This window comes from Plectropomus leopardus, chromosome 13 (assembly GCF_008729295.1).
Source record: "Plectropomus leopardus isolate mb chromosome 13, YSFRI_Pleo_2.0, whole genome shotgun sequence".
Taxonomy (NCBI): Eukaryota; Metazoa; Chordata; class Actinopteri; order Perciformes; family Serranidae; genus Plectropomus; species Plectropomus leopardus.
In genome coordinates this window covers 15,011,695-15,298,146 of record NC_056475.1, presented here as the reverse complement: position 1 = coordinate 15,298,146, position 286,452 = coordinate 15,011,695, and the positions used below count along the sequence as shown (strand labels likewise).

General features: G+C 38.9%; 10 protein-coding genes and 1 long non-coding RNA gene across 17 annotated transcripts; 5 read left to right on the top strand and 6 right to left on the bottom strand.

Annotated features, from left to right (window-relative positions):
* Positions 1-32,989: 32,989 nt before the first annotated feature.
* On the bottom strand, positions 32,990-41,780 carry LOC121952600 (NEDD4 family-interacting protein 1-like). Its single transcript, XM_042499373.1, has 7 exons — positions 41,594-41,780; positions 39,097-39,184; positions 37,979-38,109; positions 36,523-36,610; positions 36,184-36,308; positions 35,811-35,877; positions 32,990-34,428 (listed from the first exon to the last, which is right to left on the bottom strand). Exons 1-7 carry the CDS (start codon positions 41,621-41,623, stop codon positions 34,325-34,327), a joined length of 633 nt encoding a protein of 210 aa, XP_042355307.1. The 5' UTR covers positions 41,624-41,780; the 3' UTR covers positions 32,990-34,324.
* Positions 41,781-42,904: 1,124 nt separating this feature from the next.
* Positions 42,905-50,787, bottom strand: endou2 (endonuclease, polyU-specific 2). Its single transcript, XM_042499406.1, has 7 exons — positions 50,070-50,787; positions 48,613-48,787; positions 47,804-47,909; positions 47,008-47,129; positions 45,816-45,928; positions 44,820-44,973; positions 42,905-43,291 (listed from the first exon to the last, which is right to left on the bottom strand). Exons 2-7 carry the CDS (start codon positions 48,712-48,714, stop codon positions 43,034-43,036), a joined length of 855 nt encoding a protein of 284 aa, XP_042355340.1. The 5' UTR covers positions 48,715-48,787; positions 50,070-50,787; the 3' UTR covers positions 42,905-43,033.
* A 417-nt stretch (positions 50,788-51,204) lies between these two features.
* rnf14 (ring finger protein 14) lies at positions 51,205-60,791 on the bottom strand. The gene is made up of 9 exons (XM_042499859.1): positions 60,412-60,791; positions 59,324-59,482; positions 57,886-58,016; positions 57,505-57,694; positions 56,303-56,673; positions 55,425-55,653; positions 53,795-53,967; positions 53,115-53,245; positions 51,205-53,015 (listed from the first exon to the last, which is right to left on the bottom strand). Exons 2-9 carry the CDS (start codon positions 59,472-59,474, stop codon positions 52,955-52,957), a joined length of 1,437 nt encoding a protein of 478 aa, XP_042355793.1. The 5' UTR covers positions 59,475-59,482; positions 60,412-60,791; the 3' UTR covers positions 51,205-52,954.
* A 973-nt stretch (positions 60,792-61,764) lies between these two features.
* Positions 61,765-77,983, bottom strand: hspa4a (heat shock protein 4a). 2 transcript variants are annotated; one of them, XM_042498869.1, is made up of 20 exons: positions 77,929-77,983; positions 77,655-77,801; positions 75,210-75,267; positions 74,960-75,100; positions 73,952-74,074; positions 72,915-73,014; positions 71,765-71,898; positions 70,975-71,219; positions 70,619-70,695; positions 70,013-70,164; positions 69,648-69,754; positions 68,934-69,067; positions 68,322-68,503; positions 67,473-67,556; positions 65,602-65,754; positions 64,980-65,105; positions 64,719-64,826; positions 64,298-64,417; positions 63,973-64,134; positions 61,765-63,192 (listed from the first exon to the last, which is right to left on the bottom strand). In XM_042498869.1, exons 2-20 carry the CDS (start codon positions 77,759-77,761, stop codon positions 62,992-62,994), a joined length of 2,514 nt encoding a protein of 837 aa, XP_042354803.1. In that variant the 5' UTR covers positions 77,762-77,801; positions 77,929-77,983; the 3' UTR covers positions 61,765-62,991. The 2 variants fall into 2 exon arrangements, with proteins under 2 accessions (XP_042354803.1, XP_042354802.1); XM_042498868.1 differs by having other exon boundaries at positions 77,655-77,951.
* Positions 77,984-79,729: 1,746 nt separating this feature from the next.
* Positions 79,730-88,396, top strand: zcchc10 (zinc finger, CCHC domain containing 10). The gene is made up of 4 exons (XM_042499565.1): positions 79,730-79,788; positions 81,440-81,601; positions 83,421-83,462; positions 87,654-88,396. Exons 1-4 carry the CDS (start codon positions 79,748-79,750, stop codon positions 87,892-87,894), a joined length of 486 nt encoding a protein of 161 aa, XP_042355499.1. The 5' UTR covers positions 79,730-79,747; the 3' UTR covers positions 87,895-88,396.
* Positions 88,397-89,768: 1,372 nt separating this feature from the next.
* aff4 (AF4/FMR2 family, member 4) lies at positions 89,769-129,090 on the top strand. Of its 2 annotated transcripts, none has more exons than XM_042498618.1 (21): positions 89,769-90,076; positions 107,209-107,338; positions 111,536-112,339; positions 113,642-113,680; positions 113,837-113,923; positions 114,730-114,757; positions 114,872-114,935; positions 115,143-115,235; positions 115,544-115,688; positions 116,683-117,436; positions 117,586-117,737; positions 118,353-118,438; positions 119,271-119,505; positions 119,867-119,964; positions 120,344-120,407; positions 121,083-121,219; positions 122,269-122,340; positions 122,497-122,590; positions 122,723-122,766; positions 123,354-123,571; positions 124,600-129,090. In XM_042498618.1, exons 2-21 carry the CDS (start codon positions 107,213-107,215, stop codon positions 124,725-124,727), a joined length of 3,468 nt encoding a protein of 1,155 aa, XP_042354552.1. In that variant the 5' UTR covers positions 89,769-90,076; positions 107,209-107,212; the 3' UTR covers positions 124,728-129,090. The 2 variants fall into 2 exon arrangements, with proteins under 2 accessions (XP_042354552.1, XP_042354551.1); XM_042498617.1 differs by lacking the exon at positions 89,769-90,076 and adding an exon at positions 100,723-101,670.
* A 2,084-nt stretch (positions 129,091-131,174) lies between these two features.
* shroom1 (shroom family member 1) lies at positions 131,175-166,882 on the top strand. Of its 5 annotated transcripts, XM_042499068.1 has the most exons (12): positions 131,175-131,362; positions 133,307-133,367; positions 135,539-135,605; positions 135,808-135,939; positions 154,007-156,920; positions 157,013-157,199; positions 157,851-157,903; positions 158,318-158,929; positions 159,694-160,290; positions 160,891-160,996; positions 161,701-161,973; positions 164,196-166,882. In XM_042499068.1, the coding sequence occupies exons 5-12, from the start codon at positions 154,225-154,227 to the stop codon at positions 164,448-164,450; spliced, it is 4,779 nt and encodes a 1,592-aa protein (XP_042355002.1). In that variant the 5' UTR covers positions 131,175-131,362; positions 133,307-133,367; positions 135,539-135,605; positions 135,808-135,939; positions 154,007-154,224; the 3' UTR covers positions 164,451-166,882. The 5 variants fall into 5 exon arrangements, with proteins under 5 accessions (XP_042355002.1, XP_042355000.1, XP_042355003.1 ...); XM_042499066.1 differs by lacking the exon at positions 133,307-133,367; XM_042499069.1 differs by lacking the exons at positions 133,307-133,367; positions 135,539-135,605.
* Positions 166,883-172,784: 5,902 nt separating this feature from the next.
* Positions 172,785-175,365, bottom strand: LOC121953015 (ankyrin repeat domain-containing protein SOWAHA-like). The gene is given in 3 exon segments (XM_042499922.1): positions 172,785-174,189; positions 174,914-175,103; positions 175,105-175,365. Coding segments are annotated over 3 exon segments (1,413 nt in total). The 5' UTR covers positions 175,252-175,365; the 3' UTR covers positions 172,785-173,113.
* A 2,986-nt stretch (positions 175,366-178,351) lies between these two features.
* Positions 178,352-216,419, top strand: sept8a (septin 8a). Its single transcript, XM_042499914.1, has 10 exons — positions 178,352-178,473; positions 191,574-191,688; positions 192,022-192,217; positions 195,129-195,315; positions 201,794-201,955; positions 203,551-203,647; positions 211,689-211,857; positions 212,010-212,142; positions 212,716-212,885; positions 215,262-216,419. The coding sequence occupies exons 1-10, from the start codon at positions 178,444-178,446 to the stop codon at positions 215,263-215,265; spliced, it is 1,263 nt and encodes a 420-aa protein (XP_042355848.1). The 5' UTR covers positions 178,352-178,443; the 3' UTR covers positions 215,266-216,419.
* A 3,124-nt stretch (positions 216,420-219,543) lies between these two features.
* ccni2 (cyclin I family, member 2) lies at positions 219,544-228,295 on the bottom strand. The gene is made up of 7 exons (XM_042499915.1): positions 227,977-228,295; positions 227,110-227,266; positions 226,348-226,482; positions 225,911-225,985; positions 225,635-225,775; positions 221,496-221,786; positions 219,544-221,194 (listed from the first exon to the last, which is right to left on the bottom strand). Exons 2-7 carry the CDS (start codon positions 227,221-227,223, stop codon positions 220,877-220,879), a joined length of 1,074 nt encoding a protein of 357 aa, XP_042355849.1. The 5' UTR covers positions 227,224-227,266; positions 227,977-228,295; the 3' UTR covers positions 219,544-220,876.
* Positions 228,296-228,353: 58 nt separating this feature from the next.
* On the top strand, positions 228,354-254,998 carry LOC121953009. Its single transcript, XR_006106473.1, has 4 exons — positions 228,354-228,452; positions 230,649-230,741; positions 230,996-231,080; positions 254,678-254,998. It is a non-coding gene; the product is annotated as an uncharacterized LOC121953009 (long non-coding RNA).
* Positions 254,999-286,452: the final 31,454 nt, after the last annotated feature.

Below are 286,452 nucleotides of genomic sequence, written 5' to 3'. Positions count from 1 at the left end.
TCATATCATAGACTTGGATTTGTAAAAGTTGGGTAAAGACTGCGGTTTCAATTAAATGCTGATACAGTTAACATGCTGTGTAGTGCTTTCAATAACTAATAACTTTTTCCATACTTACACATACAGGTCCACCAACTTTTCTTAATTTAAATAAAGTGCTTTAGTGCTAAAACATTACAATAACCAACGACATCAAGTTTTTGTTGCTATAAGGAAGTATTGCATTATGAGAGCAGATATTGAGACAGTTACACATATTCCATTGGTGAACATTTTGTAATGTAGTAAATATGTTCATGAAAAACAATTCTTCACTATGTGGATTTAAAAAAAAAAAAAGCTTAATTTAGTTTGCATAACTCAAAATGTATTTCCTGTTGCAAATTAGTGGTATATAATAGTAATGTCTGGGGACCAAGGTTTACGTCAGTGTTTTGAAAGGCACTCAAATAATTTTTACAAGTCATGCGTTGATAGATATTAATCAACTTTATGACTTGGAGCGCCAGTGACAACTTAGTATTTTAGCAACATAACAATTTATCAAGACTTTGTTAATGATGCTGCTGTTTTTCCCTCAACACCAATCTTCATTTTGTTATTTTTGTTATTTTATATAACTGAACGCAATATATAATATCTAGAAATACGTCACCCATAGGTGATAAGTCCTACTTTAAAAAAAAAAGCAGGAATACTGGTGCTGCTGGTATGATTAAGAGAAATGATGTGACCCAGAACAGAGAGAGAGAGGCAGAGAGATGAAGAGTGGGAGAGGGAGGGGGCGAGTAATTTACACCAGGAAGTAATTATGTAAATTCTAAGTCTTCTAGTTTACAGTCCAGCCATAAACCCACTGTGATGTCTGGCTCGCAATAAACATTATTTATTTCTTTGTTTATTAATGCTTCCTCTGCCACTCCACCCCCATGTTCCTGTTTTATTTTTAAAAAGAAGGAAACTAACACAAAACCTCACCGACTAAGAGGCCCAGCAAAGTTTATTGTTGAAACACTGGGTCCAAGATTAAAAGTAGGCTATGTTAATGTCATTATTTTTTATGAAACAAACATGAGTCCTTGATGTGGGTTTGTCACATGTGGTTTGATATGTTTTGTGTTTGTGGAATGAAAAGCTGAAGTTTCAAAGTGGTTATTAAACAGATTGAAAGGCCTCAGGACAAAGAAAGTGAAAAGCTGAAATAGCATGAGGTCAAACTTTGCCAACCAGCATCTTGTAATTAGTTAGGTTGTTAAAGATATTTTTTCTTAAATTTACAATGTCAATAAGGAATTTACTCATGTTATCCTAAATATTATCTTAACACCTAAGAAAGCCAAACTAATACTGAAAACACATCTTTCTCTGGTCATTTTCACACCCAAAAAAACAATTTTTAATAATGGATAAATGTTTTTTAAAAAAGCATGCCTTTCACTTTTGTGGCTGGGAAAACAATGAGGTAAGCCTGCTGTGTGGCAGTAAAGTTAAGAAAAAACACTTCCTGTCTTTGTTTACTCATGATTACTTACAGCCATGTTTTTTCAATGTAAAACAAAATGTAAATCTCCTGATTAAACACTTTTGTCATTATTTCAGTAAGTTTAAATCATGTAACAAGTGTTTGCCTGAAAGCTACGATCCTATATCACCATCCACATTTCAATTTGGCCAAATGCCGCATGTCTTATTTTCATAACATCTCGGTTGCCCTGTCACAACATCTGCAAACCTGGGTGCCAATAAGCCACCCACCAAAAAAACACCATGCAGAAGTTAAAGTCCGCAGAGACCCAGCAGCTTGTTTTCAACTGTCAGAGAGGCAGGATTCCTTAATGACATGTTGTATCCTATCCTAACTGTAACATCCTCCCCACAGGGTAAATAAAAGCTCAAAGTAAGAGAGTGCATGCGTGCGTGCATGCGTGCGTGCATGCACACATGCATGTGTGCGTGATCAGAAAGAGATATATGATCTGTCCTCCTCAAAGGAAAGAGCCTTTGGTGACGTACAAGCAGAACTCATGAGCTCAGGCGAGCAAGAAAGACAGAAAGAAACATCCACGTGCATGAATGCAAGTGTATTTATGTGTACGTGTCTCTCTCTGTGTGTGTGTGTGTGTGTGTGTGTGTGTGTGTGTGTGCACGTGTGTGTGTGTGCACGTGTGTGTGTGTGTGTGCACGTGTGTGTTAGTGCACATGTGCATGCACAGCAGATAGCCTCTGTGTTTATTTAGTTTGAGGTGACAGCAGGAAGGAAGGCAGGTTAACGAGCTGCCGGCTCCAGGCACCCAGGCACATGGTGGTTACGCAACGCCAGCCAACTCCTCTTTCTCACACACACACACACACACACACACACACACACACACACACACATAGATAATGCAGTCACCTGGATGAGGAAACAAAAGCACTCACAAGTATGAAGGCACATTCAGAGCTCTTACACCAACTGGATAAGATTGCAACTCTGCACAACACTTGCCTAACCAAAACAAAACGTATTATTACTCAGTAAGACATGGATGGTCACTCCAAAGTAGGATTTGTATTATCAGTCGACATGTTGTCATGGTCCTGCTGTAGACCCCTCAGATGAACTGACACCGCAAATGTCGTAGCCTCAATGCAACACTAGATGACAGTCGATCAATCTAGGTTGTGCTTTTATTGTATAAACTAAATTAACCTCTTTACAGATGCATACAGTTGAGTACCATCAGTGTAGCAGAGGGACACTGATTCCATGACTGGGTATAAATTGGCCAATGAGACAAAAGCAGAGTGCCAATAACAGAGCCCTGAGGTTACCCCATAACTGACATCAGAAAATGTGTATGTAGTATGTAAAGATCATTCATCACTTTAGCAAGTGCATTCTCACTGGAGTGCTGGGTCCTGAAAGCATAGTGAAAATGCTGAAAGCTGCTAATGCACAAGTATTCGTAGGAATTTTAGAAGAACGGAAAGTTAGATACTGGTCAATAATAGAGACCCTGGGTTAAGGTATGAATTCCCAAGTGCAGGTTTAACCACAGAAATCTTAAACGTAGTGGGGACAGCACCAGTAATAATCATACAATGAATTCTAAAGATGGACAATATGGGCGGGAACTCTGCGGAGATCGCTACTACGCAGACTCTGGCTTCGAAAAACAACCAGCAAAATAAGGCAGGGGCTAGGTCTGGGATATTTTGGCTTCATTTTTACACAGTGGGAGAAAGTAGAGTATAATCTTTATATACAGTTGATGGTTATAAGTGATAAATTAACAATATTCAGCATTGCAGGTCTCAGAAATGGCCAGAAATCTTTAAAAAGTTTAGCTGGTAAAGCATCAAGGAGGCAGTGGTTGGTTTAGAGGCCAACACCAACAAAGACGATGTTACAAAGGAGGTAGTAAGACTGTCTGGGATTCCACTTATAAATATTCTGCAGAAGGAGCTGCAGATGAGGAACTAATTTTAAAGCTAATCCAATCTTTTATACTGCAGGAAAAAAAACAGCTAACACACAGCTGCTTTTAAGTAAGTTTGGCTAAAGTTTCAGAAAGAAAATGAGGATTGTGTTTATTGTTAGTGATTACATGAGAGAAACATGCTGCTTTACTAGTGGACAGCACACACTTGTAATTCAATATACGCAAGAGAGGTCGAAAACTTCCAGTTTTGATGTACGCCTTATGCTTTCCAACATCCTGCAGGCCATGTGTGGACCTCTTTGACCGTCTTGAGTTTGACATCTATCACTGAGATTCATTTAACTGTAATATATGTTTGCATGGATTAGTTTCAACAAGTCTAACTAAGCTTATTTATGTAAACCTACTGTACTGGCAGAGATGAACCCAAATATTCTCAGTAATTTGTAATTACTCAATGACACACAAGTGTATTTTTTCAAGTGCCTTTACAGAGTCACCGCCTGGCAGGCGTGCAGTCATACATTCTCACATGTACACACACTGAGCTGCACATGTGCACACCCTCACTAACATGTCTACCAGGTGTAGCATCTGTGATTGTATTTTGTGCTGTGCTGAAACATCCAACCTGTGATTTACAGACCCGAAGGTAAAACACGGACAGAAAGACAGAAAGAGACAGTTTGAAGTGGTGGAAACGAAAGACGATATAATTTATAATTATATATGTGTGTTTTTATATGTGTGTGTGTTTGTGTGTGTGCAAATGGCAGTGATGGTCAGTCAAGCAGAAAAGACCCCCCACGTCACCCATTAACACACTGTCACCTTTGACCCCCCCCGCCTAAACTCCACTGAATGGCTCTCTAATGGAGGCCAGACTTCGAGGCTGCGCATGTTTGTGTGTGTGTGTGTGTTTCCATGTGTGCTCATACTCGGTTGTATGTGTCCGTTTGTATGTGCATGAGAGCGACAGACAGACAGAGAGACAGACAGAAAGGAAAGAGAGAGTTTGTGAGTACAAAGACAAACCAACTCCAGAATTTGAAGGAAGTTTACACAGCCGACTTTGCAGTGCTCCAGGAGCTGCTCTATTTATAAAGACAGCAAACCCTCACTACACGCGTGTGTGTGTGTGTGTGTGTGTGTGTACACAAGAGCATGTTTTCATGTGCTGTACGTGCGAGCTGTTTGTGATTGTGTGAGTGCATTTCAGCATGTGTACGGCTGCGTGTGTCTGCGCGAGTGCATGCATGTGCGTTAGAATTAATAAATACGCACAATTGAAGGCTTCCTGTTATTTGGCGGTGAGGCTAGAGGAAGTTATTTTGTGGTACACTGATAATTTTGGTCAGAACACCAGGCTATAAATACTGTCAGCGCTACGCACTCTATCCCGCCTTTCCTTCCTCGCTCCATCCCTCCATCCCTCTCCAAAATGAAAAACTGGTGTGCTGCAGGAAAACAAGAGCAAAATAAGCGTGCGGGGAGTTGTTTTTAGATTTTTTACAGCGTTGCTCTCTCCGCTCTGCTCTGGTGTCAGGTTCACTGTAAGGAACAGGCTTTATGTGGCAACATGTGTGTCCAATAAAGTCCCAGATGAACACATATGCTTAAATAGCTTCATATAACATTATAATTAAGATTTATACATGAATTAAGTCATTTAAATTGTGCTCAAACTTTACAACTTGCACAACATACTGAGTTTAAGGGCATAATAGCATGTTCATTCTGTATGCCAGTAACACATGAGAGCAGGTGCTTCGATAAAAACAGGAGGATGGTGATTTTTCTTACTGTCAACAAATTTCATGAAAACGTTAATAACAGTAATGAATTTGTCCTGCTAATAGGTTTTGCCTGTATATCCAAAACTGCATATAGTTTTCTCTTTGTACAGTGGAAACCACTTTTAGTGATCGCAGTTGCAGTGATCAACCTCTTATATGGATCAAAACACTTCTGACAGAATCATTCCTTTACAAATGCTGTTTACATAATTTGGTAATGCGGGTCATGTGTCCGCTAAAAGTGTTCATTTTGTGTCTTTTCATGACTGACCACATGTGGAAGAAACCATTTAAAGCTATGTTAATTCTATGGCTTTTTATTGTTGCTGTTGTTTTTTAATCTTTACTCTCATGATACTTGCCTGCTTCCAACTGGCTACCTAACGCCCAGGGCACACTGCATGTGTGAGCAGTGCATGACAGCAATCTTGCCAATCTGCTGCAACTGGCAAGTTTGTGGTGTGGTGCTGCGACGCTGCTTCAGAGCTGCCTGCTGCTGGAACTGTATTTAAAAGCACAAACTCCACTCATTTATGGAGCCCTGCAACCTACTGTATTGTCAACAACACGGTCCTGCATATATTTCACAAAGCCTCGTGTTCAACTGAAAGGATTCTGTCAACAAAAATGTTGTTCGAGTTAGGGCTGTGGCGGTGATAGAGCAATGTATTACGGCACTTTGGTGGTTTACTGCACCCATGGAATCATGGCAGGAAAATTAAAATTATTTTCTCTCAATGAAAAATCTTGGCTCCTTGGCTGCTGGTCATGGCTCGTGACTATGCTAGTGATGGAGACAGAAAATGAATAAGCATTTCGAAAACATCCATGAATGAAGACGCTTTTGTGTTGTGTGTTTTATGTTGATAATGCACAGTGACATAATGAAACAGCTGTACTGTATTTTGAAACAGTAAAATTAAATAAATAGTGACGCTGTCCATTTCACTACTTTATATTAATGTAATAAACATATACTTTTTTATTTGATTTATTTAAAAAGAAACATAATCCATTTTTAGTAAGCAATTTGAGCTAGATAGATGGGATTACTCTAAGCAGTTCCAATAATGCACAATGCTGTCCATAAACTTAAGTTGCTTTTTTTAAACCATCAATGAGCACTGAGTCATATGTTCCTTTATTATAATGAACATGGGTAGTGTAGTTTATTTTGAGTCAGTCCCACATGCATGATTCTGTTGGTGTAAATACTCTGGACCCCTGCTTTAGGGGAATACGCTTAAATGAAATTATATATTTGTGAACCTTTTTTAAGATTTTCATCTTTAGCAGAAACAAATGAGATTTGTTGACGGAATAACACATAAGTAGAAAAGCGCCAGCCTCCTTCTTGAAGTCAAAACAATAGAAAAATCTTAGAGAAAAAAAAAGACAATTTAAACAATATTCAGAAATTACAGACTGAAAGTGGAGGTCAGATTCCCCTTCAAATTTGGTTTCACAGTGATGAGGATTTTGGCTATGCACGTGTAAATAAATAGTGGAACACATACCAGTACACACACACACAATACACCAAACAGTAACATGTTCAAGACTACACACACTCAAGCAGGGAGAATCACACACACAACACACACAGACACACACACACACACTGGGACACAGCCTGCTACACATGCGCAAACTCACATTAATATGGCACTCAAAGACGCATGTGGTCACTGTATGAGGCATGCCAGGAAATTCTTTCAAGGGCATGTTAATATTCCAGATGCTTTTGGATATAAACAAGCCTCCAAATTGGGGAGCGGAAATTCGATTTGAACGCAGCTCTGCGTGGCGATACAGAGATGTTTATCCCTCCCTGCCTATCTCTGTAGCCGGATGGCTGAGTGGCCACTTAGTGTTTACCTATGATAAGGGCTTTCTGTTTGACTACCAGTTAAGCCGCAGTCAACAGAGAGGCCACAGTGGGGAACGTGGTTTCATAAAAACCTAACTGTTGTTGATTCGAGGCTGGCTGGTACACTACACAACTCCAGACAGGTCAAATGGATTGGTAAATGATTACTGTGGTTTGCTTTATCTTACTTCAGTGCAAGATGGGTGTGGAGCATTGCAAAACAAATTATAGAAAGTTTAAAAAGAATTAATGACACTTTAACATGAGCTTTTCACTTCTCCTGTCTGTGGCCTATGAATAATATAATGTGACTTATGTTTGATGTAGTTTCACATCACAGACCTCAAATGCACAAATGATTGACAGTACTTTTGTGTTTTTCATGAGCACATGCATGTAAGCACAAACACACATGCACATGACACACAACACACAATACCTCCCTGGTGTTTGGCTGTATCACTTCAAGACTCTTTTCCAACGCCTACAGGAAGTAAAAGTTGCCGTTTAAAAAAATGAGGGGTCGGTAAAACACCTGGAATCAATGGCTCAACATCGCTGGGAAACTGAAACTATCTGCAGGGAGTATGTATTTTCAGAGAAACAGGACTTCTTAGCAATGGTTGTTTGTTTTTGGGATAGTTGGCTGTCGGAGAAATGGATTTTCGGAGCAATGGAATGGGACCTGTTCACATTAATGATAACATCTATTAAATGTTTAAATGCTGATAGCTCACGTCATATTTATTATGTTAGCATGTAACCATGTTAATTTTAGCATGTTAATATTATATTATGGCATCTTTTATTGATTAACCTTTATTTAACCAGAAGAACCTAAAAAATCGCTCTATCAAGAGTGTTTCAGGAAAGACTGGAAGCAACATAAGTTAAATACAAAATAAAAATATGCAACTCAAAAACAAATAATATAAAACACAAAATAAATTAAAATTACCACAAAGAAAAACTAAAATAAATGCTATAAGCAAACCATAAAAAAAAAATTATATATATATATATATATATATATATATATATATATATATACATATATATATATATATATATATATATATATAATATATGGGTAACTTCAATTAAAAAGACCAGCTAAAATACACCCTGGCATTGGCATATAGATAACATACAAAATTCCTTCAACATTGTAACCCACATCTCAAGAAGTAAGTTGCCTCTTCTGTTGAACAAAAAGCTGCGGCCACAAAAATAGAGCACATAACCTCCTGCACTGCAGTTTTTGCTAACGAAGGCCTACTGGACTTGACGCCAGAGTCTTTAGAGCAGGAAATGTTTAATGTAGCAAAGAGACAATAATTGCATGAAGACATTTACTGATTATGAGGTATGCCATGTTGTTTACTTATCTGCTTAACAACGTTCACACTGGACCTCCAATGTTTAACTGATGCAAAAATCTTCAGGCAAAGACATTTTGGAAATGAAGTCCCCCAGTGAGTGTTTGGGGTTAGATGTCTGCCACGAGGAATCTGATCCATAGTTAACACTCAAAAGCAGCCTCAGCACGCAGCTTTTTTACAGCCATGCTTTATGTACAGGTTGTTAGTCTGAATGGCCTCTCATCATTAAGGACAAAACAAGCGGAGCTCAGAGTTTATGGCAGGACCACTCAAGCCAGCAATCCACAGGAAACTGCACAAAACCCCACGTGGACTACCTAAGAGGGTTCAAGAGAGTAACAGCAAACCCATAGGCTACTAATTCAAGGTATATGATATAGTGGTGAGCTTAACTTTGACCACATTTTACTTTTAATATCTATAAAACAAAGCTGTGCATTGCGACGCCAACTGTTGTGATGACCGGTGTTTACTAGTCGTCAACCTTTTACAATTTTTTGTTCAACAAGAAATGATCTCCAACATCTACAAATAATAGCTGTAACTGACAAGTGTTCGCTGTGCGATGTCAGTATCGTTTTTCTCAAGCAACCCCGGTTTGTCCCGGGACTTTATCCCCCGGCAACATCGGAACTCACTGTTTACCCATCCCATAATAAGGCTCATTCAGCTGAGGACATCTTGATTAGGTCTTCTGAGCGTCTGGTTCTCATTTAGCATGGAGGATGGGGACAGAGAAAAAGGAAAGAAGGAAGGAAGGAGGGACGGAGGTTAGAAAGGGAGAGGAGGACAGAACAAGTGAGATTGTCTCTTCAACCCCTTTTCCACCCAAATTAGCATGTGTATGCCATTGTTTTGGGGATTTTTAACACAGGTGAAACTGCTAAATATGTCCTTTCCCACTGCCAGTAGAACAAGGCTGTGCACACATCTCTGCAGCAGACGAGCATGCCTTTCTGTGTATGGGGTTTTTATTGGTGTGTCAAGTTTGACATCATAGACAGGGCAGAAAACAGATTAATGAACAGTAAAAAGCAGCACACAGACCTGAAAAAACTTTTAAGGTGGTTTCTTCTTTTTTGTTTCTCTTACTTATTCAGTCTCTCTTTCAAACTCAGTGCAGACTAATTTGGATCAATGTTTGAACGCTGCTAGGGCAAAGATAGACAGTATTTTGTGGTGGTGCATCATTACATCTCGCCAGTAAAGGGACTAAAATTAACATGTCTACCCAGGTGTTTTGTTTCCATCAATGCCGATCGGAGCAGGAGCTGATAAATCACCATGACTACTGCCAACCCATTGTCATTCCAAACTCATAAAATACCACTGCTTTGACAGTGCTTTTGGCGTAAGTTTGTGATGCCAAAAGGCACCCTTTGCGTGTACATGAAATGCCGGCAGGGCAGCGGCAGGTGAGAACGGACAGAACCAGCCACTGTGATATTATATGCCTCTGGAAGGCCGGCTGGCACCTGTCACGTTCACATGAAAGGTGGCAGGACAGCGGCAGGTTAAGATGCTGCTGAAACAATATAAGGAGCATGAGGACACCTATGGGGCTGGTGGGTGGGTCCAACAAACCCAGAACTTTAACGCAGGAGTTCAGGTGTTCACTTCCTGTCTGAATGAGGGTTTTTTTGTACACCTTACCATGCGCTTCCATCGCCCTAATTCTAATTAACCGTGCCAGCATGTGTATTTGTTGACATCATAGTAGAGGCAGACACAGAAGGATACCTAAAATGTGATAAATAAACACGATAGTCCACTGCAAATCAATGACTTGAGATGAGAATGTGTCATTTGACTTGGGTGTCAATGCCAATTATAACCTTAACCATTACATTAAAAAGCCTGCCGACTACCTACAGAACTGATTATATTATTAACAATGTATTAAAGTCTACCCCAGTTATCCTCCGCTATAATGTGGCAAACTGATGCTGATAACCCTCTGTCCTGGGAAAAGTTGACTTAGTACTGGCAACAAACATCTGATTATTTCTGGTGTATTCCTCTGGGATAGCCTAGAAAGAGTAAGAGCAACGCTGCTGCATCAGAAAACACTGCTGTCACATCGCGTGCCCTGCAGCTTTAAAACTACCTCAGCAGAACACAGACACACCCGCTCACAGAAATATACATGGTCACATGCACTGAGAGATACACATACAGTATATTTATATGAGTGTGTATCCAAATATGCAACACACACACACACACACACGCACGCACAGCATGTTTATGTGACAGAGTAGAGTTCATGTAACAGATAAGGGACAGTAGAGTCAACAGTACTGTAGATAGGCGGCTGATAGTGTGTTCCTTAGCTTCCGCTGCCCTTTGTTTACCTAATGATAAAGTGGATCTGTATGTATGCATGCATGTGTGTGTGTGTGTGCGTGCGTGCATGAAAACTTGCGATTAAGTGGGTGTTACCCTCTTCCATTGTGCCACAACCAGGCCATGTTTCATATTATTTTGTGTATGTATAATTGGAGAAGTCCCGATTTAGAGATTGCGTTTATATACTAATTTGTTTTGCCCAGTCTGTTTTGAGAGAAATTTAGCATTATGTTTTGTGTCAACATTTTTTCTCATTTAACAGATGCAACCCTGCACAAGGAGTAGGGAGGTGGTCATGCTGGAAAGGTATGCGTACAAAATGCAGGACTTTGATACTGGAGACCTGAGTCTGAGCAGATACTGTAAACTATTAGTATAGAAACACAATCTTGAGACAGTCACGTTTTTTTTGTTTCTTTGTTTGTTTTCGGGGTAAATGTGACTGAGGTAAAAAATAATCCTGATATTTAAAATATTTAGTTAAAAAAGAAAGAATAATATTTAGCCATGCTAGTGTCACAGCTCTAGGGATAGCAGCATCAATAAGTTGCTTTACCACTTTGGTCCAGACAGAAATATCTCAACAACTATTGGATGGATTTTCATGAAATTTTGCCAGGGTTTCCCCCACAATTGTGGTGCCCCACCACAAGAAAAACCTCTGTTGACACAAATAGATTTTCTATTTTTTGAGCTGGACCTTTCATCGGAGCGCTGTTGAAATATATATACACCATTCATTGCACCACACTCTCATTCTGGGAACAGATGGAGCAGTAGATCATCAAGTGCACTGAGGGGTGATCCTCTAATTCATCCTGTAGTGCCACCGTGATGTTGACATTTTGGTGTTTGACAGAAATATTCCGAACTGCTTTTTTTCAAAATATGTGCATCCTAATATAGATTCCATTTGACGTCTACTCAGTATTCCCCCTACAAATTGCACCTAACACTTAACCATTAGACCTAACCTTCAGTGACTCTCTTTCAATGTAACGCTTCATTGCTAGCTAAATGTTCAGGGCTTCCACTTCCAGTGCAAGGAGCTGATAATGTAAAAAAAGAAGTCATGGAGATGGTGGGTGGGTCACATGGCTGCTCCAGCCGCAGCTACACCTACACGTGAGAACATGCTTAACTAAAATGATGAAAATGGTAAACATCATGTTGTTCATCGCTGATGTTATTTAGCTCAAAGCACTGCTGTGCCTCGCCTCCCAAAGCCATGAGCACGGCTGCAGACGGTTTGTCTTATTTTACCGTATCATTCAGTTTGAACTGAAATCCAAAGCAAAAACCAGATTTGCACATGACATTCACACAAGGTAAAAGTTTTACCTACAACTGCTTCTTGAACCGAATGTTTAAGCTACAAACCTGGATCAGGAAAAGCCTTGAGGTAAGGAAGGCCATCTCATAACTTAAAGGTCACAGGTTCAATTCCTAGATTCAAGTCACTCTGAATTAGGGTACAAGTTCAATGCCTGCAGACAGCTAGTTAGGCAGCTCTGTAGATCCACCCAGTTTGAACTGTTGTGGACTATTGTTTAATTCCAGGAGGAAAACAGGGTAATGGAAAACAGTCAAATACAGTAGATGAGATTCATCAGCAAAGAGGAAGAGCTTCAGCAAAGTAGAGAGAGCGAGAGGGAAAGAGACAGTCGGACAGACAGGCAGTTGTCGTACTTTCCTCTCTGCAGTCTCCAGAGCGGAGGAGTCATGCATCAGCGGAGGAAATTGGGAATGTGAAACATGCCAGATTAGAGGAGCAATCTGAGGGCCTGCAGACAAGCTCAATGGCTTCAACCATGGGAAAAAACATGCACTCAGACACGCACACATACGCACCAACATTAACGTGCACATGTGCACGCACAACCACAAAAACCCATTCAGATTTTGAACCACCTGCTGCATTCCACAGCCAATAAGTCAGCTACTTAAGGAGCCAGCTTTTAATCAGCCAGTCAGTCAGAGAGCCAGGCAGTAAAGCAGCCATCCATCCCGTCAGTTAATCAGCAAGACAGCTAAACACCCATTCAGTCAGTTAGTGGGATTTACTACTTAAACAATCTGCATGCACGCAGCCGATTGCAACATCAGCTGGTGACACAAAGACATCAGAAAAGAGCAAGTACAGCGACAGGGGAAATGTTTGGAAATTGGCTGAAACTATTAAAATGTATTATCTGCAGGACATGACCTGATAGTGAGTGACATATGAAACAAAATACAAAATATGACAGACCTTTACATAAAAATGACAAATTCTGAATGTAGGGGGTTTTTTTTAGCAATACTACAGAAATGAGCTAAGTGTTGGTCAATTTGTAAGGTTGCCAGTCACACACATACACACACACACACACACACACACACACACAGAGAGAGAGAGAGAGAGAGAGCCAACCAGGACAGGACAAGAGCAGAGGAAGTGGTTATTATGGAGGAAGCCAGGATGTCTTAAAGCCATTATATGCTCCTCAGAGAGAGGCAGTCAGAGGCAACACAGCTGACTGGAGTGCTTCAAAGCAGGAAGGAGCCCAGCCATCACCACCTCCACCAGCCTGCATGTTCAAGGGGAAGTGAGGAGTTTACAGGTTGAGATGGGGGTTACAGGGCAGGGTGGATGAGAAGAAGGGCATCTTGGATGTGTGATGGCCACAAAAAAACTTGTAAAAGGCATCATGACGATGGCAACACAAGAAAGTGATGTCCATACAGGTTTCAAAGGTTTAAATATTTCATTATAATAAAAAAAAAACATTTAAAAAATTCCTTCTAGCTGCTTCAAGAAATGTGGGATGTTACGATGACAAAAGAAAAGAAAAGAAAGACACATGAAGTAGAAATAACAGATAGGCTTTGCTGAGAAGTTTTGAAATCAATCTGGCCGACTGTGAATCATGAAGCAATCATCTGCGCTTCTTTGTAGCATGTAAATATGAACTGCAAAAACAACCCAGCGGTTAAATCCAGATAAAGTAGCGGGAAATGTTCTATTCTGAGGACAGTTTCCTTTTAACTGTTCATGCTAATAATGTTTGAGTTTTAAAATGTGGTGGTTTCCTTTCCTTGTGGTTGCCCAGAGAGATCTGCAGCCCTGACACTTTAGAACAAGTCATAATTTAGCATGATTGATTATGTTTATGACTGAAACTAAGCCTGAAATATTATTTGTGTATATTTTAGAATTGAAAACAACTTTTAATGGAAAAGAATGATTTTTGGGACGATGTGAAGCATTTCAGCGGATAGAATTTATCTAAGGGGAGAATGATTGTGGTGGGAATGGGATGGAGCAGGAGCAGAGGAAGTGATGGTGGTGAGTTATAGCAGAGCTTAAGGATGGAAAGAAGGAGGTGAAGGATGGAGAAGGAGGGTTTGATGGAAGGGAAAATGGCTTGCCTTTGGCATCGTAAAGGCATAAACAAGAGAGATCTGAACTGCTGAAGGCAGCTGGGACAAAGTGGTGTAGAAACAGCCCTTCCTTACTCCCGTTTCATCAAATACCGTCAATTTGTCAGTGATCTAGGGGTCAGATAATGACGCACAGAGGCACCTGCTGCAGCAGCATGATATGTTGACGCAGCAGGCAACAACCAAACTCATCAAATACTGCAACTTTGTCAGTGCACGTGGGCGTCAGAAAACAATGCACAGAACGACCCTTCGCTGTAGTACAAGAGCAAGAAAGTCTCTATAGGGCAGGTCGGAGAGCTTTCACCCAGGAGCCAGCTGTTCTTTTACTGTGTGAAACCAAAGCCAGGGTAAACTAAGGGTGGTGATGTATGTCACATGACGTACAGTCACCATACTGTTTTTAAGCCAAGCCATGACGTTTTTTCTAAACCTAACCAGATGCTTTGCTGCCTAAACTTGAGAAAGTAAACCTAAAAATGAAGTGTGTCAAATAAAGTCAAAAAGGTATGAAAAAAAATCTGAAAAAAATGAAGGAGTGTTTGGAATATTCAAAGTGTATCAGAAGTTTTCGAGATGTCATTATTCCCCTGCCCTCTCTCTTGGATATTTATTTTTTCTGCCACTATTCTCTTGGTTGTTTCTCAAAAAAGTTTTGAAAAGTTTTATTTGAGAATACATGCAGAATTGATTATGCTATGGGGAAGTTGGAATTATGCAGTAGAGACAATAATGAAAGCTTGTACTACTGAGCAAGCCCCTTCCTTTCCTATGTATCCTCTTCTACTGCAATTATCCCAGAATCTTTTTGCCTATTTTATTTTGTTGGCCTCCCTTCTCTTCCTTATTTCCTCCCGCAGTCTTCTCCCCTAATCCATTATTCCATCTCTCTCTCTTGCCCTCCTCATCAGTCCTCCCTCTTTGTTTTTCCTATATTTCCTACTTTATCCCCTCCTCTCCCTCTTTACCAGTCGCCCTCACCTCCTCCTCCTCTCTCCAGCACCTGTGCCCCTGCAGAGGGGGAGTTCCGGGGAAGAGGAAACCCCCGGGGCAGCTAGGCACCTCACAGATGGTTAGCAAATTACACCTTCATTACCTCTCCTCTTCCTCTGGCCACTGCTTCGCATTGACACGCTGTTCCTGTGATACCTCACATCTGTCAGCAGCTGACCGGTCTGCTCATAAAAGTAGCACCTATTTAGGAAGTTCTGAATAATGAATCCCTTATTCTGTTTTTATCTTATGTTCGCATGTTACACATTTTTGTAAACTAAAGCACAATGTAGGCTAACATATTACATGTGCAGCTATACTGCAGCATAATCATTGATTTTTTTTTTATCATCATAGGACAACTTGATTTATGGCAGTTACTCAGTAAAATGTCGTTCACAGGTGACGTATGACAGGTACAAAGACATGACCACATAAGGCCATGGAAGCATAATGTGAGGTGCAGATTGAAGACATTATAAGTGCATGTTTGTACACTGCAAAAAATGTCAAACATGAAATGTTATTTCATAATGTTAATTGTGTTTACGGTTTTTGTTTTTCTTTATTGTTCTACATTACCCTGCAGGGGCATCATTTTGCATTTTCCAACAATATGAAGTCATTCAGCACAGCGTCTTTAAAACCATGTCAAAAACATGTAATTTGATTTTTAAAAATCGCCTCAAGACATTGTTTTTTTTGCTTGATGTAATTTCCTAGAAAAAAAGTTGCATTACCCTGAAAAAAATGCATCTATTGAAAACAGAAAAATCTTGAAATCCATCTGACACAAGTGATTAAACTAAAAAATATCCTGAGATTAGTTTCATGTCTAGATTTTTGCACTGCACAGCATTAACCACAGGGAAATGTTGAACTTGTGTCACAGTCTGCCAGGGAACAGTGGAAACAGAAATCATATTTTATCAGGAGCAGTTTCAAGAAAGGCAACTCTTGTAGAATTCTTTGTACTAAATCACAGTCATTAATAAGTCATATTAGGTAATAATTTAAACAATATCACTTTACAAATAGCAGGATGATTAACGAGAACAATGACCAGCTTTCAGCTTTCTTTTGGCTCACTTTGATGGCTCCATTTCCAAAGAGATCTTTACACATCGTCTCTGTTGGAGTGGAAAGGGAACGTGTCAAAACGACTGGGGAGGTAATATTATAAAACAGTCTGATAGATGCTCGAGGGAACTATAAAATGCAGCACTAATCATGATTCATAGGGGTCTGATATGTGACACAACATCAGCCTGAGAAGTCTGTTTTTGGTTATTTCACAGAGTTCGACGATGTGTCTCAAGTTAAAGTTCCAGCTCGATATGATTTTTGAAGAATTTCCAGAAAAAACCTGTGTAATGTAATCCAGTACGAGGCTGGGTGGCAGCCACGTACATCAAACACAGAGGAGAAAGGTAATCGTTGATGGACCAGTTTCTTCTGCAGTTTGAATAATGACCACAGAGCGAATTGAGCTCAACTGCAGTAACTATGAACATCTTAGATACAAAATAGCATAATAATGTTATAAACAAGCATTTGTGTTCATTTCATAATATGCTTTTTATGTCAGCCTTTGTGTGGCTCTTTAAATCCACTGTTTGTTCTGAACAACGTCTTTTTTAGACCCAGATACATTAAACTAAGACCAAAAGCTAGTCACCTGTATTGGCCAAAAAACTGCACTTGAACACACTGCAAAGACTGCAGCCAACAGCCAACTAGCACGTACGTTCTGCAATTGCATGAGAGAAAATAACTCCATACCAGCAGGTGGCAGTAGTGGCAGTAGCTGAAACCAGCAGGACAGATTCAAGACGCTTATTAGCCAGCTAGCAAGTTAACAACACAACCTGATGTTGAGAGAACAAATTATATTTACCACGCCAGCTTACATTAACACAAAAAACTACAAGTGTTTTCTGCTAAGGACTCTTACCTCATATAGCAAATTAGAAAACAGCAAATATCACAAACTCCCCTCATTTGATTTCCTTACATCCATTTCTCTTCTCATCCAACCGAACTGGCAATCAGTGAGTGATTCCCTCACTGACGTACTCCGCCTCAAAAAAATAAATAAATAAAGAGGTGCCAATCTTGCAGGACACACCTCAAAACTAGGGCAACAGATGCTCAGCAATGCTCGAAATCAAATTCTAGGCTAAATTTACTTTTACGTCAGTTTTAAAAGATTCCAAACTGTGATTACACATCAGCCAAGGTTGGAATATTTGGTCACTGTTCAGGGACACTGTGGCTTAGGCCTATAGTTTAGCCACACTGAAAGTTTGTGTCTTAAATGCTGATTTTCTGCCAGAAGTATAAAAACTGCTTCCAGTGCCCTGACCAAACAGGTCACCAAAGGTCAAATAAAAAACACCAAAATGTCGTGGAACACATAATGGTGATAACATGAAGGGTTTCACTTGTGGAAAAAAATAAATAAACTGCTCTCTACAAAATATACTGTCACTGCATTTTTTATTAAAGTAGCCTATAATTCCCGTAGAGCTAATAATAAACAGTTCTGCACGTGGAAACACAGAATTTAATTGCCAGGTTCTCATAATTAAAGATTTTCATTGCATAAGGGAACCAGCTGTTTGTTAATTTGCAATGGCCACTGACTGACTGACACACGCCCTGTATCTTATTTCCATGCCTCCGTCAACTCAGCGTGAAAGCACGAGGCCCAGTGCACCCATTATTCAAGCTGAGGAAGGCATGGAATAATAATGAACGCACCTCACACGCATGAGCAAGTAAAACCCCCACCACCACCGCCACCGCCACTGGTGAGTTTCCAGGAGGTATTTCCATCATGTAAAATGTATGTCCCTCTCACTGCAACAGATCTCTCCATCCACTATCAAGAAGAGAAATGTTGTTCCTGGTGCTATGAAGTGGACCAATTGAAATAGCAAGGGAAAAAAGTAATTTCTTGCTTATTCCATCTTCTAAAGGTTATTAGAGTTATACTTTATATCTTGTTGCCATCATCTTTATCCACATTTGTCATCATCATTATTAATCACCATGGTTACATCACTGTATCCAATCGCAGGTGAGCATTTGGTTTGCTCATCTTCCTACATTTTGCTGATTTTGAGGTGAAAGGTTTTTACAAGTCTAGTAAAAGCTTTACTTTATTGTGTTATTCACTGTTGTGCAAACAATCTAATCAGACCACTGTTGTAGCTACAGGGAGAAAACAGCTCTGCCTCCAGTCATAAAGTCTTTTCCAGTGTCATGCTCCATGCTGTATCTGGCTTCTCCCAGTGTTTCGTCTGCCTTCCTGGATAAAATATGAAAGACTTCACTCATGCAGTATGCTAAGGTTGGCCAGTCTGTAAAAGAGAGAAGCTTTAACATCACACATGACTATGTATGTAGCTGCAAGTAAAACACACTTGCAGGACAGTTTGAAGACAGTGGTTGGTCTAATAAAATAGAAATATTCTTGTCCACAATTTTATACTAAAACTATAATTTCACCAAAATCAAGCCAAACTATATTGACATTTTTGAAAACTTTGAGATCTGCATTGATTTTTTTTTTTTTTTTTTCTTTTTTAAGACATTGATCTGGAACATTTTTAATAACCTGCTAAACTTGCAATTGTTGCACTGATCTGGAAATTTTTAAAAACCTGCTAAAGTTGCATTTGTGTTGATGAAACTGCAAAAAAATATAAACAAAAGAAGAATCAGATGGACCATATTCATAATAATGAATACAGTTAGCACTGCCGCACAGTACTGCATGTCAATGATGTCAACACAAGCACATGGTGGGATTACACACTGCACGTGGTTGTGTTTAGGCAACAAAAGCACATGGCAACCAATATTGGGACATCAACAAACATACACGCTGGCATGGATGGCTAGGATTAGGGGTAGGAGGCACATGGTAAGGTGTCGTAAAAAAACCATCACATTCAGACAGGAAGCAAACACCAGACTCCTGCATGAAAGTCTGGGGTTTGTTGGACCCACCCTATAGGCACCCTTGTGCTCCTTATATTACATTATTACCATCAGCATTTCAACCTGACGCCATTCTGAGTGATGCTGCCCTTTCAGGTATCATGCAAGTAAGGTGAGTGCCATCTGGCCGTCTGCCGGTGTATAACAACACCGCAACCACTTCTGTCCAGCTGCATTCTCAGTTGACACCATCCAATGGCGTATAATGTGGATGTGAAAGGTGGCTTTTGGAATAAGGATCTTACGCAAAAGCACCGTCAAAGCGCGGTATTTGATGACTTCGGAACGAGAATGGGCTGAAAGTGGCAGCATGTTACAATGAGAGGGGTGCCCAAACCAAATCCTGCTTAGGACCCCCATATGTCTAGGGTCGGACCTGTCTGTCGATTTTGACGACGAGATTTTACAGTCCATCGGGGTCAGTGAGTTTTTTTAGAGGTTAATATCTCCCTCATCACCTGCACCGTAATGAAAAAGTTAGAACTGAGAATCTCTAAAGGAGGAAACAGACACAAGAATGAGACAAAGTGACAATGCAGTGGCGGAGAAGCTGTGGAGCAAATGCGAGGACAGACAGTGAGATGGAGATAAAGGAGGTAGAGCCCACAGCAGGCCAGAAGTCCTCCAATGCTACTGCAGTGGAGTGACAATGAGAGAGGAGAGAGTATGAGTCATACACAAACCCCTCCCCTCTCTTTCTCTATCTCACACCCTCTCTTCCTACCTTCCTACCCCCCCCCCCCCCCCCCCCCCCCCCCCCCCTCCCCCCTATTGCCTACAGTGCCGATGTAGCCGGGTTACGTCGATCCGACTCATTCATTCACAGCCGAGTCTCAAACCTACTTTTTTATACAGATGAAATCAGGCTACTTAAGAGACTATCGCAACTCTCATTATAGTGCTCTGACATACTTTACCGCTCTGGCTGCTGGAGTCTCATTCATAAAAATGCTATCTGTCTGTGTACAGGGGATGACACACACACACACACACACACACACACACATCTCCAGTCCCATATTTGGTCATCTATAGCTGAATGGGTCGTGGACAAGTGTGTGTCGCTGCTAGGGTTTGGTGTTTAATCCCCACTGGGGCCACCCACACTGTGTGCACCCATAGTACTGTAACACTTTGGATAAATTCCTGAATGTGAATGTGCTCCATCTCCCCTCCATCATATGTTGCTTTTCCTCAATGAAGATTCACATCTATTTGGTTATTTCTCACTCCTCACACCCCCTACCCCTCTGCATTTTTCCCCCTTTACCCTCCTCTTGTCCTCTCTCAGTGGAGCAGCGTCTACCTCCATGTGGTTAGCTCATCTCCTTTTCTTCCTCTCCTCTCTCTGGTTAGCTCATCTCATCTCTAGGCAGTCAGCTTTGCAGGCAGCTAATTATAGGCCACGCTGTGGAGCGCAGGGCCGGATGTGACAGCATGCTGTGTTTGTGTGTGTGTCTGTGCACTGTATGTCTGTATGTGTGTTAAGCGCAGACATATATGTTTCTGCTTGTCTTGTCATATGTCTTTCTGCTTACAAGAAGTGTGTTCATATCCTCCATGTGCAGTATGTGCCCATATGTTTATGTCTTTTACATCGAATCTAGGTCCAGTTTGGGTTCTAGCCCCTCATAGTGGACATCTTCCTGTTCCTCACTGCTAAACGTTTGGGAATATGTTCCATCACCGAGGATCCTCGCAAGTATAACAATACGAAAGTGTGTGTGCATGCATGTATGTGCATGTGCGTGGACAAGCCACCAGCAGGATATCCAATCCCAGCCCCTCCCACACTGTACTGCAGCTCTGACTCATACAAGGTGGAGGCAGAGACAACCAGGGTCTGATGACTGGCTATAAGTGTGCGCACACACACAGACACACACACATATATATGGTCTATATAGCAAAGTAAACAGGTGTGGAGATAATATACACATACTCCATATAGCACTGTGCATACTGTAGACAGACACGAAGAGGGGCTATGTTATACAGTCAGTTACCAGTATGACATAATGATGTGTATTTATAGCTATTTAAGAAATAAAAAAATAAAGAAAATAATCATGACTGATTGTCTGGCAGGTATGTAAAATAATATCACCTCAAGCACAGTTCCGGTTAACAGTCTAAACACTGTTCCAAGTCAGTGCACAAGATATATATTAAATTGGTAACCATAGGAACAGCACTTCTGTGTTGCACTATCAACTAATGGTGAAGCAGACTTAACCATGAGATAAACTGACTGCAATTTCTGCTGTAAAGAAGTTACATACAGCAAGTTTGAGCTCCAAGTCCATCACGATTTAACATCTTGCGAGCCAAAGACATGGACAATAAAGCATTAGTACTAGTGCCATTTATGCATCCAGCAGACACAGCATGTCTCGTATTTACTCTCTTTTTAGCTCTGCTTTGGTCTATAATACCAACTCCTGAGGGGAATATCTGGCTCTTTAACTCAAGTGATTCACACTGGGAACTGTTTTGTACTTTTAGTATACATAAGGTACATAAGTACATAAAAGTATATAAAACGGCATTAAAATAGAGCTTCTTTTTTTTTTAGTTAAGTACAGTGGAGTGCCAGTGGAGGATTTCCTGCACCCCCAAAAAAGGTCCCAGCTAAGCCCTTAATGTCCTAAAAATCCTGAAAATGCCATAAAATTCTATAAATGTCCTAGACTCACAGAAATGTCCTTAAATGCTAGAAATGCCCTTAAATTATCAAGACATTTTAAAATCATTGAAATGTCGTGAAATCATGGAAACATGTATGGTATGGGGCTACTGCAACTGGCCCCTGGCCTCCTGTCATTTTGTAAAAGTGGCCCCCAAGCAAAGTAAGTATCCCTCCTTTAGTTGCTAAATGAAGCACTGCGTTCACCAACTACTCACTAAAGCCCATTTCCCACTGTACAAGAAACACTAACGCCTGTTAACATCTGGATTTACATCGGCAGTGGTAGAAATACAGCAGCCCAGTGAACATGCTAGACCCTATACCATCGAGATGCAATGACACGCCAACACAAAATACCGTCCGTCTCAAACCCAAGCAGCGCATCATTCAAGATTAGTCACAGTTCACTACAATGTTAGTGAATATGGTGGGCCTTGCCCCTGGAAATTATGTCGTAGCCACTGGTTCAATATTAATTGAATCACATACTTGCTTACGGTGAGCTCAGTGTTGATTTTTAGTAATAGAAGTATATACACATAAAGTTAAAAATGATAAAGCTTAACAGTCCCATATTACCTATTGTCCAACTTTACCAGTATTCACCCTAAATATAATATAAAATAAGGATTCAGCGGGTGTCACGTTGAAAATGACGTCAGGTCCACGCAGCATCACTATAGCAATTATCTTAGCAAGAGCCAAGATCTGTTTGGAGACCAGTAACAAAGAAAACCAAACGAACATTTAAATAAGGTTTTTAGCGAGCATCATGTAATGTGTTAAAGATGAAACAACAAAGATATGATGGGTTATAGTGTGAGTTGCCATCTCTGCAAAATTCAAATGCTGTCACTGACATCATGACCTTTCCCTCTTTTATAATATCTCTGGTTTACAGTAACAAAATACTACATACATGTTGACAATGACCTAATTATCACCAGAAAAAAAATGCAGACTCTAAATAATAGATGACAGCTTACTGAATTTATGTTTTACCTACATTATTTCATAGTTTCTGTGAAACAGGATAAGATAACAAAAAGAGAAGGCAACTGTATTCTACAAAGGGAGCGAATATGCACATGGATTTCTCAATGAATGAGAGGTTGCATCCAATCATACATTACGCACATAGGAGCATATGCCTGCATACACACATGCGGGCAGACAGACAGATAATAGCAGCAGCGTCACACGTAAAGGATGTGTATCTGTAGAGATGCCATGGGAACTCTCTCTCTCTCTCTCACTCTCTCTCTCTCCTCCTCCTCCTCCTCCTCCTCCCTCTCTTCCATCTTTATCACTCACTCTTTCCTTCTCTCCTGCTCTACGTCTGCCTCATGGCTTCCTGTGTCGTCCCCTCCCCCACTGCTATAAAAGGAGCGAGGCCTGTTCATTCATGCATTCAGCCAGTCAGCTGAGCGAAGAGAGAGGAAGGAGGGATGAAGGGAGGAGGAGAGACAGTGATAAAAACGGAGGAGAGGGAGAGGAGGAAGAGGACAGCTTTCTCCCTGCGATGAATAGGTCACCTGTATTACATCACTGATGGAGGATGAAGGGATGGAAAAGAAAAAATAAATGAAAGGTAGGACAAAAAAAGACCAGACCCCTCCTTTCCTTCTCTCTCTTCCTCATCCTCTTCCTCTCTGCCCCCCCCCCCCCCCCCCCCCCCCCCCCCCCCCCCCCCCCCTCCCCGTCAAATAAATGAAAGGTTAGGAGTTTGGAAAAAAGACCAGACCCCTCGTAGAGTACAGTAATGCAATACAAAACAATATGTTATAATACAGACCCGCCCCAATCACCCCCTCCCCTCCCCTTCATGACAGTATGAGTCACAGACAGACCAGTTCCCTTGATGCACTGCGGAAACGTAATGTGACGTAGCCTCCACATCTCTCCCTCCCTTGCCACACGCGTCGTTCCATCCCTCCCATTCATTCGTCCGGCGCTCCCTCCCATTCATCCATCCTCCTGTCATAGCACAGCAAGCCTCCATTCACAAAAAGCCAGCAAGCCAAAAGAGAGAGAGACGGCAGGTGGATTCACACCACCAAAACGAACACAAACTGTGTCACAGCAGAATATCATACATTTAAGTAGAGTACAGTAATGCAATACAAAACAATATGGTATAATACAGATCTGAGGTGTACAGTAGAGGTAAATTATCAGCACCAAAGTTCACCAAGGAAGGCAGGTAAGAAAAATAGCAAATCTTGGAAAATGTTATGAGTGTCTTTTATTGGTTTGAGGAATAATCCTGAGTTTAACCAATGCTGTGCAAGGTTTATTGTTGCAATGGTTTCAGCATGTGCAGTCAAATGTGAGCTGGACTGCCAAGAGCACTGATTTGTTACATTGATTAAATTGTTGACAGCAAGTATGTTTGAGGTGTCCAAGCGTGTGACAACTCAGAGTCAAATATGGACAACTCACAATCTAAAACTGTGAATAGAAAAGAATAGAAATGCAATTAACTACAGTACAGCTCAGAGCAATACATGTATCCAGTTCTGCACTGCAATACGCAGTAAGATTTACAAAAGACAGTTCATCAGGAGCGATGGGAAGATTTCAGTCACAGCTTCGAACCAATAATCTACAGCCTTCCAGGCAGAATTGATCATTAGAAAACAAAAAAAGCCAGGTCTCTGATATCACTTCAGGATGAAGTAACTGACAAACTCCAATCTCTGCGTCTGACACAGCAGCATCTTATTATCTGCTGGTGCTCACAGACATTCTGCTAGTTAGTAACAGACAACACAAAAGATTTGTGTTTTATGACATTCAGAAATGTCTGCAGAACTTAACCCATCAGCAGTCTGCAGAGGTAAGTGATGAAGTGAAAAGCAAGGGTCATTTTTTAATGTTATAGACTAAAAAGTGCCACACAGCAAGAAAAATAGAGGGAGAGATGTAATGAAATTAGTTTATTATTAGCGGATGATTACCACACATAGACTTTAGGGGCAATAGAGCATTAATTGGAAAATTTAAAAACTTTTATGGTAAATGGTGACAGAGAAAGACATGGAAAGCACATTTGATATATCTTATTGTTGAATGCAAACTACCTTGCATTGAGCACAACAAAACAATAATACTGATCAGATCAGAATATTTGTTACATTAACTAGAATTTAATAACTGTAACCATAACCATATCCTAGAATGTTATCCTGGACAGGTATTTTGATTATTTATGAACAATCATTTTGGAGAATTTTACTCATAAAATGAATATTTTGAAACATGCATTGTTTATAAATTAGTGCAGGAATGCTGTTTACTTACAGGCCAACCTAGAAGTTTGGATTATTGCTGAAAAAAAAGTTTTCTGATACTTTCACGTTCTGCTCAGCGAAATAATCTTCTCAAATGAACAACACCTGTACACCTTTTGAATTGTGAATGCAACTGCAAAACATAAAAAATGTTACACTATAAACATACTACGCCACAGTCACATGACTTCAACATCACCACCATAAAGCCGTTTTTGGCACGCTGACACTCTGTAGTCTCATTCAGCCACTTTTTAACAACCGCCTATATAAAGACACATAACAGCTTCAAAAGTTACATGTGGAGTATTTACTGACACATTTTATGTTTTAGATCAAAAGGTAAACATTTCTTCAGCTTGTGTTCACTGCAGACCTAATGTCAGGCATCTAACCAAAAAAACACATTTAAAAACCACAGACTTCAAGATGAGGGAACCGAAAGGGTTAAAATGCTCATTTCCCAATTTTAAGACTTATTCCTGCCATGGTTGTATTAAGAGACCTGGATCACAGCTTTGGAGGTTATTTAAAAGTTCTTTAGCGAGCAAGGGCAGGCTGAGCTGGATACTTCCTGTTTAGCTCTCCATTAACTTAAATGGGGATACAATAATTTCATCTTGCAGCTCTTTTCAAATGTTATCTGGATCCGACGGATTCATCCGCATGATGAAACAAGTCATTTTGCAGAGTTTGTAACACTCAACAAAATGTATCCACTGATTTGCAGACATCTCTTTCCCAATGTAAGTTTACAGGAACTGTTAGTGCTCTTTACACCACCACCGAACAATCAGCTGGACAGCATGAAACCAGTTACAGGTGTACTGCATCTCCCACGTGTAATACAAAGAAATGGAGTATGCATGCTTAGCCACAACATTACTACTTGTCAAACACTTTCACTTTCTGATTGTACAGACTTCCAGTAACTTCACGAGGAAATTTAAATTTGTCATTAATCATACTTTAAACAAACAGAGACATTAACATTGCAACCATAGTCTAAGCTTGTGTGACTCCGAGTGAGCAAGAAAATGCACAAAATTCCTCTGAAACCAAGCACTCCTGCTCTGAGCGTGTCTAATCCCTTTTGATTACATCACTGCACATATGTAATAATGGATGACATCACTAAATGGTCACAGCAGTCAGAGACAAACGCCTCAACAACTTAAGTGTGATTTTATGAATGAATGGGTGACATTCAGGTTTGCCCTGCTGGTTGGCTGAAGAGAGGAGCAGAGAAAATCTTAACGTACAGTATGATTCACCACAACAAAGTGTTAGGGAGGGGGTGGTGATGTCATCAGTGGTGGTGGGGGAGTCATCTGTGAGTCAGAGAGGAAAAAGAAGAGGAGGAGATGGAGGAGGAGGAGGAGGAAGAGGATAAGGAAGAGAGGTGGGTAAAAAAAAAAAAAAAGGAGCACATGGGGAGGTGGGGTACCTGCTGTGTGTGACCCATGGTAACAGGCAATGCTGGCCTGTGGATGACTCACCACTGCTTTACCAACCTCACACAAACACACACACACACACACACACACACAAAAAAAACAGGGATGTTCACACCATTGCCACATACATGTAAAATCCCATCATATCCCATTTCTTTGTATTAGAAGAATGTAGACTTCCACACAACATAAACACATGTCGCCTACAGCTTCACACAAGCATATGCACACAGATGCACACACTTTTATGCACGCATATACGCCACATGAAGTGCAAGGGAGAGGAGGGGAGGGTCAGGATGACTCACACATCAATGATAATACCCCTCCCCCTGCCCCAATCACACACACACACTAACACACAGAAGAAGTACATATCATTTGGATGCAACCCACATCCTCCCCACATCCTGGGGAACCTCCCATCTGAAACTCAGACTGACAGCAGGAGGCTCCGACTGACTGCAGTTTGTCTAAGGTGATGGGAACTCTCTGGCAGGATCGTCTTACGTTGAAATAAGTAAGGATAAAATGTTTGCGGTTGTATGTCTACACCGACCTTAAGGTTTCTAGTCTCGTAAGCGCTAATCTGTTAGTATCAGTCTCTGTGAGATAAAATCACTTTTGATTGAATTTCTGTACAAATTGAGCTTGGCTAAGATAATCGTCACTATTTGTGTTTTTTTCTTCCAGTACATCCCAAACCACATTTCCCAGAACCTCCCTCCTTTTAACAGAATGGATCTTTTTAAAGTCAAATGTTTTATCTATCTTTGTCTCACCAAGGACGATAAACATGTTAGAAGTGATTTTTCCACCAGCCTTTCACTCGTTCCACTATCTGCCTTTCTGAGAAAACTCTGTCAGCTTTAGCTCTTATTAGCTCTAAACACTGGTGCTGTATACTAGGGGTGGGCGATATAGCCCTAAAATAATAGCACAACATTTAAGGGGTATTTTTGAAATAATGACATTCTTGGTGATATAAAAAAAATACTGAAAAATATAAACATTTTGTTATCAAGAACATAAAATTGCAACAAAATAAGTGTCAGTTTTTAACAGTTTGCCTTCAAATATTCAGTAAAACCTAAAAAAAAAAAAAAAAAATCTCTCATTTCTTCAGTTTGAAAAGAACAAAAGTAACTGGTAGCAAATTCGCTTGCAGCCATGCCTTTTGTCGTCATGTGTGTATGACATCATTATGTGAACAATTTGGACTATTGACATTATCGTGGACAACATGATACGGCACACCTCTATTGTATACTATTGTGTATTGTTTATTGCTGTATTGTTTCTCCTGCATTTATATAAACTGCAACTGTCAGTGATTTGGATTTGTTTGTTTTGTTTTTGTGCACACACTGCAAATCAATTTCTATTTGTGACAATAAAATCAATAAATCACAATAAATGACAATAAATCCTCACAAGTGACTACATGTAATCTTGGGTCACATAATGTGAATGTTCTCATTATGCATTGATTTTGCATTTCAAATTGGTGTCTCTAATTTTAGCTACAACATGTGTCACATATGTGAAAGGGCTTTTTTTCTTACCTTTATATAGCAGTTGTAGTTTCACCCCTCTCAGGTGGTCTATGTTGCCAATATTGAGCCCACCACTGGTAACTGATGAGGGAGATGTAAAAAAAAAAAGAGAGACAGAGAAAAGCATTAATGATTATACAACACGATTCTTATTCATATTTTTGACTAAAGTTAAATGAGTAGATGGATGAGTAGATGGATGGGCTATGTTTGCTTGAATGCAGGGAATAAAGAAGGACATCTTTATTCCCTGCATTCAAGCAAACATAGCCCAGAAATCATTAATGGTATCAAAAACACCTGTGCTTTTCCTTATTTGATAAGTCTGCTTTAAAAAAGAGGGTATTCTCACATAGCATCGGAGTTAGTAATTATATTAGGCCTACATCCAGGTCTCACAAGCAGTTTACTGAGGCTATTCAGTTGCTTATTAACCCTCCAAAGCCTGGGCAAACTGGCTTGATCTGTTTCCAAAACATGGGAAGAAGGCAATAAGCAGCAAGAAATTAGTACAAAAGTATCTGAAAATTAGCAACAACCAAAAAAAAATAAAGTTAAAAGAAGAAAAAGGAAAAAAAAAGAAAATTACCTGAAAAAAAAAATCACTTAAAAGTTTTTAATATATAATTATGGTAATTTCTCTGTGCATTTTATAAGAAATAATTTCTTAAAATAGTTTATTTTGTTGCAATTGGTGTTACATTTTGTGACAAGTAGCTCATTGCCTTTTTTTAACCATGTTTTGAAGGACATCAAACCTAATTGCTCAAGAGACATCTGAATGCAGCACAAGAAAAATGATTAAGATCCAGGTTTCAAATGGTTAAATTCTGCAGTGGAGTTGGGTAAATCATTGAGAACCATAAGAAGCAAGTGAGACAAAAAAGGTAAAAACATCCCATCCATGGCTCCCCATTACCATGCCTAATGTTACAATGAACTAATGTTAGTTACACAGACGACGTCATCCAAGTGGTAGCCAAAAACAACATGTTAGCTCGGAAGTGGGTCAACAGCTGATCGATCCATGGTCAACAGCTGATCGATCCATGGTCAACAGCAGTAAAACTGTTAGCTAAAGCTCCCTTAGCTGATGCTAACGCTAAATTAGCGCCGATTAAAACACATTTGAAGCCAGAGGAAAGACATGACAGTGATGCTACATAACTTGCTGACATACAATATACTTGCCTTATGTTTAAAGTGCATCGAGAGCTTAAAACTCACCTGAAATAAAAACGCGAATGCTTTTAGTCTTGTTTGGAAAACGGGTTACTGGCGTCCATTAGCAAGGCCTCCAGAAAAAACACTCATCCCTGCAGCCATTTTTACCCAGCGGTCACTCGCGGTATTGCAGCGGAAAAAAAGAAAAAAATCCCCTGCGGCCCAAAAAACATTTTCCCCATAGACCACCATTGTAAAAGACACGTCGGTAAAACTGTTGACAGGACACCTCGAATTGCAAATAAGGTCAATTATGAAACTTTCCATTATATTCTTTTAATCCATGGAGCTCCTCGAGCTCAGAAAGAAACATTTAAAAATCTGTGACGTCATCACAATGTAACGTCAATGAGCCTAGTGGGAACCCTACTGCGTGTTCAGTGGGCCGCATACAGTGGTGTAACGTAACGAAGTAATGATACTTTGTTACAGTGATAATACTTTGTTACAGTAGTACTTAAGTATTTTGGGGAGCATCTGTATTTTACTTGAGTTATTATATTTTTCTGTCAACTTTTACTTGTACTCCACTGTATTTCCAAAATAAAATGATGCTTTGACTCCAGTACATTTCCCCCATGCATTTAAGAACTTAGAAAATGATTCTGGCCAAACTTCTATTTTCCACCTGTTTCACAGATGAAAACAAAATAAAGGGAAAGGGAAAAAATATTTCAGCAAAACAAGTTTTTTTTAACACACAGAGGAGACAACAATGTAGATCAGACTCAGAAAATAAATAACCAGATTTTTTATTACTTGCCTCTCAGGGCTCCCTTAAACATCACAAATATAATGCGCAATTTATTTTCTGCAGTTTAAGAAAAAGAGTTTTACATTAGTATCTATCTGGTGACATAGTCATGAAAACACAACTAAACAAACTTTAGTAGCGTTTACAGCTAAGTATCCCTATTGTTTTGGACACAACTTTTTGTCCTAAACATATCGTATCACTTTATCAACAGATGTAAATTAAACTAATACTTGCACAAAAAGTCTGCTTAACAGAAGCCAGACAAGTAAAGCATAGGAAAGATGGCCCACTCCCAGGCTCTCTGTAAATCAAAAAGTCTCCTCTTATCTTTTGATAGCTAAAACATGCAAGCAGCGCAGGCACTTGGCTAGCACACATAATTCCCATCAATTACTCCAAGAAATACTTCCGTCTCTGTAAATCGAGGGCAGCTGACAAGACACAGACAGCTCTTGGCACAATGGAGTTATTTTATGAATGACATCTGGATAACGAGAACACCTGGACTGGGTGACCCTGCTGGAGCAGAGGAGGAATGACGTTACAGAGGGAGTCAAGTGGACTGGGGCTGGATCTGCGTAAGATGTGGATGATAAGGAATTTTGTTGTTTGTGTGTTTTGCCAGGATTTACAGCTGAAACACTGTCAGCAATTAAAACCGTCCGCACCTGGGAAAATGAAGTTTGTTTATCCAAGGTCATCTGGTGACGAGGTGGTTCACTTGAGCGGTGTTGATGGTCTGTAATATGACCTTTGCCCTATTTGTATTTTCCTTTCTCTTAGTTTTTCAAGCTAGATCTAATAAATGAGCAAAAAAAATCTTCTTAAATACTCAAGTTATTCGTTTTCTAAAACTGAGACAATTCATTTTCAGAGTTGAGTAAACATCTGTAATTTCTGACCAACAGCTGTTTCTGTTTTCCCAAAGTGCACTGTGCAAAAGAATAAATGACTTCTGAGAATCTGATTTAAAGAACGTAGGCTGCCAGTGGTGCAGCAAGAAAACAACAGCAAATCTATAGTTTATAGGGAAGTTAATTAAATATGTCAAAAGCTGCCTTTTACTTTGTGGTAAAATTTGTCAAATTCAGAGTTTCTTGTCAAATCTCACTTACAGTACTACTCTTAAAAAAGTTTGGATCACACAGAATGAGCTTACAGTGGTGGATGAAGTACCTGAAAGCTTTACTTGAATAAAAGTACAAATATCTTATGAACAAATGACTTTGGTAGATGTTAAAGTACCCCATTAAAGTATTACTTGAGTAAAAATCTTAAAGTATCTTGTATTTAGGTATCCCATGATCTAACTTAAAAGCTACCACTCATTTGCCAATTCTTCTAATTATAGTAATGAAGTTACTAAAATGCGTAGGTCACAGAAATATATACATTATGGAGTAAAACTGGAGTTAAATACTTTACTCCAATACATATATCGACATGTAGTGGAGTAATATTGTATATTTCATTTAGGAAATGTAGCAGAATAAAACTGAAAGTTGCCTTAAATATAAAAACTCAAGTAAAGTACTGATACTCCCCAAATATACTTAAGCACTGGATCAAGTATTATTACTTTGTAACATTACATCATATTTTCAGTATTCAAGTGGACGTATGCAAGCATGAAAATCTGGTTTGCTTGACTTCTGTGCTCATGCTCTTGGGAATGCTTTAATCACATGCTGTAAAATAATCATTTTCAGTGAATTGTCAAATCTCACTTACAGTACTTCTCTTAAAAAAGTTTGGATCACACAGAAGTGCCCCCCCCCCCCGGCGCCCCGTAAAAAGATGACCTGAATGGAGCTAAATGTCATGTCAACTGAGCATCACTAGAGGCCAATATCCAGACATGATGATGTGACACTGCATGACAGTAAAAGTTTCCAGTGAAACCAAAGATATGTTTCAGTTGGTGTGACATGTCTTCCAGGTGGGATGACCTTCACTTCCTGTTCCAGCTGCAACGAAAAACACTGCTGACATGTATAATTAGCCGCCACCAGTAAATCATCGTGATTCTTGCACACGCTCACACATACACATCTCCTGTGTGTTAAATTTAGCATGGCTAAAAGTACGTCTCATGTCAGTAACTGAATATCGTGGTCAGCTCAGCTTCCGGATCTCCAACTTTTTAAAGCTCCCACATGCTGGCCACACTATAAAATGTCTAACATGAAAGACTGTGTTTTTATTTAGGTCCAGTAAGGTCACCTGGGTGAAGTTAAGTTCACGTTTAACTTAATCAAGTCTATAACAAACCAACTAATTAAGGTTTTTTTGTAGTACCTCAGCTGAAAATCTCAAATGATCCTGGAGGGCAGAAAATAAAGCGTCTTTGATAGTCTGTTTCTTACTTTAAAATGTTGCTAAAGGGAAGAGACACCCGAGCTTCCTCCAGTGTTCCCATACATTCTCATAGATGAAAATTTCTTCTTTTTTTGCTCTTACATCATAGTAAACAAAATGTTGTCACACAGCCACATATATTACCTGACAACTTCAGAAAATAAATGTACTTTTATGTTACATTATGTGGATGGTTATCCACAGAAAATTACTTTAACATTTTCATTAGACACATCAACATTCCATGATTTCTCCAAAACTTTAAATGTTTTAGTAATTCCATGACTTTTCCAGGCCTGGAAAATGTGACTGTGAAATGCAGTGATATTTCCAAGATTTCCATGAGTGTGGGTACCCTGTTTCTCTTAAGCAGCCCAGAATGCAACAGCATGGAACGACTAGACTGAAATGTTTGCATGTAAATGTTTAATAAAATCCAGCAGTGACAGGAAAAGCTCCTCATTTTATTTAATTTTAACAAACTTAATTTCAATTTTGGTGAGCCGGCTGAGAGGCAGTAGTATCCTGCAACCTAAACATCTAACTAAAAAGGCTGTTATGTCATGTGATTTTTGTTTTTTCTGAAAGCTTATGACCATCTGATAAAAAGCTCAACACAAAAAGTGACCTTTTCCAGTTTAATTCCAAACATTTTCCAAACCATACTTAAAATTCATCTGAAAAATAATCATTCCACTTCCACTACAATGAGGGTAAACATAAAAAGAATGACTCTTAATTAATAATTGTTATGTCAAAGACAGAGAAAAAATCTCTGCTCTGTAATAATATATTCCTTGTTCTGCATAGGGCAGTTTCCAAATCACATCTGGCAAAATGATTTGTTTTCCCTCATTAGAAACCAATAATTGGGTGCCAGTGACTAAGATAGGGTGTGGGAATCATTTAACAGGAAACCTTCTATTCGCACATCTGTATCCAGTGACAGACTATCAGCATATTCCATCCACATCACCATGTCCTTAAGCAGGACAGTGATCAAGAAGCTCCGCTGACATACATGTATTATATATAAGGAAACAACACTCCTGATTACAGTTTGTGTAAGCATGAACACTTTCTAAATACATGAGGAAAAATGCTCTAGGGGAAACCCGGCCCCTGCTCTTTTATATATATATTTATGGTCCTCAACATTTTAAGCCCCTGAACCAAAGATCTGATTTTCCCTTTCAGTCTTGTTTTACCTGAATTATACACAATTTCACAAGAGACAAAAAGCATTGGTCAAAAGGGTTAAAAGCACATTAAATTAGTACTTGAAATATATTATTTTACACTGCATAAATCAACCCATAACCCCAAAATTACCCACTGACCCCTGGTCTGAAAACCACCTTTGTACACAAATCATCTGACAGAAGACTGGTGAAAAAAATAACACAAACAAGACCGCCCCCTGGTGGCTACACAGGAGAACAGTGCATGCTGCTGCTACCCACCGACAGACAGTAAAACAGTAAATAAGGCATTCATTTAAACGTCACACACTTCATAATTGCAATTAGCACTTAACAGTTCACCACTAACAACTGAAGGGTTTAACAGGTTTCTCAGCATTCACTATTTTACACCAAGAGGGGACAATAATAGACGTATTGTCCGAATCATGTCAAGCAGAGGAAAGAAATGTTCTTTTCTCCTGTTTTGATTGGATAAAGCCAGACAGTATGTTTTAATGAAAATGCAGGGGAATGATGATGGAAACTGATGGATTGTGAGCTCAGTAGATGAAGAGGACTCGGGTGCGGGGCAGGGTGGAGAAGGTGTCAGCCATCTTGCGGATTCTGGCGTAGTTGATGAATCCTCTGAGGAAGAGCAAAAAGCCTGAAGAGCAAAACAAAAAGGAGACAGTGAGACGCAACTAGAAATACTATATGAAACAACATTATAACTCCATGTTAGGACTTGGTAGCAGTTATAAATGTGACTTAGTCCTCTGACAGGGTTTTAAGGTTGACCCTAAAAAAAATATGGCAAAAACCAACAGATAAAACTGCACTTACTAGTAAGGTAGCACAAGATAAAAGTACCAACACAAACGTTAACTTAAAATAATTCAAACTGATAATATAAACCTAAAGTGCAGTTTACCTGTATTAAAGGGATAGTTCTGATCTTTTGTGAAGGACTTATGCATTTATAATAAGTGTATTACACAGAGTAGATGTCTGTCATCAAGCCCCCAGCTCAAAGAAGTGGCAGGAGTGCCGACACAGATGCTAAGAAATATACTGCTGTGGATACGGACATATTTTAGCCACCTAAAAAAGCCCAACCCCCCAAAAAAGAAAAGAAAAATCAATAACATTTTAAGTGTATGCTATATTGAGAGTATTTTCTCTACTTCACCTCTCCGTCAGACAGCCTGTTCCCACAAAGAAGCTGTTAACAGCTTCAGTTCTCCATCTATCTCTTGTCAAAGCCACCAGATTCCACTGAGAAAAACAGCAACAAACTTAACGGATGAAGGCGGTTGCAGACCAACAGCTCCTGTGTTCAGTGGTGTTAAATCACAGTTTTTCTCAATGTAGTCCGGCTTTGAAGAGAGTGGCATAACAGCTTCATTTTCCCACTGGAACTCACTGTCTGACAGGAAGGTAAAGCAGTGGAAATATCCTCCATAGAGCGGACACTTAAACTGGTACTTTGTTTTTTTAGGTAAAACTCTTTTAAGGTGGCTAAAATACATTTCGTTGCTGATACCCCTCCACAGCAGCTTAGCTTCTGCGTCAGACTCCAGCCTGCTTCTCCAAATTGTGGAGACCTACTGTATGTAATACAATGGTTATGGAAAAATACCTCATTAACTGCACTTTAATAGATCCTAACTATCACTTTCATTGATTTTTAAGGCCACTTGGGAGAAAGCTGTTAACCAGCTGTTAACACAGTAACATATTATCACTCTATAAATTTCATAAGGCACAGGGGTCGTGCAGGTCCTTAAATGTCTTGAAAGGCATAGATTTCATTAATATAAAAATGAGACCTTAATTGGTATTAGGTAATATCTGGCTATCTGCTTTTTCTTGTAATAAAGGGATAATTAAAGTTAACTATCTTGTTATAACAAATCTGTAACATATTTACAGTAAGTGACACCTCAGCAATTATGTAACACAGATCCAGAGAGTAGAAATGTGTCAAAAGCAGCATAAAAGCCTTTTCCTATTTGAATCATTTAAACTCAGAGGTTGGCTACTTACCCAACACCAGGAACACCCACCACAGCCAGTACTGTCCATCAAAGTAACCAGGGAAGTATGTGGAGAACTAGAAACCCAACAGAACAACAGAAATGACCAGTTAGAATAAATCTGACCTGCAACAGTTTCACTCAAATGAGTCCCGTATTTTAAAAACTGAATGAAGACAGCAGCAAGCTTTTCCAGAGATCTTTGAGGTGCAGCGCCAACATACCAACCACTACAGACACAGCATAAAAACACCAGAGTGATTTTCTGGAATTAAGTTATCAAAAAAATATACCACAGTGGTGTTTGGGTCTTTTGAAATGTTTGTGACTGTATAAAACTTTATTTTATATATTTGTATGTGTGCGTGGGCTCCATGTCGTACCCTGACTATGAGGATCCATTTGATTAGGGAAAGGCCGAAGCCTGAGATGGCCCCGTAGCGTCCGGCTGCTGAGGTGGTCAGACAGAAAGACAGGAAGAAACCGATCCAGTTGAACAGGAATGCCACTGAACAAAGAATGGAAGCAAAAGAGAGTGAAAATGTTAGGCATCCGATTAAAAAAACATTGAGGGCAGGAAATCTAATTTCACTCATTTGTATCTTAAAGAAAATATGTCACTTCAGCACAAATCCAGGTAGAGAAGAGCTGAAGTGAAGATGAAAGACAATGGCTAAAGAGAAAAGAGATACATAGTATGAAGAGTAAATTGGGTAACTGACTGAAAAAAGTGAGCATGAAGATGCCGTCGTTTCCTATCCTCAGCTGATCAGCATCTTCAAAGTCGTCTCTGGTCACAAAGTCTTCATCCTGCCATAGGATAAGCGACAGAAGAGCAAAAAATAAAAACAGAAATAAGTAATTATTTAAGCACTCAAATCATTTACCAATAGCCAGGTAGCAGCAGAGCTTTCCAGGGCTTTTTTACTTATTTGACAGTATGTCCAATAGTCTACAAAACAATCAATTTGATGAAGCTTGTTTTATTTCAACCAATTCACAAATACATACTTAAATTTCTACTTTACAGCGTGGTCACTAAGATCAAAGTGAATTGTGATGAAGCACGGGCAAGCACCTGCTGGTGGTAACCAAGCTTTGCTCATAACAGAGACTAAAAAAACAACACAAACAACCAACAGACCAATGGAACCATCACAACACAGCACGCCCATTTAATTACTATTATTTATCTCAAAGGTCTGAAGTCAGTTAATATGGGAGAACCAGGAGATGTTGCATAACTATCAGCTAAGCATGAGCTAGCACTCTAAACACACAAACAACAAGAAGGGTGGGATAGCGGGATACATAAACAGTGTAGGCACATCTACGTTCTCACAACCAAAACACTTCCTCTCTCATCATACACACTCCTCCCAGTTACCTCCAGTGAACTGCGAATTACATCGTCAAAAGTCTCCAGGCGTTCCCTGTGCTGAGGCTGCTGCTGAGCGCACGGCAGTGTGTGACAGAGAAACACAACACCAGCAAATCAAACAGGGTGGCCCCACATGCAGTATTGTGCAGTGACCACCAGAGATCACAGATGAGCTGTCATTTTTCACTTGATAGAAATTTCGGCCAGAAACAGTAGTTTCAAGTATGAGTGAATTTCTGATTTAAAAGACAGAGAAACTCAGAGACGGCTTCCTTGACAATCCTGTGCATAGGAGGTTATTTACTGTGGTGTCCATCGCAAATAGTCCCTCGGGAATTAAATGCAAGTTAATAAGCTTCCTGCTGAGGGTGAGGTGTGCTTTGCCCTTTGCCCAATATTTACTCAAATTTTGGGAGAATGAACTCATGCGCAAAGTGCACAGAGGGTAGTTCAGGGGGGCTGAGAGATTAAAGCATTTACAGCAGAAAATGCTATCACAGCACAGATTGTGATTATTATATGGAAACAATATTACAGAATGTCCTTTGATAAATATTTTAAATGAGTGTTTTTCGTAGTTTTCGTGAATCTGAATGTTGGCAGCGGGTCATATAGGAAAGACAGAGACACACAGATAGTCAAAATAAAAAAAAACCTTTCCACTGCAGAGTGCTTAACACTTCCTGCCCTGCAGACAACACAGGAAGTGTTTGAACACAGGCTTGTGAGTGTGTGTGCGTGTGTGTGCAAAGTGAATGTGACCACAGGCAAAATGCAACAAATTGTGAGATACTCACTCTTCCAGTTACCAGGGGAACAGCAGTCTCAGCCTTGGTTCTTTCTGCTTCATCATAGGAAGGTAGCGTGGTCGCTACATTGTATGATGGAGGCTTAGGGAAAGCCCCGTCTTCCTTGTAGTCAAGGTAGGCTGAAGAGGAAAAAGCATAGTTTCAAACACAACCCCAGAAATGTTACTAATATAAATGTGTATTCCATATTGGCAGACAGCTGGCTGGTAACGACATTGCATATTTACCGTCACTGCCAAGACTAAAGCCACAATTTAATATGTGTTGTTGCTATTACGCTTAGTCACTGAAAGAAGCTCTGAAAATGGAAACAGGCTCGAAACTTGAACATGATGTATGAGCTAGAGTTTCCTACTTATCTCCAATGACAGCAAACTGACTTTTTCAGTTGCAATAAAATATGCTGCTTAAGACAAATCTCTATTGTGGAAGATTTTGCTCATTGAGGAAATGTTTGGCTGCCCTTATAGTGTTAACATAACTCAGAAAGTATGGTTAAAAACACGTCTGACGGTTCTGTAAGATGGTTGAATATGTATGAGTCAAGTATTATAAATAACTAGAAGGCTTGCTGAAAGCAACCGGATTTCACATCAATTTTAAGAGGCGTATTCTCCCCATTTATTCTTATATTATCAGTGCTTAAAAGCCTGTCAGCTTGTGAAAAACAAAATGTGGCAAATTTAGAAGGCTAAGGCTGTTATTTAAATGTTCAATACATTTATATAATCAACATTTAGGTAAGTACAACTATCAGATCAGACTCAGTATCAGCAAATACCCAAAATAAAAGGTGACACAAGACTGGGAACAAAAAAAGTTGATCAGAACATAAATGTTGCATTTACCTATCCTTTTTGTGTGTGTTGTTGGGTTGTTTTTCCTGTTTGGAGCTGCAAACTTTATACTGCAGTTATAAAGATATCAGTATTTATACCCAATAAGATGCCTTGGCTGTTTTTGTTAAATAGTCCATAGATATTTATTATTCACTGGCTCAAGAAATCTTATATTGTCTATTATGTCTGTGCAGACCAACACAAATATGACTCCCCAAAGTGCCACCATTGAAACCAGGGAAACATCTGGATGAGTCGCAGTTTTACCAGCATTGTCCACTGCGATGCTGCTGTATGGGGGAGGAGCATCAGCTGCTACCTGCGGACTCTCCTCTGGGTCCTCTTCATTGGGCAGCTATGGGGGGGAGATAAACCACATCCTGCTTTATTTAAGGCCACAATGTACTTGTGTCAGCATGAGCTGTTCTCTATTTCAGACAGATGCTTTACGGTAAAGAAGCTTCACATTTCCCGTGTAGTGTTAAATTGTTATCTCAATACCATGGACTACTTAAAAGAACTCACAAACTAGACATTAATAAAATGACCAGAGGTGAATGGACACTGGGCCCACATCTAAAAGTTTTTAAGCACGTCTGAACATTATAAAGGCGGAAGGAGCACCTACCACCACGGGAGAACATGTTTCTTATTTTGCCTTATTCCTCTTTGTCTCATGGAAAGAAGGAAACACATGACCGACCAGTCTCTGTCACTCCTTACCCCTGATTCAGCTTAACAACATTTGAAAAACTAAGCCAAGTGGATCAATTGATACTAGTATCAACTTACAGAAAATACCACTGAAGTGGTGCTGACTAGGCCTGCAACAATTTGCAGTAGGGCTTTTTTTTCACTCCTTAAAGTGTCCTTGTAAGGGAAAATTATAAGAATTGAGCGATATCGTAAATATAATGAAACCGTGACATTTTCTGAAACAGTAACTGTACAGTGAAAACAAATGCAACCCTATTTAGCAGAGGAATAAATTACAGGTTAACAACACCTCAGCTTTCCCTTAGGTGTAAGTGACATTTTATTTTACAGGTCCCGCAGTTTCATAGAATTTCTCAAAAAGGAACCCTATAAATATATATGAATAAATTACAGGGAAAACGGGGGCAGTGGTAACCTGTAACTGGCAACTGGAGCATTTCCAAATAACTAGGTTAATTCAAGTGAATCTCTGCCAGTAAGATTATGAATATACACATTATGAAATTCATCTACACATCTGGTTCAACATACATGGAGGAACAATAATATTTTCCATCCAAATAAAAAATTAATGATGAATATCTATTTAGGTTAAAATGGAGCACTTATTTGAAGAGAAATTTCCCTGGAAAATAACAACTGTATGTAAACATTATTATCTAAACTTTTTAAGTTAAAATCATTGACTTAGCTCATATTTTTGAGTATCTCATCATTATTCATTCTTATGGTCCAATATGACTTTTTCCTGATCATTTTTACTTTTATCTCGTGATTTTCAGTTAGGATCTTGCTTTTTCTACTTACCTAATCATTTTGAGTTTTTATCTCATGTTGAGTTATCTCAGAATTTTTTTACTTAGTATGTTATATTATTTTACTTATTTCATTATTAATCTTTCAGTTGTCTCATATTTCTAACTTAGTATGTCTCATTTATTAATTATTACCTCATAATTTTGACATTTTATCTGATAATTTTGACTTCATTAGTCAAAGTCTTTAAGTTATCTTATGATTTTGAACTAGTATCCCACATTTTTTACACATTAAATTAAATAACTTACTCTTTAACTAATTATTTATCTCATTTTCAACATTTTATTTAATAAAGTTAACTTAATTAAGTCAAAATCCTCTAGTTATCACATCATTTTGACTCGGTATGTCTTATTTTATTCCTTATTAAATTAATTAATGTTGACTTCATAAGTGTTTGAGATATCACACAATTTGACTTAGTATCTCATATTTTTACTAATAATCTTATTTTTTTTATTTTTCATTTGATAAGGTAACAACTGCTTATAAACTCAACATACCAAATTCAAGTAACTGTCTTTTTTCAACCTTTCTCGCACTCCTCCTCTTTTATAAATAACTACCAAAGCAAATAGTTCATCTTTAGGCACATTTGTCGTCATCCACAGAAAATAATTGGTTTCCTAATAGAGCACATTAATGAGCACTGCCATCAACCACATGAGAAGACTGACAGTAGGCACAGTCTGCCCTCCCAGCACCTTGCTAAGTAGGTTAGCCGGCGGACTTTGCGGGTAGCGTTAAACTAGATGGCCAGCGCACACACCCACTTACTGTGGATCATGTGCCAACCAAACATTAACGTTAGCATACACAAAGGGGCGTCGAGAAGTGTTAAATGTGCCACACCACAGGGCTAACTAGCTAGCATACAGGTCGCTGACAAAGCTTTCAACTAATTAAAGACAAAACGCCCGAACAGGCATTTAAGTTTACGTTCATGTAGCACCATCTTTCGCTTTCACGCTAACAAGGAAACGCTAGCGTCGCGTTAGTAAAGCTAACGTGCCAGCTCCCCCCCCGATGAAAATAATGAAATTAATCGCAACAAAATTGACCTAATTAATGACAATAAAATATTTGAAGAGGAAACCGTCACTTTGAGTAAGGTGACACCACCGACACACCTGAGAGAGAAGTCAGTCAGCGTCTCAGCGTTAGACGTTAACGCGTGTTGTTAAATCTTTAACGTGTTAGCCGTTGGTAACCGTTAGTGTTCACATACCTGCTGATATCTGCCGCTCGGTTCCGCCATCCCGCTTTGAACGGCTGGGAGTCAACAACAGGGAGAGGGACACGCCGCCGAGGCAAACCACCGAAATAGAAATTATATAACTGTACAAACTGTAAACTCAATCCTCGGCACAATGAAAACCTGTTTCTGCCTCAACTGCTCAGCCCCCACACTGCTGTCAAGCTGAAGGCTTGTTAGCATATAAACTAGCCAAGGTTTCCGGTTGGCGTTTGTAAATAAAGTTCAGATTGAGAACCATAGATCTCATTGTAGCAAATGTATAAAGCTATTTCAATGAAGTGATAGGTTGCAAATCAGTACTAGCTAATCTGCTTATTCAGTAATTTCTTTTTCACGAGGAAAAGGAACGTTTTTAGTTTATAAAAACACAATTCCGGTGCGTTTGTTTTGAAATCTAACCTGAGTAGTTTCCTTTTCATTTTTGTGAACTTGACGCAACTTGACGCATCTCGCTCTCAAATCGATTGACGTCATTGGCCACAACAAACCCTCTACCGCCCCCATTTGGTGGAAAATAAAACAACCATTAGAGGAAGAGAATAAAGAGAATAAAGTCAATTTACTGTAAAATTACAAAATACTCGGATATGATTTCAGCATGTGCAGGATGATGATACATAAAATAAAACACAGTTTTTAGTAATAAATATCTAGAGCAGCTAATTTTGCTGTTATAGCACAAAAATGAAAATTTTATAAAGGGTATAATTTTGCATTTCTATTTTAAATTAAAGAAAAATATCAATAAATATATAGAAATATGTCTGGAGTGCTTTGCTCAGTCTGCTGCCCCTGCGACCCAGACTTGGATAAGTGGACAATAATGGACGGATGGATGAGTGGATTTCAAGTAATCTTGTTTTAACTTCTTATAAATCTCTTGCTAATTTTTTGGCCATTTCTTGTTGAAATGATCATTGCCTTCTTCCCATGCTTTTAAAAGAAATCAAACAATTTTGTTCAGGTTTCAAATGGTTAATTTCTCCCTGGGATCAATAAAGTCTTAGTGATGTAAAAACATAACTTTTGTTGACTATACTTTGTATTATTAATCTGAATCTGAAAAGTAACTAGTTAGCAGAGTAACACCAGACACAAGAAGGACCTAAGTACAAGTACTTCAGATTGTACTGGAGCGAATGTATTCATATATTTTTAAAAGTACCTCATGAATATCAGTAATTAGCACACAACACATACATCTCGCTTAATGTAATGTTTTACACTCTCAGAAAAGGCATCATTGTGCATTAAAAACAAAAAAAAACAAACAAATGCAACTGAGTCTTGTAAGGTTTTATTGTATCTTTATCTAAAATAAAAAGACAACAACAATACCTGCAACAATTTGGATGCAAGCTCAAGTGTTGCAGAAGTTGAACCTGTATCTCAGATTGATTTCTAGTCTGGTTACTGCGTAGGTATCCGGTACCTAATGAGCACAGGGTAAGTGGTACCTATGTGCTTTTGGTTGTAGTGGTGGCAAACAATCTCCACGTCGTAGAAACTGAACTGGACTTTGACACGCTCGTTGGGTGAGGTGAGGAAACAGAGAGTGTAGAGGGCGAACTCAAACTCAGGACTGACGCCGATGAAGATGCTGCCCTTGGGTTTTATACCGTCCTTCCAGCTGAACTGTAGTGCCAGGATGTGTTTGTTCTCATCAGGCTGCAGTGAGAGAGAGAAAGAGAGAAAAAGACATGACAGGTGATGAAAGAGAGGAGGAGAGGAAAGGGAGAGATGGAGGAACATGTAGGATTGTTTGACAAAAGCAGCCCTGGGCTCATACTCATCAGTCTGAGGAAAAGAGACAGGAAGGGAAGAAAGATGTGAAACAGACTCATGCAGTTTCAGGTGTCAGCTTGTTATCAGTCTTAACAAAGATAAAGAAATCTGAAGAGGAAATGAGAGTGAGACAACAAATTAAATTTAGACAACTTAAACATAAACATCCTGTCGGTATTTTTATACTCGTACTTGTTATACACACATGATATAGAGTGGCCCATTTTGACCAAGAAAGTAATAAAGACCTTTGAAAGTTAGGTTAAATACTAAATAGAAACACCCACCAAAATTATAAGATAGTACGTCAGAATTTTGACTTTGGGAGCAAAAGTTGTCATTTTAGCTCGTTAAGTTCAAGTCTTTGACTTATCTCATACTTTTGAGTAATTATCTCATCATGATTCAACTTTCACTTATCTATTTTTTTTAACTTTATAACTCAAAATCCTTGGGTTATCTCATGATTTTTTAAATCTAGCATCTCCTATTTTTAGTTATTATCTCATATTTTTTACTTATTATCTCATAATTTTGGCTTTTTATTTAATAATATTGACTTAATAAGTCAACATTTTAGAATTAACTCATATTTATAAATTCTTATCTAATAATGTTGACTTCATAAGTCAACATCTTTGAGTCATTTAGTAATTTTGCCTTGGGAAATCAAAATTTTGGCTCATGGCAAAAAGAGCAGCTTTGGGTACTGTTATTATTTCTTTCTTTCTTTCTTTCTTTCTTTCTTTATTTATTTATTTATTTATTTACGCCATGGGGTAGAGGTTTGTTGTAGAGGGTAGGCTTGAGTGGGAAAAGGAAAGTGGGCATAACTGGATAATGAACTGTCATCTGTCTATTTCTGATCAACTCAGCATTAGGTGATCATAATATCAAACATAATGGTGCCCTTTGGTTTCAGCACTTCATCCAAATACTTCAGCATGCATTATGCTGCATGATAATTGGAAACGGCAGAGGGGAGTGGTGAAAAATATGCAAAATAGGATATGAAAATGATGCACTGTTTCAAACCACAGGACACTCCTTTCTGTGTTTAACTAGAGAATGGGCTCATATCCAAAAAGCATGCTCAGTGGTTTGCATAAGGCTCAGAAAGACGAAACACAGAGAGCCAAGCAGAAGGTGAGAGGGCAAACTTGGTCATAATAGGATGTGAGGTTTCTCATTAGCGTGTGAGAATGAGGATGAGAGCCAGAGAGCAAGACTGCAACAAGTGCATCATCCTTACCTGGTAGAGTAAAGATGAGAAAATATGAGGTGTGACATTTATCAGATATATTGTTATGAGTGTGTGACAAGAAGACACAATACAGAAACAGCAGTGCTGAAAATACAATTTTGACCCTCTGTTGTTAATTAAAGCAAGAGACACACTACAGCATTGTACCTGAGGTGAATTTGCATCGACGCTGTAGCCTTTGTAATCGATGTGTCCCAGCTTCTCTTGTAGGTAGAGCTGGATCCAGTTGTGAAAGCCGATGACAGTCCGCCCTCCTCTCGTCTCCCCAACAAACACGTGTTCAAACCCAGAGGAGTCTGGCCTGGTGGGAGACAGACCGGCACATTTGTTGAATTATTGTCAAGCTGATGGCAGTATATGTTCTCCATGCCAAATTGTGATAGAAAAGCATTTTTTAAAAGGTGAAATTTGATTCATTGTCATTGCATCACTGCAAAAAATGAAGTCTAAGAAGTCATATTGAGAAAATAACTCTTAAATATCTAGACAAATGTGCTTATTTTTAGTCTGGACACCCTGATTTTCAGTTATCTGTAGTTTTTGAGGTAAGATATTTTTACCTGTTACAAATAAGAGAGAAAAAAGAGAAATCTTCCTATTCTGTTGGCAGATAATTTTGCAAATTTTAAGTAATATTTTCCTTATTTTATTTCTTTTTTTCCTTGTTTTTAGAGCTGATGTTTTTCCAGTGTATACAATTTTCAAGTGTATACAATGACATATAGTTGCACTACTCGAGCAGAGCTCAATAAAATAAGAATAAAAGAGTAAAATAAATAGTAAAAGGTAAAAAGACACTTACAACACTTAAAACAACTTAAAAGTTAAAACACTCACACACCAGTTTAAGCATGCATGTTCAGTACCTACATATGCATAGACATGAAAAGCTATATACAAATATATACAATATATACAAAATTAAAAAGAATATTACACAGATAAAGATTTTCATTCTAAAATTACAAACATGGCATCTGTTGAGATGTAGTATTTAGTGGCTTCTAAGCATCTTCAGTAGTTCACCTCACACTGACTGGATGTGCTACACAGAGCCAGTTTCTCAGAGTAACACAGTTACCATCATAGTGCCAGATGCCACTGGTGAGGATATATTTAGGTGCTGTGCCAGATTCCACCCACCTGCTGGATCCTCTCCTCGCATAAAGTTCAAACCAGATCCTGTACAGCTGCTCCTTGAATTTTGTCTCGTCCTGTGGAGAGAGGTGCTTCTCTACCAGATATTTATGAGCTATCTGAAAAACACACAAGAAATTCTCATAAAAATGTACATTTTTAGTCGTACTAGTGATGTGGCTCAGGGATGGCACTCTCCCTCAGTTGCTCCACCACTATTATATTATATTACATTTCCAGACTGAAATATCTCAACAACTATTGTGCCAGCATTCATGAATCCCAAACAATGAATCCTACGAACTTTTTTGACCCCCTGACTTTTCATCTTGAGCCATCATCAGGGCAAAATTTTAATTTGATAAATAATATTCCCATCAGCCTCAGATGTATACATGGTGTTTAGAGTGCCCCATGAATGAGTCCTAAATCCAGAAAGTAGTTAATATTTTTGCACTCCCCATTGCCTCCTCTTGAAATTAATGGATTTTTGGCAAGAAACCTTAAAAAAGGTCTGTCATTAACACAGGCTTAAGGCCCTTTCACATTTTGTTCTATGACAAAAGATACATCAGTAATACTCTTGAATTTGGGAACTTCTCTGTGTCTTTAAAAGTGTATAAATGAGACTACAGTATGTTATTTTTTAGACAGCTGACACACAATAAATCAATGTAGAAACAGCACGAATTGCTGCATAAAAATTCACCAGAATGCAGAAAATTAAGTTTGTGATGCTGAAATTTTCTGGACTCCCAGAACCCTCTTTCATATCTGTCCACTCCTTGCAAGGCTTCATCTAAGTTCAACCTCACAAAGACACTATAGCTGTAGACTTTTAGAATAAAAGCAAAGCAGTAGTGTCAGTATTTGATGACTTGTGGATGAGACTCAACAATTTTCTGTCTTTCTCTAGAATATTCTAATTCAAAGAAAAGGTGCACAGTGCATCTGATTCTTGTGCATAGTTGTCTATTTCTAATGTTTCTGTCATGTCCATATCAAATAAACTAAACTCAGCTAAGATAAGAATTATATACTGCACCTTTAAGCATTGTTAAAGTTATTTTAGTTGTATGATATGAGTATCAAATTCATGTGCAACTTTTAATAAGTTCTCATTCTTTGAGTAGAAGAAATGTGCATTTATGAGGCCCAGCAAGAGGGAGCATTTCTTTCCAAACATCCCCAAGGGTACCTTCATAGTGGGAGTCTTAATGATGGAGTCCAGGAATTTGTGGTTCTCTGCCACCTCCTCGGGGGTTACAATTTCTGGCTCGCCAGTGTCACTCACATAGTTATCCAACAGGGAGATAAAGGCTGCAGAGACAAACACAGACACTGGTCAAAGAGCACTTTGTTCAATATGGGACATGGATATAATGACAGCTTGGGTACATTTGGCCAAATGCTGATGGAAACAGCTCCAGTAACCGGGAGAGGGACAGTGAAGCAGGTTGCTGGAGACTACAGACAAACAGCAAAAAGGGAGAAATCTTTTGTTTTTTAACAGGACAGCTGCCTCACAGTGAACTCTGAATACCAGCTGTTACATAATTCAGTTCCCTATACAGCTCTGAGCGAGGGCAACATGATACACAACATAAATGTGTGAAAACATCACTAGACAAGAATTGCTGGAAGGAAGCATGCTTCAGCAGTTATAATGGAGAGGAGGATTTTTGAAGAAGCCAGTGTTTGTAGAAGAGCATCTTTTGCACCCAGCGCAGTGAATTCAGCCTGCTCTGTGGTTATGCAACATGCCACTGTTCGTCATAAGGAGATTATGAGTAGATGAAGAAGCTTTACTCTGAAGGGAAGCGACGAGGAGGATAGTATCAAACTGGCAAACAGGGAAGTGGAATGTGTGAAGAAATCATGTCAAATCAAACATTTTTCAGCAGAGCGGTTGTGTAAGAAGCAGCCTCAACTCACAGAGACAAGCAGAAGACATGGGAGAAAGATCTTTCACTTTTCTACCATCATGCACTTACCTAAAAAAGTCTCCTTTTTAAAAATGTTCTCATCAACAAATGTAAACAGAGGATATCCTGCTCCATCATTGTTGTCGTTGATGGCCATGGTGTTTCCAGCTTTGCCCTGCAACAGCAGAGAAACTTTCAAATTGACTCACACACAAATAGTTTATGTCCCTGTGTTCTGTTTTCCCATAAAATCTCAGATGCTCTTTCTGCATAGTTCCATACATTTTGCATTTAACATGGATGCACTGTCACAAGACAATAACTAAACCACTTAGAAATAAAAAATGAAGGTAAATAAATTTTTAAAAAAACCCCAAAAGATATAAGAACACAACCACAGGAAAGAAACTGTTCTGTTGTCTTATCTGAGCTGGCAGTTTAGATTAAGATCACATTTCCCACAATCCTCATTGCTTCATATCACTACTCTGCTTTTTTCCAATATCGCTCAGATTTTTCTCTTTTCATATTCGAACTGAAGCAGGAAATTATATTCAAAGTGATATATCCTTTTAAATATGTAGTGCATTGACTTGAATTATATAACTGTCTTGAAATGAATATTACGGATATTTCTTGATGTTTTACAGAATTACAGAAAACCAGCAAAGTAACTATAGATGTGTTATACTGCCAGGTAAGATATTAGCATAAAGATCAAACATGCAGGCAACATGTAAGCTGCACATAATAGGAAGTTTTAAGTCATCATGATTAATAAAGGGAGCAAAATAGCCTCATACCTGTGTGAGAGTGTGTGTGTGTGTGTTTCTGTGTGTGTGTGTGTTTCTGTGTGTGTTTGTGTGTGTGTGGTGCACCTGCAGAGAGATCCTGTAGTCTTTTCCAGGTTTGAGTCTGTTGACATCGTTGTCCCACAGCTCCTGCACCATGGCCGACAGCTCTCTGTCACTCTCAATCATGATACCAGCACTGGGTTGGGTTCTTGGTGCTGCAGTGGATGGGCTGTAGATGGTCTGGTCTCAGTGTACGTCTCTAACAGGAGAGAAACAGTTAAAAAAGCTGCTGCTAGAGTTAGTGTAAATGATGAGTCAAAAAAAAAAAAGGATATATTGCCACACAGTTGTATGCGTCTGTGCGCCAGTTGTTGCGCATAAAATTTACATCCATGTCTGTGAAAACATGGACAATTCACACACAGAAGATCAATTTAATCACTACAGCTTCAAGGTGGTTCTTGACCTTTGACCCTCATCCATCAGATTCTATTCAGCTCATTTTTGAGTCCAAGTGGACATTCAAGCCAAATTTAAGGAAACTTCCCTAAAGGCCATCTTCTGATATTCCTTTGACAGAAATTCTACGGATGCAAGGTCACAGTGACCTTGACCTTTAAACACCAAATTTTAATGAGCTCATCGTTGAGTCCAAGTGAACATTTGTGTCAAACTTGAATTTCGAAGTGTTGATGTATCGCTTTCAGAGTTGGAGGAATGTAAGGTCAGCGTGACCTTGACCATTTACCATTAAGATCTAATCAGTCTATCCGTGAGTCTACTCGAACATTTGTGCCAAATTTTAAGAAAGGGTTTTATTAAAATATCACAAGAATAAGAACGATGAGGTCACAGTGACCTTGATCTTTGACCCAAGGACCACCAAAATCCAATCAGCTTACCGTTGAGAAACAACGCAAAACCATGTTGCCTCTGGCCTTGGTTATCGGCATAAAAAATAAAGCAAATGTACCCTTATTATAATGAATTTAAGTATGAATGTGAAGAACCAGTACTTTACATTTTAGAAGATTACTTCATTATATTTCAGAGGAAGATATTTCACGATTTAGATTTTTTTTGTTTTTTTACATACAAATATGAGCTACTAAATGGTGCCATGCTGTAGGTGTAATTGTATGCTTGAGGCAATAATAATCAATTAATATTTAAATAACCGTTGCTGGAGATGGCTTTGTTTTATACAGCCACCTGGCCGTGTATGTCATAACAAAAATGTCACAATAAAAATTATTTTGGTGTTGACTTAGCACATGCTTCTTAAGAGACAAATTGATACACATAAAAGTTACCTTTTACTCATAATTACAAAACAGTGATTCCCTATACTCTTATATTCCACGGTATTTTTAAAACAAAATACAGTAGCTTCCCCGGCAAGACAGAGTCTATCCATCCGACTCAACACCACCACTGCATTCCACAAAAACATGGCTGACGACAGGGATCTGGGATCTTCATCATTGCCATCTGAGCCTCAGGCCACATCCCATCAGTCACCACATCAAAAATCCACTGACCTTTTCTTTTAAGTGTTGTCCTGCTCGAGGACAAAACGTGAGTGCTTTGGGGGTTAGTGAAGTTCCTCAGTGTTGGTCAGGTGCTGGTTTCCTGTGTTTGTGAGAGCAGGTGTCTTTCTGGGCATAGTAACAGTTCAGTCAGTCAGTGTGGAGAAAGACAGGCAGGGGCTGCAGGGGGGGCGAACAGAGGGCACGAGGCAGGGGATGGGACAGGACAGGAGAGAGGGGCCATTTTAAAAGGGTTATCCCCTGTCAGCAACTCTAGCCAAAGGGATTACACCATGTTGTCGTCTCTTTTCAATCTCAGGCTAAAACGTGCGCTCTTTGTTTCTTTAGTGTTTCATTGTCTCCCTCTCTGTCACAGTATAACCTCTGGATTACAGGGTAAATGTGGGTCATGTTTCAGGTAACAAGGTGTGATAAAGGCTTACTTAAAGCACTACAGAGAGCTCATTTTAAATAAATATATACATCTAAGAAAACAGAAAATAATCTTGGTTTAGCAATATTCTGGTTCTGACACGTCATTCTAAATGATAACCCTTAAGACTACATTTTTGTTTAAAGTTAAGGAAATTATTAAATCCTTAACTCTTTGAAACCTGGATCAACATAATTTTCTTGTGCTGCATTTGGATGTCTATCACAAGACTTTAATACTTTAAACCCTGAGCAAATTGTTTTGATTTCTCTCAAAAACATGAGGAAAAAAGTCAAAGAGCAACTTGGCAAGAAATGTCCCAGAAATTGCAAAAATTAGTAAATCTGGATGATTATTAAAAAAACAAACCAACAAAGAAAAACAAAATTGCACTACCCTGTTCAAAAAGTGCTCTTCAAATAACTTTTGATTGGTTAATGTGTATGTTAACTGTATTGATAACTGTGTATGATTAGTTCCTATGTGATCTTAACGTTGATTTTACGCTGGTGATTTTTTTTTTTTTTGCCCTACCAATACTGGTTTCACATTTTGACAGCTGTTTACAGTTAAACCTTCCCCATCTTAAACCTCTGTTGGACAGGTGTTAAGCTCACTGCGTGGCGGTGCACCAAAGCGCACAGTTAGGGCAGATGAGTTATGCTGGCGACAAAGCGAATCTTTCAGTCTCAGATCAAATGAGTCAAATCAACAAAATGTTAAGTGGTAACATTTATTTTGAGGAACAGTATGCTGAATTCATTTTCACTGAATTCTAAACATCCTGTACTCAAATGTTTCATACATGAGACATGACGTGAAAGTGGGTCTGCACTAAAGGGAAATCCATGTGCATTTCAAGACTGAACAAGAGATTGTCCTTTTTTTGGTTTTTACCAGTCCAACCCCGCATCTGTTCTTTTAAAGCAGAGAACAGCAAATCATTTAACGTTGAAAAAGAATAGATTTTATGCAGAGTTCAATTTCAATAACAGAACATAACTGACTGCATGATAACGCTTCCTTTCTAATGGAGAAAAAGAAAATAAATTAATTGTACAAAACATTTTTGTATCTAGATTATTTGGCCTCTCTTTGACACTAATATTTGGCAACTGTTGTACAAAAGAGAGTGAATAAATCTGTTTACCAAGGGAGGATTTCCTTTCTCACACCTCAGTCCCCAAATAACTCCACACACACCATAATCACAATCCCAGTAACCCCATCAGAGGACTGGCTGAATATTTACTGTAGTATCCTCCATTATTACATTCTGTATAGAAAAACATGACTCCAACTAATTATGACATACAGCCCACAACCAAACTCATTAAATTCCTTTGTTCAACCTACCAGATTTCATGATGTGCAAGGACGCATTTCTGTAAATAAACTCATCTCAAGAAAAAGCAAATTTAAACATAATCTTCAAAGATGAAAAAAAAAACCCAACATCCTGGCAAAAGATGAAAAACTGTCAACATTCAAATTACACTCTGCACCCTGTCTGAGCATGATGTAAGAGTTTCCAACCAAAACAGCCTAGAGCTGAAACAAACGACAAAATCTAGGTAGTTAATTATGCCTTAGTGACAAATCTCCAGCTTCACCTTTGTTGCTTTGATCCTGTATCAAGAATGTGTGTGTGCCTGGCTTAGGTCATGAAATTCACTTAATTATCCACCATGAAGTTTGTGTGAAGAAAGCGGTTAGTTAAGTTTCACACTTTGGACATGTGACAGAAAGCCAGCCAGAGGATAGAGACTTCATATAAGAAGCAGGTAACTTAACATGAGAAAGAAAGGCGACTGGCATCACCTCTTTTTTCCTGCAGCACCCAGTTGCCGGCTTAGTGGAAGCAAACATCTTGAATTTACCAAAATGAGTCAGTGATTCCAGTATCACTTGTTGATCATTATAACTTGAGAAATGTCAAAACTTATCATGAAAAAGTTAAACTCAGAAAAAAGTAAATCTGTAGACCTAACCGAGTGAAAAAACATTTTGCTTTTCTTTTTTCTGTTAATTTGCTTTGACTTTAGAAATAAAAATCAATTTATATGACACTGTCATATAGAAATGATTTACTATCAATAACTACATATTCTTGATGTTGAAAACCAAGAGTAATTTCAAGAAAATGTCACTTCTACAAAAAAGCCACAGCTGTTTCTCTATTTCTCTCTGAGACAAAGCTAAAACTGTTCTTGCCATTCTTGAATTTTTATACATGACGTCTTGTCATATTTTAAGTAAATATGAACAATTAACACCCAGACATTGATAGTTTTATGCCAAAGATGCCTGGTCATATTCAGAACATAACAATGGTACCATGGTACATAACTGTCGTGGCACTGTTGTGCAAATGCAGGCATGTGAGCGTCACAGGTGAAGAGACGGTGATGTGAGATAAAGTGCATTCAAACGGAGCATACAGCAGCGAGGTACTGCACGGGGCTCAGTCCTCCTCATCGCTCCAGAAGGCATCTTCTTCATCAAGATCCACACCGTGGAAGAGTCTGCAACACGAAGAGAAAAGACACATTAATGTGTTTACAGATGTGCAGTAAGTGTACTTGGCCGGAGTGCTAAACAAAAAGAAAAATGAGATGACTCACTGGTTGTAACAGGGTGAATGTGGGTTGTTAAAATGACTGTACGGGTTGACTTTGCTGAGGAGGCCCAGGCACAGCCAACAGAAGTACTGTCTACACGAGGTACAGGTCATCTTATTACAGCCATCCACTTTCTAGGAAGACAGAGAGACGTCATAGCAAACATCCATTAACAGCAGAAGCAGACACAACCTGGGGCTAAACGTAAGGATCTTCAGGGACAATATTGAATAGATAAGAACGTTTTTAACCATCCGTGGATTCAAACCAGAATGGCTTAAAGGTCAACTTTTCCTTAGCTTTCATTCATTTGCTTATTTTCACATTTTTATTCACTGTCTCTTCTCTTTTTTTCCATTTTAAGATGCTTTGAATTTAATCTTGTAACTGCACTGCGTATTTTCTGTGTTTATGTCTGTAAAGCGCATTGTAAACTTGTTTTTGAAAGGCACTATATAGGTAATTATTGATACATAATAATGATTATTATTTGTGTATCAACACAAAGGAACCAATACTGTAAAAAGAATCGGTCCAACCATCACTACATGAAACACAGGCTGTAGTTTGTGTATAAAGAAGGTAAAATAAACGCTTTAAAAGTGATGGCCTTGAACATCGACCCCTTGTAATGAAGTCAAAGCCTGTTCTAACTGGTCTCTGACCAGTGGGGGGAGCCTGACCTGTATATTGGTTCCACAGCGTGGGCATCCTTTGCAGTTTTCATTGAGCCAGTCTCTACTAAAGGACTCTTCCACTGCTTTCTGGATCACCCTCTTCCCAAAGCGTTGCTCCAGAAACTTTTTCCCCTCGGCTGTGGCTGACAGGTACTCATCTCTGAGGTTACGCAATTCATCTGTAGAATAAGGCAAAAAAACAGGAACTCAGGGATGAAATTGATCAAATGTGGTACCAGTAAATTCTTACTTAAAAATTAAAATCTTAAAACATCTTTTTGTTAGAATTCAACATTACAGCCTGAAAACTATTATTGTAGTAATGTTGTATTGTTATTTTTGACAACATTCACAGGATTCGCACACATTTTCATAGACAAAATTTCAGAACTTCTCCATGACTTTTTAAAGACCAAAAAATGAGATCAGATCAAATCTTGAAAAAAAACACCACTCAGTCTGTGTTGGACTAAGGTGCTGGAGCTTAGTCGTTATCAACAGTGAAAAAAGCACATTCTGACATTCAAAACTGTACAAAAGAGAGACCTTCTTCAAGGTTATGCCTTGATTTTTGCACAGTTAAAACATGATTTTTGCATGGATTGGAGTGCACAGTTGTGCTTTTTTTCAGTTGATAAAGACCAAAAAATAACATTGTCATTAGCATTAACAGTGTATCACATGAAATGTGTTCCATATCAAAACTTCAGTACAATTTAAAAGCAGTTTTCTCTTAAAAAAGAAACAGAATTCCAGTTGGCTTTCATACATGGAGAGAAACTAAACGGGGAAAAAATAAAGAAACGTACGTGACGGTAAACAAAACTTCACACATTTGACACGTATTAGAGCTATGTAACATCAACAGTGACAGAAAATAAAATAAACTTGCTGTTATGTTATATTATGTGGAATGTTATCCATGTTTAATTACTGTTACAACTAATGTATTACACCATGACTTTTCTACAGCTGTTTCCCAGGCCTGGACAAAAAATACTGTGAAATTCTGTGACTTTCTCAGGTTTTCTATGACCATGGGAACCCTGTATGCAATGGCATTTGTGTGAGGCTTTCAAAACCAAACATCAAAAGTGTCTAATTAGTTTAAGTTAACTGTTTTTCAAATGTTATCGCAGTTTAACAAAGCCTAGTAACACAAAAAAATAGTTTTAAATGCTGCAAATGAGTTTCATGAGATTATTACCTCATTTTACACTCAAGGTTAGCTCACAAATGTAACTTTAGATTTCAGCAGATGGGAATTCGTCCAATACAAAGTGTCAAATACACAAATGATGAGACAAGATCAACCGTATGTCTCACATTACACAGACATGCAGCAGAACTAGACAGGGGGATGATCAGTGGAAAAAACTTGATACTGAATTTAGAATTTAGCATTTTAATACATTAAAACAAAAACACCTGTCAAAAAAAGAGGAAACAATGACGTAAATTTAATAATTTGGCACTATTTCGCCAGTGGGAGGAGGGATATCTAGGCACTGGTTGATGGGAGGAAAGTCTAGCACAGTTCATTTACACAGACTAAACATGCTGTTTTCATACAGAGCTGGTTGAAAATTTGCCCTTAAACCATACTGTACAGTGAATGTATTCAGAAAGACATTACCTGCAGTAACTTTACAGTGGGAGAGACCATGATAGCCCAGCTTGCACAGCGTGCAAAAAGCATACTGGCAGGCCGAGCAAATGCCCATGGTTGTGTCTGGCTCCACCATGACAGCTGTGCCGCAGGTCTGGCGGGGACAGTAGACTACATCGGCCATGAGGTCCAGCGTTGACTGGAGCAGCAAGCGGTCATAACGGGCAAACAGCTCTTCATCCACCAGCTGCTTCACCTGACAGAGGAAGACGGAGGGAGGGAAATAGTTACAAGTGAAGTGATTGGGTAACGAGACTTAAATAAGTCCAGAGTGGAAATTTTGTTCATCTCTCCTGTGAAAAAACACGTCTTCGTAGGCATATGCACACACTAGGCGTTGACAGATTTCAGCCTGGCCGATTATTGGGGCCGATATTTGGCATTTTGACGATTATTTGTAACAGCATTTTATTCTTATCATCGCCAATAAAATGAATTAAAATGCAAAGAGAGTGCCAGCACAGGAGGAAGTTTTACTTTGTAAATCTTCAGGGAGCTATTTTAATTAGTTCATTTTTCATTCAAATTTTCACTTGACTTCATTTTTTTAAAAGAAGCTGCTGGGAACTATGATGAATATGAAGTTGAACATTTCAGTTTTGATTAAAAATTTGCTTAAGGCATTTAACAAAGTTTGGTGCTTGAGTTTGTTATATACATATATATATTCCAAATTCTAAATATTGACAGAAAGATATTATTATTATTATTATTGTAAATGCCTGTCTGTTCCAAATATCAGTTATCAGTCTCATTAACTACTAATAATTGGTATCAGTGTGGGCCCTGAGAAACCAATATGGGGTCGACCCCTCGCACACACAACTTCTCTCCTGCTCTCTTACCTGCGACGGTGTGGCCAAGGAGGTACATTTGGGCTCAGGGCAATTAAGGCACTGAACTTTGCCGTCCCGTATTTGGATCTGGAAGTATTCAGTCATGCAGGCCTTGCAGTAGACGTGCTGGCACTCTTTAAAGCAGAGGCAGTCGGAGCCCAGCTTCTCTGCAAAGCAGATCCCACAGCCGAACACCTTGCCATCAAACACCCTTTGGCGCTGCTCCTCGTCAAAGTCCAGGAGCTGAGGTAGGAGGTCGGCACACGGGTCCCTCAACAGGACGGCCCGCGGGTCCAGTTGCGAAGACAATGAGAGCTGTGGTTCAGAGTTTTCTTTCTTTGCCTCAGAGTTTTCAGAATGACTCCCACACTGCGCCAGAGCTGGACAAAATTGATAAATAATCACTCTTCAATCACTTATCTTGTGTAGCTTTAAGATACCTTTCATAAGGATTTAGACCTTTGAACCCTGAGCAAAGTGGTTCAATTTCTTTCAAATACATGGGGACATTGGCATTTTTTTAAAACTAGGGAAATTTTAAAAAAATATATATATATATATTTATAATAATCACACTTACATGTTTAAAATGTGTTACTGGATTATTGTAATCTTTAAAGCAGTTTTTCAGGTAATTTCCTTTATTGTTCATTTTTTTTGTCTTTTTTTTGTGTGCTAATTTTCAGATAATTTTCTTGCCATTTTCTTGTGTCTTGCTAGTCTTCCTAAGGTGATTGTTGCCATCTTCAAATGTGTTTAAAAGAAATCAAGCCAATGTTCTCAGGTTTCAAAGAGTTAACATGTTTCAATGTTTATGAAACAAAGGTGTTCTGCTTATACTTCAGCATAATAATATAATTTACACACGTTTGTCATTTTACTTGACATGTAAACAGACTTAAGACTCTTTCACAATGAGTACTTTGATCAAATAAAGCACATGTTTGACACACCAGCAATTTCATTTATTACAAATAAACTGGGCAGACTGAATAAATGTTCATCTGCAGCTACTGCACACAGTTAATCTTAAGAATGGAGAAGCATTCTGTACAATTCGTCTTTCATCTCAATTCAAAACGTAATTACACAACATTATCTTATTTTAATAGGTACTATGCCAGTATGACTAATAGAAAAATGCTTTGGTTAATGCAGATGTATCCATACAAGCAAAAAACTACATTCATTTCACAAAACACATGCTGTACCTGTGGCTGCTGAGTCGGCTTTCCTGCGCTCACCTCCTGCCTTACTCCCTCCCCTGAAGACTTCAAGAGGAGATTGGATGGCCAGAAAGTCCATAGCCTCCTCTTTGAGAAACTGGATCCATGTGAAAAGAATTACACAGCCTTGATTCTCCTCCCACAGCTCATCGAGGCGTCTGCATAGAGAGCTCATCTGAGGGGGTAAAATGGAAAAGGAGAAGGAACAGGTATTGATGAAGTGATGCATGGCAAGGAAGTTTTCTTTGAGTGATACAATCATTTGTTAATTTGTCAGTTAAGTAAACCCACTCTCTTTTCCTCATATGACCCTCCATTTGAATATTTATCATGGTGTAGTGAAGATTATTTATGCTAGTGTCTTACCTGTGCTCTGGTCATCCATTTAGAGCTGAGAGTGAAGGCCGGTGAGGATGTGGATGGGTAGTCTGCAGGAAGCTCAAAGTTGAGCACCAAAGGAGGTAAGAAGCAGACATTATATTCAGATTGCTTCTCTCCTGCAAAACAAAGAGGAGATTTTATTAAATTCCTAATGGAAGTCAGATTCATAAATTTAGATTTAGATAGATTTTTTTTTAACATGTAAAACAAACAATAGTTAAGTAAAACAAAATGACAGTAATAAAAATGGATGATAAGCTATACTCAATGAAATGATTCAAATAGGCAACAAGAAATAGCATCTTACATGTTCAAAAAGGAGTAGGAGGAAGTATAAACTTATTATTACCTACCCCTTCTCAGCTAATCAGTTAATTAATTTGTGAACTTCATCTCTAACATATATGCCTTACTGAGAGTAGGAGAAAATAATTTTATGAAAAGCATCTACAAAATAGACCCAAGGCAATGTGAGAAAAGTGCCTACTACATTTGACTTGCAAATGCGTTTGGCTAAAAGGTCCCATATTATGCTCATTTTCAGGTTCATACATGCATTTGGGTTACCTAAAATATGCTTTAATGTTCAAAAGACATTATTTTCCCATTACTGTCTGCATATTCCTGTATTCCGCCTCTGTGAGACGCACTCTATTTTAGTGCCTGCCATTTAGCCACCCTCCCTAAAAGCCCAGTCTGCTCTGATTGTCTGGTTTCTGGATCTTCCACATCTGGGCTGCATTCATCAAAATGTGTATTTAAACAGAAATGAGGATGCGCTGAACACCCTATTGTGTGACACAGGCACACTTGTGCTTAATACACAGGTGTTTAATTCCATTTAGTTCAAAGGGCCTTATTGGCACGGAAAACATATGTTTACATTGCCAAAGTAAGTGTGAAATGTAAACAAAAATATAAGTAAAATAGGGAAATATATACTAGTAATTTGGTTATATACACATCACTTATGACAGGGCAGCACCTCTGAAACTCTCAGCAAATGAGAGAAAATGTACCCCAAAGCCCGTTTCACAGTTTCACACATTTTCACACAGTTTTAAAGAAACACTTTCAATCTAGAATCCATTGCAAAACATTACACACCACTTTGAGACCGAACGTGCCCCTGCTTTCTCAGCATTTCTTCACCATGGTTGCCACCACAGGATTGACTGCAACAACACTGCAGTTTATCTTTATGTAGTATATTTGTGACATCAGATATTCACAGAAGTCCTGACCGCTCGTTTTAAGGCACAGTTTCTGAATACAAACTTCTGTGAGGATTGAGCCTTTTTAGACTTCTACAGTATAAATACGGCGACTTTACGACATGAAAAGACATGGAAATTTTACTTTTTACATAGAGACCATAACGTTATACACCTCATTTCTTTACAAAGCTCACTGACAGCTGTACCTTTGACAACAACTTTGAAATCAGGAGGGAGCTCCAGACAGAGTTGGATCTCTCCTCCCTGTGCTGACTCTGCCTGGTGGAACTCCTCTTCATCGTAAATACTTGCTAAAGCAAGCAGCTCATCCTCCTGGGCTTCCTTGTCCTCAGACATTTACATTCCTGCAATAAAAACAGTAACATCTGGGTGAAAATATTGTTTTTTAATCACATCAAAGCAGGAAGCACATTTTGCTGGAGGGGACGCCAAATGTTGGGGACAGTGTGTGTTTAAGGACGTCAGTCTTTGGCATGTATTCTGGGAGCGTCCAGTGATTGGCCTTTCTGTGCAGAACTCAATATTGATCTGCCCTTGCCTTTTTTTAAAACACTTTTTTAAGACATGCAGATTTTCAGGCAAAGCACGTGATAAATATATGTTTGGTCTTTTGATATCTGTTTGCCAAAAAAGCCCTCACAAGGCCCTGATTACTTCCTGAACCCCCACAATAAAATAAATAGTAAATTATATTTATGTTATGTAAAAGATTTTTGATTCTTTAGCTTCAGACAAATGTGTTCATTGAGCTCTGTCATCAATTGGTTATTTAATCAAAGGCTAGTTCATCACAATTTACTCAAAACACTCATATACACAGAAATGAATGCTTCGCGTGATGTTTACACAGAGATAACGCAACTTTAATGTGACACAACGTCAGTTTGCCTTAGCTAACGTTTGGCTACAATGTTAGCACGCTAGCTAACAAAAGTAAACTTTATCCATAGTAAACGTGGTCGTCATTTGATGATAACTTCACACTCACCTAAAAAACAACGGGTGTTGTTGTGGGCATGTGAAAACTGGTGAACTTATAAACGGGACACTGGGAATCTTACAATTAGCAGAGGGGGGAAGCATAAAGCTAGCAGCTAGTAGCTCGCAGTGTTAGCTGATGTAAACAGTGACTATGGCTACAGAGTGAGCTCGGCCCTGCTGTGTGGAAACATCGGAACATCATGATTATTCCTCTGTACTGCTGAGAAAAGCTACAACACGCTAACAAACGTGGGTTATTACAGCATGAATGTGACAATGTCACGTTTCTTACCTTGTCCGACCAAATATCAGTGACTCCTGCCCTATAACTGGTTCATGACTGGAGGCAGTGTGGGAATGACAGCGCCGCCTGCAGGCTGGTTAGTGTACTACATGTTTACTTTAGTTAAGCTCGTATCTATTTACAAAAGCTGTGTGCGCCGTTTTTTATTCGTTTACATTGTATATTCTGACATTATCTGAAATGTATACACTTATATGCTTTGTAATACTGTGCTACTACATATCACCTTGTACTTACAGCTCATGAAACATTATGAGTGCTGGGACATAACCAAGTACATTTAGCCAAAATACACGAAGTTGAGGTACCGTAAAACTTCAAATATAAGTATAGTCCAAATTAAACGCACAGTCCCTTTTAATAACCATGGTATTAAAAGGGACTGTATTGTATTTCCCATCTTCACTGAGCAACAGTTTTGTGTGAAACGAAATAAAAGCCTGTCCCATATAAACGTCTGTCCCAAATATAATCATGTTGAGTTCAGTGATTTAAGTAAATAATAGCCTGGGCTATTAATTGAAGTTTTACGGTATTTTTACTTTACTTGATTATTTTTAATGTCTTGCAACTTTTTACGTCTACTCAACTACAGTTCAGGAGGAACTACAGTGGTCACTACAGTTATTAAATAACTTCAGTTTCTAGTTACTCTACAAATTAAGATTTTTTTGCACACAAACTATATGAAAATATACACGTGCAGCTGAAACGATTTGTTGATTAATTAGAAAATTGATTTCATGCAAAAACATTTCATGGGTTTGTTGTATGAGAACTCGCAGCTTATCATTTTAACTATTTTATTTTGATTGATTACAATGATTTTCTGCATCAAGTATATTTGCCCGATTATACTTAGGAACTTACTTAAGTCATTTTTTAAATGGAGGACTTCTACTAGTAGCAGAGTATTTTTGCAGTGTGGTATTTGTATTTTTACTTATGTAATGGGTTTCAGTCCTCACCACTGTATATTATACTGTACTGGACTATAATATGTTAATATACTATTTTATAACATCATATAATACATATTTCTGAATCAATATTTAAAATTTCTTCTCTTAGTATAAAAAGGCTTCTTTTAAAATGTTTTAGGAATGCAAAGTAACTGTTGACTGGAGAAGGCTGCACAATAAAATTTTCATCATTTTGTTATATTCATATTATTAAATAAATAAGTCCAAAGTGCTTTCCTGGTGTTTATAGCAATAACTCCACCACCACCAACAACAATAATGATAATAATAATAATAATAATAATAATAATAATAATAAGAGTAATCCTTGTTAAATCCTAGGAATGCATTATGTCAAGATACTTTTTTAGCTCCTGGGGTAAGACAGCAACTAACAAATATTTTTGATTATTTGTCATTTATTTAATCTGCCAAATACTTCCTCGATTCATCATTCCTAAAAAACGTCATCACCTTGAGACCTATATATTTAAAATGCTTGTTTTGTCGTTGCAAAATTAAATTAAGTTTACTACCAAAGAAGAGAGTTGAGAAACTGGAACTAGTAAGTTTTTGGCATGTTTGATTTGGAAAATGATCCAAACAATTAATCAAGTATTAGAATTACTTACAAGGGATAATTTTGTGAGTGATTTGTAGGCAACAATAAAATAAAGCCTCGATTCATCTCGTCTCAGGCAGGAGGAGGTGGTCATTGTGTTCACCTGTATCAATGAACGCTTATTCCATGTTAACAAGCAACTTCTCATATCATGTTTTTTTTGTTTTGCTTTGTTTTTTTTTGTCAAGATTTATTTTCGCTTTTTTGGTGATGTGGCGACAACAGCAGCACCCAGAAGGTGACTTATTGGACCAGCATTCACAACGTTAAGTAGAAAAGAACAGTACAAGGCTACCAGAGAACAACCGACAAACCATTGCTTTTCAATGAGCAAAGCCAAATAATGAAATACTGCATGACACTAACTAGTAGTATCTAGTTTCAACAAACAGTACGAGTAAACTCAACAAAAACTCTTTCCTTCCTTCCTTTTAAACTAAACATCTCATTACCCAGCAGTTACAGTTTTTTTGTAGTGGAAAAATGCACTATTTGTCATGTACATCCTGGAACAATCCATGTTCGTTTACATGTGTCACCGTACCTTTATCGTATTTAGACAAACAGCAATAGTTTACATTTTCATGAATCCTGTGTTTACTACTAGTTTTCTTCTGCGCAGCCAATTTGCTTACAATTCCTAAAATCTGACATTCTTAGCTTAAATGTGCTCAGGAGATCCTGAACAAAACAATCTTTAACCTAATGGCCATCAAAGCAACATGGAGAAAGCAATTTTCCACCCCACGCACACAACTTTTTTTTGTCATAAAGTAGTCCATCCTATATTAATATTATACATTATTTTTGTATTCATCAAAGAAAATGAGACATGCCGAGGTGGCTGACTGATGAATAATATTGATAAGGGATGCTGCTGTCTGTGTCTTCTGTGTCCTCAGTAATGATCTCAGAAGAACAACAGAATCGGGGGCGAGTAGCAGGGCAAATAGAGATGAAATTCAGGGGTGGCAGCTGCAACAGTTAGTCAATGTCCATTTGAGGAAGCTTGTCCTCAGCCGTTCCCTGTTCCTTGCCTGCAGAAGTTGCTTTGTCTGGGTTGCATGGCTGACTCTCTGTTCCCTCCTGTCCATTGACTGGACCATTTTCCGTCTTCTCCTCCTTAGGAGGCTCCACTTTGGGCTTGGGTTTGGACACCACTGGGTTGCAGGCTGAATAAAGCTCCTGAAGAAGGAAGAAGAAAGCATTCATAAGAGGAAGGGTAAAAAAAAGTTTTTTTTCCACACCAGAATTTTAACATCCAATTTGCATAATGTGGACTTTATTCATTTTTTTCTCTCTTCCTTGCTACTGTTACAAACTGCAACTCGCCTTAACTGTTTGCACTGGAAGATCAACCTGTCACTAGTCCAACGAAGCCTCCCTACGACAACCAGTTCATGAGTAATGAAAGGGGGCGGGCAAAATGGTGTGTGTGACTGTCTATCTATGTGTATGCATGTCTTTCTATGATCAATCACTCCCACCACTCCCCTTTTAATCACCTGGCATGAAGTCAAACACGCACAAACACAAACACACACATACTTGACCTCCATCCCAAATTTCAGCCTCCTAGGGTGAAAACTGTGGCCATCAAAGGGTGGGAAATTTTTCATGGCTCAACCGTGGCAGTAAAAAAAATCAATGATTGCACATGCCTACATTATTTTGACCCTGAGTGCACACAAGTTGCACTCTCATGAATAAACATGGCCACTTCAAGCCATATTTGGAGCATGGACTTCCTGCACAAGAAGGTGCTTTTCATCATTTTCCCCCACTGCTTTTTAAAAACGTCACGTTTATCGATGTCAAATATTAACCTGAGGGAAACCAGACTTAAAAGAAATCTGCAGGAGGTGGACTTGTTGAAGCCTGTGGTGTCAAGCCAACTGAACATTTTCACATCCTCTAATTATTTTAAGGTTATGTGAATAAGGGTCTTGAATGCACTCTTCGTACCTTAACCTTGGCCTGGATCTCTGCAACTTTGACCACTGGATCCCGAGTGAGGTCCTGATTATTCTGCTGGTTCATCTTGCCGTTCATCCAGACCATGGCATCTTTCACGTGCTTGTCCACCCGAGTCACCTCCAGCTCATCCAGGTGATCATACAGCTCATCCTGTTGGCACAGGGAGATTTGAAAATCTGTTTGGTGGTTGTTAATCAATAGTCTAACACACTACCTCATAATGTGATTTTAAAAAAAAAGTAATATGATCACTAAAATCAAACTCTGCAGTCATTTTTTTAATTCAACACACTTGCTCTTCACATCAGGTTACCTTTGCTTTATAAGCTTCGATGACCTTCATGTACATCTGAATCTGTCTGCCAAGCTCCTCAAATGCTTTTGGTCTCTCCTCAGCTTCCATGTATCTCTCACGAATTGGCTGGCCCATTTTCTGTAGAAAGGAAAAACATCAGCTTTCATCAATTAGTCGGTCAAGCATAAAAAAAAAAAAACACACTGAAAAAACAAGCTGTATTCACCACTTAATGACAGGATTAATGACATGACTTAATCAGGCAATTACCGTTTGAAAAATAATGATATTATAGATGATAAGGTCACCGTCACCTGTGCACAAGTCCCACACTGTACAGTGAACCATCTTCTTAAAATCCGAGTTCACTTTTGAATGGGAATATTACTATTTCACTTAGCAGCATCTGTGCAGTCACACACACAGCTCTCCAGCTTACCTTCAGTTCAGCCAGTTTGTCGATGTAAACTTGTTTCTGTTGGTCCTCTCCGTCTTCGTACAGCCAGTTCTCTGTGTCCTCCAGTTTTAACGAGAAAGCGTCACGATCCTACATGTCATACAAAAAAGCGCAATTAAGTTCATAATCGACAAAAACATCACCGGAACAAAACATGAAGTACGTGCGGACTTTATGAATCTGAGGTGAACACAAGTGTCTGTGAACATGCTCCATAGTGCCTCAAATGTGATCAATACTCACAGCTTCGTTCACAAATTTCTCCAGGGCGCCGTGCAGCTTATCCCTCATGTCGTACACGTACTCTTCTACGTTGTTCTTGGCGTCATTCCTCTCCTTCTCCAGCTTATCCTGCATGATCATCTTACCCTGGAAGAGTCACAGTGAAACTGATGAGTCAACAGAAGAGCAAGCAACGAAAGAAGAAGTGGCATTAAACCACTTAAAGATGGACCAAACGGACACAAAATATAAATTCTATTTGGTGGATGCTCACGTGCAGTCCAAAGAATGACATTTAGAGCTAGAATGTAACTTTATTATGTTGAGTTATCTAAATTTAAGCTTGTGAAGTACATAAGTGGGACAGTCAAGAAGCCCCATGGGAGTTAAATAACTAATCTGCCTCCACAGTAAATCTCAAAAAAAAAAATGAGGAAAAAGCACTAACAAAGGGAAAAACCTTAGAGTAATGTATGCCGTCATTATGTTATCAGATAAAGTAGTTATTTTCTTACAAACATAAATTATATAGTGACCAAAAGTCATTCCTTTTTGTTTTAAATAAAAAGCAAATGGAACCAGGAGCAGTAAGTCTCACTTGCACATGCATGCTAGACATTCCTAGTGATTTTTAGAGCATTACCTCATTCTCCACAAACATATTTAGTACGTCACTGGACAGCTGCCAGTGCAAACTGTTCTCGATGGGCAGGTCCACTGTCTTCGTTTTGACTTTGGGCTTTTTGGCCTGAGGGGGCTGGTCGTTCTTCTTCTCCTGCTTGGCGTCCTCTGTTGTCTGAAAAAGGAGAGATGAAATGAAGTCTATGCAAATAAAACATTGAACTATGACATATCTAAAGGCCATGTTAAATATTTATTTATATTATTACTTTATTATCAATTTTTACCGTCAAAAATATGCTTTTACAACATAAAGCCTTGTGTGACTAAAGTCAATTTTCGTAGGTTAGATTAATCTGTAAAGCTCAACTACAAGTTTAAGTGAATTATTTATTTTTTTTGTGTGTGCTTTTGTTTAAACTTCAATGATAGTTGCTAAATTCGCTATTTCAATTAAATTCATTATGCTTTTTGAATGTGAATAGTTCAATTCAGTTGAGACTCCAAACGTCCTTTATTGTGCTTTTAGATGCACAAGGATTTTATTTTACATTTATTTGTCATTTAGTATGTGTATGCAAACATTTTAAATAGCTATGGTTCTCTTTAAATGTTTTTTTTTTTGTGGTGTTATTGTTACAAATTTCCCATTCAAACACCCGTCACCAAATGCATCATCCAGTTTGAAACATTCTGTTCGTGTAAGCGGGTACCTTAGTGCTGGGTGATATGGATTTGGAATTTGTACACATGCTCAGTACTGATTCGGCACTTGCAAGAAAATGGCGTCAGGTAAAGTAAACATTTGTAAGCTGGAGCACAAGTGAGTATTTGAATTATCCTGGAAACAGGAGTTTATTTGGGTGACGTAAGGAGGATGTGGGTAAAACTTTATGTATTGCACAGTTTGCTGCAAGCTTGAGAGCAAAGGGAAATAAAAAGGGGTTGTTTTCCAAAGGCTTGTTAAGTTTTTATTAGATAAAACAAGTTGTACTGGGGGAGGGGAAAATTTACTCAGGGCAAGTAGATTTTACCCCCTTGCCGGCCAAGACAGTGAAACAAAACATTAATGGTGAACCCCGAAATGGTTAAAAAAATAGACCAATAAGGATGTAGTACAAGTAATTCCTGTTCCTAATTATCAATACAAAACCTGTTTGCAAAAAAAATACGTTTGTTGATTAGAACTTGCTCTGTGCCAAAGTTATCATCCATTTGTAATGTTTTCAGTCCCTAACCAGAAAAAGTGTCTCCAAAATTGTTTGTGTTGGATCTGCAAAAAAAGGGACTTTTGAGGATTGTTTTTATTGTTTATAAGTATCGAGTTAATTGCGTCTTTAAATTCCAGAGCTATTTTGGCACACTTTGTCAGTTTCTTAAAAATACTCATTTGAATGACACTCTGGCTGCAGCATTTTTAGGTCATGTTTACACAAATTAGGAAGGAGGTGTATAAGAAATGGGTGAAGGAAAAAGGAAGGAATCAAGTAAGGAATCTTCTTCATGTCCTACAGTCACTCCTTCTGTTCTTATGCCCTTACTTCCTCCTTTCCTTCTTATCATTGTAGTATGGAAACAGGTAAAAAAAAAAGATAGAAGGTAAGGACATAAGAAAAAAAGGCAGGAATTGTTAAATTACAGGTACTATTATTCTTGCAATGTAATGTAATCAGTTATCGGCCTTGTGGAGGAACAGGAAGTGTGGTGGAAGTGGTTGGCGGAGGGTGAACATGGCGGCATTCACTAATAAAGCAGTTCTTGAGATACTATAAAAGTCTGTATCCTTGTGGACTATCGGGAATGTCAAAAGCAAGGCAGTGTAATTCTGCCATAAAAGGTTTCGAAAATGTATTGAGATCACAGTGATTGCCTTATCACCCAGCACAAGGTTACCTCCATCTCTTCGGCCTCAGATTTCTTGTCTCCGTTTTCTCCTGCCTGGACTTTTTGATCCTCTTGGTCCACCTGCATTTTGTTCTGACACATGGTGACAAAAGGAAAGACAGTGCAGAGATGATATTAAAAGAGAACATGCAGCATTTTGCAGCTGATTTGATCTAAACTGTAACATGAGTGTTCCCAGTCAAAACCAAAAATCACTTGGAAACACCAACCAAACATGAACTTGAAAGACGCAAGTCGATTTCTGTTCGTCCAAGATATGTGTTCTTTTGCTGCAGTTTATCACACCACGAACTCCAAACAAATTAAAATGTCCCTGACTCAGTCTCAATTATGCTTTTGTAGAGGCATTATGTTTGATAGCATTAATTGTCCAGGTGTTCATGATAATGTGTTATACCCTCTAGCCATTTTCTAACTGCGTCAACTCTTGAGTTTATTCTCAGCTTTGTGAGTGACATTAAAACAGAGGAACACTTATGACGAATTACTTTGGGAAAAAAAGGCCAAAGTGTGGGCTCTGAAGCACAGATGGTGACAAACAACCCAAAATAAAATGCCAAACAAAATTACAAAGAGGCATTACCGAGAGATAAATGCAACGCCTTGAAGCTGCGTTGAGCTTGTTAAGGCAAGACATCTAAATTCCAGACTGATGACGTTACTGAGCATTAAAAAAATCAAGGTGTGGCAAGACTGACTGTGTGAATGCAATCTCTGAGATGAAACACAAAACAAACGGCATTTAAAAAAAAAAAACAGAAGTGTGTGTGTTTCTCTCCCTCTCTTTCACACAGTCATTATTCTCTTACACCCAGTGCAAATACACAAAGTACACACCTCCTCTTCCTTCACTGTCTGGTCTGTCTCCATTGGCTCTTCCCCCTCAACTGTTTTCAAGACCTCTACTAGCGAGGCACTCGATACACTGAACACGCCGTGTATGTTGACTCGTACTTTCACCTTGACCTTTGCACTTTCCCCAGATGCCTGAGGAACCACATTCTGGATCAGGAACTGGCCTGTATGGAGATTAGAATCGGTTTAAGCATCTTCTTGTATTAATGAGGAAGGGCGAGGAAGCTAAGTTGAATCACAGAAAAATATGTTATAGATCTAAAAATATTTGTGGGAAATCAAACCATTTAGATTTCACAATTAACATGTTTTAGCAATCATCAGCATATCAAACATCATGTGACTGAAGGCTGGATGTAATTGGTTGAAAAATGCATACAAAGTAACTGCAACCACTCAAAACTAGCAGCAAACAAATGGAGTATGAAGCTGGAGCAAATGTCAATCATAAAAATGAAGTGCTCCTTAGTTACTTACACACTTGGGTTTGCATTGCAAACTACTTAATTAATGAATGAAAACAAAAAAAGGATTTATTCCTTACTTGATGTCTATATAAGTGATTATGTCTTACTAAAGTGTAACTTGCAGTACCTATAGTGCTGCTGGGGTAGGGCAGCTCTTTTGGGTTGTTGTAGTATCCTTCAAGGGTGAAGGGCTCTTTTCGGAAGAAGGTCAAAACTTTGGAGAATGGAGCTGCGTGGTTCTTTGGGAAAACTTCACAATCACTGTAAAAACAAATCAGTTTGAGGTCAATAAAATATTAAAATTGAACAACATTTACACATACATTTCACAGAGATGGATATTAGTCAAGATTTTAAAAAATAATCTAGTGTACAGTGAATGGCACTGGCAGAGATTTCAGATGGTGGGTGTGTGCAGGTGTGGCAGAGAATCCTGCATGCACAGGAAAATGTGTCAGGTGTGGTCTGAAAAAACAGTCCCATGCAGACTTGTCTTAACTGCAGGTTGGGGGAGATTATTATTTTGAACAAGTATTGAAAATTGCTGAAATTATAAGTGAGAACTACGGTATAACAGACATGATGCAAGATAAAGAGGGGAAAACATTAAGTTGATATGGTAATGGTATTCTAAACATTTTAAGGCCTCCTATAAACACCTGAAAACTCACACCACTTTATATCAGTGAAGTCCACTGATATCCATTTCAACAAAAAAGTAGAGTATTAGATATGCAGAATAATATAAAACATGATGTCCAAATTAAAAGGTGAGATTCAAACATGAAGTAAAACAACTTCTTATTTGATGTTCTTAAGGTGATGCAGACGGAGATCATACCTCAGTCCCTCCTCTGCAGCTGAACTCCACTTTAGAGAGATGGCATAAGGGACAACATCTGTAATGGAGAACTCTCTGACTTTGAATGCTGGTGACAAGATAGCACACTGAGGAGGAAAAACACAAAAACACAAGTTATCAAAGCTCAAACTTGAGCCTTGAAGTCACTTTATGATTCTGACCAACAGCAGGAAATTTGTTTTGTGAAGCTGTTACCAGCAATTGTTTGTGATTTTTTTTCTTGACTGATTAATGTTTATGTGTATGCGTTTCATATTCCCCCCACTGTAGTATCACAGCTGCTGGGGAGTGAGCTTGCTGAGCGATTCCTGTACAAAGTGCTGGACACAACAGGTGATCTGTACCTGCAGAGCACAGCCTCTGGCCACGGCTTCGTCTGCGTTCAGGGTGGTGCTCAGCTCTTTGCCGAAGAATTTGCTGATTCGCTCTTTGATGGCGGGGATTCTGGAGGCACCGCCCACTATTTCCACTGCATAGATGTCTTCCTTTTTCAGCTCTGGATAACAGGAAGCAGGAGATAAGAATGATACAAAACAGGCTTGTTAAAGTTTACAGAGTCACAGCTTCACTTTCCAACACTGATCAAAAACATTGTGACAGAAGTTTTAAGGTGAAGCCACTGCTTGCATTAAAGTTACATCCAGGATATTTTAGTCCTCAATGTCAAATCTTTTGGGGAAAGCATATTACTCAAAAAGACTTAACACTTAGTATTTGCTTAGTATTATTTGGTATTATTTAGTTGTAATTATTTAGTATTTGCCATATGACTGCTCTACATGGACAAGCAAGAACAAGCAGAGCTAGAGAGGACACAAGGAATGATTAAGGAGAGGCAGGAAGGCAGGCGAGCTGCCAGTGGAAGGAGGGAAAGCGCTGCCTCAGATCTCTATGAGTGTGCACATGCAGACAGGGATAGTCCAGCTGCTATTAAAATCAGATATACTCACTTGCTTGTTCCATGACGCTGCGCAGGGGACCCTCTACTTTGGCCAGCAGCCCTGCACACATCTCCTCAAATTGACCTCTGGGGACACGCGGTCATTGATTATTAATAGACTCACACAAAATAAGTACCTCTAAAGTCATTTCTAATTCTAGCAATGCCATTTTGAATTTGTGCTTATCAATAGGCTCAAAAGGATCCATATAAACAATAAAGAGAGAAACAGGTAGCTTTATAAGCAACAACAGCACAGAAACCCATTGATTACAGTTGTTCTCAAGCTTACATCAATGGTTTTTCTTATACCTATGGCGTAACAGACTTTATCCTCTTGATTACCACATCAACGCTGATTCTCACCTGTTAAGTTTACCGGAAACATCAATGTCATTCATGAAGCACTCAATGTTGAGTGGCAAGTCGGAGGAGTTGGCACTCATCAGCTTCTTGAGCTTCTCGCACTCTTGGTGCAGGCGCACAAGCGCACGGGGCTTGGACCTGACGTCCAGCTTGTACTTTTTCCCAAACTCCTCACAGAAGTGGTTGACCAGGATGTCGTCAAAGCCCTTCCCACCAAGCTCTGGATCAAACGCTGTTGCCAGGATCTGAAGGTGGAGAAAGAGAGGGGGCAAATATTCGAAAACTATCAAATTAGTGAATGAATATTTCTATTTACAGCATTGCTGTGTGTCTAAGGTGGGTGCAAATGAGCAAATAAAAAAGCAGACTTATGTATGGTTCAATTAAACAACATTAATTAGCTTCATTATGGTAGAAATGTGGTCAGGAGGAGGTATTATATATCAATTGCATAAACTGAGGTGAAGAAAATATAGCATTCCTACTAAGGAACAATGTAGGCAAAATGTGGGTTAAATATTAAAAGTTCTGTTGATTGAATGTTTCCAACTTAAAGATTTCTTTTTTTTTTACACTTCCACAAAATCACCATGAACAAGAGATTAAAAAAACACTGCTAGGGAGCCTTGCTTACCACTCTGTTTTATCTACACCCACAAGTAAAAAGAAATTACAGACTTTTTGGCAAAACCTCCAGAGAACATAGTGCTGTGTCATCATAACTTGCCCTAAAAACATTTCCCCTGTGAGTATTGCTTTTCAAAATGGGCACAAATTATTCATTACTCACCTTGAGCTTTCCCTTATTGAAGGCACAAACTGACACCTGGTAACCCGAGTGGCCCACGTCCACAAACACCACTATCCTGGGTTTCTCTTCTGGAGCTGGCAGGTCCTGCTTGTAGATGCCATATGCCAAAGTCACTGCAACAAACGGGTAGAATCTGGTATTAGTTTGTGCTCACAGTTATGCTGAATGCCTATAGAAAAGTGTCACTGCCAGACGGCAAATGCATGCACATAAATTGTAAGCTTAGCTTTATGACATGTTTTTGTTTAAATGCATATGAAAGTAACAAACAAAGACATAAATCAGAGTTTCAGCATGTTTATGTGAGTAAATTGTAGCAATTTTGTGACATATTTACATAGACTGTAGCTACGACATCACTATCATTGTTAATACTATTATTACTATTATTGTGAGTGCTAATATTATTATTACTACTATTGTTATTATTAGTATTAGAATTATTACTATTATTGTTGGTAATTTTATTATTATCATTCCCTTTTAAGAAGCATAATGATAATAAAGCCTTTTTATTCCATACCATTTTAGTGACCTACTGCCTCATGTTATATTTTTTATTTTATGTTTGTATCAACTTTGTTTATATATGTGATATTTTGCTATATTACATATTTTTCTTTTGCATGACTTTTGTTGTATGATGTCATTTTTATCTTAAGCACATTGAGTCTGCGCCTGTCATGTGAAATGTGCTATATAAATAAACTTGACATGGTTCAAACCAGAGTATCTTTACTCAGCAATGACTTAAGTTCAGTTAAGTTTAAGCAAAACAATTCTTTCTCATAGCTTTCTTATAGAGGTAACTACTCCAGAAATAAAAACAACATATCTCGCCCTGGGATGGCAAACGCATGACCTGCTCTACCCTGCCTTACTCTGCCTCTGATTGGCTTACCCTCACATTCTTACCCTAACAAATCTGTCTCCTCATGCCTAAATCTAACCAATCTGAGGCAAAAAGGACTCGCCAATCAGAGGGAGAGTAGGCAAGTCATGCCTTTGCCATCCGAGCAATTTTTTTTCTGCCTACTGCAGATGTCATTTGACGGTACAGTGTTGTTATTGTCTAATAGCCCAATAACTGCTGCCTGTCATGTACAGAGTATACTGAGTTTCAATGTACCTGCGGTGGTCTCATTCATTAGTCGCAGACAGTTGAGGCCTGCAATCTGAGCTGCATCCATAACGGACCTTCTCTCTGCATCAGTGAAATAGCTTGGTACCTGCAGAGGAAAACAAAGCAGATAAGAAAATTGACTGGAACCACTAATAATAATAAAACCTGTAAACATAATATGCCAAAGATGTCCAAAAGTTAAGAACATATCCTTTATTTCTTCTGAGTGAATGATCATTTTGAATCCTAATGATGCATGTATCTCCTTCATCACAAGATGTCTGGATAAAGTTGCTGTGTTAGTTACTCTGGGTGTCAAAACAAAACATCCCCTTGTGGAAAAGCGCTAAATTTAGCTATTGGCCACATTATTAATAACATGTTATCCATCTCTGGGGCTGAGGCAAATCGTAGATTTGGGACCAGTGAAAGTAACAGCCTCTCTGTGTGAGATCTGTAACATTACATAACAGATGCTGCTGGTGGATACATACACTGAGCACAGCAAGAAACACACACATCCCACTCTTTACCAGCAAGGTGCAAGGAAGGAAATAAAGCTTTCAGACAAGACATCTGGTGAAGCACTTGGAGCTCAGAATGTCATATGAACAGGTGGTAATACACGTATAGATCTTGGAGGCAGCTTTCCCCCTTTTTTTAATAACCGTAACTACTTGAAAATGCAAGAGGATGACATCAACAGCTGCAACTCAAAACTGGAGGATGTACATGCAATGCAATATTCCTCCCAAGTACAGAGAATCGCATGGAGTAAAGCGAGTCCTGTGTCTCTTGAAAGTCTTGTAATCCAATGCCACATCTTTAAATAAGCTATGTGCAGTGATCCAAAAAGTTAAGTGACACCTCCTTCGACATTTAATACCAATTAGGTATGCTGGTATAAAAATGAGCCTAAGTTGGACAGAGACCACAAGAAAACTAATGCACTGCATCAAGAAATCTGTCTATGAAGTTTTATAGATTTGCAGAAACCCTGCTAAAGCCGGTAAACTGCTGTGGAGGTCTCAAAAGATGCTTACCGAGATGACACAGTCCGCAACTGGTTTCTTCAGTGCACTTTCAGCAGTCTCCTTCAGTTTGGTCAGCAGCATGCCAGTTACCTGCTCGCTGCTGAACACTTTCTCCTCCTCCATGTACATCACCTTGAGTTGAGAAATAACAGGAAGACTGTTTATTCTTGAGGCAAATCGCATTTTAAATAGTAATATATGTATTTTTTAACAATGAAATAAGCCACTGCTGTTAGACTGAAGACATTAAAACAGATTGAAAGTTCATAAAACAGACTGAAGAACTTCTGTGTATGCAATATTTAAATATGCAATCTGAAAATGTAAGAAGTGATTTTGCAGGCAACGACAGGTTAGTGAAATCTTCTCCGATTTGCCATTTCTTCTGAGGACTCACGTTAATTATCTCCACAGGGGCACAAAAACATGCTGTGCTGAGTGTTTGCAGTGTGAAAGCCAAGCATTGATATTTGAGTACTTTGTGTACCCTCTGGGTATGTTTTGAGGCTAACACCATGAATCTGGTGGCACCAAAAGTACATCTTACATATTTAAGCAGTCAGCTGACTGCAAGGTTCAGAGAGACAGTGCAGTGATCATTTCTCACCACAGAATAATGTTAGAAGAGACAAAATGCCAGGACAAAAAATATAACAGCTTAGACAGAGACAAGAGAGACGGTTTTTAGGGTAAAAGCACAGAGAGCTGGACAGAATCAGAAGGTAACATAGAAGAGCTATGATTCAGAGAAAAGACATCACATGAGGCACTACTTGGAGCACACCAGGTTATAAAGGTGGGCAACAATATAGTCATAAAAAAGGCTGCTCTGTCTCTACACTATCATTCTGTTTAATTTCTTATGGATGTTGTTGTTTTTTTTTTTTGATTGACCCAGTTCAGAGTACATCTGATAAATGCAGCTGCTGAGTGTGCTCACTCAAGTCTTGTGTGATATTTTATAATAAATGATTCTGTCTTTTTGTCCATAATATTCTTAAATATTCTTAATCTTACTTTTATACCGGTGGATCCATTGGGCATCTGTGCCAGGTTGTACACCAAGTTTGACTTGGCTGACTGGACGTAGGGGTCCGAAAAAGCCCTGCCATGGAAACGCTTGAAGCCCTGCACCGTGTTCTGACAATTGGTCACCACCTTGACATGATGAAGAAAGTTACATTAACCTTGACACATTTTCCAGCTTTTTTGCACTGAATTAGAAGGAACTCAAAGGATGTGAACAGGACAGCTGAATTGATTTTACCTGGCTTTTTGCAGCAGCTCCTATAGATCGATTTCGTGGTCCAAATGATACAAATGACCTGGAAGACATCAAAGAAAATGTTAAGCCTCAACATGACATACTATTACGGGCAAGCAGTCTAAGCTCGATGTATGAGCCACCTATTTGTGAATACACCCCAAATCAAGACAGATTTAATTGCCAGTTGAGGTATTATATGGTCTTACCATGCCTACACACGACATGATATTTCAGAGCCCAACCCACATAAAACTGGACCAGCCGTTTCCATTGTCAGCAGTAACAACACTTGACGTTTGTTTTGGTTACATATAAGTTCAACTCAATGTGTCATATAAACTTTCTTAAAATATTTTTACCAACAAACAAAAGTAGATAATCAAGAAAAGTAGACTGTACATTTTTCAAAGTAAGCTTTATTAAAACCAGGTTGATTGCTGCATGCAGGCTTGTTACATCTATCTCTCACAGTTCACACAGTACTGTATAAACACTAAGCTTGAAGTGGTGTGGTCAGCCCACTTGTATCCCAGTAGGCCATGGTCAAACATGCCTGTCATCACCATCCCCTTCAAACACAGATGTCGGAGTTACCATCACAGTCAACACACAAGTGCTGTTGTTGTCAAAGAGGGGGTCAATGCAACAAGTGTCTCTAAGGAAAATGGCTAAACAGGCGTATCTTGGCTCAAGAACATAATAGCAAGATGTGGTGTTTTTTTGAAGAAAAAACATTTGAAAATGAGAAAATTGTGGACTAGTTTGAGGACAACATTTAAAAGGCAAATATCATCACTCTTTGATTAACAGACTATTCTTATGATTAAATATGAAATCTTAAAAATGTCAAGTACATCCCACAATCACCAAGATTGGAGATTTCAGATTGGTGATCAGTCACGAGACTAAAGGCCAAAATGATATAATGTTAAGAACTAGAAATAAGCAAGTTGTTCTGTTTCTGTAATCAGCAAGTGTTATTGACATAGATTATTTCAACTATGATCACATTATATATTTGTAAAGAATTGGAATCAATTATCTGTCTGTCCATTGACAAATTCAATATTCTAATTGTTTCAGTCATAACTAACTTGTTACATGCAGATTGGTCAGTGAAATATAAATGTAGTGCTTTCCATTCATTTCAAACTCAATATAAACAAGTTCAAAATATATGAAAAGGCTCTTTAAAATCCACAAGGTTTAGATAGATTAATCTGTACAATCACATGATTTAAAACATTGAATACCCTTTTCCTCAATGGATTAAATATTAATTTAAATTGACCTTTTATGACAGCTTTGGATATATTTAATATATAAGATATGTGCTGGAAAATATATTTCTGTTTGCTATACACTACACATTAAGTTAAATTTAAATGGACTATTTTAGCCTAGCTTGGGTTTTGTTTGTGGTTTTGTTTTTGCCAAAAATGTACTCAGACTTTGATTATTTTGAACCTCTTTTTTTTCTCTTATAGTTCAGGCACTCTGAGTTACAAATACTACTCTCAAACGATGACTTTCTTCTGAAATCAATAAAACGCCTGAGTGAATTTCTTGTATTTATGTACTCCCCATAAAGACTATAAAAAACTAAAAATCAAAACACTTGATGAGATAACACAACACTTTTTTTCTTAAGCCTCCTTGACAGCAAATACAAACATGTCAGCAGCTTAAAAAACACTGCCAAAACGCCCCTTTAAATTAACATGATTTTATACTGGACAGAACCTACAATCACTGTGGGTACAAAGTGTGCCCACAGTGATTGCTGAATGAGCTGAACTTATGAAGTCGAAAACAAATACCTTGATAACAAAATTCCTTAAAATATCTATATATTTTTAAAATAATATAAATAGTATATATCTTTCGCACAAATCGTTGTGCCATATAACTTGCTAGAATATTCTAACAAGCGGTTGGCTGCTGTCGTCATCGTTGAGACATAGTGCAAGGCGCACTATTTTGTCACACGGGGCACACCGGTTGGTCGGAGCTTTCGCCTTCAAGACGTTAACAACAGTGATTAGAACGGATAACACCGCCCGCCCGTGTTCACCGGGCAACTAAAGCCTATTTTCAAACTATACAGTAACAGTAATAAAACTGGGGGCTTAGCTAACTAACTAGCTAGCGCGCCGTGGCTCTATGATTGGTCGCTGAGCGGGTTGTGTACGTTAAGAAATAATATTAAATGGTTCCAGGTTCGCCATGTGAATTTTAACAATCGTTTCACTGATTTACTCATACTGAAAAACAGGTTTCTTAGCCACAGGGGTACTAGTTCAGCTAACGGTGGCTAGTAAAGCTGCATTCACGTGCATTACCCTAACGCCGATGAGACGTCAACTGTTAGAAAATGAACCCCATTTCTTCTGTAGCTTTCCACTCAAAAGTCAAATAAATAATACCTTTATCTTAGGTACTTACGGCGTGGATCTGTCGCTGTACTCGTTAGCGACTGTCTCGATTCCTCCGGCTCGGGCTACAGCTACATAGCAGCTTTGGAAGCCCAAGTCAAATCCCACCACTGACATCTTCAGCGATACGACTGTCTTCTAGTTATCTACAGGTCGTCTTACAAAAATAAAACAAGCGTATAGCGTTAAATTTACCAGTTCTGTAAAAGTCAGCTGAACTACTTGTGCTGTACTGGGTTAAGTGAAGCTACTTCTCATCATAATCCACACCGCTAACTATTTACCGGTGTCTCTGATCTTCAGGCTGGCAGGCTGCAGCAGCAAGGTGGTCCAATTGACTTCTCGTGGGGAGTCATCGCGAGATTTGCGTAGTTCTAGATATCTCTGGACCTTTCTATAACCATGTGGATGAGTGTTCTCCAGTACTCGAGATTTTGGGGGAAATATCCAGAGGTTTCTGACTTTTGAGTGACCATTTCAGGGTTTAAGATTTACTGTTTAAGCTTATTGCATAACCAAATCCACGACTGATTGTGTTGGTGATGCCCGGGTTCAACTCTTGATGGTCAAAAAAAAAAAATAATAGACTGTGCGGCACGAGGGTGTTTACAGTATGAAGTCATATTTTACAGGCCGACCACACCATTTAAAAGCTTGCGTAAACACAGTTACGTATTTATTTATTTTTATTACAGTATATTTAGGCTCTATAATATGATTTACTGCTTTGATTTTTGTTTGTTTGTTATTTACACATTATCATAGATAAGACTTTATTAATCCCACACTGAGAAAATTTACACATTGCAGCCGCCCAAGAGTTAGAAGCAGAGAAGAAAAAAAAGAAAAGAAAGAAAAGGTGAATTGAGTGCAAACAAAGGATAAAATTAAAATATTAGATTATAATAAAAGAATAAATCTAAAATAATATATAATACATATACACATATGTAGGCCTGCACCTTTTACTTTTAAAGATACATGTTCATGATTGACACACGTGGTATTGTTTGCTTTTGAAAAATAACACATTTTTTAAGCGGTAAAACAGGGACTGCAACATGTAAGATTAACTATTATCAATTTTTATGTGAAGTGATTATATTGTGTATAAGTGTTCTCCTTTCCAGACTTGTGTTTTACCTTTAAATTAACCTACATCTGAGGGCTATATAACACCTGAATCTTATGCATTTTTTTATTACAAAATAAATAACATGTTTGCTGGAAGAATTAAAATGGTGTTTTAAAACCCATGAAATAGAGAAAAGATATACAAGCAGCTCTGACAAAAAGTAAAATATGGGTGGGTGGAATGACAGTTGAATGGTGGGAGGGAGCACTGAGTTGGTGACACAGATAACCAAATGCTCAACCTGGGCATACACATTATCTGAAAAGATGAAGATAAACCAAAAAGACCAATGTATCCTATAGCCAAAAAGTGTTTAAAAAAAAAAAAAGAAAGAAAAACTTTTAGGGGCCTCATATCTCATTGTAATTTTTTTTTTTTCATTTTCTGCAATGTAATGTAATAGTAATAAATATTCAATTCAATTCAATTCAGTTCAATTTAATTCAAGGCCTTTATTGCCATTACTGCAGCTGTGTCTTCTTTAGTGGTGCATACCAGTTAAAATAAAATAAAAACTTTACACATATTTTATTTAGGACACAAATGTAAGTAATGCTATATAATAAACATTAAATGGCTACAAAAAACAAGCAATATCATGCAAAATATGTACAATACTATATATAATATTAGCATAAAAATAGGCTATACATATATATATAAGTGCAATGCGTGTGGGGGAAAAAAGCATGTTTACAGCTATAGCTATTTAATTTCAGTTACTGAAAAACTTTTCCGAATTTGTTATTGGAATTTAAAAGAAATTAACTTTTAAATACTTTTACACGTTTCATACAAAGGGCCTTTAAAGAAATATGTAGTGTGCAGAAAAAGATTTATTTAAAAAAAAAAAAAAAAAAAAAATCATCCAGCAGACCACCGATGCCGATAGGAGGCGTGCGTGCAATTATGTTGCCGGAAATACGTACTATTACGCTATCGACGAAGAAGAAAAAGTAAACTGCAACATGGCGACTCCCATGCATAGAATAATAGCCAGGAGGCAAGCGTGAGTATAATTCACACAAAGGGGATGAAATGCACTATTTTCCTTGTTTGTGAACGTATCTGTCTTTTAAACACAAATGACACCGAGCTCGTCGAGCTTCGTGTTAGATAAAGGAGGTAAATAATGAACCCTTCAGGGCTTAATGGGCGCACGAATGAGCCGCGGTCTTTTTCTTTAATACAGAAATAATATTTACCTGTTGGGCTATTTTCTGTCTTCAAACATTTATTTAGTCTTTGAACTCGTAACTGTTACGTTTCAATTAACAAATAACCTGCGAGAGTTTCCTTGTATTCGAGATTTTATCGACGATACGCCAAGTAACAATAAGTAAAGGTGTGTTTTTACGGTTCAAATTGATACACGTTTGCGAATGAAGTATTTGTTTTATGAATATGTCGCTCCTAGACTAAGATAATATATAGCATGTCATAACATCTCATTAAGCTTTTTTGAATTACATGTAGGATTTTTTTATAACATGCCCACGCTGTAGAAATAGCTAGACATTTGATAATATTAGACTGGTTCAGGATTACTTTAAAAAATATGATTTATGCAACGAACAAATAAATAAAAATACTAAACCTTATTAATGGAGCATTTTTCATAGAAGTGAAGCACCTCAAAGTGCTTCAAAATAAAAAAAACTACAAAAAGCAAAAAGACAAGATTAGATAATCAAAAGTACAGAGGCGAGTGAGAATACTGAAATGAGAGACTTGATATAAAATGCCAATTTCAGTGCCAGAGTAAATAAAAAGGTTTTTATCTGTCATTTAAAAATGTTCACTGGTAAAAACCATAATATGAAATAATTTTCTATTGATGTATACAGCAATAGAAAGTTATTTATATATTTAAAGAGAGCTCTGTCAGCATCAGAAAATGCTCTTTTTACCTGGACCAACCTATTCACATAATTTCTATGTTGCTGGAAAAACAAACGGGACCTTGCCTTAATAGATGCTTAAATAATTCATATTTTTTCAAGCTCTAAGAGAAAAATAATTCAACTTCAGTTGGAGCTGTAGAGCTGTTCTAACTTATTATTTTAACCATTATTAATTAGGTAAGGTATTCAAGAGATCTAATGCACAAGAGAGACAAGTGAACACTGGAAGCAACAAGAACAAAACACATCCAGTCACACACAAGCACATTAAACAGCATTTCAGATATAAATACATCTAAAACATTTAAAAGTTTAAATTCATACTTCCCAGCATATTGAGGACAGGTTTGTGGAGGTTGGAGTCAGTTTCTTTTTATCATAATGTTTCCAGAACCTTAACCGTGACCTTAATGTTTCCCGAACTTTTGCAGAGTCAACCTTAATCTAAACCAAAGGGATGGTATCTGACAGCATTCGTAGTCATTCAGTGAATCGACATTATTCAGTGTGTTGGTGAAAATTTAGAATGAAGAATGTTTGATTTAAAGTTTTAGCAGGCATCTTCAGAAACATTTATAGTATAACAAAACAGTTTTACCGGCTACAAAGCTGAACTTTGCAGACAAGTACTGCCTGACAATTAATCAAAACTCAGCTGACAACAAGATAATTTCGCTGCAACTGTGAGCCCTTTTTTCTTTACAGTTGTCGTCACTGTTTATGCTCATTCAGATTTGTCCGTTTTATTACATACAGGGAGGCAAACAAACAACATGTGCGTTGCCAGAAGTGTTTGGAGATGGGACACTGGACCTACGAGTGCACAGGGAAGCGTAAATATGTGCACAGACCGTCAAGAACAGTTGAGATGAAAAAGAAACTTAAGGAGAACGAAAACAAACCACTCAGCATTGTTGGGTAAGGTGTCTCTATCAGTGTACAACAAGTGACAGAAAGGCAGAATCTCTTTGCTGACTCTGTTTCATGCTAATACAAACTGTGACTGATTGTTACAGTGTTATTAGATTTTGTCTCCTTTGTCTCCTTTTCAGAACAGGGTTGCAGGTTTACAGGTTTCAAGGTATACAGAAGTTGCCAGATATCATACACATCTACATTTGCTTATCTATGGTATTAAAAAAATGCAACTGGATGGAGAATCTTACTTTTATTTAGTAATTTTCAAAATATTTTCAAAAGCATTTTACACGTACTTTGATTAAAAAAAAGGATTTAATTAAAGTTCATGTTTTTCTAGTAAAAAAAAAGCCCTTCTGTTTTAATTTATTTTAGGGTCAAGGCTTTCATACCGTTAAACTGCAGTATTTTCTGATTTGGCTGTCATACCATGAAAATCTCTTGCTGTTGCAACCCCACTGCAGGAGAGAGATGCTTTTGATGCCACCATGGCTGGTGTTGTGCCTGCATAGGTTGTCGGTGACGCTCACTAACTGGGAAAATGTATTTTAATACAACAGTACCCAGGTGTCTTCCTGAATATTCCAGTTAGCATATTCTGTCTCTCATTAACAGGATAAAGACATATCTGGGTTTCTGAAACTGCGATATGGTGTTTACATGCTCAAATGCATAAACAGTATGAAAAGAAGAAAGGTCCAAGGCACTCTTCTGGCAAAATGTTAAAAAGCCTTTAATCACATTGCTATTTCTTGGTAAAATGGGTTGTAACTGTCTCAATTAGAGCGGCAACGATTAGGCGATTAGTTGCCAACTACTAAATTAATCACCAACTAATTTAATGATTAGTTAATAGGATTAAATGTTTTTGTTTTTATTTTTGTTTTTAAAAGAAACGAAGATTCAAGCTTTCTAAATGTGAATATTTTTTCTGGTTTCTTTACCCCTCTAAGGCAGTGAACTGGATACATTTGGGACATTGTGGACAAAACAAGACATTTAAGGACGTTATCTTTAGCTTTAGGAAACACCGATCAACATAATTGACTATTTTAAGACATTTTAAGACCAAGCGACTGATCAATCGAGAAAATAATCAGCAGTATAATTGACAAGGAAAATACTTGATAGCTCCAGCCCTAATCTCAACATGTACCAGCATTGTGTTTTTAAAATTTTACCATGAAATAACCATCTGATTAAAGGCTTTTTTAACAGTTCCACAGAAGAGTGCCTTAGTCCTTTTCCTCTTTTTTGAACTTTTGTTTTTTCTACATTACATTTGGTTAAACTTCCAAGCACCTTAGGCTGTTTTTCTTTTTTCAAACATGAACAAGATACTTTAAAAAGCCAATTATAAACAGGATACTCGTGTTCATTTTAGTCAGTCAGGACTTTAGCTCATCAAAGGAACAGCAGGGGTGTCACACTAAGATTCATTTTCTAACACAATATACAATGGAGCAGCAAAACACTTCTGACCCACACGAAACAGTTTAGACTGTAAATTAAATGATTATTGATTAAATTGTGTGCTGCTATTTGTATTCTCAGGTTAAGCATGTTTAATTTTATTTATCATACTATTTATAGGTAGATTAAATGGTTGTATTCAGAAAACGACACACAGAGTGTAAAGAAGTATGTACTGTGATGCTCTCGCAAGGACAATGCTAACGCTTTTTATCGCCTTCTAGAGGACATAATGATAATTACAGCCAACTGTTTAATGTCAGTATTTACCTTAAAAAAATGAAATTGATTTCAGGATTATTGTTGGTGTTTAGCACTAAGGATGTTGCTTTTTTCTTCCTTACAGACCAGGAAGAGAAGGCTCCAGTGAGAAGAAAGTCAAAAAGAAGTAAGTAAGATGTATATATACTGTGACACTGTTGGATGTTTTTTGCTTTACATGTTTTTGATGTGAAACAAGCACTATAGGTGCGCACGTTGTATAAAATGTACTTAAAAATATTCAAATAATACACCAACAGTTTTTGTGTCTAACTCTTACTTTCACTCAGATATACTTTTGGTGATATTTTGGCTTGTACAAAAATAGGTGTCTGTAAGTCTAACCTATTTTTACATGGTAGTAATTTAATACATTTTGATATCAGTAAAGCATTTTTTTGCATGTGTTTATTATTAAGTAGTAGCAGTTATACAGATACATTGAGGCTTTTACATTTGTTTTCATATCACCAAAGTGAGGTCACTATTTCAGGAAAAATTCTGTAATGCACCTTAGATTATAAAACCAGCAAGTTTATTTGTCATCTACATTAAAAAGTACATGGATTATGCCCTGGCTCTCTTCCGAGCCTTAAAACCTATAAATAGTACAGTAAATAAAAATAAACATACCGAACTTGATAATACAAAATAGCAGCATATAATTAAAACAATAGCAGCCTGTAATAAAAACTTCTTTGGAAGCAACTAGATGTTTTATTTATGAAAATGTTCTAGTACTCATCTAAGACATCATTTTTTTTTGTTTGGGTCATTCTCACAGTGTTACATGTGGGTTTATAAGGTCAGTGAGTTTTTGGAGTCACATGAAAGTTGTGAGAATTTAGGTTAGAATCAGAAATACTTTATTGATCCCGGGGCGAAACTGTGGTTTATTACAGTTGCTCTGATGCCAGCATAGAGAATTATAAGTAGAAAATAATAAATAAGTAGAAATAAGTACCAGCATGTATAGTATGCTTAGTATGTAAAAATGTAAATGTAAGAAATACAGTAATAGAGAATTAGCAATAATATGTGAATATTTAACTTATAATATGGATAATGTGCTGAGTGTGTAAAGTGTGAAAAATATCAAAACTGTGCCTTATACAACAATGCAATGTAGCTACAACAATGAACAAGAATATATGAAATGTGTAACATGTTAAATAAAGCTTATATTCAATAGCTGGAAGAATACTGCACAATAAGTCACGTGAATTGAAGTTTGAATCAGTGTCAAAATCTTCCTAGGGAGGAAGGAGGCCTTTGTGGTCTTGTAGGTGACCTCCTTTGCACCATCACCGTCCCACTCTCGCTGACTACAAAAGTCAGCCTGAACATGATGGCAGCAGTGTGGTATAACGGCTCCCTCTGCTGGAGACCATTTAGGACTGTGAGCCACTCAGCAGTTACCTTAAAGATCAGCAGTTATAGATGCTTTCAGATGCCCATAGATTTTATAAATAAATCACATTGCAGTGGTGATGGTCTATAATCCAGTACTTTCAATTTAACACGTTGGCAATGCGCAAACATTTTTGATTCGTTGTAGTAGGAAAAGCACAGATGTTAGCAATAACATTAACAATGGCTCTGTTCTACTCAATTGAACTGTGATAGTTAGCCTGCATGTACAAAACCAGGACCTTAAAACTGAAGCGGCTAAATGGAATTCAGCCATCATTAATTTTTATTATTTACGCCTCTGCTTTTTCTACCGTGACATTTCAAAATGTCTTACAGATAAAGGCCTGTACTTTAAAGCACTTAATCCCCCCTCTCCACTCCTCCTGATAGCCTTACTAGCATCGGAGCACTCTTGTTTCTTTATAATTCCCAAATGAATCGATTTTGTGGACCTTTTCCACAGCAGAAACGTTGACATGTTGCAGCAGTGAAAGCACAGGTGGAACTAATAACTGTAACGATGGCTTCGTTCCAGCAGTTATTGCAGTGCTCTGCAGCAGTTAATGTTATTAGCTACACCTGCATGTGTTTGCCAAATCAAAATTTGACTGTGACAAAAGGTCTGTTCAACTTTAGGACCCTGATGAAGACCTGTGTTGGTTGCAACACATAGAACATTTAAAATACATACCGGGCCCTTTAAGTTTGCATATAGCCTATGCCTTGGACGGTTTGTGACCATTTTATTTGGTTTGGTTTGTTGAGGCCATATGGCACCCATGCAAAGAGCCTGCCACAAGGTGGAATAAGCACAGGACACAGGAAGTATCTAAAGAGCACCTGGATGTGATCACCACAGTGACTCAGCAGGACTTAGTGTCACTCCACATTTTCACCAGGTCATGTGTGCCACCACCTTTTCCCCAACTACTGACTTGCACCATCACAGGTAGATCATTGACTTCTAGCAATTGATGAGAAAAATGTCACAGTGATGTTATCAAAAGGGTACAGTGTGTAATTTAGCGATGTGGACTTCAGCATCTCTCCAGCATTATACTCCTGGTGTTGTGTCATGATTGGTTGCCTTAATTGTCTCAGAGGGGCAGGTCTATGCTTGTCTGTTGGTAGGGGGGCAGATGCCATCAGTCAAGACATATTTGATGCGACTCTCATGGATTTTAAAAAGAGGAGAGGTCGCGCTGACCAATCATGTCTTATTATTAGGGTGCAACACATGCGTAGTAAAATCTGGTCTGCACTTGCTGAAAGGCTCAAATGGCTGGCACACTATCATAGCACATGGGGTTGATTGATTAGTTTTACCGAGGCATCCTTAGTCTGCTTTGGGTCAGAACATCTTCGTGTAGGAATGTCCCGATAAAATAAAGAGGTAAACAAATTAAGGATATTTTTGTATTGCTCTTATCACAATTCTACATAGTGCGACATTTTTTTAAATGTAAATTGACAAAGTAAACAAACTAAATTGTGTTTTCAGAAATTGCTCTCTAGTAGTACAGCACTGTAATAAAAGCAAAGAAAACTAAATAAGTAAGATATTAGCAATTCCACTTCAAAGTAGTGTCATAGTTGAACTTTAACATTCCCAGTCACAACAAATAAAAAATCAGTCTCAGTTTTGCTTGTCACAGCATCATAGTAAAACTAGTTCAGTAAAAATAAACAACAAAAAATCTCAATTCCAGCTTAAGTTGAACATGGAAATCGCTAATTGTGCCCTCTATTTATGACACTTGTGCGATGGCAGATGGAAACAAAGGGTTTGGCGGGGCACATGCTCAAAATAACCAACCCTGATCAATTAAACAATGTGTTGATACCAATTCTTTCGATCCAGTTGGACATCCCTGTCTTTGTACAAAACAATAGAGATGTGGTTGAGAATTACAGTTCTGTAATAAAAGACCAGAAACAAATGCTCTCTACGTGCAAACGCTCTTACATCAATTGAGTGCACCCAAACGTTTTCTCAGGCCAAGCGCATCCAGGGAGGCTAAAAAGAGCACAACCAAAGAGCACCTGTGTGTACATTAACCCTTTATTTTCAGTGCCGTCTGCTGTAACCCTCCAACATCACAGCTCCAGATACATTGCACATGTGTTATTGCTCCCATGGGGGTCACAGAGCGTGTCCCAGCCTCCTTTGAGTAGCCTTGGTGACTGTGGGGAAGTGATTGAGAGACTGTTTAGCACTCAAGGTGTTGTTCCTCCCTCATAAAAGACAATAGCTATAATGATTGGCAAAACTAATTTTATTGCTATTCCTGTGGCATAAAACACCGATCTATTTGATATCCAACTTTATAAATCAGATTTTTTTTTTTTTGGCGCATGCCATTTTCAGCTTTTGTCCACATGTACACTTTATGAATGAGACCCCAGGTGATTACAACCAGTAAAAAAACACTAAATACAGCAGTTTGACATTAACTGTCAACGTTTTTCCAACAATGTTTAGCACATCATGGAAGTTCTGCTAACTATGGTGGCCTGATCTAGAGCAAGTGTTCGGTTTGTCCATTCTGGGCTACTGTAGAAACAGTGTTATAGATGAACTTCCATCTTAAAATATAAGTTATGTTTGCAGTTTTCCCCTTTTTTCTCAAGTAAAACAACCAAACAAAAAATGTGCAGATTGGCACTTGTAGCATGGTAGACATCATGCCATTTCACTTTCAAAGTAGGTTAGCTGAGCATGTCAGTGTGGCTTAAGAACGGTCAATATGTTAAAAGCAGATCAAGGACACTACACACTTTTTCTTCTCTTCCTCCTTGCAAAGTGACAGCACCACATCCACACTGTAACAGGTATCGTGTGAGGCCTTTGCATTCTGTTTTCTGTATTTATGTTTCTCCTTTGTGCTCTGCCACTTGCTCTCAGGGCTAAAGATGGTAGCGACAGCAGCAGTGATTCAGACGGCTCCTCAAGTGACTCATCGTCAGACAGCAGCGACTCCTCCAGCTCTTCTTCAGATGACAGCGACAGCAGCAGTGACAGCGACGATGACAGCTCTTCCTCATCTTCCTCTTCCTCCTCCTCTTCGTCCTCAGACAGCTCAGACTCAGGAAGCAGCAGCGATTCTGATCAAGGACCTCCTAAGAAAAAGAAAAAGAAGAAATGAGGGAATGGGTTGGAATAAGTGGGTTTTCTTGTTGTTGCTTGTTTTCCTAAGTTAACTTTAGCTGTCTGATGTTTTTTTTTCTCACTCTAATCCGTTATAGTTGGTCCAATCTGAATGGACAGGACACCTTTAGGGCTGTAATACTGCTTGTACACTTTCAGAAAAAATGGAAATTAGAGTTTATTTTGGGTTGGCTACGCTGTCATGTTCTGTTTCCCTTTTTACCTTTGTTAATGTGATATTTTCTCAAGTTTGTAGGTCTACTGAAGATGAATTTTACATATCTGAGGAAACTAATGTGCTTATTCTTGTTGAATTTGTGATTTTGTACTAAAGTATATTTTTAGTCAAACTTAACCTGTACAGCTCACAATCTCAATTAAGCAACACCGTATCTGGTATTCAATAGATATTGATACTGAGACCTTTTAAAAGATAATGAATAATGAATAAAACATAATTCAATTTTAAATTTATTTTGAAATTAGAAGGTCTTGCAGGTCTGCAGTTTGTTTGTTCCACTGTAAAATAAACGTGGCTTGTTTTTGTTTTTAAGGCTCTGTTTTTATTTTGCCAAAGAGAAACACAATGACATTGCATATATGACTTTGAGAGTAAAATGGCAATAAATAATCTTTTTGTTAACTAATTTACAAATATAATATTTTCACAAACATCATCTAACTGTTTGGGATGAAGTTCATGGAAATGCTGTTGTGTGCTACAATTTCAAAAGTTTAAATTGTTTTGTTCACAATCAAAGGTATTGTGTATTAAACTATATAGACTAATCACTTAACTCATCAGCTGATAAATAGGAGTAAGCTAAAAAGAGGGTCTGAAGCTGATGGAAAAAAATCAGGCACCACAAAATGAATGCTTCATTTCAGCGATTGTCGGACAGTGATCCGGGCTAAGCCCCCAATGTCCTCAATCCTAGAGACGCCCCTGGTGAATCCATGAATTTGGGAAAAAAACCCCACTATCACGTGTGTGATTGTATTTACAGAAATTTGTATTTATTTTTTGCCAAAAAAGAACTTTTTTGATGACTGAGTCTAAAGTTGTATGTTTAAAATGTGATATGAAAATGAATTTTTTTTTTTTTTTTTTTACATGTTATTCACATATAGCATGAATATAATGTAAATGTAAATAGATAATGCCAGGGGATCAGAATTAAAGCCGATATCTTACATCCGCTCATGAAAAGTTATACAAGGTAGGCCTACACAGGTTCGGTGTTTTCGTAGCTTTCTTATTTTTAAGGGATAGAACTGAATACGTTTACTTTTGGGTTAACTTTCAAAAATATCAAAGGAAGGTTTATGATTGTAAAATTTAGATTCACGGATATGAAATGTTACAAGTAGCAGAACCACGACTTTTGTCCTGACCGTCAAACCTGAGCGACCTGCGCGTCACACCAAATGTTGCATTCAAGGTATATGGGAATTACCACAATTCTTAATTGGCCGTGGTGTAACTGAAACCACACTGTTCAAATTTAAATGGCTCACTCAATTTCACTCGGTGATTTTGGAGTTCAGTAATGTGACGCTATGGCTACTGTCATAGTCACATTTTATTTTGCCAATTTATAACAAAATATATTTTATAATAAATTCTTATTCTTAGGTTTTTATGCAAAGATCTTGATCTGCAAAGTAAGTGTTGCATATGTAGTGAAGTAAACTATAAAGTGAAATGAAATGAAATTAAGCAAGTAAAGTAAAAATAGCTCAAAATTTTACAGAAGTACAAGACTTGGGCAAATGTACTCAGTTAAATTCAGTCAAAAAATAACTTCCCTTTTATATGGTTAGGCCGGTTTTAGTTTTGTCCGACAGCACATGAAGGCAGCACCGCTTGCTGCCATCCATGCATCCAGTCCTGTCTGTGGTACCTGCTGGCTACTTAACTTAGCTAGCAGCCTTACCTATTAGTCACTTATGTTCAGGAATAACAAAATGCACGTCAGACAAAATGATTTTATTTTGTTTTCCACTCGATGCGCAGTTGCGTTTTAAGGAAAAGATGGATACCAACCACCCGGTTTTAGTATTTTAGCTGTTATAGCGTTTTGCTGAGTCCATTTTGCGTGTAACTGGAAGTGGAAAAGACAAAGAGAAAAGAGCTTTCCAATAGCTAGAATGGTTTGGGCCTAAAAAGAAGACAAGAGGTAAGGATGGTACATAACACAAAATACGTTATATAGCAATTAACTGTACTTGGTGGTTATTTGGCATTTTGAGGGAATGTTAATTTAAATTTCCGCAGGAAATTTCAGTGGTTTCATAGCTAGCCGCTAGCCTAGCATCAAAATGGTACTAGCAGATTTGGCTAGCTAACGTTATGCTAAAGCAAAGATGCAGGTAGTCCTCTAGGTAGCGTGTTAGCTTCCTGCTAAACGGGCAGACATTGTAGCTACTTTTTAGTTGTTGTTACAGCAAACATTGATTGTTGAAATAATGCTAACGCTAAATGTCACTTATCTCCGTGCGGTAGTCGAAAAGTACGATAAACACCGTGGTAATAGTCATCATGTTTTTGTTCATGTAATGTTGGCTAGCAGGTCATGACGTCTGATGTTTGTGTTTTCTCTCTTTAGCCTTGGCTGACATACCTTGCACGCCTAAGTTTGCTAACTATTGGTAACGTGCGTCATCGACATTATTTGATATAGAACAATATAGAATAGAGGCTGCTCACAGTTTGTTTATTATATCCACTTCAGCTTTGGGAATTAAACTCCCAATGAACACGTAAAGCTGGATAATTCAAATAAGAGCAACAGTTATTTTACTTGCATGCAGTTTCTCTTCATGATAAAACACATTAACTAATCACAGGCACATAAAACTCATCGCTTTTTTCTTCCTCAGTGACTATAAACTTTTGGTTTGTTGTCCCATAACCTCCGCACATCGGTATCATGCGTTTATTATATCACATTACTCACAGTGCCACTCCTAAGTGTCTGAAGTCAAAACTATACTGACTCAACATTTCACTTGAATAGGAAAGCGAAAATTATAGCTCATGTGTCTAGCTTTGGTCTAGTAAAAGGACAGCTGATTTGCTTTTCAAGGAAGCCATTTTACGTGCCTCAGTTGGGGGGAAGGGCCAGAAAATGCATCATAAGTCCACTGTTAAGTAAGTAACAGTTAGGAATATCACTGCTACGTAATACATATGCACCCAGCAAGGTTTGCTCGGCACATGGTGCAATCAACTTGTTTATCTTGGTTGACAAGCCTTGGTGGGGGAGTCCTGAGGTCATGAACTCATTTATGGCAGGTAGCTGTGAGCCAGCACATCTGCAGTCAGGTGGTAGAGTGAGGTTTAGGTTGTTTGAGCTATGGGTGCAGTTGTTCATGAAGTTAACTGTGTGTGACAATGTTAGTTTTAAAGAGAGTTTTGTTTTAATGTGGACATGCATGAGTGATGGTATCGCTTTTAAGTCTAATAAAAGCAACTGAAAACATCCTACTCTCTTAAACAGTGTGACACACTGGCAGTATTTACCAGACTGAGGAATTACTCTGTTGAAATTGTCAAGTTCAAAGGCGTTTTCTAAATACTCTTTAAGCTGTTAGCAGTTTAACTGATCAACATTAAGCATCTCACTTGAAGTTTTTTGAACATTTTGAAGGGATACACAATCTTTTTTCTGCCTATATAAAAACAACCCTTTTGGCCAATGACAGATATCGATGTCTATATATCCACTTTTTTTCCCCGACCTAATTTTAGTGATCATTAAGTCTCTTCAGTAGTAGACAGCATCATATTATGCATACTGGAGACAATACTTCTCAATGTACGTGTTATTAATTTATTGCGCAATATAAGAAAAAAAATACTTCAACTTGGGGATGATGTTTTGTGCCTGCTCATTAAAAAAAAAACAACTATTGGTTTGGGATATCGTCAGAAATCAGCATGTTGGCCGATTCTGATATTTAATTTTAAGGCAAATATCTACCAATAACAATGATGTGCTGATATTGATTGATGGATTGAAATAATTTATTTGAACGTGGAGCATCAAATAAAAGACAAGAAATCAATAAAACAAAAACAGCAACAGAGGACGAGAAAAGTTTACGTTTCCATTCCCAAATGGAGTGAGAGGAAGTCGACGCTTATTATGTTCCACCCCTTTTCATTGATATTATCCCTAACATTTTGTTACACGGATGGCAATCCAACTATTTTGATGATTTGAATCTACTTCTATGTTTAGCTGTAAAACGATCAGCTTAAAGCCTAATGCCTTTGCTAAACTTGCATGGTGTCGGACATTATATAAAATCATTTTGGTGCGGTGAGAGCTTTTTCGGTGATTAATTAGGCTATGATAAAGGGCAGGATGATATGACCAAAATCAGTATCAGCGATAACATTTGATAATATTTACGTTGATATTGAATAATAAAAGATGAGTTTAAAATACAACATGTTATTTAAAACTGTTAAAGCTCATATTGCATGCTGCCTTTTTTTTTTAAAGAATATGTTAAACAGAGAGATTCAGAAATGAAGTCAAAGCCCTAGACCGCAAGATGCCTGGGTGTTGTTGTTTTGGGTTAGTGTTAGCACAGGAGTGTCCTATGGAAATCTGAGGCTGATATGTAGCATTTGTCGGCTCAAAAGCTGTCAGTACTTTTCAATTTTAGGGATATTAACTTAAGCACCCAAAGTAAACACCCAAATAAAATACAGTTTATATTGTTTGTAATAAAAATCCATGTTCTAACTAACGCAGTCCGTGTTAACATGGTCAGTGTGTTAAGGCAGATAAAGGTTTTTTTCTTTGGTCTTGTGCTCCCTGTGACGCAGCTCGATGTGAAATCCTCTTCACTTCCTGTTTAGGTTTTGCTCTGTGGCTTCAGTGTAACTGGTTCCTCTGTAGCAAAGCAGAGGGCACGTGTTCTGTTGAGATGTTATGGCGACTTGTTTGTCCATTCCAGACAGAGGAGTGGGTGCATGTTTTCCTTGGCGTTGACACACCTATTGTACGCTGTGGTAGTAGTACAGTGTGGTTTTCAAGGCTGAATATTTGGAAAATGAGCAACACATACTTCCAGACTGTTCAACAAAAAGTACTGTATTTGTACAAGGTTGTTGGGTTGCCCTCTCAAAACTGAGTAGACTAAATAAACTGCATGCTTTCAAATACTCTTTATCAACTTCTTCTTTTGATTAATGAAATCAATTAAATATGTGAAGTCAAAAGGGAATCATAGCAGTTATCTGGTTTGTTTATTGTGCAGATTCTACTACATTTAAGCAGTTATATTCCTTTCTTTGACCCAAACTAATGTAAGAACTAATTGTGTTTCTTCAGCTGAGGCCTGTGCGTTTATAATCAAATCTTATTTCCTTTAAAAAGAGAAGCTTGTTGTAAGTAAGTTGTTTGAAAGCTCTTCCAGAGTCTGCCAGTTTAATTAGCCAGAATCTAATCAGACATCAGCAGCTCTTTTTTTATCCCTCAGTACTGTTGCTCACACAGCAGAAAAATATGCTACTCACTGTGTCCTGACCTCGTGCATCTGTTCTTCAGCTTTTGTTCTCTAGGATGTGAGTTAAGCTCTCATGTGGCTGTATAGTCCGTTTGAGGTAAAGCTCATTACGGCCATTTTTATTTTCGAGATCTGGCACACATCCATGGTGTTAGATACCATGCTATGATATAGGCCTGGACATCATGACATTAGTCTTAGACTAGAGCAACAGTAATACTTGAGGCAATGAAATTCGTTGGCATGACATTTTTCACAGCAGGGTAAGTGCTTTGCAGGGAATAACAAATGGATCAGTAACATAAACAGTCAAAATCCCAGTCAGTGAGATGGATTCAGAATGGTAAAATGAGAAGGATAGCAAGTATTGACTTTTGTAATACATGGATAAAACTTTTGTAATAAGTTATTCAAGCTTCCACACAGAAATCTGCATAGCAAAGACCCAAACTATGAATCATACAATTTCATTTTTCATCAACTCGTCTCTTCTTTCATGTTGGCCACAGCAGCATGTATCAAAGTGCATGCTCTGGTGAGTGCTAAGGTTTATTTAGAGGTTCAGAGTAGTAAGCTATAGGTTAGCATGTTTCTATTTGTAGGCTAGCAGATAACCCAGTGTCAAATTTAGCCCTGACAGCTCTGTGAGCAATATGATTGTGACAGATAGACGGAAAACTATTACACATTACAGAAATCCCGATGACTCCTCAATAGGGTTGAGGAATTTTTGTGTTTTCTTGTTATATCTTGTTTTCTAACTTTAGAAACAATTAGAAGTCCAGAGTGATTAAGGGGGATATATTGGCAGGAATATACTATATTTCCTTTAGTGTATAATCACGTGTTTTCGTTACCTTAGAATGAGCCCTTTATATCTTTATTGGGAGAGGGTCCTTGTTGGCAAAGTCCATTACCTTGTACCCTCATGTTTCTACAGTAGCCCAGAATGGACAAACCAAACACTTGCTCTAGATCAGGCCACCATAGTTAGCAGACCCTCCATGATGTGCTAAACATTGTTGGAAATACGTTGATATTTAATGTAGACTGCCGCATTCAGTGTTTTTACTGGTTGTAATCAACCAGGGGTCTCATTTATGAAGTGTACATGCGGACAAAAGCTGAAAATGGCATGCGCCCCAAAAAAATCTGATTTATAAAGCCGTGCAAATGTCTGACAGTGTGCAATTTTCTTTTACAAATTCTAAATCAGCTTGGAATTTCTCCATGTAATGCTTTTCAGTTCAGCTTTCCATATATATATAAAAGGAAAAGTAGTAAATTGGAAAATTGAATCATCTAAAAAAAAAATTTCGGTGTACATTTAAGATTTTTGAAGTAATTTTTCTTATTATCTTACGTCTGGCTGACTGATCACTTGTCTGGCCAACATTCAGTTATTACATCTGGTCATGGCCTTGTTTTGTGCTTATGCAATGGTGATAAATGAGACTCCTGCTCCGTTTTGTTTTGGAGAGGAAGAAACCTCTGCGGATAATTTGTCCTTTAGTAAAAACCTGCTAAACAATGAACACTAAAAGGATCCTAAAGGAGAGTTCACGCTTTGCACACAGGAGGTGTTTCAGCTGGTTGCAATCTGCAGTCCTCATTGCAAGATACCCCTAAATCCTTCACACTGCCCCTTTAAGTAATGTTTTGAGCAAGTAATAGACTAATAAGTGCAGTGTTTCATGGACTTAAGCATTAATGCTTCAGGCTAAAAGAAGATTAGTTACAACAAAGTTGAGGGTTGATATGCATGACCAAGCCAAGATGGGTTTCAGGAGTTTTGTTTCTTTGCATTATTCCATCAGTGAGGAATAATCAGTGAATTATTAAAAGCAGATAAACTCAAAAGAGTTATTCAAACAGATAACATGGGCCATTTTTGCAGTATAATGAAAGTTAATTATTTATAGCTCACCCATTCACAAATTGCTCCTCCTGCTACCATTACTAGTATGAAAAAAAATGATTGATGGTTGAAAACCAATGATTTAGTTTTTAAAGGCTTTATTAGAGGAACTATCATAGATGGCTGAAGTACTTGACAGACAAGTTTGTGATATATCAGTATTCTCATTAAATATACATCGGCATCCCTTGTCAGTCAGTTTTTTATTAAGAATTTAACATCTTTTGCTTCATACACAGGACTTGTTTTACTCAAGTCTGCATGGTTTCACTGTTCACTGTAAGGATTTTTAACAAGGACATTGGTAAACATTTTCACAGTTGTATGACTGAGCTACCAATGTTTATTAAAGCACACTTTATCTCAGTGTACTGAACATAGTGTAACATGCTGAGTATGGAGTATAGTTGCATCATACACCATAGTATGTGTAATCAATATTGATTCAAAGCCAAGGGAGTGATTGTAAATCCATGTAAATGTTAACATAGTTCACATACATGTGAAGAGAGTCACGCTAAAAAAGCAGAAGCCTTTTGAGAAGGTCAGTGTTCACATTGATTAGCTTGTATGACGCAGATTTCTTAGAAACATTGCCAAGATAATAAAAGTTATGTGTCATGTTCCACTTACAGAGTGTCAGAAAAAAGTACCCTGTGTTATTAGTGTCAAAGCTGCGAGTGAGAGCATACTGAGCTCATGTGTGTTTTTCACCTTAACATCCACATTCTTTCACTCTGTATGTTATTTACTTTACTACTCCTTTGCTGTTTTGTTTCTTTTTTGTAACATCCTATTGCACTTCATCAATTTAATACTTTAGTGTTAGCCTATAACCTTGGGAAAGTTGCGGGAGCAAGTTTTTTGTTTGTTTGTTTTTTTCAGTTGGATTTTATGAACTTGGCATGAAGTCGTCACTGTCCTGGAGGCATATTGTGCCGTTTTTAAAACACATTTAGTTTCAGAGTGTTTTCATGGTAAATAACACTTCACTTCTCAGCAAACAGGTTTGCTGAATGTCAAATGTAAAAACGCTTCTAAATGAATGTATTATTAATTAGTTTTTAAATGCAAAACAGTCGCTGGGCTCTTATTTGTAAATGCTACCAGCTCCCTCCAATTCAGATAATGCACGCCTGCTGAGTGGAGGCATTCCAGGCTGTGAGTCAGTTCAAATGCTTCAAACCTGCCTGAATGAATGGATATAAGCATTTGTTTAGAGAACATGCCAATCAAGACTAAGAGACTTGTTTTGATATGTTAATTAAAGCTAAAATGCAAGCCAAATAGTATTACTGAAGCAGGAACTAAAGAAATTCTGAATACTTAATCCTAATTTTGACATCGTCTTCCTTAAACATCATCAGCTAAATACTTTGACATGAAGGGAACACAGAAAATTAGACTCATTAAATACTTATCCCGATTGTGTGGATGACAGTATCTGCCACATTGACTGACAGGAATGTGTCTTTATGCACTTTATTTACTGCATCTACTGTATGTTACCATTTGTGTTTTGTTTGGAAATCTGTTTTTTTTTTCGTGACAGTGCTGATTTATAGTAACTTGTAGAAATAGAATTAGAGTAGAATGCACATCCTTACTCAAATCATTGTAGGAAGATGGTCAGAGTGGCTGCCATTTCTATGCACACATACAAGAATTTGGATCTTCTGTTGGTAGCTTTGGGGACATCTTGGCACAATGCAAAATCGCCACAACAGGGAAAAGAAAGGAGCTATCGGAGAAGCTTTAAAAACAAAAGAACAGTTTTGACAACTTATCTAAACTAGTTTAAGTGCAAGTACAACTAAAATGTGGATACATATATATATACCTCTGTATAACAAACTGTCATGCTGCAACCTGTGCAGCCACTGAGGTGACATTTTGCCATAACAACAAAGAAAGCAGTGTGATAATATGTTTTCAAATACGCAATGTATTACTTACAGTATATCACCATAACTATTATTTTCCTCTTGCTTTTCTTGCCATTAATTTGCACTTTTTTTAATTTTGCACTTTTTTCACATTTGTCTTTGTAAATTAAGGGTTTATTTTGGCAGTTGGTAGATGTAGGAACAGTGGCCTAACTAACTAACAAGACAAACTAAGACAGCATTTGTGAGGTTTATTTTGTTTCTCTCAGTTGTGAATGAAGCAGTTTTGCAAAGACTTAACAAGGCCATAAAGCAAACATATGAAAGAGAGAAACTTGAATTGGTGTATGTTTCTATTTTTCTGTTTTAATACAGAAAAAAGGTGTAAGAATAGGCCAAAACGGAGATCTCAAACTAGTGAGTGACACACTGTATGTCCCCACTGACATATGCTATCATCAAAACATATGTGTTTTAACTTTGCGAATGAGGTTGTCTGGATGTCATGCACCTATAGGTGTAGCAGTTTTAGTTGTTATACATTGTGTAATGACAAAGTTCTTCTGTTCTAAAACAATAATTAAAACAATAATTGCCAATACTAGTCAAATGTCCCTGGCTAACAGTGTAATGTCACTCTGTATCCATGGTCACTGCATTTTCAAAAGTTAAGTTTCATTTATATATTTCTTTTTTGTCCATTTCTGATAGAGACCATGTCCTAACAGCATGTACTCTTGACAGTGCTTGTCCCCAAACAGCTGCTTATATGAGGCAGGTTTGCAGCATTTGAATGGACACTCCCTCTGGAATGCCTGCTGTCAGCAGGTTTGCTTCAAAAGCACCAGGGGAGGTGGCACTGACCGCCCATCTGTACCCATTACTCAAAACTTGTTGTTTAGATGCATCATGAAATACTCTTTTTACACAGTCAGACGATATGACAGTTTTGGGCACTGTTGTTTCAACAATATTAACTAAACATAATGCTATATTTATTTTTTTAATATCCAAGATTCACTTGAAAATGACTCAGAGCTGTAAACACAAAATTGGGCCCATTTGTAGTAATTGGTAGTGTCAGTTGTAGACTCGAGTAATTCTGTGCTATCAAATAGCTTTGTGGGAGCTCAGTTGCATTTTATACCTAATGAGATTTGTTATTGATTAAATCAACCAAGGGTTGTAGCCGACTTCTATTTATAAAAATAAATGGCATATGTAATGGCTGTGCTGAAAATAACTGACTACTTCATGCAAATATAAACTGAAACAGAGAGAGAAAGAGGTTAAGAAAAGGTGGTTTTAGATTCAGTATTGTATTGATATTATTCAAAAAACTGGTATTTCCAAAAACATGAGCCCTGACATGCAGCCATTCTCAGTTCATTGCAGTTGTAATGTTTCCATAGACGACCATGTCTGCAGACGCATTCTGCATTTCAAAATGTCACAATAAAGTGATTGTAAAGTGAGTCAAAGGGAGTTTCCCACGTCTGGATTTCACCACTAGTGTCAGGACTTTTCAGGATTGTTTTTCTCTCGCTCACTTTCCATTATGTTTTATGTGACCCTATAATTATACAGCACATTGTAATGGTTATACAATTATGCATGTTCCCCAAAAGGGGAACCTCTGAAAGAAACTGATATCTATGGAAACTGTAATAATCTTAAATTTTTACTTTTTTAACCACTTTATTGCAACTGGAACATTAATGATCAAATAAAACATTCATAAAACCTTAATGATCAAAGTAACCAAGTGAAAGAAACAAAACTGGAAGACATAAAGGTGAAGCCTACATGAGAAGAAACGATGACATTAGAGACTTAAAGAAAGGAACATATTGTTAATTTGTTTAAAAATTCTATTGAACAGGTAGACAAGTCTGATCCATTTTTTAAATATATTTTGCCAAAGTCAAAATACAAAAATGTGTTCATGTTTATTTCAATACGTTTTATTTGCATAGCTCCTGATCACAAATTACATAATTTGCCTAGACGGCTTTAAGAACAACATACAATATACAGCACACACTATCCATAGAGTTTCGATTAGGACAAGGAAAAGACTTAAAAAGCCGAAAAGTGGGTGTCGTGGTAGCTCACCGGTCTCTCTCTCTCTCTCTCTCTCTCTCTCTCTCTCTCTCTCAGGGATGAATTAAGCAAAAATGAAATGGGGGATAAAAGGAGGAAATGTCACGATGAGCAGCAGTGGAGGAAACTATAACAGTACTGACAAAAATTCTATAGATATTTTACAGAAGTAGCAGAGTAAAACTTACAATATGGAAAAACAGATCGACAAGTTAACGGGAATTTTAAAAATGACATCATATTAAATAAATATTATAGCAGTCTGTTCAAAAGTTTCAGGCGCAGTATAATAGATGAACATCTTAAACAAGAGCCAAAGTATCTGGATAATGTATACAAAGTTTGGTTGGTGGTTATCTATAATATATCAGGAAGCCAGCGCAAAGTAATCAAATCTTATATCAACCCTAAAGGGGAAACCAGTAGTGAGATACTAGACGTGAAATGGCATTATGTTTTTGGATTTGCGTCTTGATTTAAATTAAAAAAAACAAAAAACCTTGCAACATGTGATGATCACACATTTGTCAGCATGTGTCATTATCATGTATTTCTGATGAAAATGTCTCCTGTTAATTTAAACCTGCACGCAGGAAACTGCGCTGTCTCTTTAACAGGCTGCACGGGTGCTCAGCCCTGTGCTCAGCCCTGTGCTCGGGGCATAGTGGGGGGAGGGAGGGAGGGAGGTTGTTGACGGAAAGATGGGCCCCGATTGGCTGGGCCTTGCTGAGTTTAGTGACATCACATGGAGGAGAGGCCCTGTGGTGTAAAATAACATCTCCTTTTATGGGACGAGATGGACTGTTCCATTCTCTGAGAGAGGTGAGATTTTGTTCCCCTCTCGCTGGTCCCTTAATGCTTTCTTCCTCCCTGTAGATGTTATCCCTAATTGTCCTTTGAGGCTGTTTTGTAAATTAATATGGCTTCTATCAAGTGAATTTATTTCTTTTTTGTGTTAATCCTCTCTTCTTAACTCTTTGAAACTGAACAAATGAGCAAATTGGCTCAATTTCTTTCAAAAGCATAGAAAGAAGGTGATGAGCAACAAGATGAAATTAGCAAGAAATTTGTAAAAAAAAAAAAAAAAAAAGAAAAAAAAAGTACAAGAAAATTGTTGAAAATTGGTAATTAAAAAAACCCAAAATAAAATAACTTTAAAGAAAAAGACATTTTAAAAAGTAATTGTTGGAAAAGTGCATAACAATTAAAATAATTCTTTAACATCGTTTTAAATGTGTAATTGTAATAATCATAAATATAGACTTTCCCTAGACATTTCCCCCTTGCTTTTAAAATATCTTTTTCTATATCTACTAATTTCATGCAATTTGTGGAACTTTTCTTATAAAGTTGCTCACTGCCTTTTCCCCCATATGTTTTTGAAAGAAATTGCAACAGTTTGCTCAGGGTTCAAATGTTAAAACCACCTCTTATTATATCACCTTTTGTTTTACTGCTCTTAATTTTGAATTTTATGCTATGATAAACTATGGTAAGACTTTTTTATCCCTCTTTTCTTGTCAGCACTGCTCGTTGTTTCAGCCCAATACTTTAAGGTGTAAGTAGTCAGATACATTTTTTAGTCGTAGGGACATATTGCAGTGTTTACAGCCATCTTTATAAATACCTCATCACTATGCTTCAATGTCGTGTTGGGCATTGTGCCTCCTTTAGATAATTCATATGCTCAATTTACTGCAATTAAAAGACCACTCTCCCCCTTGCTGGGCAGTTTTCCTCATTGCTGAAGATTAAAATTGGCCCACAGCGCTGTTAGCATTTAAAACAAGAGGAACCACCAGGACCGTCTCACACTCTTGGGGACAAGAGACATGCCAAATATCTCTCTTAAAATCCCACCTCTCTCACTCTCACTCACTATTAACATTTGCACACTCACCCAGCCCCAGCCTCTTTTCACCTCTCTTGGTCTCCACACATGCTTTAACCTCAAAACACAACACAAGCAGAAACAAAAAGCTGCGGCTCCCCATAGACTCTACCTAGCATGTGACTTCCCCCCGCTGTTTGCCGACGTGGTATCTGCCGAGAACGAGCAGTCACCTCCCCTCCCTAAGTCAGATTTGTCACCACTCCAAGGAAATACACTGTACCTTCGAGTCGAGTAAAGAAACTGTAGTTACACTCTTCCAGCTGGACGCCCACAGATAACATTTAGAGAAAAAAAGGGCCAGGTTGTCTTCACTGGAGGAGGTTGGCGTAGAAGTTTAGACTGACAAGCCATAACGAGAATACTTCTGAATCCCTGGGAGATCCTTTGAATCCTCCTCCCTCCTCCTTCCAATGTTTCAGTGGTTGGGGCCATGGCCTCTCAGTCAGGGTAAGAAATGCACGGCTAGTTGGCTGCTTTACTTATTTCTCTGGGTGTCTGAAAGAGTAAAGCACTTTAACTCATTTTGACTATGTTTTACAAGTCATGCTAAAATATTTTTGGACAGTCTTCTTATAATAACTGTCTCAAAGAAGCCCAGTCATGTATTCATGGTGTTCAGATAACCATCAGTTCTTCCCTTTTTTTCTGTCTTGTGTTAAAGATGTGGCCTGGCTGTTATGGTGTGAGTTAGAAAGAGACAGATGAGCTGATTAATTTAGTTACAGAGTGAACTGCCTTTTCAACTGTGCAGACTTTGACCTTTTCAGTCTGGCACACTGTTGAATGATTATAATCAACATAGCTGGCCACCACACTGTGATAATAAATGTCATTTATAACTCGTGTTTCTCATTTATAACTCATGTAGTCACTCAAGTGACTAGCTTAGGCAAAGTTTTTCTTGTTTTGAAACAATGTACATTGCCTACCTTGCTGTGTTGGCAACTGACCAATTGCATAGGGCTTGGACCTTGGACGCAAGCTTGGCCAAAACTTTGCACTACGGCTTATTTATGATGACCTCTAAAAGTTTGCTTTTAAAACCTGTTAAGTATAAATTAAATTACTTGTTCTGCGTTTTTCCCAAACTGGACTGATATTAGGATAAGGCAAGAGTGCATTGTTTTCCAGTGCACCTCAGGTTAAATTGCAGCTCAATTTGTGGGTATTGCATCACATCTGATGTCAAACTCAAGTTGACCGTGCTCCAGTACAATAAGTTGGAAAACTAGTATGTTAGCATTATCAGTTATAGCCCGGTTAGCCATTGTTGGCATTGCCAGTTCATAACAATTCTTTACACTGTATTTTGCACATATAATGACTATAGCAGCATGTCCTCAGAAGTTGAATAGCACTGTGTGTATAACTGATTTAATGTGACACAAATAGCACAGAAGTGCTAATAAAGATTGAATTACAAAAGTTTTTACCACTGAAGATGTATGTATTTGTAGTCCTGGTTGGTGAGGTTCCTGCTACTTTCCGAGTTGGAAATCAGACTTCAGAGGGTGTTACAGTTAAAATTTCTAACTGGGAATGCAGGAATTCTGAAATTCTGAATGCCCCGTTTAAAGAAAATGCACCATTATTTTTACAGCCTGCAGTACTTGTTATTCCCCCAGGAATGAATAAGAGATGTACCTAATTGTGCCCTCTTAAACTGATAAACAAAATCCCCCAATGCCTGACTTTAAAAAGTAGATGTTACTTTTGAAAATAGGCTGGTGATGCTGTGTATATGGCATTTGGTGGTTCTGGAGCATAATGACTACAACTGGGAATTTCCTCTCCACCATGCTGCAGTCGTCGTCTTTCACGTTAAGGCCCTGACACACCAAACCAACATCAAAGAACCAGCGGCGACAACAGTCGACTTTTGCATCACCTCACATTGCATGTTTCTCGGCCAAGAAGTTGCTAAAGGGCTCAGTAGCTAACAAAAAAAGTCAATCTTACCTTGTAGTCAAGTATGTTTCAATCTCACTCCCTCTTGACTTAAGCTTTTTGTTTACTTCCCTCAATTTGGTTTCTCTTATTGTGCGCTGAACTGTTAATCAGATCGATGGGCTCCACCATCCCCAACACCAAGCCAACATGCTGAATTGGCTGGAGAAAAAAGCCGACAACAGACTACAACATGTCACACATTAATGGCCCAACATTGACAGCCAACCATTGGCTTGGTGCATCATGGCCTTTTGAACAACTTTCTCCACTGCATATGTTTATTTTTTTTGCAGTGATTATGTTTTTCTGTGATACTGTCTTTTGTGATGCTAAGCCACCCTCAACACACAGTAGCTTCCCTCCACCCTGTTGTAAACAGTATACAAGTGTGTTGACATGAGGAAGCCTGTAGTCCAGACAGAAGTGCAGTTGGTTCAAAGTTTTCCAGAACTCAGCAAGTTAAAACGAGTGTCTTTGAGTTCTTTTAATCCTCTCATTTGATTATTCAGAAAAGTTGGCTTTCTATAGGTCTATTCATTTTTACGAATCCACAAAGTCATGATTCTTCTAAACAAGAACTCTTTATGTTGTGGTTTTACACCTAATTAATAGAAAAAAATGTTCTGAAGACATGTTTGGAATATTTACAGAAAGGTATTGTTGAACTGGTTTTGGTTGGCATCTACATCTAACCTAGTTTGACTTCTAAGGCTGGTCAAAGGCCAACTCAGGAACAGGTTGTGCTCAGAGACTCAGTTCATATTCACATGGTTGCATGATGTTGCCAAGTTTCTCACATTCTTTTTTCCATTTGGTAACATGGTGCACTTTGTTATTTATTCAAACCCAAAAGCATACTATGACTTTTTCTGCTGTAAAACGGACTAGAGTGATCTTTGAAAAAAAATGGCAAAGGAGATGGAGGATATGTTAGCCTTGCACTTTGATTAAAGACAGAACTTTTCAATAAAGTTATTCTGCTGTTGCATAGGCACAAAAATAAAACAGACTGCTGGCTGAAATTAGCCTAAATACAAACATTTATGCTCCAGTATTGTTTAAACTAATAACAGACACTTGAGCCTCCTGTCTGCTGATTTTCTAGAGTACTGTGCTACAGTACGACAGGGTGTAACCCCCTGTTCAGCAAATAAAAACCAACAGATTGGGTCAATTAGTTGGGCAGAATGGACATGAGCAGTGTTAACAAAGGATTCTGTGCCTGGGGCATTTGACCATTTAGCACAGTGCTAACAGTGGGCCATTCACACATTCAGCCCCTCTCCAAAACTGACATCGGCAGGCTCATTTACATACACATAGTGCCAGCACACTAAAAGCACTCTTGGTACATAATCATCTTGTTTGATTAATTGTCTAAATGTCTTTCCTAGGGCATGAAACTGGCTTTTTCTCAAACCAAAGACAACATTTATAGCACGAAAGACCTTCAAATGATGCATGTCAGTTGGGTGATAGTCTTCAAAATGACTAACGTCAAGCAGAATTTACTAGGAGTAAATTCTCTGCTCTGTTGACTGTGTGTGGCAGACACTCGTTGTCAGTACTTGGAGATCAGCGGTCGGTTTACTAGGTTTGTTATCATGCACTCTTACTCCTAACAGTGTTTCAGTTTTTGACAATGTATAGTCTAAACTTGGTTTAAATAAAGTCCTGAGATGATAACACTGGGGTGTTGTTGGATGTTTGGATGATGGATAGCCCAAACAATGTTTTCTTCCATTCTCCTCTGCTGATAAAACTGGTGTTAATGGAGTGTCTCACACAGTTTGCAGTGGCCTTGGTCGCCCCCCCGGGCCTTAGTTTTATGTAGCCTGAGCTATAGTGTGTAAATCATGTTGCCTGTGATGAGGGATGACTCATGGTTGGGTGTTGTTGATGATGTAAAACAGGCAAAGGCTTCGTTGAGACATTGGTTAGCAAATTACTATGTAGACTCACTGATAAGCTTACACATAAGCAGTCAGAAGTTGTTAAAAGAAATGTGGAGGGTTTGCAGTCTACAGCATTACTCTGTGACTGATAATCCTCACCAGTTTTCATGTAAGAGCAGTGGGAATTCAACTAAGTCTTGACCATGATGCCGAGTTTGTCTACATTTCACATTTTGTTTGACTTTCCTTTGTGAAGCGTTACTTTTATCACTGTGAAATCAGTGTCCTGTCTTCTTCTTTTCATTCATACTAAGTAAAGATTGAAAACACCCCTCTGTGTTTTGTTTATAATCTAGGAGTGGTTGCTGTATGGTCCCACTCTGTCAACAGCTTTAAAATCATTGTTGTCGTTGGAAGAGCCTGAAGCTGCTGGCTTAGACCGGGAAGCGACACGCCTGGCTGATAATTTGCTTGTTTGTAGTTTTTAAAGCTTTCTGTTAAACAACTTGGTGCTTTTTGTCAGGCTGGTTGCTTGTTTTGTGTTTTAATACCAAGTGGCATCCAGCAGGAAACTTCCTGTGAATGTTTTAACATTTGTTAAAAAAGACATTAACATGCTTGTGTTTTGTCCTCATGCAGTGCATGCACTTTTTATTTCACACTTGTGCATTCGGTTTTGTCTGATTCTCTGGTGTGACTGCATATATTCACTTATATGGTCTCTTTGTCCTCAGAGAGCTGTCTATCTTTATGTTTGCAGTACACACGTGCTCAGAGGGACAATCTGGACAGAGATGTCTGTTTAGCTGAATGTTATGGAGTTGTTGTCTTCAAGCAACAGTTTATCAGCAGGTTGACTTAATCCAAACTACAGTCTGATTTACTTTTATGCAATCCCCGAGAAGACTTTCATGTTGTTTTCATGTGGTGTAAGTGATGCTTACACTAGGGATGTGTTCAGTTATTTGTTTAGTCCATTAGAAGTCGTTGCTCATTTGCACCAGATATGCAAGTCAGTTAACCTTGATATTAAACTCCTTTTTTTACATGTAGGCATCTAAATAACATTAGCTTAATGCATACTCTGATGACTTTTTTTAACAGTGAGATAACAGTAAGACTGTTTGCTGTGCAGTTGCATTCACCTAATAAAAATGCTGTTTTGTGCATCTCCTGAAGATCTGTTTTCCCTGAAGAATATAGAAAATTAAGAAAACAAATAAATGCATTTTATCAACTTTTATATAGTGAGTTGCTGTCACATTTTGAAGGATAAGTGCCACACATTTCAGCAGCATTTGAATTATAATTTGGTTAGTGAAGAATGTGATTGACAATTTAAATAACATAATAAATACATAGATTAAATTGTGGTCAATTTGACTGTTACATGAGCGTTTCCTTACTTTAGGACTAATTTAAGTTCAAATTTCTGATTACTAAATAACAAAGAAATTATTCCTCAGAAACATCCCTAGATTTCACAGTTTACTCTTTACAACAAACTTTTCCATTTGGTAACCACCATACAATTTGTAGTTAACAAACTTCTCAAGGTCTGACAAGTTTGACAATGTTGAAAAATAGGTGTTAGTAGTTTCAGATTGGGTACAACCTCACATTGACAATGTGTACAAGCAGATTATTTGCAGTAGAAGTAGGCTACTGCACATTGTCTAGACCAGTCTAAGCCTATTAGAGACTACTTTCTCCACTGGTCATCTCTGCGCTCCCCTCTGTTCTGGATGTGTGGGGATTCGCTAATGATGGTCCTGTTTGTGGTTTACCATAAAAACTGACTCAGAGTAGCGAGTAGATAATGGCAGCCTGACTATGATGTGTGTCAAATGGTTGGAAACTTGAGCTTGTTGGTATTTATTTACAAACTGAGAATTCATAGCAGGAAAGAAAACTGAAGGGCCAGTGTTTTTAGTTATGTTCCCTCTCTATTCAAGAGAAAGTTTTAAGGAAATTCTTTCAGACTCCTCAGGTGTTTCTTTCATGAACGTATCACTTTCATGTTGCTGTGTTTTTTTTTGTAGCCATCCCTGCAAAGCTGCAAGATGAGATGTCTGTTAAATGTCTCTCCTGGGTGTGTTTTTATGTTGACTTGTTCTTGTTGTTCTGTTTACTTTATTAGCAACATGAACCGTGAGGACCGGAATGTGCTCCGAATGAAAGAAAGAGAAAGGAGAAATCAAGAAATCCAGCAGGGAGGAGGAGAGGCCTTTCCAGCAAATTCACCTCTCTTCCCTGAACCCTACAAAGTGGTAAGTTTGCCTACAGCGCATTCAGTTTTTCCAACTAATTGATTAGTCAGTTTAGAGGAATTTGTAACAGTGACAGGAAGTGAGAAATACACATACGGCCAGCAGCATTAGTGTTAATACAGTTTTGTCAACACTTTTTTTTTAAAAACAACACCTAAACCTTTGGGTTTTTTACTGGCTTTGATAAGCTGTTAGGAGATTGCTCAGCTTATGGCATAGGTGGAAACCCTTTTTCCTTTGATATCTTTCTATGGTATATTTATGGGACCTCATTCCTACTTTGCTTCAGTCTGAAAAAACCTTTTTGTTGTAAGTTGGTAAGTTGTTCTCCAAAAAGTCCTGCATTTGTTTTGGGTTTATGAATATAGTATTTTTTGCTGACTTATCAGTTAAAAAAAGACAAATTTAGGTTTTTTTTTTGCTTAAGTTCCTTTTTTTTACTATGTCCTTCAAGATCCTGCAGTCTTGGTTTTGTTTACAGTTTGAGCAATGAGAGCTTTACAGGTTAAAATAAATCCTTTCATGTGTGACGTGACTGGACAAACTCTACTGACAATGACAGTCTTTTCTTTTAATCAAGATGATCTTGGACGTATTTCATGTTTTTATGTACGTATTTCATGTTCGGCTCATCTGTGTACAACACAGTACGTGGTTGCATCATTCATAGGTATTGAAAACATAAACAGATGCTTTTTTGTGGCTTAAGTAAAGGTTAGCTGTCTGAAAGTTAGCAGTTAACAGTTTTTGCACACCAAATATGTATTTTTGAGTTTGAAATTATCCTATGGATTGAAAACCTGCATACAAAAACTATGGACTTGGTGCGCAAAGGCCCACGCTCTGCAGAAGATACAAAAGAGTCAGTTGAATTGACAGCACCTGTCTTTGGTTAGCTGTTTTGTAGTGCAGCTGAAGAGGGTAAACATGAGATCACAACAGCTTCCTCCCATCACGTCTTCCTCCCGTGCTCGCAGACACACATAGATGTAGGCCAGCCAACAACCAGCTCCCGCCCGGCCAGTGTAATTGTAAAGAGGATCTGAGTTCTCTGAACTGGTCTAATCTTTGCCACTAACCAGATTTGAGCAGAGGTAAGTGGCTGCTCTCCTTAGCTAGAGTTAGTCATCAAAGAGGCAGAGAGGAATGCATCCTGACAGGTTGGGAATAGAAAGAGGACCAGAGGTGAGTGATGAGTGCTGGCCCATGTTTTGAACCACAACAAAGTGAAAGGTACAAAGCTGTCTATGAAGAAGGAAAAGTCCTTGACCTTTGCATAATAAAAATTTAAGCAAATAATTTTAGTGTGTATGTTAGTTTTTCTGTCGGCAGTTCCTGTCGCACAAAAAACATGGAAAAGGCCCACTGTTTAAGTCACTGGGTTTTGCACGATTTTTATCTCCTGTCTCCCGCTTGTCTGAGTCTTATGTAAGCTTCAGTTTGACTTTTTTCCCCCCCTCTGTCATGCTCCACTAAGTGGAAGTTTACTGTGTTCTGCATTAAAGGCCATGTGTGCACGCAGCTGCAGCTGTGGCCTCCCAGCTGTAGACCAGCAAGGCAGTAACATTTTTATGGTGCTGAGTTCATGCACTCAGCTGCACAGAATGAAGAGCACAAAATTATCCATCGAAAACCAAAGTGTTTTTGGCATATTTGATAATCAGGTGCATACACACTGTATATAAATCCATATTGTGATTATATAAATTGATTATTAAGTAGGCTCTTTTATTTATGCCAAGGTCCAAATAGCAAAAAACAGACACAACGTGCTCACTCACTTGAGGCTGGGTGCTGAATCCTCAAAGTGGATATCAATGCAGTCAAAATCAGGACAGCGCTCTGATTATAGAATTTTTATTATTATTGACATTTTTATTATAATTCGTGGCAATAATAAAATGCTATAATTGGGAGTGCTGTCCTGATTTTGACTGCAATAAGATCCAAATAGCTCCACAAACTAAGCAAGAAGGATAGAAGTCAATAAATCAAAAATCCATTACACAGATTCATGCTAGCATTTTGACGACATCTTAAAGGCGCAGGCACATCAAACTGACATCAGAGAACTAGTGACGATCAAAGCCCCCTGCTGCGTTGCCTCATGTTGCTGTGTCTTGGCCCAAATGTTGTCCATGAACACACCAAACTGATGGCCAACCGGCACGTATTCTGCGCCTGCATGAGAGGAAATACCCCTTCATACCAGCAGGTGGTGGTCGTTTGTAATTGTCTTTCCAAAAGGGAAATCAGAAGACCGTCTTGATGCTAGTTAGCCAGTTAGCACATTAACAACACAATCCAATGTTAAAATATAATATAATTAACATATTTACTGTGCATCAGTGAAAAATAACACAAACCACCAAACGTTTCTGCTAAAGAGCTCGATGGCTAAAGAATAACGGTCTTACCTTATATAACAAGATTATTTCAACGTCTCTTGACTTAGCTCTTTGTTGACTTTGCTTTGTTTTGTGCTTTTGTAATTCACTATCATGGAAAGGGGATGTTTAGAGTGGTGTTGGAAAGGTTAGTTTCTGGCTAGCAGGGAGGTACTACTTCAGTACTAGGGACTGCTTGTGGGGCAGAAACCAAAATTTGAATATGGTTCGTCTGGTTAAAGGCCCAGAATCCCTAAACATGTTCCAGAGAAAGACAAGATGGCTGCAATATACAGTATTGTACTGTAAATTTGTATTAACTATGTTTGCAAAGATATACCACTTTCAAGGTAGACTGCGGCATAAAGTTGACGGTTTTCATACTGCTCACATTTACTTATCTGGGGTACTGGGAAAAAAATTCAACCAGACGGAGAATCTCTCCTGCACATGCGCATCTCCTTCCCCCCCTCTCCTGCCTTTTTAAATAGTTCCATCAAAATAAAATGTTGTCAAGTTTCAATCATAGTAAAGTGTCTGTTCAAACCCCAAAAACTTCTGTTTTCATTCATTTAAGGCTAATTGTAACTGATAATGAAATACTAACTGTGTACTACCGTATGCCTTGAAACCATGATATTTTCTCATTTGATTATAGTACCATGAAAATCTTATACTGGTGCAACCCCAGTATTAACATTGCCCATACTTAAAGTACTTAAAGCATTTTGTTTTTTCCCACACTCTGCAGTGTTGCAATCAATGTGTCTGTAAACAGTGAGGTTGTTGAACAAACTGTGTAATGATTCAGCTGTTTCTAATTTACCAAGCACTCTCTTTTTATACTCCATAGTTTTTATCAGCCAACAGCATATGTGCCAGTGTGTGTGATAACCCAGAATTTTGGCCTTTTGAGGTATTTGTATTAACAAAAAGCAGAGAGTATCTCTGCTCTTCTGGAGATTTAATGCAATCACAATAAAACACTTAATTTATGCTCGTACTACAACGTGAAATAAACCCCCATAAGTGATTCTTCACTACACGAACAACACACATGTGAGCCAGGCCAGGCTAGCAGGAGGTAGTGCTGTGCATGTTATGACCAAGCTAGTTACATTTCCCTCAACAGATAACGGCTTGTGTTTCCTCACCCTCTGTGTGAATCTGTCAAACAAAACAGAGGTCTGAGGTTTCATGTGAAACTGGATATTCTGCACAGACTGTCACGGGCTGATTGCAAGCAGGTCGGCTGGAACTTGTGGCCTCAAAGTGATTGATTAACCTCTGTGCTGGAGCAATGGGTAGACTCTTATCTGTGTACACATATGGGTGTGGACTGATCGGAGCTCAGTTTGAACAAGCTGACTGTGGCTGATCTCTGTGCTCAATCGATTTATTTCTCAATGTTGAGTCCATTATTTTAAATGTAAAACTGGTCACACATGGGATTAGGATATGATTTGTTTTCTTTTTTTGTCAGATCTGCATTTCAGTTATGCACATATTGCATATTTTACGTTTTTTTTCTTTGTTGAAGTTATACATTTTCTCTCCATTTTTGCTTTTGATGGAAAGCAATTAACCTAAGTGATGAACCTGTGCCCATTATGGCTATTCTCTCTGTCCTTTTTCTCTTCTCTCTACTTTAATTCTGTTCATTTCTATCTCTTTTATTTTCTTCTCACTGATTTCTGTCTTTTTTTTTCTCTATGGCTGTCTTTAAAAAGAAAAAAATAAAGAATTTCTTCATCATTACACTGTCCTCTTCCCGACCTCTCCCTCCCCCTTTCTCTGCTTCTCTTTGCAGTCCAGCAAGGAAGATAAACTGTCAAGCCGTATTCAGAGCATGCTGGGCAATTACGACGAGATGAAAGAACCGATTGGTGACACAATTCCAAAGCTTGGCGGTAAACCTTCGAACAGCTCGTCTTCCTCTGAGGAAAAATCGGGCCCACCATTGTTTGGTGGGGACCAGCGCGGCGTCGGTAGCAGTGGCAGCAGCCAGAGCAGCAAGTGGACTCCTGTTGGCCCTGCGGCAGGTGGATCTTCATCCCAGTCCCAGAAACGCTCAGGACTTGGGGGCGGGCACAGCAGCCAGAGGGGTAGCGGCAGTAGCGGCAGCAGCAGCAGTAGCCAAAGACACGGAGGGGAGGTGCGGGAAAAGAAGTCAAGTAAACACAGCGGAGGGTCAGAGCACTCAAAGTCACACACGTCAAGTCCGGTCAAGGGCTCTCTGAGTTCCTCCAGCAGCAACAGCCACTTGCGGAGCTCCTTGTCGGCTGAGCAGCATCACAGCAAGGAGCGCTACCGCTCCAAGTCTCCACGAGACAGAGAGGCCAACTGGGACTCTCCCTCACGGGTTCACACATCCTTCCCCACTGGACAGCACTCGAGTCAAGCCTTTCCCCCGTCTCTCATGTCCAAACCCGGCTCCATGCTGCAAAAGCCCACAGCGTATGTGCGGCCTATGGACGGCCAGGAAACGGCAGAACCCAAGAGTTCACAAGCAGAAAGCTACAGTGGCCAGTCGCACAGCAGCACCATGGGAGAGATGAAGTCCAACAGCAAGGCCTCGCTGTCCAAACTCAAGATCCCCTCAGCGCCTGTAGAGGTGAGTAGTGTTCTCTGTGATTACATTGTACTAAAAACAAGGTTCCCCACAGTCACGCAAAACCTGGAAAATAATGGTCAGTTCACAATCACATTTAACAGGCCTGGAAAAATCATGGAATAAGTAAAATAATGAAAGTTCTGGGGAAAGTCATAGAATTATTAACCCTTTGGAAGCTGGGCAAATTGGATTGATTTCTTTAAATTGGGAAGAAGGCAACGAGCAACTCAAGAAGAAATTACCTAAAAATTTGCAAAAAAAAAAAATAGTAAGAAGTACAAGAAAACTGCTGGAAAATAAGCAAAAGCAAAAAAAAGTAAATTTTTAAAAAAGAACAAACAAGGAAATGACCCCAAAAACCCAATAAAAGGTATAATTCTATGACATAAATATAAATATATAATTTCCAGCTTTTTTAATATAATTCTTCGGAAACTACTAAATTTCTTGCAATTTGCAGGACATACCTTACTTAGTTGCTCATTGTTTTCATCCCATGTTTTCAAACCAAGAAATCATGTTGATTTTAAAAGTCGTGGAATTTATAACCCTTAAAAAAGCAAACTGAGTTGATTTCCTTTCAAAAATGGGAAAAAGGCAAAGAGCAACTAGTTAGAGCTTACCCCAAAAATTGCAACAAATGAGTATAAAGTATGAGGAAATGACCTGAACATAAGCCAAAAAATTTTAAAATTTAAAAAATCATTGAAAGTTTTAGAAAAGTCATGGAATTTTGTTTTGTCTCATGAAATGAAATGTTACCGTAAGCATCCATGGATAATGGAAAATATATTTTCTGTAGCTGTTGATGTAAAGTAGCTTTGCTGTGCATCTGTGTGACGTTTGATTTATGATCACGTACATTTCTCCTTTTTCTCCCAGCGTCACGTCTCTCCCTTTATGTGTGCCAGCTAGCTGAAATCATGTTTGAATCTGATATGTTTGAAAAAACGCCAGACAGGAAAACAAAAGATAATGGGTCCTTTAAAAGTCATGGAAAAGTTTTACCCACATATGTTACATATGGGAACCGTGTAAAGATATAACCCTATAGCAAAGGTTGCATGCAGAATGTTAAAATGGCAGAGGAGTGTTTATATTCAGAGCGTATATTCATAATGATGTAATAACTGGAATACATTACCTCGCAGCATGTTACACTTGGTCTCAGTGAACTCTTAGGTCTCATAAAATGCCTGTAAAGTGACTCAAGGCACTCAGAATGGAAGCCGCCTCTCACCTGCTGCACTGACATCATGTTGTTTATGAACATGTGTTGAACGTGATGATTCTGTCTTTCAGGGATCAGGTGACGCCAACTGTGTCGATGAGATTCTGAAGGTACGTATATAATGTTGCTAAAAAGGCCCTCTGTCAGGCCCACAGTTTATTCAGAGAAAAGCTTTCTGATCAAGTCAATGAAATAGCATGCACATTACTCACACTTTACAACTAATTTTCACATTTTTTCCCTGTTATTTTTTCTCTTTCTTTCAGGAAATGACTCAGTCGTGGCCCCCTCCGCTGACAGCCATCCACACCCCCTGCAAAACAGAGCCCTCCAAGTTTCCATTCCCCACCAAGGTCAGGAGTGTACCAGTCTCTGTCTTTACTTTTCAAAATATTTTGTCATAATGTACCAATAAGGCTTAATTATTTGTTTATTGCTTATGTGTAGTTCAGACATTACATAACAGAACTAATTTAGGGAAAGCTTGTTTGGTAGCCAGCTACGTGAATCTATAAAGTCATGAGATTTACTATTGATTAATCTTAAATCTGATAGAAGTACTTTTCAGCCAGTTTTGATGTTTATCTCACTAAATGCATGTAAGTATAAACAGCCATAAACCCAGGGAGGAAAATTTTGAATTGAATTACTTTGAATTGTTTTTTTATCAGATTCAATATACTCATTTTATGGAAAAGGCTGAAAAGACAAATCGGTTCATTTGTTGGGACTCTCCCTCAAAAAGGGTCACCAATTGTGAAAATGTCCAAAATGGCTATCAGAAATAATTAGTAATTATTAAAAATAATGATTAGTTATTTTAAATAATGTGAGTTAATTTACATTAAATCATCTCATGGGGCACCATTCCCAAAAAGTGATAAATGATAGCTAATCAATGATATCAGCCTCATAAAATACCCTAAACTATTAATTTGGATCTCTGGGTAATAATTAAATTAATAACTATAACAAAAATGACCATGTTGATAGTAAAGGGTGAAGGATGTCGAAGTTCCAAAATAGCAGAGGCTGACTATTCATTCACTCTTGTGCAGTATTAAAAAAACATCAAGAACGATTTCAAAAACACAGTTATTCAATAAGGAAGCAATGCACAACAAACATACCAACAGATTGTCTGTTTGTTTTACCTCAGGACTCTCATCCTTTTCCAAGTGGGCACAGTAAGTATTGCACACATTCACTAATTCAAAATCTTTACAAAATAATAATGTTTGTATATATATCCGATGTGTTTATTTATATATACTTAATGGTCATGATTCTTATGTTTTTAGAGCGAGGTAGTTCTTCCAAGAGCTCCAGCAGCCACCAGTCCAAAGCTTGTGATGACCAGCCCACGTAAGTGCCTCATCCTTCGTAAGCCCATGTTTGTAGTTTTCCCACTATTGATGCAGACGACAAAGAGTTAGACACTAAAACAAATAGTTATGATAAGGTAAAAAAATGTTAAGTAACTGCATAGATGGCCTCAGGAAGTAGACATAGACAGTAATCTCGCAAAATAAAATCCAAAGAATTTCATTTAGTGCCATTCCCGTATCTCAGTATGCTGGAAGATGACCTGAAGCTTAGCAGCAGTGAGGACAGTGATGGAGAACAAGGCTCCACCAAGAACGCCTCAAGGAACACATCAGCAAGGTAAAGCACAAAGCATAGTAAATTTACTTTTCTGAAATATTTGGATATCAGGGAGACGTTGACTTAAGTTTGAGGCTTCAGTGGTTTTGCATTAGCTTGCATTATAGTTAAAGGTAGTTTGTTACCTTATGTTCCTCATCTTGAAAGAGATTGTTTGGTAAGTTAAGGTGCAATATCATCTATGTGTAGGTGAGTGTGAGTATTCCTCAACTATTGTTTGTGAATTGTTCAATGTGTAAATCATGAAGTGTACTGTACACCCCCTGCACTTAATATAACGCTCATTTACTCTCTTCTTTAACCTGCAGCAATAATAGTGAAGGAGCGGACCAATCAAGGGATGACTCAAGCAGCCACAGCGGCTCAGAGAGCAGCTCTGGTTCCGACAGCGAGAGTGAAAGCAGCACGACAGATAGCGAAGCCAATGAGCACCCGCGGCCTGCCTCTCCTGAGGTAACCACTTAACAGCTACTTAGTATAAAGCTGTAGTGCTTTGAGGGATGTCACGATATGGTTGCAAACATCGGTACTGAAGCCAATCATTTTTTTGACTGATTGGGATAAGGAATATTTAGTTTTTAGAGCAACTGATCGTTTGTTTTCTGTCAGCTGTCACACAGGTGTTTTATTTTTATGCACAGCAACACAGAGTGCAGACTTTGTCAACACTCATCCACTCAGCTGTCTCTGTCCACCCTGTGTTAAGCTCCTGTGTGAGTGTGTGAGTGGCTGAGCCCTGCCCGCTGTAAACACCACACACCATAAACAAAAATACAGTACGAGACTGTATATTTACGTTATGTACTGCAGTTTGAGTGTTTATTTCATTTCAACCCAGTGCGAGATCGTCACGTTTTGACTTTTTCCGCCCTGCTCAGAGGAGACACAGACAGCGGTGCTGAATTTAATACAACCTCACTTACCTCTCGCTGTTGCAAGTACACAGGCAAAAAGCTAACATGGCTTATGTATTAATGAAGGGTAATCAACCCAAAAGATGTGAGAACAACAAAACTAAACACTCGAGGGAATACAATTCATTCTAGTAACTCAGGGTGCACCAAAGCAACAAACAACAAACACTGGAGAGCAGGCTACTGCCTTCAAGGGACAGACACTACCTCGAGACAGGCCAAAATTATTTTTAATTATTATTGATTTTTAATTATTATTCATTTATTCATTTTGTCAAGCATAGGCTATACATTAAATTGATTTTAATAGCATTAAAGAAGCCTGGTTAAAGTGTGTACATTGTATTATCTGGAAAAATAGAAGTAAGAATATTTGATATAGATGCTCGATACTACTAAATGACTCACTGGATTGAGGGGTAAAATACCTCATCGAGACATCTCTAAGTCCTGGTTTCATAGGTTTCATATGTAATACTTTGGGCTCTCTAACACAGTGTCTTGTGTCTGTGTGTTCTCCTGCTCCCCTTCAGCCTGAACAACCCATGGCCAACAAGTGGCAGCTGGACAACTGGTTCAAGAAGGCCAAGCAGTTCTCCCCAGCCTCTCCAGTGGACAATAATGTTCCAACCAAGTGCAAGAAAGAGGGCAGAGATAACAGCTCAGGACGGGGCCATAGTAGCCAGGCAGGGGTTTCAAAAGACTCATCAGCACCCACCCCAAGCAGAGACCTACGGGCAGCACAAAAGGGTGCAGAGGGTGGCCGCGGTCGGCAAAAATCACCCGCCCAGAGTGAGGGTAGCACGAATCAGCGAAGGAGCGTGGGTAAAAAACAGCCCAAAAAGTCTGAGAAGCCCCTGGTGGTGGAGGAACCAAAGGGAGGCCTGAGAGTGGAGAGCGAGCCGGCTCCAGAGATACCTCCTCACCGACCCAAAGCTGCTACTAAGGGTTCCCGCAAACCAAGCATCAAAAAAGAACCTAAATCATCTCCGAGGCCCACCGCACCTGCTGTCACCACCACTGCAGATAAACGCAAGGCCAAGGCACCCACCAAGACTTCCCAGAAGTCTCGGGAGTTTGTCGACACAGACTCTTCATCGTCAGACTCTGAGGGGAATGAAAGTATCCCATCCTCATCGCAAACACCCAAATACACGGAGAATATCAGGACCCCTGTGTGTGTGTTTTCTCCAATGGAAGAGAAAGAGCTGTTGTCTCCACTCAGTGACCCTGAGGAGCGTTACCCTGCAAGACAACCTCAGCAGCAGGTTCTGCTAGTGAAGATAGGTAAGTCAGAGCTGCTTGCAAATTCTTTCTGTGTTCTGTGCACTTGTTTTATTCTTGTCTAGCAGGAGAGCATACTCCTGAAGCTTCTCTTTTCTTTGGACCAAATAAAACTGTTCCCTACCCTTCCCTTTCCTTCCCATTTCCTATAGATCTCAGCTTGCTGTCTAGGATCCCAGGGCGGCCCTACAAGGAGCCCACAGAGATCAAAGTTGAGAGGGACGATTCTCTAGACAGGGACAGCAAAGACTTCAGCAAACAGAGCTCAGAGAAGAGCTCGAGTAAGGCCAAGAGGAAGCACAAGGTATGAGACTAAATAGCAAAAACTCCTGTCTGTGTTCTCTGCTGTGTTGATTGATCTTTAAATGTTCCTTTCACTTTAACAACATATAGATTATAAGGATGAACCAAAACAGTTTTTTTAGAGGATCATGCTTTCATTATGACCATGCACACTGAATGACTGTTTATTTGGATCTTTTTTGTTTTTGCTTTCATCAGAGCAGTTATGATCGTTCCATTCTAGTTTCCTTCCAGGATACGCCATCTCTTAAAATAACCTCCAAACGGATTCCCATTAAAGAGAGAAAATGCGTTTCAGTCAGGAACAATTGATTGAATTTTGGTGGAGATCCAGATCTGGAATTACTGCCAGTAGATGATTGTGCTTTTTTTTTTTCTAATCATAGCTGTGAAACTACCAGAGAAAGACTCACAATCTAAGTGATTTGCTACGGTATAACAGCAAGTTGAGAAACCACAAAGTATTAGCAGAATGTTGTACAGTACCCTGTCAGAATACTAGTGCTAGGTTGCAAATATTTTTGTCTTTAAATCATTTCCTACGGAGTTATGTACACACACGCCAATAAATCCTTCAACCTGTGTTTTAATTTTCTGCAATCTCTGTATCTTTTAGAACGATGAGGAAGGCACCAAGCCAGAGAACAAACGATGCAAGCTAGAGGAGAAGTCCCTATCTCATCATAAAAACAGCAGTAAAGAGTGGGTATTCTTCCTTGTTCTCCTGATTATCATTCACAGTAAAATGTCTGCACACTGGGAACACTCAGTGTGACAGTAGTGCTTAATTTCTTTAGCGGGAAAGTTAAGCTTGCCAGAATTCTGTTTCCCTGTTGTGACAATTCATTAAAAACCCCATGCATTCTAATGAGCATTATAAAATCAAAGCATGATACTGTGTTCACATGGAATCAGGCAGACGGTAAATGGAAAACACCTGTATGGCACGGAGAAAACAAACAGTCCAACGGAATGGCAGACTGGTAAAATCAAACACATGATGATAGGCTGCAATGGTTATGTCAAATTATTAACAAAAAATGGAAAAGAATATATTAAATAAAATCAGTTCATGTCTCTTTTCAATGTAATGGTTCAGTAGCTCATGGTTTTTGCTTCTTTGAGTGAGCACGTAACATCTTATTATTATAGATCCTTGAAAATTCCTGAAAATTTTACCATTCTGCTCTTGTCCATTAAAATGATATCTGGTTTGTCGTCTGCCTGATTCCGTGTGAACGCACCATAAAGGCTCAATGATGCGGTGTGTTTATTGCACTGTAGGCTCTTTAAGCTGCTCCTGTTAACCTTTATTATAATGATATTTCTGCTATGATATACGCAGTGTTGATCTGGGATGTTAATATTTTATCTTTTATTTTATCTTTTATCTTTTTTTTTTTATCTTTTAAAATATTAATTTTTTAGTAGCAGTGACTTTGGTCAACTGTTGTTTTTTAATGTGCTTTATAAATAAATTTAGATTTAACTGGATTGGATTTGATAATAAAATGTTTTGTTCATTTCCCACCAGGTCTAAGAGGTCTTTGGAAAAGAAAGAGGAGCCTGTCCCCTCTCCTTCCATGTCAGGTCTTCAGCGGACACCCAAGGCAGAGCATCCAAGTCGAAAGAGGACAGTCAGCCAGTCCTCCACCTCTTTGTCCAGCGGGACAGGAAGTGGAAAGGAGGGAAGCCACAGCACCAAGGGCAGCTCCACCTCCAAACACCGAAAAGGAGAGGACAAGGGACGCAGCACACGCGATGGGAAGGTGAGTGCGAGTAACCTTATCGCCGGGCATTTGCTGTCGGCGTGAATACCTGGCAAGCATTGTGGATACTAGGAAGTGCAATCTTTCATCGTGTTTGCCAACTGTGCAGTGTCTCCCCTGGGGGAACTTAAATAAGGAAGCAAGCATGAAAAAAATAAGTTGTTGCTGTGGGGAAAAAAAGGGGAGTGGTCGACAGCATAGCTTCTATATATATTTGTATATGCCTAATATCCACAGAGCGCAAAACATTTGTACCTCCACACACCCTCAGTTTCCCCCTTTTCTCCATTTTATCCTCCACTTCAAACACCAGGCCCTATTTTCCTGAAACTTTATTCCCTCTCGCTTGCTGTCTCTGCAGGAGAAATCCTCAAAGGGGTGCGATAACCAGCTGGCTGTGCCTCCGCTCTCCACGGACGGCTCCAAGTCTCAGAGATCCAAGCTGGTGTTTGAGGACAGGTAAGAGGAGCTCTTTCCACTGTGGATAACCCCTCAGCAGGGTATGCAGCAAGAACTGCTGTGGGGATCTAGGGTTGCCTTTGATGCATAAAGCTGTAGGAGGTTGGGGAGGTCATGAATAGATGTGCCTGCATGCAGGAGAGATGACGTAAATTTCCATTTTAAAAGGCTCTCTGTTAGGAATGTGTGCCCTTTTCTTGCCGAAAAAAACAGTCTTGCCTCTTGTTGTTTCAGATTTAATGGAAGAATCTTTTTATGTATAATTTTCAGAGTCTGTGCCAAGAGGAAATGTATACAGAAACCGCGCCATTGCAATGTTGTGGCTTTGTTTAATGGTTTATAGATTTAATGAAATTTGTTTGACCTCTTTTTTTTCCAGGGTCCATTCAGCAGATCACTACTTACAAGAAGCCAAGAAACTTAAACACAATGCAGATGCACTGGTAAGAGCGTGAGCCTAAAGACTGTTTACATATGAGATTGAGATCCTGCAGTGTCAGTTGCTGTATGCAAAGCAGTGAGTGGCAAGGGTTGTTTAGTTAGGGCTGGAAACCTTTAATGTAAAACAACATCCTGCTGAGGTTTTGCATAGAGATTAATGCCAGATATATGAGCACAGTTTCAGTTTTAACATGTGTCCTTTTATCGCTGTAACTTAAGTTATAATATATTGAATTGAATATATTGTTTTGAAAACATTATTATGGGTCTTTGAGAAATTATGGGAAAAGCCTTTAAATTTAGTCCATGAAAATGTGTGGAAGCCCTTGATGTTGTTTCACATTATAGGCACACTTTTCACTTTTTTTATAATGTATTTGAATTGCAATTCATTCATCCACACTACAGTTAATTAGTCCACATCTGTTGTATCACACAGATCCAACGGCCAGCAAATACATAATTGAGTTGTTGCTGCTGGTATTTAATGAAAAGAGTTTATGTTATCCACATCAAATCATAAACAAACCATGTCAGTTACATAACATGGCCATGCAGAAACCTTGTCAAATTCAGTCCTGCACTGCTGTGACAGTTTCTCAAAGCAATGCAATACCAGACTGGTACATGTTGACCACAGACAGTGATTTTGCTTTTTTATTTTGTCTCCTTTACAGTTGGACCGTTTTGAGAAGGCAGTCTACTACCTGGACGCTGTGGTGTCTTTCATCGAATGTGGTAATGCTTTGGAGAAGAGCGCCCAAGAGGCAAAGTCCCCCTTCCCCATGTATGCTGAAACAGTGGAGCTTATAAAGTAAGAACAAACATAAACTTCTCTTATCATTGTCACACTTTAAAGGAAAACACCACCAATTTTACACATCAAAACCTGTTTACAGCACTACTGCATGTGTAAATTGCCTTAAGTCATTTGCTTGTCAGTGTCAGTTGGAGCTGAAAACTACAAGTTTGAAAATGAAAATAACCTGGGGTGTAGAGGTAAAAAGAAGTGAGCTTACCTGACACCTGTAGCCCACTCTTCATCTCTGCTTGAGGCTAGCAGCTCGAGGCTACATTAGCTGCAACTAGTATATAATCCAAATGCATTTTCTGTGATCGAGTTGCATTGTGGGTAATGTAGGCACTAGCTTTTGACACATTTATCTCTATTCCGTGTTCAACAGTGTCATAGAAGTTAGGCCTCAACACTAACTTTTAAAAAAGCGTGCAAGCAAGCAACGAAGCATCAACTTTTTGGTTGCTGAAACTGTCACCTTGTAATTTAAGTAATAAAGATATAATGCAGTGATATGCCAGTCATGAAAATTTGGCATTTAACAATGTTTACAAGCTTTATTACAATGACCAAAAAAAAATATTCTGGTTCTTTGTCAGTTGAATCAATTTGCACATTAGTCTGTGATGTAGAGGGGTTAGTCAAACTTTAAGCCCCACAGGGAAACAATGTTTTGCTTTTGCCCTGTTTCTAAAACAGACACACAAGTAAACGCACCAACATGTGAAGCGTAGCAGTTCTGACAGCAACAGTAATAATTCAATGTAACTAATGCAATAACTATGACATTTTTTTATTTCGAGGTGCACATTTTGTTGTTTTCTGTCACATTTCTTTTAATATGTTAAAAAGTGGTTGCCACTGATGGTAATTTAAGGCCTGGAATTTGTTACCCGTTCTCAGAATGGTAATTGTGACTGTCAAGCCCTTAAGTGTTCTTATAAACCAAAAGTCAATATATGAAATGAAAATTTTACTAGAATTTAAAAAAAAAAAAAAAATTCTATAATAACTTAAGCGGTTGGCTCTTCTAGAAACTAAACATTTATTTCTGTCTGTTTGCTCAGATACACTATGAAGTTAAAAAGCTACCTTGCCCCAGATGCTACTTCAGCAGACAAGAGGCTAGCTGTGCTTTGGTAAGTAAGCTGACCGAAATCTGGTGATGGATTTCATGTTCAGGAGTTGATGTCCTTTCCTTAGCCTTCAACTCAAAGGCAGTGTGATTAAGACAGCTTCCCTTATTATAATCTTTGCAAGTTTTAGATCAATATAAACTTTCTTTCTCTTTTCAGTCTACGATGCCAGTCTCTGCTCTACCTGCGGTTATTCAAGCTGAGGAAAGACAGTGCACTAAAATACTCCAAAACACTCACCGAACACTTAAAGGTACTTCTTGTTTTCTAGAAGCTGGAATCAAGTTTTGATAGGCAAATATAAATTCCATATATTATATATTTTTGTCTATGAATGTGTAAACTCCTGTGTTCATAATGTGCCTTCCTCATTTTGTTTTGACAGAATTCTCTGAGTAACACCCAGGCTCCCTCTCCTGGAATGGGAAAGTAAGTCATGGCTTCCTGTACAAGTGTTGAATGTTGAGAGGAAGTATGGCAAATTGATTTGACAGTACGCCAACGCTTAAACAATTTCACAGAAAGTTGAGAAAGCTATTGAAAATACTATTTTAAATATCAGCCGCAATGCAGATATGTGTTGCTCTAATTTCAGTGGTTATAACATCTTACTGTGAAGAACATTTTGAGTCATGCTGGGCGACAATTACATAAATACTGCTATCAGTGATGATTTTTAGTTAGATGTGTGATGTGACGTCAAGGATCAAGGATTCTTTATTGTCAGTCCAGTCATGCAATTCATATGAAGAATGAAATTAAGCATTCAGGTCTCGGTGATCGTTAAAAAAAGAACATAATAATAAATTAAACACTGGGTTGGCAGGTAAGTAATTAAATAAATAAAGTAAGCCATGCAGTAATTAATTAACAGTAAAAATCCTTTAGTCTTAAAAATCAAGAATTGTATATCAAAGATGTGTTTGACTTCTAAAAATAACCTTGAATCAAACTGTTTCTAAAGCAGCACCAGCTCTCTCATAACCATTTCTTCTTGATTATGTTTCTGAATGCAGCAAAGCAGCAGGCATGCCCTCTCCAGTGTCTCCCAAACTGTCACCTGGCACAGCCGGTGGCTACGCGACAGTCAGCAGCAGCAGCAGTGCCAGCTCGTCTGTGACCATACCTCAGCGTATCCACCAGATGGCTGCCAGTTACGTCCAGGTCACCTCCAACTTTCTGTACGCCACTGAGGTCTGGGACCAGGCAGAACAACTATCCAAGGAGCAGAAAGGTAAACAACTTCAAATTATTCTACAATTTTCTTATTTGAGCCCTTTTTTACACAGAGATCCAGTAAAAGGGCCACATGGAAGGCCCTTCTTTATGCTGGCTTTGCCTTTTTACAGAGAAAATGTGATGTTGAATTGCATGCTGATATACTGGAAGAAAACACAACAAAATTCCTGCACTGTTATTTTTAAGATTAAATACAGTGTGACCACTTAAAGGTGCTGTCAGATATTCTAATCCAATACACCTTGTCAAATATCTCTTACACTCTGCCAGCTGTCTGGCTGTCTGTCATCTGTATTCGCACTTTTAAAAAACTGGCTTTGTAAATTGGAAACAAAGTAACACAGCTTATACAGCACAATGCTGACTGCTCTCTGTCTTTAGTGCCATTACCCACAAGGAACAAAGCTACACCATGGAAGAAATGAAACATAAAAAAAAAATCTGAGATATTACTTTTTTATTGCTTTTGAGGGACCACTGACGAGTGGGGTGTATTTGTTTGGTTGTTGTTCAAAAATCAGCAAACTTTCTCAAGAAGCCTTTAATGGAAAAGTTTGTGAAGTGTCTTTTCCTTTCCTTTCCCTGTTACCTCACTACTGTATGCTGTCTAATAAAGGCAAAAATACCTAAAAAATCAGGCTCAGGCTAGAAATAAAGCTTTTGAATATCACGATGGACTGAACTGACTGAAATTTAGTACTTATAATACTTAGAGCTAGATGATCAAGTTGAAGTTGAGTCAAACATGCTGGTTTCAACTTCTCGGATATCAAAATTTATTGATTTTAAATTAAATATCTTGGGGATTTGAACTGCTGCTTGGTCTTAAGAAGCAATTTTAAGACATCATCCTAAACTCTTGGATATTGCTTTTCATTATTCTCTGTCAATTTATAGACAAAACATGTAAATGATTTCTTAAAAAAAGAAAATGCTCATAATAATAATAGCTGTTTTTCCCAGCTTGCCTTGAGTCACTGGCATTTAAACTGACACCTCCTGCTCTCGCTCTTGTTTTCCCAGACTTCTTCTTGGAGTTGGACAAGGTGATGGGTCCTCTGATCTTTAACACCAGCAGCATGACAGAACTGGTGCGTTACACACGGCAGGGCCTGCACTGGCTGCGTCTGGACGCAAAGGTTATTCCCTAGCGAGGACTCGATCCCTGTGCGCTGCTTCCACACACATACACACCTCAGCCTCTTGTGTTTTGCAACATGTGCTCAAAGACACATGCATGCCCTCACACACACACATACAATGATGTACTGTATGCACACATACACAGCCAAGCTCTGGTCCTCCATATACACACACACTCACATGATGAACCTCTCAGACATATCTCCAACACTGTGTCCATTTTCTACACCAGCTTGCCAAAAACACTGAGCAATCTAGAGTATCTCACCATCGACAGCACCACACAGGGAGAAGCATCAAAACTGCAGCACAGGAAAAAACAAGCTTATCGCCATGCTTCATATATCGGCATTCTTACAATCTCTGAAGGCCATGTTTTTATCTATTTGGCATGGAAGCCCTGGGTGAATTGCGAATACGCTTAAAAATGGGGTTTGGTTTTTAGGCTACTTTGGCTTTTAACTTTTTATTTGACTTTGTTTCACCAAAGTACCTCCCATAAACACCAAAGGTGCTTTAAAATGAAGGTTTCTCTTATCATTTTTGTGCCTTGTATGTGAGCAACAGGAAAACAAACAGCCACCTGTCATAGCGGATTAAATTGTTTTTATTTTCCTTCCTTTTATGCATTTTTAAACATTTAGCAGTTATAGAAGCTGGCAGCATTTATGATTTTATTGCGGTCTTTCACTTTTAAGTCCTGTTAACGCATTAGCAAAGATGGTGTCGGCCCCAAATTAAGCAACATAACACCATCTTGATTTATCTTTCCTTGAAAGCGCTAAAGCTAAATCTTGGAGCATGGCCACAAGATTTGAGGGCAGACTGAAGGGAGGGCTACTGTGGAAAGCAGATAAATAGCTGAGACATACACATATTTATTAATGTTATCTTTGTCAACCATAAGTTTTTGCCAGTGTCATTTTATTTTCCAGAATCATGAACTACTTTAGGAAAGAAAATTGAATGTTGGTGAATTTGTTGAAACCATTTCGGTCCTGTTTGATGCAAGGAGCAGCGATGCCTCTAGAGGCAGCTAGCAGGCACTCTCAGACTCGTGGCCTTAATAAAATTGATCATGTTAATGTTCTCTCTAAGAGATTTGTTGTCTTTGAAGCTTCAGAATACGAGTCTCTTCCTATGAAATGTTTTTACCCCTGTAGCTACATTGTTTATTGAGAAATATTCTGGAGGAAGAGTCACTTCCTGACAGTGTTATTCTTTTGTTTATCCCTGTTTGCTCAGAGTGTATTTTTCTAAGGAACAGCAGGGAGTGTTTCAAGTATTGAACATCATTTCCACATAATACAATGCAGTTATTTACATTGCAGTTTATAAAAAACACAGAGCCTGGGTGACTACTTATTTGGCACAACAAAAGCAAATTCATCTGGAAAGAACGATTTAGGGACGTGTTGCAGTCAGTGTTGCGTTTATTGAACAAAGAGTTTTAAATCTATCATTATATATTTCAGAATAGAAGGCCAATATAGATTTTATTTATATACCAAGCAGTTCTTTTGTTTCTTCCTCTGGCCAAGCAGAAGTATAACTTTTCAAATGCATTCTTTTAAAACAGGGTTGAACCAAGGGTTATAAGATGCAAAGTATTTGTATATGTAATTTCTTTTCCTATTTAAGTTTTAATCATACTTGTATTACAAGACAGTAGATGAGAAACATGTCAGCTAGTTGTCAGGCAGGATAAAAATGATAGAGTAACAGTGTATGCCAGCTGTCCACATATGAACATTTCTTTTATTTAAATTGACTGATTGTCATCGTGGAAATCTGAATGGTCATGGTTTTTGAATGAAGACGATAACATTACACTCAAGATTTAAGGTGACATTTGGGTGTTTGGTAATCGTCAGTGACATGAAGAAATGTCTTCTTTTTGTCTTTTTTTAAGACCACTTTTTACTTAAATGCTGGAAAATTTAAAGCCTGGGTCAAATAGTATTTATGGGAAATTTTATTGGTTTGTTTTTGGAGTTGAGTTTGGACAAGAGGAAGGTGCCAGACATTTTCAGACGTGTGATAGTTTGTAACCTTGTGGCATTTTTCCTCCATTTTCATATATTACTTTGTGTGCATCAGGAATAAAGTTTTTTTCTTTTTAGGCTTTTCAGAGGTTCCCTTGCCAAAAGTCTGGCTTTTATCATTGGATTATTGCAGAAAATACGCTCTGTGGCCAACAAATGTTTACGACACTTGCATGTTTTGTTCGGCAAGATAATCTTCACAAATGAACACCATGTTTAGGATTTTTTTAAGCGTAAATGAAATCACCAGAAGTAAAAAGCTAATGTGGGGATAGAAGCATATTGCACCACCGTCTCATGACTTAAACGTCACTTCAGCAACGAGGCTGTAAAGCTGTGTTCAGTGTTATGGTGTTCTGCAGTCTCATTTAGCCACTTGTTAGTAACCACCATTTTTAAGGGGCATAATGGCTTCATGATTCATGAGTTTGGTATTTACGCTCATATTTTATGTTGTAGAAAAAAACATGAAAGTCTTTATCTTGTGTTAACCACAGACCTTATTTCAGGCATCTAACCAAAAACCCACTTAAAACACCCATTGACTTCGGTGCAAGAATGAATCCTGGACATTAGTCCCGGTTCCCTCGTCTCACTCTATTGATATTTCCCTTACACCTTTTTCATCTCAAAACAACACTATTCTTAATCCCAAATTTTACTTTTGACCCAGGTTTGACCCTTTTTGTTTTTTATTGTTGCGTTTTTGTATTTTCTTTCCTTCACTGGCTCCCTGGCCTTTACTGTAGGAGGGGATACTGTTATTTCCTCTGGCACTTGAAAAAGAGAAAGTCAGAGGAGGTATTATTTTAATCTATGCAGGATTTTTACAAAAAAAAGGATCTGTTTCTGTGGAAAACGTTAATTTTTTGTCTTGGGATTTTTTCCCCCCACTTCTTTTTTTTTCCGCCTCAGTGAGAAACCTGTTGAACTCAAGTGTCCAATGCCTTTAGCTTTTGCAATTTTTGTGTACCGGTTTAGTATATATGTGTATATAGATCTGTTTTTATAACCAAACAGCGATGGCTTGAGCCATTTTGTACTTAAAGCTGGAGGCCACTTTTCTCATAGGAATTCCTCTGCGGGTTTTGCCAGCCCAGTCAATGTCTTCATACACTGGTACACTTTGTAAGTACAGGTCCGCGCCTTGTGTTCCCTACACTATCTTGTAGTCAGATGTACAAAGATTTAGCATTAGAGTAATTTTTAACAGTTTGCTACTCACACTTATTTATTTTTCTGCCCCTTTGCTTAATATTTTTTTCTATTTTTGCCATTTTAAGGAATACCATTTTATGAAATAGAAAGATGTAAATGTATTGGGGTTGTTCATGATGAGATTTCCTTGTAAGTAGTAATTAATATTAATTCTAACTTGAAAGAATCCAGGGTAAGATGAGTTTTTTTGACATTCAGTAGGAAGATGTTAACACTTGCATGTTTCTATTTAAATACAATTGTATAAATTGTAAATATAACATTTCTTTAAGGGTGAATTTCTACTACAGGTTGACATTTTTATCGAAATTTAAAAATGCTGTAAATACATTTGTGAGATACTTTATGCACATTTTTTTTCCTCCCTCTACGGGCTTTTGTGTTGTCCTTTTCTTGCAAGCTGTTATAGAGTACATCCCAGTCTCTTTAACACTGTGTATCAGATTGATTTTCGAGTCTTTTTCTTACCGTGCTTTGTCTTCTGCTTCACTGTCTCTCAGTATCATGGTCGCCACATAATCATTAATGTCTCTAGATCCAAGTGCGAATATTTTGTCTTCTCTGTATTTGATATGGAGGCGTGTACTTTTCATGAAATGTATATTGTTGATCTCATGGGATGGATGTATGTATGGACGTATGGATGCTGTGTACAGTCTGTTGTGTAAAATCACGTCTGTTTCCTCCTCACGAGAGAGAAAGAGAGAGAGAGAGAGAGAGATGTATTTACTGTGTCCCTTTTGAACAATTGGTCCAACATGTCTTTTGAAACAGAGGTATTTCTCTACAGGTCAAAACAGTTGTAGCAGTTTATACAGTATGTTGTATAACACCTTTTTTCTAAGTCGTCTCTAAAGTGAGACCAGCAGCATACACTATGTACATTAGTCTAAATTGGATTAGTTTTAAGAGAACTGATGATAGAGATACTATATATGATGGATGCAATATGATTAAAGGTACTCATTGAGTTTGATCTTCAAACTTAGGTTATGTAATTTAAAAGCATTCTTGTGAAGTGAGTATTAATTGTGACTAATGAGAGTCTGTCCTGAATATTCTTTGTATTTTGCCGTATTGAGAATAAAATATATATGGATATGTTTAATGGAGTGTTGCTTGTTTTGTCTAAGCAGTTCAGTATTAATTGTTTTAGAGAATGAGAGCCAAAGTTGAGGGTTTTGTTTTTTGGAAACAAACAAAAGTTATATTTACACTATTTTTTCTCAAGAAAACACACTACAGCATATGTTTCATTTTGCTGGAATATCTGTGCGCTCCGTAGTGCTAACAGGAGACAAAAACTCCAAGAAACCACGAAACTGATGTTTTTGAGCATAACTGGAAACTTCATGATATCTGAATAAATACACACATTGTAGACAACGTGTATGTAAACATATTATGAACAATGACTTGCTGGAAACCAGAACAGACAAAATTTCTGTCATATTGTTTGATTGACTATAGGAAGCAAATGTCAGCTTTTACATTCAGAATCTTTATGTTTTTTAAAGCAACTAACAAAGCTACCAATTTTCAAAATCTGCTTAAATTAAAGGTACATTCATTTAAAAAACTAGTAAAAAACAAATGTTGAAATTTTGGAAAAGTCATGCAGTTTTGTTGTGCGTACTGAAATTACAGTTCTTTTCTGTGGATAACCTACTGCGTAATGTAACAAACTATTCGGAAAAAGGCTGCTGTTTAGTCTTTCAAAAGTCATGGAAAAGTTTAGAAATTCTGACTGAAAATGGAAAAATGGGAACCCTGTGTATACATTTTAAACATTTAAACTCAACATCATAGTTTTTGTTTACAATAATTTCCAAGTTCAAATATTTAAGAACATGTCCTCAGTTACTTGAACACTGCTAATTGGAGTCTGGCGACCCACCTTTGTGCCAGTGTTAGAGCCAGTTGAAGTCGCTTTTCATGGTGTTTACATTATTTGTCAACCCCATGTAGTGACTTGGCACATCACAAACAACTGCTGACAACAGGCCTGTGCTCCAGTTCACAGTGAATAAATTGCCACCAAGTGGTCATGAGTTGCTACTGTCATTGCTGTCGTCCCATCATTTCCAGCCTCATTATCACTGGATTGTCTTTACAATCACTGTGATTACTATACAGTTTATGGTCATGATTGCATTAGCATCATTTGTATTATAATAATGACAATATGAACTGAGAGGAGGATGATTTTATGTTTCACAGTATTTCACAGTCTTGTGATATTTTGAAAGGTTTTCTGGTTTGTTATTCGGAAGGTAAATTTTAAAACCATTTTTAAGCCATTTGTGCCATTTTTGCAAAAACAAACATTCAACAATACTATAGATGGCTGTAAAGTCAGACTGATTGTTTAATGATAGAGAAAAATGTGCAATACAGTTTAGAAGTGATTAAACAAAATCAATGCACTTTGGGACAATTTGTGGTTGTTTTTGAAGAAGAAAAAGAACAGGATCCAATTTAAATTTGCCATTTTTAACCACTAAAAATGCTTCTCTTTAAATAACTTTATTTTATACATCCTTGTATGTGACATGTATGTAATTTCAACTATTGTGACCCTGTGACCCTAAATATAATATATGTAAACTATAATGTATATATTATATAAATTATATAAATATATTATGTAAAATATAATTTAAGCATATAGGAGAGCTGGACTTTCAAAATATTCCTGAATGAATAACTATGTATTTCAGGGACATTAAATAATGATGTGATAGACAGTTGTCCAACCAGTGTATTATGTTTTATCTTTATACACACATATTTACATATTTTACTGATTTTATTTTATCACTATTTTTTGTTTTTTGTCTTGGTCTGGGTACTGATTTGATTTCTAGTATCTGTCTATTTTTCTATCTATGTATGTGTCCATCTATCTATATATCTATCTTAAACTATATAAACCATATATGTATATAAATTCACTTACCGCTTTTTCCAGTAAAAATGTCACTGTTGACTCTTGGTTTCTGCCTCTTTCCAGTGAACTGAATACCAAAATACAGAGAAATTCCCGTTTATGCTGTTCCGCCATTAACACAGACTGACCAATCGGGTGTCGTGTTTTCCCAACATGCCCGCCTCCCGCCGCATCTGATTGGTCGATTTGGTCCTCTATTACCTTTCATCCGCTTGTCTCTTCCAGGGAATAAGGTAAGCTAACTGCCAGCGAAGGAAAAAGGAAAGCTCATTACTGAGGGCGACGAGGCACCTCAGCCAACTGCTAGAAAGTGAATCTTGTCCTTTGGTTTCAATTAGTTTTTTTTAAAACCACTATTCACTTAAAAGCAGGAGACAAGTCTGAGAGAAACAAGGACTACAAGCTGTAAACGGCGACAGGGAATCAGCAGGTACGTGAAGTGAAGGGGACTGTTGTCGCAGCAGGTGCTTCTGGTATCGCTGCGCTGCTCAGTTTCGGTTGTCAACTGTCAACCTGTTGCTTAACTACTATTTCTTGTAAAAATGGCTTAATGTCTCTTACATCGACACTCTCTTTATATGTGCAGTTTGTTGTTAGTTGTTATTCTTGTCGGGAGTGAAATAAACGTCCTTTACCAAGCTACAACTGATTAAGTAGGAGCAAACGTTACATAGGAAATAGTCCTTGTTGGTGGTCAAATTGGTGGACATAGTTGTCACTTTTCTGGAATAGCATGCTCTGACTTATTGTAAGCTTTTACACCTCGTGTATATGACATTTTAATTCATATTTAGGGCCTGCTTATTATTTATGAGAGGGGATGGTGGTGTTGCAAAATGGGGGAGACACATTAAATAATATGTTTTCAGCACTGGGGAGGGAGTTATGTTTTGTAATTTAGCTATGAGGAGTGATATTCAACTTTAAATGGTTGGATTTTGTATTTATTTTAAATACCCCCAGAACCCCAAGTGGGTTTGAAAGGTATGTTTACTTTAAAAGTCTAAATCACACCTTTTATCATAGCCAGAATTTGTGAAAAACTGTTATTTATGGTGTAGGGAGGGTTATGCATTTTCCCTGCAGTCATATAGGGATGCTCAAAGAAAAAAAACTTGTAGCTCTGGCCAGGAAGGGTCGTGATATAAAAAAACAAATTTGCACCCCAGCCGCTCCCCTACTTTGATAAAAAAAAAATACAATCCCCCAGCTTTACACGTGTTTAAAGTTTATTATGGATTACATTTTAGTAAAACTAAACTACTCTGCTTCCACCTCAAAACCCCCTTTTTATTAGCCTGTTAAAATGTATTTAACATCAATTTGGGCTCTGTGAAAAACATCTTACAGATGAGCTGAAAATTATGGTTAGTTGCAGCTCTGTAATAGATAGTGTGGACTGGAGACAAACAGCAACCCAAACTACTGTTATCACCACATTTAATTGTCATTTTCATACTATTTGTGGTCCACATTACTTACGCTGTTATTTGGCAGTATTGTGAAAACAACACAGTATTGTCCTTTCTCAACCTTATCTCCTTGCCTCAAATTGATACCTGGCCCTGAATTATGCACAGGAGAGCCTTTCTACCTAATGACTGGACTATGTTTTATTTAAACTGGGAACAAAAGGCGCCACGGCTGTGGCAGTGTTGCTTTGGGGGAAACCAGACACTGGTGTTTTGTGCTGTGGCTAAAACTGAAGCACTCATGCGGTGCGTTGGTCAGATGGTGGGAGCAGGAGGAGCACACTGGCCTCTCTGTGCTGCTGCTGGATGCCCTGCCCGGCTCCACTGCACCCACAGAGCCTGACCTGGAGGCTGCAAAGAGACCCTTACAGAAATGTTTGAGAAGAGTAGACGTGCATGGTGGTCAGGGTTGGAAATTGACTTTTTTTGTCCCCCTGCCACTGTGGCTGGTGGACTTGTATAGCATGAGTAGGTGGTGTGTGTGTGTTTGCAGGAAGATGAAAGAAGAAAGGAAGCCGGAAACAAAAGATGGCAGAAAATAAAAGGGCAAGGCTATAAAATAGAGTAGGGTCACAAAGCCATGGGCTATGCATGTAAACTTACTCAGGGTGTGGAAACATGATATCTTCCTCTGTCTTTTGCCATGTCTCTTTCTTTTTCCTTCTTCTGTTAAGGTAACAAAAAATGTGTGGGTAGTATTGACAGTGTGTTGTAGAAAAAGTAGTTCAACGAAATGGAATAATATCTGTGTCATTTTAGGACACTTAAGATTCAAAATAGTATCAGTTAGGAGTTAGGTACTTTATGTGGTGTGTTGTTGTTTGAGTTGTTCATTATTTTAGCAGTGGAAAATTACCCTTGGTGTGAGTGTGTTTTTCAGTCGGATGTTTACATTCTTTCAGTGACCTCTCACACAGCCCACCTCGACAAGGATGAACTAACTGGTTTGGCTGCATGAGTCAGGTTAGTTGAAGTTCACTCGGGTTCAGATTAATTGTGCAGCACAAGGAACCTCATGGAGGCATTAGCCAAAAAATAAATCTTAAAACAAATGTTGCTGAAATTGACCTTAATCAAATGGTGAGATCACACACAATTGTTGTTCCAAATCTGAAAACTTAATGAAATCCCATAAATAAAGCAACTTAAAATTAGAGAAACCTTTTATTAAATGACCTAATGTCACTGTATTCAATTATTATCACTCTGGTGTCTCTTTGAAATCTAGTGAAGGTGTCAAAGTAAGATAATGGTCAAGGATGTAGCAGGAGGATGTCAAAGTTATAAATAAGTTAACAGCTTGTTGGGTTCTGTTATTCTTACCTGTGATGTTTACATTTTCCTGTAATGGAAGTGTTGTAATTCCATCTCTTTCTTTGTACCTGCATGATGTGAGGCTCTCACTAGTATTGTTGGTTACAGGAAAATAAATGAATTAAGGAAATAGCTGTGAATGACTCATTCAAAGCCATGGGGAATTCAATGATGTCTTTTACAGTGAAATTATTGACTCACACTGGCCGTAATCAGGTACGAGAGAGGGTTTGTTTTGATATTAGGAGCTAACCACTAACATGTGACTTAGGATAATTTGGATATAAATCAACTGATGTGATCAAGCACCGACATTATGCAATGTATTCACAATAAAGGAAGATTTAATTAACAGGAATAAAGGGGGTGGGGGGCAGCAATACATTGTAGCCACAAAAGAATGAGATTATACTTGAAAGGTGGAAGTGGCTGATCAAAGTCTGTCAGACTAATTTTTATCAAGGGTTTAATGTGTAATAGAGTATTCAGTATGGCATATTTGAGATAATCTCGGCACATTGTGTCATGCAGAAGTAATTTTATGCTTCAGAAGTTTGGTACATCGTGGCAGTGCTGATAATTAAACTGTAATTAGCAGGGAGGCTAGTTAGCATAAGGTGTGGCATTCTGGTCTGTGAAAGTCATCATGACATCATGTGCTGTTTTGCAAGTCATGACCTTGGAAACGCTGAAAAGATGATAGATGCACTCTTTGGTGCATGGCTGTAATGTGGTATTCAGGTAGGTTGTATGACATCATTGCAGAAGGCCTCTTTAAACACTGATTTAAAAAAAAATCAGGGTGGAAGATTTGATTCTCTAGAGTCAGAGCACAGAAGAGGAAGACAGGCCGGTTTAAGATGCCATATGAAAGTAAAAAAAATCCCCACAGGATTAATGAGTAATAGGTAGAGAATCAGAGGTTGTTGTAACTAACAGGCATTCTGCAAAAGGAAACATTAATATGGAAATTTGGAGTTTTGGGACACCTTCACAGATAATCTGAATAAAAGCAGAAGGAATCAAATATTACTTTAACATTACATCATTGTGGAGTAACTTGAGCGAATCAATGGATGTATGTGTGAGTGTTTCAGAATTGCTTTCACAGAAATCAAACCTGTGTTTTTTGTGGTAATCATAGATGGGAAGGTGATGCCTAATCACCTTCCCACCTATTATGGCTTTTGTGTGGAGGTCACCAAAGCCTGTCTGAAAGTTTTTTTTCTGAAGTCAGTTTATGATAATGATGAGAACAATTGCTGGTTACAACAAGCAGTCATTTAATATGTTCTGATTTACTTTGACATTGGTAGGAAGGGTTTTTGATTAGACTGGCTAAAAGTAGCTGTAATTATGATCAATGCTTTTGATTTAATCGCAGCATATGCTGTGTGTTGGTTGCTAATAATGACACAGTTTACAAATGGATGATTAAAAAAGTTTTGGGGGGTTTTCTATTTAAGCCATGGCACAACAATGGGAGATTCTGATTGGCTGCTATAAATACTATAATAAATATTTTTACATAAATAATGGCTCAAATTACTGCATGTCATGTGATGTGTTTCAAACAGTTTCAAACAAACGTAGAATTATCACCCGGGTTTGACCACTGACTGGTGAGTTATTGTGTCAGATCCTTCTCCTTTTGTCAGGAACACAGAGACCTCTTCAGGTCCTATAGAGCAGATAGACGAGAAGGAGACAAATGGCTGACAGAGGTTATCGTTGGCTAATACGAGACCTCCTGAGGGCAGACTGGAAAGTGTGTATAGTTATGTGTGTCTGTCTGACTGCCTATTGTGATTATCTGACAGGACCACACCTACACCATTGTATGACCCTATAGGACCCTCATTAGGATATGGCAGTGTCATATGTCAGGTGGGTATGTGTGTGTGTGAGTAACCCCTTTGTATAGGCAGCTTTTACAAATACACCTTTTCCTGTTTGGGAAAATGTAGATTGCCCAGTGGAGCTTTTCTTAAACGGAAGCTATGTTAACATTCAGTGTTACCTTACCCATTGTATATGATTTACACAAGTTTTATTTCTGCATATTTTTTATCTATTTTGCCTTTATTAGGATAGGAAAGCTGTAGAGTGAAAGGGGAAAGGAGAGGAGATGACATGCAGCAAAGGGCCACAAGGTGAAACTGAACCCACGGCCACTGCAGCAAGGACAGAAACTGTGTACATGAGGTGCCCGCTCTACTGGGTGAGTTACAGGGTGCCCATTTTTCTGTATTATTAAATGCAGTGTTCGCACAATACTGTAATTTTTAACTTTTATACAGTACCTTGAAAAATATCAATATTTGATACCATTTTGGATACCATTGGGAAAAATTGATATTGAGGACATAAAACTTACATTTTTCAGATAAATATAACAGGGTGAAAACATGACAGCGATGATATTTCATTTCTTGGTTAGTAACCGCAGAATTAAACATTAAACATTAACAATCACAGAAAGTGAAAAAGCACAGCTAGTATTGGTGTGTCGATACTGTATTTGCCAGCAGCAGTTGCAGAAAATGATTATTGGAACTGTTTCATATATTCAAAAACAATATTTTTTTCATCTGAATGAAAACACAATTTTACTTCTTTCTCTAGTATCAGTTGACAGTGATATTCTACATTCACTGGTTAGGATTCTTCTGCGCTGATGGACAGAAAATAGTGGATTTTATTATTTGCCAGCAGCAACAATTTCTTTTGTTAGCATAAGTAGCAACAGCCACAGTACAGAAAATCCATCAGGAAAAATCTAAATTCAAGCCAAAAAACAAGCCACAGTGCTTGACTGAAATGCAAAAACATCACTACGCTGATCTCAGATTATGATTTAAAGTCTGAAAATGTTGATGTTAAAATAGTCAGGGTCACTGAGGCATCAAAAAGAGGCCTGTACAGAGAGGAAGAAACTGATTTTTTGCGATGCTGTTGCTGTTTCAGTGTGAACAACAGAGCAACCCTTCATCCTCTGTGTCTGAGAGATTTCTCTGTGTGTACTGTAGCTCCATAATACACTGTGCTAACAGGTCTTCCAGAGGGCCTTCTCAGGTATCATAGCCCCTGATGAAAAGGTGTGGGTGAGGGGTTGTCACCAACATTTGAGCTGGCCACGGACGCAGTATTATGGCTGTAATATTGCCTAATAAAAGAGGCATTTACAGCTGTCTGACATGGCTGGAAGTAGAGGCTTGATATCTTTGTTTGTGTCTGTGAGTGTCCAGTCAGAGCTGGGATGACCTTGACTTAGTCTAAGTTGCTAAAATAATACATGTTAAGAAATTATTAAAGTGGAAGCAAAACTACTGAAATTTGAACAAGTTTATATTTTTCTTTGCATCTTAGTAAGGAGTAATATTCCCCTCATAATAGTCACACCAATACTTCCTCAGGCAGCACCACCTCTGACTACCTCACCATTTTTTCTCCCAGGTTACAAAGTCCAGTTGTGCTGTTTTCTGTTGAAGTGTAATCTCTGAGTGATTTATTTTACAGCCTTTGCCCCCCCTTCCACCTCTGATCCCCCTCTCCTCCCTTGCTCTGTGGTAGGAAACCTGCGCTGCCAACAGTAAAAGGAGCCCATTGTTATCAGCTCCCCCAAAATTAACCACGGTGGCAGGCTCTGTGCTGAGAAACACAATGTAGATTAGAAATCACTTGACTCCTGCGTGATGATGATCACTACTATTAAGTTACTGTATATGTTTCAAAGCAGAACCATTAAAAGTTAACACAGAGTGTCTGCAGAGGCGTCGATACATTGGGAGCTCTTCTACAGCCTGAGGTGTAGGTGGGACTCTGTAATTATCAACACATTAGACACTCCTTTGTTCTTCCAACATAGCTCCGACACATGTTCTGTTGTTAAACATGCTGAGGTGGAGGCGAGATGACTGCAGCACTATGATCCACGTGGTAATAGCGCTGTGAGCTAACAAAGAGCCTCTGTATTCGGGATAAAATAATAATTTTCTTTTTCATTGTTACATTATTTTCATAATATAGCTTTCTGCAGCATAAAGCAAGCTTCTCAGAGGAAAAGCGCTTACCCAGGATTACTCAATTTGAGAGCCTTATCAGCCTGTTCAGGGAAATATTGTTGGCGTGTTACATTGATCATCTGCTTCATAATGGCCTGAAGAATGATGTAACTGGCTAAGTGCTAACTCAGTGTCCACCTGGAGCAGATTAATTAAATATCTGTTGGAACTTTAATGCCAGGCTTTTTTTTCACTGTCTATAATAACAAGCCTTTTGCTATTTACAGGTGTGATTTTTGAAGCACCAGTTTGTACATTATGTGGGCATGGGAAACCCATTAAGTAACATGTTGAAAGCTGAGATCTTTGCACTCTAAAATGTAAAGCTGCAGTCTTGCTTTTCTAGTGCTAAGCTGTCCACTAAATCAGATTTATTCTCGGTTCATTTTACAGAAGAAATCCCCCTGTAGGCTTGATGTGGAGATTTAGAGAGTGAGAAGTAGGAGAGAGGAAATATATTTCTTGTTAGAGAGCCAACTTACTCAAACTTTCCCATTGTTTTTATAGGGCCCAAATTAAGACTTTTTATAGTTATGAGGCTCTGTTGCAATATATGTTCATGTAGTAATAACAGCTGGTTAGGGCTCATCTGGAGTAATTGAGATTCTAGTGGTGAGTTCTTTTTTTTTCCTCAATAACTCTTGAACAACATGATGATATTTGTTTTTGATGTGAGGAAGCCAAAAACATGCCCCGCCTGTAGCTTGGAATTACTCCTTGTTTTTAACTGAATGTAAGCAATAAATTGTGCTTGATCCAAGAAAATCACTTCAGTCAGGATATTTCGCCAGCTTTGCACATAAATTAAACAGCTCCGGCTATCAGAAATGGCAGGTTTGGCGAAATCGGATACATTGAGGGATGTGATCAGGCCATCTGTTCTAGTTTGTGCTTTGGGCTTTTTCCATATCAAATAATGCCTTGCAAGGTCGGTGGAAAAATCTTTTCTGTGTGCTGTTCTGGACAAATCTAGTATAATTTTGTAGGTGTTCAAATCAGCAGCTGTTCACACTACAAGATGAACTCCCTTACCAGTACCCAAAGTTTATATAAACAAAAGTAATTGTAAAGAAGTCAAAGTTGGGCATGAAGTGATCTCTGACCAGTAACTGTGATACTGTGTAAGCAGTAAGTTGATTTGACCCAGTTTTTTGTGTGTGTGTAAGTGATCATTCACAAGAAATTAAACTGGGTTTATCAACACAAACTAAATAATTATCTCTGTATTTCATTAAGACTGTAAGGAATCAAATTACATCAGGTGAATCAGTTGTCAAAACTGAAACTCAACTCAGGAAACAGGAAAGCTTCCAGCACTCCTCTCACCCACTGAAACCTTTGTCTGTGTCTGAGGAATGAGTGGGAGACAGAAGTGTAAATAGAGGAGAAAGAGACTGAGTGAGATTTGAAACTAGGCTGTCAAGACCAATAAATTACTGGATTCTGGAGAACAGTAATACGAGACAGAAGGGTTCTTCATGTGAGGACACCTGTTACCCACAAGTCCTTATTTTCATCTGCTTAGTTATGGCTCATCACTTCCACTTGGATTAATGTGCTCGGCCTATCAGGGTCAGTGCTCTTGATAATTTGTCCGAAAACAAAAATGTGGAGAATGTTGGCCACTTTTTAATGTGCCTAATTTATCCTGACAGTTGGAGTCTGAACTCAAATAGATTAAAAATCTCCTCTCTCAAGAATATTTCTTGGTTTAGATGTGTTGTTAACTTCAGCTGCAGCCATGTCGGGGTCAGTGGGGGGAGTGAACATTAACCGTTCGCCCTCACACAGTGTCTCTGTCTGCCTGACAGGTTCTTTTGCAATTCAAATCTCTGGTGCAACACTGAGCAAATGTTTCCTTGTTGTCCTGCTGCTGCTGCTCCACAAGGCAGCGTATCGTGTATCTGGACTGTCCTTTTCACACTGCTTAAAGCAGCCTGGCAAGTATAAAAGGAGAGATTAGAGGCATGTCTGTTCACTATTATCACGCCATGTTAGATAGTGGACAGTGACCCAGTTTCTCACACCTTTATCCTATTTATCCGCATATCTCCTTTTACTTTCGGCTGTTTCTCTTTTCTTACCAGACATGATGTCACAGATGTAACAGCATGAGCTTCATGCACGAATGACTCCTGTAGTCAGTAAGCCTTTTTCTCTGACGTCAGTGTAGAATTTGTGTGTATGTGGCTCATTAAAATTACTGCAAGGATGCACGCATGACTGAAATGAGCTGTACTTATTGGTTAAAAAAATCGGCCTCTGTGACTGAAGGAAGGCTCAGCATAAAGGGGCTTTCGCTAAGATGTTGAGCGCCTTGTGATTACATTTTAATCAACCCATACAGGTGTTTTTAATAAGAATGATAAAGGTGCAACATAAGAGAAGTCGGTGAGGCACAGTGTACAGACATTGAGCAAATGGAGCGAAGAGTCCTGAAAAGAGCTTAAATCAGGCAAATTAGGTAAAAGCACTTGTTTGTGATGCACTTTTAGTCTAAAGTCCTTTTACAACTACCTACGTAGCATGTCTTGAACTCTTATGAGCAGACAATATGATATGTATAATACAACTCTTCTGGTATATCAGAAAATTAGTTGAGAAAACTTCAAGATAGCCTGCCACAGACAATTCAAGAGGTGTTACATGTAAAGGGAGGTCACACTAAATATTGACTTCAGTCTGAGGAAGTCATTTGTGTTCAGACTTAACATGTTCTTTGTATTCTTTTTTGGATCTTAACACACACACACACACACAAACACACAGTATTGTACATTTTTACATTGTTGTATGTTTATATTTAATGTCACTGAAGTTTGAAATAATAAGGTAAACCAAAGAGACAGGCGCTTTAATAGAGCATCCCCGACAGAGAGTTGATACAGGTGCTCCAATACCTACAATTTTAAGAATTTTAGTAGAAACCCGAAATACAGGGCATAATAGGTCCTTTTTAATGATAGCTGCATCCTATTTAGGGGAGGCCATGGTATTGTGCATGCTGCCTCACAGGAACATCTCACGTGGTCATTTAATGGAACTGATCATCAATGTTATCAGTTTCACCTGTGCTTTTACTACTGTGACAAGCCAAAATATGTGCTGTCAAAAAGGTCTATCCTCTGATCTAACCTTTGATAAGAATGCAAAAAAATGATTTTCCCCAAAATCTTAAGGTTTTCCTTTTAAGTCCTTTTGCACAGTGAAAAAACTTTTTTTTTTTTGTTTGACCAAAGCAGCATCGTTAATTTTATTAGTCACACCTGTGCTTTTCCTACTGTAAAATGTCAAACGGTCTCCTGTGAAGAAGGCCTACTGAAATAAATGAGAAACAAAATCAAGTGCGACTGCAGCAATATCAGTGCATGCAGTCAGATGACCTCATAATTTCCAGCAGAGATCCACCTGCCTGCTGCGGAGCAGGACTCTAATCAGTGAAAGGAACTGAAAACACCTGCAGCGGCTTAACCAGCAAAGACTAGTAGTTTTGACAGGTGTACTGTCACTTTGCTTGATGCCTTAATCTTGTATTGTTTTTTGGTAGGAGTGGGGAGTATATTTACTGTTGAAGACAAGAATTATTTTTGTCCCTTTTCAGATATTCCCTGTATATTTTCATTACAGTCTGTGGTCTATAAATGCCCATTCATGGGCTGTAATTGCCTCATATTAGATGGATCTAGGAGCAATAAAGCCATATGAGGAATGTTGCTGTCTGTGAGCTCAGTAAGTCATTCAGTGCTGTAACCTGACTTTGGCCTCTCCAGGAGGCCAGATGATTACAGGAGGGGAATACATGCAGCTCCAGTTCTATAATTTGACTGTCTCAACATAAATAGGATTGTGTATTGCTGAAAAATGTATGGTCTGTGTGACTGCAAAGGGATGCAAAGGGTTTTGTGTGTTTTCCCACGAAACATGTTATTTAATATCTAAACAACCCAAGGCTATAGACATAGTACTTCCATCTGTTTCAGCCACTTGGATGAAATGACTTTCTGAAGAAGGCCTAGTGAAGTCAGATCAACAGCTAAGTCTAAGGTGTGCTCTGTCACTGTGTTGCTAAACACTTTTTGCCGATTCATGATTGGTGCTTAGGCATCTCTGCAAAAAATCACCCTTGGCCAGGGGTGTCTAAACTTTTTGAATGACACACAAACAGTAAAAATGTACTGAAAATAAACAAACTTTCTGCTCCTGACAGGGACAGCCCTCACTGTCGACTAAACACTTTTTGCTATGTCCATTTCTGCTACCAACAGGAAAGGCTGCTGTTAGGTAACTGTTTGTTTGTTTACTTTCTGTTTATGAACATACATTAGTTTGTAGGGGAAAAAATACAAAGTGAACTCAATGTAGGATTAAATATCTAATGTCGTTATGCAACGGGTATTGAAAATAAAACTTTCTAAGTGTGATATAATTAAGCCTCATGATGTGAAACAATCAGGATGTCTTAATGAATGAGATGTCCAAACCTGTTTTTATTTTTAAAAATTGTTCCAAATTCTCAAATGGGAATATTTTCTGGTTTTCTTTGTCCTCTGTGATCATTAACTGAATATATTTGATCTTATTATGTCACCTTGGACTGTGGGAACTTTTTTAGACCAACCGATTAATAGATTAATCCTGAAGATAATCTCCAGATTAATTCATAATTAGAATGATTGTCAGCTGCAGCCCTACTTGTAGAAAATCATAACTTTCCTTTAATAGCTCTGTAAAAAGTTATCGTGCTGCTTTATTTAATGTGACTCCACAGGTTTATAGTCCTGTGATCCTCCCATACAGTTGTTTGCTCTACCAGGAAGTGTCCTGCAGTCTATCCTCTTAATGTCTTATCTTAACCTGCCTTCTGCACAGGGCAATAAATGACTTGTGACGTCATCTCACATCATTACATCATATATTTGAATAGAGCAGTGGAGTCAATAATGTTTAAAGCACAAATGACCATTCCCTCAAGGAATAGTGTAGAGTTTAAAGCAGACAGGTTTTGCTATTTGTCTAACTGGAAACTAGAGGAATATTGATGTCATTACTATGGCCGCACTATTGTCTGTGGCCAGAGGTCTGGATGTTTGAAATAAACTGCATAATAAGTAAGTGGCTGGAAGTTTAAATCTTTGAAAAAGATTTACATATTTTGTTATAAGCCGTCAAACTGAGGGCTGTTTCCTGAACATAATAACCTGTTTGCTTAACGTGCTGTATCTGTAACTGCCCTCGTTGCTTATCAAGCACATTCCTTTCCATGTGCGCCTGCCAAACAACCAATACAGTGACAAGGCACAGAGGGTCAGAGTGCCATGCCGTCATAAAGTGTCAGGTGTTTGGCTTGCTGATCGATATTGTCAGCATGCTACCATTTGCAGATTGTAGATTGTTTTATTGTATGGTTTTGTGAAACTGCATGTGGCACAGTGGTGCTATAAGAGAAATGTCAGTGTAAGGATACATACGTGCTGTAGTTAGCATGATAACATATTTATATGTTGCCAGTTGGCACTAAACACAAAGTACAGCTGAGGCTGATGGGAATGTCTCAGGTTTAGGGTCATAAACCAAAGTAATGGACATGTTAAAATTTTGACTTGTTTAAGGAGCTAGATGAAAATTCAAGGTATCATCAAAATTATGCTGTGGTGGTGCTCAGGGTTCAGTATCATTCACATTTTAACAGATAATGGTTCTGGTTATTGGAATTTGGTTCCAGTACCCATTACAGTACCTTTTTTCTGTAGTTTACTTTCTTTCTCTTTCTGTCTCTTTACGTGTGTGTGCATGTGTATCTGCTCCTCTAGCAGTGATACTAGACTTTTACTAAAATAATATATATATATATAGTAAAAAAAAATAAAAAAAATTGGCCTTACACCAAAACTGTTGTGGCAGGCCAGCAGTACAGTTTTGGCTTGCTGGGAAATTGACGGAGCAGCGGCAGAGCTCCGTGGACAGCTTCAGCTTCAGCTTCAGTTTTCAGATTTTGTTTGTTTTCTTTGCTACTGGTGATGTGCTTTTCATTTCAGGGCAGCAGACTTGATTGACTGATTGCAATCAGTGACATTGGACACACCTGGGCTCCGTGTGCCCCATGCATATACTAAGAGCAGCAGTCAGTCTTAGACTGGCAGACCTCGTCACCACACCTTTGCTTCTCTGTTTTTGCAGCACAATACCCCCACAGCACACTTTCACTCACTCCCTACACTACTGACTACAGATTTCTACCACTTATTTGTGAAGCTTGTTTAACTTATTTTAATTTTTTTTAGTTAACAAATCAATTTATTGGTTAATTTTACCAGTGTGTCTCCCTCTGCTTTGTCCCAACAGCCACGTTGTGACAGGGTGCTTTGCAGCACTTAGACCTCTTTTCTAAACCCAGAGTTCTCACCCAGATGCACTCCTAGATACTAAACAGTGGCACCTGTTGATGAAACATGAATTGGCCTTCAATAGTAGCGATATAATTTGGTCGGTACCCTCAAGATACCAAGTTTTTCCCAGTCGATCGCATAGATGTTGACATATTTCACTGGATAACTGCTGTTAGTTTGGCTACATATTTATGATTAAACATGTACCTTTTCCACTGCATAGCAGTAGACTGTAAAGACACAGAATATTGTGTTAATTATCACTGCATTATCTCAGTGTCATTATAAAAGTAGTAGTGTATCATGCAAGCTAAAGGAAAGCAGGGGTATAGCTTCATATACGCAAATTTCAGCTAGAATACGTTGAATATTAAAGTCTGATTAAATACAGTAAAAAAACAAGCCTCCTTTAACATGCCATAATACACAAAGTGGCACACATTTTGCTTTTCCATCGAAATTGTTTTTTCATGATAAAGCTTCCCAATCCTGTTTTAATAAATACTTCTGACAAATTACATTAATGCTACTGTATAAGTCAACTTTATAACTTTCTTCCACAAACACAATGTACCGTACATTAAACCCGATTACGTCCATGGCAAGAATGAGGTCTTATAAGCAAAAAAGCAATCACTTAATCAAATTGTGAAAAATTAAAGAAAGAACCAGGTCACACTGTATGGCCTTTATGCCACACTGCGCTGTATAAGGTGTGATAAGTCCATTATCAGCTTTTGCTACGGATTTTACCAGCATTAATGCATTCCATTAGAAACAATGAAAGGGCAAAATATGTATACTGTATATAACAGCTTGCACAAGGACTTCATTGTTCTCTTTAAGCAGTAGGACTTTTTTGTGTAGCTCTGTTTCCTGAAATTGTATGAAACACAAATTGATTCTTATCATGTGTTCTCATTAATGGCGCTAAATCAGTGTTTATCACTGGCATCTCTCTTCATGAGGTCTTTCATATAACCATTATTTTTGATCAGATATTAGCATCTGCAGCATTGTTTTTTTTCCTTTTTGTTTGCTCTTTTAATTTGTTCAACTGATAAAAAAAATACAGTTTGGGTGAGTTAATACAGACCCTTAATTGCATGATAGAAGTCACTGTAAAATTAATTAATGATTGGTTATACTACAAGACCAATACATGTACTGCAAAAGTCAGTGCCTCCTTGGGAAGTCTTGACCTCTGTGCCAGGCCTCAAAGACTCCTGCTGAAGTCATGTAGTGTCATGGCTGCCACAGGACCACCTCAGGGGCCACCGTGGGTGAACTCCTGCGTCTGTTATGTGTCTGTGGTCAGCTGGTTGGACCACAGCTCGTTATGTAACAGAACAGAGATGGCTACTGCAGCCTTGCAAGACAGAGACAGCTGCAGGCAAGAGAGACACGGGCTGAGTTAACTGGTAGGGACTCTCTGATGATAAAGTGCCTTGCTGCTCTTGGGTATAAAGTGGTGAATTAATTTCTGGTATATCAGACACTGCTGTGGGTATTCACATTTTCACACATTTTTGCATTTTTCTGATATTTTAAAGATTAAATAATTATTCAAGTATTGAGAAAATAACATCCAACAGTGTAAAGGTAGCTGGTGGAGTTGACAGATGTTGCCAAAGAAAGTACTGGTATGAATATCAGGTGAGGACCAACTGAGCTGTATTTTATCTGTACTGCTAAGACTGGAGATGTGTGTCTTTAGGTCTGTTTCAGTGATGAGGCCTGAGGCATAGACACTGGGGACTCAGGAACAATAGAGTTTTTTTTTTTGAGGATAACATTTTTCCATAATGATAGAGTCATTGAGACTTTTCTCACCTTTGAACAGGAAGTGGGTCATTTTTTACTGTGTGTTTTCCGGTGGTGTTTGTCCTCAGCTTCCTGCTGGGCCGTCTCCTCTTTCTCACTGTCTGTGTTTTTTCTCCTTTCATACATTCCTCACCCTGGCCCTCTTTTGTCACTGTGGCTCCCTTGTTGTTGGTCACACATATACACATAAGGTAGTCTTTTGCTTTTCAGAGATGGTTTAAGCTGCTATCACTTTTTTTTTTCATCTGTGTGCATCGATGCTTTTATTTTCAAGAGGCTCTCCAGAAAAAAAAAACAAGCAGAAAGTAGCTCTTGGAAATAACTATGAAAAAGACCATTTCTTGTGTGATCTGCCAATGTGAAATTTAAATATCAATTTAACTTTCAATTTCATCATTATCATGACAGTGTTATGTTTCATAGTACTCTAACTTTTTTTTCTTATTTAAATATCGACAGGTTTACAGTACACAACAGATGTGACAAATAAAACAAGCTAATGACAATATAAAACAGAAATGTACAGACAATTTAAAATTAAATTTCTACCGTCTCCATTAGGGCTAACGTGAATACTTCAAAGCTCCAATTGCTGCCATAATAATCAATTTTTCAAATCAGTATTGGAATACTTTGGTTTTTATTTTGTTTTTTTACCATTGAACTGGTGTAGGAAATTTAAAGGAGGTGACAAGTGTCACAAAAATGAGGCCAGTGTCCTCAGTGTATTCATTGACCCCTGTTTCAAGCAATCAGATTGGCTGTCCAAGGAAAGGACCAGGTGAGATTAAATGTGGAACGTTGTCCACGGCTGACAACTGTGAAAAGCTTTTGTTTTGCACCTAGTGATGCAACCTGACCAGCAGCTTTCCAAATTGTTATTAAGTTACAGAAACATTACGTGCAATAATCCACCTTCCACCTTCTCTTCCCTATCTTTACCACTCTCTTTGTTACACACACATGCAGTGTCACTGAGACCTAGAGAAGTTCTGTCATGTACCTACAAATGTTTGATTACTGGCGGATAATTATCACTAAAGCATAAAAGCCCCAAAAAAGGTATTTCGGGACAGCCCTAGTCCCCACGCTAGACCACAGAGCCCTGCTGTTATTACTGGCTATTATTACTTGGCCATCTCTCTGCTGACATCAGAAGTTAGCACCTTGCACCATGAAGTTTGTTGGCTCTTGCACAAATTGGGGATATTTCCTCCGCCAGGTGTAAGACTGATTGCTTGCTGCATAACTTTTTATTTAATCTGTAAAAAAGTCTGTCACAATGTACTTTGACAGCATTCAGTAAGTTTGCTATCTAGTTACCGGCAGTCCAATTGCCTTCATGATTTTATAATCATTCCACATCTGACTTTGACCAAGGTCACTATGTTCCCAGATTTTAACACACATACCAAAGACTGAAAACGATATGCTGCAGTAAAAATGAATTTGCACGCCCCATTTTTAGACCAAACACCACTCAAACAAAGCTCCCAGCGCCTGCAGCCTTGTACTATTCTGGTGAGGACGAATTCCTACAGTATCCAGTTTAACTCACCATGACTAGATCATATTGCAGCCCCCGGGGGGTCCTTAATACAAAAGTAATTGTCTTCTCAGAAGCCACTTGAAAGTAATAAGAAGTGTATCATTCACAGAGACCTGTGTTCAGTTTTAAAGCTCGGTGCTGCCAGGCATGATGCAGTTCCTGGTTAATGGTTGACTGGGGAGGATACAGAATGCTTAACTGTTTGTTTTATAGAATATTAATAATACACTTTTGTTGACCTTGTTGCATTTTGTGTGGATGGGTGTGTGTGTCATTATGTAAGCATTAATTGCTTAACTGAACACAACATACAGATGACAGGGCTTTTAGTGATTTGTTTTCCTGCAGATACAAAAGAAAAGTGCACATGTTGTAGTTCCAGTTGCACATGTATGCAACTTATTGGGAAAACATCAATGTTAAGTCAGCTAGATGAAATGTTAATTTTGTCAAGTAACAATTTAGGCCAGATCAAGGCAGGAATGCAGAGCTTATTAGAGTGTGACAGCTTGTCTTGGTCAGCTAGAGATTTTAGACACTGGTGTGAGTACTGCCCAGCAACAAACTGCCACAGTTCCTCTCCTCTGCACATGCTAAAACATGCTTAATGTCTCTGTCTTTTTCGGTATTTGGTAACAGTGCATGGCAACACAGCTTTCCCTTTCCCACTAATAGATGATTTGCTCTGTCAGTGCTCAACATACAACCATTTCCACCTTTTCAAAAACAGCTTCCTCTCTGTTTCTCTTTGATCAGGGACAATAGGAATGATGTCTTTCAGGTCCTGTGGGAGACTTGAGGCCAGAAGTGAGGTCATAGTTCAATATTTGTGCATTTATGACACTCCCTTTATCTATTTTATGATTACAGATTTGATAACATTTCGGATTTTAAGACCCATAAAGATTTGGGATATATTTCAAGTTGCTTTTGTTAAGTCTCCTCAGCCTACCTGGGAGTTCAGGGCTGTGCAGTGGTATTTAATGAGTAGAGTACTATATATATACTGTACATTGTGAGTAAGCTAAGTAAAGACCACAGTGGTTCACGTTTTTATGAAGTCCTTCATGGGCTAAAAGGTCAGTGGAGCGATTTTAATCCTACAGCAAGGAGATTAAATCATGTCTTAAGCAAGAGTGGTACCTCTTTACTAAGATCTACTGTATGTGAAACATTTTATTTTTTTGCCCCTTTAGTCAATGCTGAACCCTCAGAGGATCTGGTCTAATTTGGTGTTGACACTTCCTATAGGAAGAGTCCACTATGTGTTACAGTTTAAATATTTTTCAAAAAATTAGGAGTCCACATTTGGCATCATTTTACTCCCATGGTGAGTTGTACTGGTTTTGACAAGGCAGGTGTAGTTATATACCACATTTTAGCAACAGGGCAATTAAAATGCTTCAGAAAAAACATTAAAAGCATTGAGACAGAGAGTGGAAAAAACACATTATAAAAGGACATTTAAATACAATTTAACAGCCATTGAAGGGCCAAGAGAACAGAAAATAAAAACAAGCTAAAATAAAAAAAGAAAGGTATAAAATGCAAGAATAAAGGTTACAGTGTAGTGTAAGAAATGAATAATTATTTGATTTAATAAAAGGCAGCAGCAAACAGAAAAATGTTCAGCCTTGATTGAAAAGAAGTTGTAGTTGCAGCGGACGTGCTGTTTTCTAGAATTTGTTACAGATGTGGTGCATAAAACCAGACGCTGCTTCAGGATATGTAATTTTGACTTTGGGAACACAAAGCAAAACATGTCCCAGACGATGTGAGAACATAAAATCACATTAAAAAACCTCTTTTACTGCAGACATTTTGACTTATTATATCAGGGAAGCACAAGTGCAGTTAATGATGTTAACAATGGTCTTAGGAAGCCATACCAATTATAGGGACCAAACTATTTACTTGGACGTAGACTTTAGATAAATTCATCTTTTGCGCAAAAGCCATCTGATTGACAGTGCTGATAGTAGTATTTTCAGGAGCAATCCATTTAGCTGCAGTCAGAGGTCTGTCAACCAATCATCATCTCCGTCAACAAACTTAACGGGCCAGTGAGGCCAACAAGCTTATTGGTTTTGGTTTGCTAGTTGGTTGACCGGCTACCATCATGGCATCAGCTACTGTAAATTTCCTGCATTTGCTGTATCTGCCTCTCTCATCTTCGTCTTTCCTGTTTATTCCACTTTTTTGTTTTTATGGTTGTTCTGCTACATTTTTGAAAATCTTTTTTTTACCATCCTGTACTCTCTGTCTTTGCATTCTCTCTCTCTCTCTCTCTATTGATTTCTGCCTTTTGCCTCTCAGATGCCTGGTGGTCCGGTCTCGTGGCTGCATGCTGAAGGTCACGCTGGAAAACATAATCACTAATGAAAGACAAAGAAAAAAATCTGAAAGAATTAAACACCCCCCCCTCCCATCCTTCATTCCTTCCTCTCTCCATCAGCCTTATCCCGTGTTCTCTTTCTTATTCATTGGTTTTATTAATACAGTCTTCTTTAAGAAAATGTGTCCTTGCCCGACACCCTCCTTGACCTCATAGGATTTTTTTTAAACATATGGTCTTTAAATTCTTTTGGTCTTAGGGCCTACTCTCTCCGCCACTTCACCATGATATAGTACTTAGCTCAGTGGTCATGAGATTATCCTTGTTTTCATGTCTCTATTTAATGTTGACCCCCAGTTGTAGTTCTCATGTAAACACGTGCGGAAAATCACTAAATAAGTCCTGTACATTATTTCCAGGCTAAAAGCTAGTTATAGCTAATAGTTTCCAACATAGGAATCAGGTATCAGCCTTCAAAATAAAAGAATGCTTCTCATTTTGAGATGCTTCTCATTCATTTTACATTTTCTATAGAATTTAAGTAATAAAAGTATTTATACAGATGTTGAAAAAGGTGTACACATTTCTACAAAGTGTGAGACTGAACTGACAGATAACTTAAGGTGTGATTGTAGTTAGTGTCTGTCTTTAATGTGAGTCACCCGCAGTCCGACATTATTGAAACTGACAGTTTGACCACATGTGGTACGCTTACAGATATGTTAGCAAGATGTCGAAAAACTCATCTGGAATAGTCTCAAAATTGACGAAGATAACCCCGTATATCTAAAAAAGGCAGACTCATGTCCTCATATTTTTTCTCATTTAAGCTCTTATGCACAAATTTTAATTTAACATACTTAATCTTCACAATGAAATAAACCATCACCTGTTTATTTAATTTCTCATTTTAACTGTTCTTTTATCTTACTACAAACAGAAAATTTTGTCTTAAAAAGAGGACAATGATTGTCTTTTATAGGGTTTAAAGAATAGAAGAAAACAGTTAAGACTAATAGATGTTAAGAATAAGAGACAAATGGTATAATGAGGTTGATAGTAGGGGATAGTTAGTCTTTATGACAATATTTCTTTTTTTGGGGGGGGGGTTGGTGGCTGGGAGGTCACCCATCCACCCACCAGCCCCACCATCACTACCCCCTCCCCTCCTCCGTCCTCCCTCCTGCCTTGGCTAGTCTCCATGTGCCGGGCTCAGGGCCTTGGGAATGAATGGCGCCCGGCCTCTGCTCCGTCTTTGAAGCCAGCCAGGAATGCGAGGCCTCTTTTTTTTCTCTCTCTCTCTCCCCTCTCTCCCTGTTGTTCAGGCGGCCGGCAGCACTAGCAGCTATCTGCAGCAGTGAAATATTCCCTCCGCTGCGCTCATTGTGCATCGGAGAGCCGGACGTCATCGGCTGGCCAATCAGTGGCTCCCACTAGGCAGCCTCAGGTCTCGGTGGGGGGAGAAGGGACTCACTAGAAGTCTTCCCTCTAATATCTAGCTCTCCTGGTTACTTGGTCTGGTCCCTCTTTTAGAGGAAGAAAGATGTTCTGAACGAGACGGAAATTATTCAGCGAATCCTTAGTAGTTAAAAATTAGGAAACTTATTACTTTCTCAGATGGAAATCATGAAAGTCAGCGACTTAGACTCAAAGTTTGGGTGAGTTTTTCTATTTCTTTCTTGCTAACAGTGCTCTCTAAACTTTTCATTCACACCAGTCCACAAGTGCTTGATCTCTTGATGGCTCCCAGTCTGCCTTGCTGCTGTGACTGTTGATCCAGCCGTCCAACTTGTGTTCAGCTTTTCCTGCTGTCATTGTTTAGTTCTCTTGTCTCTTGTTGTTGTGATTTGCGTGTGAGGGTATTTGTCTGGGCCGGTCACCCTCTGCCTCACCCTCCCCTCCCTCCCCTCTCTCCTCTCTGTACATTTTGTCACTGCCTGTCCCCTCCATCACTTCCACTTGAGCGCTCCCCTGTTTGGGAGCCTCTCTCTCTGTTCGCAGAGGGGAGAGGAGGGCTGGAAACCACACACACACACACAGCGCAGATCAGAAGGCCCTTCATAAACACATGGAATCCCCCTTAATACTGTAGTTTGAAAGGCTCTTGGGAGGTGGGTTTTATGTGTATGCAAAACGACCACCTAGGATCATCTTTGATTCAGTTTTTTCTCAGCCAACAAACATGGCAATACTGGGAAAATGTTGCTCTTTGGAGTTGATTTTAAAGGAGTTTTCAGTTGTCAGTCTAAGTTACTAAGTGGTCATCTGCCTCAACATTTTTATTTGTTGGTTAGGATGACACTTTTATTGCAGTTTCTTTAATGCTGAGGCCCAACTTTCATACTGCTGGAGTTGAGTAGCTGTTTGGCTTGTCTTTGTTTTACTAGCAACATTGACCTTTGTGTTTGCATGACAGGTATGTAGCTTCATCTTGATGACAAAGTCAAGGCGAGGCATGCAGGTCATTGGGTAGAGAAGCTTTCATACTCTGTGATTAGAGTCCACCGTAAAACCCGAACCTATCATTAACCTGCAGGAGCTAGTTTTTGTACTGATGAGGACTTTATGGTTAGCTGATGATGGCTGATTTATCCCTGCAAGTTAATACATTCTGTGTTCCTTTACAGTAAATCAGGAAACTTGTGAAAAATGTACGAGAGTTTAAAGAAGCCAACATAGACTGGAGATTGAAGTTAATTGCTTTCTGGTCATCAAAAGATTAATCTCAGTCTAAACGAATGACCTTAAAAATGTGAGTGCTGCAGTTGATTCAGTCTGAAAGGCCCAGAGATAATAGATCAAGTGCATGTAGTTTATGGGTTGATAATAGCTTCACTGTGACTCAGTTGGAAATAAATTGGCTTCACAGAAAATCTGCAAAACACGACAGCCTCCTGCACAGAGTTATTGCCTGTAAAGGTTTCCCAATGGTCTCTGTCACAGTGGTTGTGCAGCTAATTGAGAGTTCAATCTTACCCAATTCATTACACTTTATGCAGTTATTTGGCCAGAAATAAATAAATCAAATGCTTCAGTGTTCCAGGAACAATACGGGGAAAAGGTCTTTACATTTTGCAGTGCCGTATAACAAGGCATTATACATCCATCACATGACTAATCCTCCGTGATTTCTGTAGCTCCATATGGAATTCCTGACATTTTTTCATGTGTCTGCTGCAACGTGCACCGCCAACCTCAGGGCCCTTAATTAAAGGCCTCGTTGAAGCAGACAGACTCCTTCAACAGGTGGTTAACTATACTGACCCACAAAACCAAGCTGCAATAAATCCTGTGAGCAGGACAAAAATGACTGTAAAATTTAAATGCTGTGAACAAATTGACGTCTGATAAAATCAGATTTTTCACTATTTTCTGACACTATTATAGACCAAAATATTAATTTATAATGAAAATAAGTTTCAGTTGCTCACTAATTTTGAAAATACCGTGTTGAAAAAAGTTGAAAGTTAAAGGATTTCCCCTCGCAGTGCTGCCAGGCACCAGCACCTCCACTCTGCTTGGTAGGCATAAACATTCTTTACTTGAAAAAAAATCAGTTTAGGGGTATATGATCTGTCTTTACAACTTATAACAGATGGAGCATAATTTCTCACTACAGGAATTTGACCTAGAAATGCCAGGCAAAGATTTTGTTCACTGGTGACTTACTGTTTTCTGGCATGTTTGAGCAGAAAGCACCCTGCAAAACATTGCTGTTTTTTGCAGGGTAGCTGGTTTCTTCCATGCACACAGCATAGACGAGGTATGACAATGTGTTTCTTTGATGTGGGGATGAAACTGTGTGTGTTATTAACCTAGTGGACATGCCAGGTTGACAGTCTGACACAAACATGCCTGTTTGTGTGAAACTGTCATGCCATTGCAAAGCAGCCAAAACAGCAATGCAGTGGGAAGTTTGTAGAGACTACACAAAGCCACATGATGTATTGAGTATCGGTCAGTTGCTTTTTTTTCTTCTTTACTTTATTGCTGTTTGAACACACATTAATTATGTCAAACTAGCTTACTTGAGCAGTTACTTGCCGTAGATGTAAGACTGGAGTGTGAGTACTGAGTCATGACTTAAGGCCTTTAACCGGTTTATGCTGTGTTTGTGTTTTCTCCCCCAGGAGCTACTGAGCAGATCCTTTCAAGAGGCTTTGAATAAACAAATTGTGGCTGGAAAATGACCTAATTAGCAACAAGCATAACGACAACCTGGTGCAAATGTGTTGGTGGTAATTTCCCCAGTTTCACCTGCAAGAAAGACACATGCATCAGCGCGCATACACGTACGGCACATTTACAAACCCTGCCCTTCCCTTCCTGCCATCAGCCCTGGTCCTCCATGGATTCCTACAGCTTCCACTTTGAGAGAATGAGCAACGTGGACCTGCATCCTCTGAGCCTGCCTGTCAGCCGGCTCTCCCCAGCCAAGTCCAACAGTAGCATCGCCGACCAGCTCGCACACCACCAACACGGCAAAGGAGACTCTGCCTACAGCTCCTTCTCTGGCGGGTCCACTGCCCCAGACTACCCATCACCCTTTCTCTCAGACGACCTACAGTCCAGCTCCTTCAGCCACTATGCTGATCTTAAGTACGTAAAGTCCATTTATCACCCGACCCAGGTTCTGCAGTCTGATTCAAAGACCATGGACCAGCTCTATCGCTCAGTGGAAGCTATCTCGCAGCAGTATCGCAACAATACCAACACCAATGGAAACCACAACCTCAATGGCCACAACAGTTTCCATAACAACAACAAAATACTCTCTAAACAAGAGGTGCCTTTGGGGGCTCCATCCCAAGGTGTCCGTCCTCCTCCAGTTCCAGCACGCCTGGATAGTTACATAGCCACTAAAAACTTGGAAAACAGCAGGGTGCACCATCAAGGTACTGAATGTAAATCCCAGCAGCCACAGTCTCAACTACAGCCAAGAACCAACAATCGACTCCATCCGCATCCCCAAAGTCCTGACACGACTAACCCTGCTACAGGCAACTCGAGTTTCAATTCTGACCCAGTGTACTCAGTTTGGAAGGGCTCTGAACAGGCACAGGCCCAGCAGCTGCCAGTCTACCGCCCCCACCTCCAGCCTCATGACCCGACCAGGGCGCCGGTGAACCCAGAGTACCTTTTCATCACGGATAACAAAGCTGTCTCTGAGCAGCAGAAGTCAACAAACATCCTAAGCCGATCACCTCCCAGAGGCACAAGCCAGCCTGAGCACCTGAAACCCAGACAGACCTCGAACAGCACTGGGTGTAATGGAGACCATCACGACAAGCACAGTGGTAGCAGTGGCCATTTTGAGAGTCAGCGCAAAAGGGCTCACTCGGCTCATGATTGGCTTGGTTCAGAGCCAGCCCGAGCTGCCAGCCCCTGGAATGCTGGTCAAGGTTTTATCAACAGCAGCATCCAGCATAAGGGTCAGTTCTACTTTGTCACGGGAGTGTGTAAGCCGTCTGACTCTGGTATGAGGACACACTCTGCATCTGTGTGTGGGTCTGAGGCTGGGAGTGAGAGCTCCACTGTGTTGGAGACACACCGACTAAGAGAAAAAGAAAGATGCCACAGCACAATGGATAATTTGTTCAGACCTTTCCAAGAGAGCTCTCGCTCTTCCAGCGGTGTGATTCCAGATGAGAGAGAGGCTTTCACTTCCCAGAGCAAGGACCTGTCCCCCAGGGTCCATGATCAGGAGAATCATAGACTATCCCTCATCTCGACACAGTCCTCTCGAAGCTTTGACGCTTTAGAAGAAATCGACATGACGCAGAGTCGAGATATTGGCCGCCACACTGCCAACAACCCTATATTCTACTGTGGACCTGACAAAAACTGCCCACCCCTTTCAACCAAACAAACAAAGGAGGTCACCTCTTTGATAAGCAATGATCAGCCCAGTCATCACAAGAGAGAAGAGCAGGCAAAGAGAGGAAAACGGCAGCCCTTGGGGGATGTAGCCAGCGAGAGAATAAATAAAGAAACAACCCCACTTTTGTACCACCTCACCGGTGCCAACAGGGCAGCGCTGCAGCCGAAAAAGGATGCTGATTTTAGTATAAAAGGCAAAGACACAATGCTAAATAAAGCAGGTCATGGAGACGTGGTTGTGAACGATAAAGAGAGACCACCAAAAAGTGACACGAGCAAGAACGATAGAGGGGAAGTAATGTCGGTTGCCTGTAACACCCTGGATGACTCATTTAAAAAGTACTACAAAGAGAGGCTAAAGGACGCCCAGTCGAAAGTCCTAAGGGAGACGTCATTTAAAAGGAGGGATCTGCAGCTGTCATGGCCGCACCGTATCAGGCAAAAACCCGAGCTGAGGCCTGCAGTGATTCACACTTTCTCCCCATCGCAGGACTCTGAGACCTCCATTGATACACTCACTCCGTCTGTGACCTCTGAGGAGACAGAGAGGGGGAGTATAAAGGAGGAAGTCAGAGAGAGTCAGGAGGAGATGGAGAAAGAGACTGAAAAGGAAAATGGGAGACCAGCGAATGTGGCGCAGCCCCAGGTAGCACGCATCGGAGGCAGGAAGCGATTGACTCCAGAGCAGAAGAAAATGTGCTACTCCGAACCAGAGAAACTCAACCAACTTGGAGGTGCTCCTCACCACTCTTCATGCCGCTCCTTTGGCAACGAGAGTGAAAGCATATTTGCACCTGAAGGCGAGGGAGAGGAACATGTGAAGCAAGGAGAGCCAGGACTAGTTGCATCACGGAGGAAGATGTTTGAGACAAGAGGCAGAGCCCACTCAGCCTCTAACGCCTCAAAGACAAACTTAAAACATATGCAACACAAGGCCCTGGTGGAGTACATGGAGCGTAAGACGGGCCAGAAAGTGGCTGAGCCTCAGCAGCCGGCACCTCAGTTACCACCTCCGTCCAGACAGAGACATTCTCTGGGGGAGAAACCCTTTGACTGGGGTCCCAGGCCCCTTTCAGCAAATCATGAAGGCAAAAACAATAAGAAGAAACTTCACAGACCCCACTCTGCAGGCCGCATCCTTGATTCCCCTTCCAGCTCCATCAGGTACGAAAGGCAACCACAAAACTTGATTGATGCTTCCTTTATTGTATGGATCAAATCATTTTATCTTATTTTATTTTAATCCTACAAAACAGGTATGCCCAGTTCTTCTCAGCACAGTCTTGTTCAGGACAGTATGCTGGCCAGTCAAATCAACCCAGATGGAGGGAGAGTCATGGTCCATCTCAGGGGAAATCTGCCTCAGTGGAGAGTCTCTTGGACCAGCCCGAGCCACCTAATTTCTTCAGGAACAGATCCACATCTACACCACATGCATTTCAGGTAAGTCTGTTCAAAATGAGACTCGTGGAAATGTAACACATATTAAATTTAAGTAAAGAGAAAAGTAAAAAAAAAAATCACAAGTATAGGAAATTAATTTTCCAGTATAACAAGCCAATCAGAAATTATTCTTTCAGAGAAAATAAGATATTTGTTAACCTCTAACTTGCTTAAAAGATACAATATGCTACGGTACGCTATGATTCGATATGATACAATAAGTGTGATGAAATTTGATACGATGAGATGAGATACGATATGATGTGATAAGATACGATAAGATAATAGATAGCATTTATTGATGCACACACTGTGGATATTAACTTGTTACAGTGGCTCAGTGCAACATTAACCATAGAATACAAAATACTGAAAAAGGACAATATAACAATACACATCCTGAGGTAGATTAAAGTGGTGAGTGCACATGGTCAGTGGCAGCTGGTTGCAAATGGCCGACCAAAAACGAACAGTATTACATACCTGTGAATAATGACAAAGACAAATAACAGGCAGTGCAACATTAACAGTGCTACATTTTGATTAGAAATAGTGACAAATAACAAACAGAACTTTTACTGTAGTTATTCATACTGGTGTCATATACTTTCCTAATTCAGAATTCATCCCTGTGTTGACTTTTGTCTCCAGGCGCTAGACTGCGAGGAGGATCCCTTACCACTTCATACAATGGAAACCTGCAGGTATGTACCAGCACTGCAAACAAACTGGGACATTTTTTACTGGTTTTAGGTCAGGAGAGTATTAGGTCAGTGAGTGTGCACTATGGCACCGACTATAAATCTACTTGATTCATTGTGGCACTGGAAAGTCAACACCCACCTGTTCCAGCAAACCAGCATTCCTTTTCAAAGATTTATGCATGGGCTCTAAAAGAAGAAACATTGACTCCACTGTTTTCAAGGAGTTGGCCTATTTTTCCAAACTGTATTATGATTTGCCAATCTTTGAAATAAAAATTTCCAGATTTCCTGTATGATGCAATTGTATTTACCTTTATGGAAATTGCATATGAAAATATGATAGTTAAAAGTGTTGATTTAATAGATTTTGGTTTTCATTATGTTACACATTTAAACAATGATTGTCAATGTCAGTCCTCAGACGAATGCCACCGATGATTCCTTAATCAAGCCGGCTCCTGAGGGCCAGCAGCGTGTTCGTGTGGTTGCCCAGAGAGGCAAGTCCATGGAAGAGCTCGGGTCATCCAAACTAACAAGACCATCAGCAATGAGTAAAAGTTCTGAGCAGCTGGATCGACTGTGGAGGGATTCCACTGGACCTGGAGGACCGGACAGAGACAAGAGGAGTGTCTCATTCTTTGCAGAAGTCAGAGGGGCCCAGGGGCAGGACCGAGGGAGGAAGAAACAAAATGTCACTGAGAAAGCGGGGAAAGAACCCGAGATTGTTGGTCAAAACCAGAAAACATTCCTGAAGCAGAACTCAGAAGCAGGGGAGGAAGCCACGGTAGGAACAAGAAACTCCAGTAGATCCACTTCCCCAGCCTCCTGCTCCTCTTCCCGGGCCAGGGTTCACTCTGCATCTCAAGGCCCAGTCACCGATGAGTTCAGGTCCAGTAGACCACCCAGTGAGACCTCATCTGAACCACCTTCTCCAAGATGTCTCGAGACCAGTGAGAGGGAGATCAAACCCACCTCGTCCACCCCCACCCAGACAAAGCTTCCTTGTGAAAACAGACCAAGCTCCAGGTAAGATTAGATTCTGTGTTCATGCAGAATTTGACCTACTGTGAAACTATTTGACTAATTGCACTTTTTTACACAACTTGAGCTGTCATGATTTGAATAAATCACTCTTCAGCCAACTGGAATAAAACAAACTGTAATGGGTTGGTTTTTGATTCTGCAAATATGATTTTGGCCAGGTGTGATTCTTATTTCAAGTATTTTTATTTAGCCAAAGATAAGGTTACATATCTCATATGATTATATCAATGATCATTTCAATTCACATAGAAGAATTTCAAATAATACATTTGCAAATGAAGGAAATAGTATTTAATTCAACATGAAACACATGTACAATAGACAGTCCCTTCTGTTCCCCTGTCCCCTACCCTTGTCTCACTCATTAAGTCATACTCAAAATGAGATAATGAAGAATGGAGAATAAGATACTGAAAATAAGTGGGTTGCAACTCAGGAATATTATTTCTGCAAGATGTGAAATGAGAGGTTACCATGTTGTAATGTATTGTGGGAGTCTACAATTTTAGACGTGTCTTATCCTTTCCAAATGTAATTTATTGGTTTGATCAAATAGCCACGTATTGTAAGTAGGAACAATTGTTCATTTTCATGACATAAGCAGAGGTTTCAATTTTTTGTTTTAATAATATGGTAGGAGAGGAATTTTTGTTGGGCACTGGTGATTTGTCTTAATGCTCCAGATATCCCCAGGATGATTAGTATACGTTCTGGTTCTAACTATTATTTGTCTAACTCTGCATTAGAATCAGGACTTCTCCATCTGTTATTGGATCAGAGAGAGAGCAATCAGTGGATGAACCAAGCTATGACTCCCCGCAGCCTGATACAAACCATGAAGTGTCTCTGAGCTGCGGCGTCACCACAGATCCATCGCTGTGGATTCTCCCTCCAGAGGAAGAGATCAAAGTGGATGTCCAGCCATCACCGCTGACAGACAGCGTTTTTGATGATGAGTCCACCAGCTCGGCCCCTCCAACTCAAACAAGTGAAGCCTCTGTGTCTCCGTGCACCTCCGTCTCTGACGCAGATATCATTCAGCAGGTGGAGGAGGAGGAAAATCCAGAAACAGAAAAGGAGAAGTCCGGAGAAAAGCAGGAGATGGAGGAGAGAGAGACACCAGAGGGAGAAACAGAGAGCCTGGAGAAGCCTGCTGAGAGACCTCAGTGGAAGGAGCTGGTAGAAGTGGTGGTCAAGGCCGATCAGTCACTGGCCAGAGTGTTCTACCCGCTGGCAAATCGTAAGACAGCGCTGATGCTGATGGAGCAGCTGCTGTCAGAGGACACGCTGCTGATGGAGGAACACTATAAGAAGAAACAGGAGCAGAAAGGAGCTGTGGAGAGGTAAACGTTAATGTCCTGGAACATAATACTTCAAGGTTAAACCAGTTATAGTAGCCATAAATTAACTCCCACCAGTTTACTCTATTAGTAGCATTTAATGCATGAGTTAGAGAAGACAACACACCCCTGAGACTTCTGAAATGATGAAAATGACAGAAAAAAACTGCATTTAGTGAAACCCTAGACTTCTCATCCTCTCAGGTGACTACATAATATTCTTTCTTGTGTATACACAGCTGTGTAGAGTGTAATAATAATCCATCACATATTAAAAGATAGTTTATAGTGCCAAGTTAATTAGGATTCCTGGTTTAATGTTTCTCTACGAAACTTGATACTGGTTTCTAATTGTGAAAGAACTGAGCTCCACCAGTGCTGTATTACCTTTTGTTGCATCACATGCACAGACACACCTGGCTATCTGCTTACTGCTGTACATGAACTCACATTTCTGCTTGTGTAAGCACACTTCAGATACAGAGAGAATGTGCAGTTACATTTCAGAGTTTTGTTGTATGCAAATGAGAGTACTCAATGTGTAGACACTATGTGGCACATAAACAGGGTGCAAGAAAGCTAAACATATGTTTGTATTTCTAGTGCTGAAACAGTTGAAAGGGCTGAGTCATCTCCTTGTCCTGCTCCTGACAGCCTTAAACCTCAGTGTACAGACCTGCAGAGCAAAGCTGACGTCACTGAGAAGAAGGTAATTATTTATTTATGCAAAATCGTTGAGGATTTTTGTCCAAAGTGCCATACAGCATAAGTAATGTGTATATGTGAGTCATTTATGACAATGAATTCTTTTAGTAATTCCTTATGGCAGAGAGGTGGAAGTAATTTTTCACATTCAAAACGAGAATTATTAAAACATTATGAAAATGTCTCCACATAACAAAATGAGACCTGATTGCAGCCAAAAATTAATAACTTTACTTATAAGACAATATGTCATCATAGCTTTGTTGCGTCTACATTAAAATTTATAAGAAACCAGACGGAACATGAACTTCACACTTTGAGCTATGGTCTCCTTCTGTTTTTCTTTCTAAAAATGATTTCATACGGATACCATCTGGTTGCCATTTGGCCTTAAGTGGACTCATTTCAGACTAAGATAGTTGTGCATCTCTTATCACATGATGCACTGTCTGCCTCTTATCAGTGTCTCCCACTTACTTCATGTTTGGCTTAGCAAATACCCCCCTCCCACCTCCTGACTTCCTCCCACATTCATTCTTGATACAATATGGCTTGATCCATGATTCTATGACAGTAGATATGAAATATTAAAGTACATTAAAGTATTTTTTCTCCACACATTTTGGTCTTGTTTTTTCGCGTGTATCTGCTCTGTAGTATCATTGCCTGAAATCTCTTACATACCACCTCCTCTGCTTGAATTAACAGCGCCTGTTAGTGTCCTATATCGAGGAGCGTCTGCATTCGTTGGAAGAGACTCGTGATGCCCTCCAAACAGAGATTCAGGAGAATGTGGCCCACGGAGAGGCCCTGGAGGTGCTGGTCCGTGAACGCTGTCTGCCCGTGGAGCTGGAGAGGTACAACCTGTTCATAGGAGACCTGGAGAGAGTGGTCAACCTGCTGCTGTGCCTCTCTGCTCGGCTGGCCAGGGTGCAGAACGCGCTGAGCACCGTGGACCAACACACAGATGCTGAGGAGAAGGTGAAGAACCAAAACCTTTGTTGTTGTTTTTTAGCACCTTTCTTTTTAGATACCCTAATTTATTTTGGGTTCATAAATTAGGGTTTTGAGGTTCTGCTGAAAGAACATTTTCTTCTCAGTTTCTCAGTCTCCTCTTACCCTAATTTATGTCTTTATTTCTTAAAGTTGCACAATTGTCTGATAGTAATGCTGTTTTGAAAACTCTCCTACTTGGTGGGTTCAATAACCCTCCAAAGTCCAAGATTTCTGCAGCTAAATGGAACCAATTTCACATAAACCTTTTCACAACATTCATTTTTGCAAATCTTCAATTAACCCTTTAAAACCTGAGCAAATTGGCTTGATTTCTTTCAAAAACATGGAGAGAAGGCAACAAGCAGCTTAACACTAAATTGCAAAAGCATCTATTTATCTATCTAAATGTGTGTATAACATAATTTTAAATGTATTCCCCTATTTAAAAAATATTATTATTATTGCAATTATTTTATATCTAATAATCCCCCCAGTTAATTGTCAGGTCTTTTCCCTGTCACCTTTTTCTTTTCTTTCTTTCTTTTTTTGTTGCAATTTATGGGACATATCATGTCATGTTACTAATTAAACTGCTAGTTATGTTTTCAAAAGAAATCTTCTTCTCAAGTTTTAGAGGTTTAAATGCTTATAAAAGGCATCTGAACAGAGCACAGGGAAACTGATTTTGAGCCAGGTCTCAAAGGGTTAAATTGTGATTATTATCTCACATCACACAACTAATTAATAGCAGGGAGCTTAAGCACCAAAATATTAATTGATTCCAAAATAAATTAGAAACCTAATCTAAATCTATCCATGCTGCTTTTTTCTGTGTCTCCCTCACAGTAGAGAGCACTGATATAATGAATCAATCTGAGGCTGGTTTCTAGGGGTTAAAGGTCAACTGAATCATCAAAATAAGATGTGCCAAAAATCTACTGATATGCTGTGATGCACCGTCCTGTGCTCAGTGGACCAGCAGTCCTGTAACCACTGCTCTCTCTCCCCCTGAAGTTGTTTATGCATTCACATTAATACACAAGAGTAAAAGCATACTGTCCACGAGTGCTCCTGGGGGAATGTTATGCTAATGTGGCCTTACGGATGTCATGATTCACTGCAGCTCACGTCGAGCTGCTGGCAAAGAGGATGACCACGTGTGTTAGGAGTGTGTGGCTGCTCCCATGCCCTCAGCTATACTCTCGTTGTGTTGACTTTAGAACAGCAAACATACCACTTGGGAGAATTTTAAGGGCGAGTTTAATGGAGTCAAGGTTTCTCACTGCGTGGAATTTAGAAAATGTCGCTATCTGTGTTTAATTGCCCTATTTTTTAGCTTATCTGTGTCAAGCCACAGATAAGCTAAAAGACGTTTGAAGATTATTTTTGATATACTGCAGTTTGATAGGACTGTGCTTTTTTTAAAGTTTCATTTAATGAGAAAAAAATACTTGATTTTCATCATGCTGCATCTGATGAAGCTATCATTCATTAAAATATGCCTACTCTGACATTTAGGTTTTTCAAATATCATGAGCTGTGTCACAGGATCTGAATTGAGCTGTGTGCCTTTATTTGTTTCCGTCCTGCATATCCTGTTATTCTGCTTCACAGTATTTACAGCATCAATTTGTGCTTGCATGGATGCATTATATTTCTAGATTTATTTCTGAAAGGGCTCAGTTTGTGCATCTGTCAAAGCCAGGCTGAGCGTGCAGCATACTGAGGGCTTGTTACAGGCTCATTTGTTTTCTTGCTGTTATCAGCAACACTGGTATTTACACTGACTCACCGAAACTCCTGCCTGGTTTCGATGACATTTGTATCTACCCTGCCCTCTGTTGACATCAGGAAACACTGCACCTCCTGCCCTGCAGCTGTTTGAAACATAAGCATACAACTTTCGCAGCTCTCACTTACATCAAACAACATATTAGCTATCAATTAAATCAAGAAATATATCTTAAAACATGCTTTTGGACATGATTAATTTCATGTTTTCTCTTAGCAGTCCTCTCAGATTCTGTATTTTTCTGAGTTTGTCACAGCTGGTTATTTGCTTATGTATTTGATATTATGAGCTTGCTCTGCAAGACATGAATTCAACAACAGAATGGTTAAAATTTTAAATAACACACCATACAGATCTCTTTTTCCAAACAATATCATGTAAGATATAATTTAAGCTCTTTATTCTCTGCACTTAGCAATCTCTGGACAGTCGCCACCGTCTGCTGTGCAAACAGAGGGAAGACGCCAAAGATCTGAAGGATAACTTGGACCGGAGAGAGAACCTAGTCTCCACCTTCCTGTCTCGTCAGCTGTCCGCTGAGCAGCTGCAGGACTACCGGCGCTTCGTCCAGACCAAGGCCTCGCTGCTGATCCGACAGAAGGACCTGGAGGAGAAGCAGAGGCTGGGAGAGGAGCAGCTGGAGGTTCTTTCCAACAGCTTGAATCTGTGAAGGGAGGAGCAACAAAAGCACAGATTCTTCTTTTCTTTCTTCACTTGCATAGAAGGAGGGTGGCTTCTTCCATAAAAAAAAAAAAAAAACATTTTGTCTGTAGTGTGGGCACAGATATCTCCAACATTTTGCACCCTGTTCTGACTTTCTTTTGTCCTTCAAAGAGTTCGACGGGGCTCTTCTCACATGAGATGAGCAACAAAGATTGCTAAGACTGAAGCTCCTTGCCTTTCTGTCATCCAACCAAGGGTGCCCAGAACGCTCGCCTCCAATCTCCGCCCATTGTCAATCTGCACAGTGTGCACCTGAAGACTTTCCCCCAAAGTGTCGCACATGTTTCAGTTGACTTTGAACAGAGGACTGAGCGGTTTGTCCGTGTGCCTTGATGTCTTGATGGTGTTGCTTTGGAACGTTAACCGTTAGCGCTGCTGCATGGAAACTTTGCGTCCTCTATTAGCAACTGAGCAACTGTCTTTCACTTTTTCAAGACGACGGTAGTGCTACAGCCCTGTATCTGCACCTGTGGAAACCTATTATAAGCTTTAAGATTGTATTTTGACCTGTGAGAGCGCTTCGGAGAAAGAGTAGCTGTACTGTATCTTGTCAGTAAAATATACAGTAGATTACACAGATTAAATCTTTTTTTTGTGTAAATATTCTTATTTTTAAACATGTTTCAAATTAAGGCACTAAAAACCAAAAAGGGTGAATGAAAAAAAGCACTTTGTAATGATACATGAATGCACATTTCTTCAAATCAGATTCAAGTAATTTCAAGTGAAAGCCTTACTCCATCCATTCAAATTATATTTCTGTTCTTTGTTTCTTTTTAATTATGAATAGGAATGGTGAAATAATCTTTTCAAAAGGTACATGAGCACACCCAGCAACATTAAGGATTGTGTACAAATACTTTTCCAGCTAATTTCATGCTTAATGTCATTAAGTCTCGATGATTTCATGCTGGAACGGTTCCTCATAAGGAGGTGCTAAACCTTAAAGCAGATTATAAGTAACCAACAATTATATCACTGAGTATTTTCTCCCATTGTCCCTTTGTTGCAGAAGTGACACGTGATACTTGAAATATTTTTTTAAAGAGCAAAGTCCACAATCTTCACTTCAGGTGTCTTAAACTAATTTTCTATTCTCTACCTCCACAGCGTAGCCCCTTTTAGACATATGTAACCTTTAAGTTTATTTAAATGTACACAGTAGTCTTAAGTTAAAATGCTGTTCTTGTTTTGCCCTGAATGAAAATACACCTTTGAATCAAATGTCCTGCTAATTTTAAACTGCAGCTGTGTTTCTACATTAATGTGTGTCCTTAGTTTTTATAGTTATATTAATTTCTTTTTACTGAATTTTCAACCAGACATGTCGGAGAGTTTAAGAGTGGCGTTGCTTTACGTCAGAATATGTGTGTGTGTGCTTGAAATCATGAATTTCTTGATTTCATGTGTGTAGAGTTTAGTTGCTGAACAGAGAGACAGAACTCCTCTCAGTGTTTGCCGTTTTCAACAGAACTCATATAAAGTCATAAAGTGATGAAATGTTGTCGTCCCTCAGGAAATTATACCCGTTGGCTGTACTGAAAAAAAAAATTGATCCAGTTTTTTGGGTTAACTGTTGTGTGTATAATATTTGACTAATAATGACCACAAAGGGGATCATTATCAGCCTCTACTCATTAAATTGTTAGCTCAAAATGTTAAAAAAAACAAATCAACTGGAAACTCTTTTACGTTAAAAGATATTTTCTTTCTTTTCTTTTTTTTTTTTGCTAAATAGTTTTTCCACCCCTTCCACTACCCCTAAAACATTTCTCTGGAGATTTACAACCCCGTCCGTTTCAGTTTGCCAAACAAACGTGTGTTTGTTTTGGCCTTTGTGCTGACGCAGGGCTGAAGGGTTAGAAAGACTCTCATGTTGTTCCCCACAGCCTGCTGGAATTCCTGAAGTATGCAACATTTTGGAGAAAGAAAAGACTGTGGGGGAGAAAGTGAGGAAAAACGCTCCAGCAGAGGAGGAACAGCAGCACATGGATAAATACTCATTTTTAGTTCTTGCTACGTGTGCGTACTAACAAACATTTGACAACTTCCTGAGTCATTTCTTGTTTCTGTCAAAGCAGTGTTTTGTTGGGGTCGCAGGAAAACAGGCCTGTTTTTGAAGTAGATTTATATTTGTTTAGTTTGTTTCAAATCTGTGTGACATTGATATGAACAGAATCTGTTTTTAACACCAAGAAGGAAAGACACATTTCAGTGAGTCCCAGCTGGTGGGATGACAGCAGAGACATTTCTGAATACACATTTTCTGCTCTTTTTCACACCTGTTTTCTGTCGAGTTTGAGGTTTTTTTTGTGCCTGTTTGGAGTTGTAAATTCCACTGTGTTCGTAATATTGTGAATAAATTAAGCTCTCCCTCTCCTCCCAGTGTGCCACATTTCTCCTTTTTTTTATCAAATCTTAAGCAGTTTTGCTAAAAATGAGAGATTGCACACACATATATTCAACCTGAAGGGAAAAAAAGTGGTACAGGAGGATCGCATCATGTGCAAGACAGCTGACCATACGTACAAATATAGACTACATTAAAGATTTACGCAAAGATTGGTGCTTGTTTTGCAAAATTCAAGCTATGAGAAGTATCATTTTGCCACATTATTTCTCATAAGCATGTTGAATACTATTATTTACTCTGATATTGTGTCTCTCCTACACTTAAAGGCTGAAGTTAGCTCATTAGTTGGAGCTTTCCTGGATCGGTGTTTCCTCTCAGAGCTCGTCTCTGCCCTCTGCAGCCGCATCAACACACTGCTGCTGAGAGTTCAATAATTTACTCTCACTGAACTGGGAGCAGGAGCACTGGTGCAAATCAGCTTCCTCATTCTATGTTTTGATTTACATTGTCTGTTTAAACACTATGTGCAAGCTTTATCCTCTGTAGAAGGAAAAAAAGTGGCAAATTTTGCCATATAATTAAATCCAGTCTCATATCTATGATTTGAACAATGTATTCATATATAGCACGTAAATAAGTGAGCTGTAGAGGTGCTGGTAGGCAGACTGAAGCAGGGTAGCTATTTCCCCCTTCTTCCAGTCTTTTTACATAGCTAACAGACTGCTGTCTGTAGCTTTGTATTAACCACAGACTTCAGATATGAGAATGGTATCTATCTTCTGGTGTGGGAAAGCAAATAAGTGTACTTCCAAAAATGTCTAACTGTTCATATAAGAAAAACATCACATTTAAAGGACTAAACAAAGTGTTGAGGGGGATATAGTATAGTAGTATCCTAAGCAGCGTCTGTCTTCCTTCTCTCTTGTCTCTTTCACTCCTCTCTGCCCTCATTTGTTCACAGTGGAATGCCGTCCAGTTTGTTTGTCAGCGATAACAAATGCTTATTAAAAGAGTGAACTGAGAAAAACGGATTTCAAGTTGGCAAGTGGCCGATGAAACCCCAGGAGGACAGTGAGAGACACCAGACAGCACTTAGTGTACTTTGCGAAGTGAAAAACACTTTTAATCACATTCCCACTGAAGGCATCAGGGACATGAAACACAACTCAGGAAATCTTCAACAAGTAAGATCTTTGTCTGACACTAATTGCATGGTAATTAGGTTCAGTGTCATTACAAATGCAGTGCAAGTGATGGAGCGTTTGGTGGTGTATGCTGCCGACAAGCAGGAGGGAACAGGGTGGTGTGAGCGCTGCAGCAGTAGTTTTGTCACACTGCAGCTGGGTAATGAGGAGCTCTGCTGCTGATAATCACTGACTGTGTCTCTCTCAACAGTGACTCAGGGAAACACACAACCGTATATGGAACCGTCTAAATGATAAGAAGAAAACAGGTTGACAAGAAAGGTTATTATATGGAACAAACAAATGACTGGGCCTTGGTCGAGACGTGTATACTCATTGTTTAGAAAGTTTGATGAGGGATTTATTAATAATGGAAAATAAAAACAATTCTATGTTCAGAAATTCTGTGCTTACTCAGTATAAAGAGCATTGGGGTGGTGATATATGGACTAAACCAAAACTGAACAACAACAAATATGGTACTGAGAATATAATAATTATAGTACAATTTAACTAAAAAGCAAAGATCCCTATGTGCTCAGCTAAGATCTGTTTTAGAGTTTAGAAGAAGAAAATGCAGATTTGTCATATGTGTTGTTTGACTGATAGAGAAAACAAGTTTTCATTTTGTTTTCTGCTGCCCTTTTTATGTGAAACTGCACAGTTTTGTTTAGTTAAAAACAAATATTGATTGAGTTATATGAATGATGCTCAAAGAATAAGGCGGTTGTTTACACATGAAACATTTTATGAGGAGATGAGAAAACAAGCTCTTTATCAAGATAAACTGTACATTTGTAAAATTTGTAAAATTTATTTTTCACTGCACAATTCATTTTTTGCAAGAATATTGGTCATATATTATATTGTAAATTAATTTATGTTGTGTACCCTCTTTAACTTTTTGCTGCTATCTGTAAAACCAGAAGATGCTTTGTATTGGTGTCTTGTAATCTCATGTGGGATGGACCAGAAATTGCGTGACACAGAAAAAACCCTAAAAACAAACTAACTGTATGAAACATAAAGCTCCAATCGGCAACATCTTCACCATGGAGGGGCAAAAAGTTTTTTTTTGCCTCATGCTGCCAAATAACAATAAAATTGACCATGACTTCCAAGAAGGTTTGTAGATCATGTCGATGACTCAGTGATTACTCTGCCACATGCTCAGATAAGTGGCTGCAACGCTCACTATCCAACCTGAACTCTGAACCCCTCGCCCCGCAGGAATGTCAGCACACCTTCCTCCTCTCACCTCTGGCAGTCATTACACAACTCAGTTATGAAGACTGACAGAGCCAAAACACTGTGCACTACGATTTATTGCATCTTTATGACAGTCAATGTTTCTGTTGGAGCACTGCTCTAATTATACAAGGCCTGTTCATATCCACCTAACACACACACATAATAGTTTACATTGAAAATGTATTCCAGACACTCCTCATTATATTTCTCTACAACCTCAAATGTCATGACAAGTAGTAATTAAAACACGAATTTGTGCGGGGTCATGTGGAGCTTTCTTACCAAGAATATGGCTGGCAGGCCTAATTTATGTTGTGTCGTTAATTTTACTTCACAAATACTGAGATGACTTTCTGGATTTTCTCTAATACTTGAGTAAAAGGACAAGACCGTTGTGGTTTTAGGTTTTTTGTTAAAGTGTGGACTTTGTTTTGAGGGTTTTTCTGGTTGTGTTTTCCTTGTTTCTCGTATCTCTTGTTCTGTTTCCTGTTTTATTTTCTTTTTTTCACCCTCTTGCATCATGTCTGGTTTTAGCTCCTGTCTTTAGCTCACTATTGTAGTGTAAGCAAACACGATTTTGGACACTATGCTGGAATTTTCTTCCTCTAAAAATACACAAACGCATTGCATTGTGGTATACAGAAGTAAAATGTAGGGTACATTGTACATACGCTCAAATTTGCTGTGCATTATGGGTATTTATAGTGCACTATATAGTAGATAAAATTAAGTGCTGAGAATTCGAACACTACTACAAAATGGCAAACACACTATATAGTGCACTATTTCTTTGACAGGGAATTGTTTCGAACGCAGCTTTTGTGTGTTTCCCTGATTAATTTCACCTGTCCTGCATCAGTCTCGCCTGTCCTCTCGTTAGTTTTCCCTGCACATTTGTTCTGTTCTAGTCTTGTTTGCTCCACCCTTGTTTTCTCTCCCTCACCTGCATTTACAGGCCAATCCCTGTTTCCCTCCTGTTTCTGTGTCCACCTTTCCCAGCTGTGTGGTTGTCTTTATTAGTGCCCTCTGTGTACGTACACCTGTGTGTTCCTCTTTCTTGTTTGTCAGTTCGTCTGTTACCCTCGCTGAGCTCCTTCCCTTTTTCCCTGCTGTGATCCTCTGTCGTTGCTCCTGTCTTCACCCGAGTTCTTCGGTGTTTAAAGAGAATGTTTGATTTTTTGCAAAATACACTTATTTGCTGTCTTGCTGAGAGTTCGATAAGATTAATACCATTCTCATGTCAGAGGGTGGTATCAGTGGTGTCATCTAACTCTTGGCAAGAAAGTGAATTTCCAAAAATGTCAAAACTTTCCCATCCCTTTAAACCCCCTTTTACCTGATACGACACAATGTGGTCCTGAAAAATGTTACACACAATAACAAACAAACCAATCAAGTAAAAGGTAAAGAAAAATGTTTCATTTCTCCTTAGGAATCCTTTCCATAATGTTTTCAGACACTTATCACAACAATCGGAGCCTGTCAGCGGCAAAAAAAAGTACTTTTAGTGAATGTAAATGAAGAAGAAGACGATGTGCAAATGCCCCGTGTGGTTGCACGTGATTGCGGCTGCAGCTCTCTTTTTCAATGCTAGACCAATTTCTTTTTAAAAATGTATCCCCATCATTCACATAGACACAAAAACATGGGTAAATAGGGTCTCAGTTGAAAACTATGTGGGTTTACCTTTAGATTTAGCATTTACACTTTCATATTCTCATTTTTCCACTTTTTGCTGCAGTTAACTTTAATGTCATTTAACATTATATCATTTCTACTTCCTCCATCTAAAGGATTTGACTTTCTCCACCACTCCAGGTCTTGTTCTGACCCTCCGATGGCCTTTTTCCTCCCAGCAGCAGCAGCAGCAGAAAAGAACATTTGCTTAAGAAAACCCAGAGGCTCGGAGATGAAACATCGTCTTGACGTGAAGACAATGTAAGCTTCTGGGAAAGTGACATCATGAGACGCGAAAAAAAAACAGAGGGAGACGACTCGAGGCAGGGACAAGACGGACAGTCTGAGAGTGAGGCTGACCACAGGACGCGTACCATTTCGTCACACTGTTTCCCCCATGATTCAAACAAGTTGCAACTACATGTCATTTTGACACATTCAAAACATTTCTTTAATTCTTCTCCAGTCAACCAGGAACCATGATAGACAGGAAACGTGGCAGCATGAACACACATGTTCAGCCACACACACACACACACACACACACACACATTCCCAGTCAGCTGCTCATGAGGCTGATTCACAGCTGTCTCAGCAAGTCAAGAGATGGCTCCAAGCCACATTTCAGAAACATTTTGGCACATGCATAGACTGTAATGATTTATGGAACACCTGTATGCCTTTTATCAATGACACACCCCTCGTCTAATCTAATGAAATATAATCCGGTCAAATCCAGTGTTTGTTTTCTTCCAGGGATTTTGCAGTAGGATATTTGCTCCTAAATCCACAGTGTTTAATAATTAATTTGTGATAAAGTGAAGCGATGAAGAAGCAAGTCCCCTAAATCCTCCTCAGAGGCAAAAACATTTCTCAGATTTTTATTTATTAATTTATTGTGTTGCTTCTAGAGGCTTGATTCACCCATAAATCAGCACATCCTCACTTTTTAGTCTGGGCACGTTTGCCTGTGGAAATCAGGAGTATGACCATTTCATTACTCAAGTTCATCTCCGTTACTCAGCACACAAGTCCAGTCTTGATTTCCCCCGGTTCTTCACAAGCAGAATTTCATCGTCATTGGTTGAGTTCATGTTAGTTGATTCATTCTTCACAAAAGTAGATAAAGAAAGACATTTTTGAAGAGAAGAGACAATGAAAATAGTTGTGATTGTATGCTTCTGTATTAAGGGAAACAGATACTCGTTCTTAAACATAAAATAAATATTATTACTGTTAAGCTCAGTTTTCAGTTTTGAGTGTAAGCGTCCCCTGAAGGTGAAGATGATCCTTCAAGAAACAGCATAACATGTTATATGCACACCTGTAAACTCTACCTTCACACACAACTCATACAAGTATCACCTCAAACCAAAACTCTGTTGCTAACCAGAGATGAGCAGACTGACATCAGTTTTCCTGTGCTGTATTCAAATGTCTTACAAAAGCATTAAAACCGTTGAAACCTGAGAAAATGTGTTTGGTTTCTTTTAAAACTTGAGGGAGAAGGCAATGAGCAAGAGATGCCTCACAAGAAAGTAAGGTTTGTTTCTTAATTATGCAAGAAAATAGAAAACAGTGACAAGAAAATTGCCTGAAAACTAGGAGAGACATAAAATTATTAGATTTTTTAAAGAGGAGAAAGTCCCAAAATGTTACATAAATAATGTATATGTGTGAGTATATTAAGACTTTTTCAGTTGTTTTTTTTTTTTTTTTTTAACCTTTTTTGGCTAATTTTCAGGTCATTTTCTTGTAACTTTCGTTTTTTTTTTAATTTCTTGCAAGTTTTGAGTTGTTTTGTGTTAAGCTGGAAGAAATCAAGCCAATTTGCTCAGGTTTCAAAGGTTAAACTGTAGGACAAAAGTACAATAATTAGCCTGAGCAAGTATTTGTAATTTATAACAAGATGCTTTTTAACGTACTTGTGCCCATCTGTCTCTATCAACCAACAGTGTTGATAAAATATCCTTTTTTAATATCATCTGATCAATGCCAAAATATATATATATAAATAAAACAAAACATGACAGGCTTGTTTTAGTCATTATTGAAGAGGGCCTGGAATCAGAGGTATGTCAGTCACAATCCTGGATGGTTTTCCTCATTAAAATAAGACGAAAAGGCTGGAGAGGAGTTCTGAGTTCACATAAAAACATCTGACACAACTCCGTGTCTGAAGCTGCTGTCTTCTCGTTCTTCGCTGGGCTCATCGCTCAGAGAGAAAAACGTCGGCCTCTTCTGCTTCTTCTTGTGGCTCATCACGTGAGGCTGGAAGAGACGGCTAAAAGAAGACAGGCCCCTGGAGAGATCTGGGAGCAGGTCCGACTCTTCTTTCTCGTGCACGGCCCTGTCCGGAGCCTCCCGGGCTTTGGGTTCCCCCAGCATCTCTCTCACCGTCATTGAAATGCCTTTGTGCAGATAGTGGTAGGCCCTCTTCCCGCAGTTGTCTCTGATGCTCGGATCGGCCCCGTGCTCCCCCACCAGCATGGCCATGATGTACTCCTGGTCATGCAGGGCGGCGATGTGCAAAGGAGTGTATCCGCCGTGTGTTTTTGCATTAATGTCAATGTCCACCCCTCCCTGCCTGGACAGGTCGATGATCTTCACAAGCATGTCACTGTTCCCACATTTGGCTGCCCAGTGCAGAGCGGTGAACCCTGACATGAAGTCCCGCTTCTCGGCCAGCTGGTTGTCTCTTAGCAGCAGACCGTAAACTTGGCTCCAGTGACCCGCCGCACACTTCACCAGCCACTCATGCTCCGACTGCTCCAGGGGAACCAAGGACGGGACCCTTGTCTCTTTGGGCTCCTCTGACGCCTTGGTGCTCTTCACTGACCTTCTCAGCTGAGGCGGGCTGACGCTGCCGCTCGTCTCCACTGATGGAGGCCTTCTCTTGTTCCTGAACGGGCTTTCAGGAGGGTCATCTGGGTCCATCTTCAGTTTGTGGATCTCCACCTTGGTGGCGCTGGGCGGCATCCTCAGAGGTAAGGCGTAGGGTTTGTTTTTCACGCTATCGGGCTCATCTACTGCTGCCGTTCTTGAGCAAGTACCTCTATTTGTGTCCTGACTTTGGATCCCAAAAGTCAGCGTTCTTTTCACTCTAACATCTGTCAATTTGCTCCTTTGCAATGCCAGCTGTATGGGAGAAAGTATTTCTGTGGGGTTTTCACCACTTTTGCTTTCCTGTTCCTGATCAGGTTCAGCTGATCTCTCCCCGCCTGCAGTGGTAGAAGAAATACTCAGATACTTCACTGAAGTAAAAGTACTACTACTAAACCTAACACCCAAAAAATCTTAAAGATATAAAGTAAAAGAGAAATGACCTAAAATGAAGGGAAAAGAACATAAAAACCCCTCAAATTTATATTTAAAAAAGGAAAAACGCCCCAAACTTCAAAATTATAAGAAAGAAAAAAAAATCAAAATTATTTAGAAAAAAAAAAAAATAGAAAAGACACCCAAAAAATACACATAAAAAGAATGACATTTAAAAAAAAAAAACAAAAAAAAAAAACCAAAACTAACACCTCCCAAAACTCAAACCTACTTAAAAAACCCCACCCACAAAAAATGGGAAAAGACAATTTATCAGAATAGTTAGCCCATAATTTTCTGTGAATTAATTCATTGAATAATAAATAAATTAATGCAACTGTACATGCATAACTACTTAACTGTTTGGTAATTAAGTTTATAACAAACACACACATTTTAAAAACACTTCTTATGTTTTTATGCAAAAAAAAATAAAATCTTAATCTGTAAAGTTACAAAAGCTCTCGTATTAATGTAATAAAGTAAAAAGTGCAATATTTCCCTCTGAAATATTGTGACGTTAAAGAATAAAGTAGCATGAAAATAAAATACTCAAGTAAAGTACTTTGAATTCATACTTAAGTGCAGTATTTGAGTAAATGTACTTAGTTACATTCCCCCACTGACCTCGTGCATCACCAGAGCTCCCAGTCTCCTGTCTTGCAGGTGGGCGCTGCAGCTCACCTGTCGGCTCTTCAGTCTTTCCCTCTGGGCTCTGCGCTGCCTGCGCACCGTCCAGCAAATGCTGATACACTTTCCTGACGACAACATACCGGACACCGTCGATTTCTTTAACGACGGCGACATTGTTGACAAAAAGTCTTGAAAAGCTCCCTGTTCCGCTCCTTCTGTGCTGTATCCTCGCAGTCTAGAAAAGCTTTAAACTTACACACCAAGTCGGGTTTCTTCACTTTGCCCCCCTCCGATATCAGCAGAAACAGGACGGATTCTTGCGTCAGAGACATATTTTCTTTTATAAAACTGCACTTTTATCAGATTAAAGTTATAACTTCTAACTCAAAGTTCAGCGCTGTAGGTTTTATCTGCTCCACCTTTGTTCTGCTGACAGTAAACCCTCACCTGGCCGCTCTCTCCACCTGGAGGAGTCTTTTTCCGGTGAAAGGCGCAGACGTGGACTCAATTTGAATAATGTATGCATCCCTCCAGGCTAAGTAAAGTGGCTGCACTGCCAGTATGAAAAACACTTTTAACTGAAGACTAATATTGCATCAAGTTTATTTTGTCTGTCACTATAAAAGCAAAGAACTTGGTATCTTGTATTTGTTATTGTATCTGTTTTTTTTCTGTCTCTCTTTAGCATAAATAAAATAAATAAATAAATAAATAAATAAATAATACAGTTCTAACATCCTCAGTATTCAAAAAGACCACCAAAAATCTTATTCTCATTCCCATTTAGAGATTACTAACAAGCATATGTGAATGAGCCAATATTTAAAATCATCCTAAATAGAAAATGTATAGTCCTACATTTCATTTACATGTAGGATATTCATATTTTTCAGGTTATTTTGGCTCACATACAGAGTTGTGACCATATCCTCTGACTGAATATAGCCTAATCAATTTTGTTTATCATTTTTCAATTGATTTTTTTAATGTGTTTATTTGATTTTTTCATTTACACTCAATCATAATTATAATTACAATATCATTAAACTGATATTTTGTAGGTCTATGCGTTCAAATTTTTTTTTGACTATATAGATTGATTGTTTATTAAGATGTGTGTAAGTCCAATTATATAATGGTTGCAATCTATATAGCCTAAGCAGGACATAAAAAAATAAAAATAGGCTAACCAAATTCAAGTAATATCAAAAACATTTGTCAAAGGTCCATTATGTTGGATTTCGTGGTGAGTTTGCAGAACTGAAACTTTCCCCCTGTGCTAAATCTAAGAGGTTACAATGATACTATCATTGTAAATACTTGGGACAGATGTGTAGGACAATTATGGTGGCCAACGTGAAAATGAGAAAACATGCATGGCCCCATCTAGAGCCAGTGTTTGATTTGTCTCTTCTGGGTTGCTGTAGAAACAACATGGCAGACTTTGTGGAAAAGGACCCGCTCTGAATTCAGATATAGTAAATGGCTCATTCTCAAGTAACAAAAACACGCAACAATTCATAACTGGACCATTAAACCAATCAGTACCACATTTTCTAAATTCTAAAAATGAACATAACCCCCAAACCCCAGAACTGGTCGGACCTTAAAAGCAACCATACACAACAGCCTGTGTTGTTTAATGTAAACTGGATGCCAACATTAAATTCCCAGGGCACCTAAGCTACATGCACAGTAGCCTACAATACACACAACTTAGAAACACTGGTTTTAGTTTTTGAGTTAATTAGACTCAATACTGGAACAATATCAGATGACATGCTCTGATTGGCTGCACCCCCCAAAATCAATCTGTGACCTCATTAATTTATTTAAATATTAATGTCCCATCTTGCAACACACACACATTGCTGGCTACACTGAAGTGATGATTGTATGTTTTTTATTATCTCCTCCGCTGGCACACATATTTGTGCTCCCCCTCTGTCGCTGAGTGCTGCTGCTCGCGCTTGTCCTGGCTTGCAGTGCGTGCAGCATGACATTCCTGGACTGATGGGAGTTCCCGAGAAGTGGCCATATTGGAACATATCTGTCCCGCCCAAAGATGAAACATATATGGGTCAAGATAGTTCACTTCCCACTTCAACGTACTATTAAACGTTGACTGTTACACAGAGATGGAGGAAGTACTCAGATACTTTACTTGAGTAAAGGTACCAATGCCACGCTGTAGAAATCCTCAATTATTCGTTAAAGTCCTGCATTCAAAACCTGATTTAAGTAAAGAATTTAAGTATAATCAGTAAAATGTACTTAGAGTATGAAAAGTAAAAGTACTACACAAAATGGGTATTTTTAACAAGAAGTTGGGGGCACTAATAAGATGTTTTCCGGAGATAAAAAGCAGGTATTTTTGATGAGACATCAGGACATTGTTATTCTGTCTACAAAACCAGGTATTTTTAATGATTTGTCAGGACATTTGGCAGATGTTTTTCTTGAGGCAAAATAAACAAGAAGTTAGGATTTCTAACAGTTGTGTTTCTTGTAAACAAACTGGGTGTTTGAACCCAAAACAAACAAACAAAAATCTCAATCTGAAAAGTAACGAGTAACCAAAGCTGTCAAATTAATGTAGCTGACTAAAAAGCAGCTTACAATATTTGTCTCGAAGATGTGGTAGAGTAGAAAGTGGAATAAAATGAAAATAATAATAATAATAATAATAATAATAATAATAATAATAATAATAATAATAATAATAATAATAATTTTTTTTTTCTAAAATATGTTCTTTTAAAATACTAAATACAAATTTCCTGTGTGTTCTGGCTGTATTTAAAAAAAAGAGACTACTGAGAAATAAGTTTAAGGTGACCTAAAAGCAGATGCCAAATTAAAATAAAACAAAGAAACAAATAAATAAATATACTCAAGGTAACCTTACAAAGAGTTAAAAAAACAACAACAACAGTGTAACAACAGATCAGTTAAAAAAAAATCAATTCGATTCTATTAAAAAGAGAATTTTACAGTGTATAAAAATCGTATGTAAAAAAGTTTAGTGTGAATTGGGGACAAACTGAATATGCAAGTTTAAAAAGATGTGTTTAAGATGAGATCTGAAAACAGAAAGAAGGTTAATATTGTAGATAGTAAACATTTTAGGCATACATATCCGCTTTACTGCGCATGCGCAAAACGGAAGCATCTAAATAACGGCTGATAGCTCCATTTACCGACTTTTTTCCCCCTACCATCCCGTGCTTAACAGTCAATACGTCTCAGAAAGCTCCTTTGGACTCCCGCTGACTTATAGAAAAATTCGTAAAAAAAAAAAAGGGAAAAGAAGCAATTTAACCCGACTGAGCGAAACAGAAGTGAACAGCAGGGAGTCATCTTGTCGCCTGGCTGTTAGCCTCCCTGTTCAGTTAGCAGCTCCTCTCCGTCTCCTCCTCTCTGTCAGCTCCGCTCACTAGTTTAGCAGCAGGCTAACACGGAGAGACGAGGGCTGCTCCCTTTCGCCTCTGCTCAGTCTGCCCTAACACCATACATTCCGCACCATGGCTGCCACGGACGTAGACGTATTTTCGGTGAGTAAAACACCACGGGGTTTCTTGTTTTTTTTTCCACAACGGAAAAAAACACAATGCAAGTGTAGCCACTTGGTTGTGATTAGTAAAAGTGTGTTAGCCGCTGGGAAGCTAAGCCTCCCCCGCGTTTGAAGCCTGTGATGTGGGCTCAGCCGAGGCGGTGGAAGTGATTTCAGTGACGGTGACTGGTGGTTTCTTTAATCGGTGAAGAGAAATTATGAAGACGCTGCTATTGTTGACTATTGTATTGTCTCAACGTAACGTTTATTTCCCGAGTTGCGTCTCTGCACATGTATGCTTTGCTGTTGTGCATAAATGGGTGCAGCAGCAGCAGTGAACTGTTTACTGTGGACGTTATTGGAAGTGGCTGCAAACACAAAACATTTAGAAAAATATTATTATATTATCACTGTTTTTGGATACAACTATTGCTAGCACATAAAGCACGGTGCTAAAGTCTTAGGCCACCTTAGACGTTGTTATGTTAGTAAGGTTATAATGATCATACATATTTAATTCTTAGTAGTCTCCACTAAAAAACAGCCAGAAAATACGTAAAAAAATATGTAAACAGTTTAAAAAACGCAAATATTTTAGAGAAAAAAAACAACTTCAGCAGTCTAAAGTTACAAATATTTATTTAATTTGTTTGTTTATTAGGATCCCCATTAGCTCCTGTTTTAAACAGTAACGTCTCTTCCTGGAGTCTCCATTATTTCTATAACAATATTTCATTTACTAGATTACATAAATTGACATGATCTATCATTCATACCCACAGCTAAACACATTACAACACCAATAAAACACACAGCAATTAACACAACTCAAAGACTGTCTAATATATACAGTAGCGCTACATAATGATTTACTTCTTCAGTCATTGAGAAAAAAAAAGTACCTGGAAACTTATTGATTAAATCACAAGAAAAACTAGATAGATGGCACAAAATTGATTTCACATCTTCAAGACCATCAAAAATATACATCATATAGCGTGTTCTACACTATTCCTTGTGTAAATAAATACAATCTTAACTTTTTTTTTGTGAAAAAAAGCATATTGTATTACTTTGAGAAATCAAAAAACTTGGTATTAAATTCCATGCCACCATTTAGTGTGACCTCCCTATCCACTTAGCATGTCTTAAACTCTCATGCACAGACAATATGAGATTTACAATACTAATCTTATAGTGTATTTACACCAGGCTGCATTCGTCCAAAGCTTGATATTGATTGTTGTTTGTTATTGTTGTATGATTCCAAGTTTCCCACTAAATATTGACTTCAGTCTGAAGAAGCCATTTTGTTGTGACTACTTTGGCATAGTACCTGCTCTCTGTGTTCTGTGTTTGTGTCTTGATTAAAAGACTGATAAATAAGCATAAATATATCATCAGTGTTACTTTACTATGACAAGAACTGTACGGTGGCCTAAGACTTTTGCACAGTACTGTACAAAGACTATTTAGAAAGCTATAAGCTTGCTGTTAAACACCACAGACCCAGTCGAAAGTGTATTACTTGCAGTTCTGTTGTGTAAAACTAATTACCTTTTGAATTACATATATATATATTTAGAAACAGTAGCTCCTAACAATGGTTTCATTTGAACTTTATGCTCAGGTGTGCAAAATTCAACTAACTTTCTTGACTCATAATGTGATATTTGCACTAAAGGCCATGTCAGTTTTACCAGCCAGATGCTAAATAATCACTGGCTCCATTGCTGATGGCCTTTCTCTACACCGGTCATGTCTAAAGTCTGGCCCAGGGGGCCAGTTGTGGCCCTCAAACAGATTTTAACAGGCTCTTGGTTTGTCTTTCAAAATGTACTTAACAAGATATTGGTTAATCAAGCAAGATCATTTTTACATTTATTACATTTTCATACAGTTTGTAGACATGCACCAAGTAGGACCTGCATGAGTGAAACAAATGTATTTTCATAAACAGATGGTAAATAAGCAGACTAATGGTTATTAAGACTAGATGTTCCCTGTAGACATGGCCACGGCAAAGAAGCATAAAGTCAAAAGCAAAGGGCCGCCGCTTTTAGGTGTGGCGAAAACTTGAATACTTCATACTAACTTGAATACTTCATACATACTATCGCTTAATTTTGAAACATTTGTGTCATTTGCATGTCATTTTCAAAATAACCCATGTGGTGTGAGAAGCAGCTGGACTCCAGTTGTTTTGACCCCCATTCAAAAAAGTCTGGACATCCCGGCTCTACACAGTAAAGGTTGGGCTTAGTATCAAATGAGAGCAGAGTATCCTGCATTGTTTTCATAGTGACGAGCTTAGTTGTCAGTCAGGTGTAACCCTGTAGGTACAGTGTGGTGACGCAATACAGGCCAAAGAAAATAGCGATACACCCTCAAGTATGTCAAGAATTCACGCAGTCGCACAAGGAAGCGTTTGGAGAACCGGTATCACGGCGACGACGCAAATGCACAGGAGGGGATTTAAAGAGGGTGATTAACTTTTTGGCAGATGCTTGAAGAGATCCTTGTTGTGGTGAATTGGACAGTAAGCAGCATTGAGTTTCAGGGATAAAGAGATTAAGAAGACACTGCGGGCCTCTCCTGCCACTTCTTGGTGCAGCACATGTCCGTGAAGAAAGGAGAGGATCCAAAAAAAGGTGCATAGGATATTGCACGCTTGGCATTTCTTAAATTGGGGAGGTTTCCAAGTGAGGGTGCAGAAGATAAGTCGTCTTTTTTGGAATACAAAGTAAGAGAATCGATTAAAGAAAAATGCTGATTGCAGTAAAACAGGCCTGTGGATCAACAGCGGGCTGTCTGTCTGACTTCCTGTCCAACTTTCTGAACTAAGTGAGAACATATTGAACAAACGGACATGCTCGCCTGGCAGTTTGTTTAAAGGGCACACTGTTAATTACGTGCAGTTATTGATAGGGATGTGTGTTTGGTTGCATTGTTGGCCCGCGTCAATCCAAAGCAACAGACAGCGTAGCTTTGGGATAACTTTCTAGGCCAGGGCCACAGGAGGCGATCAATGGAGCCAACTATTGCTTTCACTCATTGATTGCATTAGAGTGTTGAGCATATGGAAACGGATGCTGTTCATTTAAATGGTTATGTAATGAAATGCCCTACAACATATTTAGCATGTACAGCGCTTGCCTACTGACCCTGAAGAGTATTGTCTCTCCCGTGAGGCCTGCATGCATGAAATGAAATTAGCTTCATAAAGTGCTTAAAGGCAAAAGACAATGAATGTTGAATTATGAGGCTCGTACTTTAAAAGTGCAGCTTTGCTTGTTTGCGCAGAGGGGGATGTTAACTCGCGAATGCATCGAGCGCTTTATTCAGCGCAGATTTGTTTATTTTAAATGCACTCTTAGACTTAAAACACACTTCCTTCAAATTTTAGCCAGCGCCTTTCCATGTTGTTCAGCCGCTCACAACAGATTGCAGGTCAAGTAAACTAAATGTTGTGTGTCGGCAGTGATGCTGGCTGTATAGAGAACATACAGGCCAGAACTGCCTCGAGGCGAGACCGTCAAATCCGATGTGTTGGATGAATCATGACAGCCGAGCTGCAGCTGACGATGATGAGTCAATATCCATCTATAGAATAGGTCAGAATTTGGCAAAGACCTGTTGTAACCCAAATTGTGCAGCTGTTAGATTGAAAAAGATTTCAAAATAATGTTGGCAAAGGCTGAATGAAGGTTTTGAGGCTGTGTTGTCTAATTTAACAGAGGCAAGTTCACCATAAAACGTAGTCCACATTGAACAGCTGTTGGATGGATGGCCTGCAAGATAAAAAACCACGCCATAACCTCACACGTTTAATAACTGCAGCACCTCATCAGTCATGTGTCTTGTTGAAAGGCTCCACAGCGCCAAGTGGCATCGTTCTGATGTTTACGTGTTTCACATGGGATATGGATGTCTTTTTATCAGTATGAACAATAAAAAGGCTGCATGGAGTCACTTTTTTTTGCAGCTGGTATTGTTTTCACCTCCTGAGTCTGTCTGTGTGTGTCATCATGGTGAAATGTGGTCCTGGTGACAGCGACTGTAGCGGGAAGTACCACAGAAGCTGTGTGAGTATTTTGCCAGGTGTTTGTCTGTCTGCCTGTGGACAGATTTTGTCACCACGATGGCGTCACAACCATGCAAGACGCAGTCATGAAACTTTACAGGTGTTTCGCTGAGATCAAAATGAAAGTCGAGTTCGAAGATGGATGTGGTCCAAGCAAGGGGGCCGAAAGTAAGGTGGTAGGAAGGGGCCATTGGTCGCAATAGTTATAAGTGGATCACTGTATCTGAGCTTGAGTGATCCCATTGAAAGATGGTCTCGAGTTCATTTCTGTTTTGGATTCTGAAACATGAAACTTGCAGGAATCATGTGAATGCTGACTTGGCTGAGACGGCTTAAGTGCTGCAGACATCGACTCGAAAAAGTGAGAAATCCAGTCAAAACAATGCAAAATGTCCCCTGTTATTTTCTTTGATTAATCAGTGTCAAAACAAAATTAAGGCTGGATTTACTGCATCCACAGAGAGCACAAGATATGTTTGATTTTCTGAGCTGTACGTCTCCAATTTTAGTTAGTATCCATAGTTCTACAGCATTCAATAACTTGCATTACTAGTCTAGATCTTAATCACTTAGCACTTGTGAGAGCTTTTCTGTGCACGTGAGAGACTTTTACTTCTAATCCATGAAGAAATCACTTTGCCCTGTGGCTAATAACATACCTGAGAACACAACAAAAACTGTTTTGTTGGGATACATTTTTTTCTACCTCAGTTCAGTGATAGTGAGGATACAGTGTATTTTTGAAAAGCCCCATAAAGATGAGCGAGCTGTACATCTGTCTCGTAAAATGGTTCCCGTGTCTCCTCTCCCGTCTGTCTCACTCATTTTTTGGTCTTTCCTGTTGGGCATAGATGAGTGATAAAGCTGAGCAGTAATGCGCTCATACGATTGTTGTGCACGACTGTGAGACTAGAGAGGCGGAGAGAGATATTGAGGGCATTTGATGAGATAATAAACAGATGAAAACTTGTTTTTTTTATCACTGTGCTTGTGAATTCCTGAAGGCACACATGCAAAGTTCAACAGTCAACATTTTCACCATTGCAACATCAAGTAGCGGCAGTAGAGCGGCTATTGCAAAATGGGCAAAACCCGTCGGGGTGGGTTAGAGATGATAATATGACAACAACATCTTTCTAAAGTACATTTCTTGTTTGATGACGTTGTATGAGATGTAAAATCCTTTGTGCCGCAGTTCATAATGACCCCTTACACAAAAGAGCCCTTTCAGAAGTTATGATGAAGCAGTCCCCTCATAATTATAATTCAGAAGACATCCGGCTTGTTCATAAATCTGCATGACCGTCATTGGACAGGAAGTCACCACCCTACCTCATCTGCAGAGCACTAAATGTGTGTGTTGGTTTGTCATTGAGGTTTTCATGTGGCGTCCTCCCCTCACAGATGCTAGTTTGAATAAGCCCTCAAACAGATACATCTGTTCTCAACACCAAATGAAGCTTTGTGCTTGTAGTAATTACATTTTAACAATCACACTTCGGTAAAAACAATCCGTCAATAGTTATGCTTTAGTAAAATAGTTGTCTGTAGTCTCATAAGATTTTTTTCTTATGCAGCTGTCAGTTAAGGTAGAGATCCTATTGACCAGTTAAGTCTACAACAGCAAGTCAGTGCAGTTAGTGTCTGTGTCTCAAAACCGAGTCCCAGACTTTGTAAAACTGCATCTCATTTTTCCAATATTGATTAATCTCTTTTGTTAATTTAAAATTAAAAGAAAATGGTGAAAAACAGCCAATTCCAATAGTTATAATAGTTTTTTTTAATGGTAATTTACATTTCTTTATATTGCACAAATCTGTGTTTGTAGAGTGCTTCACAAAGGGCAGGTATGATGCTGAAAACATATTAAGCAGCAGCAAAGTGCAGCTTGCAGCAAGCTGCCGTGCAGTGTCTATGAAAAGCTGCTGATGTTTTATTTTGCAGCGACTTGAGGCCAAAATGAAAGTTGGGGATAGATTAACTTTTCGGTGGCAAATTGCATTCAGAGAATACAGTCTTGTGACTTTTTGTTTCAAAGAATTTCTTCCTACCTGAAAACACATGAACACGCCTCCTGACTACAGGTGTGTTTTTGGCTTTAGTCAATAGAATAATTCTAGGGAAAACAGTGACACATTTATATCAATAGTAAGACCAAATGACAAATTAACCCAATATACAGATATCTCAATGTATTTAAAAACATATACCCCACACATATACATGCAAAGAGAAGTGCATGCACAATCTCACACGCATGCACGTTTTTCAGCTTGAACTGGTTATAAGAAAACCTTATGATAAAAGTAGATTTGCAGGAGCACCTTAATGGACGACACTCGATTTGCAGGTCTGAAATTCTCGGGCAGGTCGTAGCATAGCAGTGACAGAAACAGCTCTGTCACCTTTAGTCCTAACCTTGCCTCAGGAAAAGCCAGGAGCTTCCTGGCAATGTCAGAGCTCAATGTGACATCTTCAGTTATAATTTTCTGTCAGTTAAAAAGTCCAAAACACAGAAATAAGAATTTCAATCATATTAAACAGAGAAAAGCAGCAAAACCTCACATTTAAAAAGCTGGAAGCGGCAAATGTTTGGCATTTGTGCTTGATAAACACATGATTAATTCATTATTGGAAGAGTTTGTGATCTTTTTATTGTCAATCAAGTAACTGATTAATAATCCAGCCATAATTTCAAGTCCAAGTCTTTTTGCTTAAAGCTTCCCCACCTCTGTAGCTAGTAAGATTTCCACAAGTAGCAGTCATAACGATACATTTCATGCCTTGAAAAGCGTACTAGCATGCCACAATTCCTATTCTAAATTCTTTAGAGTCCTGCCTCAGTATGTATTGAGTATATATGACTTAAAATAATAAATACATAATGCACACTGGAAATGGAAAATGTCCAGTGAAGTGAAAATTCTGAAAATGTGGAATACTATGTAGCAGTTGATCGTCCCTCTTTAACTTGTTATGTGAAAACAAGACATTTAAGGGAGGCCACGTCTACACAAAGTGCACCTCAAGTTATTGTAAATATTTGAAGCCTTTTCAAAGGCCGTACCTCGGTGTGTTTCCTCACACACAAGCATCAGCTGCAGCAGTGTGTACCTCAGGCTGTCAAGTTGCTGCTGTCTGTCAGTTGGAGGCTCACTGAGGCGGACACGAGCTGCAAACACAAGTCAGACACAAGTCAGGTGGGAACGGAGGCCAGAAGGCGAGAGGCAGGCTGAGGAGAGGATGGAAAGACAGCAGGAGGGGAGTCTGCAGCAGGAGAGAGTGACTGATGGGAGAATTTCAGGTCATGTTAGGACTGAGCGCCGAAAATGTTTCCGTGGACTGATAGGTGTATAGAAAACAGATCTTGGTTTTGCCTCCAGTTTGTGTCTGGTCGGATCTGCGTCACATATTTATGTAACCTTTTGGAAAGTTGATGTCAAAGTGCCTTTGGAGCTTACTTACCTGCTATCATGATATTCACTATTTTTTGTGATGTTTGGAATCATGTTTGTTGCATTAAAGACTGTAGTGCTGAAACAATTTCAAATAGACTTTGGAGCTTACGCACAACAATGGGCAATGAAGGTACTTCAGCCACTTATTGGTGTGTCATTAATCAGTTAAATCTGAATGCACAAGCATACATGCATATATTTCTTGGTTTGGTGTGCCATGCACTTCCTGAGGATATCATTATCTCTGACGTTCAATGTAAATAAACATCCATAGCTTGGCTTAGGCATCATGGAAGAGGATGTCATCCAGAGGTAGTCGTCTTTATCATTTGTTTGCAAACAGGAATTGCCAAAAACAAATGCTGCATACATTTAATGGTGCCAGTTTGCCAAAATGTAAACAAATGCAGACTGAAAAATGGACTCAAGTTGTGGCCCAAAGCGTAACTCACTGAATCCATGGCAGTATTATACTTTCTGGGTTTGGACAGGTGTCCCACAGTGATGGACATTAAAAACATAAATTTCAGATAATTGTTTAAGTTATTGATCAAGCCAAAAAATATGGGTATTTGCTCTGATTGACAAATTGACAGGTATCTATCACAGTTTTCTGTCATTTTATTGATAATTCATTTAATCAGACACATAATAAAATGATTAATCTACAATAAAAGCAATCTCTTATAGCATGTGGCTTAACTGTCTTGACACTGCAGTAGTCATTGTGTCCTAAAACGTAACTTGTTGAATTGATTCCCTTGAGGTCATAGTGTTTGCGCTTCATATCTTAAAGGGATAGTTTGGATTTTTTGAAGGGGCATTGTTTTGGTTACTTATTCATACTTGGTGTATTACATACAGTAGGTGTCTGTCAGCATGCCCCCAGTTTGGAGAAGCTGTGGCAGAATCGCTGACATGGAAGTTAAGCAATGCACCGCTGTGGACGGGGGCTGCAGCAGGACACATTTTAGCCACTTATAAAAAAAGAATAACGGTTTCATAGCTCACCTTTCTGTCAGACAGCACATTCAGACACGGAAAACGCCAGACTTCACTGACAAAAACAATAATTTTGGTAAAACATGGGAGCTGCTGGTCTACCACTGCCTCGATCAGTTAATTAGTTTGTGTTATTTTGTGACTTTGGCGAATCTGAAGTAACCCTTTTAAACGCCAAAGACTTTTGACATTTTGCAGATTGGCAGATTGGCATTTTGCAGATTATCTGTATCAGCTTTTTATATTAATGATTAATGAAACCAACCAACACCGGGGAAGGCAGTCTGCAAAACATGCAAAGAAAGTATCAAAGGGAGGAACTTTCACTTTGTAAAACCTCGGGGAACTATTTTTTTTTCACTGAATTTTATAAAACACTTGCTGGGAACTTGCTGTATATGATGTTGAAAGTTTCAGTTTTGATGAAACATTTGCTGAAAGCATTTAAACAAAGTTTTGTGTCAGTTTGTTATATTCCAAATTCTAAATTTCTAAATTCACATTGGTTCCAAATATCGGTCATTGGTCTCATTAACTACTGATAGATAGTATCAGGATCGGTGCCGCAAAACCAGTACCAGTCGACCCCTAAAGACAAGCACAGGTGTTGCTAAAATTAACAGTGGCTTTGTTCTATTCAAGTGTCCCAGTAAGCCATGAGGGTAACAGTGAGCCAGCCTGCATCAGGCCCCTCAAAGTGACAGGACTGTGAAAAAATCACTGACAGAAAAAAGTAGTTCCCGTCAGCCAGCTACAAACACACAGCATTGTGAACTAGCTTATATTGTTTATGCCTCATTTCACTTTGAGCCACCTGGGGCCCCGCAGTGCAGTCATTTCCTGTTGGCCTGGCGATACGGTGGCCTGAGAACTGACTGTGTTGTTTCCTCACCCTGAGACAGTTAACCAGAAGCCTTTCATTCCTGTCATACTTTGCTGCTCTTCTCTGAACTGAGTGGGTGGACAGATGCCTCAGAGTTTTCCTAATAGCTCTTTTTTCTGCCGGTTATGCATCCTTGACTGATGGGCGTTACGCTGTTGTCATTAAGTGTAGGCTAAATGTTTTAGGAACTAAGGCAATCAGGTTTATTTTTAGCTTTGTGATGAATTGTTCATGTAATCCAGTTTGTTCTCAGCAAAGCTTCATAAGACGGAAAAGTCATTTTTTGTGGAGAACTATGTAATCCTCCAGCCAAAGAAAAACAAGAAAATGACCGAATATGGAGATGTTTTCATGTGACAATAGTGATAAGTTGTAGCTCTCACATAGACTTAGTCCTGCATGCCAGCTAAGTCTGGTCAGTGTTTAATTTTTCTGTTACTTCACGCTTATGCTCTACTACCAGGGTGTCTGCAGGACCCTGAAAAGTCTTAAATTCAATTTTATAAATGGCTATGACCCTTTTTTTCAAGAGCATCTGCGTTATTTCCTGAGTTACAAAGACAGTCTTCGAGCACACCACTACCTCGTTCTCAATTTTATGAATATTAGGCCCTAGAAGTAATTAATTTTTCTTAAATTTGAATCCGTGGTCTGAATTACCAAAAACATTTAATCTAATTTAATTTCTGCCTCTTTTAATTTCTTTTTGTGAAAATGTGTCAAGCTCTCCTGCGTGAAACTCCACGTTTCACTGACATTCTTCACTTGCCATACAAAAAATAAATGTATTTTGCTGATAATACTTATTTACTTTTGCTTAGCTATCTGACAGTGACTTTTACTTGGAATATAGTACCTTAACATTGTTGTATTGTTACTTTTACTTGCATAAACGGTGCTTGTAGTACTTTTTTCAGCACTGAGTCCAGCACACACTCCAACGTTGTCAGTGAAATCACAGCTTGGAGAGTTTGTCCACGTCTGCAGTTCTTCTCGGTCTTATCCTTAAAGATAACTCCGATGGTCAGGTCTGCGTGCTTTTTTTGTAGCCCTCAGTCACATACCCATCTGCCTCTCATGATTTACACACTCTCACACAAAGATTACGTGCTGCTGACAGCTCGGTCTGGTTCAGAGTAGGAGGTCACCCTAGAATTATCTCATGAGTCAGGATCTGTGTTATTTTTCTGAATCTGAGAGTCTCACCAATGTGGTTTTGTAAGTTTGGAGCAAATTCCACAGAAACAAGGTTTATAAGGTCAAAATACTCCTTACTGAGCATGACACCAGCCCGCCCCTTGACTTTGGTCATGCTTCTCTGATGGTCCAGATACATATTGAATTGGCACAATGAGTTTCCAGAGGTAAGCCTTTGTGGCTTGAAGTGTAAATTTCCAGACTTGTGGTCTAAAAAAATTCCTCACTCACACAAAAAATGTTGTCAATGTGCCCTTGAGCAAGCCACTTAATCACCAACTGCGTGCAGTTAGTCTGCTACCACATGTGAAACTGGAAACGAAAGGGGGTGTTGATGGAAAATGAACATACAGGCCTTTATTTATCCCTCCCTGGATAAATAAAGGCTAATATAAATTGTCGACTTCTCCTTTTTTAAACACAGCTCAGGAATCCAGATAGTCATTGCACCAGTTTCCTTCCAGGCCTAATACTAGAGGTCACACCCTCCCCCTCCAGTAATCTATCCGAATATCTCTACAAGCTTCGTTCAGCAAACTGAATACCGCAAAAAAGCATTAATGTGGTTTGATGAGCTCTGAGTTTACAGCATATACATGAGTACTTCACCTACAAAATGACCATTTGTTTATCAATGAACCATGCAGTGTTATGTTGACTTTGTGAAGAAAACTTTTACTTACACCCCTCCATGGAAAACTGGGAACATATCAAATCAAATAAAATCAAGCACATTTAAAAACAACCACATTTGACCAAAGTGCTGCACAAATTAAAATGAATGGCACATAGATAGATTACATTTAAAGAGGCACAATAACAGCAGCAATAACATAATGGTAGTAGAAACTGAATCATTTAGATATAGTTTTGCTGTTATTAAATGTAGCCCCAAATCAATCAAAATATCAGTATGTTCACATTTTTTTCTCCAAAACTTCAACATGGTATGACTATCTGTCTTATAAATGATCCTTATTCCTTTAACAAAAAAATGCAAAAATGCTCACTGTCTTCTTCCTCATCCTCATCTGTGTAAACCTGCTATGGAGTACCACAAATATTATATTAAATTGGCAGATGCTTTTGTTTAAAGCAACTTACAATGCATGCATTCAGGCTCAAAGGGAACAAGAGCTAGATCTCATAAAAAAGAAAGAACCCTTCAATGGGATTTTCAAGTTTTTGCTATGCTGTCACCTGGCTTGCCATAAAACATGTCCTCGGCTTGGCTGGATGTTTCACAGACAACATCGCATGGAGAAACACTTAAAACACATTTACAGCTTGTATAGATTTGTTTTCTTTGATTAAACATGGGCGTTAATGTAATGTAGTAAACTCACAGTGTGCTTCAGCTCACTATTGCCTAGCTCAGCTCACGTCAGATTACTCCAGTGGTGTTGCCTGACATATTAAACCCTGTGCTTACACACACACACACACACACACAGTGCTCATCCTTTGCAGTTCAGTCAGGTTTCTGTCTCCTCTGCTGTGCATGCAGAGCCTGCCTCTCAGTTCAGTACAGTGGGGTTTGTTCTGCTGAGCTCTGCTCTGCTCCCAGGCTGCCTGTGTTTAGTGACATCAGCCTTCAAGTATGCGATCCTTCGTGGCGGAGCCAGCCAAGCTCGGGTGGCCCCATTCATCTCAAGGTGCTGTCTGTCTGTTCCTCTACAGCTCTAACACGCTCTCTCTTGTTGCTGACTGTCTCTCCTTCAGTTGAGATGTGTTAGACAAGGGAGATCAAAGGTGAAAATGCTTACAAGCCAATAGTGGTGTCTGTCTTTGGTCGGTTGTGTATCGGTAATCTTCGTGCTTTTGGTTCCAGGATGCTCTCTTCTAAATGCAGATTGATTATAGAGTGGTTGTGCACAGTGTCTGAAAAAGCAGTGGTGATTGGAGATCCTTTTTAGTTTTGTTTACAGTTTTAAGAGGTGCCCCTTGATTTGGAAACCACAAGTAGCTTAATTAAGATCGATGATTTTGTTTATATCGTTTGTTGTGTATGGCTGTGGTGACCCATTAGTGCTGAGATAAAAGAAAAGAGTAGCTTTAAAATGTTTAGGATGTTGATGTTGTTATCGAAAGAACTGCTAAACTTCCTGCAAGTGATTTTTATTTTCATCTGAGGATATTCTCATTTCACTGAGATGATGTCAGTGTCATAAATCTCTGAATGACTTATTTATTTGGTGCACAGAGAAGCAGTTTCTCCGTGTGGCAGTGTCTTTAGTTCCTCATGCATGTGAAGGATTACTCCTGAAGCTCATCCTCACAGCAGGCCCTGATTATTTATCTCATAATGTTAGCCGATGAGTGTTACATCTGCAGAATGTACGCAGGATCTTTCATTTGCGTAGGAATGTGAATGCTTCAGCTGCAGCTCTTCCTACCTCTGACTGATGTCTTCACCATGTGTGTTTTTCACACACGCAACCAGACTTTTAATGTTTTGTTTTGTTTTTGTCCCTCAGAATGAAGAGAAGCGTAACCTGAGTTTGGGCGGACATGTTGGATTTGACAGCCTCCCTGACCAACTGGTCAGTAAATCGGTCACGCAGGGATTTTGTTTTAACATTCTCTGTGTAGGTGAGTACCAAACAACAGTGTGCGAGCAATGTGTGTGACAGATTGTGTTAAATACTGTTACAATTAGCAGCTCACGGAAATGCCATTCTGTAACTAATGAACGTTTCTCTACAGTCATTTTCCCTCAACCTTTACTTGATTTGTTTTCCTCCAAAGAACATGTTTAACTACAACAATACAGCAGCAACGTTGTGTTGTTTTTCCTGACAGGAAAGAAATGCACAATTGTGTTGCTGCAATAAAAACTCCAGTCCAGTCCAGGCTGATGAATTACTCTCCAGTGACTGAGTAATTTACCTCTCTGTCTGTTTCTGTACATCCTACTACCCACAGGGGAGACTGGTATTGGCAAGTCAACGTTAATGAACACACTCTTCAACACCATGTTTGAGAATGAAGAGGCGAGCCACTATCAGAATGGCGTTTATCTGCGGCCGCGAACATACGACCTGCAAGAAAGCAACGTCCACCTCAAACTGACGATCGTTGACACCGTGGGCTTCGGTGATCAGATCAACAAAGAGGACAGGTGAGGGTGGTGAAATGATAATAAATGATGTAAAAGGTCAAGTGTGTAATAATAATATATGTCATATGTCATCCCAATGCTCAGCATTTCATAAAATGTTTAAAATCACAATAATGTCGCATTATGACTTAAGTATTGTGATGATGTTGTATTGTGGGGCCTCTGCTGATTCCCACCACTAATAAATGTAATGTTTTTCAACAAAATATATCCCCAATTTAAGCCATACTCTTGTTTATTGATCATCTAATTATCACAGCCATACAGCCGCAGTTGGAACTCAAGCCTTACAGATTATAGATGACACTGTGTGTGAACAATGTGGCAAATCTAACCAACAGTGCCATTTACTGCATCAGGAAAGTGATGATGCATTCTGATAAACAGCACTTATTGTTTTGTCCTGTGAGTTATATTCCATTTGCGTGGTACGTGCCTCAAACACATGCTTCACTGTGTTTTCCATTTGACTCCTGACTGTTGTAACGACAGATTTTCCCTGTCAGTTCTCATCCAAACCCTTCTTTCTATTTTTCACGATGACACCGCCATAGTTTTGCCTAAATTAAGTCCATGTTGCCTAGGGTTACAAATGAGAAAAACAGACAATATCAGTCCAGGTTTCTGCACATTTGGGTTTTCTCTGTAGGGTGGAAATAAGACGAGGTGGGACAGCAATAAGGAGGAAATAGCTGATTTTTTTAAACATGCAGCTGTGGAATGGAGTGATCTTGTTGTGAACTAGCCAGCAAGCAAGCAAGCACTCTCACGCCCTTTGATAGGAGCTTTCTCTGTAGGCTGTATAAACTGACATGCTGCAGTGGACTGTAAATGCAACTGAGAGAGCCTCAAAAGGTCAGAGTTGATGCAATCCTCAGAAGAGATTGAAGATAGATGTGAAGGGAGAGGACAGATCACTGTAAACATGGTGCTGGCTGTTGATATAGAAAAAAATGGACTTATGTCTCACTTTGACCTGTAAAATTTGCAAACACTTGCAGTAGAAAATTTTCCAGTGTAGTCTGCTGTTTAAGTAATTAGTTACCTGATTACATCACTCAAAGAAACAGCTGGCCATTACATTTCCAGATCTGTCTTATTATACTCCTGAAACTCTTCATTTTAGTCTTGTTGTTTTGTGGCTCAGAATCGCACTTTTAATGTAGCAGGCACATCTTGTAAACTTGACAGTCTGAGTTGCACTTCAGTCACTTTGAAGCACTGAGGACTGATGTGATGTCGATTCAGGAGGTGTTTCAGATCTATGACATTGCACAATTTTACAAAAATACGTTCTCTTGTGCATCTTGTCAGTGAGAGCCAGAGGACATGTGAAAGCAGAGGTGATGCTTGCTGTGCCCAGTGAGGCCAAGGAGGTCATGTTGTGCCCAAACATAGCAACGTAACATAAGCAATGCACATCTGTTTGAGAGCCACAGCAATGTCTGTTTGAAACATTTTTGAGGCATACATTGGAGGCGAAGCTGGAGGGATTGTGAGAATGGAACAAATGTATTGAGCATCACAACAGCAGATATGTTGCGAATGGTAAGTGATTCTGCAAGACTTGTATCTATTGTGACTAATAAACCACGTTACAATAGACATATTTTGAGGAATTGTATTTGAGGCAGCAATGACGCAATTTATTAAAAATGTGTCTGACTGCTATTGGTCTTGTTCTCATCTCCCCAAACTAAATGAGTTAAAGCTGCACACTCAAACTGCTCCAAACAAGCTCGCTGTGGCTGCATGATAAATTTCCTGTAAACTGTCTCATGACCCTAACATTATCAGACTGGTGACCGTTTTGGAATTGAAAGATATTAGAAATAGCTTGCAGAGACAAACTGTACTTCTGCAATAACCAAAATCAGTTTAACAAAGGACATTCAATATTTCCTAGTGTTTAACTTGATAATCACTGCAGTTTAAAAATGGTGCAGAATCAGAAGCACTTACAGACACTAAGACACTAAAAGGCCTAAAACATACTGTTCCCTCTTTGTACATAGATACGTTTAGTATCTACAAAGGGGGAGCGCTTAACTGACTGAAAATGTTAAACTGTTTCAAAGCTTTAGGGCTGCTGCTGCAAATGCATGACCTCCCTTATCGCCCTTTTGGCGGGACAGTTTTTTTTGTGTGTCAAAACTCTTCATATCAGCAGGGATGTGAATTTGCAACAGGTCTGCCACTGTCCTGGTGTTGTGACGTGATGTTTGTTCTGCAAAAAGTTGTGTGTTATTGCCTTTGCTTTCGGTCCAAAAGTTTGAGAAAAAAAGTTGCTTTTTTGCCGCATAACATTTGTGTTCTGTATGTGAAAGTACTGATGATCAAAAGAGTAAGTCAAAAAAAAAAATTGCCATGCAAATTTATCACACAAAAAAAGTCCCTAGTGTGTAAAGGCTTTTGGTTCTCCTCTAACAATGCAGGTTATCCGCGGTGTAACGATATGGACTTTCAGAAATTTGAATTTTACCTTCCTGGTCTTGTTTGTTTAGCTACGCATGCAAAACGCTAATGAGCCAAAAATGAAAACCTTTGATGTTTTCACAGCTCACATTCCTGATTTCTGTGATTTACTGGTGACACTGTAGGCTACAAAGGCCATCAGAGCACTGATGAGAGAGGATAGGACAATTTTCATCCTCTGTGATTTGTTTCAACCAGACTTCCATAAGCTGAGCACAAATTTCATGCAGCACTAAGCTGTACAGCTCTAAGCTGAGATCTTGGCAAGGGATCAGATCACGCAGTTACTGAAAACATAACTGTCTCGGTTCATTTCCCCGGTGACAAGTCCATATTTCCTTTATATTCATTACAAGCGCATGAAGAGTTAGACAAATATTTTTGCTTTTACCCACAGACATAAATCCTTACAGTTTCTTCTCGGCTGTCTCCACAGTTACAAGCCCATCGTTGACTACATCGACACTCAGTTTGAAAACTATCTCCAGGAAGAGCTAAAGATCAAACGCTCGCTGTTTAACTACCATGACACCAGGATCCACATCTGCCTTTATTTCATCGCCCCGACAGGACACTCCCTAAAGTCCCTGGACCTCGTCACCATGAAAAAACTGGACAGCAAGGTACGCATGAATCCATACATATGCTCTGGTCTTCCCCCTTTGGCAAAAAGCACACATTTCCAGTCTTTCCCATTGTCTGTGAAAACTATCAGTGTTGTTGAAATTCGACCTCTCTTTCACTGGGACTGGTATGAATTTCACTGAAACGTGGAGATCCCTGATCTTTCTGTTGGGATGTGGACTCTCTGTGTCCCAAAAGAATAAGAAAGCGGAAAGAAAGATGTGAGAGTAAATGTGCAAGCTTCCAAGATTTCAGGAGAACTACACAAAACCTGCTGCATACGAGGTTCACACTTAAAAATCAACATGTCGCGTGCCTTTTTACAAGTGAAAGGTTGATTTTCTGTGTTAAGGTCCATGTCGAGCCCCTAAAGGACATGGAGGAGAAAAAAAATTAGACGGTGGGAGAAAAATTAGAAGGTGAAAATATTTTTTAATGGTGAAAAAAAAATGATGTTGAAAAAATATAAATTTTTTTCACCATCATTTTTTTTTTCCACCATCTAGTTTTTTTCTCCTGCGTGGCCCTTTAGGGGCTCACTACATTCCACTTTCTGAATTGCAATTTATAATCTGTATATAAGTGAAAAAGAAAATAGTCCTTGTAAGGCAGTGATATAAAGTGATGTGAACAAGTTCCGATTCAACATATTTGCAGTTTACAGGTCAGCTGAACAGCAGTCAATAGTAACAATCAGAGCCACATTGATTTGTGGCTTTTTCATTGCTCTTGTGCGAGTATTACTACACAGATTATTGGTCAGTGGATCTGTGCTTTGCCACACGTCTGATAAGTGCAGCTCAGTAGAGACACAATCACTGGCTCGGCCTCAATTAGACAACTGGTGGAAAAAAAATCTCATCATAACAGCACTTGGAGCGTGAAAGAAGGGGAAGGGGGAGGGAGTGAGTTTTAGTGGGGGAGGAGAGAGTCAGAAATGGCAAGTAAAGTTAGAGCCATGTGGTATTTACTGTGATATTATTTATATTTTTAATTTTAGGCACATCTTTTTTCTTTGTCAGTGGTTTTCTTTGAATTTTTCACAGAAGAAAGTTGATCCTCTGTAGTTTGCTTTACTGTATTGCCTCTTATTCTATGTGTCAGATGTTTTTATTTGTAATCCAAATAAATGTTGGCATTGATATTGAACAAAAATTGTCCATACACATAAGGTGTAACTATGAACAGTGTCTTTGTGATCGGTTCAACAGACGTAAATAAATTCAACCTGTTGACATTTTGATAAGATGTTTTGGAAAAACAGCTTAGTGATAAACACAGCTAAAACCATTCAGTGTTTTTTTCCATCCTCAATCCTGGTTTTATTGTGTGGGAAGTGTGGAATTTCAGGAAGGGAAAAGATCCTCAAAACATGTGTACTCAAAGCCGGGAAGAGAAGAAATGACAGAGTAAGAGGCAGTTAAAATGCAAGATGTGAAGATTTGTGTGTCTTCGACTGTATTTGGTTTTGACCAAAGGCGAGAATGATTATACTGACGTCTCGGATATCTGCAAGCACTTAAACTGAGAAAGCTACATGGACCTCTATGATAAAGAGCCATTAATGCATTGGCCTGTATAATTTAGTGAATTGATAATTGAGTTAATTAAAGAAGCGTCGATACACCAGTCAGATAGATTTACAGCACTGTGATGTATACATTTGACTACTGATAGCACTGCTATATGGATGACATAGTGGCAGCAGCTTCAGCCCTGTTTGTGTGTGGTGATGCAGTGATAATGACTCCAGAACAAAGCAGATGGTCAGCTTGTGACCAAAACCTGCTGCCTTACCTCTGCCAACTATCAACGCACGGCTGTGCGTCTCTGCCAGATATCTCCTGGTACTCTTCAAAACTGTGACCGGATACTTTAGACAACTATCACCCTAAAGGGACAGATAATGGTTTTATAAGGATTAACTCTTGTCGTAATTTAACACACAGTAGTTCTTAACCACGTTTTTGTAGGTCTTTATGTATAAATTCACTCAACATAAATGTATTTTGATATATTTTTGACACTTTCTTGTTTTAAAGTACATTATGCAGGAATTGTGTTTATTGTTTGTAACCACAACATTATTTCTACACTTCTTCTACGTACACTGCAAGATACTATTGTAGGAATGTTACATTTGTTGTAATGGAAAAGCTGAAACTTAAGCAAGCTAACTAAGCTGTCCAACAGAAAGCAGGCCTGGCCTCACCTGTGAGCTGCCTGGCTGGGGGTTACACACCACTGCTCTGGTTGTAGCACAGAAATGTCCTGTGCACAGAAAAATAAGAAAAAAAATTCAAGCAGAGGGCAGAGTCTCTGTGGACAAATACACCGCCACACATTGCTGGTGGGTCAAAATGGAAACCAAAATGCTGTTTAGACCTGAGAGGAACTCACACAAAAGACAGAAAAGACTTCACATTGAAAGGGCCAAGATCCATATGCAGTACTTTTCTTGCTGTGAGGCGACAGCGTTTGACCACTGAGCCTCTGTGCTGTCTTTATCAGCCAACAGAGTGATCAAAACCTGGCACTCTACACTGCCAACTGTCTCCTGATACCATCCAAAGCTGCACGGCCAAAACTCTGTACCCTCTGCTTTGAGGCAACACATGGTAGCTTACCTGAGCTAAATATATTATCCGGTATTTGAACCACAGCAAAGCAGTTAACATGTGTTAGCTATCGTATAACAGCTTACATACTATACTCTAATATGAGTGAAAGCAAAGCAGCTTACCTCAGTCAAATCTCCCCGTCCATTCATATAAACCAAACCCTTCTTTCGTGAACCTCTAGTGTGGCTAAAAGAGATATTTTGGTCATGCACAGGCCTTTTTCATTTACACAGTGTCAAAGTGTTGAAAGTGTAAAATAATAGCAAAGCTGGTGGCAGGCACTTTTATCTCAGACGATTTACAGCATTGTGAGTGAAACAGTGGGCTCAGTTTGAGCCTGAGTGGGTGGTAAGGGTGAACACTGCTCTGACCTCTGTGGCTCCGTCCCACCAATCTTTCCACTATGTGAAATACAGCCGAAAGCAAGCCAGTGTTGAGTGACCACAGTGTGCATGTGAGGCTGTTTTGTTTTACAGGCCTGATGGGCTTGTTTATGCAGTGGTCTCTCTCTAGATGAAATAATAATGTGCTGCAGGCAATATTTGCAGCAGCTAATCACCACATACTGTCAGCCTTTGCACATTTCTTTAAACTCTAGTGATGGCTGACCACAAAAAGTGCCAATTCCCCGCTTTAACAGGCCTAGACAAGAGCCTTATCAAGTAACAGAGAAAAAAGGTGCAACTTATGATTATTTTAACTGATCGTCTTACTGGTTATTTTTCAATGAACTGATCCGCTGTTTAGTATCGTTAAACATAAAATTACTAAAAAAAAAATGCTCTTCATATGTTCCCAGACCCTGAACTGATGGATTCAAATGTTTTGTTTTGTTTTTCATTATTATTCTGTCTAACCAGCAGTCCAAACCTCAAGCTATGCTTTTATAAAATGGAGAAATTTGGCAAATCCTCACACCAAAGAAGCTGGAGCTGGTGCTTATTCATTCATTTCTGTCAAGTAATTAATTAACCAATCATTTAGGCACTTAAGTCTAAGTACTGTCACATTTTTGTTACATTTAGTATTTCAGTCCCATGAGAGGCATTCTGAGAGTGCATCCATCCAAAAATTTTTTTAATTTCTATGCTGAGTTATGGTGTGTAACTGTGTGTGAATATGAACTTTTATCTGGAAACTAAAGATAAATGAACAGTGTCTGCCAGATAGCTCACAGGAAAAACCAGGGAAGCAGACCAGAAACAACTGTTCCCTCAGTCTGTGGAGTTTGCTGTCAAGGCGAGACAATGGTGTTTTTCTTGTAAATGGGCTACGAATCCCCCCCTCCCTTGGGAGGATAGTTGAAGGCCCACCACAGTGAGTGTGGTTTCTGATGGCTGAAGGCAGGAAGAGAGATAAAGAGTGAGAAGGAGTTGTCCTTTTGTTTTATATGTTTTGGTCTTGAATAGAAGGAAATCATTACTAGTTATTTATCTAATATTAGGATGTAGAGGATTGATTTTGAAGAGGCCACTTTACAAACAAGGATTGATATTTCTTACTAGGGATGGGCATTGATAAGATTTTATTGATGCCAATGCCGTTATCGATTCTGCTTTTCTGGGACAAAAGCAAGCCCCCACATACATGGCAGTCTTGAAATTGATGTTTTAGCATCACATCATTGTTTTGCAATGTGCAACTGTCATGCTGTCATGGATAAAAGGAATTGATAAGCTCAGAAGCATATGATTCAAATGGGTCAGACAGATTCTAAACTAGAACAAGTCGGTTCCTTTCCCTATTTCCTACTACCCTTTTGAAATTTGTCATAATTTGGACTATAATCAGTGAAATGTATATTGTAACTCAGTCTATTTCAGATGTTCTATAAGCATCCAATAAATATTAGAAATCATAGAAAAAAAGATGCTCATTTAACTCTATCACCTAGGAAAAGCCCCAGGCTGTGAAGCAAATTTTACACAGTGGCCAAAAGTGGAATTATACCATAACAAGATGCCAAGACCTTTTTCCACTTTTTGACTTACCTTGGGAAAGAGATGCCTGTAAATCAATGGATAAATTCTTGTGAGCATCAGAATTTTCTCAAAATGACTCCTTTCTCTATCAAGATTTAATCCAATAAGTTTGATAACATTTGGAAAGTCTAAAAGAGCTGCCAGATGAACCTATTTGATCGCCATTCAGGTTAGCAGGATGCTAAACCAGAAGTCAGCCGCTCCGCTGGCTAAAGTTGCCTTTTCGGGCACAGTGCGCATGCTCTGTGGGCCCCATGATGTGCAAGATCAGGGTACTTTTATACGGTGGAAATAGAGCTTGTTTTTCTTCATGCGTCACTGAGCAGCTCTCAAAGGAATGAATAGGGCCCTGCCTCCATGCTGTATGTGGGTTTTTTTATACATCCATGATTTAACTCCTTAACTTTCCTGGGAATCATGATGCTTTTGAAAGTGAAAATCATTATTTTTGCCTAACATAACATATTATTATAAAGTAAAAACTGATTATGCAATATAAAAGCTATAAAATAATGAGATCTGCGTCCACACTGGTTCCATATAAGCCTCGCTTTTACAATGCAATTCTGCCTAGCAAAGGATATGATCTCCTGGGAAAATGAAGGCGCAATTTATGACAAAGAGGAAGTGCAGCAACCATTGTGCAACCAAAACATGAGGAGGAAAGCACTTTTGTTTCCCTGGTAGCCAAACAGGAACCTTAATAGCCAAATGGCACCACTTGACAAAATATAAACAAATGTAGGCTACAAAAAAATGTTGTTGCCCACAGCTAACTTACTCTCTACATAGTTCAGTTATTTGACTGGTGTAAGATTACAGCAAAAAAGCCAAAAATATCACATTATGTCAATCCTTTGTCGTCAGTGATTATCTTACATGCAGACTGCTCTGATGTGGTCACTGTTGCCCATCTGGTGCTCCAAGTGGTCAGAACAAACGCTGAGAACTATTTGGGAATACTCTTTGGTCAGCTGGGAAAACCCGGCTGTGGGAAGTGAACAAATATCACAGTCCCCTCCCTCCTCACCGACAACGTCAAGACACGCAACTCACACACGGCTGTTGTCAGCTCTGGATAGCGATTAGGGAGCTTGATTGTTAAATAAGGGTTAAAGCGCGACACTGGCTGCCCTGCTGTAAATTAATGATCCAATAAAGTATGATGAGCCTATAATTTTACTCCTAACAAGCGCTGGCTCTTGCTCTGAGGCGCACTATGGAATTGATGAGTGAATCTGTGGGGATGCTCCTTGTCCTCCCTGTTAGTGATTCGGGTAATGCAGCCGTGCAGAGGAATGCAGACAAACTGTGTGTTTATTTCTGCACATCTGCTGCTGATTGGAGATGGAGCCTAGTTTGTTTTCATAATCACTGTTTGTTTTATGTATCTGCTGGGTTTCTGACTGAGCTTATTCACTGTACAGTATTGCTGTGTATGGTCTGGTATGCCTTCTCAACTATATTTAGCAGTGCACTTAGTTTGGTTTCTGTATTTAATTTGGTCTTCAGTGTGTTTAATTTAGCTTAATTCACAGTGTTTGTTCATGACCTGCTGACAAAAGGAAGTTAATTACTGTACTCTGTAATCCACTGAAAACACTGAGTTGATTTTCTGTGTGTCTGCTTTCATCATATTTAGCTTGACAGGTACATTGTGTCCTGTCATGAAGATGCATGTCATACCACCCTAGAAAAATCATTGCAAAATGAATACCACGTATACACTAGAACACAAAGCAGCTTTCAGTACAGGACTGGATGTATATTTTTGGCAGACTCAACTATAAAAACAAGGACAATGCTCATACACACAATACACATTTAATAACTTTGTTTATTAAATCCCCTCTGTCTTCTCATCCTTTCCTCAGGTCAACATAATTCCCATCATTGCCAAAGCGGACACAATCTCAAAGAGTGAGCTCCATAAATTCAAAATAAAGATTATGAGTGAGCTGGTGAGCAATGGTGTCCAGATATATCAGTTCCCAACAGACGACGAGGCCGTCAGTGAGATCAACGCCTCCATGAATGTAAGTGATGTTGTGAAATTATCATACAACCAGTCTTTTTTACATTTTTACCTAACAAAGAAATTCCAGATTTGTTTTTGTACACACTTGGATGGTCTGAAAGTAATAATGATTACATTGTTCTTTCAACTTGTGACCGGGGTGTGAAACTGTTCAATGTGAGCATCTACCAGCCACTGACAGATAAATGTTTAAATTCACAACCCGTTCAATTGTAAATCATTATTTGCATCTGAAATCCTCCAGCCACTTCCATATTTTACCAATATTAGCATATATTAGCTGGTGGTTGGTGCTTAATTTTGTACCCGACACTTCTCAGCATTGTTTGATTAAAAAAGGATTTGTCACTAAGATACCACTTTGCTCACAGATTATGTCTTCGTGTGTTACACGTGGTAACGACAGTCTATGTCAACACCATTTTATTGCTTTTAACACATGCTTTCCCCTCTTATCTCAACACTTTGCAACCCCACAAATCTGCAAGTGTATCCATGGAAAAACAGTAAAAATATGTGCACATACCAGCTGGCCCTGGGCATGTGCTTGGACATGCGCTATATGCAAACATTATATATAGTTTTACACAAACCTGTATGAATTCTTGCTTTCTTCCAGTACCCCGTTTCTCAATTCTTTCCATAATTAAACGATTTTATGAACCTGATGGCAAAATGTGCTTTCCTACAACTGGCTTTATTTCCATTTTTAAATTTTCCACTGTCAAAATAAACCAATTATTTTGAAATACTAAAACAAATATGCATATAACAATAAAATGAACCTAGGCTTTTGACTCATGCTTAGGCAGCAAGCTCAAATAATTGTTTTTAGAAATATTCAGCCTTTTTGTTCTAATTTTATAATTGAGGTGATGTATAATCACACTGTGCTCAAGCACACACCCACACATGTACAAATGCACAAATTATAAATTCTCTCATGGATAAATACGACTGGATTTGCTTTTTCCCCAGACACAGTCCCTGTACAGTATCCCCATCTATTCATAGTCGGTTACATCAGCGCCCACACTCACCAGCTTGTTCCTCTGAGCTGCAACCAGCCAGCTGGTTTTAACTCACCACCTAATATTTGAGGTTGAATATCAGGCATGTTTTCCCCATGATGCTTCAATGTCGATCCTAACGAAGCGTAGTAGATCTGAGGGCAATAAAAAAGTGTGTGTGTTTTATCACTTCAACAAAATAGGCCTCTCAGCCCCAACTGAGCCACATGTTAAACTTAAAACACAACTCTGCTGCAGCTCATGTGTCAGGGTGGTTACACTTCTCTGTGGTGTGGTCTGGTCATGAAAGATAAGAGAGATGATGGCCACAGTGAAACAAGTTTTATTTGAAAGTCAACACTCAATTTTCATTAATCCTTTTTGTTGTGTCATTTGTACATAAGATGTTTGAGTCTAGTGAAATGTAACTTGTGAAGTGGCTGCTGTGCTGTAAGGAATGTCACCATGAGGAAACTCTTTACTTAGGAGAGAGAGGGAGCGGGGATTCAGCCCCTCTTCATGACTCCAGTAATGGTTGTGGCCTCTTAACCTTTTTAACATAAAAACATCTTCTCTTGCACAGGCCCATCTGCCCTTTGCTGTGGTTGGGAGCGTGGAAGAGGTCAAAGTGGGGAACAAAACAGTGAGGGCCAGACAGTACCCCTGGGGTGTCGTGCAAGGTGAGAACCATTGAACAAGCTAGTTTATTAGAGTGTATTTTTCTGTGTGTGTTAATGTTTCTCAAGCAAACCCAACAGTGAGTACATGAAGGGGTCAGTGGATGTTTTACTGTGATACTGGATAAAAACTATGAAAATAATAGCTAAGTTTGAGACTACACAAACAAAAATAGTGTAGTTAAAGTAGGTTAATAACTTTATTACATTAAGGGTATCTACTGAATGACATCATTTATATAGAGTTCCAATGTTATTCATTGTATTCACATTAAATCAATCGGTGCCAAATTTCCGTACTTGTGAGTGTATCTGGGTGAGAATGCTGAGTTTAGATGAGAGGTGGAAGTGCCCCGAAGCCTGACTGGAAGCCAGCTACAGAGCTCTGTGGAGCCAACAGGTTCAACCATCAGTTTAGTTCTATTTTCTTTTTCATATTATTTTGGTAATAGCCTAGTATCACTGCCAGGCAAGCAGACACACACACACACACACACACACATGCATAAGCAGACAGACACAGATTATAAGATCTATGTATATAAGAAAAAAGTAGAATTGCTTTTTGGTCTACAATGTCACTGGTGCAGTTTGTTTAAAAAGCATTTATGTTATTACAGGGGATGTAAAATACCAAAAAAGGTACCATTAGTTACCCGTGATGAATTACAGTTACCGTCATTATTTCTATTGTGAACAGTACCCAACTCTAAATATTACTCAGTCACTTCCCGCTTGTCACTAGTAACTGTTTTTCTTATCTCTGTCCGCTTGCAGTCATGACTTCCCTTACCTCTAATCATGCAACAGAAAATCCTTGAACAGTAGTTGCCATTGTAACAGTCAACGTGTTTGAGAGCTCAACACCATTCACAAGTACTCAAGTCAGTAAATTGCAGTTACAAATAGTTCAGTTCATTTTGCTCTGCACACACCTGATGATGCTGATTAATTTGCATATTCACTAGCTGTTGATTTTTTTACAGGCATTAAAAGGGTCAAAGAGGTATAGTGACAAATGTAGAAATGATGGAAGAGAGTAGTATCATGGCATATTAGCACTCACTCAAATTTCTCTCAGCCTGACAAAGCACAGTGTCAGTGTTTGAACTGAACAGTCTTTATTTTGCCATAAAACAAGTGTGCCTGGCTTCGTAGTGATGATTCAGGGATTTTACTGCGTTGTGAATGCATCTGAAAGTGGTCATGTGTATATCATTTTTGAGGAAGTACGCGGCTCACTCTCTTTCCGGCCCCTGCAGCCTCGCTCTATTCACTATGCCTCTGTTTGTGTATTCATGTAGCAGTTTCATAGTATTAAGGCCCATTCCAAAGTTAAGAATTCATATAAAATAATATAGAAGCAAGTAACTAAATAGATAAAATAAAGTTAAATTTGTCAGACAAGTCAAGCAATAAAAATCTCTGACAGCATCCTGTGCCAGTAAAGATTTACCAAATGCCACACCCAACATGGAAGTGCACATGCAGGGAATTGCGGAAACATGCAATCAGCTTCCACTTTTCTACTGGCAAAGATTTTGTTTTTACGCTGCCTGTTCATAGAAGCAAAACTGGATCACGTGATTCATTGTTGATTTTTTTTTTTTTTAAAGTAGGATCTCTGTTATACCACATGCTGTGTTTTTTGAGGATGTTTTGTGCTTATAGAGAAACAATATAACTGCAGCTGAGAAAGCAACGTGTCAGTCAGTATCCATGGTGAAAGATGTTTTCCTGCTCACGGCAGAGTGGCGAGGGCGTCCCACAGTTTGTCTGTTTATTTATACCATCCCTCTCAATGCAGAGTGCCCTCCACAGCTGTGAGTGTGACTTCATGCAGAGTGACACTGCGAAACGAAGGGCGAGTGGGTAGATTGTTTGGGTAAATTGCCAGTGTGCTTCTGTGTGTGCCAGTGATGTGTATGGCGTTATATGTCGCTCTTAATGTGTGTGAAACCCATGTCTCTCTGCCTTTTTGTGTGCGTGATAGTGTGCATGTGCCTTATGTTTACAGACATGCGTTACCCATGTTGGAGATGAAAGTGATCTTTGTTTCCCACAGCTCATTCCTCTGTGTTTCTCAATGAGAGTAAATATTTTAATTAAATAATGTCACACAGAGTTATGCTGTGAGAATATTACTGCTCAGATGGGAGTTAAACTCTCATAGAAGCCTCCCTTCCTCCCTCCCTCCCTCCATCTCTCTTTCTCTCTCTCTCTCTCTCTCTCCCCCTCTCTCCTATCCTTTCCTCAGTTTACTGAGCTTGTGTCCTCACCCCGTCTTCCTTTCCTCTCCATTATCCACTGACCGCTCTCATTCCCCAACCCTCAGAGGACACTCCATGGTTATTTTTAAAGCCTGCTGTTTGTCTCCTGGGGGACAGATTCCTTCGGACTCACATCAGTCACCATGAAGCTATAGTCCCATCCATTAACATACAGAATAGGGCCGTCTGCAAAAAAGTTTTCTTAACTTTACTAACAACTCATTTCTTTGGGATTTTTTTTATGTCATTGCAATTATTTGTTATTCCTTCAGTAGCGATAAACAGGTGTTAGATATTAACTGGCAACACGTATCGAGGCTGATGCAACAGAAGAAATATTGAGAAGAAAAAAAAAGACAAAACAAAGTCTGCACACTTGATTATGCTCCTACAAATATTTAATATAGTTACCACCATCTACCATGTACCTTGTGATGTTTTGAGCTAAGTGCTTTTCATCAGATGGAGCAAAATCCAGTATGCAGATTTTGTTTCCTTCTCTTGTATTATCCCTTTTCGAACATCTATTTTTTTGTTGTCTGGATGTGCATGCTTTTGTGGAAGTTTTGATAATGATACAACAAAATGCTGACTATAAAATGCCAAAAATAAATGGATGTCAAGGGAGAAAGTAATGTAAAGATTCAGGAAAGCATAATATTTTACTCTGATGTAAACAAAATAGTAGTCTAACTCATCAAGATGGAATAAGATTGGCAATAGCTGTTACTCTATTATTGAGTAACATATCTGTCATCAGACCATCTTTAAACTAGGCTTGGACGGTATAATTTTTCATACCGATCTGAAATTTCACCGGGGTATAAGGTATATGATGGTATTTATGTGCAGCGCACATTTTTTGATGGTATTAAAAAAAAATTAAAAATCATACCACCAAGTTATTCTAAAAACCCCTAGTATTCCGTATATATGCTTTCCTGCCCATGCCTACTTTAGACAACAACTTAATCTATATTTCTAATTTTTCACTTCACGTTTCCACTTGCACTGTGTCTGGCATTCTGCTGCTCCGTCTGTGCCTAGAGTATGCTCTGTGCTCTGAGAATGTGGTGCAGTGAACAGTATTTATTGTAGTAGGGCTCCGACTGATGGCCCAGCTCCAAAAATAGATAACAACACGTGGCAGCAGATGTGGTGGGCCGCCAAAACTAAATGAATGTGTGGGAAACCACATTATTATGTGTAACACATCATTATTGAGAATACTGATTGGGCATTTAGTTTATAAAGAGTTTGTGGACTGAGGTGATTGTTGCCATATTCCATTCAGGCTGTAAGAAATTATGCTGCTGTATTTTCATGAGCATCTTAAGATATTAGTTCAGAAATTTTACCATTATTTCTAGAACAGAAATTGAAGTTGTCATTTGTTCTTTTGCTATTGTCTGCATCTTATTATTGACTTTGTCCATCTCTTTCCAACAACAAAAATCTGGTCTGGATTGGATGTCTTACAAGAAAACTACTTAGCTTTTAGCGAGGCCTGCTAGCAAACCTGATGGCTCATCATTCATACAACACGCTCTGTCACAGTATCTGAGGACAGGGGCAGAAGAGCACAGAAGTCTTAGTGTTTTACTCCATTTGGCTGACTGAAAGGAAGGTCTGTGTGTCAGTGGAAACAGTTTGTGGATGCCAGATGTCATATAGATGGGTTATGGTAACCTCTTGAGGAGGCATGGGAACTTTCCATGGACTTGAGGGAAGACAGAGGAAGGACTGTCTACTGATAAAAAGAGTAATTGCAGGGGGCTCTGTCTGAGTGTGTGTGTTTGTGTGTGTGCTTATCTTCCCTGAGGATCTTGATGTCTGTTATCTCTGAACTCCAGACATCAGTGACATATAGCAGACCTCTTGTATTTCTACTCTGCAGGCTACTGGGTGTTTGTTCAACTGTGCACACATATTATGGTATGTGTTTATATCTAATTATAGATGTTATATCACTGACTTTGCATTTAATTCAGTCCATTTTGGTTAGATTACATTATTTTAGGGTAGGGTTAAAAAAGAGTGCAAGATTGAAAACATTTATCAATATTACAACAATTAAGCCATCACTGAAAGTCGGCCCTGAACTTTTGTGTCAGACTAGCTCACCAAAACCTACTCAGAGATATACCACCTCCCACACAGCCACACAAGGATAACACTTAAAGCATTCCTACTCTATAATGTCTTAATTGCAAATTGATAACAAATCAAGATATTGAGCTCCTCTCTGGCCCAAAGTATTGAATATGTAACCTGTTTGGTAATTCAAAACTATATTCAGTTTGTAGCTATGTTAGCGTTGTGGCGCTATGGATGACAATCTCGGTCTGTCAGTGGGATAGTCATTTGGAAACTATTTGATGCAATGCTGTGACATCCATGTTCTTCATGAGATGACTGGTGACTGTGGCAATTCCCCTGACTTTTTCCTCAAGTGCAGCCAGCAGACTGACTTTTTTGGTCTTAAGTTTTTCACATCTGTTGGCTGGTGTCATGACATTTGGTACAAATATTCCCAGATGATAAATCCTAATGGTTCTGGTGATCCTGTTTTTCCCTCTTGGGCCATCAACAGGTCAAAGTTTTAATGTATTCAGTGAAATATCTCAACATCTATGAAATGGATTGACACAGAATCTTGTACAGACATTATGGCTTGTAGGACTGTACCACATGTCAAAGCAGTCCTCAATTTCAATTGTAATTCTTGTGATTAAATTAGTTAGTCTTTTTTGTAATCACCATTCTTTAATGAAAAAATGTACAGTAATTTATGATCCTGTTGGATTGCTGCTAGGACAGCATTCAAAATTTGATTTAGAATTTGAATGTCAATATTCTGAATGAAGTACAGGTACACACCTAGTTCGTGTCATACTGATTCTGGAGGTCCTTTGACTTTTCATGTAGCACCACCATGAGGCTCACATTTGTAGTTTTCAGCAAAATGTCTAGACAACGATGGACTTTAAGTGAGTATGGACTAAGTACGGATTCACTACCGTAAAATTTAGTACAAACATTCATACCTCACAAAGCTGCCTGTATGGCTGTAGAATCTCTGTCTTGCTGTATGATGGTTTATGTAAGTGTTGCTGATATCTTGCATAGAACTGTCATATATGGTGACATTATTCAACATGAGCTTTAGAGTACTTACTATCATATACATAGCTCTGCCAATCTACCACTCAGAATATGCAAAAGTCTTCCCAAACACACAGGAACAAATGATCAGCCAGGAACACGTGGATCATTTTTATGTTCCACATTTGTCAGTTCCGATTATTGTTTGTTAATTACATATTTATTTGCAGCCATGTCTCTGTTCTCTGTTTGAATGTCCCTATTCTCTGGCTGGCATGTGCACTGTACGTGTCTGCAGAGCCCGTGCTCAGATATCTTGAGGGCTCAGTGCTGCAGTCAGTCAGAGCGTTGGCCCTCATTCAGCCCTCAGCAGGGGGCCAGTACAGAGAGACTATTAGATGTCAAATGAACAGGCAATTTCAGTAGCCTGAATCCAGCCCGAGAGAACAGCTCATGTCTGTTTTTAACTTGTATATTCCCACTAATGATGTGTGGTCATCCGCAAATTTAAGTGAAAGTAAGAGTGCATGATTCAATTCAATCACTGCTACTCTTTAACATCTTTTATTATGGGTCCAAAAGCATTAAAGTAGAGGAGGGTGAAGTATTCCTATGTATCCCCTTCAATGAAGGAACATCTGTTTCTTCAGGTGAAATGTTTGGGTTTTTCAGGCACTTTGACTCTGTTTTGTTTCCCTATTTTGATGTGGCGTTGTGGTTTGCTGTCATGCACTGCAGCCCACTTTCCCAGCATGTCTCATCAGGAGAAGCTAAATGCCAGGCTAATTGGGCTTTTCCAATGTCATTATTGCCATCGTTACATCCTCAGAGCTCACAGCTTGTGGTGGTATTTAAAGACAGCATACATCCCATTCTCCATCACTGCTACCCCGGGGTACATGGCATATGTTTCTGCCTCTGAAAAACCACGTGCCTCCGCTCTGCACGTGCCCTCAGTCACCACACACACCAGATCCGAGTCAACAGAAAAGCTTTATTGCATTCTTCCAGAGGTTTTCTAACAGGTTGATCACATTAACTTGCTGCAAGGAAAAAGTTATTTTTCCTCTGACAAAACGTCTGTTTTAATGTGTCACTTGAGTTTTTCCAAGATTATCCAGCTGATGTATCCAGTTCTACACTGGACCAGAACAGCTTTGCCTCGTGCTCTAGGTTTTTAGTAGTTTGCAGAAATTTTGCACGTCAGTGTGCACTCATATAAAGATTGGAGGAGATTGAGCATTTCAAGTAATTAGAAGTTTTCCAAGTTTCCACATAGGCTTCAAAGGCATTATCAAGTCTGCAAATGGAGGGAAAATTACATCAAGAAGGAAAACCTTACTTTTATTTTATTTTAGGGATTTTTATTGATGAGAGCCGAGCAGAAAGGATTTTGGCTGCAGGGATTTATATGCAGGTCTTGAAAAGACTTAAAAAGCATTGCATTCAACTTCCTTAATATCAGACTTGTCGCAAGCACTGTCATTACTGTTGATGGCTACAGTATCTCTGAAGGTCAGCATTTTTTAATGTGCAAATGTCAAATCTTGCAAAACATATTTTATTCAGTTAAAGTATTGCCAACCTTGACCTCAAAAATATGATCGCAAAACAAAAAGTAGGGGTTTGGGGAGTCCTCCCCAATTTAAAAAAAATTGAGTGTCAGAAACTTTGTTTTTCTCTGTTTTGGTGACTTTTAAATGTTATGTTATGTTAAATATTTTTTGTTTTGCTTTAAATTATCAGGAAGGAATACCGACTAATTTGCCTCTCTGACGGCTTCATTGCTACTGCTGGTTTTCCATCATACATTTAACCTATACTTTAACAGCTATTATCTTTGTAATACTTTGAACTTTGCAGAAACCCTGTGACCGATTATTAGCAGCATATGTATTGCCATATTACCCACTTGTTATATCAAGACAAAATCCTCAAAGTTCAGCCCACAATTCAGCACACCTGCATGCTCGCTCTTACCATATTGACCTTTGTTGTGCACTCAAACAGAAGAAAAAATTCAACATATTCATTTCCAGAACAGCTCATTTTGTTGCAGTGGAGTAAATGAGGTGACCTGTAAGTAAATAGGCTTCATTGGAATGGAAATGACGCCCAGGGCGTCCTCCCCTCAACTGTCAGTATGTCAGGCAGGAAACTCTTCCTGCTCTTTCCCACCATGAAATCATTAAACTGTGTGAGTCGCTCAGACATAAAACTAAAGTGAAGTTGTTAAAGTTGTTCCAATAGAAAAAATGAACTTGGAACTCGCAGAATATCTCTGATTTATCGACTCTTGTTTGCTGGCAAAATGTGATAGATTTGGTTGGATTTAATGAATTCCAAATGCGATTTGTCCACTTGTATTTTGTGCAGACTACTTCACATTCCTGCAGAGATGTGGTATGATTTCCTGCTTTTCAGAGAGAAATGGAGAGGAAGGGAGGGTAATAGGGTGACAGATGGGGTGTTAAAATAAGTTAGAAGTACTGAAAAAGACAGCCAGGCACAGAATGAAAGCAAAAAGCAAAGACTCAGAACTGTGGCTGCACATTTGTAGCGCTGATGTTGACCAAAACCAATTTTTCAAACATCGTAGCAGAATTTATTTGTTTATGAGATTATCACCTGACCCGCTCTCTTAATTCCTTATTCTTCTTTTCCTTTAGTTGAGAACGAGAGTCACTGCGACTTCGTAAAACTCAGAGAGATGCTGATCAGGGTCAACATGGAGGATCTGAGGGAGCAGACCCACGCCCGCCACTATGAGCTGTACCGACGCTGTAAGCTGGAGGAAATGGGCTTCAAAGATACAGACCCCGACAGCCAGCCATTCAGGTAGTGGAGGGAGAGTGCATGGAGTGAAAACACACACACACACACACACACACACACACAAACCCACAGAGATACTCAAGTGTCAACTACAGGGAGAGTCTCTATTGTTAGGAGACAAGAACTAATCTATTACTGTCTTTTCTTCCCTCCAGTCTTCAGGAGACATACGAGGCAAAGAGGAAAGAGTTCTTGGGGGACCTGCAGCGTAAAGAGGAAGAAATGCGACAAATGTTTGTCAACAAAGTGAAAGAGACGGAAGCGGAACTGAAAGAAAAGGAGAGAGAGGTCGGTCTAATGGGGTTTTATGGTTATAGATGTGGTATATTTGATTTTAAACGGACACTGATAAGTCCATGTATCAACACTATAACTTCAGAGACAAGCAAATGATAAAAGTAGCACCTTGAGCAGAATGTAACTGCAGTCTGCACCTTTGATAACATTAGACAATATATTTTGTGCTTGTGTCATATATTTAGATGTATATTTTTAGAATTTATTTGTAGTCAGTTTATCCCATTGTTGGGTCTTTTGCACCAGTGAGAGTTAGCATCACTATTAGCTAGGGCTGTGTACTGGCAAGAATCAGAAGATTTAATACGTATTATGATACAGGGGTTACAATTCAATATATTGTGATATATTGCCATACTGTGAGCTAGGTGATATATTGCGATTGTTTTTAGATATCTCATTTTAGGAGCAAGCGCTAAATCTGAGGACCGAAACATACCCAGATATTTTGTCACACTCTGACTGTTAGCAAGTACCAATTCAGATCTGTTGTCTCTCTTCTGTCCTCCTCCTGATGTCCCCATTCCTGCCTGTCCATCACCACCCTCTCCTCCTCCCACTCAGCTGCATGACAAGTTTGAGCAGCTGAAGCGGATGCACCAGGAGGAGAAGAGGAAGGTGGAGGAGAAGCGGAGAGACCTGGAGGAGGAGATGAACGCCTTCAACAGGAAGAAGGTGGCAGCCGAGACGCTCTCCCTATCTCAGCCCCTCAAGAAGGACAAGGACAAGAAAAAGTAAGCCAATCCCTCCTGTCTGTCACTCAGTAGCAGGGAACTGCTTTTTCCAACCCTGCTCCTTTTCTTTAACTAATCATGTTGTCTTTTCATTCTGCGCCTTCAATCCTGAAATGATTTCCTTTTTGTGCTGCAGCTTCTCTCATCCCTCCTCTTTTTGCCCTTTAACCTCTGTTACAAGTCTTAAAGCAGAAGGTGTACATCCTGCCAAGTCCCCTGGCAAAGTGTCACATAATGGTTCTGGGCAGTTGTTGACCTATCTCCAATACACAAGCATTTCAGCTATTATAAAGGCCTGGCATGTGTTAAGGAAACTTCCTCCCTTTTTTTGTCCTGCCCAGGCTTAACATTTCCTGTCCTTTCACTCTTTCCTTTTGCCTCGCTCTAATTATTCAGGATATTCAGGGAGGAGGCAGTGAAGCAACTGGAAGCTTGGCTTATAAATAGGTGATGCAGAATGCAGCTCATACAGGGCAAAGCTGATTTCAATAGGGGTATGCTGATTGTGCCCGTGTTTATGTTGGCACGGATATGAAAACAATACAGGCTTTTAATGTTTGTGCTGAAGAACTACACATCATGTTTATTTAACTGGACTGCAGAGCAGTTATAAATATGTTCTGTACCTTCCAGACAGCTATTGGTCTCTGATAGTTTCAGTAGAGCTTTACCATTAAATTGCAGACCAATCATTCAGTAACAGATTGCAGTGGACAATGTGTTGCATTTTACTTTCTTCTCAAAAATCTGTTGTGGTGTTACAGTAAGTTTACACTAAGCATTGTTTAAAAAAATTCTCCTTTGAAGGTGTACTCAAGGAATCTTTCTCTCCTGGTTTTGATTTTCCAAAAATGCACAGTATGTGGTTAGAGCAGACCTTTGAGATTTTCCTCTGGATCCACTGAAGGGAAATCTTGATGCTGCAGCACACACTGATATTTTAAACAACAGATAGTTCCTGTTCCCACATGACAATGCTCCCGTGCACAAAATGAGCTCCATAAAGAAATGTTGTGTGAAGTTTGGTGCGCAGAAACTTAATTGACTTGCACAGAGCCCTGACCTCAACCCCATCCAACACTTTTTGGATAGATTAGAACCACAAACCACTGTCAATACATAGTTTTGGTGCATCTCAAAGCAGCTTTTAAGTCTCTGCAAGTTCAATCTTCTGTACTAGGGTTGCAAATTGTAAGCACTTTGCTTTATTCATAAGTGGTATCTTTAATGATTAATCCATTAAATCATGATAAAAACCCAGCCCTGTGCTGCATGTCATCCCCTCCCCCCCTTCATGCCTAAGTCGTCCTTTAAAAAAAAGGCAAAAAAGCCCAAAAAATAATCTTTTAAAAAAAACTTTGCTTATACCAAACTATTATACATTTTTTTTCCTCAATCAATGCTCACCACAAGTTATTGCATATTCATTGATACTGTTGCATGGCCTATGAAACATATAGAGGCATAGACATATAAACACCCTGATTACAATCCAATAATGCTTTGCTCTGCCAGTTTCATTTTCCAGTGTTGCCAAAGCACTCTTCCTCCAGGCCCTGGGATGACTGCCTTGTCATAAAATAGTTATATTGTGCCCTTTGTTAATGCTGGTCATTGACACATGATTTCAAAGCACACCACTCTACCGATACCCAGAATGTAATGGGAGACGACACATTGTTTATATTAAGGAATCAGATCTGTGTTTGGTCCATTAAGCTTCACATGTTCAACCAAAAGAACAATTGTTGATTAATCATTGTCATCCCTGTACCGTTCTGATAATAACTGAGGCTAAATGCGGTCTGGGAAATTGGAGATAATTAGAAAAGGTATGCTAAGCTTTGAACTGTGCATTGCTTGTTGGTGGTGTAGACCCAGTCACGCGCTCTGGCAGTAAATGTGAAGACGTCTGGCTCCATCTTGTGGCTGCGTACACATTTTGCAGTCAGTGCCTTTGTGGGAAACTGATCTTCCATTTTGTGGTTTTGCGAGGGAGATTGCACAGGTTTTTAGTTTGCCTTTTATTATGCGATTAATTTACTCTCTAAATTGTCTTTTCATACACTCTGGGAAATGGGTTCATTTTAAAACACTATTTATGCCACAGAAGCATTTCAGAAAGTATTGAGGTGTGATGTTTGAAAATGAAACTGCAGAGCTCCCCCTGCTGACAGATAAAGTGCATCATACTAAACATTGTTTTGATCCTCACACCATTTTCTAACACAAACACTTTATCTTACCTGTTGCCCCTCTTTGCTTCACTTCTACTTTACTTTTATATAAATTCAAATATTTCTTCAAAATAAATAATTCTCACAAAGTAGTTATTCTTTTAATTTATTTTGTTTATTGTTTGTCATTGTTTTTCAGTTAATTTATGGCCGCTCTACACCCTCCCACACACGACCATGGATTTGTCCTCCATCTCCATAGCAACGACAACACCTGTTTATTTTGTTTGTTTTGTTTGTTTTTCTTTTGTTTGTTTTGACATTCCATCTTGACATTGTGCACGTGGACCAAAGACACTGAGGATGATGATGACGATCATGATGAAGCCACAGGGGAGTAAAAGAGTGAAAGATGGTGAGAGATAATGAGGAAAAACAAATGTTCACCTGCCAACAGTGGCCATCTCATTTATTCAGGATCTTTCATTCTATGCTTTTTTGGACACTTTTTTATATATATGCATTTTGTTTTTCTATGTTGTGATTTAAAGATTTTCTGTTGTGTTTTTTTGTGTTTTTCCATCAACTATTCACACAGAAACGAGAGGTTGGTACTGCAGTGTAACACAGTGGTCAAGTTATTTGAAACAGTTCAATATGTATTTAAAGAATTAGGTTGTGCTTGATTTCATGACATTTAAATAACTAATTGAAGATATCAGTGGAATCAAACCTTTCCTAAAGTCTTTCAATACCTGAGCTGTTTGAAATGTTCTTTATGGATACTTTTTTAATCTCAACAATTTAGATAAAGTCCATTTCACAGCAGAATAAATCCCTGAGCCCAAATAATACATATAAATAGCATGTTAAGCAATAAAACTGAGTACCTGTATACTGTATAGATTACTGCATATACATAGGTACTGACAACCTAAAGCTTAGTCTTAACTCTTTAATAAAAAAAATATGCAATATTCTGGTGCTGTTTCATATTAACTCAATAAATGTATGTGAATATTTTCTAGAGCTTACCCAGCTTAATATGCAAAATGTACTAGTTTTTGAATATGATATTATTGTAAGAAGCACATATGATAGTGTACATTGTCCACAAATGATGTAACTTTATTGTAAACCACGAGCGATCGCCTAGATGGGAGTGTTGTGACAGTGGACACACACACAAAACATGAAGCCAGTATATATACTATATATACAGTATATACAAACACAAACAGGATTCAGGAAAACATACAAGCCTCAGCGAGCTGTTTAAGAGTTTACACTCAGAGAGAGAAGAGAGCAGCTGTATTTACTGTCTGTCGTTGGAAATAAATGCAAACCCCCTCCCTCACTCCTGACTTTGATGTGTCTCTCTGCCATGATTTTCTTGACGATATATTCAGCCGAGAGCGAGATGAAAGTGAAACACAGGCAGGTGAAGACACTTATTCCCAAACACACGCAAACACATACACACATGCAGAGGCTGGCGGCCTCAGCTGTAACCCCAACAGCTGTCAGCTTGAGTATCAGCGTTTCCTGTTTAGTGATCCCTAACTGAAGAGCTGAGAGATGTGTGCTCGGTATGCTCATAATCCTCCCTGCTTTCACCACCATGCTGCTGACCTCAGCTGGGGGTGTGTGTGTGTGTGTGTGTGTGTGTGAAAAGGAGATGTCGGTTAAAAGTATGCTTGTGAGTAGCGTGTGCGTATGTGTGTACACAATGTGCGTGTTAAACTGCAGCTGGCTGTCGCTCTGTTTCATAACCACACAGCAACATTTAGCACTCAGTTACTGCTTCTATACTTTATCTCTCATCCAACTTTTCCTTGAAAACACAGTTAAGGCATTTACACAGCCTGGATAGTGTCAGATTATTAGGATGTTCCAGTTATATTTTAATGCTTGCTCATTCAAATATTTGTAAGTGATAAAGATCAATAGTGGAGAGCAAGGTTTAGATAAGGAGAATATATAGATACATAGGATTTAGGAGGATATATAAGCAGAAATTAAATATAATACTTATGTTTTCTTTATTGTATGATCACATGAAAGTAAGAATTGTTGCGTTTTTGTTACCTTAGAATGAGCCGTGTATATCTACATAGGGAGCGGGTCCACCATGTTACACTGCCATATTTCTTCAGCAGCCCAGAACAGACAAACCAAACACTGGCTCTAGACAGAGCCGTTTGTGTGTTTTTGTTTTTGCATTTTTGCATTCTTCAGGGCTCATGGAATAGTAAAAATAATGGAAAGTTTTGTCTTTAAAAGTCTTGAAATTTATTCGAGTGATGAATTTGTTCCACTAATCTTCTGTGGATAACCTTCTACATAACGTAACATAATAGCAAATGTATTTTCGGTAGCCGATGATGTAAGGTAGCTCTGATATGCAGCTATTCATGGCATTTTTAAAAATTTGTTATACATCACAGGTTTTACATTTTTTCTATGGAAATGTTTGGGAACCCTGATTTTTGACTTTGCCACTGTAGTTAGCAGTCCCTCCAACCCTGAAGTATTGGAAAAACACTAATTTTAAATGTGAAACTGCTTTATTCAGTGCTTTTACCAGTTTTAATCATGGCTCAGTTTGTTTAGGAGAGAAAGAGACTTCTGTGGATAATTTAGCTCCTGGTTAAAACTTCCTGAACAATGAACACTGTAGGAATTTTAACTGGGAGTTCACACTTGGCAGACGAGAGAAGTTTCAGCTGGTTGCCACTAAATACAAAACACATTGTTCCTTTAACATAATGTATTATCTCTGAAAAATAAGTAAACTGTCTTTATAAGTATCTTCATTGCTTTCAGAAAACTGAACTTTTTCCCCAAACCATTTGATTTAATCCATATTAAATTAAAATATTATTTGTTAGACCTGCTGTTTACAGTTATTTTCTACATAGCTTAATCTGTCATTGTTTTCTCAATTGAAAGATGCCCATTACAAATTTATAAAGCCCAAGGTTTCTTCTTCAAATGTTTTTTGTCTAAACAACATTTTGAAGCTTTATTATTCATTTATAAAACAAGAATGGATTGTAATTTCCTGTATCGTGTTTATTTAACAGGCCAGAATGCGTTTGCGATTCATTGAAAACAGACGGTAAAAGTCATGGCACAGCGTTGAGATCTTGCCATAGTAATGGTTTTGTCTTTACTGTGACGGCACTGCCAGCACTATTATTATTCTGTCCACCACCTGCAGGGCTCGCTGGATCTCGTCCAGCAGTACAATCTGTTCAGGGCTCTCTGTACTCTCGATCCTTCAGTACACCAACACACTCTGCTAACAAAGCTGAGTGATAATGGCTCTCTGACAGTCTGTCCTACATTCAGGACAACAAGGTGGGACACACTGAGACTGTGTACACACGTCTTATGGGCTTGAGCTATATTGCTGCAAACTGTTTCTAGAGATTTACTTGAGGAATTAGGAAAAAACAGGATGAAGGCTGAGATGTTAGGTTAATTGTTAACCACACGTTCAGTCCACTTAAGTCTTACCTGCTGACTGTAACCATCAAATACCATCTTGTTTTTTTGATCATGAAAAGCATACGGTAAGTCAAAATTGTAAATCAAACATTTGAATTAAGTTTAAATTATACAATAGTACCTTAACTTTGACTTGGTATGTAATGTTTTTAATTAGTGTATTATATCAGTCTAGAAAATTGAATTAGAGTCAAAATTTAGATTTTCTAATCCATAATTCTGAGACCCAGAAAAAAAATCTGTTGATTTACTATAATGTTTGACTAATAGAAGTACGTTTAATACTCTATCCAATCTTTTACAGTTTATTCTTACACGTGCAGTCCTTTTCCCAGAGTTCCCTTTTTAAGTTCCCAAATCAGTAATGACAGTTTCATTTCACTGTAGGGAGGCCCTGGTGTTGTGCATGCTGGCTCACTGACGTGGCTTACTGAGAGACTCAATGTTACTGAGCTATCATTAATGTTACCAATTTAACCTTTGCTTCTCCTACTATGTAAAGTCAAAATGTCTGTTGTGGATAAAAGTCTTTGGGCTTCCAAATTTAAACCCTTAACCTGGCCCTTCACACCCATACAGGTGTTTTCAGTAACTCTGGCTCATCACTCCCTATTCACTATTTAATGCACTGTATCTACCATGTGTCCACATTCAGAGTGAGTTAATGTATCCATGTACACTGAATACAACCCATTAGTATTACATGATTTATAGTGAGACCCAATTGCAATTGTATTTGTATGGGAACACATGCAAAGCAAAATATGGATTCATCAGTAGCTTGTTCACATCTCTGGATGATGTGCTATGAACTTCACCCATTTATATTATATATTATTATTATTATTATCTGACAAAAAAAAAACAAGGCAACCTTTCAATCACAGGACACCTCCTATAAACTTTTGTTACTAATAAACCAGATAGTTACACGTTGGACTTTTGAAGTCATAGCTTTATTTTGGTGGTTGAACAAACAATAAGATTTGTATAGCTGCCTCAGTAAATGAAGGAGTATGGGAAAAAAAACATTACATTGATCACTGGTGTAGCGCCCAACTTGACGGAATGAATCCAAGCAGACCTTACAGTTGAGAAAACAGACAGTAACCAGTTCACATTAAAGATCCCAATGCTGCCCCCCATGAAAACATATTTTCCAACCATTTCAGTACATGTCAGTATCGAGATGAAAAAGAACTAGGTGGTATTTACAAAATAAAAACAGGAGACTTTTAGCCCAATACTTCAATACCAATGTGATTTAGGGTATGATTATTGGTGCTCTCATACAGTATCAGATGATAATAAAAAAAAAAAGAATTAAAATGAGATTATTAATGCCTGGTCATTAATCAGGTAATCTCATGATGTCAAAATGACAAAATTTGTCATTCAGCTCTAGTTAATCTCCCAAAGTTGCCTTTGTTTTGTTTCATATGTAACAATAGTTGCACTAGCTGAGTCAACGCAGGCTGAAGCATAAATGAAATAAAAACTTTTGCAGCTTTAAGTCAGGAAATTAAAGCTTTTTACATAAAATATAGCTTTTGTAAATAACTGCTTAATAAAATAGCACAAAAATTAGTATACGTAAGTAAGAGATTACAATAATAATAATAAAAAAGGTTGTGAAAAAATATAATAATTTGCATTAATAAAAAAGTGCTATGTGGCTCTGGGGGGAACCTGAGCACAAAGAAACCTCAACAAAATCAGGATCAACTCTCAAACATAAAAATAGCCATTTTTGGCCTCAACCACACTAAAAAAAAAACAAAAAAAACCAAACACACAACTGCCTAAATCTTCTCCTTTAACCTCTGACTTGTTAAACAAAACAATTTGTGGTGCATATTAAAAGGACAGGTAGGTTAAAAGTAAAAATAAAAAAAAAGCATCATTAATACAATAACAGTAAGTAGAGAACTTAAATGGACCAAAAACTCTGCTGCACTGAAAAGAAACATTCAGTCAGGCTCAATGATCCCCACAATTTCCCCTCAACTGCCCAGCTGTCGACACAGGTATGGCATCAGGATAACACTGATCCATACACACCTTCAGATTCACATTTGGGTGCGAAGTAGTGCACGGAAAATATCTTCTTTTAAGTCAATTCCTAAATTTTGTGGCAGATGAGTAACAACTGGATTTAAGCGAGTTACTTCAGAGCTCCATAAAACTTAATATCGAGGTCCTATAACATGCTGAGCTACAACATACTGACTGGACTTCGTAACGTGAAATAGGAGAACTGCACACTTCTAAGAGAGGTGGACGGTGCAAATAAATGCCAGACTAGTTGACGGCGGGGTGCAGTGGCGGGCAGGGCGAGACATTTTTCTGTTGGGAACCCTCAACATCGTTTTCTTGCTCCCCTGAAGTCACCTCCTCATTATACAAACACCTAAAACCGTCGTAATACTCATCAGAGTCCCCTTCCTCTCTGCCACCCTGCCTCCTCCTGGAGCGCTGTGTGGGGCTGCGGGCTCGCTCCTCGTCCTGGATCTGGGCACTGTCGAAAATGTAGACGGCATTGGCCGGCAGGGAGAACTCCAGGCTGTGGAGGTACTCGTCCACCATCTCTTTGCAGTGGATAAACTCGGCGCTGTCAACCTGGGAGAGTGTAGACATCACAGTTAGTCAAATGCTCCAAGCTGGAACTAAATTCAACCACAGTCTGCCTTTTAGGAATGATTAAAGATGGTTTGGCTTGAGATTTGGCGTTTGGCTCTTACATGCTGATTCCAATATATCTGTAGTAAGTGAAAATCGGCCAATATCGGCATGCGTTAGTGTATTGGTTAGGCTCTGATTGGGTGTCTTCAGGCAAGTAAGGATATATAATGTCACACACTCTTCACTCAAGCTACAACCATGGCCAGAAAAGCCTCCTAGACCCGTGCATTTCTCTTACTTGTGCTTTCTTCAGCAGATCAGTGAAGACGGAGAACCAGTCGGGCGTGAGCGCCTCCAGCTCCAAAGTGATGATGGCCAAAGCCAACGTGGAGCCCTTGAACTGCCAAAGTTGGTGGCAGGCCATACAGTGCTGCACCTGTCTGGTCCACAACGCCGCCTGGAGGCCTGCGGGCCTCTTCTGATGCCCCGGCTCAAGACTGGGCTCTGTTGCCGAGTCCAAGCTGACGCCGGAGCTGAGCCCGATGGACGGAATGAGGTGAGGGTGGCCGGAAACGAGCAGTGCGTGGAACTAGAACAGAGATAAACAGGAAGTGAAGAGGAACGAGACCAAAACGTTAGCATAATGATGTCATTGTTGTCTTTTTGTTCATCCTTTACCTCTACTACTTCATAATTCATATCAACATCCGATATTGAAGTGCGTCTAACGTCCAGTCATTCATATTTGACAAAATGTCAACACATTATTCATTCCTCTGACCCAACCGTCATTAAACTGTCCGTCTGTGAATCTCTGCTCTTCTCAAGTGTCCACTGCTGCAAGAAACGCAAAACGTGATGCGGTGTGCAGGCGGACACTTTGAGCAACAGACAGAGAATCTCACCATCAGGTTTTTACTAACAAAGACCCTCTTGTTTGCCTGAGGAATCATAGTAATCTTGTTCGTAGCATTTCGTACATGCAGTGCTTTTCTGTATTCCCATTTGTAGGCAGGAACTGTAAATCACAACCTGAGTGGGAGCTTGATGTTACAAGGACGCTTTAAGTTTTAGTTCTTCAGTTTGGTCACACCGTGATTAGAAAACAGAAGAAAAAAATCACACATCCTTCTAACGTTTAGTCAAATGTCTTCAGGTTTCTTTCATTCATGTTGTGTTTAACTCATTTGCTTTAGTTTGTCTCTTACTCTGTAGCAAAAATAAGCCATGGGTTAGGTGGAATTTCTTGGGAGGTAGATTCAGCGATGTGGCGCACAAGTCAACAGTTGCCCTTTTTAAAACTTTCAAATCAGGGTGATGTAGCAAAAAAGTAAAATTGTGTTTTGATTGACAGATTCTCAGATGGTTTAATGATTCGAGCGTCACACAGCTGATTCTGCCTCTCAGAGTTTTGCTTGTATGTTGAAGATTGTGCGAGGTAATGCCGAGGCATCTCTGTAAACCCTCTTATTTCTTCATATCAAAGTGTCATGGTGGAGAGTCTGTGACAAATTATTGATAGACTTTATTAATTGCTGTTTTATAGATAATGGAGAATTTATTTAGGAAAGGGAATGCAGAGTAAATTCTTTAGGGCAGGGGGAATGTAATTGTGAGATACTTACAGTATTGTTCAAAAGTATTTATTTGAATAGTATAAGAAGAGAAAATGTCTTTATTTTATTATAGTTTTTATTAATACATTACGTCTCTTTATTTTGAAAGTCTTTTTGTAATACCTAAAAGGACAGAACTAATTCACAACAAAAAGACCCACACGCTGTAAACCTACGGCACTAATATCAGTCAGATCCACAAGCCGTAATACTGTAGTAGGGAAGTGCCATTTTTTAGTTTTGCAGAAGACACTAAATCAGTCCAAATGTGCCAAACTGTATGTTGGAGACAGTTTACGGTTTGTGGCTTTAAGCAAATGTATCAGTCCTCCACCAATTTCAATATCACCAATCTAACGCTTTTATTTATTTGTTGAGGAAACGTAAGCTGTCCTTTTGGTCTGGGATGAGGTTTTTGACTCACGGCATGCACGGCGAGACTTCACAAATCAACTCTGGGTGCAAGGTAATCAGTATCTTCTAAAATCACTGTCGGATTTATTTTATAGAAGAATTATGGCAAAATCGAGCAAGTCATTTCAATGGAAATTCTTGTGTGGATCAATACAATGTGTGAAACTATTGCTGTCAAGAATATTACGGGCTGTATTCATAACGCGTCCAACTGCTGGCCTACAACCTATTTTATTTCCTCAATCACAGCTGGGTGCAGTTTTTTTTTTTAGCTAAATTACAGTTTGTTTTGCTTTAAAGCACTTCCACTGTTGTTTTCCATGTGTAAAAAGTTGACAATTTAAAGGACTAGTGTGCAGCATTTATGGGGGTAAATTGGCAGAAATGGACTATAATGTAAGTATGTTTTCTTCAGTGTATAATCACCTGAAAATACGAATTTGTTTTATGATATATGTTTTTGTTACTTATATTTTATATCTGCACAAGGCACAGGTCCTCGTCTATGGAGTTACCGCAGTGTCTCAACAGTAGCCCAGAATGGACAAATCAAATACTAGACAGAGCCACTTTCAACCATCTGCCACCATAGTTAGGATCTCCGCAGTGATGAGCAGTATTGGAAAAATAGATTTTTTTTTTTACATGAATCTACTTTTTTCTGTATTTTTAAATCACCAGGTCTGTATGTTTTATAAGGAGAACAAATTAACTTAATGTAAGCACACATTAGCAGGGGCTAGGATAGTGGCATGTCTCCATCGTGCCCAGCAGCATTGGAAACACGGATTTGTAACGTTAAACTGCTTTATTCAGTGTTTTTGCTCATTTAAATCACCAGGTCCATCTGTTTTCAGATAATTTGGCTCAAATTGAACACCTCTTAAACAGTAAACACTTAAGGAATCCTAACCTGGAGAAGTTTCATCTGGTTGCAATCTGCAATCCTCACCACTCGATATCATTAAATCCTCCTAAATCGTACACACTGCTCCTTTAAACCACTGGACTTGCATACATTTGCCAAAATCATGATATACATATAGATAGTGAATATCACTCAGTCTTATGTGACACTCATCAATACTGCTTTACCGTGCAGTAAAGTTCTTGATCTCTTTAATTATTTCATCCTGGAGGACTTGTTAAAAGCTTTATGAATACAGCCCCTGAGCCCAACAGCATGAAGAGACCTAAATGATGTGTGTTTGTTGTCTGTTCAGTTAGTGCTTACGGCTTTAGGCAATGATTTGTGAGGGTTTAACAATTAACTTGCTGTTAACAAGCTGGGAAACAATATTGTGCCATAAACTCAGTGACACAGCATGGGATCTTAAACAGTGACAAACCTGCTTCAACATTAGAAACAGTCAACAATTCACAGCATGCTGTCAATGCGGCCCAAACTGTTTCATGAAGTTTGGTACCCTTAATGATCTATATCCCCACACGCCCTCTGGTGACGCAGGGTTTAAGTATCCACTGTAGGGCTGCAGGTAAGAGTTAGTCAGAAGTGCCTTGGCCTGATATGCAACACGCCTGTTATTTTGCTAGCAGCTTGCAAATGCAGTCTTATGTGGAACATACAGCTCTGTTCAGACTTCGTGCTGAAATGTGTCTTTGTTGCTTTTTGTCTACATTCGCAGATTTCTGGTAATTGGCGTGAGTTATAAAGTAACTATACTGTCACTTAAGCACTGAAGCTGCAGATATCAGATGATTAAAAAAAAACTTAAAATTGAATAGACCTAGACCTTTACTTAGCATTTTGTGATTTCTTTCAATAACATGGGAAAAACGGCAATGAGCAACAGAAATGTTGCCAATGGCCCATTTTTGTTTCTCATTCTCTTCCCATGCTTTTGAGAGAAAAAAAGCCAATTTGCTCAGGTATAAAAGGGTTGACAATACTTTATACTTTTTGTCATTTTTACTGTGATGTGTCAGAAAAACAAATGTTAATGTAATATCCTTTAATCAGACTATAGGATTGGATATTTACATTAGAGAAAGACATGAATTTATTTCCCCTTCTTGGCTACAGTGATGATTAAAAAGGGACGGACACACTTCGAACACGACTGAATGGAGTTCATGATAAAGGGCACAATGAGTCAAATCACATAAATGCACAATCTCTACCAGGACCAATTCTTTACTGAGGGGGCAGGGAGGGATGTGAGGGTTTGTAAAACACCATCTCAGAGCAAACACGTTGCAAGCATGATGGTTTATTGTGTGCTTTTGTACTGCTGTGTTTTCTGGCAACATCGGGACCTGAACCGACAGAGCATTTCAAAGTGCAGCCAGCTCACTGTGAGATGCTCTTGACAGCTCGGGCCCAGTTAAAAAGAAAAGAAAAAAAGAAAAAAAACAATCATGTTTGCCTGTCTATCTGCTAACTTACTATGTGAATGAAGTCGACTGGCGTTGCGGTGTACAAGTCCCAGTGCAGCTTGTCTAGAATGATCCTCTCCATGCGAAGAATCTCCGCTGTTGAAAAGTTGCATCCGCTCTGCACAACCAGGTCTTGAACAGAACCTATTACCTGTTTAAACGGACAACAAAAGGGAAGCAAATAAACGTCTTGTTTTGAAATAGCGTGGACGTGGTTGTCATTTTTTTAAGGCCGTCATTTCGGTTATCTGTGATTGTTTTTTTGTGTCTTGAGGGAAGATCTTACCTCATCCTCCTCATTGATTTTGGCAGCCAGGACCAATGAGGTAAAAGCAATGCATTTCAGGTATTTTGGTTGGGCCTAAAAAACAACAAAAAAGGACCACTTCATTTTAAAGAAGAACCAATCAAAATATGTGTTATACAATGCTGTGAAACAGTCCGAGACTTTAATATAAGAGAGCAGCACGTGTTCTAAGTCTGCATTAAAATATACTTTCTACCATCCCAAATTGCTCGTCAGTGGACTAAAATTAAAGATATGATCATTCAAGGTTCACTGTGCAGCCCTGTTCAGAGTACAACACAATGTCAAATTATGCAGCCACCCGTGCACTTTTCGTACTGGAAAACTAATTTTTTAATTTATTCTAAAAAGAGTAAATTTCAGATCATGAACAAAGAGTTGTGCAAAAACCATTTTCACATGTTGTAGCCGTCTACCTTGACAGTGGACAGCAGTCGGTGGAGGACACAGACTCCCAGTGCAAAGGTCTCCGGACAGAACTGAAACAGACGGTTCATCTCTCCGAGCCAAAGGATCATTTCTTGGTGCTGAGATGAAGAGATGTCAGCGCCCTGAAAGGTCAGAGGAGACACTCTCTGGTTAATATACAAGAGATTTAAATCAGATGTTTTAAAAAGCAAACACTCAACTGTGTTTTGGATCTGTCAAATTGGCCTTTTCAACAACATATGCTGGTAAAAAGTGCAACACCCAGACAAATGCTGTTTCACATTCACACTTAATTACTTTTGGCCATTGTTTTAAAAGTTAATGGAAGGCCCTTCTAGTTTATTATGATACATGCACCTTTTACTGTTAATGCCACTTACTCACTGTTGCTCTTACTTAAAATATTCATTTTCTTATTACAGAAAGTGACTTTTTAAGAGCTAATGAGAGCTGATGTAATTTTAATTAAAAGAAGACCCCAGCTCAGCTTTTTAGAGTGAAATTGTTAAAAATGAAGATGTTTACCATAGATCTTGATGCTTTCTGTTACATAAAAAATAGCTTACTTCTTATTTTACTGAGAGGACCTACATTGATTTTTTGGCCTCAGTCCCTTTTTGACAGTTTTAGCTGCCCAGCAAACCGATCCTGTTATTCAGGTAGTACATGTACATCTGAAAATGACTATGATTTACTGACATTAAATGTGACACTAAACAAGCTGGAAATGTACAGTCCACTTGTCTTACCTGGATGCATCCATTCTTGAAGACAGGTACCTTCCAGAGACGAGCCTCCCTGACCAGAGCAGCCTCCAGCAGGCCGTCCAGCCGACGGCTCTCCACAGCTCCTGGGTTCTTCATCGCCTCTCCAGCACAGGCCAGGCTGCACCCAGGGCACACACACCTGATGAAGAGGAAGAGGAGGCAACAGATAAGAGATTACAATGGATACCTCCTTTAAAATGCCTTCTCTTCTTTTCAGCTATGTGCAAATATTTAAACAGATTTAAAAAGAGCTCAAACAACAATAACCATCTGCTCATTCCGCTGTTATATCTATGCACCAAATGCACATTTCACCTTCAATTTTACATAAAAGATCTGATGAGGATACAAAGCATAACACTGTTCCTTTTTTTTGAGAGGGAAGCAAACACAAAGGATTTAATGAACAAAAAATATATCTGGAACAAAAAATGTCCCAAAGCAACAACTTGAAGATTTTTTTAAGTTTCAGATGGGTTTAAACAAGTCCCACTGTCCATAATTTGTATTTTGGCCGCCAGTTGGTTGAATCTGGTTAACAGTCCACCAGACCAGCAGCCCGCTGCTCAAAGAGCCAAGTATGCAGCAGGAAACCGCTCAGTTTGCAAAACAACATCACCATTTTTCAGAGTTTGCAGGCTGGCAGCGCATATTTAAGCGACTACACTGAATGCAAAACCTTTCGAAAACTGGTATGTGACTTTTTATTTTAAATCTGCTGTGGGTGAAATGATACAGGATCCAGGCGGGATCCTGGGCTGCAGCTGCTGCAGCCTCTTGCACAGTTGCTGCAGGCAAAAACATTTGCCTTCCTCTTTTTGTTGTTTTGCTTTGCTCAAACAGTCTTACCTCTTCGATTTCAAACGCAGGGTATCCCTTCGACGGCAGGTGCATTTATACGGTTTTTCAATCAGTCCATTTTCACCGAAAGCAACAAACAAGCAAACAACAGTAGGATGCTGTTAGAGAATACAATCCCGGGTAGAAAGACGTGTTTTGGGGCGAATAAACGGAAAGTAGCCGCATTATTTAAAAAAAACAAATAAAAAAAAATGGCGTTAAAGCGCGCAGTAGTTCAAAATAACTAGGTCAGAGGCGAAAATAAGCGCAAAAAAGGGACAGGAAGCAGAAAATCAAGAAGGATTGAGGGCAGGCTGTGTTTTGAACGTCCTTGGCCCCGCCCCTCAGTGACGTCACCGGGTGTATTATACAGAAATGTGTTAGTGGGTCAGACATACGGGACCCGCACACAAAATGGTCGAGCTTTCACTGGAAATGGAAGATTTCTGATCTGTGTGACCAAAGATTAGCCCGTGTTTGTGCAGGTAATGGATCATAATTTTGGGCTCACTCTGTTGGTGTGAATAAATGAGACAGACTGCAGGTCCAGCAGCAGCAGCTCTGTCTCAACTGCAAGCTGAGCATTTGTCTCTCGTGCAGGCTGGTATTTGTTAAAAAGAGAATTTGAATCATGCTAGTTGCCATCATCAATTCAAAAATATCTGATCCTGACATGGTGCATTACTGGGATCATATACCATGCTTGTTCAAGACCTTCTCCTTTTTTTATTCACTCCTCTTTTTTAAAAAATCCTTTTTTAAAGAAACAGTTAACAGCCAAATCAAAAATACACAATTCTTCTTACCTGGAGTGCTATTTATCAGTCTAGATTGTTTGACTGTGAATTGCAGAGTGTTGGAGATATCTGCCGAAGAGATGTCTGGTTTCTCTTAAATACGGGCCGAATGGAACTAGATGGCACTCGGCTTGTGGTGCTCAAAAAGCCCCAAAAACGTTTGAAAAACTCAGCAGCAATGTCTCCTTCCAAAAATGATAACCTGCTTACTTAAGATAATCCACAGACCCTGTTGTGTAGGAACTATTTGTGCCAAACTACACTTGCCATCCCATCCTGTTCTCATTCCAAACTTGTAAAATAGCACAAAGTTGACAGTGCTTTGGCGTAAGTTTGCAACGCCAAAAGGCACCTTTCGTGTGTGCGTGTGTGTTTGCTGCTGGACAGTATCAGGTGAGAACCACAGAAAGAGCTGGCCTCTGTGTTATTATACGCCGGCAGATGGCCAAATGCTTCCTGCTGCATTGGCATCAGGCTCAAGTAACAGGAGTGTGAGGGTGCTTGTCGGGTGGGCGGGGTTCAACAAACCCCGGACTTTCATATGGAATCAGGTGTTTCCTTTCCGTCTGAATGTAATGTTTTTTTTTCTACACCTTACCATGTGCCTCCTTCCGCTCATCCTGACCATCAGTGCCAGCTTGTGCGCTTGTTGACGTCCCGGTGTTGGTTGCAATGTGCTTATGTTGGCTAAAGATAAGCACGTGAAGCGTAAGATACCTAAAACATGATGAATAGACGCAAAGGTCCACTGCAAAGTGGCAGCGAAGTGTGGGATGAGAATGAGAATGCGTTGGCCAGCCTTTTCACTGTGCAGTAGGAAGCGCCCATTTACCAAGATGGCACTTGTTCAGTTAAATGGAGTTGCCTGCCTGGTGCATATGGCAAAAACGTTTCTAGCTTCTGTGTTTTCTCCCGCTGTATGTGGCCCAGTAATGTTTCTCCCTTTGTCTCCGCCCTGGAATTAAGCCGATGGACTTTACATTGTGATGACATCATGGACTTTTCACGTCTTGGCTCAAGGAAATTTTTTTAATATGAAACCTCCAAATCCCTAACAGAAAGAGTCATAACAGACCTTAGTTCTAGTTTGAGGTGTTCTGTCAACAGAACAGAAAGTGCTTTCTAGGCTGCAGGAATTTTTTTTCGCTGCAATACCGTGAGTGGCAACTGGTAAAAATTGGAAGCAAGACTGTGTGGCGTTCCCGGAGTCCTACCATCTACTCCTGGACGAGAGGCCCGCTTTTGTGACACACGAGATGTTACCATTAGTGGCATCCTCTAAGGCTAAACTTTAACTTTAGGTGGCTCAGTGGCACAAGTTGAGCAAGTAGTAGATGCTTCCTTCCTTCTTCTCGGTAATACAGTTTGCAGTGCAGTTTGGTAGGAAAAAAAAAAGTTCGAACATGGAACTGCTCACAACATGTCTCTGTCTCCAGCATTCAGCAACTCACACCAAACCATCCAGACTGATAACACTTTAGTTAAGTGGAAAAATATATAATTTTCTTTTGGGGAACTTCCATGTCCTTTTTCCCCTCAGCTGTATAAAAAGGTTGGCTGGTTTTGGCCATGATACAACCCACACAAAATCACGCCAAGTGCAGATCAGGTCCGGCAGCCTCGTCTCTGTGTTTGTCTTTGAGTTTACTTTTAGGCGTTCGCACAGCAGACATTTTGTGTAGCTGTAGGGTGGAAAGTCCAGGTGTAATAATAACATGAATGATGGCTTTGTTCCATTTATGTGTGCCAGGCCCAAAACACTGATGATGTTTATGACACACTTTAAAAAGAGCAGCATCTGTAAGTGGAAATGGTTGACTGCTATGAAAAAGTATTTAAGAAAAGATCAGATGAAATTAACATTTTTTTAACACTTATACTTAGATTAACATTGTAGAGTCGGACCTGCGTGATGCTGACCTGAGGCAACCCGACAAACCGGGCAACTGACCCTGAGGGACCCCACGGACACAGCAGGTACAACACATGACAACTGGTTTCTGGCATTATGATATATAACTATTTTGTCTGATTATACTGAATACGCCAACAAGCAGCAGTATAAACTTAAACATTAGCAGCCTCAGTTTACGATCGGAAACAAAAAAGAAAAAATACTGCTGGAAACAACATTTTTGCTTTAAAACATCACACAGTTATTGAATAAATAGAATCGCTGCAGATTTATTTTCTTCCAACTGATTAATCAATCAATCAACTTATTATTTTAGCTCAAGCCGAAAGAAAAACAAATCAGCTGGCCGACCAACACTGCTATCGAAGAGCCAAAACCAGACTTGCTTCAACTACTCACAGGTATGTCTAAAGTAGGAACCTTAAATATGTGTAAAGTAAATATGATGTAACTACTCACATAACATATCGTGACCCCATACAAAAATATTTGATTTTCCTTGGCTTTCATTCTCTTAACTGATAAGAAAAGGAGAATTTGACATGGTTACTTTTAGGGCACCACAGTCCCGACTCGCACTGTTTGTTTGCACTGTAGTATGATGACCTGCTGCAGGCCAGCTGTCAGAGGGGGTCAAAGGGTGCCGATGAACCTGGCCGGAGGCCCAGGGGGGTCAAAGGCAAAGCTCTAATGCACCACTGGAGTTGATGTGGGTGAGAGGCCTGTTTTGTAAAATGTAGTCCCTCTGTCAATAATTCCTGTTGGTTTGTCTGACCTGCTGCACCCTGCACTGAATGTTTGTGTTTAGATATAACTTAAATTTAATGCCATCTCAACTGAAACTAAATCACCACTATCAGAATAAAAACACAAATGCCGGGCTGAGATTACAACACTGGAGAAATGTAGCAATCCTTACGCTGTATTGCTCAATGGCATTTTTTTTTAAAAATACAGAAGCTTGTTTTCCTTTTTGCTCCCCAAAATCTGGTTGTAGCATGCTTGGTTACAGGAATTTGAGAGAAAAAAACACATTTAATAAAATAGTTCAAGTACAAGGATTGTGGTCTTATACCTAAGTGTCACTTTTAACTAGTTTCATTCAGTTTCATCCAGTATGATATGTCCGAAAAATGCTGGACCAGAGGGAAAAATGCAAAAATTTTTATTATGGGTCCTTGAAAAGTCATGGAAAAGTTTTTAAATTTTGTCCATGCACCACCCCTCTGAAAAATCATGCACATTCCCTTATATATGGGAGTTTGTCCTCATCCAAATTGTAAAAGCCTCATGAGGCAAATTTGTAATTAATGATATTAAGTTACTGACTTGACTACATCCATGTGCCATGAAGCTGTGCAGGAGACCTGTCAGTGTTGTGTAATAGTTTGCTTCATGCCACTTCACACTGACTAGCCTTTAGGGAACGGACAGCTTGGTGAACAGAGTGCAGACTGTGCAACAATGCACACATTATTTTGCAAAGATTGTTTTGTCCCTGACTTGCATATTTGTGATTCATAGTTTCCTGGCTGTTTGCATGTTGCCAGGAAACCTCAGAAACAACTTTCAGAAGCACCACACTTACTTTTTTCGTGTCAAGAGTCAACTTTACCAGTCAACAGACGTCAGCTGCGGGTGGAAAAGAGTTTGCTTTCCACTCTCAGTCACCTCACACAGCTGACTGATGAAAAAAAACAAAGTTGACCAGTGTGCCTGAGCCGAGGTCACGACTGGAATGTTGATAAGGAGAAACGGTCGCGGCGAGCGGCGTATCTGCATGTTGACAGAGTGTAACAAGCAGTGGGAACACAGTGGTTGTGTCCTGTACCGAGTCAGGTTGTGTTTGACTCGCACAGTTTGTTTGTTCTGTGAGTTATTCTCACATATTCTGGGGCTTGGACCCACTCATACAGTAGCTCTATCCTCCTCTTTTTATCCTCCTGTCTCCGTGCTAACGGCTTCTGCTGATTTTACATGTTTGCACAGAAGTATGTGCGTGTTTACATTCCATCACGCTCAGTCATACCGGTGGGAATATGACTGAGCGGAAATATGTTGACATTCATGGTTTTGAGCGTTTAGCTGCTCCCTGTTGGTACACAGTAGCAACACAGCCATCTGTGTCACCGGGGTCAGGTTGTTTTTATGTTGGTTTTGTGTAACTCTGAGAATGAAACACTGCTAATTCTCACAGGAAAGAGTCTGAAAAGGAGCACACTGTTGGCATTATACAGAGCTTACAGTAAAAAACAAAAAAATCAACCAATATGTTACTATTTTGTGGTTTGTTTTCAGGCAAACAAGCCTTTTCAAATTAATAAAGGCAAAATAAGGGATAAGGTTGGTAATGTATTTATTCTATATTTTTCCTGCTGACGACAAGTCCTAAAAAAAGACCAAAACCATCAATATGTTAGATTGTCTCCCAATATGTTCCAATTTCCCCCGCTGTGGTGTGCTGCCTCAAGCACATCTGTTCCCACTGAAGAAATAAATCTTTAAAACCTTAAAAACCCCACTCTTCATTTGTTGACAATGGAAAAAAAGATATCCTACTGTATAATTTAAGCCAGTGTTTCCCAACCAGGGGGTCCCAACCTCCACTTGGGGTCACCAAAGCTTGACAAAGGGTCGCAATGTGTCCTTGATCTTAAAGGTGAAGTGCGTAAGATTTAGATGCCGATGCTACTCATTGCAGATGGGCTCCTCAGTATAGTGACCAATGCAAAAACGCAAATGACCCCTTCTGAAGCCAGAGATTGGCTTCCTTGAACTGGGCTACTGTATAAACGTTACTGTATGATAAACATGGCGATGCAACATTGTGATGCATTTTTTATAAATGAGGACCCTTTTCCCTATTTAGAAATGAACTTCTCCCTCTAAGGAAAAGAAAACACAACAATTCTTATTTCCAGGGTATTATACACTAGAGAAAACATACTTATGATATCATATTGCAATTCTTCCAATATATCCCTCTAAATCTTAAACTCTGGACCTTTAAGGGTTGAAACAAAACTATTATAAGAAATATTTATGGGCCCACATCTCAGCATTTCACTCAGTTCTGTAAGTAAAACAAAAAAATATGCTTATTTTTAAAGTTAAGATTTTTTATGAAGAGATAAACTAAAAAAAAATTCATAGGATGAGGGCACAGTTAACACCTGAACACTAACTATATTCACAGCCTCTAAACAGCCTCGTCCTGCTTCAGAAAAGTGCGCTGTTAAAACAGCCAGAGCTAATGCAACAGTGGCCAAATGTCAGGGAAAAACAAACACTGAATTTGTCAGTAGTAGTTCAAGCGCCTGTACTGTTTGGGTTTATTGCATCTGTTATGTACTGTTATAACACATTGAATATATTATGAAAAATCCCTAAAATATGTCACTTAGTCAGGGGTTGTCGGTTTACTCAATGATAAAAACTGGGGAAAATTTGGGTCCCTTAGGCAAAAAAACCAATGCGCATCTTTCGATGGCGCTCAGCAGTTTAACATCTTGGAACCATGTTGAATTGATGTGTTTTGTAGAGCCATAATTAATTCAATTCAGAATCAAAACTGATCAGGTGACAAGACCAATCAGTCCAGAATTCCCAATAAACAACAACACTATATTATTAAATGTATGATTTAATACAATAATAACTCCATTTGCTGATGGACTGTGAGATTCGTTGGTCCAATTATTAGTTTGTTATTTAATCCTGGCATTTATGAAATAAAAAAATATCTGCTGGACGCTACTTAAAACTTCTAAATTTCTCTTAAAAAATCCCAATAAAATAACCTTTATGGGTGCTTTTTTTTAGCTCCCTTTCAGACAAAGTAAGACATTTTCAGGTGTCATTCTGGTCCCTGGTAACAACACATATTTTTTATATTCAATATACTAAATGATTGAAGATCTGATTATTTAAAAAAAATAAATATCAAATATGACACACTGTCAGTTTAATCCATGATTATGCATGCATTTTGGCCTTGTATCAAAATTTTCCAAAGTGATAACATGCTGCATAAATATTGCCTTGAGCACATATTGTCTTATTGAAATGGTAATGATAAATCCGGACAGAAAATCTACACATGCAAAGTTTAAAAAATGAAACATGTAGCATGAATTGCCCAAAAGGAATACATGCATAATCCTACACATTGTGACAGTATTGTCACAAGAGAGCCTGCTTATACAAGAGATGAAAACACTCACAGAGCCTCAAGGGAGCACTGGCTTCAACTTCTTGGATCCTAAGTATGAAACAGAGAACTTTTCATGTTTAGCTTGATGTCTCGGTGATGGTTTTCAGCGCAGTCTGCTCTGATCAGTTTAACAAGAGTTTAAAATGTGTCTGCAGACCCCCCAGTGTCTCCTCTGTCCCCCCTCAGCCAAAGAATGCTCAGCTTCGCTCCGTAAATCAATGTCAACCCTGAACCAACTTTGCCCTGTCAGGAAAACTTTGTGCACTTGGCTGAGCACATTATATTCCTAAAGTCACATCTGATCTCTGACTTTGATCACTGGCTGTCGGACCAAACTGAAATGGTTTTTTTTCTTTCTTTTTATCTTTGGAGGCCCCTCTCCAGCATTGTCGCCTCAGCGTCGGCTTAGCTAAACTTATACACATAGAGTCCGCAGAGGGCCGTCCAGATATTCAGGAATTCACTGTTTGAACATAATGTACTGAGTACACGACTCAGTGTACAGATCCCTATAGATAACGACAGAGAAAAGGAAACTTTCACATCATGTTCCTAGCATGGCTGTCACTATTCTCTATAATCCTGCCAGAATCAGATCACTTAAATTCCTCATTGGCCTATCCTCTTTGTCAGGTTCAAGTTAAATCAGACTAACTTGGTTTACTGAAGTTGCGAACACTTAGAAAGAACAAGGTAATTTCAGTTGTCATATTAAGTTGCAAAAACTTCACAGAATTAAGTAAAATATAATATAAATTAAGATAAATAGTTATATTTACTTTCCTTTTTCAAGGCAATTGGTTTCCAAGATTATTTTAAGATCAACTTGTCAGATTTTACATTAAATAAAAATATGAAGAATATACTGTAACAATAATATAACTATGTTTTTGCACAGGATGTGCTTAAATATTAATCAAGTGATGTGTAAAAGTTCACAGCATAGAGAATATACATTGTACAGGGAAAATAATCCCTGTAAAATGACAATTTGGTCCCCCAATTTAATTAAATTATTAATATTATTAATCTGATGATTATTTTTAATCCATTTTATTTTTATGTTGATTAATTGTTCAGGCCATGAAATGTCATCACAATTTCCTGGGGCCCAAGGGGACTTTGTCAAGTTGATCCACAGAAAATTAATCATGAACAATTTTGATGATCAAGTAAACATAAAGTTGTTAAAAACAACAATACATATACAAATAATCATTTTTGGAGGAAGTATTCCTTCAAACACTTTAAAACCTGGAGCGACATCTCTTTTCTTCTGCTGAGTTCAGACATATTTCACATGCGTTTCAACCTTAAAAACCTGAGCAACTTGGTGCGATTTCCTTTTAAGCACGGGGGAAAAGGCAATGAGCAACATGGCAAGAAATGTTCCACAACGCTGCAACAAATTAGTAAATTTAGATATATTTTTTTAAAAAGCTAGGGAAAAATGTCAATGTAAGTGTCATAATTATCATAATTTAATCATTGTTTTTGTTGTTGTTTCCCCCCCCCCCTAATTTTCCAGCAATTTTGTTGTACTTTTTTTCACTAGTTTCTTGCAAATTGTGGGGTAATGTCTTCTTTGCCCATTGCTTTCTTCCCATGTTTTTGAAAGAAACCAAGCCATTTGCTCAGGTTTAAAAGGTTAATTACATTTTCTCAACATGTAGCTTGAACCTGCTTAACACTGAAATACAGTCATGTATATTATTAAATTTAGTTGAGTCTTAACTAGATGTCAGTTGATATTTTTTTACTTTTTTTTTTTTTACAAATTAATGCTTACAGAGCAGTTTTGTCAATTGACAGAATGAAATGATGGTTACATTTTTAAAAGGGTAAGTGAGTTACAAGCTTCTGATGTTTTTCCTTGTTAAACCTTTAATGTGAGTCTTTATGAGACTTCTGTTGCAACAGGAGTCATAATTTAAACATTTAGCCTTTCTGCTTAGCTGGAAGCATCTGCTGCACAAATACAGTAAAACCATTTAAGCAGATCAGCAGATGGCTCCTGACCAACAGACCTGACTGTATTTTCTGCACTTAACCATCGACCCCTCAGAGTGCAGATACAGGAAGAGTGACTGGAAGATGGCCATCAAAATGCTACTGGAATCGTTGGAGGCAGATAGGCTTACTTCCTGCCAGCTGATATGACCACTAACATTAATATCTTGAGAGATTGTCTGTCTGTCTTCCTGCCACTGGAGGGAGACAGAGGCCAGATCATAGATGTTAAAACGGGCACTGATCATTTAACATCTTCTCTTAACCCCTGTCTAGTTTTCTTCTTCATTTTATTCACAGTCCCTGTGATATAAGGATGAAATATTGAACTGCACACCTTTTCCTCATTTAAAAAACTTCTTTCTCATCCACCTCTGAAGCCCCCCCCACCTTTGCGATTGGCTTTCAGATGTCAGATCTCACCCCTCAACGCCTGCTTTGAAAAAGCTTTAGCAGAGAGAATATCCACAGGGGGAGACTTGACATCGTTAGGGTTAGAGAATAAAAGGAAGCGGCGAAGCGGTAGGAGCAGAGAGAGCAACCCGTAGCTTGACCATCATCTCAAAGTGGGTCTGAATGATACAAAAAAAAAAACATGTTCCTTTCTCCTTGCCTTCATGTCATTATTAAAGGTTGCATGCTGAAGGTGGAAAACATCGAGATAATAACATCGAGGCCGGCTCAATCAATTTCATGGTCTGTTTAATGGAAAAGTGGCAGGTTGTCCTATTACCTTGTACAGTCGGTGTGTCTGATGTGGCATAATGGATGGAGACAAAACAGTGGAAGGTTACATCACCAATCTGCATGTCTTATTAAATCCAAGGACTTAAAACAAAATATCGCTAAATTTGAAACTGCTGCATGATGTTATTAAATATTTGCTTTTAACCTTTCAATTATAGTAAATCAGAAAGGGTTCAGGTGTTTCCATGCATACGACGATACAGAAAATTATGATCGATACAGCATAGTGTCATGATATTTTGCATGGTGATATTGTATCGAAACATGGACGCCAAATGTTGTCTTGAATTATATAAATTATTAGTATTGCAAATACAACTTAATCTTTTGGTAACCTACAAGAATGATAGAATCAATTACAATTTCAGTCCAAGAGATACATTTTATGGCGTTAAAAATGACTGAATTGAGGTAAACAGTATGAAAACAAAGTTTTTCTTTGGGGGTATATAATATGACATAATTTGAGAAAAGGTTATAAATCCCACAAAACTGTCCCAATATGTCATTGCAATACTCAGTGTATCCCAAAACATTTGAAATTACAAGAATATGGTGCATTCTCCAGCTCACCTGGCAGAGTGTGCGCCTCATTTGGCTGAGTCCCCAACGGCCATGGATTGATTCCGACCTACTGCCCTGTGCTGCGTGTCATCATCCCTCTCTCTCCCGCCTTTCCTGTCAACCTCCAGCTGTCCTATCAATAATGGCAAAAACTGCAAAAATAAATAAATTAATTAATTTTAAAAAAAAACATTTTTTAAGAATTGTATCATGACCTAGGTATCATAATGATTTTGTATCGCGGTGCCTCTGGTGATTACCAAACCCTTATGCATAGGTGTAGGTTCTGCGTTGGGACACATCCTCCTCAATATTTACAACATTTATACATCTCCATAATTCAATAAAAACATCAAGTAGGAGAGGATTTTAAAAAAAGAAGAAAAGAAAAAGGTATTTGTAGCATAAATTTCATGGATTGTATGAATTCAGTCCCAAAATTGGAAAGAAGTAACATACAAAAAGTTGTCTGAATGCAGCAAAGGAAAACTGATTTTGATCCAGGTCTTAAAGGGTAAACCATTATTATATGACTAAACCAACTAAAATAAGTGGCCTGCAGTCTCATGTTACGCTAATTATAGACCGTAGCGTGCAACTTTTGCATGACCTTGCATACATTTTCCACTCTGCACTTTTATTCCCTCTAATGAGCGCTCACCTTCTGCTTTTCACCCTGTCGCATTTTCTTTTCCTATGAGGGGAATTTTGGATAGGAGGAGACATTTAATGAAATATCATGTGACAGAGAGCAGTTTGCTCTGGAGTCGTCCAGCTCCTGGTTATCTTTTAGCAACAGGAAGAGAGGAGCTGCTGTGGTTCTCTTTTTGATCAATAGGGGGCAGTGTGGTCACACAGGAGCCATGTTCAGCTCTCACTATCCCCTGCACTGAAGCTCTCTTGAGTGCAAAGAGAGGAAAATATTATATAATAAAATCATCACAGAAGCAGAGCAGCAGTCGCCTAGGAATTTCTGGAAACTCAATATCTCTCTGAGTTTCTGTCTCTGATTTTTGTGTCTCCTTTTGCCTTTGAAGCTCATATTAAAACAATTTTGATGCTGCAAAAACCTTTTTATTTTAGAGTGGATATTGAGTTTAGTTTGTGCAGGCTGTCTCTCCTGGTGCTTGATTCTGTAATTTTAGAGTAGGCCATGGATGTTTACCTCAAGATTTTGATTGTAACCTTGTCCAAACACTCCCCAAGTGCAGCACACTTCTTCCTTGCGGTTAGATTTGAGAGCAAAGAGTCAATAATTTATTCTGTAAAAGCTGTTTACTTTTGGCTCAGTTCACCGTTTTATCCACCATCACATGCACTCATTTCTATAATTCCAGTGTAAAAACCAACAAATATTTGCTTCCAGCTCCATTTCTGATTGGCAGAGCCACACTTGGAGCCTATTGTGAGGTACCTTTTAACTTTAAAATTAAATTCTAATCACCAGTCTCATGCAAGTGCTTAAAATGGAATAAGCAAATTTCCATTTAAATCACTTCTCTGTTGTATAGCACCTTGGGTGACGAATTAAATTTAGGCCTAATCAGTATTGAGTGTGGGTTCACTTCGGGCATTAAACAAATTAAGATTTATGGCATCAGATTGCTTGGCTGAAGCCACCCAGTGTATAATAATAATTATTACACAGCTAATTGTCCACCATTGTAGATAATAATTGTTGTAGTAATACCTGCGAGGGCGTTCTTTACTGTTATCCAGAGTTCATTGGAGATTAGGAAGGAAATTTGACTCATTATGAGAATTATAAGCAGTTGCATAATCCACGCGGAACAATAAAATCATGTGGTCAAAATGACCTCGTAATGCATGAAATCTACATTGCCGAGTTGCTAATGTCAGTGAAAGCAGAAATACATCCATATTGAAATATCAAAGTACCTTCTGATCTACTTTAATGAAGGTGAAGGAGGAGCTGCAGCTGCTGATTTTTCATGCCGCACTGCAACCCTCCCCAACTGTCTCTCATCTGCTCGCTTTGCCTCGTCGTCTTTTATAGGAAGTCGACTGCACTCATTCACAAGGCTTGAAATGTGAAACACAAATTCTTGATATCTTGAGTTTTTGGAGCTGTTTCTGGGATCTCATGACTTTTTAGCCTTGGAAATGTTGTTTGATGGTTCAATCACTTCTTTGATCGTGACTGAAATATCTGAACAGCTACTGTATGGATTGCCATTAAATCTGATACACACATTTGTGTGACTGACGGGATTATTTTTGTAAACTCCAGTGATTTCATGACGTTTTCATGAACGCCATCATCAGTTCAAAATATGAATTGTCCAGTACACTGTTATATGACCAAATATTGTACCTGCACAACTGATGACGTACCCATCAGGCTCAGCTGTACTACTGAAATTGTGTTTTGAGTTCCTTTGTACAACAAATTTTGGTCAAAATAAAGCTGTTGGGAACATTGATTTCCTTTAGCGCCCTGACACACCAAGCTGCTGGCAAATGTCTGACACCGTGGTTTTTGTGGTATTTCCCGCACTGTTGGCATTCACAGGAATTGCTAGCTTTTTTAAGATGATGCAGCATGTTGAATCTTCAAAAGTGGCGGAGTAAGATGGTAGAGACAACTTAAGTGAAAAAAACAAGTCAAGAGGGCATGAGATCAAAACAAACCTGTTATATTAGGGAAGTTTTGTGTTTTTTTGCAATTGAGCTCTTTGGCTGAAACTTTTCGGAAATATTTGTTTTATTGTTTGCTGGCACACAGTCAAAGTCCTTTGTTTTTATAACACTGGATGATGCCGTTAATGTGCTAACTGGTTAAGTAGCAGTCTTCTGTTTTCCCTCTTTGAATGACAAATACAGGCTTCCACTGCCTGCTGGCATGGAGAGGTATTTCTTCTCATACAAGTGCAAAACGTGCATGCTAGTTGGCCAGTGGCTGCAGTCTTTGCACTAACAGTGGGCCTTGTCATCACTAGTTCTGTGCTGTCAGTTTGGCATGTCTGGGGCCTGTAGGCTACTTGTGAAATCGGTATACCATAAATATTAGCATATAATACTGTACATAATGTAATAATATTTTTGCTTCTTGTTTCTTAGTTCACATTGTACAGTTTAGAACCGCAGGTCCTACTGTAACTCGTTTGGCTTGTAACCCATAAAAACAAAAAATGTCCACTTGTGACACCTTCTCACGTGTTATAGCTTTTGTTATGATCAGCTGGATGCAATTTTGCCTCTTAGATTGTTTTATTTGAATGAATTTTAGAGGCCTGAAGGTGTGAAAGTATCTGGTGTTTTTCATGAGAATACATTTCAGAGTTTAGTTTCTTTCTGGGGACACACATACAAGCATACATTAATTGAAATGTAAAGTGCTCCCAACCAAAATACATGATGTGCTATCGTAAGCACGTTAAAAGATTTTATTCTTCGTGGGTGACTAACGGAATATTCAGTGCTCAAACTATCTGTGCAATGCACTAACATACTTCCACATGTATTTTAAAGAATAGATGGAACAGTAGCATGTCTTGTTGCTACAGTTTAATAACCATGACAACCTGTTGGTCATGTCATCACTTCTTGGAAAAGAAGCCACGTGGAGGTGGTTGCATGGGAGAGAGAGTGGACATTGCGCAGGAGGAGAAAGAAGAGGCACAAGACAAACCAGCCATCACTTTTCTGAGAAAGGAAAACACACGAAAGACACAGAAAGAAAATTTGCAGGAAAATTACGTCTTTTCTCCTCAGAGGCATTACGCAGTGAGAGAGATATGAACGGCTGGTTTGTTAGGCTCACTTTATAATTAGACTTTGGGCTGCCACCATCATTTCTCATCTCTGTGGAAAGGAGAGCACCGGTCCTCATCAGTGCAACCTGCCTGGAAGGTGCTCATTAATGAAGTGACGGACACACACACACATACACACACGCAGAGAAAAATACTCACATCTACACTCATGAGCCCGTTCTACTTTATTTACTCCAACAGCTCAAATAATTGTTTTTATTTTTAAATGAGGACAGGTTTTTAACAGCTGAGATATCGCCTGCCCCAACAATCTGAGACGACACACACGCACACACACACACACGCACACACACACGCTGTCAAAATAAAAGTCCGACATCTTAATTACCACATATACGCCAGTTTTAAGGACGCTATCAGGCATTTCATTCTGTTCATTATCTTCAAATTCTCTGAAAAACACAGTATAAGTGGAAAGGATGATATACAAATAAAGATGATATTTTATTATATGAATGTTTATTTTTAGGTATAGAAACACAGCATTGTTTATTCGCTGAATAGGTTAACACTGAGAGCTTCCTCCAGCTCTCATGGGCTCATCTCTGTCCTCCTCCAGCCAACCAGTAAGCATATTGTTGTCTACCTTTTTGCAAAGCATCCTTTGCCCTTTGAAACCTGAGTAAATTGGTTTGATTTCTTTCAAAAACATTGGGTGAAGGCAATGAGCAACTTAACAAGACATGCTCCAAGAATTATCAAAAAATTGTGTAAAAAAACAAGTTACAAGAAAATCACCTGAAAATAAGCACAAAAAGTGAAAAACAAACACGAAAATTACTTTGAAAGAGTGCTGAGAAAAATTATATTTTTGGGATATTTTTCATATTTTTTTATGTTTTCCTCTTTTTAAAAATATAAATTTTAGGTAATTTTCTTGTCACATTTTACAAATTTCTTACAGTTTGTGGGCCATTTCTTGCCCAGTTACCCACCCCCCACCCAACCCCCGTGGTTTTAAATTACTCAAACCAATTTACTCAGGTTTCAAAGGGTTAAATAGCTTGTGAAAGGCATCTAAACGCAACTGATATCAATTCAGTTTTTTAATTTAATACCATCATGTGGTTATGTATTGCCGGCTTGGGATTGGCAGGAGTTGAAAGACTTTATCTCAGCTATCCTGTGTTCCTGATTTAGGAGTTTAGGTAAGATATGTGTTTTTTTGGTTTATTGTTTTTATTTAAGTAGGTATGTTTGGTTTGATTTAGTTTCCACATAGCCCGAAAGTTCTTGGTAGTAAATACTATAAGGGCTGGAATATCTTGTTGCTGCTGTAATGTGAAAAACAAACTATAAAAGAAATATACAAATTACATCAAAAGAAACATAAAATGCATCTGGGAATCAGCTGATCTCCACCAGTCACTGTAGGAAACAACTGAGATGTTTTTAATGTTATCATCGAGTCCATTATTGGGGTGGTTTGTAGACGTTTATTTGATATTAACCAACATTTGTGTAGAGAATTATTGGATATAATAACTACATAGATACATAAACAATATGTCTGAATACATACATACATACAGTACTAGAGTGAGCACAAATGGCACCCTAGGCAAGCTGCCCCTGCCTGGGGATGGTGGGCTCTGGGTGGTCTATGTTGCCTATAGGAAGATCTGCCACTGCATTAATACATAAATATGCTACTAGGTGCAGTGTGGATAAATGATTAATATATAAACTAAAGGGAAGTGTACCAGTGTACCAAAGACCAAACCCATTTCTCTCTGTCAATAATAACACACTTTACTGCTGCAAATATAAGATTTAAGCTTGTATTGAGTGCTGGTATTTGGAAAATTTAGAAATGACAATATTGTGGGTCCTGAAAAAGAGCTGACGGTAAGCTTGTCTCCTGCAAAAACTTCTGTTAGATTGGTCTGTCATCGTGCAAACAAAATTGGCTTTCATTTTTTCTTTTACAAACTAAGTGAGAATTAGTTTATTCCACAGATTGTACACTGAAGTTGTTTGTCTACTATCTGACAAAAGCTGACTCTGTTTAATTGTACTGTTTGTGATACATGTATTTATATTCATGTCATACTATTACTGCCGTGCTGTTTCTTCTTTTGTCTGTGGTTATTAAGTTGTGATGAGAAGGTGTGTTTTGCTTTTGCTCTTAGATCTTTATACAATAGATTTATAGTCTTGGAGCAGCCTCTTAGTGTAGTTTACAGTCCCTTTTTTTTAAATTAAAAAAAATTAAAATCAACACTTTTAGCCATAAATGGGATATTCATCCATTTTATTGTCTATTATTAAAAAAATGTGCATTTTATATTCCAAAATTTGATTCCAAACATTCATAGTGTGGATATACTTGTACATTTTCTCATGTCTGTCGGTATAACTGCTAATAGAATATTGTACCTTGGCATTTTGAATATTGCCTGGTGATTTTTATGACCAGGCGCCTCATGTTGGGAGTTAAATTGTTATTAGCATTCCTCACTAAAGTCAAGGGGCACTAAGAGCCACAACCTCAAATTGAACTTGGGCTTAAAAAAGTTACTAACAAGGACTGCATGCATATATGCCCATTCCCTAAACACATGCACATGTGATGTGATACAGTGCAGGTACCTCTGGCAGCTCTCATCCATGCTAATGTGATTCACTCCTGTTTGTCTCAGCAAGCACATTTACATTTTAGTATTGTACTGAAGTACAATTTTGAGGTGCTAAATAAAATCTTTACTCCACTATATGTATTTGCCAGTTGGAGATACTTGTTAGTACCTTACAGGTTTAGGTTTTAGACACACAATATATGATAAACAAATGAAAAATAATGATTTGTTTTATAAGCTAAACAGCCCAACAGCATAGAGTTGTCCAAAAAAAAAATAGGTCCCACCTGCCACCAACAACATCAAATGCCTTATATATGAAATGTATATGAAATATATTAAATGCACCATTTTGCGTGGTTAGCACTTTTACTTTTGAAGTATTTCTACATAGCAGTACTACCATTTTTTCTGAAGTACAGGTTTCATCTTCTTCCACAGTGATGCACTAATTGTGTTGGACACTTTTCTGTGTACCCTTAGAAACAAAACCTTGTTTCCTCCTGTAGTGCAGGTCAGTGGTAAAAGTAGGATACAAAATTCTCAAATGTCTCTTTAAATTGAACCATATGGCATGCAGCGTCCCATAAATTCCACACACGAACAGCACAAGAGCAATCAAATGATTTGTATGTATATTTCACACGCCCATATGATTAAGTTATTACGCAAGCTTAAATAGACATGGTATTTTATTCAAGCACATTAAAGTTTTTATTGATTTTGCTGAATCTATACCATCATTTCACTGTCCCATCAGATCAGCTCCAGTATCCAATTACCAAAGAGATTTCCAGCCCATAAGCCAGCTGATGCCTCTCAACGAGGTCATAAAACATATATGGTCCAGTGGTAGGATTTAACACTCCAAAATCACCTTTCATACATATTCCCTCATTATAAGCACTTCTAATAATATGAAAGTGGATAATTTATATATCACGTTTCATGCATCTCCATATCTGAAAAGGGAAGCCAAAGTGAGAGTGCATTCTTTCCAACAGCCAGCAGGGGGCAACTTCACTGGTTGCAAAAAGAAGACAAAATTGTTAGAAGTTTATGAGAAGATGACTATACTTCTTAGTTGAGTTGCTACCTCTGTAAACATTTTCTTCATGAATTCATTGTCTAAATCATTAGTTTCAAGCTTCTTCAGTAAAGAACAATGTCCATTTTGTTAAATATGGTCCCATTTAGACATTAATAGATGATAAAGCAGGGTATGCGTTCGGGCGTGGCTACAAGCTGATACCATGTTGGCGTCTTCAGGTTCTCAATCAAACATACTTCCATTTAAATGTCGTCACCCACAAAAAAACCCCAAGATGGCAGTGGCCCAAATGCCAAACTCAAGGTTTTAAAATGGTGATCTACAAACCAGTAGGTGGTGTCTCAGTGTCTACTTCTTTTATGCAGTCTATGGTTTCATGGTTCTCATGTGCACATGTCAGCTTCCATCCAGCAGGCACCATCCGGCTGTCTGTTGGTGTATAATAACACAGCGTCCAGTTCTGTCCAGCTGTGTGACACCGTCTGGTGGCATTCCATGTTCACGCGAGTGAAGTGCCGTTGTACACTTGCGCCAAAAGCACTGACAGAGCAGCGGTATTTGATGAGTTCAGAATGAGAAAGAGTTGGCTGTTTTTTTACTTTTTGCCGCACTTTTAAAAAGAAACTACAACAGAGCTTGTTTAAAAGTTTCCAAAGTCAATGACCAAACAAAATGTCCATCTTTCAATCACCCTCACTTGAAGTGAACTCTCATGTATGTCAAACCGCACAGCCACAGTTTATAGTGCAGGCTTTTCTGTTAAATGCCAATGTCTGTCAATGTCTGTGCCATGTGATCGACTAGAGGAAATAATAAAATTAGGAGATCACTTGTTGCCAAAGAGAAAGACCTGGGACTAAGTGTGAGCAGGGCTAACAGGGAGCTAATGAGACATGTGTTAGATGTGGTCACATAGGCTGGGGAATTACCTGTGGTAATTGGGGAACAGGGAAGGCTGCAGACAGATTGCATTACCTGAAGGAGTTACACACATACATACACAGCAGCACACACACATAAGACAATGCAGACGCGCAGCACAGAGAGTTTTGTCGATGTGTTTGTGTGAGAACTGTGAAGACAATTCGTGCTAAATCCATACAGAAGTGATTTTATGTCTCAGGTCTTTGTGGCACAGAGGAGGTTTTGAGGTGGTGCTCAGGAGTTGTTTGGCGTCATCTCTGATTCACAGTCCTCACTCCAAACACGTTTACTCTTTGCCTGAGCCTACTGAGGTAAATCCAGGTAAACACAACTATCCCATGGTGATTTTACATAATTACAAAGCAGGAAGAGGAAGTAAAAGATAAACAGCACTAATGAAAAAGTGCTATGAAGCTTGGCAAACCTTATCATTTGAGACAACAAGACAAATGTATTTGTGAAGCTTTTCACATAAGGCAACAACACATAAATAGGGGTAAATTAGAAACCATGGAGCAGCATATACAGGTCACCCCCACACCGCCTGTATTCAGGCTGTGCCATAATGTGTACATTAGAATTAAAAGACTCTGGCATTACTGATTAATGGTGCTGAACCAAATTAAACATTTAAAAGGCTTCACCATCAAAGTGATGTAAAGCGAAATAAATATTAATGAATGAACCAACACTTGGTTCAAAGGTTTGGAAGCTGGGAAAATTAAAAGGGAGCAAGGGTCTGCATAAAGAAGGATGCTCAGTGGGGAGACTGCAGCACGAATGGGTTTGATTCCCCTGAGACCACACACATGACCAATTGCATGAATTCTGTTACTTTGAGGCATGTTGGTTTATAAAGCACATCTGTTACGGTGCACCTAACTGCATAAACTGTATATGTTCACAATCTGTTGAGATCACGTCAGGCATGAAGTCATTCATACATAACTGCAGATTTTCTTTCAAGCCAGCCTTTCTCCTGCACACATACTTTACATTAACACATCACACGTACATATGAACAGGCTTTCATCCATACTTTAGTCCATACCTTCATACATCCTATATTGCCATGTTTATGGCCTGGCCCATATGAGGCTGCATCTCAGTGTAGCCTGTAATGCCAGTGAATAAATATATATTGATGCCATTGATATATTGTTGCTCTTTAACACAGATGTTTATTGTTTAACAGAAATAGCATAATTTCCATCCTCAAATAATACTTACAGGCCAAACTCGACAGAAGAAATAGCTCTAAAAAAACCCTCAAAAGCCTAATTTGATGTTAAATGCTTTATTTTGCAATATGCCACCTTTTAAGATTAAAATAAAAAGAAATTGATCATTTAGGTTATCAGTGTACATTTGCAACTCAATTACAAGAATAACTGTTGGGATTATAAACTTCTGCAAGACATAGATATATTACATTTGTATGTTTATCTAACAGGTATCCTGAAACTTAACTTTGCTTTACGTATAATGTTGGGATAACACTAACTAAGATGAGTTTAGCTTTAGGCACAAAAACCACCTGCTTAGGATTAGGGAAACATCATGTTTTGGCTTAAAGTACCCCATTTGGATGACATAGAAATAGCTGGACATGTCCACAATGTTGTTAAAAAATATTCCCTTATATTACTACAAAGCTGTAGTGATATAAGGGGTGCTGTCAATGTGTTTGCGCTGTTGCTACAAAAAGCTAAATGTCCCAAACTGTCATTAAAAAACTACCCATGTCTCCATGAACATGATTGGACATGTCTTGGCCTCTTGCTAAAAAATACCTGCTTTTGTTGCCACAGAAACCTTCGGACATATCCTGACCTCCTTTTGAAAAATACTAGCGTTTGTCGCTACAAATGTGACTGGAAATGTCCCGACCTCTCATCAAGAAGTACTTGCTTTTTTTGGTCTCAAACAGCAGTCTGCAGCTGTCAGCTGCTTAGCAGTGCCAATATTTTAATGTGGTGACTGGGTTGGTATTTGTCTGCGGCCCAGGTCACTTAATATGTGGTAAAAATAGTGAGGTTAAGAACAATGGGCAACACCAGCGTTACTGTCTACTTGAAGAATCCCTGTTCCAACATTTGTGGCAGCTTTAAGGATGCCGTAGGCAAGATAGACGGCTCCTCTCGATGAATGACAAGTGTGGGGGCATGAACTTGACCAAATGAGGGAAAGAGGTGATGACTAATGATTCCTTTTCCTGACTCCAGGCAAAAAGTTACATTTCTGTGTGCAAGCACCGTCTTCATGCAGGCAAGAATAGCAATTTTCCACTATGAGTCAGACAGGAGTTAAAAGTTTTCAGTGACAGGGTGTCAGAAAGTCTCGGTTTGACCCGAACATGTTTCAGACTGTCTGGGTTAGGTAATCTAAACCCCCATTGATTGCTGTCTATCATTTCAATCAGTTTGGCTCAGTGCAGAGGTGGTTAAGAAAACTGAATTCATCTGAATTCACGCATGAACAGCCTTGATCCTGCCCATTTATCAGGAAGTTGACATATCAGTAAACCCGATCTATGATTCAACATCTCACCCAGAGCGCACACAATTACACACTCAGAAGGAGTGGACGACGTGTGTTTTCTGACGTGTGATAAATATCAGCACTGTGTGGGAGATCTGACACCGTAACACAGGTTGACTATTTTCTTCACATATATATTCTAATGTGTGTGTCGGATCACAGTGGCTGCCTTTGATAATGCTTGTCTGATTGTTGGTAAATGTCCACTGGCAGCAAATTTAAAGGATTGCTGTAAAGTGAGCATTGAAAGATCAAGTGCTGGAAGTAGAGCACATCATGATGCATCAGGACAAATTAAGATGTTAATTATTAAATAGCTTGTGTGTTGTCAGCGGACATACGGTTATGCTCCACATCAAAACAGCCTCCCGTACATCTCTTAAGTATTTTATCTGATTTAAATTTGCAAATCCCTTTTGGTAAAAGTTTAATTCCTCCTTTGCCTCAAAGTTTCAGCCTGCACCAGTTAAATATATGCAAATGAACTCACAGTGACTTCCCCTGCACATTAACTCACAAGGCCCCCCCTGCTGGATTTGTCCCCACGCTAACCCCATGTGAGGTGAGCGGGAAAATAATCGTCCCAGGTTGTATTCTCCAATGACCCGCTATAAGCCTCCCATCTCAGCTTGTACAGAAAGACCTCCTGTTTTCTGGTAGACATGTGGAAAAGGTCTGTCTCTTCAGGCGTAGATACTACATCCATAAAATAGTTTATGCTTTTTGGAGTTGATTATGTAAGAACACTGAAGATTTTAGGAATACATTTAAGGATTTTTTTTGCACTGCCTGACTCTGATATCTAGGTTTGTCATGATAATATGACTAGGAAGCTCAGAGGGTCTTAAGCTTTTGCTTATTAATTAATATTAAAATGGATATTTTTAGTTTAGATTTTTTTTTATTATCTCAAGGGAAAGTGGTTCCCACAAACTAGATGCTCCCAAAAAGAAGACTAGAAACAGTTATGACATTTTAATATTCTGATTAATGTCAAAACATCAAAATTGTACTTAATACATCGTTTCGCCCTTTTTCCTTTACACCTAATATCATGTCAGGATGTCCATAAACTACCTTAAAGAACAACAGAATAAGCACCATTTATAAAAGACTCTCTCTGCTATGTTTTAGCCTTATATTAATTCAAACCTGAGATGCCAAAATTATTTCGGGAGAATATATGAATTATGCAGCCATGTCTCCTAGAAATTACATTTACAGACTACAAATTTGTTTTCCTTGAATACTTTTTGAAGGAAATATAATCTCAGCTAAATTATGCTCCCACAGTCTTTCCAGTCAAGGAAGTGTGTACAACACAGAAGCTATAGGGAGGAGGTGGGTGTAAGAACATTGACTCTGGAGTTTGTGTCTCAAGTTCTTGAAATGGTTAGGTTTCAGCAAAAAAAAAAAAAAAAAAAAAAGCACTATAAGACTAGGGAAAGATCCTGATTATGGTTACAGCGGCGATCTTTACATTAACGATGAATAACATGTCATGGATCATGGACTACTTGTAAAGGGGTCACCCGATAGGGAGTTTTATAGCTTTCAGTTCATTATCTTGGTTTAACAACCAAGAAATTTTAATTTATTACTGCACTCACAGTCTGCGGTGGATGTTTCTATTATGGGTGATCTAATGCTAATGGTCAGCTTGTAGTAGGGGTACAACCTCTGGTCCTGGCAATGCAGTTCACCTTAATGTGTTCATCAGTAAGTGACCATCACAGTCCGAGCATGCTAAAGCATTGATGGGTACGGTGGAGCGTATGTGGAGAAAAATCCATTTAGGATGCAATACAAAAAAAAAAGAAGAAAAGGACAAAATGTTTAATTATGTTGATTTCTTATTAGCTCTTGTTCTTGATTGTGATAAATACATCAGTTTAAAAGATAAAAAGCCTAATACATTTTTAACCTGTTCCCTACCTCTACCTGCCCAGCTCCAAACAGCAGACAGACATATCTAGCAGCTAACTGGTGAACATAATGGAGGATTTAGAATCTAAAGAGAAAAATATTTCCCTCCGAAGATGGTGGAGACTAAAACAGGGCCAAGAGAAGATTGAATATGTCAGTCAGACATTTGTCAGTTGTCAGAAACACAACTCCAAATTAATAACAGACTTTGGTGTAGACTTTTCCGAAAATGCAAATAAACAGGCGTAAAAAATCAGCCTTGTAACAACATAGGTTTTTAAACGCTTTGAAAGAATGAAAAAAAGTGCTTTAATTCTGCCATTTAAGCTAAAATTCCACCTTTGACCACAGTGTTGGTTGCAATGGCAGAGTGGTGCTGAAGAATAAACAAGTCAACGTTATTTATGAAGTATATTTATACAAAACGGGCAGTGAGACTAAGGGCTTTGTCCGTCTCTACCTATGGCAATTCTCAATAGCCATGTGCAATTTCAGATTGATTTGGCAACCCATCAATGTTTGCTGCCCCCAAGTGGTTAAAGAAAGGCGTGGTGCATTGGTTAGCCCTTACACCTTAAAGCAAGAGGTTTCATGCTTTCGCCATGTCAGCGTGGGTTTTCTCTGTGTTCTCCAGCTTCCTCCTACAGTTGAAAGGCATGCTTCTTAGATTAAATGGTGACTATAAATTGCCCTTAGGTGTAGCATAAATGGTTGTCTGTCTCTGTGTGTCAGCCCTGTGATAGTCTGGCAGCCTGTCCAGAGTGTGCCCCCGCCTCTCACCCAGTGTCAGCTGGGATAGGCTCCAGCCCCCCCGTGACCCCTAACAGGATAAGCGGTTACAGATAATGAATAACAGAAAGATGAAGCACATTGTCAGCGAACATTTGGCTGATAACATTTTTTTGACTTGGCAAATATGTTCATTAAAATAGTTTAAATTTGTAATGAGTAATTTGGGTGACATAATATTTCTTTTGAAATTGATATGCTGTTGCAAATTAGTATTATATTAACATAATATCTAAGAGAAAGGATTGGAATCATGCTCTGTGATGATGTTTTGAAATTGTGGCATTTGACCTTAAAACAGCATGCAGGATGTATTCTATTGTCGGACACCATGTGAGGCAAAAGTTCACTCTGTAATAGTTACATTAAAGGCAAGAAATGGGACGTTGCAGGAGCCCAGTGTAGTCTAGCCTCCAGAGAAAAAAAAACATGACCACTGAACATAATTTCAGCATCATGTGGTGGAATACATTATTCAGCAACACTGGCTAAACTTAATTTCATGTCAGTGGAGCGTCCTCTGTCCTATGTACAGTTGTTTGATGATTTATTCACTTGGTACTGGGCCTGTTAACTGTCGACACATCTGCAATCGTCCATGCATGGCAACTCGGCTCGTGTGGTGTTTGTGGGGCAAAAAAACGAGAAGTGGAGAAGTGTGTGGATGTTGTCATGACTTTGTGAACAGACATTTGCTTTTGCTGTTAAAGCCACAAGTGTTGTTAGTGGACTTTAGGTTGAGGTTAAAAGCTATCTCATCTGCCAAATCTAAATATTTAATGCTCGGGAGCATGATTAAAGCCTGGGTCGTTTCTTTGCAGGCGTCTTGTGATCAAAAAGATCTGGTGATGAGGCTGATGATGATCTTCTGTCGTTAGCCATCTAAAACAATTTTATTTTTTTACAGTGCATTTGTTGCACAGGATACAAGTTGTCGCTTGCAATAATAAGAAGACTTGCGATGCGGGGGTTTAAAACAAGTTATTACAGTGCAGATTGCCAATATTACATCTGGCGTGATAAAATAAATTAGGTTTCTTAATTACGGGCACATATCGCATGTTTGGCTGGTTAATCGTCCTCAAGATCGTTGTTTTCTCTCCATCTCATTTTTATGCTCTCTCTGTCCCTCTGTCTTCCTCTCCAAACTCACTGTTGTCAGTGCTTAGGATTTGGGAAGATATCTGCCAACTATCGAGTGAGCGAGCTCCAGCCAGCATCCGATGTGCCTGTGTTTTAAATAGTCTGTGATTTAAACGACTCCCTCCCTCTGCCTCTGTGGCCCCTGAGAAGTAGCTGTAGAAATGCTGTATTATTCTAAAAAGCAACCAGGGAGTGTTTGTGCTGAAGGAATTCTTTGCAGCCATTTAATGAAGCTTTAAATCATGACAAAGCTTCAAAAAGAAACACGCTCAACCTCATTTGAGAATAGACTCCCGCTTAGAGGTTGTAATGCACGCTTTCAGCCGGGGCATTCATGTTTTTGTATTGTCTGAATTAGAATTTGATAGCATTTATATACTTTCAATCAGTATTTGACTGGCGTGTTTCTGTTTGCTGTTGTTGGAGAAGCATTTGTTATTGTATTCATGAGTGTTTGCTGTCGCTACAAATTTTTCCAATTATCTGATAGAACAATTGAAAACAGGAAAAAAAAAACACGGAGAAATGGCTGGCCCGGGATGAATGCTCACAGACAACGAAAAAAGCAATCATGATATTGTTTGTTTAAATTCATTAACCTGCCACCACCAGCGCCATCATTAAAGTCAACGTAAGAGGAGAATAGAGAGCATGGGAAGGTCTTTCACTCCTCAGAATACTAATGAACACATGAGAACATTTGAATGAATAATGTGAAATGTGTAAAGCATGAGGAGACTGCTCATGTGGATGCATATGTGTTTTGTAGAGTGAATGGTATGGTGGTGCAGAGGGCAGAGGCTGTTGCACTGCTTCGTTCACTTTGGTACAATGAGTGTTTCCTGGTTTGAATTCCTGCACCTTGTGAAGACGTGAACACTCTCCCCCCTTCATTATTTTGATTGTGTTGCCTTAAGCAAGACACTTAAGTATGGTGGCCCTAAGGGTCAAAACACCACAACATTTCAGAAAACACGACAATATCATCCAATACAAAACAACATTTCAGAAAACAAAATAACATGTACCAGAACACGAGAATATTTCCCAAAACACTACATTTCCTGAAACAAAACATTTACCAAAACACTACTTCATTTCCATAAGAAAACCCATCATTTCCCAAAACACTACATATCCCAAAACACTTCAACATTACCCAAAAAACTACAAAACTTCACAAAACATTTCAGAAAACAAAATAACATTTGGAATGTTGTACTATTTTTAGAAATGTTGTTTTGTTTATGGAAATGTTGTAGTGTCTTTTGAAATACTGAGGTGTTTTCTGCAATTTTGTGGTGTTTTGACCCTCAGGGCCACCATACTCAGGACCTGCGGAAAAAATTGCTCCATGGGCTCACAGTTCATTAAAATAATACAAAAAAATAGATCAAAAACAATAACAACAGAAACAATAAAAGTAATAAAACCACAAATAAAAGAAAACAAAGGTAAAGGTTTAAAAGGTAAAATAGAGCAAAAGAAATTTAAAAAAAAAACTCACCATAGCGAGGTGTTAGATGTAGAAGTCACATGTAGAACAAAGGGAGGTGCAACTGACAAAATACTTGTTGCCATGTGAGAAATGATGATCAATAAAAAAATGGTGTGGAAAGGTGCATCAGTGTTACTTTGTTACAGCTGCATGCGTGTTTATTATTGTTGTTTGTGCCGATGAATCCCCCTTTTCTCTGTCTCTCCTCTATCATAGCCTCTCGTGTCCTGCTGAGACACCCCTGGAGGTCTCCCAAGACTGGAAGCCATGGTAGATCCTTCCTGAAGCCTTCTCCACATCGCAGCTGTTATCCTCCTCCATCACTCCCATCCCACTTCTAGTATAATCAATAAACAATTATATTCACACCTCAGTTGATGGTCCTTGTCTGTCAAATATTACAGCAGTGATACAAGTTAACAGCTCTGGATGGAGCTGCGTGTAACCACACAAGACTTTTACGCACCCTGTCCATCTCTGAGTCATATATTTGGGTTAAAAACTCCTTTTTCTCGGCAATGTTCAGCTGCAGGTGATTCAGCCCACACCACTCGACAAACCTGTCCACAAAACCTGTGTATTCCCTGCTGATACATTTCACAATAGCAGTCATCCGAGAATTGTGTTATGTCTGATGTCCGAGGTGCAGGGGTTGAACGAGAAAGGAAGACAGGTCTGTCCCAAGAGGATCTCTTTTGTCTGATGTACATGTCTGCTGCTTGACATATTGTAGCTGAACAGTGAAGTAGTCTGTAAAGAAACGTCCCATGTGTTGAAAAGATGAAGAAAAACATGTTTTTGCTACACAAACTTGTTTACTTTTCTGCCTTTTTAGTGAAGTGATAAGTTATGTTATGTGACCTACCAATAATACCTTCATGTTTAATTTAGAGATGTTTACCATTATATAAGAGAACTAAGTGATCTTATTCAAATTGAGTTTTTTTGATTGTCTTGATGATGGCATGTTCTTTTAATACTTTCATTTATCATGCAGCATCAGAGCTAGCAGCCTGGGCTCGACTCGCTGCTGGTATGTTTACTTTTTTTCCCCAACAACAGCTTGATTCAGTCTTGATATTCTCCTCAGAAGAAAATCTTTGCCTGTAGGGCTGTGTTGTTGCTGTTTTAGATTTATTCCCCATATATATATTGTTAAAGAAAATTACCTAAAAATAGATGAGATATTGCTTCATTGACACAGTTGAGGCTCCTACTTGCGTCATAAGTGCTCACGTTTCTCTTACACCACAGCCCCTCTCCCGCTTGGAGCTTTGTAGCTTTTGAAACAGTGCCTTTCCTTCCCCCTAAATCAATGCAATATAGTCCCATATGTGAAATAAATGTGGAGCTTGATGTAATTGCCTGAGGAGCACAGTTACTTCACAAATGAAAAATATGCTAATTACAACAAACGCTGCATAAGTGTAATTTTGTTCGAAATGAAAATGACTGGCAGCCACGAATATACGTGCATGCCAATGCACACATTACTCAAGGAGTTAGAAAATATATGTGCACACACATATACAATAAACAAGTACACAGATGATTTAAATTCATTCTCTGTTATTTTTTAACCTCCTTTTTTCTATCGATCATATTGTTAGCATGCAATATGCACAAGCAATGCCTAGCGGGAAATTCTGCTCCCTGTACCCTTTAGAAAACTCATGCAAACCTCCTTTTTAGTTTAAACGTAGGAAGTTTCTATTATCTACAATTCATATCATCCATTCAACAGCAGGCCTGGGATCAAGTTTTATTACAGCAGGAACCACCCTGCTGATGTACTTTTGGAAATGAATCATAGACTGTGTACAAATGAATCCTTATCAGCTGCAGAAGGCAGCATTTTGGAACCAAACCTACAATGTAACCTTTGCTGTGGAAGCAACAAATAACAGGGGGAAAAAGATAGGTAATCAATACAGAATCACACAGGCCCACTCCCCTTCAATGATTCAGGAGTGGCTCTGAAGAGAGCAGTTCCTCTGGATTTTATTTTACTGATCAAAAAAAGAGAAAAAAAGGAAAAGTGACCTTGCTGAGGAAGACAGCAGTGGTGCCAGTGCTATTTATGTGTATCTAAGATGTTTGAATAAATCAGTCGATATGGGAGAAGGTAGACTTCAGCAAAGGTACTCAGAAACAAACCAGCCTTTTCAGTTATGTCATGCTCTGCAAAAAGAGGGAAAGCTGCCAGCTGTCTTCCTCCATTAATTTAATCTGACCGTTTTGTCTCTTGATAGTTTGTTTTATTCAATTTGAGTCTCATAAAGCAGCCACGTAAAAAGATTACTCATAACATCTCTGGGTAATGTAATAGCCTGTGTTTAATAAATGACGCCCACCTGACACAATTGATATTTTATGACCTTCAAATGTATTAAATGTAGTGGTGAAAACATTTTGACATATTGTGTCTGTATAAATACCTTCAAAGGTGAATTACAAACAAAAAACAACACAAGCAAAAACAAAACCAACAGACAAAAACACTTGGCCAGACTGAATTGGTGTTGAACACAGCCCTATTTGAATACACTGGACAGGCTTGATTTTGGATGCAATCTACTAAAATGTGAGTAAGATTAAATTACAAAAAGGAACTGTTTTCTAAGGCTTGAATTGGGCCTGTAATGCTGAAAAATCAATAAAACTGCAGTTTTCAGAGAGATTCAGATTTCCTTTATTTGTTATTTTCATGATGCACTTCCATGCATAAAGAAAAACAAAATTACGTTTCCCCTAAACGACAAAAAAAGTGCAGGTCAATAATAAAAAGCAGAATAAATGCATTTTGCATTTTGTGTCCATGAAGAGCATAATATTTTCTTTTCACTAATAGCGCTCCGTGTGCTTAAATAGTTGAAATACTTGCAACATTTTATATTTGAAATGTGTATCCCTTGAAATAAATAGAAAGCATTAAGTGTTTGACAACGCAAACGCACATCACGTGATACCTCTAGTGGCTGTGACGTAAATCAAACGCACCTTAAGGAGCACGCGCAGAATTTAACCTGTCACTGCAACAGGGCGCGCTGCTTTCTGCCTCAAACACGCAATTCACTTCGGACATTTCGCGGCCTGTACAAGTTTCCAAAAACGGATTATTTCTTCATTAAGGGGACATATGAACCACATCACCTAACCAGGTAAGTGTTTGCTTTCTGTGCTAACAGGTGTAACGTTGTAGTCACATGTCAACATGTCTGACATGAAAAAGGCCTTCATTTCTAATAGTGACTCAGCTAACTTTGTCTAACTTTTATTCTGGTGGTTGGCATGTGAAATATGATGCTGTTATTCTTTGTTGTTATTGGTGAAATGTGAATACCCATGCTTCAGTGTTTTGGCCTTGTTTGGAATAACTTATTTCCTCTTTGCTTGTTGCCATTGATTGTTTTTGAATGGATGCTTTCCTGTTGGCTCTTTAAGACTGTAGCCAAGTGTTAAGTTGTTGGCCTCGGGGACGTAAACCTAACATTTTATCTGACACACAGACCATCCATTTTATAATTTGGCTGTAGTGTTGTAGGGTTGTGCAAGGTAGAAGGTAAATTTATTAGTCTTTTTTTAAACTTGGTTTAAAAAAAATGAAATCAAAATATGTGCTTGATCCTGCTACATCTTTCCAAGTCTCTTCACCTGTTAGTGGTTCTAATGTTTTGGCTGATTGGTGTAAGTATGAACTTCTGCTTTATTGTTTACACTATGCTGTGCTCATTGCTGACCTAAAATTTTATATTGATGTTCAGATGATCATCTGCTGCTTATGTCTCATTGCATTTCATAATTTGAAATTATCTGCTCAAGGTCACAAAACTATGACCTGCTTAGTGATTTGACATTATTAAGTTGATTATTATCTGCTGCATAACTGATGTGTCTTAAGATGGGCAGACATTGTGTGTTTTTATCAATATTGTACACTGTGTGAACTGACAGTGTCTCCTTTAGTACACCTCCATGTAGTATGCTGTGTACACTAAGTAGTAACTTTTGTTGTGCATGATGGGATATTGTCATCTCAAATCAAACGCAACTGTTGTGTGTTTAAGAGAAATGACGATCACAGAATTTTACTGCTTTTTCCTCTTTTTGATAGCTAACTGCAACCAGACAGAGCATGACAACATTTGACCACATTTTTCGGCCACCAAAATATCTGCTGGCTTTTTTTGCTTTTGAGTGGCGCAACTGCACTTTCACAAGTTAGGTGGTCTGTCCCTTTTTGTTACGTAGCCACTTTGTGGCGACTATTGAAGGCAAGATGTGTCAAGTGTTCCTTAACTTTATGGTCATATTTGTAAACCATCTGGGTACTCATTGCATTTTGCCAAACTTGTCAGAAAACACTTATATTCAAAATGGCAAGTTTGGGAGAACATAAAGTGATACAAAATATTTGTCTTAATACCTTCAACTTTTATGCTTACACTATATGACACGTCTCATATCACAAGATATTTCCAGCAATGACAGTGAGTGTTTTGATTGACAATGGCAACATGGCAATTGGTGTTTTAGCCAAATATTAGATTCAACATAAACATCAATATCTGGTGTTATTTTGGGGAAAGTGTAACACTGCCGTTGTGCATGGTTGAGACTATGTAGTGAGTGATGAGGTCAGAGCCTTGATGCTGAATAGCAACTCTTTACATGTTTTGTATTCACCGAATCCCAGTGAGTTGTGTACCTTAGGATAGAAACAAAAAATTACGGTAAGTCTGCATATCTTAATAATTCATTATATACTTGGTCACATTGATTTTGACAAACTTCTTGACAATAAAACCAATGTAAGACAAATGATCACTCTGTAATGTGTTCAGCTGTTCCAAATCTTTCACAAACTCTAAAAGGTTTCCATCCCCAAGTTCAGAGCTCATTTAACCAAATTAGAGAACAAATTACATTAGTAATGAAAAGTAATTGAGCATCCTGTAATTAAAACCAAGACAAACGGGCTTGTCAGCTCCACTTTTGTTGTGCATTTGGCCATATTTGAGTTTTAATTCCTCAACTTGTCAAATCACATATAATTTAGTTGATTAAATAGATGTGTTGACAGCTAAATTAAGAAACGACTGGCTGTTTGATTAGCATGTTGACTTTCTACCTGTTTTTTTTTTGTGTTATGGCACTCTCCTGTGTTGTATTACAGACTTGCTGGCTCGGCAATTTGCTGACCTGATTTCTGTCTGGCTTCACAGCAATTTATCTGTGTAAGTGACTAACTGACTGCCTGTGTGACTGATTGGCGTGATCAAATCAATTTAAGTGTCTGCGTGCCAGATGTGGCAGCTAGCCTTGAAAAAATACTGCTTAGTTCTTGACAGCCAGGCTCACCTATGCTAATTCATCCTTCTATGACCTGCGTATCATGAAGCAATTCAGAAACAATTGCTTATAACACTCTACCAGCTTAAATGTGATTAATAACCAGTTGTGGGAGTGTGGCAGTTGTATATTTATGATTGTGTGAGTTTAATGGCCTGACAGTTCACCGTTGTCTCCCCCTTCCTCTCTGTGGAACTATGTTGTTAAGCTGTGAGCGTGTTTACCTCTTTAACAGTGCAAGAGGAAAAAAATGGCGCCAACATCTCTCTTCCCTTAAGATCGAGATGAATTCCCTGCACTCTGATTAGGCCTTGCTGGTTTGACTGGTCATTGCTCTCGCAAGGCAACGGGCCCTAATAGGCTTTGCTAAATGGCCAGAAACCAGTCAGACAAAGTGGGAAGGAAAAAACTGTCATAAAACAAACAAGCGGTCGAGAGAGCAGGAGCGTGAACGAGTCGGTGATAGAGGGCGATGGAGACAGTGAGTGAGGGAGTTGTTTCCTGCACTAAGTGGCTGTAATGGCTGTGGAATACAGTTAACGAGTCTGACCTGGCGGGGAACCAGAGGGTAGGCAGCTGTCAGGTCAGGCTTGGCGGTCTGGGCATCTGTGTGTGTGTGTGTGTGTGTGTGCCTGCCTGTGTGTATTTATTTGTTTGACTCCGGTACCCAACAGTCAAAATAATAAAGAGTTCACCTGTCGATTAAGTCTCCAAACAGAGGCTCCACTGTGCCAACTCTGTCTCAACTGGGCCATAACAACCTTAATAATTGCTGCAGGCAACCCCACCGATGGTAAACTGCCTCAGTATCTGTGTGTGTGTATTAATAGGAGAAGGACACACACCCCGGTGTCAATTTTACTTACAATTGGACATTAATTGCGATGCTGATTTAGTGTGACAGCCATACACATACCCACAAACACACACTAACTACCTGAAGGTACACAGCGTTACGAAACCAGTTGTATCTGCCCCGGATTGCAATTAACCTTCAGCAGAACAAATGCAATTTGGAAGTGTAGTATTGAACATGGAGTACTGGGCGGATTTTACACTATACCTTTCATTCTGTTCAGCACATTCTGGTTTTTAATCACTTTTTGTCTTGGTCTTCTGGGCAAATCTGGGCTCCCTGATGAAATAAATACCACTATTCAGTATTCATAACCCTGTTTAATGTGGTTGCACCATAAACTTTTTCATTTCCTCTTGAAAATGTAACGCCAAAAGGCTACTAACTGACCCAGGGGAATCAAACGTTTTATATAATTTATAGCTGGAATAAACATTTTCTCACATGTGAGGCTGTTAGGTTTCAGGGATTTTGATTATTAAGCAATATTTTCTTCTCATAGCGCACAGTAGCCCTCAGGGTGTGTAGCACCTACATGTATGAACCATTTTCACTCCTGTGATATACAGTACAGGCATTTCGTTTCTGCATATTAGAGACATAACATGTCTCTAGGCGATCCCCTAACACAGCGGCGGTTGATTAAAAGATGAGTGCTGCTAGGATGGAGATGCTGCGTGAAATGTGTGGAAAAAAATGCTGGGCATTCATTTTGACTAAGGTTTTGGATCTGTTTGTAAAAGCATAATTTTTGCAAACAAAAGCACAAAAATTGATACATATCGTGGAATTAGGATGTAGTTTTCTCAACACTGAGGTTTTGTTTGCTACTAAAACTTGGTGTGCGCTATTTACATGCCTCTCCATGAGGTCACGTTGCCGCAGTTTCCAGGATTACTGGGATTAAAATGGTGTAATGTAACAGGATTAATGTCCTAAACGGCCATTTTTTGCTGTGACAGTTTGCATCTGGTATCAGTAGTTAGGGTTTTGGCCAAAAGTCATTTTTCCTCCTCTACAGAGACATCTAAGCTATCTGGGTTCTTTCATGCACTTGAAAATTGAGGCAGATCAGCATATAATTTAGGTGCTCCCAAAATTTTTCACTGTGGCTTTTGACATTGCAATAATAAATTAAAATATTACCCTTTTTTGTCAGTTCCCATTCCCATAAGTAATTTCTTAACACATGCATGTGATTGGCTGTGGCTTTGGCTTGGAGTCCGATGAGTCGATCTCCCTTGAAGATGACGGGTCAAGATCAGGCATCTTACCGGGGACAGGGGAGGCAGGTGGAGGAGTGGTTATTGCTGCGGCTGATGTTGCGGTTTCACACATCTGTGCATGATTAATTTTTTTCCACACTTGCATTCAGCAAAGAGGAATATCAAGGTCAGAGCCAATCAGAAGAAGAATAGAGGCAGGTAAAAATAAAATGCTAACATGCTCACACATTGACAGACCTGCTAAATGTTAGGTGCACCGGGGCGACCAATGAAAATGTTAAACCACACTTGACAGATTTTTGGTGTAAAAAAATCTGTGAAAATGCAAAAATATTAACCCATACATCAATGTTTCCTGAAACCTAACCAAGCACTTTATATACCCAAATCAACCAAACCTTAGTAGGTAGCTTGGTAACACTGTCAGATCATAATTATTCATAATTACGAATTTTTCCAGCATTGATTTGGAACAGTTTTCAAAGGCACTGACAGACAATGCTGTCCTGTCTGATAGTGGTGTTACATCAGAAAACACTTATTATTGCTAGAGGGTGTATTTTCGGAGGGACTTGTTGGAACCTGCCAGTAATCACTGTCATGATCTCCAAATGGCTGCTGCCATGTAGTTGGTTTTGTTTAATAGTGGACAGTTAGGGTTCAAAAGTAGTTTAAATAATAGTTAAATGAGACACTAGAATACATTTAATCACGACCAAATTCGGTTGCTTGTAAATTTTATGGTATTTGTGTGAGCGGATGGACTGCCACATCAAAATTCAGTGCCTAATGTGGACATCGTCCTCAGTGTTTTCACACTGCTGATAGTAACAGGTGCACATGTCTTATTTCCTGCATGTGTGCATGTGTGTGTCAATTTGACTGATCGACGTGGACTGATTGTTTATTCATGCGAAAACACAGCTGAGCATTTACTTACAAAATGCATCTGTGTGTGTGTTTGTCACAGTGTGCATATTCACAAGAGGTGGGTAAACATATGCACGCCTATTTTATTTACGATTTGACACTAATTGTGATGCTGATTTGGTTTGGCAGTGGTTGACACATGCACAAACACACACATGCACACACACACATAAACATGCACCAACAGCTGCATGAACATGCTACTTACAAGCCATTTGTGCCCGCTCTAGAAAACAATTAACCTTGAGCAGAACGAATGGAATTTGGAAGCAGAGTACTGAACGACGCATGCAGAGCGAGGAGTTCCTGCTGTTGCTCATTAGTGACGTGCAATACATGATGTACAGATATGGATCTGTGCCACATGTTTGCATAAACACAGAGGCTTGTGCTGTTCAGGAAAATTGGCTGTTCCTCTATACTTATCCAGCATTTATGTATGACTTACATGCTGATGGATGGCCTCCATCAGTTTCAGTCTATATAGTGTAATGGCCATACCGGTGTTTTGTTATTTGCATTTTAAAAGAAAATAGATCAATTTTCAGACTTCTTTGTCTGGTTATCGGTTTGATCTTCAAGTGATTCAATAGATTACTGAATATCTGGAGAGCGGGTTATGATGGCGTTATCAAATTAATGAAAGTTGGGCGGGCTGGATGGGGGATAAACGGATGGGGTATTCAGGGAGATGAGACAGAGGGCGGAGCAGTTGTCTCATTTTTGCAATCTAAGCTTCAACTCCCTGCGAGATACCTGGAGAAAAGGACACAAAGGCAGAAGGACAAAGAGGAGACAGCAGAGAAATGTGGTGATTGGAAGATAAAGGGGAGGTATGATTGACACCGACAAGGAAAGCAAAGCAAGCAGGTGTGAACGTTGGGTGGCAAATGAAGGATCATTTTCTTTTAAGCCTGTTAAAATGATTGTGAATGCACAGAGGTTGCTCTGATTGGTAACCTTGACTGTCAAGTAAGAAAAAAAAAAAAAAAAAAACAGCCACCAAAATCATTCATGCGTCTTTGGTAGATATTTTGCTTTGGTGCTCACAAACAAATGAGCTCTAGTCTACAAAATGCATTCACTGCAGCGAAGACATGATTGACCTTTTCACAGCAGACATTTTGACTTAGCAGGAAAAGCATAGGTGAAACAAATGGAACTTATGAAGGCACAGTTCCTTCAAATGTCCCTTTTTAAGCCATGACAGTGAGCCATAACAGAAACCTGAACTAGCTCATCTAAAATGACTGCAGTAATTTTTAATCTTACCAATTACACCTGTGCTTTAACCTAATCTACGGTATTGAAAATAAAAAAGCAGGATAGAGAATCTCATGTTTATTTAGTTATTCTCAAAAGGGAGACTTATTACACATACTTTCATTAAAAAATGTATTTAAAGTCTTGATTATAATTATAAAACAATTGTTTTTTCATGCTTAATTGAATCTGTGTTGGAATCTTAGAAAAATACCAAAACCTCGCTGTCAAAAAACAAAAAGAGTTCACCATTTTCGTACCATCCTTGCATCTACGTTGGACAGGTGGGATCTTGTGTTCATAGTCTCAGTCATTGCTGGAGAGACTAAATGACCCTGCTTCAACAAAACCAGTCCTCACTGCATTTCATAATAACAGTGAAGGCAACAAACGTTGTATTGGTAAATACACTTGTGTGACACAGCTCGATACTGTGTTGACTCAAGTCGATGATGTCTCACCATCTACGGGACGTGCCATGCTGAAAAAATATTTCCTCAGGCAGCTGCAACTGAAAGAAAAATGAAAGAAAAATTATTTTATTTTTAGAATCATTTGAAACATATGTGAATATAATTATTACCATAAAACATAAAACTTGGTCCTGATAAATTTTTTTTTTTGTCAAATTGCAGTGTTAAACTCATTTGAACTGCCTTAGGACCCCCCTGTAACACACCCGTCGGTCAAGGGAATCACTACTTTGAAAACCTGTCAACACCACTGTGTAGATCATGTATGTTTGCCTTACGTCAGTATGATATCACTCAGTTTAACTGATATGGTGGGATTTACTAATTGTCATATTTTGAGCATTTATTGCATTATGTGGCAGTTATTATTTGCTTTCTCTGAGTCTGTGTTTTATCTGTGTGTCTCGGACTGAGACAGCCATCACATTTCCATCCATCATAATTGCTAAATAGCTGACATCATGTGGTTTGGACTGGACCCTCACAGGAGGACAGACATAAGTTTAATTGCGATTTTGACTCACAACCTTGTCACTGTGGTATTTCCAATCCTCCCTGATGTTTTCCCACCGCATTAATTGTCCACCTGAGGTTTCTAATTGTGTTGACCAGCAGCCTGTCCATAGTGTGACCCTGCCTTTCATCCTAGTCATGCTGAGACATGTCTGCTCTTGAATCTGGAAAGGATTGAGGGGGCAAAAACATAAAATTAGGCACTTTACTCTTTAGATCTCATATTTAAATTAAGTCAATCATGTGCATTCAGTTATTCAGAAATAATTGTAAATGCATTTTTTAGAGGGTGTTAAATCAATGTTTCCCCAGCTCTCCCTGACAGGCTTAAAGCAGATAAAAGCTGCATGCAGTTGATACTTGTTCTGTTTCTTGCAAACAGGTTCAGGCATCAGTGAATGTGTAGGTAAAGTTAAGCACCTGGTTCAAATTAACATTCAGCGTCAGTTGTAACTTCATCTCTCTGAACTCATTACCATTTGCTCGCTGTTCATGTAATTATTTCTTGATCCAAAGAAAAATGATATGCCTCACAACTGTGAAGGACAGCAAAGCATATAATTATCTCAACATTATAGACATTATCATCATTACATCAATAGAACTGCTGTGTTATTGATAGCTTAGGGATATTCTTTTGTAGGTTGGCTGAAGTCAATCATGTGAGCATGTGTTAAACAAAACTCTGACACTTGAAATAACATTAATTGATTGCTTTCAGTAATAAGCAGTAATCACTGAGTTATGGTAAATGATTATGTTTCTCAGAAATGCAGTCAGTAAGCCCAGATTACTATCACACTTGCAAAGAGTGAAAACACACGTGCCTTGTTGCTACGAACAGTGTCGGGGAAGCTACTGCAAAAATACCTGAGGGAGAAAGATTTAGCTGGGTTAACTACAGCTGCTTACAAAAAAGAAGTGCAGACTTCTCTGTAAAAAAAGAAAGAGAGACTAATGACTAATTGTGAGAGGTCAAATGTGTGGTGGCGGTTTCCTGATGGACACATTGCCTGATTAGCCTTTACAGCAGTTGGATGACAGAAAAGCTGGTGAGGCTGGTGGGTCAATGTGGGTTCAATGACAGTAGAGGAGCAATAGTCAAATGAAAATTTCAAAAATATTTCCTTTACATTTCTCGCCCCAAATTGTCTGTAGTCTCAGTAGTTAACTAAAGAAAAAAAAAAAACTGGTTTAAAAAAATAACTTCTTGAATAACTATGTAAATATGAATGTAGTCAAACTACCAGCAAGCTGTTGCAAAATAGAGTCAAAATGTAGTTCAGTACCCAACACTTGCTATGACATACGTTTTCTAGTCCAGTTCATGCACAGATTTGTTGGAAACTATTTCCTTTAACAGGCACTGAAGCAGTGCTGGAAGTTAGATGGTTTGATTTGGCTCTCCGGGTATGGGTCGGGGTTTAAAGATTTTGTGTGTGTATGTGTGTGTACGTGTGATGATTGGCTTAGTTATGCTCGGAAAGAACTACGTCATTACCCCTGTGTAAGTCTACACCTTTACAGTCTGTTGACTTTTTAATCTTGAGAGATAAAGCTACTAAAGATCTGCAGACTGCAATGTTTCATTTGCTGAAACTTCATACTCTGTTTACCAAAGCCAATGTTTTAACAGCAAGTTTAAACTGCACTGGCTGCCACGGCAAACACGGCTGTTGCTAAATCAACCAGGACTGAGATTTTAAGTGTTTTAACTTTAACAGATGGTTAAACACAGACTTTGGCTTGAGTCTGGGCTAAAAACATTTTGTGAGCATTCAAGTCCTGGCTGCCTGGCTTAACTAAGGCTTGAATGAATTAGGGTGAGTTTGGGCCAAATATCAGTTCTATGTGGTATTCTGAAGGAAGAGGGTTGAGACAGACGACTTTTAGTACATTTTGTACTTTGTATTTGTATTTTGTAGTGTAGTACATTTTTGGGAAATTTATTTGAGAAACCATTTGTAAGTAACATAATGAAATAGTTATGCATTTTTTGTTGACACAATATATAAGATATTCCATTAGCTTACAATATATAAGCAAATGACTTCTTCACACTGATGCACTAATCCTGTAAAATCATTTTGCCATCAGCAGACCTGCTCATTGATTCCCTCTTGCATTAAGGCGTGCATCCCCTCCTTCCTGCGACAGCCTGAAACAACCTTAGATTGTCATAATGCTCAATCTGCACAGTTGGAATAAGCACTTCTCTCAAGTCAGGCGCGCAATTTCAAAGTGTGAAACATAGACTCAGGGAGAGGCAAAAGTGTCACTTTCTTTGTGCCAAACCCAACCTGCCAGCATAGACACGGGTGGGGGATAGCGACAGCTCATGCAACCCAACTGCTAAAGTGCTGGCACCCTGGTGCAACATATGTACCAGGAGAAAGACAGCCAACACAGTAACCAGTGGCTCAGACAAGTTTGAATGGTTAAAGGGACCAAACATGAATCTTAAGCCTCTCCTCTCCTCGACCCATCCGTCCAAGCTGCAGAAAATTACAGATTAACTGTCGAGATGGTCATTGATTGAGCTGTGTGAATGATGTTGTGTTGAAGGACAGAGGATGTGGGTAAACTGTGCTGTTATATACCACAACCATCGGTCAAAAATTTTATAATTGACCCTTCCATCGATATGGCTTTCCATAGCATCCCCATGTCCTTACCTCATACTCATTTTCTAATAACATGCCCAGAGGCCAAACCACAAGAGCTGGCCTCTGCTGCTTTCTGGTCTCAGGGGTAGATTTGATATTGTTTTCATTGCACTTTAACGGTTTAAACATGTCCAAAAGTGCTCAGTATGGACATCTGTGAGCTCACAAGTGTGCAAAAGGAAATTACTTTTTTTTTTTTTTCATAAATTGATAAGGTCAAACATCATTCTTATCGCCATTCGCTTGCTGAGAGTTGCCAGGTAACCAGACAGACATTGCTTATGCACTGCATGAATTTGCTGTGACTTTGTGGGGATGAGTCTTGGCTTCAGTACTGCAAGTCCACAACTCATTGGGGGAGAGTGAAGTCCTGAAGTGAATTAAAAAGAGTGCTCTGCTTGTGTGTGTGCGTGTGCGTGCACACTGTATTTGTAGATAATCACAGTATTAGGAGTCTCAAGTAGTATTTTCCTAATATTTAGCTGTTTATCTATAATTATTGTCTCTTAAATATATGTAATATTAAAAAAGAAAAGCAGCTAAAATTAAATTTACTTTCACTGTGCCCTCTTTCTAGCTGGATGCGGTCTGAACAAGTAGACATCAGATTGTTTTGGCTTTTCCCTAATGAAGATGTCCTGACCTGCTCTGAGAGTCAGCGAACAGGCTAAGCATGTGTAACTTGCTTGAAAAAAACCCCACTTTTCTTTTTTTTTGTACTCCATCCACCACACTACGATCATTCACTGTGTGAGAAACAGGTGTTATACTGTGTCACCAAATGCAAAAATGCAAAGCAAATTTTTACCTTGTTACTAGTGTGAGGTTTTTTTTGGGGGGGGGGGCATTAAGAGCATTTTTCTAAGAGACCACTCAACAAAATAGCTCATACAAGTCATAAATACATTTTCAGAAATTACTGTGTAGTCATTGCTCACTTTATTATTATTATTATACACTTTATTATTCTGTCTCTAAACAATACTAACATTGATTTGTAGACGCTTAACCACCTCAGTGGTGATAGACTTTGGCAACACAGCGTCACTCAAATTCCAAATAAAAATCGAGACATGACTCAAAATTACTCACAAAAATCAAGAATGTACACATAATGCATATTTGCATCTGTTTGCGTCTTTGCACTGATTTTGTATTTAACTAATCGTACTGTGCAAAAACTTCACTTTGCATTAGCGTGCACAAACCATTAATTTTCATTCTTTTCTATATACTTTCTTTCATATGATGCTGCATAAATATTCTACTAAAACCAAAAATCTATGTTTGTATCAAACACTCGCCCTTTGCTTGCTTTAAAAGCAGCTCTGAAAAGTAGCTCGCTTATTCATGTTTGATGACAGCTGGATTCAGACTGTCATCAAAAGGGGTGACCACTGATTCAACCAGCAACCCAGATTCAAGCGATTCAAGGCATAAATGTCAATAGCACCAATAAAACCGCTGCTCCTCTATCAATTTGTGTGCTCTGTATCTTTTTGCTTCTGCGTGCCTCTCATGTGGTTAGCAGTTTTTGTCCTGCAATCTGTATTCCTATCTCCAGTTTTTGTTTTTCAGTCTCAGTTTTTGAACAGCGCCTACTGAAAAGTGGTGTCAGTGAAACATTGATGGCATGCTGTTTGTAAGTGGCCAGTAAAACATCAGAGGTATACCAGCAACTACTTTTCGGCTGTCACTCAAATTGTGCTGTTTTACCTGCATATCTCATTTCTTATGTACTACACCTGACTGTGTCCTGCTTCTCTCTTGAGATACTTCTTTTCTGGTTGTATCTGAGTCCGTGGAGCGAGCTCTGCGCGTTCTGAGTCTCATCTTTCTCTTCCCACCACTCTCCACTGCATCGGAGGCGAGTTGTGCTCCCCGCTATGTGCCGTGCCTGTGGGGAGTCTCGTCACTCACCCAGACCTAGGACACCTCCTGACAAGGTCACAGAGGTCTGCCACTCTGAGATTAAAACAGCTCCATCCATCCAGAGAGTTCCCCCTCTGGGCAGCCATTATCATAGCAGATCGCCATGCCAAAAAGCTCAAATGGATATGTAGTGCACAGGCTGTGACCTTCCAACAGACTGCTGTCATTTTCAGGTCTATCTGTCTTGTGAGATGGCGATTGTCGGTGGTTTTAGTGTACCCCTCTTTTCTTTTTCGGTGGAATGATGGTGTCACACATTGTTTCCCATTTCACACAAACACAGCTGTCAAAACTGGCCCACACACAACACTCATTAGTGCCTACTAGTGCGCACATGTTTGCTTGTGTGAGTTTTGTTCGACTCATGGCACGCCGTGGGAGTAAGAGGACAATCTGGCTTGGGGACCTCAGAGCACTCTCATCCATCCATCCATTATTTCTGTCTTGAGGTTAAAAATGTAGTCTGTTTGGCATCAAATAGTTTCTCAAGTGTAGAAAAGAAAGGGAAAATATCCCAGACACCACGGTGCCACTTCTCTGCAATTCATCATCTCCTCATAAACTATGATGGACATTAATGCTGCTACTATCACCACCCTCCCTTTCACTGCTGTATTACTTTGGGTGTTTTTGATACGCATAAAGAAAGTGACACCAGCTCTTCGAAAAATGAAGTTGAGACTTTCTTGTTAGAATCGTGGAAGTGCAATAAAGATGTACATTACTTTGAAAGTTCCACTTTCCTATTCTAAAATAGAACAATCTGCCTTGCAGACATAAAACAATCCAACAGAGAATTTCCTGTAAAATATGACCTGGTGTCATCCACTGTAAAATGCAGTGTAAAGGCCTACTGAGGTACACAAACAAACAGAAGCCATGTGTTTGTTTCTAGTAAGGGTACTAATTAATGTGATTATACTGTCTCTTTATGGGGTTATTATTTATTGATATTTAAGTGTGACACAAAGCACCTTTGAAGGGATACACCATTTATTTGGATAAACTAATTCTTTGATTAGTTCATGAATATGTTGGGAAAAAGCTTCTCATAGTTTAGCTTGGTATACACTCAATAGATTTAAAAAAAAATCCTAGGGGGCGTCTGGTGGCTAAGTGGATAGAGCAGGGTGCAGAGGTTGTGTCCTTGCCGCAGTGGCTGCGGGTTTGAAACCAGCCTCTGCCCTTCGCTGCTTGTCGTCCCCTCTCTCTCTCTCTCCCCCTTTCACACTAAGCTGTCCTATCAATTAAAGGCATAAAAGTCCCCAAAAAATAATCTTTACCAAAAAAAACAAAACAGTTCCCACTAACATTGGCTTGTCATGTTAGAGTAGGGAAAAATGTTTATATAAGACTTGTGATTCTTATCTTTTACAATTCTTAACTCGTTTTCAAAATCTGTTTATGTATGGTTTAATTGATATTATGTTTTGTCCTTGCAAAGGTATGATGATCATTCACCTCATCTTTAACGAAGGTATCTGTTAAGGTGCATTGTTGATTTAGTAACTTAATAGCTTACTTTTGCAAGATGAAAGTGAAGTATTTTGTGAAAATGAGGCACCTAACTCCACTATGGGCAAACAAGCTGGCAAACCAATGCACACTGCACTACAAAACTTCCTGCCAACTGTGACCAGCCAAAGAAGTAGCTCATAGTCTATTTTATTTCAAAATACCTTTACAGCATAGTTGATAACAATGGCCTGTCCCAGTACGAGCATTGCATTGAAGAGGTTGTTGAATGCTGTTCTGTTAAATGCATCATCTCGTTGTTTTCTGCTGGGTTTTGATGTTACCCAGGTGGACAGTTAGCATTAGCAGCTGTTTACTCAATGCCCTCAACTCAGAATATTTACATACCAGTACTGGATAAAGATATGCATTAATTCATGTTTTATTTTGCACATTTTCTGGAAGTTCAGTTAAAATTGCACTCCATATGGATGGAGATTTAAATGTAGCAACCTGGTCTCATTTGGTGGCTGTAACTCTAGAGGTAGAGTGGGTTGTCCGCTACTTGGATGATCGGCTGTCCAATCCCCAGCTCCTCCAGTCCTTATGTCAAAATATGCTGAACCCCAATTTGCTCGCTATCTGTGTGTGAATGGCCACCATTGTGTGAATGTGTGCGTGAATGGGTAAATATGACCTGTGGTGAAAAGCGCTTTGAGTAGCTCGAAGACTCAAAAAGTCAGTTTACAGTTTACTTACTCACATGGCATCAAAAAATGCAGTTTGGCATCAGATAGGGATGCACAATGCACCCTTTCAGTTTTGACTGAGATGCATTGGGCTTTTAATCGACTCCAATGTAAATCCATCTGTGTCATTATTCTATGTTTAGACCAGCAGATGTAATATAAAGAGCATAAAAGTTCACTTAAGGTGGGTGGTTCCAACAAGCCCAAGGTTTTGACCCGGGACACCAATGTTTGTGTCCCATGTGAGAAGTAAAAGTCATATGTTATTATTATTTTATAATAATTTGTCATGTAAGTTGTTACTCATTCCATAGCCAGTCCTACCTGCGTGTCGGCAGCTGCAAAGAGAAGTGTGAAACTCAAGAGCACTCACTCCACAGCAAAATCTGGAGACCAAAATGTCCCCTCAAGTACACTGCACAGAAAAAAAACCCAAAACTGCTTAACATGAAGCAACTGTAGTCGACTCCAGTTACTCTCATGCAGGCAGGACACTGTAACGTTTTTAAATAATTGCAGTTAAAAAAAAGCCATGTCCTGTCACATTCTCTTCTCTGCTTGAGGGACCGCCATCTAGACCAGTTCACTTAACTGCCAGTTGTGTTTCATATTACCATTAAGTGGACTAAAACACGAGTGAATGGTTTGGCACACACTGCTCGAGATAAGAGCCTGCAAAGAGCTCTCAGCACTTTACTGACCATAAATTTGAAACTCATTTTTTCACCACTCAAAGGTGAGTCAAACAAAGGTTTGTTTGTTTCACAGCAGCAGGTAAACCACCACTGCAGCCATATTTTACAATTTCAGAAAACAATCTTAGACATTCTTGAGTGTTTGAGTACCATGTTAAAGTAAATACTGAGACCAGGCAACATTAGATTTTGTTCCAGCTGAAGCAAGCACCTTATAAGCAAAAAGCTAAACATAAATTTTAACCCATCTTGTCCAATGAATTAGAACAGAAGTGATTTCTGATGCCAGGGGGATATTCATATTGTATTTACAGTTTCATCACATGTAAGATGATGTACTGACATGAATTCTCAATCTTCTGCCACTTTATTTTCATCAAATCTATAGCCTCTCTGCCTACTACTCCCGTTTTTCTTCACCGCAGCTTGTTCCATATTTAGACGGCATTAGATCTGAATTGATGACAGAGTTTGTGTGTGTTTGTCTACCCTGGAGCAACTCCGGGCCTAGTGGGGGCAGGGATCTGGGTATGGGGAGATTGGGGGATCTAATGTGAGTGTGAGGATGGTGTGTGTTTGCGTACTAATACTGTCAGGAGGGTTGCCAAGACTCAGGCAGCATGTGCCCGCGGGGTAAGGGGGACTGGGATGTATTTGTTTGGAAATGAATGCATGCACACACGCACGCACGCACGCACGCACGCACGCACGCACGCATGCACACACACACACACACACAATGCATCTAATTGGCAGAAGACAGCTGCTGCCAACCAGAAAACCCATGTGAAAGTACTCATCGTGCTTTGGCCCACAGGCAGCCACGCCACACTTAACAATTTACCCTCATCGTAATGAGAGCAAATGTGCAGCGAATTCATTTCCCATCTAAAGTGTTTTATTTACAAGCCATATAGCAGCACAAGAGCTAACAACCTTTGATTTCATAATCTTCTCATCATAGTTGTGGAATATTGTCTTTGTTGTAATAACTCAAAGACTCATTAGACTGGTATCAAGTTGACAGACTTGGTTCCTCAGCAGAGTGGGGAGAGATTATAGTGGGTCGTTTATTTCGATCACATCGTTAAGTTGCTTCTCAAGCATCCACGCTGTAATAGTTCATAGTATACTTTGTCAGCAAAGGCTCTTTTTGTGTGCTCCGAGAAGAATTGTGTTGACATAATCAACTCAAATAGGACTGCAAGTATAACATGTAGTGACTAATTTCAGGAAATTTGATTAAATATTTCAGCAAACATTCAAATTTATTTGGCTACTTTTGATAGCTTCAAAGAGTATGACAGCTCAATTATTTTTCATCTTGTGAACAGTAATGAACAAAATGCTAATGGCTCAAAAACTCATTTATTTTCAATGCAAAAATTTAGATTGAAATGAAAACAAATCAGTCCAGAGTACCAGTACATAAAGGGCAAGAGCAAGTCATTGGTGGTCATTAGTAAAAATTTCAATGGAAAACAGTGATAGTAACAGTAGGCTTTTTAGGTTTTTGCTTGAATGGACAGTTCACCCCAAAATCAAAACTATATTTTTCCTCTAACTTGTAGTGCTGTTTATTAATCTAGACTGTTTTGGTGTTGGCTGCAGAGTGTTGGAGATGTTGGCTGTAGAAATGTCTGCCTTCCCTCCAAAAAATCAAACTGGATGTGACTTTGCTTGTGGTGCTCAAAGCTCTCAAAAAATGCATTTAAAAAACTCAACAGCAGTGTCTCATTTTAGAAATCATGACCTGGTTCCTCAAGATTATAGGCCTTGTTAACAGTTTCATGCAAGAACTATTTTTCTACCGCACTGTACCTTCCAACTGTATCACTGAGCAGAAGAAAGTGTGCATCTACTCATGGACGAGAGGCTCGTGACAGCACGAGATGTAAATATTTCTGTTGTCGTCCTCAGCTGAACTGTAATGTGAGCTAGCTCAGTTGTGCGAGGTGAGCTAGCAGTAGATGCATGCCTCCTTCTGTGGGATGGTATGGCTTGCATGTGTAGTTCAGTAAAAGGAAAATAGTTCCTACATGAAACTGCTCACAAGAAGGTCTGTGGATTATCTTGAGTAACTGGGTCATGATTTCTGGAAAGGGAAATGGCTGTTGATTCTTACAAATTGATCTACTTATTTATTTATTTAAATTTCAGCAGCGCAAGCCAAGTGCCATCCATCATATTCGAGAGAAGGCAGACACCGCAATGACCAATATCTCCAACACTCGGCAACTCACATTAAAACAATTTAAATTTATGGAAAGTAAAAAAATTAAAAATCATATTACCTTTTGTCAAAAAGGTTGAATTGTTTGCAGAAGACTCAAGTTAAAGATGACAAACAGCTTAAATTTAAAATACCTTCACTAAATGCCTCAGTACACTTTGATCTGCTTTGTTTATCAGGATTTCAGTCAATGACCTTGACTAAAGTTAATCAGCTGACTGCCAGTTTTTAAGTATTTCATGAATAAGTTTGAGTCACTCCTTTCTGCACAGGTACCACAGTAACAACTCTGAAAACAGCCTCATATTGTACCCACCTCCTTTCCCAGGAGAGATGTTTTTAACACGTTTGATTGCATTTTAATGCATTCTTTACACTTTAGCATGCACAGAAAACGCCCGAAATATCTCTGAGACAGCCTTCAATCATGCATTGCAAGACTTGAGTTGTGTTTGTGCGGAAGGCTCCCAGTGCAAAAAAAGATGTGAGTGTGACAGATGGCATGGTTGTTTACAGAATTCAGTAATAAGTGTCATAAGTTAGTAACTCACTACAGTGGTGCTTTCACTGATTTCAAATACGCTATGCAAGGCACATAAGCTGTCTCAGACACTGCTGTTCCCCACCCCCCCAACCTCTGCGTCTCCCGACAGTTTCCCTTCTACCCAGTAGATGGAAGCAAAGCCACACAGACACAACAGAAAAAAAACCCTAGTTTGGTGTGAGTTTCTCCAGATGGTGAGTGGCACGCAGGAGCTCCTCTGCCCTTCTTTCCCCAAGCAGGCAGACAGGTCCTTTCAACTCTCTTCAATCAAGTTTCCATAAAGGCAGAAAGAGACCTAGTGCTCCTTACAGCGAGGGCTTTGCGGGAGCTTCATTCCAAAGTGACAGATACAGCGGTCTCAGATCCAAGCGACCTATGCCGCAACGGGATGAGCAGGAGTGGAGAGAAAAATAGCAATGGAGAGAGGAAAGTGAGGAGGTTGTTGCCATCAAGAAAGTACAGATTTGATTACCAAATGGAGTTTACAGGAGACTGCGATGCCTGGAGAACACAGATGAAATGAGAGCATGTGGTTTACTCAAAGGTTCTGTACATCTCTTTCTCTCGACTGGCCCCTGATCCAACGTTGAACCCACAAATTTTTAAGCCTTCGGTGTGTGTAATACTGGCCCTCTCTTGTTCTCTTTCCTGGTGCTTCTCCCTCTCTAATTAATGCTCAGCTATGTGAACCCAGGATTAGATCAGGCCGGGGAAATCAATGGCCGACAGCACAAAAACAGAGCAGGAGAGCAATAAGCAAGCTGTCACATTTTAATCAGGGAAGCAACGGTTCCCTTTTGAGGTTGTGTCTGTGTCAGTGGCATGCAAGCATGTGCAGTGAGTGCATGCCTACATGTGTAAGCCAGTGTCAAGGGTAGCTTATAAAGGAAAGCTGTGTGATGTCTGTGGGAGAGGTTGGACCCTGAAGTTCCCACACAAGGACCAACTGATCCTTGGAAGTCTTGGAGGCAAGCACGGCTATGCAAGACTGCAACCTCAGCGGCAGCAGTCGTGGGAATGGGAACTACCCCACAGCATGTTTTCACAAACCAGCCTCAAATTGAAAACATCACACTCCACTCCTTTTACATGATTTCACCAGGGTGTTGAATCGTGCAAATGAGAATGCGTGAAAAGAATATTTAGGACTACAGTTTGCTTAAAATATACTTTTAAAAAAAGAAATCTTGCCCTCACCAAAAACGCTAGTCTTGAACTTTAATGAGAAAAACATTGAGGCAGCTCGAAATTCATATTAGTGTTTATCTCGGGGGCATGAGCTAGCATTTCAGTGATCTGGCATTGATGGCTCTAGCATACAGCAGAACTGAGCCATATTAGAGTACTCTGGTTACACATCAACAACAGCTGTAATAGAATGAACAGTGGGAAAGTGAACCGAGTTGTGAATGTAGACTTTACCCACAGATGAGATTGACAGAAATGTGTTGGGAAAGTATGAAACATCTTTACCGCAGGTAGATGCTCAGGCTAGGTGCACCCAAACAATTGGAAACTTTGTGAATATAACATTGCCCTATGTATGAACCAGCCACTGCAGTAACTACTTGAATTTCTGCCAACAAATGCTCAAAGTATGTGGCAAAAATAGAATTTAAAAAAGTAAAAAGTTGTCCCAATTAGTTTTTTGGTAGTTTTTTTCCTGTGTGCAGCTGAAAGTCCTCTGCTTCTCTTTGCTGTGCATACTTTGCTGCCAACTCCATTCCTAAGGGAAGGCTCCTGAGAGGAGCCACTGCTTTTACAATTAGCTTGCTAAGCGGTGTCCTTCCCTTTACCGTGTGGTTTAATGCAAACCACTACACGTAGCAAAGCCCCTCCGGACATATAATTCCCCAAGGCAGAACATTCTGCTGGAAAGACAACGGTGCACTTTTACATCCAAGATTTCCATTGATTTTATAAGGGTCTGCAAAGCAAATGATAGTGTATTTAACTTCAGGAAGTTGCTTAGAGAGATGGAAAGTTGAGGTCAGGTTGCTGGAAGTGAAAGAAAATGCCCTCCGTCATGGTGTTTACTGGAAAAGCACAAGCCTCGGGAGCTTTTTTTATTTTTTGAAAGCATAGAACAGCTGAATGTGCAGATTAGAACACAAAAATACCTCACATCTCCCACATCAGCAGCTGGCAGACCAATGCTTAGCCCTCTAATGTTGGAACAGGCAACAAAATTTGTCTCAGGTTAAAGCATTTCTACTATATGTGTAAAGCAGTATGCATGAGTCATGTCTGAGATTACGACAGTGGCAATGTTCATGGCTATAGTGACTCAATTTAGCAGGTCTGCTGTTACATATGATGCAACTGCAAGCTTGCATTTATAGAGTCCTTTAGCTGCGAGCTCCAGCACTGCTGCAGATAATTTGTCCGCTGAGTGAGTAAGTGCACACATTTGTGTGTTGCAAACAAACTACCTCTGTCATCTTGCACTTTTTGCAAGATGGGCAAAGGGAAATGGGACACAATGTGCATGTGTGTATATGAGAGCTTGCACACAGTTTTTTGGGAGTGGATGAGTTGCACAGTCGGTTCGCTGCAGGTGTGGCTGTGCCATCCACAGCTCAGGAGGAGGAGTAGATAAGGAGAGAAAGAATAACAGATAAAAGAATATGTGAGAGGAAAATAAGGACAACAATTCTAAAGGAAGGCAATAAGATTGGAATAAAAAGGAGATAAGTTCACATGGGTGTGTTGTTGTGTTGTTTTTGCAGGTGTAAGACAAAACTGAACATGAGTAGCACACAACAGAATATACATATATTACTACACCAGGGAGACTGAACTCTCTTAGAGGCATGACTCTACAGGCTCTCATTCAATTAAACAGTGCAACAGTTGATTTCAATTTCTGGAACAACTTCAACCAGAGAGGAGTAACTGATCAGTAAACACACTCTGGACCTTAAGAGTCGACACTATTGACCCCAAGTTCAGCTGTGTCTAAATGAGACCGATGTTTGACTCATCTGCCTCTCTTCCTTTCATTCTGGATGAGAATGAAAGGAAGAGAGGGAGGTAATGGAAATGGGGATGGCTGGTGACAGACATTTCAAAATGTGTGATGTAATAATTACAATAAGTAATTGTGTTGTACTTGGCTGCACATTTTGGTGTTTGATCAATGCAGGACTCACTGATTGACAAGTGTAGTTGCACACTCAACAGATTTACCTCATATTGCTGTGGATGATCAAAGAGCGGTGAAGCAAAGTAAAATTACCAAGTTAATCATATAAACAGCAATAAACATCTTGATACTGGCAGACTTTGATTATATTGACATGTCAATTTAAACAAATGTCAAGTAATTTGTGATCCCGACAGGATTAAAAGGCAGTGCAATGTTAGAGGAAGCACAACCAAGGAGCACTGGACAGGAACTAGTGTTTACATGACTCTGATGGTGGTTTTGGCCGACAATGAAATCAAAATGTCCCCATGTTCTAGACATAACCCTGTCAAAAATAGGAGCATATTCGGAGAAATGGGAGAAAAAGCAAAATAAATAAATTGATTTAAATCTGATTTGAATAAATACAGCCACGGGAGGAGTTTAAAAGAAGTTTTCATGCCAAATGTGGATAAATAGCAATGAAGTTATTCATTTTTCTGTCATTCCAAAGAGACAATATTGCTACTAAACTGTTTACATTGCTAATGAAAATGGTTATTCCACTAATATTCCCATTTACATTCAGCCATGCATTCTCATGAACATGCCCTTACATGTATCATGTTAAAATATGGAAAAGTAGAAAGTCTTGAGCCTTGTAACCTCCTCAGTGATGGAGCAAATATCAGCAGAAAAATGTTGGAATATAGAAGTTATGAAAAGTGTTGAAAAAAGTATTGGGGGAGTTAAAAGGCACAGAGGAAAAGGAGCAGAGGAGAGGGAATGAAAAAGGAAGAGAAGAGATGTATGGCAGAACATTAAAAAGGAGTGGAAAGCTGAATATTGGAAAGGAGTATCTAAAGGAACGAGATAAAGAGTGAGACTTGGTTGAGGGTCTGAGATTGAGGATAGCACAAAGGAGAGAATTGAGTTGGCTAAGAAAATAACTGAGCATTAAAGTGGGCATCTCGTTAAAACTGGCAAGTTATTTTGGAATGGCACATGCATTCTTCAGAAAGTTGTTTGTATTAAATTAAGCATTGCAGTAGTGTCATGGAGAAGACTGCATCTCCATATTTCTCCCTGAGATACTTATTCGAGGTGTGTTGTATGGAGTGAGGCCCCTTGTGAGTAAGTGAATAATGATACATTCAAATGAAATCAATGATCCATAAAGATTATGTCTATATTCTATTCTGTATTGTATCTCTTCCAATTCTGCCTCCTGCTTAAAGCACAGTTTTCTCTCTCTCCACTCCTCCCCTAACACCCTTACTCTTTTCCCCTTTCTCTTTGCCGTCGCACTCCTCAATCTCTGTTCGGTAGCTGCCTTTTCTTTCTCCATCTTAACTTCACACTCACTTTAATTGTACTCTCATCAGCTGGATTGTCAAAGAAGGAATGGACAGACAAAAAGACTTAAGCTCGGCTGTCTGCGGGAAACGGTGTCACTGGCAGCTTTCAATCTCTTTCTCAGGACAGATCGATAAACTTCACAACCAGGACTCAAGTTTGACCTAGCTGAGCAAGAGAAACAATTCAAGATAGGTGGGCTGAAGGATGTCAACATTTTTACTTTGGGATTTTGTCAACACAATACACATGCACACACACACACACACACACACACACACACACACCTTACCTTGTAGTGATAAAAACTGCAGTGGTCCTTACCAACCCTATTCCAAACTCAAACAAATGCATCAATATTAATGCAAATTTATGCAGTCCTATGTACATTATTTAGGTATTCAACTGAATTAACCAATTAAAATCATATAGTAAAAACTGAAGGTTTTCAGTGTTCTGCTTATATAAGCGTGCTGACATGGGCATTCTGGCAAAAGTTTTATTTCACTCAGTGAGTGAGGTCGCTAATTTCACAGTAGTATTATGGACCATATACTGTAGCCTCCGAAGACCAGTCCCTCTGGGTTGTGCAAAGTTGGTGCAATGATTAGAAATTCAACCAGCCACAGCAGTCCTATATTCTAGAATGAAAAAAATTGAACAGTTTTGGAGGTCAATTTTCTGTGGCTACGTGAAATAAGTTGCTGTTTTTGGCCTGCTGTGCTACTGAGCAAAATGCTTCAAAATCCATATACTGTAGTGCAATTCACTTTGTCCATTAATTTTATGGTCTATGAAACTAAACTAATAAAACGCTCATTTGGAGTATTAGCAATGAGTCACCTTACCCTTCAGAATTCCTACTGAATCAGCACTCCTTTCATCAACTGAAGACACACCTCTTTTCACATCTCCTGCCAACCTGCAATCAATCCGCTGGTCAACTGGAAGACAACTGAGCCTGGATTACAGATCCCGTTGTCTTTGTAATGAGGGAGTAAGTGCATAATGTCCACATCATCTGCAGAGTCATCAATAAAGATTTCTAAATTCTCCATCCATTACACGTATATTGGAAGAAAACTTGACACTTTAGATGGGTTTATTTTATAATTTAATTTAAAAAATCCAAATTAATCAAAATAAATGTTTGAAAATAAATAAATATATGTCATTCAAATAACCAGCCAAACAACTAATGAAAACATATAACTTAATAAAAAGCAAATAACCAACTATCCAACAAAACAGAGCCATGATAACCAGTTATAATAATTACCATAACAGAATAAGCAATCAAGTAACCAGTCATCTCCTTAGAAAAACACACAAATAACCCAACCAACCAACCAACCAGGTAGCCGAATACATAACCATCCAAATAAATAACAAATCAGTCAAATATCCAAATGACTAACAACTCAAATAAATAACCAACCAGCCAAGCAGCCATATAAATAACTAAGCAGCCAAGCAGCCTTATATATATAACCACCAATTAATTAACTAATCAGCTAAGTAGCCAAAAAATAAACAAGCCAAATAAATAATCAACCAGCAAAACAGCCAAATAAATAACCAACCACCCAAGCAGCCAAATAAATAACCAGCTAAATAAATTACCAATCAGCAAATGAGCCAAATAATTAACAAACCAAATAAATAACCAAGCAGCCAAATAAATGAGTAACTAGCAAAATAACTAACCCATCAAGCATGAAGTAACCCCTCAATCAATCAATCAATCAATCAATCAGCCTTTTAAACAACCAGTGCTGTCACAGATGTTCCTATTAAGAAAAAGCGCTGGTGGGATTCTTAAAATGTTTTTCTTTTCATCAAGCTGGAGGTTGTGAATGGACTCCTATCTCCTACTGATAATGATGAGCTCTTTAAGTTTGTTCAAGATTGTGGTGGAGTTGAGTCAGATCCAAAGAGATGCTGGCGGATGAAATGTTTATGCCGTAAACAAGTGCCAAACATGAGGTGATTAGTTACATTTGCTGGAGTCTGCCTGTTGCCAAATTGCTTGGGGAGAACGAACGTCCCTGTGATAACGGCCAAGAAAAAGTCACCTCACGCTCCTGCTGAGTCAGCATTGACGCTGCAGCCTGAGATGTCCTCACACCTTTGGCCAACCATCAATCAATACATACTTCCATCATTGTTTGAACGGTGCTACAGTTTAATCACCGAGCTCTGATTTCGATAAAGATCCTCCTTTAATGGTGCATCGATCAGCTCTTTTGGACTCAGTCTTGCTTGATTCAGTTAAAGAGCCAATTTCAACCTCCGCCACAACAGGCCTGTTAATACGAGACAAGGACAAAGATGCAAAAATGTAGGATTTCAGACATTTATGGTTTCCTGACAAATACACTTGCAAACTGCTGTGAAAGTAGAACTCAATGCATTTAGTCTTTGGTAAGTGTAATAGTTTACTAAATTGTTTTTTAAATACTTTTTCCAGCCATATGGAAATTAATATAAAATATTCAACCTGGAATGGATAAAAACAATTTTCAGAAAGAGATTCTTCAAGTGAAATAGAACTATGTGCGCAAGTGGGCATTTTTCTTCACGTTCATTAAAATGACTCCAGATAACAAACCCATTTGGAAACGATGCATAAGACACGCTCTCCTTCTCAGTTACTTCTCAAAGATTTCCTTATACAGAACATAAGTTCTGCCCCAAAGAAGTTAAATTTGAATCTTTTTTTCCTGTATCTGTCTTCTCATTTAGCTCTTTTAATTTTTTTTTGTTTCAACGTGCATTCATTCTGTTTCAGTTCTCAAATTGGTCTTAAAAATGCGAAATCTTAAATCTACTTTTCTTAAGTGGTAGTCAAGTACAAATGAAATAATGTTCTACTTCTTTTCCTTGTATTCTTACGTTTATCTCTTTATAATCATGTGGAAATGGTCAAACTGTCACTAATCCTGACTGCGTATAATTTAAACATATGGTGCAGGATGTTCTTATTCACTGTTCCTATTTATATCTATGAAAAGTTTTGAAAACAGGGTAATCCATGTTATCGTGAGGCAGGAAGCTGTGATCATGTGACCTGTTCACGAAAGACTCCCCCCTCATATGACAGGTGCAAAGGAGGAAGTCAGGGTGATCGATCAGTCAAACAAACAAAGGACTTTGACCCAAGAGGTCGCCGTTTGTGTCCTGTGTGAAACCAAAAGTCAGTGTTGAGTCATTTTAAGTTGTGATCAAATGTCATGTAACATCCAACCATGATTCTTTCCTTAACCTAACCAGTAGGGGTGCCATCATATGCACCGTTGTATGTGGATATGCTGTGTGGTGTGTTTCTTCAGAGATGAGGCAGTTGAGTTGTTTGTACTGAAATGGTGACGTGTAATGGCTTTTGAAGGCACTGATAAACTATATTATCCTGGTGATAGTGGCGACAGATCAGAAAAGGCCGTCGTGTGTTCTGGAGAGCAGCGATAAACCTTTAATTATGTTCTGAACCCCTGATGACAGCCCACTGTTCTGATTGTTTCGTGATTTACGATGAGACAAAAGGTAGTTAAATTGATTATCAGGCTATCAGGTGACTTCTTGTTTATTGTTGTAGTAGCATTACTGCCGGACGGTTGTTTTTTTTTTTTTTTTTAAAGATGGCAAACAACCTTACCTTTATTCATTTTTTCCATGCATACAGGATATGTTATATGGTGTCAGATCCAAAATGATTCAGAATTCTCAGACGGTTTGGTGTCATGATTATCTGTGCAGCACGGCTTTTCTTCATTTTGCATTATCGAAGAGAACAGCAATCGTCTAGTTTTCTGAAAGGGCAACAGGGCATGCAGCAGATAAGAGTGACAATGTATTTTTTGAACACCCCCTTGGAGCACAAAGCATAGCCTTTGGTGCATATAGACTATGAATTTTGCAGTTAGAATACTTTTTATTTTGCAGTTTAACACCGACAGCCCTTTTGTGGACTAACTGCAATGCAGAGATGTGTCTGACCTCGTAAAGCACACACACATATGGATGTAAGCCCAAAATCGTAGTGTTAGTTGATGTTAATTAAACATTCCCCCCAGAATTAATCATTTTCTGTGGTAGCATCTTCCTTCATGCAGTCTAAAAGTGCCATACACCCAAAGTCTTAATTAATTGGACTCATAAACACTGTAATTGGTTGGATGTCACTGCCATGTGAGGCTAGCAGACCCTAACAATGTTCCCAGCAGTGACAATGAAATCTCCATTAAGGCTACATGAGTATTGCTCACTCTACAACCCTCAGTTACTGCTGAGTCTAATGGCCATTAGACTCCAGGGCCGACTCGGACAACTGCCGCTGCCGATGACAGTTTAATCAAATGCAGCTTGGGGGAGTTTGTGCCTCTCTCTGCATGTACATGTGTTTATGTCATAATGGAGTGTTGTGGTTGTGTATCGCTATTGTTTGTCCAGGACTAGTTATGGTGTCTATGTGTGTGCTGTGTGTTTGTCTTCTTTGACATCAAGTCAAGTTTTTTCAGTCATACTGTGAAAAAAAAACACCTACCGAGTTACATTCTTACACTTGTGGCTGAAATATAGCATGATAACTAAATGGGTGAATTAACTTGGAGCCCCTGGAGTCCTGGACCCTGGTGCAGTTGCCTGCTTTGCCCAGTTTGGATTTTAGCCTTGGATAACTAGAACAGCGATTGTAGATTGCATTAAGCTTTCTTTTTGTCCATCATTTTGCTAAATGATTTATAATCATTTATAATTTTTTTGCTTCGATAACAGCAAATGTTCAATGATGCAACGGTTTAGGTGTTTCTGTATATGATTTCTCTGTTTTTTTTACTATTTAAAATGGGAAAAAATGTTATTTCATTTTAAAGTTGCGCACAGCTCATTAATTCACTTGGCCCATCCTTGCCACGCTCGCTCTGTTTATTATGAGATTGCTGCAGCAGTGTAAGCTGTATGCCAGGGACAGTGTGTAAAAGTCTGCCTGCACGCACACGGTGACAGGGCTAACTGTTCGCAACACACGGCTAACATAACATAATAGTAACTGACAGATTAGTGGAGCCTTTTTGCTGTCATGTGAGATTGTTGGGAGCATAGATTAACAGCTTGGTGTCAGATGTGAGCCGCTGCTGTGTTTGCTCATGCTCAGGTAGTAGCTAAACTGAATAACCGTGTTTATTTCATCTTGTTTATCAATCCCATTACAATATTTTGTCTTTTAAAAGAAATTTGGCTTTCACCTGCCATGATATTTTGCAATATAGCCTACCAATGCGATGGCTATAGTAAAGAGGTAACCTGAGGTCACCTCTTTACCTAAAGCCACCTAGACAATGATGTCATGTATGGGAGCTCAAATTCAAGACTAGACAATAGCTTATTAATATGAATTATATGAATGAATATGAATATCATTTGAATTACTTAACCTTAAGTTACTTAGATTGCCCTCAGTGTTCAAATCTATCAAAATGATAGACAGCCTTCAGATTTTCCTTCATTGCTTAAAATAATGAGTAAGTGATGGAAAATATTTGGTTATCCCAACCTCTGAGTGCTACAAATTTCTTCAACAACTGCTGTGAAGTTTTCCTTTTAGTCAGGAAGGACATGTGTGTGTGCGTGTGTGTGTGTGTGTGTGTGTGTGTATTTATGTGGATTGCATTAAGAATCACAAATTATCAGTCACCAGGAGCGTTGACATGTTGTGATATGGCTGATTTATTGGCTGTAGCTCTGATGAATGCTTAAAGGCACAAAGTCGTTAAGATGGTGTAAGTGTGATAGGAAGAAAGGATGGAAAACAGTGACAAAGTTATTAGAGCTAGATAGCCAGTTTCCAACCTTCCCGTGACTTACAGTGACTTACATTGAGCTCTCACAGCTTGGGATCCCTGGTGACATGAATCTGAATCAAGATGAAGCAGAAAGCCTCACATTAGTGCGTACCGCAGGGGTTTTAAAATGTATTCTGCAATTTCAAAATAAATGGCTCCATACTGCATAAGTGTGTCTCCTTTTGAGGATTTCTCAAATGATACTGCATCTTATACATAAAGAGTTTGTCAACAAAAGAAACTTTTAATGGACAAATGTTGATTTGACACTTACCACTGTGGATATTAGATCATTCAGTCATGGTAGTAACTAGCCCTACTATCTGCCGTCTGTCATTATTGTATTTTCTCTAATAGAGGTGTGCACATATATTTGTGCTTGCTGTTCTTGGAAACTCTGCTTGGCAAAATATCACAGCGAGTGATGCAATCTCCAGCTTTTATCTACCTCTGTCGCTCTGATACCCTTTATGTAGATATGTTTGCTGAAGGAGTTAAAGTTTAATTAAACTCAGGAAATAAATACTGCAATGTTTATTCACTTTCTCAGTGAAATGGAGTGAGTTTATGTATTTTTTATTTGACTGCAGGTGCTTTGACTTGGATTGTGCCAACGTAACTGGTGGTTGCTTGTACTGTTAATAAGGCAGAAATGTTCCTGTATGCTCTCCTCTGGACATGTGCGTCAGCTACTCTTATTGCCTTAAATGCAAATGTTGAGATACATTAATGTAAATAAGTCAGGTGTCTCAGCAGTGTGCCCTATTAAAGTGATATATTC

What these genes read in the sequence shown, in the direction of transcription:
- endou2 (XM_042499406.1), bottom strand. Translation starts at nt 48,714, where the DNA reads ATGATTGAGAGTGACAGAGAGCTGTCGGCCATGGTGCAGGAGCTGTGG. An exon ending in GCGAGGAGAGGATCCAGCAG is followed by an intron (nt 44,974 to 45,815) that starts GTGGGTGGAATC and finishes GTCTCCCACCAG; the next exon opens with GCCAGACTCCTCTGGGTTTG. An exon ending in TCGATGCAAATTCACCTCAG is followed by an intron (nt 43,292 to 44,819) that starts GTACAATGCTGT and finishes CTCTCACTGCAG; the next exon opens with CCTGATGAGAACAAACACAT.
- zcchc10 (XM_042499565.1), top strand. Translation starts at nt 79,748, where the DNA reads ATGGCGACTCCCATGCATAGAATAATAGCCAGGAGGCAAGC. An exon ending in AAACCACTCAGCATTGTTGG is followed by an intron (nt 81,602 to 83,420) that starts GTAAGGTGTCTC and finishes TCTTCCTTACAG; the next exon opens with ACCAGGAAGAGAAGGCTCCA. An exon ending in GAGAAGAAAGTCAAAAAGAA is followed by an intron (nt 83,463 to 87,653) that starts GTAAGTAAGATG and finishes ACTTGCTCTCAG; the next exon opens with GGCTAAAGATGGTAGCGACA.
- hspa4a (XM_042498869.1), bottom strand. Translation starts at nt 77,761, where the DNA reads ATGTCAGTGGTGGGATTTGACTTGGGCTTCCAAAGCTGCTATGTAGCT. An exon ending in TTGCGGACTGTGTCATCTCG is followed by an intron (nt 73,015 to 73,951) that starts GTAAGCATCTTT and finishes TTTCCTCTGCAG; the next exon opens with GTACCAAGCTATTTCACTGA. An exon ending in AGATCCAGGCCAAGGTTAAG is followed by an intron (nt 63,193 to 63,972) that starts GTACGAAGAGTG and finishes TTCCTTCTTCAG; the next exon opens with GAGCTTTATTCAGCCTGCAA.
- rnf14 (XM_042499859.1), bottom strand. Translation starts at nt 59,474, where the DNA reads ATGTCTGAGGACAAGGAAGCCCAGGAGGATGAGCTGCTTGCTTTAGCA. An exon ending in AGCCGACTCAGCAGCCACAG is followed by an intron (nt 56,674 to 57,504) that starts GTACAGCATGTG and finishes AATTTTGTCCAG; the next exon opens with CTCTGGCGCAGTGTGGGAGT. An exon ending in CCACTGTAAAGTTACTGCAG is followed by an intron (nt 53,968 to 55,424) that starts GTAATGTCTTTC and finishes CTTATTCTACAG; the next exon opens with ATGAATTGCGTAACCTCAGA.
- LOC121952600 (XM_042499373.1), bottom strand. Translation starts at nt 41,623, where the DNA reads ATGGCGGAACCGAGCGGCAGATATCAGCAG. An exon ending in CATCGCAGTGGACAATGCTG is followed by an intron (nt 38,110 to 39,096) that starts GTAAAACTGCGA and finishes TTTCCTCTTCAG; the next exon opens with CCTACCTTGACTACAAGGAA. An exon ending in GTGGGTGTTCCTGGTGTTGG is followed by an intron (nt 34,429 to 35,810) that starts GTAAGTAGCCAA and finishes TTTGCTCTTCAG; the next exon opens with GCTTTTTGCTCTTCCTCAGA.
- aff4 (XM_042498617.1), top strand. An exon ending in AGTTTCCATTCCCCACCAAG is followed by an intron (nt 113,924 to 114,729) that starts GTCAGGAGTGTA and finishes GTTTTACCTCAG; the next exon opens with GACTCTCATCCTTTTCCAAG. An exon ending in GCTTGTGATGACCAGCCCAC is followed by an intron (nt 114,936 to 115,142) that starts GTAAGTGCCTCA and finishes CCCGTATCTCAG; the next exon opens with TATGCTGGAAGATGACCTGA.
- shroom1 (XM_042499067.1), top strand. Translation starts at nt 154,225, where the DNA reads ATGGATTCCTACAGCTTCCACTTTGAGAGAATGAGCAACGTGGACCTG. An exon ending in GAAAACAGACCAAGCTCCAG is followed by an intron (nt 158,930 to 159,693) that starts GTAAGATTAGAT and finishes ACTCTGCATTAG; the next exon opens with AATCAGGACTTCTCCATCTG. An exon ending in ACACAGATGCTGAGGAGAAG is followed by an intron (nt 161,974 to 164,195) that starts GTGAAGAACCAA and finishes CTCTGCACTTAG; the next exon opens with CAATCTCTGGACAGTCGCCA.
- ccni2 (XM_042499915.1), bottom strand. Translation starts at nt 227,223, where the DNA reads ATGAAGAACCCAGGAGCTGTGGAGAGCCGTCGGCTGGACGGCCTGCTG. An exon ending in GACTGCTGTCCACTGTCAAG is followed by an intron (nt 225,986 to 226,347) that starts GTAGACGGCTAC and finishes GTTGTTTTTTAG; the next exon opens with GCCCAACCAAAATACCTGAA. An exon ending in ATCTGCTGAAGAAAGCACAA is followed by an intron (nt 221,195 to 221,495) that starts GTAAGAGAAATG and finishes ACACTCTCCCAG; the next exon opens with GTTGACAGCGCCGAGTTTAT.
- sept8a (XM_042499914.1), top strand. Translation starts at nt 178,444, where the DNA reads ATGGCTGCCACGGACGTAGACGTATTTTCG. An exon ending in CGGACGTAGACGTATTTTCG is followed by an intron (nt 178,474 to 191,573) that starts GTGAGTAAAACA and finishes TTTGTCCCTCAG; the next exon opens with AATGAAGAGAAGCGTAACCT. An exon ending in TGAAAGAAAAGGAGAGAGAG is followed by an intron (nt 212,143 to 212,715) that starts GTCGGTCTAATG and finishes CCTCCCACTCAG; the next exon opens with CTGCATGACAAGTTTGAGCA.